We start from the raw sequence: 255,672 nt of genomic DNA on the forward strand, positions 1-255,672 counted from the left end.
TGCAGCCATTTTTGTTTCGGAGATTTATTAACTTTTATGACCCACGAGACAGGTATGGTATTACGCCCTGTGCTAACAGAAGCAGGACAAGCCGAACTCCTTCAGGCCCCGTGGTTACACAGACAATACTACATTAAAGAGTTCTAACATGGTTTTCCTATAGATGTCACTGGACGACGCGCGATATCTTCTGTCAAAACGTAATGGAGCGGTTTACAGAGTGAGGCCGTCATCTTCACTTGGTCAGCTCACGTCTGTAAATTGTTTCAGTATAAAGGCGTGAGGATGATAACTTAATGGTGCGAGTTATGTCATACCTAGCTACAGTACCCTTGATGTCGGTCCATATAGTTATTGTAAGTGTCCTATCTTATCATTGGCTACGCTCAGTTTCATTTCAGAATCCTTTATTGTACAGATCTTAGCTTCAATGGAAATTACTCAACAGACATAACGTATAAAGTTTTCCCCTAAATAAGTTGTTACTGATACTGACTTTGTAAATCAATATTTTACTTTACATACGCTCATTTTAATTAACATTCCCTTAAGTAAGGAATCAAGTAACCCTACACAACAGCATTATAGAATTCGAATGGAATGACTCATTTTACAAATTTTCATTTAAAAAAAAAGTATTTTAAAATCAGCAATTTTCCATATATTTCAATATATGTATAATATTCAATGAAGGGACTATTGATAGTGACTATTGATAGTGTCTATTGATAGTGGCTATTGATAGTGACTATTGATAGTGACTATTGATAGTGACTATTGATAGTGACTATTGATAGTGACTATTGATAGTGACTATTGATAGTGACTATTGATAGTGACTATTGATAGTGACTATTGATAGTGTCTATTGATAGTGACTATTGATAGTGACTATTGATAGTGACTATTGATAGTGACTATTGATAGTGACTATTGATAGTGTCTATTGATAGTGGCTATTGATAGTGACTATTGATAGTGGTTATTGATAGTGGCTATTGATAGTGACTATTGATAGTGACTATTGATAGTGACTATTGAGACCAGCTTTAGTTGATTCATTTCTTTTCTTCACGGTCCAGATATTGTAATGTCATGTTTTACTTGAAATCACACAATTTATCCCTACTTAGCGATGAAAGGCTACTCATTGATTAATGATATCAACATAAAAATAACTGATGCAGAGAAAAGCTCACAATATGATTATCAACTGTGTCTATAAGTTAATGGGTGAGGTAGAGCTTTTCCTATCGATAAAACGCCTAAATCCGCACTGATATTGTAGGAAAATGGGAAGGAAGCTTCAAAGCATTATTATCATTCCCTGAAAATCCTCCTAAGTGAAACTTAGTTAAAATGTCTTTAAAGTTCAATGTCCGGCACGATCGAGTTTACAAACTATTCATTCAGAAATCATACATATGAACTTTTTCGTACAGAAACGTTAATCGCTGTCATGATTAAGACATAGCATGAAATCATTTAACTTCAATGTAAAAACTACAATTGAATTTATGTGAAGGTGTTTATCTATTCTAGTTTTCCGAATTGACAATTTTCATCACAGATTTCGAGTCATCAATTTAAACATTAACCCCATAAGAGACTTTCCTGAAATTCTGAGATTTGTTCGCTTTGATGGAAAATTCCATATAAAGAAACCTTAACAAAAGTATCCTCTGATTACAATAAAAAGAAGACAATTTTAGGATAGCTAAAGGAGATACGGTGTTAACAAAACTCTGCACTGATTACAATAAAGACGACAACTCTAGGAATGGTAATAGTGGCACGTTGTCGGTTCGTAAGTTTGTTCGAGTAGCTAAAACGATTTGAGAATGCAAGAAGATGATACGGCTAAATCGAGGGAGACGTGCTGTCAATTAGTATTGATAGACTCAGGCATCTGATCTGTACGAATCTTCTTTACTTCCTGGAAATGCTGTCCTACCACCGAACCAAATTGCATTTCACGGGCAGTCTGATCACCATTAAACCACAGCTATTTCAGGAAATCATCAAGGATGGCTCTCTGTTGATTTTGTTGACGACGAGCTGTTAAATTTATTGCTTGTTTATCCTAGTCTGAGTCATTTTAATGTTTTTCATGGCATAGACACACACAATTATAAACGTTTTGCGCATGACCAGCATCCTACCGAGATGCCGATGACTATTTCCGGTTTAGAGGACACAAAACCGGATGTAAACTAATCACCATGGTTTATCCCTCACAATATATCGCTGAGATATTCTATTATTTTGTTTTTTTTGACATTGCTGTCATATTTCGAGCTGTCGTTTTTCATTAAATACGATAAAACTAACACCGTTAATTTGTATTTTCATAACTTTCCGTGACAAGTATAATTTACGTTCCTGTGAACAAATTTTAATGAATATGCCGTAAAGCACTTAATATCATTATATGTTGAATAATTACATGCATATTAATGACAAAGACTTTTTACTTTAAAACTGAGATATAATGATCACTTTACAGAGACAAATTGTTCACAAATGAACATGAACATGTTGGCAGTTTCAAATTCACTTCCGTCCATAAAAACAATCTTGTGCTAGAGATGAATGTTTCATGAGCAAGTTATGATTCATATTGATCGTAAACGAAGCAATATCAATTTTAATTTCTCTTAGCAACGTGAAATATGACTTCAGATAACGAGAGAATGGTTTATCGGTCGAGAAGGTAACATTTACAGCGTTATATATCTATCACTCTACTATCACATATCACATCGCCATCGGAATATCACAAAACAGCTTTTAGAGATTGGTTTGGTATTTGTCAATGCATATGGCGAAAGAAAATACAGGTTAACCAAAAGCAGCCATTGTAAAATATATGTTGTTTGTGAAAGCAGTCTATATTTCAAAAAGGGTCACGAACCGCGATTTTAGACTTATTTGAGTTTATGCCCTGTTTGAAAAGCTTCCGGTTTTCACTGTCCCAACTTTCGACTCAGCATTATGAATATGTAAATAATGATTTATTGGCTTTGGTCACGATGACAAGATTCTCATACTGATTTGCAGGGGATATGTCGGTACCAAGTACTGACATACATTATTCCATGCTCGATACTCCAGGATTTACTATTACTGACGTTATATCCACCTCTGAACTATCTTATATAGTAAAACTGGAGGCAACAAAAAAGAACAGGTAATTTAGTCAATATAACGGTAAACTGTGACTATGTGGCTTTGAAGGTGGGTGTCGCTCTCTCTGTAATCTTCAAAAGAAATCTTTGCAGGTCTGTGATTTGTCAGATTTTTCTTCTGAACTGCTTTCAGTTTTACTATGAGAAATTTCCAGGGATGGATATAACTTCAGTTATTGTAACTTCTGGAGTATCGAGGATGACACTATTTTAGGTACGGTAGAAGTGTGTTACAAAACCATACATTTAGAACCTCGTAAATTGTAGTATCCTAGTTTTAGAGCGAGTTATTTAGCAGGTTAGTAGTATTGAGGTTACTTTTATGCGTAATCAACTACCGATTGATATATGTATTATTTAGAGATTTTATGTATAAGCTCTAACAAAACGTTCTGTTAAATACATTTTATTCATAATAGAAAACTGTAGAAAAAAGCCCTGATCGGTTGTCGATCAGAGATAGAGGTACTCTACGTTAAATGTATCCCTTAGGCAGTTAATTCTACATTCCGATGCAATTAAAAAATAATAGCAGTGATTTTTTTCTAAAACTCAATTTGTGCATCAGAACTTCTTGCTTTATGTTTTATTGTTCCTACGCAATCTCTATTATTTTATTGATTATGGTTACAGTTATTTCATTTTGAAATATTTCCAATTTCAAACCTTAATGTATATTTGTTTTGATAGGCACTGTATATGCCTCAGGCTCTTATTACTGCAGGTTTTCAGGGCGTTTTAGTACACACAAAGCGCATCACATCGCTCAGTATTCAATATGTCCTGGCGAGGATATGACCAATTTAATAATCATACATATTGCATCAATCTTCTGGCTATTATTGTATCAGTGGTCTACTGGGTTTGTCAATCAATACAATGAATATTTTAGAGTTCTGTAATGGTTTATCTGATTTGCAAGCATTAAGCACCAAGAAAACATTTCATAGTGAAAGCCTCCGTTCTTTTCTTTATTCTAAATAATTTACGCGATTTGAAAACAAAAATCACTTTCTGGCATATTTTGACATCATGCTACTACACAAATAAATTCCTGAATATCTTCAATACTACTTCTCCTGAATAATTTTGCCATAGCAAATGCTTTGACCAATTTAGAATGAAAATGATTGCACTCTAAAAATTGTCACAATCTTTTCTTTGGAAAGCCAGGAAAGAAAACCATATATTTGTCAATAAAAGTTTCATTCATCAATTGATCTCACATGATGTCGTCGATTTTAAAACTGTTTTATACGCCGTTAATCTATAACCTTTAGTGGTGCTGATGGGTGACTTGAACTTTTGAAATTAAGATACCGATAGTGAAGCACAACTCTAATTGATAACACGTGAAATCACTCGTCAGCACCGTTAGTTATGGTACTGTATACATTGTTTACTTGTTAAACATGGATTGATATTCATAAAGATAGCTTGATATTGATTCTGTTGTAATCAGCCACTGTTGAATCTAAAACAGCGTTCTATTACGATATCTGAGGTTCCATGTGTCATTGCTAGGAGCTCTTATTCCATATTAAAAGTACGGATAGCACCACCAGATTAATGTCTCCCCGGAGAACGTGTACTTTTCGTACCACTGCTGATACATGCGTATTTACACATTCATAACAGCCAATACACGTGCGCGCCAAACCGACGCGGGCCCCAAGGGTAGGACGAGAAACCAGGGCCTTTTGTCTTCATTCCAATGTTGTTAGCTATGTGACTAAATTTGTTGTCTTTATCTCCGTCTTATTAATAAATAAGTTTTCCCCGAATCTCTCCCCCGATGATGCTTCATTTCTGACATTTAAATCCCTATGAAGAACACTTATAGTCCCGTCCGTACCACAGCCATTCAAATGCTGCTTGACTCGAAGCAGTGAGGTTTAAAAACACATTTTGTTTATGGAATGGAACATTAAGTGGTCAATTCTAATATGTCACGATTATTGTATATCTAATACACCCAATGACAATTGACTTCATCAAGTAATATACATCAGATATCATTGTCAGGTCAAAGAATAACAAAGTGATAAAATGAGGACAATATCAAAGAATAATAAAGTGACCAAATGGAGACAATAACAAAGAATAATAAAGTGACAAAATAAGGACAATATCAAAGAATAATAGATTGACAAAATGGGGGCTACACAAAGAAAAAAAATGACAAAATGAGGGGTACACAAAGAATAATAAAGTGACAAAATGAGAGTAATATCAAAGAATAAGTGACAAAATGAGGACAATATCAAAGAATAAGTGACAAAATGAGGACGATATCAAATAATAAGTGACAATATGAGGACAATATCAAAGAATAAGTGACAAAATGAGGACAATATCAAATAATAAGTGACAAAATGAGGACAATATCAAAGAATAAGTGACAATATGAGGACAATATCAAAGAATAAGTGACAAAATGAGGACAATATCAAATAATAAGTGACAAAATGAGGACAATATCAAATAATAAGTGACAATATGAGGACAATATCAAAAATAAGTGACAAAATGAGGACAATATCAAATAATAAGTGACAATATGAGGACAATATCAAAAATAAGTGACAATATGAGGACAATATCAAATAATAAGTGACAATATGAGGACAATATTCAAAGCAACAAATAAGTGACAAATGAGGACAATATCAAATAATAAGTGACAATATGAGGACAATATCAAATAATAAGTGACAAAATGAGGACAATATCAAATAATAAGTGACAATATGAGGACAATATCAAAGAATAAGTGACAAAATGAGGACAATATCAAATAATAAGTGACAATATGAGGACAATATCAAAGAATAAGTGACAATATGAGGACAATATCAAATAATAAGTGACAATATGAGGACAATATCAAATAATAAGTGACAATATGAGGACAATATCAAATAATAAGTGACAATATGAGGACAATATCAAATAATAAGTGACAATATGAGGACAATATCAAATAATAAGTGACAATATGAGGACAATATCAAAGAATAAGTGACAATATGAGGACAATATCAAATAATAAGTGACAATATGAGGACAATATCAAATAATAAGTGACAATATGAGGACAATATCAAATAATAATAAAGTGACAAAATGATGATAACAAAAAGAACATTATCATGCGACAAAATTTAGTATCTTGCGCTCAGCATACAAGGAGAAGGAGGGCTGCTTTGGCCGTTGTCAGTACTATGTGACCGGTTGGGTTGTGATGCCTGGTGTCTTCGGCGACATACTTCACTGATATAGAACATAAAAAGGACAAGAGTTCCACAATACAAGAAGACACAGCACGGATATACCGCTATCTCCCAAAAAATACTCGCACTTCATTCGCTCAATACAACGCATACATTGGAGGCCGTCCTTACATGCCCCTGGCTATCAAAAGGACGTATTTAAATGAAATTTAAAGAATGATAATGTGACAATTACTTGAATCGCATTACCTTACTTATACTTATATATACATGATATATCGAACGTATTGATAATGTTACGAAACTAAAAATAGCATTAGGAGCAAGCAAGCAAGTAGATATCATTCACGTATCCAATAATACCTAATAACGTGTGTGCGGGACTAGTGATGGAATGTAGCGCTTACGTCATTTCATTGTAAAGATTATTTAAAAATTGGTTGTCATATTTTGACATGCATTGGTATGTAATATAAATTGGATGTTCTAGCATATCCAATTCTCACACTGACTTAAACCCAGTATTTTCGTGAACTCTTGAACTCTGATAAAGGTACTAGTACGCCAGAGCCTAACTGTAAAATCTAATATTGGAAATCATTATACATTTCGTGTAGTAGCAACATATTGGTACTTTGCACTGGCAATGGAAATATAAAGAGTTACATACCATCACCACTGGAAATACTAGTCCCGCACAAACATTATCGAGCATCAAATGGTACGTGAATTGTTATTACTGCATAGTGGTATTCCCTGATTTCAGGACATGTTCAGCAAGTTAGGGTCGACAAGCTGCAATGCAATATCTGCAAGATACGAGTTCGAGCACTGGGTCAGATTCTGAAAACTTTATGTGTGTTTCTCATTGCTTACATAAGTCAAACCCTTAGCATTGCCATAAACAAATAGATTTAATAAAACTAAAAATAAAGACCAATTAAACCACTCAACTTTGCGATCCATTCTATACAAGGCTGAAAAAAGAAGACACAATCAAAACCACTTTATTTACTAAATTACCTTTATCTGCGAGTTGATTCCACTGAAAATCACCAGACATTTTGTTTTCGAATGACCCCAGATAGTTATATTATATATATTGTATTCAATTATTCTCTTGCCACCAATGATCACAACCTTGACGATCGCGTCATTATTATTCACAGGTTTGTCATATTTCACAAATGTATTTCTCTAATGAATCGTTTTCAAATGCATAGAATGTGATTTGTTTGTTCAAATGATAAAATGTTGAATAAATGTATAGCAAAGCGATATCATGAATGTTTTCATTTTTTTTAATTGGAATTCATTGTAGTGATTTATAGGTTAAGGCAGAGGTGATAATAATGAATACTTTTTCTATCTAAAGATTTATATTAAAGTACTACATCACCGAAATATATTTTATAAAGAATAAAAAAGGAAAGAATAACACACATAAGTTATATAATAAATTATAGTGAATACTGGACAATGAAATAGTTAAAAGTCAAAAATTTGTTTCATTAATTTCTCACTCTAAGTCACACGTATATATATATATGCATTCCCTTTGTTGTATTTTGGGAAAGGGTCTGTGTTAAATTGTAACACAACGTAACTTGTACCCAATCTCTTGTCATAAGTTTTGACAATAAATACGTTTAATTAAACTAATAAAATGCCTCGTTTCTAGGTTAAAGGACCGTGCAACCAATCGGGAAAGTAGACGTTGTATTTCAATTCAAAACATGTTTAAACCATTTGAATCATATTCCTAGATAAATAAATCAATAAACTTTATTTATCATTTATTTATTTTACATCGATTGCAAATTATACAAATCACTTTCGGTAGCCCAGATGTAACCGCACGGGGTATCTTAAAGTGGCAAGAAAACAGAGTGCACGGAGAAAACCCACGTGATCGGGAATGTGACCCCTGACCTTTACACGTCCGTGACTGGGATCGAACCCGGCCAGCTAGGTGAAAGGCGAGTGGCTTAACAATTACACCGCCCGATCACCCAATCTTAAATTAATACTGGATATGAATACTGGATGACTTCAAGATATGTCAACATTGAAAAATAGTATAGGGAAAAGTGTAAGCGAAAAATGAGATTTGTGTGGATACTCCTAAAATGTAAGTCTAAAGGCATGAGACATGCTGTGAAAATAATTAAGAGTACGAATACTTTCGCTCGTGTTTTGTTTATTTCAACACCGAGTCACCATTACATATTGGATTTGGTCGAGGGCAATGATACGACACTATACAGGAAGACTTGTGAATACGTTAAACTTCACAGCGCAAAGGGATATGACTAATTAACAAAATGAGATCAAAAGGAACCATGTAAGCCACTGAAAAATATCTTAATTTCAAAAAAAGAGCCAGCAATATATTATATACAATATTCAACTTGCTTTCTATATATCAACAAAAGATATTTTTTCTCTTGTTCTCTAGAAATGTCTAACTTTGCGAAACATCAGGCTATCTAATGAATATTTATTGCATCACATGATGTAAAACTTATCTGTCCTGTGAATTGGCTTACTAATCATGACATCTTCTCCCTGTTAAGAGTAACATCAAATCATGACAGATCTCAGATGGAAAAGATGCAATCTCATTTAAATCTGATACATTCATACCTGACAGTCGGTTTTCTAAAGATAGAATATTTGAAGACGAAAACTTCTAAAATAGCGTTATAAAGAATCTCTGGAGAGAATAAAGAAATATTTTAGGGAATAAAAATGTATTATTCCCGACCGATTTGTCTGGGTTTATCCTAGACCATTGATTCAGTGAGCAAGTCTCGTGTATTTTACAAAAAACTACAATGTAAGATATTCGCAGACTTGTCAATTTTGATTAAATCACTCTATTTAGACTGCTAAAAAATCACCAGTTTAATGAATTGGTTACCTACCAAATGTAAGAGATAAGAAACAAATCAATGTATTTCAAACCGACAGATAAATGTCTGGCAGAGCGTCATACCTAATGTAACATGTGTCTTGGACATCGCGGGATAGGAAGCGAAATAAAAGCGACTCGAGTATACATTGATACGTATTTAAATCAATAATGTGCGCTGCTTTCATATCAACTCTTCGGGAGTGAATGATCTCCGTAAGTGATATATCAGAAACTGCATGTATGTAAGTAATTATATAACAGACAACAGCATAGCACGTGAATGCATTTACATCGTGAACCAAAGTACAATTGTAACGCCGTGAAGAAGTTTGTACTATTGGTATCATGGTTGTTTCATAGCTTACGCGATCAAAGCAACATAAAGATCAATTTAATATAATGACTTTTTTCCACAGAGACATTGCACGAACATCACAGTTTTTGATGACATGCTCTTGATTGTTCTTTATCTTGCTATAATTTTGAGGAACGCTGATATGTGAAACATAATACATTGTATATCAACACATTTACTTAAAAACCACTGCAACATGCTGCATATGCGTCCACCTATGACAACCTATGATTATACAATACAATATCAAGTGTTGGTAGTATATCATATTGAACCATTGACATTAGCTGTTAAGTTATTATTCAATATCCTACATCGACGGGCCAAGTATTGCAGAGATTATTGAAAACAAGAAACATGTACGCTACAGTATTAGAAGCCAGTACCTCAGCACTGAGAGAGGTTATAGGCGGACACAGTAAGGCTTGGTAGAGTATAACGTCGGTGCTGAGTCCTGGTCCGTAGCAGTACGAGAGGAAGCGACGTCAGGACTCAGTTTAGCTGGATTCAGTGGCTGGATCACACGGGGGCACGCGCTGTGTGTACGACAATATATTCACTGGTCTCCTAAGTGAGAGCGTGTTTACGTCCTTGTACACGGAAATATTACGGATGTGTTTGTGAGTCGTTCAAACAGGGACAAAGGTAGGTAAAACATTTAATATCATTTTTAAAAAAGTAATGGTATTTTTAGCAGATCTCAGTTAATTTATTTTTCTACAGAAACTTTTAAGACTTACAGTATCGATCAGTGTTAACGTACCCTATATATATACGTACTATTTACTTATTTATTGACAATGTGCATTTGGCTTGGCAGGTGTTGGAAAATATGACATATATAGAAAAGCGAAATATTCTTTTTTATTCTGACTCTTTTTAAACACCATAAAAACTTGACAGAAATTTAAAGTTTCTCGATATTCAGTGCAACGTAAATACTCTTGGTGGACCGTTTAGTTTCTGAGGTAAGCCATGACCTACTGTCACTATTGCATTCGTTTGAATAGTGAAACACGCTTAGAAAATCACAATTCTGTTTCGGATTGTCCCAAAGTGCAATATGTCTTGAGATTTATTCGATATTTCAAAGTTTTATTCAAACCCCTACACGCAATGGGGTTTTGTGCCTTTCCATTATCACACTTATGACCTTTGTATAAGATTTTTCATCAACCTATCCAGGAGTCCAGGATGGACAGAGAGCTGTATAAAGTCAGCGACTCTGCTCTTAGAATCACTTTCGTACTTTTGAATTAATTTGTGACATTCTTATTACAAATCTAGTTTTGTTGTTTCAATGTCCATTAATGATAACATTAAGATCTGTTCATTTCCTATTTTAAGGGTTTAATCTTTGCCAAAATAAAATGTCACAGTTTCGCTATTTGTCATTTTATGGTTTGCCTATACTACATGCAGTGCTAGTTTCGTATTTCAACATTTCACAAGAGTGCAATAAGCTGTTTCACCAGGAACCTTTTTTGTATTTTGCTACAACTGTGAAGTGTAAGACTTTTAAAGGCAGTCAAACTTCTCATTATAGATCAAATTTCCGACAAGAAAATTCTATTGCAAACAAAAGGGACTCGTAAAACCCAGTATGTTGTTTTGTTGACGGCTGTGTTTATAAATAAATGGTTGGGCCAAGGTGCGGTAAACCCAGTATTGTAGACATAGGTCTAACTATCTGTATGGTGTTTTTGCATTTTAACAAGAAATCGTTATTGAAGTCCGTGATACTTGTGCAGTGTTGACATGTAACTTGCGAATCGAATATGTTGACCACGGCATAACAACAGTTCATGTGATTAAAATTACGTGGCTCTTGTATTTTTATGTAAAATTGGATAATGCTTTCATGACTTTTGACGTCATAAGATATTACTAGTATTGAAGTTCATTTTTTTCTCAAAACTTAACATGAGATTGAACGTTAAACATATTTCACTTTCTTTGCTGCTTATATATAGGTATTGATTACAATATCTTCTACATGAATGCTGTGTATTGACGTTAAAAGTCGTTTTAGTGATTAGTTTTGGTATTATTTTGGCATTTTGTAATTATGTTGAAGTATTTTTAAACCTGGCCGTTTTTAGTGATATGACGCATTTGTTAGTGCCAGCTTTACTAGTCGAGGCACAAAAAGTTTTACGTAGCAGGGGTGTGCAATGCTTTTTAAAGTCACTTGGCCGCTCCGGGCAAGCAGAGCCCAATAATTCACTCGCTTGAACTTATATTCTTCTTGAACCTCTCTATAGTTTGCCATACTTCAACTAGATGTTTTGAAGATGTTGTAAGGATTTTTTTTATTCTGATCATCACCTAAAGTGCATTATGTTGTGACAGTCAGAAATAAATTATTTCTGTTAAATAAACAATAAAAAAACAAAACAATTATGATGAATAACAAACTTGATAATAAACTGTAAGTTAAGCGTATTACACGTAAAAAGAAATGGATAGTAAAAAATACAAGGGAGATGTGGTAATCTAAAGGAGTTACGCACTTTGTTGATAATTGAAGTCATTTTAAACAATTATGTTTTCCCGTGAATTAGTTATATACAATGTCTCATTCATTAATTAGATTTTACTGGGTATATGGTAATAAACTACAATATTTTCGGGACGACCTGGCGCCGTGGTAGAGGTACTGGTTACATTGATTGGGCTAGGATAAGGATGCATCACCGTCTATAGAAATCCCAAAATCATTAACTATCATCATCGAGCTGAGTTACAAATTATACCATGGATGCTACACTGCCAATAGCTGAATTACTTCTGTCATTCAATGATTCTATTAACGTGAATTTATTTGTGATAAGGTAAATATACATTATGAAACATATTACAAGCTCTTAATTTTCTGACTTTTAAGATAGTGAAATGTGTACGATAAAACTTACTGTAAATAGACATAAACACAGAATATCATTTATAAGACCTACAAGGCCAACACAAAAACACAGATGAAATCACTTTAATACTTGGTTTGTGAATTTAGGATTTTAATGCTTACAATTTTGTATTTTGCCATTTCACGTCCAATGTGAATCGTAGAAAGAAATTTAGAGTAGTGATCACAAACGCTGGCGATACTCCTCGATATAACTATAGTGCGGTCATAATGAACTGTTACACTTCTATAATACCGCGATATGACGCCCGATTCGATCATGTTACCATGTCAGCTGACCGTCTTGTTCTTGTGAGAGAAATGTTTATCAAAAGTCAAATAAAACCATTGCCGATGTCGTTGAGACAGTAGGGAACTTTTTTTGTCTATCCGTGATATTAAGTTAAAAGTTTACATATTATTGTGTGAAGAAAAGTCTGAATGCAATTCCATGGGGAATGGATAGTCATCCTTGCAGGACGAACCAACTGAGATATGATATCGATGACATTTTTGCACTCCAGATTATGATTTGTTTTATTCAATTTGTACAATTCAGTTTTCAACCATGATATGACTGGATAGAAGACGCCACGTAGATATAACGAGAATATTCTTTTTATGGGTGGTAGAGGGTTTGAATATGTTGCATGAAAATGATTAATACATTTAACTACATTGTCCCTATAGCTCATCTGTCATAACGCCAGCCCGACCTGCACTGTCTAGGACATCATCACTCAAAAAAATCAATACAAAACATCTCTTTTTCTTACTGTTTTATAACAAATCAACGCCAGTTATATACGACATAATTGTTCACAAAGGGACAGGATTGGCAAGTGTTAACGAGTGTACAAATATTTCGTCTCCATGTCTAACAGTAAAATACACCAAGGTTGTGTCCTCGGAAGATTTCAAGACCGTATAAAGCGATATACTGTGTATATATGTAATTCAATAAATTCTAGCACAAGGAATGGAACCAAGGATCTTCTATAACTGTATATCATGTTCGTATAAATACGAAAAGTTTTCATATAAAGTTGGGTTTTGTAGGTAGGGCGTTAGAATTGTACCTACTGCCCCTTTTGCATGATCGTAAAAGGCGACTAAATTAAGTATAATATCTGTTCTTTTCTTCCTAATTTTGTTCTTCATAACATCTTCCTTGATACAACCTTCTTTATAGCGCTCGCCCCTGTGAGGTATGCTCTGGGTTCGGTCCCCTGGTCGAGACACACCAAAAGTCTGTAAAAAGTGGTAGTTTTTGCTCCTGTTTAGCGCTCAGCATAAAGGGAGTGGAACGACTGTTATTGCTTAGTGTCTTCGGCAGCATGCTTCAGTGATATAGCACTGTACCAGAAGACACTACACGAATATACCACAGTCTAAAAACACATACTTCACACTTGCCACTCGCAAGACACTACACACGGGGGAGGCCGTCCTTACACGCACCCTTGCTGTTAATACATTATCAACCAAACCAAAAGTCGACTAGGGTGCTTTAAAAAGTAACACAACATTAGTAAGATGAGATATTTGATAAAATACTATTGTAATTATAGCTATGAGAGATAAATTTACACTTTTATTGAATTAGTAATGCTGGTAATTAATATCTGTTATTTTGTATGTAGAAGTACTGGGGGATATACCAGGATAAAGAGCACAACAGCGGATAATTTGTGAAGTCTTTCGGTAGTAATAAGTAATTGATTATACTATTTTGAAACTTAATTTTGGGAAGCTATGGTATGTTCTGTATTATTTTGGGGGACGTAGTAGGCTGTGAATTCTTTCGGGAGGATTATCATGTTGTGTAGAATTTCATGGGGGATGTGGCAAGTTACCTATAGTTGTTGAAATATTTGGAAAGTGTTTCATTTTGAGTGACTTTTACGACATGTTTTCTTCCTCCACACTATGATAACGTGTTACTGTTCACTAACGTCGTAGACTAAAATAGGACACTTCAACAGCTCAGATTAAGCTCATCAATATAATCCTCTTTAAATCTCGAAAACAGAAAAGTAAAAAATCACCAAGCTTTTGTTTCCCTTCCAGGTTATGTCACGGCTAAGTAAGATAATCTCCTTCTTACAAGACTGAAATTGAAGCAATATTATTTGAGACGTTTTGTTAAAACTTGGAAATCCCAATACATACACAATTTTAGTAACCTCCGACCAGTTCTTTGTCATTTTCGTAATGTTACGGCATTAGTTAAAGGAACTCTGTATATCTTACCGGACGAACCCATGGTTTTCGTATAATGATAAAATCGGGAAACTTATAACATTGTTCTTCACTGTGTCTCTGATCTTTACACTTGTGTAGAAAATGATTATGTGAAATTGCGTATAATTTGGGAATAATAATTTAGAAATCAAATAAAAAAGGACATCTAAAAATGGACACCGCGTCACTAATTCTACCATTTCTCTTTTACCCCAAATGATTTATTACGAAATAAAACAAATAGAGGATAGCAATAAATCTCGACGATTTAGGATCAATACCCTCGCCGGTTGGTCTCGTATTCAAACTTAATAGCTTTAATCCATAATACCGGCAGCAAAAGCCAACGAAGCAGCAGAAACTCATTTACAATCCCCGCTAAATTCCAAAAGAATATGCAGCATTCTCCGAAAAAGTAATGTCAATAAAAAGAAACTTGTGACAGTAAATATCGAATCCCATATTGCTCAGATCTTCATACCCGTTTTGAGGGTAAATCTTCCATATGAAATTTTCCCTTATTTTTGATGACGTTTATTATGGTTATAATTGAAGTGTAGGCGTGATTGTTAGACCTGGAGATTGAAGCAGACAAGTGATTGCTGATCAGCATCACATATTGTGTAAGGACGAAATTGTCCCCCAGGGATTCTATAACGGCATTACGACAGTCTACGGCGGTAAGGATCGAATACTATAGATGTGCGTGTTGGGTCACCATCTATTGTATGCTGATAACAAGATGATATGACATTGACAGACGGTACCTAGGAACACCTTCTATTTCTTATCAATATATATAAATATCTATACAATGTCGTCAGCTCAAAATCAGATTAGGTGTTGAGTATGAATTACTATAACATAAGTGGAAGTATCAATAAATACTTCGATAAAACGCAAATATTATCACCATATATCACGCATCCAGTGATCTTTTCCCTAAGACATCGATAGAATAATTCTGATCTAATTTGTCGATATGATCAGGAACAACAATATTTTTAAGATTAATTCCTCATCAGGTTAGTTTGTAGCTCCTAACAGACCACAGATGGTTTCTAAACTTGCCTGTGAGAAGATTTGTATTCAGAGACTATGATTACTTTGGTTTCATTTACGTTGGTCACTGGGTTACTATGGAAATACGCACGCGCTACGATGTACAACGTGACAACATTTTACGTGACGTATAAACGTCAACATTTTTGACGTACTACTGTAATGGAAAATTTTAACAAAAACGTTTGCAAAAGAAAATAATGTTTGTGTATCTTTAAGAACTCTGTAGGAAGGCTTGTTGTTTCTAGATTATACTAGTCTAAAAAGGTCGGGTACCGGTAACACATATATGTCTGAAATAGTTTGTAGAAAGGGTATTTATATAAGTTGAAATAACGTATGCTCAATCCGTTTGTCAGTTATTTCCAATAAAACATGTTTCAACTAAAACTGAAACAACATTCCAATTATTATAAACATAACATTCACTGACTAAAGTAGGATAAGTGTGAGTATCCAGAAAATCCTGAATCCCACACCATTATCTACGTAACAGCAAAAGGTAACATCTAAATAGGACACCAAGGATAACGAGGTTTATTTTTGGAATCACTAACTGACACATCGGATATGTATACCACATCAATTAATACCGAAACAATAATTACACTAACTGATCAAATGAGTACCGGCGTCTTCCCGTACAGTACAGTCCACCCTTCATAATGCGTCTTCTGTTACGTCTGAGAGGATCATGGTAAACTCCATCAATCAATTACTGCGTTGTTGATGATCTCGGGATTATGGAGCTTATCACAATTGACATAGTATATTAGCTATGTATAGCAAATATTAGAGTATACTTCACACATTTCTGCCGTAGGCGACAATACTGTCTAACTATGTCATTGATTTTTCATCCAGAAGATCGCCACTTCGGCCTTTTTCTATGAAACTGTGTTTTGAGGCCAAGACGCGTTTTTGTAACGTTATTAAAATATCTTAAACACATCGTTGAGTCAATACCAAGTCATAGAACCCCTGTGTATCATTCTTTTTATAAAATTGCTATATTAATTGTGTTAGGGTATTATAGTGTTGGGTTATCAAACGAGAAGATACTATATTGAGTATTCTGTCGGCTCGACAAACAATGGCGTCAGAAAGAAACGTTTCATCAGTCGCAAAAGATGGATTGGAAACAAACGTCTGCTCTTTTAGTACCCAGTACACTGGAGATACTGATGAATTGACAGATCCTATTGGATTTCCATCCTTGTGCACTTTTATGAGCGTTAGCGTTATAGTACTTTTGGGGCTGTGATTGTCACTTTAGCTAGAGTAGACAATTTATTCATGAGTTGCAGCTTATTTCTTTTTCTTATTTTGTAATCAACGTCATGCTATCACTGCATCTATTGATGTACAATGTATGTCCATTTGTGGAAGGCTTTGATTTCTATTATATGACCGAGACAAACTAGTATCAGAACGGTTCATTTTTACTCGTGCGAAAGATTGAGATAATATCTATTGGTTCTTATATACTGTAAATTTGCCCTTACAACTTAGTGCTTTTAGGATATTAAGCTATAGTAAGAATTGAAACTTGAAACGCAAAATAATATTGAAGCAAAATTTGATTCTATTGAATATTAATACCAATTGTTAATTAACTCTTTGTCATTAATCCAAAGATGAGCGTTACTAGTTATACTTATCATATTATTATCCGATTGATTCTGTTTTCATTATCTATGTTGGAGATATCATCATGGCAGAATGTAGCTAAAAGTAAACGGCTAACCAAAAAGTCTGCTTCATGTAAAAATCGTATTAGAATTCGTCAATAGCGAAATAATTTTGTGAAACATTACAACCAAGCTGGGTATCAGAGTAAATCCAGGACTCGGATCGTGCATGCTGATTACCTGTCATGACTTGTGCTGTGAGAACTCAACACTCGCTACATCCAGACTTCCGTAACTGTGTGTGACAGGCCACTGACATACGGAAGTTCATCTGACGGTTAAAAAATGAGATATAAATTATTAGAATCAAATGAGCTCCCCTTTCAAATCGCTGATTATCGGTATTGTGTCGTCCAAGTAGTGTTGATGGTTTGGAGGAGGCAATAAAAAAAACTAAGAGCTGAGACATGCATAGAACATTCAATCAATATAACAGCTACGGTGTGGAATTTCCATTCTAAATTCAAACTAGAAACTGAAAGACAAAGTGCCTTTATATGTTGACAGAGACAATTAAACAAGGAGAAAATCACCTGATATCTCAAAAGTAAAAGAATCTTCTATCTATATGTAAATGTTATATTTAGTCAAAATTACATCATTAAGTAATGGTAGTTTATTCGCCAACATGTTACTAGGTTTTTTTCCAAGTACCTTTAGGGAATTTAATTATTTCGCTTTAAACTTTGACTAATCGAATGTTAATACTGTTGCACAATTTAAAATACTCCTTTTCAACATTAATAAAATGGAACCTGAAATAAAAAAATTCCTTTATAAACAAAGGTTCTCGAATTATGAATATTACTCTGTGCCAGCTCAGAAATTCCTCTAGCAATCTAAATTTTGACCTATTTCGCGATCATTTGAGAGATTCTCCAATTTGTTCTTGTGGCCTTGGTGATGAAACAGCAGAACACTATTTTTTTTATATGTCCATTATTTATTGAACAAAGATTATCACACAGAACCAAAATACATAACTCTAATATTCACCATTCGTATTTTAACACAAAAACTCTACTACATGGCTGTGACAATTGTGATGAAGAAAAAATACATGTTGATTGCAATGTATATCAGAATATATATCTAAAACTAATTCATTTTTAGATTTTCTACGATGATAGGTTGGGGAGATACACTAATAATAATATTCATTCATAATGTAATGTTAAATGTTAAAATATTTTGTCTATAATTGTACTATACCGAATTTATTTGGAGATGGCTAATATAGGCTTTGCCTGTTGCCAAATCCATTTGCATATTATTTGCAATACAATTTGTTGAAATGAAATGGTGATATGACCTAATACAATGTTGCTCATATACAATAACACGAATAGCATTATCAACAGTAAATAGTTATGATAAAATTCTTTCTATATTTACTTTAATTTTCCCATACCGTGGCGTTATAGCTTATCATCGCTGGTCAAAAAATCGCAATGTTGACTTATATACCACACAAAAGTAATAGATACTTATTCGGTGAGTTGATATTTCTTTATTAAGAATAGTGAAATATTTGTCTGTATAGTCACATACGGGCTACTCAATGGATGGTTGTTTTACATGATGTTGCCTTCACTCATTTTTTTTTCTCACAATCCGTGGTATAATCTTATTGTTATTCAGCGGTTGTAGTGTTTATTTGATTTCCCGAGAGTGAAATAAAAGCCACCTTTGGTAGTCAACAGAATTGTGTAATCGCTACATAATGCTTGATGCTTAAAACCACGTTGATCTGTTCACAAATTCTTTGCGTATTAAAATCAGCATATCTGTCAAAACGAGTTTCGTTAACAGATCACGTCTTTGTGACGTAATTTATTTAGGTTTATATAATTAAATCAATGTATTTGATTTTATGGCTCCTCATTCAAGATTGAATTAACCAATGTGTGAAAATTAAAACGATTAATGGGTAACTTGATTTGATGTCGAAACGAGGAAGTCGTATTGTCGATAGTAAATTATCTCACGAGAGTTCTAAGATGGAAGTGTTTCCAATAGACGACATGCATTTATCACAGAATAAGCATACGACATTGTATTACAAACTAACATGGTTAAAGTGAGGAGGTCGCGTCGCGTGTTATAACACTGTCTCTTCTGAATGGTCGTTATCTTGAGAGAAATTCTTTTGAGTACATGTAAAATTGTGACAGGGTATGTTAAAGCGTTAGTTAGGAAACGGCAGATCTCGATAAATTTCATTTACTGTGACAAAGGTTTAGTATAGCTGTTGCCGTGCGATAAACTGGTCCTATTGGACACATATGTTCAGATATGTTTCTCATCGCTAAATCAGGCTTTCTGGCTCTGATACGGCACCGCCTAATGGAACGCGTTTTCCATATGGTGGCATCCATATGAAAGATACACTTTGAAAAAAATTAATAAATCTAAAGGGCATTGGGAATATAAAAACAATACCTACAAAGTTTCAAAAGACATTGCAATACATAATACATTAAATTTCAACGAATATAAATATATTGTGTCTTGTTTTCAACAAAGTATTGAATGTTTCGATAAGAAATTAAATGCATCCGAAACGCCATCTTTGATCCAAGTGGTTCACTTCAAGAAACGAACCACTTGTAGCGGTTCGGTTGGCACAATGTGTTCCGTTATAGATACCGCTGATTCGTACCGGTATTAAAGTCTAGGAATGTTGTGTTGGCACCAGTAAAATGCTGTTATCAAAACAAAATTGTACAATTATTTTTTTTGTGCAATTTTCCTATCCCTTCAATGTACAAAGGCTTGTGTATACACCCCTGGTTTACTTCATGATTAGCGTTATTAAAGATAAAAACAAGTTTTGAAGATGTAGGATGACGTTGTCGGAGTTTTTAACTTGTTTGTGTTCGACATCAGTAGTACCCGATACTGTTAACCAACTTTCTTCGCGATTTATTTTCAATCACGATTTCACAATTACGAAGTTAATGCGAATCTCCGTTACTTACAACACCAGTAGACATTTTAGTCCTTAAATATCAAAGTTACCTGAATGTCACGTTTTAAATTTTTCAAATAATTGTAAGGTCATGAATTTCTTATCGTCTGATCCGCTGTAACGTGAAAAATGACCCGTGTTCAAAAATATCATTTTTCTATTCAGAAGTTTTATCCGGGCATCAGAAGTAAAATTATCCGGGATCGTTGATGAACGACCCGGGAAGCCTTGTTAAATTACGAACCAGTTTTTGCTTAGAAGAAACAGATTTTAAAATGAAGCATTATAAACTCCAAATAGATATATTTTCGCTGCATTTTTGGGCTTTTAGCATGTTAGGTGCATAATTAACAACAGCGACATCGTGAAATGTTTTACGGCTGTCATCTTTCTACTAACTTACACTAGGCCATTGTCTATCTAGGCCTCTCTCTATCCCGTCCTCTCCCTTACTGAGCAAGAGCTCATTGCGCTCATGCCATCTGTGGCAAGATTTGTACCCAGTCTTTGCTGCTTCTTATTTATAATGCTGAATAGAAATGTAAAGAAATTGCAATACTTGCATGATAACCAATATTTTTGATTGTTTTGATACGATAATTACGTCATTAATAAATGTCATTTCAACAACATCAATTTGATTATGTTGTCTTTGATTGCAGTTAATTAAACTCAGCAAACGAGCTGCAGGTTTTGATTGGGGTCAGGCTAACATAAATGAGATTTATTTCCTTACTTAAATGAGATATATTTCTCTATTTTCATAAGATTACAAGAAAAACGGGGAAAATGAAATGCAGAAAGTTACATGCTAGGTAAAATATATTGACATTGATATTACAGTTTCAAGCAATTGTTAAACATTGTCTTACTGATTAGACATCATTGCTATCAAGTATGATTTTTTTTATTTTTCTTCAGTTCCATATTCTGCCAATTTTGGTAAACATATCGTAGAGTTATAGAGAAATGAGAGATAAACTAAAAATATCAATTAAAAGAATTATACAATAGCCGTGTTTATGAAGAGGATATTCACTTCATCAGACATGCCATTTGTTAATTCAATTTGCATAAGATCTATTGTACATTGTGTGTGGAAATCTTATTTGAAGAATGAGAACAATCACGACGAAATACAGGAAGACTTTTTCTGCAGTGGCTGTTTCATATATCATTTGACGCCTGGGTGAATGTCCAGACATATATGTCTTGTTTAAGTAGCTATTCTAACAATATATTTATTTGATCAATATATATACAAGGGCTTAATCAGAGGAAATAATTGGCTTTTGATATATTGTTGGAAATCTAACGATATAATTTATATAGCCATGGCATTAAGACAACCGTTCCTCAAGCAATGCTGTTTTTCCATACCCTATCAAAAATAGTCGACACAGTACAGGACGCATACGTTCACTACATTTATACGTTTTGTCTCGGGAAATGTAATGAGAAATCATTTAGAAAACAGCGGCATATATTTTTGTTCTACAATAGCGAGCAATATTGATTGCACGTCATTTGTTTGTGAGCTTAACGTCATAACAGTAAAAGAACACGATGACGATTCGACACACAAAATAATGACGTAACAATTAATATCTATCTTTATGGGTAGATAAGTCTGCGATTTACAAAGACAGAGCGGTGACAGCAATAAAGCATATCTAGCTGTGATCTGGCATCCTTATCTTAGTGTACTCTAGCCTCTAATATAATACCCTGTATCATTTCTAATCCTCACTGCTCTCTTCAGTTCCTAACATGATATTCCCGGATCAGATGTCAATCCGCCGGAGAAATCCTCCGGGTGATATTCCAACACCGTCATCAAATGGTCAGGACTTATAACATAATTTGGTGGGGCGAGATATCAAATAAGATTTGGAAGATGTAGCTTAGGGAGTTGGATATCAAATCTAGCGTCACCGTGTCAATAGATGAGGATAATATCGAGTAAGTATGACTGACATTAAGTGCGCTCTAATCAACTATAGCGTCCCGTCATTTCAGTCCTTATCAATATGTATGGGGAACTTTAAGCCGAAGCCTTGTATAAATGTCTGGACTAATCAGACTTTCAACGTTCTTACAATGATCTAACAGCACATGGATGATCATGTTGAAGAGATATTTGAAACAGAAAATGTCATTAAAATGAGCGGAAAGGTTTCCCTATATTATTCGTATCTAGTCATTAGTTTCGTACTTTCGCACTCTATGCAGAACCACATATTGGTTTACAAACATTCTTAAAAGTTGTTTCCACGTTTGAATTTGTAATTCAGTTCATAACGCAAAGATAAATGCTGGGCCTGAGAAAAAATGCTGGCATGAAACAAAGAGGAATTGAATTCTTAATAAGACATAACATGGCTATAGGGATCATACAGTACACAACGATAAGCGTCTTTGCATCCCATTCTGAGCTTTACCGAAAAACATGCCTTGTGAGTAGGTCAGAAAATTAAAACAAATGTTGCGTATGTTTATCGTATCAATGCTATGTTCAATGTTTTTTCTCGCCTATAAGGCACCTCACTATGTTCACCGGTAATATAAGGTTTCAAATTGAAGAGCTTGGGTTTGACATGCAGACAGGATAACAATTAAGTCTCTGTTTGACTTTGGTTGTGTTTAACTACTAACATGTTTGGATCAGGAAAATTAAGGATTCCGTGATCCCTGTTATCTTTACTTCATGAATGTGTTTTTGTCAATGCCAAGCGATTATGAGCGATTAGTCTAATAGACAATTATTACTCACGGATAATGTTCCTAATTACATCCTTACCAGTATATCTGTACACGTGCTGTTATTGTTTTGTAAGTTCTGTGGAATTTACAACAGTTGTATTGCTTTTTCCCCCAAACATGTCTGTAAGGTGTATTTATCTTCGATCACAAATCTGGATACATGACCATTTCGTTGTCTTGACCATTTATCTCTCTAATATGACGTTTTAAATTGTTGTCCATGTTGATGAGTTTTTTTTTCTTAAATCTGCAATATGAAGTAGCGCAATACAAAGGATGTTTATTGGTGTACATAGAACGGCGTACATGTATGAGTCGAAGAACCCACATCTCCATAATATTCATGTGATGTCAGAGAGAGTGATGGCTCCAATGAAATAAACAGTGCATCAACATACATATCAGCATGCAGCGCTTTTGTGTGCAGCGTGGGAGGCTCATTTCGTCCAATTGTTTTATCAATATCAAGACAGAAAATCGATATTCCCATGACTGATCTTGGGTTTCGTTGCCAAACGCATCATGATTTCATTTGATAATGTTTTAAGACATTCTCGTCCCCAAAGATTAAAATTGAAATTGTCAGACTTTTCCCAACGTTTTGCAACTAAAGAGTTCAAAGACACTTGTTCAAGTAAGCTGCTCAAGAACCACATGCTCATCCCAGGAGATTCATTCCATACAGCATATCTCTCTAAGCAACCCGAAAATAATCATACTCGCCCGAGGACAGATCAACCAAGGAATTAGAAATGGTGTTTGGTAGTTATCAGTCAGCCTACGAAACATCATATGTCTTCCTTGCTGAATACGTCAGGAGAGATCGTCTAGCCCTTACCCTCGGGAATCCCTTCCGCTTCCACTATTCACTTTATTTTATTTTTAGACAATCGTGAACGAACTGTCTGACATGGAATCATTGAATGTGGCATGCTATAATTTTGCAGAGACGAACCTATACAATATACAGGATTTATTAGGGCCGATGATATGGATTTCAGGGTACACTGTGGTGTGAATGGCCGTCTTTGTCTCAGACCGTTGATTAAGCTGTGGCATATCTATACTCGGACGAATATGTAACACGAGACAGAATGACTGACCGTAGGTAATGATTTATGTCTATATGCATACTTAAGACTAAATAAAACAGACAGGACAGAACCAATGTCAGGTCTGATGTCTTTTGACATAAGACATTTTAGGGAACTACTTAGTTAATGCGTGTGTGAATTTCCGCGTGGTTTGGGAGGCTGCTGTATATTCGTGATCCTTGTAATAGTGGGACTACTGCCCTTTTTATAGTGCTATCTTACTGAAGCATGCCACCAAGGTCACCAAACAGTTCATCCCATCTGGTCACATTATGCTGAAGTTACATCTCCTTGGTGACACGACAGTTATGTCGGCCTTGTAAAGTTACGTCTCCTTGGTGATACCTCAATGACGTCGGCCTTGAGGTTACATCTCCTTGGGCGATACTTGAGTGACGTCGGCCTTGTGAAGTTGCATTTCTAATCTTTAGCGGTCATTGGATGACGTCCACATAGGACCTAGATATTTCACAACAACAGCACATTATACAAATAGCAGTGTATGTGAACTTACGACATAAAATTTCGCTTATCGAGAGCTAGCTAAAGTAATTGTTTCCCTAGACAACTCCATTGGGAATGATTTTCATTACATTTCTCAGCTATTCTCTTACAAGTTGTCCCATCATCCCCAGTTTTAGCCTAAGATAATTATTTAGAGGCTTAGCTATACTGGATGTTTGGAAAGTGACGCGGTTGTGACGCCTTTTATATCCCTATTTTAGCTTATCTATTGGTGATGCTGGAACTTCATTCCTTTTCGTCACATTTACGCCACCCCTGGGACAGAAGGGATATTTCTGGTGTATGACTGTGATGAATGAATATGGAAAGGACACAGTAAATAAGGCCATATATCGACCGATGATGAATAATAACCTTGTGTAGATACTGAAAGGAAGTACTTTGGGTCGACTCAGTCGTAGATTCCTAGTCGTATTTTGCAGCAAAATATGCCCAGGCAAATTTTTTTAAAAAGCAAAGAAGGATAAATAATATCCATATCAACACATTGTTTCATAACGAACACATAATTATACAGCTTTGTCACAGTGGGGCTAAAACATAGCTGTAAATATTGAAAAAATTAAGAACGTCAGACCTGATATTCATATCAATGATGTTATGATGCTTTTGGTTGAATCTTGAAAGAAACATATTTCAATGCCAGCAACAATACTACCTACATAGCTGTTTGAAATAATACAATTATACTATTTGCAAACCCGTTTGTCCAAATATATCAAATACCATTCTAGCGCTGGCAAATAATACAGCCATTCCTTGTATGACATTGCCAGGCCATTAAGAACAGTGATTTGACCATCTTAAAGTCCGTGGTAGATCAAGGTTTCTAGTAAATGGTATACGAACGTTTCAACAAATGAAAAGTCAAGAGCGATGACATGATGCCGTATTCTGACATACTATATTTGTCTCGTAGATAATATGCTTATTACGTCTACTCGTGGAAAGAGATATACAACAATGAAATATCACTGGATGTCGCAGACGACAGCTGCCCAAGGTAGGGCATGGTCGATTTACAAGTATCACTGCTTAGTTACATCTATTTCATGCCAAAAGGTAATATTTGTATGTGGTTTGTTCTAAATCCAGCAAATATATTATTTATCTGGTGACATTTTAGCAGCAATTATTTCTTTGCTTGTGATTTATTTTTGAAAAATGTGTTTAATTTTTAAAAACTGTAATATCTACAAGAAAAATCATCCGTATGATAGATAATATAGTATGGTTATAGTTTTCTTTGTGTTTGATATTAAAGACATTACGCTACTAAATCTAGAGCTTACTCACATAGCAGATAGAACTTGGAAATAGTACAAGACATAAATTATTTCCCGTCGCAAAAATCATACTTCGCATTATGCACTTGTGAAAAGCATCGGCGTTCAACAAGAATCGTAAAATACATATACGAGAACCAGGAGATCCATTAAAGTTCATTCAGCATCATCCGCTGTATATGTCTAGGTTTATTTTATACTACTCTGTAGAAAACGAGCGAATTTGCTATCCACTTTCTGTCTCGTGAAAGCCGCAATGTTCTTAATCGCCCTTCAGTCTAGTCTCTGATCACGTCCCATTTCCTCTGTTTCCCCAGAACGTGTCGTCTGCTCAAGTCTTTTTTCCCCCTGAATCATCTCAATCAGTCAAACGTTTGATTAACAACGTACTGGTGGTGTTACTTCGGTAAAGTGCATTGTGTTAATTACCCTCGTAAAGTCCGGGAGAAAAGTCTCAATTTACTTTGATGATAGTTGGTCCCAGACTCTATATAGCCTGAGCAAGCGCTCTGCCTATTATCTCCGACGCTGCCCTGCCCAATACCTACAAACTATCGTCGGCAAGCGCTCGGTGACGATGACGACCTGTTAAAAATTCCCATTGTTTGGTAATTGCCGGTTGAGGTCTGTGAGAGAATCTATATGTTAGAAAGTTCTGCGAGATGTCAAATTATCACTAGGAAATCCCCATGTTCAACAGACGCTGTCAATCCCAATCGGGTTTTTTTTGACCAGACTGACTCGAATAAACTGTCCAAAAAAGTTACCGCGATGATCTGTCTGCGACCCATTCAGAACATGTAGGAGTTATGTTAGCGTGTGTTTGGTATATATGTTTTCTTACACACTACCTTAAACACCATTTACTTTTTATTGTTGTCTTTGTCTTGTCTGTTTTGCTGAAGGTCTACCGTTTTATCAAGTTTAGGTCATAGTTGTTTACTGTTTTGTGTTCGCGTGTTGGTTGTTTTTGCGTCCCAAGAGGAAACAACAAACATAAATGTTTAAGGAACTAATAAAAGATGTGTGCAATAGGTTAGTTAATGCCGCCATCTTAATGTATGAAAACAAAAGGCAATGTTTAGTGGAGTTTATGGTTTTTTTTGTGTTTTACGTCTATATGCTGGTAGATTTTAGGTCGTCCCTAAAGAAAAAACGAGCACAAACAGTTTAAAGATACTGACCAATAAAAGGCAAGTGCAACAGGGAAAGTGATGTCATGTCTTCAAAGATACAAAATGTATAAAAACTTTGTTTCTTAATTTCATCAATCATTTGCAACAGTTTATGTTAGAGAACTAAGTACATAACCTGTACCAACGTTAACACATGAAAAGCTTAAGTTATTTAGGCCGATTTGTGTTTATTTTCTTGCCCCGGTTTTTTTCGCTTTCTTGGCAGGTAGGATTTTCTTAAATTTAAAGTACAGATACAACAACATAATTGTAATCTTGATTAGGTTATTTCATTTGGAAGTTGATACAGTTCCATGTAGTGTTGTTTAGTAGATAGACAACACACTATTTTCTATACAGGAAGTGCGTTTTGTTGTATATAACTGTGGACCGATCAGTTGACATAGACCTATTTATAATATGATAATTCTTCCTCAGATGTTTTCATGACTTTACGTACAAAGCTTAGATTTTGGTGTTTTAGAATACAAAGTTATCGTTTATTTAAAAGTATGATGAAAGGATACAAAATGTATATAAAAAAGAGAGCTGTTATTTTAACATATGCCAAGCAAACGTGTTTTGGTTATAAAACATAAAAAATTGGTAAATTTAGAAATAGCCTAGGAATCGTCATTGATACTGCATAACGCTGGCTATTTTAGCCGTGTTATTAATAAAATGCATGTGTTTACCGGTCACCGACCTGAAACAAATAAAAGATTACATATCTTTATCAAAAGCAAATGTGAATTGTGCTTTGGTTAAATGTTTTTAAAGGTTAGCTAGAATATAAAATACAAAACATTGCGCACGGATGTTTTAGAAAGTCATTGCTATTATCCTGATTTAAGTTAAAAAAAAAAACATGGAATAATTAGAGCAACTTGTGAAACCGACATTACCATGACACGGGTTATAGGGATACTGGAACTACTATAGAACGACTGTAATAGTAAATGATAAAAAGAAAACGAATTGAAATAAAATCCGGTGATAGATACGCCTTACAAGGATAGCTTTATTCCTATATTTTTTGGAATATAACATACGGAAACAATCTGCTTGATATTTAATAACGCGCGTATGCAGTGTAAGACAAACTTACGTTAGGTTTTGAAAAACATACATACGTCCAGATATACTTTCATTTTACAAGTTATTCTTATTGTCACAAACCACAGTTATTAAGCAGAAAGTACACGATTACAGCTAGGACAAATAAATTCATTTCTGGTTATGTATGTTATGTTTAGATTTCTAATTAAGGAGTTGAAAAGTACATGTGCATTTAGATAAAACTGTCATAAAGAGATGATCTTTTGAGATATGGTTAAAACATTCCACATCTCTTAACGTGTCAGGAAATTATTAAATTAGGAGTTGAACCGCAGCTCAAAAACCTCTCGGCGAACAAGCTCTAAATACTCACTCTTGGCATTTTCGTATCTTTCCCACAATTTTCAAACAGATAAAATGATTAAAAACCAAACCAGCTGAAAGAGTTGAACATTAAACATGATAGATGTGTTTTAAGAATTCAGTTACCGTTTCTATTCCACGTCGTGTCTTCCAATGATGGCTTCAGATAAAGTTTGGTATCATACTTTCCAAAATTGAAAAAGAATCAAAGTTAACATCTCGGCTTTTTAAAACGAAAAAGAAATGCTGGCTTCTACCTAAAGTCAGTAATCTACATTTGATCCGGACTCATCATTGTGTGTTCCTGTAAATGTCTAGTAACGTGGCAACAGCATTAATCAAAAGATATATCGAAGATGCTGGCTAACTTATAAATGATGCTTGATTCGTTTTAATATGATAGCTATCATCATTGATTTACTTTAAGCTTGCGTCATATTAAAAACAACCGCTGCTTTATCCGAGATATAAATATGGCAGATAGGACAGTTTCAATAATGAAATTGGATCAGATTCATCATATACATACAAAGGGCCACTTCGAGATCTTAAAATAATATGACTAAAAAAATTCTTGTGAAAATAAGCATTAGCTTGTAGACCGAAAATGTAAAAAACGTTAAGGAAAAAGTTTAGGTTACTTTTATTTTAATTAAATTATTTTTCCTTGTTTTCCAATTACTCTTTGGCGCATTGTCTATATACCGTATAGCTGGATATTACAGAGGTCCAAATATTCGCGATTTTTTGCAAAAATATGAAAATTAAATGTTTACGGTTTTAATTATTCAAAAGTCTGACATTCCTGGTATATGAGAAAAGCATTCACTATTTCGTGGATCAAGTTTTCGCGAAAATAACATTCGCGAAAATAGCATCGCGACAACCACCGGCTATACGGTATTTCATAGTGGTTATCTTACCAAAAAATTAAAAAAAAAACATGTACGCTTGACCAACAAATGGGATGTTGTTTCGTTGTACTTTCAGTGAGTTCAATGACTCAAAACAAAGCTGTATTTGTAAATCACAGATTGGCAAGGAGTCAGATAGGACAGAGAACTTTGGTTGGCACGTGGGCGTCATATTTGATGGTGATAAAATTGTTGGAAAATGTCGCATAATGCAATTGACTGATAGAACATTTCGAGTTTGTCTTCCAATTTATACGGTCCTTCAGTGGGATCTCTCCATTTATCTTCATTTCGGATGCTGTATGTCTTCTAACATCCAGAAAGCCTCTCCTATTCTCTACATAGCAACTCTCTATGTAAGTGTGTTTATTAAATCATCTGAATTCCCGAAAGATTACTTTGACAGTGAGTTGTATATCATTTCAACGGAAGCCATGGGCACTTCTATCAAGCAATCATATATAATATTTTATATTATATACCAAACATTGTCACACGGGGGTAAAGAGACTCCGGAGGGGTGTGTGGCATTATTTAGTTCGAACTCCAGGTTTCAATCACCTCTAAAGTAATAAATCTGATGATACCATGCACTTTACTACATAGATTGTCTAAAATTAGTCAATAAATTTATTTTATAATTGAACACTTAGGTTGTTTTGTACTTCAAAATCAATTTGTCTTAAAAACCATGACGTTTACGGCTAGAACTCTACAATTCCTGATGTATTTAGGAGCTGATCGTCTATTTAAGCATCTCCGCCCTGAACCATGTTTTACAGCATAAAGTGATCTATGTGCCTGAATATCGCTCTAGTTCCGGGCAGACAGATGAAAATGTCAACTGCAAAAAAATGCAATTTATGTTTAATGGTAGGCCTACACGGCATTTGATGTACATTTGTACTGTTGTGCTAAAGGTCTTGAAAATGATATTTATAGAACTAATTGTAAATGTAAAGGTATACCGACAATGTTTTGATATGCTTGTAACTGAGTGTGTAACAGTATAATTTAGTTCGTTTATTAGGTTGAAGGTCCTATTGTCAACTGGAGTCAGTTGAGGACATCCTCCTCTGTGTACAATGTGTTAAGTGTGCGAATGTCTAATGTTTTGGTAGGCTGCGGTATATTCGTATTCTGTCCCCTGGCCGAGACACACCAAAGTCTATAAAAGTGGTAGTTTCTACTCCTGCTTAGCGCTCAGCAAACGGGGAGTGGAACGACTGGTTCGCCCGTTGTCAGTATAATGTGACCGGGTGGGGTGTGTTGCTTGGTGTCTTCGGTGGCATGCTTCAGTGATATAGTACTATAAGTGCAATAGTTCCACTATACAAGAAGACACAACATGAATATACCGCAGTCTCCAAAACAAGCACCTCGCACAACATACATGCAATACACCGCATACATGGGAGACCGTCCTTACATGACCAAATCTGTTAATAGGACGTTAATTAATCAAACAAACAAACAAAGTATTGTATCTTCTTGGAATAGTGAACCTCATGTCCTTCTTGTAGTACTAAAGTGTACTGAAGCATACCATAAAATACACCGTACACACACACCACATGTTGTTCCACTCCCCTTAGATGAACGGTATGCAGGGGCAAAATCCAACTTTCACAGACTCTGATGTGCATCGGTCAGGGGTCAGATCCCAGATCCTTTCTCACAAGGGCCAACGCTCATTGAGGAGGTATCAAGGAACATGTTAGGAAGGGTAGAAAAGACAACATCCAAAACTTTAATGACCATGCAAAGACGGCAGCAGGTAAAATTCTAACCTACATGACATTGTGATAATTATAATACCGACATATGATAGCATCATAATTGCGATACAAGTTCAAAACATTTTAAAAGGGCTAAAAATAGACATGTAAATACAAGTAAGCTTCAACACCTCTCAAGTATGTCGCTTCAAAGTGAGGTCAATTAAAATTACTGTGGCTAGAAAGTAATAAGTAAAGTGAAATCAACCAAACCAACGCCGTACTGTTTTGACACCTCCATATGTGACGGTCAGCCCCTGAATACTGAGTGTTAAAACGACAATTTTGTCAGCTGCAAAATATCTACTTATAGTTGAAACGATTTTTATTTGCATTTTTTCACATATATAACAGTACAGAGACAAATTAAAAAAGACATCACTTTCTCACCTGGAAGACCTGTGCGCGCTGGTCAAAAATAGTGTTTTGAACACTAAAATTTTAATTTGCCTTCTCTATCTATTTTTGTTATGTAAATATATACAATTATTCATAGTGATATCACCATTATCCGGTTTAATAATAGTAAATCAACGTTCAAAACAAAGTGTGTTTTATTTCATGACTTTTAGAAATCCTTACATTTGTACAGGTGGACGGTTATCCATTTTTCATTGCATGTAGCGGTTTACAAATGTTAGAGACAAACGTTTGAACACCTCCCTAAGGAATCGATTACATAATATCGAGTTGTATATATCTTGGACTTAAATCGCATGCAACTCTTCCTTAAATCCAGTGTGCTGTTGCAGGTTAAATTATCCGCAACATACGATTCTAATGGAAAAGCAGATGATAACAATCTATAAAATATATTTATCCTAAAATCGCAATATAGTTATAATTTTATTTGAAAGGATACAGTTTTAAAGCATGAGATTTGTTATCAAACGAAAGCTATGGGCCTTCTGGGAAGAACTGTCTTTATCTTTGATCATGGAATCGCAGTGACATTTGTTTTCCTTAATGTTTTGTTGATAGAAATCTAACAGTTTTATTGCGACAAGTGTATATTTTATTGCTCTGTAGAGTTTCAGATGCAAATATTCTATTTTGATATTTCTATAAAAGCAACTCAGTACTTGTTTTGAGCGGCGGTTATAAACTTTTTGCTTTAAAATGTAGTATCTTAATGTACATTGGAATTCGTTTAATTCGAATCGAAAGGACCGTGGCAAAAGTCCAAGTTGTGTTCAAATTAAGCATATGTATATTAAGTGTATATTGGTATCTTTGCTGGACACTACTCTCCTTTTGACTCATTTTGGGTTTTAGATGCTAAAGCTACATAGTCTTAGTCAGCAGAATGCCGTACGAGTAGCTAAGTCTAACTGATGTTTTATATATCCTACTGTTTTTGTATTTGAAAAATGTATATACAATGCGTTTCTTTTGAATGTTTATCCAAAGAGATTTATTTCTTAAGGATTTCGGAGTTTCTTATATTTAAAAACCAAATTTTTATAACATCTGATCTTACAAAAATGAGAAACTGTAAATATTCACAGTTATCCTATCATGTTTAATGTGAATTAGAGATTGTATTTGAATATATCTGTATTTCCCGTGTAATTTAATTATAGATTGATCGGAAATGTCTGATTCAAGTGAAGCGAGTAAGGACGCCGTCAGAGCAAAATGGTACCATGTAAATCGAGCGCTCCTTCCGGTAAAGATGTTCTACTTCTTCACACTAGCGGGTAAGTCAAAACCGGAAAACATAGAAATGTCATTTACCAACTTCTGTCATTCTGACCTTACTTTATTCAGTTAGGAGAAACCAAGAGCTGTCGTAGTAGTTAAAGTCTACAAATAGATTTGAATGACGCAGATAAGAAACCATTACTGTGCAATATCGTCTTTCAACGTCTCTAAACAATAGATGTCAACTATAAATAGACTTGTTTCCAGCTGACAATACTATTGTTATATCTCAACGTTCAAACGTAAGAAAAAGTTTAAATTTGTCTTGAATTTTCTGTATGCCACCCTCAATTTGCCTTGGAATATGCTGTAATGTTGTTTTGGCTTAATAATTACATGCATTTCTAATCTATCAGGTTGCTTCTGGTTTTATTTAAATACAAACATGTTCTCTGTTTGTTCTGTAACATTTCAATCTCTTAAACTGCCTATTTACATAGAAAATTGATCTAGATTATGCCATAGCCTCCCAACCATAGAACGGGTAGGGGCTGTCCTCAAATTACCTTAGCTGTTCATAGGACGTAAAAGCCTAGCTTACTAAACAAACAACAACTTTATATAGATGACGAATGATGCAAAGACGCTTACTCTTCCTGAACTCATGATTTCGATCACTCAGAAATTTTTTGACAGGAAATCTTATTTATATTATCCAATTCCCACAAAAGGCGAATAAATCCTTTTTTCCTTCGATACCGCCTCAATCTGGCATTCGCCAAGATATGACTTAATCATTTTTAAGTTAATAACATCTATTTTTTATTTTTAGATTGTTACAATAGTGTTTGTATAGCAATATTGTCTAAAAGCCTTTCTTCAGTGAATGCAATTGAGCTTGGTTATTACATACTTAAATGAAAATGCTAACATGAATATATTTACTAGTATGATTTAGATGCAAACTTTCAGTATCATTTATTTTTTTATTTTTTTGTTTTTTGTTTGTTTAACATACTGTAAATCAACATAGTTCGCGTTTCCTTAACAGGATATGCCGCAGATAATTTGCTAGATTAAATTAACGTCCTATTTACAGTCAGGGTGATCTAATGACGACCTCCTGTGTGCGGCGTGTCTGAGGTGTAAGACAGTGGTATATCCATGTCGTGTCTCTATGTCATACTGGAACTCTTACCCTTTTTAAAGAGCTATCTCACTGAAGCAACCAAGACACCGAATAAAAAACCTTAAATCGCGAAATTTAATGGCTGGGAACATGTTTCACACTTAAGTATAGCAGAACTACCGGTACAGAAGTCTAAATCGCAATATTACATCGCCTTGATAATAAGTTGGTTTACATTATTCTAATTAAAACAACTATTTTTTCAAAAAAAAGTGTTTCCCTGGTATCTCCTATCCATATTTTCGTTTGTCCCCGGCTATATGGTATATGGAGTGGACAATGACTCGATCAACCAAGTTCATAGACATTTTGGGAGACCTATATAGGCAAGGCCTGCAGTCGAATCCATTTGACATTTCTTAATGGAATTGTTTGAAATTGAAGTCAAAATTTACAATTAATTGGACGATGAACTACATTTCATCTTTCACTGCCTACATACCATAAAACCCTAATGTATTTATTTATAATGTATCGGTTTCATTATTTCTTTAAAAAAAATGTGTATGATTTTGGGCTATAATGGGACTATCACCGTAATAACAATTGCTTTACTTATTAAATTATACATGTGTTTTAAAAATATATTTAAAGCAATTTGTCGGAGAAAAATAATCGACTATTGGCTAGTTTGTCAACTGTCCAACGTCGGCTCGATTTCCCGAAACAAACCAGGAGGTATAATGTTAGAATACCAAGCTTCTCATATGCATTCATCAAAAGCGTAATATTTTCTTCCATTATCGAATGCACCCAATAAAATACTACTGTAATTTAGCATTAAATGATGCATCTGATAAAGGATATCAAATGCTACACAACATTATGGAATCTTTACTTCCGACAAACAAATTAAAGTGTAAAATCCTGTTTCATCTGTCATACAACATGATGTTACGTCATTGGTCCAATAATCACTATAATCATTTCACATAAAGGTCACGTGGTTCCGTTGTACACGTTCATACTGCAGTCACTGCGTCATATCAATACTATCTTCTACATGAGAGCGCCGAGATGATTTGTTTCCGCCGTTTGACATGTAATCGTGAAATCAACTTTATGTGTAACCTGTAATGTAAAATTCTGGCTCGAAGATCCTTCATCATAATGTCGGTACATGTGTAATTACCCAACCCAACTCCGGAGAAATATATCCGGACTGATGATGCGTTATTATAAGATGACGTATGGGTGCATTATAACTAAAGATTTGTTTACGGAGATCGATAAGTTAGATCGCCTTATGACGTGATAAGTGTATAGAACAGTGATATGCTATACATTTAATCGATTTTACTAATGTAATAGTGAGGGATATGCAATGATATATGTCGATGTTCGTGATCGTAAACTGATCCTTTTTTTTCCGTTTATCGTGCAGTTACACGAGTTACAGCGTAAAAGTTGTACTTATCCCCCCATAAAATTAAATATTTAAAGGCTACTAAATTTGCGATTTATATTTTTTCCTGATTATAAACTGGTTTAAGCTAAACGTCTCCTCATATTTGACTTTGATATGAGCGTCCAGGTCTGTGAGGAAAGCTGTGGGCGCCATCCCCTGGTAGATATAATATGTCATCTTCACCAGTGATTGAGCCTGATCTTAGTTTCAAATCTCAAATATATGCTTTGCAACATTTCCAGCAATTTGCTTTAGCGATATTACAAAATCAAGTAAACAGGAGTCTCACAAGAATACTCATCACAGTCATAATACAATCATCTACAAAACCCTCTCACGTAAACACTACATTCATACCGTTTCGTCTAGGACGAATATATCGCAGCCTCCCAAAACATACACACATCTACTCACGCAGCGCACTATATGCAGTTGAAACCGTCTATAAGTGACATTAGATGTTAATAGAATGTTAAGTTCATTAAATCAAACAATCCAACTCGTCTGACACGTCTCGTTTGATGGTTCCAAGTTGTAATCAATATAGTGGCATGAAAATTTCTACTTTTTCCAATATGTGATAAATACGAATGGCAACATGTTGTCAAATGTCTAAATGTTTCATTTTCCTTTAATTCAATGAAAAAAAAAATGGGAACCGTTATTATTTTGCATGGTTTTGCGACAGGACTCTATCTTTCGAACGTGAAAGGCGTCGTCATAATCACATTTATTCCACCATGTTAGATAATTCATGTATATGAAATAATTGGTTCGTTCAAGTTGATACAACCGGGACGTTGAGTTCTATCAAACATCTGACCTTCCCGAAACGAGCACATAGGATACACATCGGATGCGAGGTTAATGCTTCAAAGGATGTTTTCTAGTTCTCACCTACCTTTAAAATGGTTGTCCTTGAAGAGCAACACGTATACTCCTAAAATGAAGCCCACCAAATTGTCTTTGGCCCGTATTCAATGATAAAATCCGAGCTATTTATATAAGGATTGAATTAAGTTCAAGGTGTAAAGTTTGCTACAACACTCGTATAACGTCTAATGCTTACCCAATCGAACAAGACCTTGGGGACCATACAGATGTTTCTATAGTATGTTACCTAGATTGAAACCCACCAAATAAGTAACCTTGACTCGAAATCCAGAAATCGATTTCATTGTCGGATTGATTCGGCCTAGATAATTACATGGGTAGCCATATATAGGCGATCGCTTGAATGTCACTATGAAGTCTTCCTTGAAACCCATACAAAATCTTCCATAACTCAATATTAAAGTTAACGTGTTAAGTTTCAGTTCTAAGCTTCACCGTTGCTGGAATTGCATGTACAAAATATATTAATAGTTCTATACTATATCATTAAGGTTTCCGTGTATTGCAGTTGCTCTTAGCAGCAATATGCGTGTGGTATCTAGGAAATGCCATAGGTGGTCTAGTACAAAATTGTAAACATTTCGTCGGCTGACTCGTGTAGGACATAATACCAAACAGCGCTTATTCGATTCCCTTGTTGACAACAATACTTTTATAAAGAGCCGATTATTTTCCGTATATCCATCCATGGAAGATCTAATGCAGTTTACAAATGTCACATGTAACTATTTCAGTTGCTATCGTAACACAGGTGTAATGCAATTACGAATAAAACAAGGCGAAATATATTCTTGTAGGTACAAAGTCGTTACTGTTGGATCTTCAAGGGTTGTAACCATGGTAGCTGGTAGAAAAAAATAAACATTCCAAAACAGAATCAATGCATTTTATAACCTGAGGTGCGAATTTTCCCTCTCAAATGTATAAATGATAGCAATTACGGATGCGTAACTGTTCTCAGAGGTAAAGGTACAACGTTTAATATTGTGAATTAATTCGCAATAATATTATTTTCATTATCCTTATTTAGGAGTTTGGTTTAGTGTAAAGTTGAGCATTTGTCCCTATGAGTTCGTTCCTCCGCATAAATATATAATATATGGTGTTAGTTTCTGTCCCTGCCTATTGTTTCGTATACAGTGGTTTCTTTGTCTTTGGCAGTATGTATATTCCTGTTAAGTGGGAAGATACCACTGAAACAAGATTAATAAAAATTATCATCTGTATCCTAAACGTTATATTTAGTTTCCATACACGTGTACACGCTGTATACTGAGAATGTCGTCCTGAAATGATAGACTTAACGGCCTACTAACAGCTGCCCTGCAGGAAGGGCGTTAGAATTGTATCTGCTGCTATCGTAAAAGGCGACTAAATTTAGGATCATATCTTTTCTTCCTGGCGTATCCCCTGACACCACATCACTATTAGCCTTCTTTTGAGCTCTCATCCCATTGAATAAGGCCCTGTTCCCTGTCCGAGACACACAATAGTCTATAAAATGGTTGATTCTGCTCCCGCTTAGTGTTCATTATTTAGGAAATGGGACGACTGGTTCGCCCGTTATCAGTATAATGTGACCCAGTTTGGCAGTATGCTTCAGTGATATAGTACTATAAAAAAGGCAACAGTTCCACTATACAAGAAGAACCAACACGAACATACCGCAGCCTCCCAAAAACAAGCACCACACTCAATACACGCTACATACATGACCCCTGGCTGTTAATTGCTCAGCTTAAGGTCAAAAGAGAGGAGTTAGGAAGAAGAAATAAAAGATAATATCTCAAATTTAGTTGCCTTTTGCAATTCATGGCAGCAGGTGCAATTATGACGCCTTACCTAAAGGCACAGGAACTTTCAGTAAAAAACAACTAAATCAACCATTTCCCAAGTTTTACCTTCATTCTGGTGTACAAGATTAATTTGCAAATGAAATAGGCACGGAATAAGATGATGCTATCATTGTCTTTAATTAGTGATTGCTATACTTCAATAGTGTTTTTTCAGTTGCTATATTTGGCCTTGAATTGATTAAATCTTATTTCTTGTTGTATTTACTTGTAAAAATGAAAATTAAATTCAATATTTTACATTTGTTTACGACAGGAATGGGATGCCTGTACCCCTTTGTTACCCTCTACATGAAGCACATCGGGCTGACCTCACGAGAAGTTGGTGTGATATACGGAATGATGCCGTTCATTGGGTATCTAGTTCGTCCAATCATCGGTAATCTTGCTGATAGAATTCAAAAACACAAAGTCATCTTAATTACGTGCTGTTTACTTAATGGAGTTTTTCACCTTCTGCTACTTCTTGTACCGGAAAAAGGGATTTATAAGCATTCTGTGAAAATGAAAACCATTATTCATTGTAATCAGTTCAATTCATATATCCACGATTGCATTCCGAAACATTTCGAAAATGGCGTCAATTGCCCAACCTTATTTACGAATTATGTCCAAATCGATTTTAAGAAGTATCGGACATCAAGAGTAACGTCACTTAATAAAAATAAAAATGACCAGGGATATGTTTGGCCATCTTTTTCATGGATGGAGAAACATGGCCTCAAGTGTTCTTTAGACTGTAAAATCAGAGGCGGAAATTCGAAACCGGAAGTGGGTTTTTGTGGATCTCCTGGAAATAATCAGCAACCACAGCGGTGTAAGGACCACATCCTGAATTTAGATCAAGATGACAATTTGGGCATTTCTCTATCACAAATTTACCTATCGTTGAGGAAAGATACTTCCGGGGAAGTTATAATAGAAAAAGATACTAATTGTGCCAACTTCCTTCTCAGCAACATGACCTATAATAGCGACAGTTATTTCAACATGAACTGTCCAGTCGACATGGAACTCTCGTGCAACGTCACGTGTTCGGACGTTACGAACCAGCCTTGTTTACATATGGAGAAAATTGACACAGGTGAAATGACCTTGACCTTCTGGCTTTTTCTCCTTCTATATCTTCTTGCCAATGTATCAGAGGCGCCTATATTAGGCCTTGGGGATGCTATTACTCAAAATATTCTTGGAGGTGAAAAACGGAATTTATGGGGCAAACAAAAGTTGTGGGGTACTCTAGGATTTGCAATTTTCGCTGTAACGTCTGCCATTTTAGTTGACCTTTTGAGCACGGACACAATCACCAACTATAACTTTTCGTTTTATATTTTCGTGTTTTTACTGTCTGTAGCAGCAGCAGTATCGTGTCTTCTTCCGATAGACAGAAATATTTTGTGTGTAAATTTTTCACGGAATTTAAGTGGGTTCCTTGATCACCCAAACATAGTCATGTTCTTAATCGCACTGACGTGTCTTGGGTTTATGCTTGGCGCGTGCGAAACATTTCTATTCTGGTATTTACAGGATCACCTAGGAAACACGCTACTGATTGTCCCTGGAGCGACACTTCTTATCAGTTGCATGGTTGAAACTGTGTTTTTATTTGCATCTGGTCCTATAATCCTGAAGTTGGGACACTTAAACTGTATATACCTGGGATTTGTATCATTTGGGATACGGTTTTTGTGCTATTCGTTCCTGACAAATCCTTGGCAGATTCTGGCTGTGGAGATACTATACGGACTGAACATGGGCCTCGTTCTGGCTGCTGCAACATCATATAGTAGTATTCTGGCGCCACCTGGGACAGCACCCACCCTGCAGGCAGTCATACGTGGCTGCCATTTTGGATGTGGTAAGTGTTAAACATCAACTGTAATAAGTATAATCATTAAGGCATGGAGCTATTTAATAACACTTTCTTACAGCTCGGTTAGTGTCGATAACTAATTTAGTTAGATTTGCTTATTTGTTTGATTATTTCAACGTCCTATTAACAGCCAGGGTCATGCAAGGACGGCCCCCATGTATACAGTGTGTAGCGTGTGTGAAGTGCGAGGTGCGTGTTTTGGGAGACTGCGTCATGTTCGTGTTGTGGTTTCTTGTATAGTGGAACTGTTGCCCTTTTCATAGTGATATATCACTGAAGTATGCCGCCGAAGACATCAAGCAACACACCCCACCCGGTCACATTATACTGACAACGGGCAAACAAGTCATCCCACTCCCTGTTTGCTGATCGCTAAGCAGGAGAAGAAACTACCACTTTTATAGACTTTGGTGTGTCTCGGCCAGGGGATAGAACCCAGAGCCTTCCTATCCATTTTTATTGATTTTCTAAAAACAAATACCAAGCCGCTAAATTATTACTTGCTTTAAAGCGGCTACGTATTTTGTATATCTTGGCTTCTACCACTGCCATATTATAGCATATGGTCATACATGTATTCTATGCGTATTGTGCGTTCAATTAAATCAATAACATTTGTTTTTCAAGAAAGGAAGTGGGACGACTGGTTTGCCCATTTTCAGTATAATTTGACCGGCCGTTGATTGTCATGAGTTTCTGGCAGCAAGAACGTGAGTTCCACTATTACAAAGAGTCACAACACGAACATACTGCAGTCCTCCAAAATCATGCACACGTCACACACTCAACACATCACATACATGGAGACCGTCATAATATGACCCTAACTGTTAATATGACGCTATTCAACCAACCAACCATTCAACCTATCACAAATTTATTTTCCTGTGCTGTAGAATGATATGGCACCCATCAACTCTAGCTATAAGGTTACAAACATGTTCATTAAACAATGCTATACGTTTATCATTCCCATCCAATACCAAACAATGCTAAATAAAGCCAGGTATGTACGTTATTCATGATTGTGACTTTCCGACAAAGCTATATACTGAACGATGTTGGTCCAGCCGTCCGAAGTCTCCAACTTGTCTGGAAGATCTCCTAAATATGTCTGGTATCCCATCCATCTGTCTTCGCCAGAAAGCAAAGATGAATATATTAGTCGTAAATTTGGGTATATAGACTAAGGCTTCTTCGATGAACCAGATCAACAGTTTCGGAATGTAAGTAATTGTGTCTCCTACTCCATTATCCTGAGAAATCCGACTCATTAGACATCTTATCTATATATACGGTGATAGTAATGGAGGATTCGAGGAGAAAAGGCAACCCTTGTTAACTCGAATTCAGATAACACAAGCTCTTTTTATCTGGACATGATATTTAAATTTATTATTTTAATTTTACTGTGGCGCTTATCATTCACTAATACACTCTAGAGCTGTTGATGAACTGAAATATTCTTGAACGTCATAACCCTATAAACTACAGTTAAATATTGCTAAAGAATCACAACTCATTCAATCCATGATTTGTTTTCTTTATTGTATTTATAAATATTGTACGAATCATGCGTGACGTTCATGTACGTACGGATAAAATAACACATGAACCTGGTATGTCAATTTATGCATGTTCAAATTTTCTCCAAAAGACAGTGTCAAGAATTAATTCAAATTTGAACACAAAATATCTGACAATGCATCCACTATCGGTTGTCATAGCAACCCATCCTTCAAAGCATCTTTTGACAGCACATAGGGGTCATGCACATGCTATCCTCAGAATAGCCGATAATATTCACCCCTGATAATTGCACAACTGGTGATGTAATTGAAGTAAAGAGTTTTACAGAAGACTTAAAGGTCATGTACAAATTCTGGTGATTCCTTACTCGTGCTCCAGCCGTTTTCAATATCCATTACATTCTTCTAGGCACCGCTAGGATTCAATCTATGTGACGTCCTTTCCTATCGCATGTATGGTGATTTTTTTTAGAATTCGGTTCCAATTTTCAAACGAGTTTGATGTGATAGTCAGGATTTTATTTGATATTACCTCTTTCTCTCTGTATTCGGATTTTTCGTTTATTTGATTGAATTTCCCTTCATGATATTGGGCTATACCTGGCAAAAATTGAATTTCCAACTGTTTAATTGAGTATCCTTTCTATGCTTTTGGAATTTATTTTTCGGAAATGGTAGTTTTATTGATGAAATTCGAAGTTCCTTTAGTGTAATTGAGATCTCCCCTCTGTGTCAGCTTTAATTCTGCGATGTTAGATATTATCTGGTCCGGACAGTGTCAACCAACGCTTTCATGCAATGGTCCCATTTTGTTATATGGGTATGAGTCATGGTGAAGTATTGGTTTCCTTCGGCCTCCCACTAGTTCTTTTAATTCAACGTTCATTTATTTTATCATTGAGTTCATTTCATGATAAGGTCTACATATCGTCCTTAGGCCTTTCAAATGATTTACAATAGGAATAACATAAAGTTTTCGTAGTGTATACACTTTCTTTTGGTTTTATTATTACTATGGAACCAAAAATATAAAAGTATAATGCTGCATATGACAATAGTTTAGTCGTTGTTACATAGGCGAACCACGAATGTTTCCATGTGATGTAAATTTAAATCGCAAAATAAAGTGCTCGCGAACAGTTCATGGTGTGCAGTATCTAGAAGTGGCTGGTGTGCACATTTGCAGTGAAAACCTGGATCTACTTTATTATTTTTGTGTTGATATAATGCTGCGATTCAGTTTACCGAAATACCAGTGTTTTCTATTGTTCTACTAAGCCAATACTGTGTCTTTGGTATTTGTGGAAAATAAGTGGACATCGTGACAGTTCTGTGTACCCCAAAACAAAAGTAGAAACAGAAGGAACTGTTCCTTTTCTTCGCCTTGTGAATGAATACATTGTTAGAGCCACCATTCTTGGCCATTAATTGCAATAGATGTTCAGGGCCACATGCTCGACATTCCAAACACTACAAAAAGTGCATGGTAGTTACAGTTAAATCTACTATTCTGGTAACATTCGACATTTGCTTTTACTACAAATGTCCCGGAATAGCTTCAAGGTTAAAGTTTTATCGATTTGGCCTGTTTTAATGTCGGGACGACAGGCTTCTAAATAGTTTGCTTCAATTTGAATGTCAGGCGCGAGGCACTGTTTCTCATTGATTCGGAGAAATAAGATATATATCAAACCGACGCTGTTACATATCCTTGTAATGCATATTTATGGAAATCGTTTGGAAATCATATTCAATAATACCACATTTGGAAACCAACATTTTCTGAAATATAACTCGATGTTTCTTTTTAATTGACGCTTAAGCCCGATTCTATCTACGCCCCAAGAAACCAAAGGCAGTTTGGCTGATATATACGATCGATCTGTTGTACGCCGACTTCGAAAACAGCAAAGGAAATGGACTTTTGAGCAATATTTGCATATTTTTTTTATTCAAATAGTTTGAACAACTACAAATATATGCTCCCGTACTTTGGGTTGATGACCAGAGACACATGCACGATCGAAGTGTACATGGTGATTCCGGGTGTCCTTGATATTATTCTGTATTTGCCTATTAAAGATATCTTCCTTAAGGATAGGAACTGATTGTAACGTCATGTTATATGAGTGTAACATCATATTTTTCAGTGATAACGACGCAATTTGTACGCACAAAGTAATGACGTAAGAATCAGTATCTCCCCGGAAGGGAGGCTACTCTGCAATATGCAAAGATGGAACTCGCATAACAGTTTTCAACTGAAAATAAAAATTACTATATACAAGCATTTAAATAGAGGAATCGATATGTTTGGCTTGAGATGAATGTCATTCTTAAACTATTTTTAAATCTTTTAACTTTCATTGAATGTTATAAAATAGCTTGATGTTAAAAGCATTATTATATTTACATCCATTTGTCACTTCTACTACGTAAAATAACAAAGCTAACGCGCATTATGGAGATTGTCTGCAAAGCTCTGGCATCATTATAGACCATAGATTCCATAGGAAGATAATTTAATGCTTAAATATTCATCATAATAACAATACATGTTTCAGAATGTTTTCGATTAGAAAAAAAGATCATTCTGCCTAAAATAATCCTCTATGAGAAAAGAGCGTCTATTTCACAAGTTGATCATTTTCATTGAATACATATCCTACTGACCTCCGAGTTACCATTACAATTATGTCATCGCACGACTACAGTTAATCTCTTAAATACGATGGTCATATCTTTCTACTGTATATCGCTTGAGTTTCATTTCATTCTTTCTTGAAAATAATACAAATGCTTTTAAAACGGCTGTAACTGTTATTGTGGTCCCTTAAATGGCATTGTTTTATTTGGATGACATCATGCTCTAACAAAACAATCGATAATAGAATTTTCTCATTTACTGGAACAGTCCAAACAAACTGCTCACGGACATGAGAGTTGCTGTTAGCTGTGAATTGGCTATCAAAAGGCCCCAAGACACTCATTAGTGTGTCTGTTAGGAACATTAGGCACAAAATGACCATCGCAGGGCTTGGGGTATAAAAAAGTAAATCTACACAAAATGACTATCGCAGGGCTCGGCGTATAAAGTACATCTACACAAAATGACCATCGCAGGGCTCGGGGTATAAAGTACATCTACACAAAATGACCATTGCAGGGCCCGGCGTATAAAGTACATCTACACAAAATGACCATTGCAGGGCCCGGCGTATAAAGCACATCTACACAAAAAGACCAATGCAGGGCCCGGCGTATAAAGTACATCTACACAAAATGACCATTGCAGGGCCCGGCGTATAAAGTACATCAACACAAAATGACCATTGCAGGGCCCGGCGTATAAAGTACATCTACACAAAATGACCGTTGCAGGGCCTGGCGTATAAAGTACATCTACACAAAAAGACCAATGCAGGGCCCGTCGTATAAAGTACATCTACACAAAATGACCATTGCAGGGCCCGGCGTATAAAGCACATCTACACAAAATGAAAATTGCAGGGCTCGGCGTATAAAGTACATCTACACAAAATAACCATTGCAGGGCCCGGCGTATAAAGTACATCTACACAAAATGACCATTGCAGGGCCCGGCGTATAAAGTACATCTACACAAAATGACCATTGCAGGGCCCGGCGTATAAAGTACATCTACACAAAATGACCATTGCAGGGCCCGCCGTATAAAGTACATCTACACAAAATGACCATTGCAGGGCCCGGCGTGTAAAGTACATCTACACAAAATGACCATTGCAGGGCCCGGCGTATAAATTACATCTACACAAAATGACCATTGCAGGGCCCGTCGTATAAAGTACATCTACACAAAATGACCGTTGCAGGGCCCGGCGTATAAAGCACATCTACACAAAATGACCATTGCAGGGCCCGTCGTATAAAGTACATCTACACAAAATGACCATTGCAGGGCCCGGCGTATAAAGTACATCTACACAAAAAGACCATTGCAGGGCCCGGCGTATAAAGTACATCTACACAAAATGAACATTGCAGGGCCCGTCGTATAAAGTACATCTACACAAAATGACCATTGCAGGGCCCGGCGTATAAAGTACATCTACACAAAATGACCATTGCAGGGCCCGGCGTATAAAGTACATCTACACAAAATGACCATTGCAGGGCCCGGCGTATAAAGTACATCTACACAAAATGACCGTTGCAGGGCCCGGCGTATAAAGCACATCTACACAAAATGACCATTGCAGGGCCCGGCGTATAAAGTACATCTACACAAAATGACCATTGCAGGGCCCGGCGTATAAAGTACATCTACACAAAATGACCATTGCAGGGCCCGGCGTATAAAGTACATCTACACAAAATGACCATTGCAGGGCCCGGCGTATAAAGTACATCTACACAAAATGACCGTTGCAGGGCCCGGCGTATAAAGCACATCTACACAAAATGACCATTGCAGGGCCCGGCGTATAAAGTACATCTACACAAAATGACCATTGCAGGGCCCGGCGTATAAAGTACATCTACACAAAAAGACCATTGCAGGGCCCGGCGTATAAAGTACATCTACACAAAATGACCGTTGCAGGGCCCGGCGTATAAAGCACATCTACACAAAATGACCATTGCAGGGCCCGTCGTATAAAGTACATCTACACAAAATGACCGTTGCAGGGCCCGGCGTATAAAGCACATCTACACAAAATGACCATTGCAGGGCCCGGCGTATAAAGTACATCTACACAAAAAGACCATTGCAGGGTCCGGCGTATAAAGTACATCTACACAAAAAGACCATTGCAGGGCCCGGCGTATAAAGTACATCTACACAAAATGACCATTGCAGGGCCCGGCGTATAAAGTACATCTACACAAAATGACCGTTGCAGGGCCCGGCGTATAAAGTACATCTACACAAAAAGACCATTGCAGGGTCCGGCGTATAAAGTACATCTACACAAAATGACCATTGCAGGGCCCGGCGTATAAAGTACATCTAAAAATAAAAGATCGTTATATGTGCTTTTTTTGGCTGTGGACGTTAGGGTTATTGAACTGGACGTATTGCTGTGTCATTTTACATGTTTGGACGAGAACCTTTTTGTTATTAGGACTTTAAAAATCATAAAACAAATCAATTTAAACAAAAGATTGGTTTGTTACAATCCATTGACAGTCATGTTGATATTTTAGTCTCTTTGTCTTCCTAAATGGATTTAACAGTCAAAGGACAGTGGATTGATGACATATGTCATATGGTCGTAAGATAAGGGCGCGCAATGCTACAGTTGTATTGGTGTAATATTGGCACTTATTCAGCTGTCATTTTTTCTATGACAGGATGAATAAACGATTCAACTGAATGACTTTTGTAATTTATAGTTAACAGGTTATTGTGAGGTTATTGGATAATGGTATATAATGCAAGGCGAGGAAATAGATATCGATTGGCCAAGGTTAAACATTCTTATCCTGACCAACTCCTTGTTCATATGAGGCAAAAAAGATAGCATCCGTAATTATTTGCTATCAAGTATTGTTTATTAAGAGTAAATCCAAATAGTCTACGTAAAAGGTATAACCTTGACAAGGAGATTTGCAACAAAACCATCCACTATACAAGACACAAAACGAATATACCGCAGTCTCCCGAAATACACACCACTTACCTCATACACGCGACACACCGCACACACGGAAGGCCGTCCTTACATGATCCTGGCTGTTAAAGATGCTCCACCGCTGACAAATGGTATTTGTTTACTATCAAAAACAGGAGCAGACGATTTAGTACTTTTCATCAGTTACAAAAGTTACTTACTTTACACCATTACCACCATTAAAAAGTTTGAGCTTCTCATTTTACTTCAAGTTAAAATTTAAAAAAATTAATTAATTGCATCCCAAAAAAAAATCCGTGGCACTATATCCTATATGGAATGAAGTACTGATTGCGCATGGACCAAAGAGGCAAAATAAATTATTTTATATATTTTTTTTGTGTTAATAAGACATACATATGTATATATACACGATTAAACACCAATTATTGTTCAAGTGATGGACATCATTTATGTTCTGTCGGCGTTGGAGCATCTTTAATCAAACAAAATCCTATATTTGCTAATATTGTAAATTGTGGACTATTTCTATATAATGAATTATTTCCGTAAATGGTTTATATTATTAAGATTACATAAAATCACGAAATAGAGATTTGGGAGGTACATAACAAAGCCAATACTAGGGTATATTATGCCTGATGTCCTATCCTATTGACATTTACACTCCTGTCTATAACATATTTGAAATTAAATGTTTCCTTTTCCATTCCAGGTAAGGGCCTTGGTAGCGTGCTGACTGGCCTGTTGTACCCGTCGCACGTTCTAGGGATGGTGTGGACGTTCCGTCTGTATGGTGTGATGTCCTTCTCCTGTCTCTTCCTCTACCTCATCTTTAACAAGGTGTGGCTTGAGAGGAAGAAGAGGCTACAGAAAGGCAAGCATAGTATGACAACCATCGAGGAGGACCTCGGTACGCTCTCAACCTGTCTATACAAACTACTGTTTATTACACAACAGTCGCTTGGTCATAAAAGTTCCCCTTCTCGTATTCTTTGTATGGATTATGATGCTAAAAGTCTGATAGTGTATCTATTGCGAAAAACACAGAAGTTGTATGCATAAAAATCGCGAATTTTTACGCACAAGTGAAATTACAGTATAACCGATTATTTTTGTGGATCAAGTTTTCGCGATTTAGGTTAAATACGCGAAAATCGAATTTTGGAGGTTTTGGATTTTCTCTATGTAGCTGTAAGGATATATATATATATATTATTAATTTATTTCTCCACTCTCCAAGAATCTTTTTTGTGACCATAGCAGTGCGCCGCGAATGTAGGCGACTATACGGCATCCACGTTTGCAGCATATAGTATTAATAGTTATTTTAAGAAACATATAGAATAGGACTAATTACGGTTGCTGTAAAAACATGTAGTAGCTCTTGACGATCGGGAAGCTGGCGTTTTAGATCTTGTGTATGGAAAAAATATAATGAGGCTAAAATATCATTTGTTAACATTCCTACCGATGCAATAGGGAAAGTGTTTTGCATTTTGAAATTTAGGAATATTGTTAGAGGGTTTAAAATTTAAGTGGTGGGTTTATCTAGGAAAGTATATAGAGAGTTTAAAAAGGCTGAATATTTACTAAGATGTATGCGGTGTGTCGGCTTATTAATTGGGCTTCACTAACAGTTTATGTAATATAAAGACGGCCTCCTGTGTACAATGTTTTGGGAGGCTGCAGTATATTAGTAGTTTGTATCCGTGTAGCAGTGGGTTTATCTAGGGAAGTATATATGTAAAGAGATTAGGGAATGGGACGACTGGTCTTCCCGTTTACATTATGTGACCAGCTTGTGTGTGCTGTTCGGTTGTCATTATAATGTGACCGGTTGGGGTGTGCTGTCCGGTTGTCATCATAATGTGACCGGTTGGGGTGTGCTGTTCGGTTGTCATTATAGTGTGACCGGTTGGGGTGTGCTGTCCGGTTGTCATTATAATGTGACCGGTTGGGGTGTGCTGTTCGGTTGTCATTATAATGTGACCGGTTGGGGTGTGCTGTTCGGTTGTCATTATAGTGTGACCGGTTGGGGTGTGCTGTCCGGTTGTCATTATAATGTGACCGGTTGGGGTGTGCTGTTCGGTTGTCATTATAGTGTGACCGGTTGGGGTGTGCTGTCCGGTTGTCATTATAGTGTGACCGGTTGGGGTGTGCTGTTCGGTTGTCATTATAGTGTGACCGGTTGGGGTGTGCTGTCCGGTTGTCATTATAATGTGACCGGTTAGGGTGTGCTGTTGGGTTGTCATTATAATGTGACCGGTCGGGTTGTGCTGTCCGGTTGTCATTATAGTGTGACCGGTTGGGGTGTGCTGTCCGGTTGTCATCATAATGTGACCGGTTGGGGTGTGCTGTTCGGTGTCATCATAATGTGACCGGTTGGGGTGTGCTGTCCGGTTGTCATCATAATGTGACCGGTTGGGGTGTGCTGTTCGGTGTCATCATAATGTGACCGGTTGGGGTGTGCTGCTCGGTGTCAGTATAATGTGACCAGGTTGGTTGTGCTGTTCGGGATTTAATTAATATTGGCGAACTCACCTCAATGCAAAAATTGGAAGCGGTGTCATATGCGGTGTCATATGAGACATCATTGTGGTTATGGAGAAGAAAGACATTTATGAAAAATGGAAATGATAATATCCAGAATTTGGTCGCCTATTACGACCAAGCAATGTGGTGCCCAGAATACAAAAACATTGGGTATTTTATAATCGAGATCTGATGCGACAAGGTGATCTATTTTCTTCTGGCTAATCATTGTGGCATTACAGCAACACGTTAGGGCTACTTGTGTCCAGTCAACAATTTGATAAATCACCAAGCTTAAATCCCCATAGTAACGCTAACCTTTCTCTATGTTTATTGTAAGACACATCAGATTAGTAGCCATATATTTATTAGACAAAGCCGATCTGGCTAGCCTGTTCTATCTCGCTATCGTCTTCTTCGTCACCGTCAAGACCACGGTTGATGTCACAGCCAAATTCCTTCCATGAATGAGATAATTAGAACGGAATACATTCTACATAGATTCGATTACTCTGTTTTTGTCTGCAATTTTCTGAGAAGCGTGGTCCAAAATCCAGCACAAATGATATATCTTTCTGGCTGGTGATTCATCTGACGTAATCTCCATGCTATTTACAGATTCTATAATATCTGTGTGTATGTCTAGAACTCTTAATAGCTCGCCATGTTGTTATTATATACATGATGACCTATTGATTTATTTAGTCTGTCGACGTTTTCTTAACAGGATCATTTCCATATCTAGGCCATGTCTACGACACCTGGTCTACACAGAATACATCTAACATTCTTGTTTTATTTATTTCAGATGAAAATGTCACTTCACCTACAAATGTCAATAAAAGTTTATTGGAAAATTCTGTGAACAGCCAATCAGAAGAAGGAATTAAAAGTTTAATGTTGACCTCTGCCACGAACCCATCAGAAGACAACAGACAAGCACGTGATTTCACTTGGCAATCTGATGATGATAATTTTGCGAATATTACTTTGGAGGGTGATAACTCTCAGAGATTATAGCACGACGCTGATATTTTTACATTGAAATATTTTAATTGAACTGCACCATACTTGAATTGTTCTCAGCATTAACATAAAACACAGACTTCACCTCTTTTCTTTTTTTAAGAAAGCTTAGTTGTTATTTCTTGAAGAGTAGAAAGAGCTACACTGGTTTTGACACCATCACTGTTTTATACAAAATTGATATTTTCAATGCATGAATACAAGTCACATGTTGTATAATTGTGTTTCTTTACTTTTGCTACCAAATTACGTATTTCAGGTACCATGTTACACATACATGTAAAATATATCCATGCGTATGTAGTCATCCGTATTGAAAAGACACTGTCCTTCGTGAAATGTCTGATTTGTAGATTACCAATGTCTATATATCAGAAAGCCGTGAGATACATTGCTGTCTTTTGTATGAGAACGGGTTAAACTATGAAACCGGACTTTGAACGAAAGATGCACGGGTTCTCTATATATGTTCTGTTGGCATTGTCTTATTGACATCGATGACCAAGGTGGAGAAAAATAGCTGCTAGTTTACGAAAGACGTCGCTTGGTTATGACATGGGATGGCACACTGTCTCCTCCTGTCTCACGTCACAACACATCAGAAAGACATATATATAGGAAACAAACATTTATACGACATTGCCCATTCTTTTTTTCAGCTTGGTGATTGTTTTTTTTTTTTATTTTTCTCATTCTTCTTAGTTTGAATTGTTGCATATATCTAACATCATAATCCATTTTTCATTACTATGGCGAGTTTTACACGCGAATAGAAACAGTTAAACATTAAACGTGTACAGACATTTAATTTTAGCACGTCTTATTTTCTGATACATCTTATTTTAAAGTCATTTTCCTGAGGCTTATGTGCAGATAAGGTTTATTTTCGAAACTTATTTTTCGGGTATCTGAAGAAAAAAAAACCTCAAGAATACGTAACTATTTGGTTTTCCAAAGGAACTCTTCATAAGCGAAGCCTATCGAACAAAAAAAGCCCCTTTCGTGAACGTAGTCGACTCCCGTCCATATCGCCATTGTTTATTAAATTAATTCCCTATTGTTACATATCTCTATTATGGTCAGATGTAATTGTTGTCGGAATCGTCCTGTCTTTGTAGACAATTTGATGTTTACTGTTTAATAATGTTATTACTGATGGAATGATAAATCCAAATTGGAGAATTCTGTCGCCGTATAGAACATCTTGTATACATAAGAAATGATTGCTGTATACATTAAGAAAAGGCGCCAATTTGTTGATGATAAAATGTTTATTTTAAACATTTAGTCACGCAACCTAAAATGTTTAAACTTAACAGGTGTTCAACTGCCTCATTGAACGTAGTAAACGGCATTTTCAACTTCAGTATTGCCGGTATCAAACTTCAACATTAGTTTACGAGTGATCTTCTATTTGTCTGCATTGTACCACCATTTTGAAACAGATCAATGTGTATATTTCAACTCATTCCCCCTAAACATAAACAAAAATACCATAACAATTTACCGTGTTACACAACATTGACAATCTTACACGATCGTTTAGGTATGCGCAAGCTCAACACAGCCTGTTCGGTTCCTAAATCCCCTGTCGATGAGAAAATGACAATCAGAGCGTCAGTATGCAGCGCCTTGTTGAAGCTTTTTGTTCAAAAGATGATTTTGTCTGCATCTGGTAAGATTTCGGTTTATTATGAGACAGAGAACAAAGCTCAGAGTCGTCAATGAGTAGGACGTGGGCTCCCGAGGCCAAAGAACCATTTGCTGAATAGATGATGACCACATCATTTGGGGACCCAAAAGACGTTATTATATTGTACTATTTACCACGAGAAGTATAATAACTGGAGTGTGCCATGCAAACTTGCTAGACCAGCTGAGAACCGCCATCCATGGAAAAACATCGAGGTAATATCTCGAGGTGTTTTGCCGCAACATAACAACGCGAGAGTCAACGAGAGTTACGAGAAAACGTTACGGTAGTTAAAGAGTAGAGCAATGCAAAAGACTCTTAACTTAACTTTTTCATTCCTGGTCGGATGGCAAATGCAGACCGTTAATCTAATTGCAGCACACTAGAGGTCAATTGCATCGTTTCATTCAAGAGGCTACCGAACTTTGCAATAGTAAGTCTATTGTTTTCGCCATGTAATATATCCTGGACATTCTGACTTTGAGTTAACCATTTGTTTGTTACTTTGATACTTCAACTAATGCTGAAACAACTACACAAGACATATTACGGTGACACCCCATGAAGAAGCAGTGATGGATCGCCTCGTTTTCACTTCTCTCTTGGGGGTAATCACGTGATACGAAGTGTGATTTCTTTAGAGTCATTTTAACACCCCAATAAATACATTTTTGTAAACTTATATTTTCCATTCGCTTAAATTGATCGACGGAATGAAAAAGTAGCGTTTTCTCCCCTAATGATACCACTGCCATAGATCAGGTATAAACACAGCGTTCCTCAGAGACAATGACGCTGACACATTCTACTCACAAGTGTCAATTAAATTGACACGTAGCATTCACCGGTGACACAGTCATAAATTACTATCAGTCAGGCATTCGTAAAATTGCAAATTTTTCAAAGGAAATTTGACAGAAAATGAACGAAACAGCTGACAATACGACGTCATGTCTGATCAGTTCTATTGTTTCACAGCTTAACGGTAGTTAGAGTCATTTGTAGCGATTGCCCTATTTCGAGGTTCCAGAAAAAACATTCTTGTTAAAATATTCCTCGTCGTTGACAAACGATAAACGAAGTTGAAAATTTAGAATTTTTTTATATAATTCAGAATACAACTGAATGCATACCGTAAAAATAAGGCATGGATTTCACTCAGTGTTTCTAGATATGACAAACCAATATATATTTGTTCGTTGAATCACATCGTCTCACCTATCCTGGCCTCTTCTTACTCAGTAGGCCACGTAAGGCCCAAGACATTTAGACTAAAATAACATGTTTACGGTACTTTACTCATTATCTCAATATGAATCGGGTGCATTACATTTTTCCTGAGTAAAGCTTAAAAACGACTTGTACATGTATATTGACTTACGGTCAGGCATTATACAGACATAGAACAAGATGGACAACATAAGAGAAGTAGGAAAGTTCGTCATCAGGTAATGGTAAGGCAAAGTCCATCGCTTTGGAGGTATTATACCTATGAAACCGTCATGCAAAGAACGACTGTACGTCATGCGAAGAGCGACAGTCCGACAATGCACTTAGCGAAGAGCGACTGTTCGCAAAGCGAAGAGCAACAATGCGCCATGCGAAGACCCAAAATGTACAAAGCGCAGAGCAACAATGCGTCACGCGAAGAGCAACAATATACCAAGCGAAGAACAACAGTGTGTCAAGGGAAGAGCAAGAGTGTGTCATGCGAAGAGCAATAGTGCGTGGTGCGGTCATGCGAAGAGCAACCCAGTGTACCTTGAGCGAAAAGCAACAATGCGCTATGCGAAGAGCAACAATGTGCCAAGCGTAGAGTAACATTGTTCCATGCGAAGATTAACAATATGCCCAGCGAAGAGCAACAGTGTGCCAAGCGAAGAGCAATAATGCGTCATGCGAAGAGCAACAATGTGTCATGAAAATAGCAAGTGTGCCAAGCTAAGAGTAACAGTGTGCTAATCTAAGAGTAACAGTGTGCCAAGCTAAGAGTAACACTGTGCCAAGCTAAGAGTAACAGTGTGCCAAGCTAAGAGTAACAGTGTGCCAAGCTAAGAGTAACAGTGTGCCAAGCTAAGAGTAACAGTGTGCCGAGCTAAGAGTAACAGTGTGCCAAGCTAAGAGTAACAGTGTGCCAAGCTAAGAGTAACAGTGTGCCAAGCTAAGAGTAACAGTGTGCCAAGCTAAGAGTAACAGTGTGCCAAGCTAAGAGTAACAGTGTGCTAAGCTAAGAGTAACACTGTGCCAAGCTAAGAGTAACACTGTGCCAAGCTAAGAGTAACAGTGTGCCAAGCTAAGAGTAACAGTGTGCCAAGCTAAGAGTAATAGTGTGCCAAGCTAAGAGTAACAGTGTGCCAAGCTAAGAGTAACAGTGTGCCAAGCTAAGAGTAACAGTGTGCCAAGCTAAGAGTAACAGTGTGCTAAGCTAAGAGTAACAGTGTGCCAAGCTAAGAGTAACAGTGTGCCAAGCTAAGAGTAACAGTGTGCCAAGCTAAGAGTAACAGTGTGCCAAGCTAAGAGTAACAGTGTGCCAAGCGAAGAGCAATAATGCGTCATGCGAAGAGCAACAATGTGTCCAGCGAAGAGCAACACTATGCCATGCGAAAAGCAACAGTGTTTCAAGCGAAAAGCAACAGTCTGCCATGCGAAAAGCAACAGTGTTTGAAGCGAAGAGCAACAATGTGTCATGCGAAGAGCATGTGTGACAAGCGGAGAACAACAATATGCCAAGTAAAGAGCAACATTGTTCCACGCGAAGAGCAACAATGCGCCATGCGAAGAGCAACAGTGTTCCAAGCGAAGAGCAACAGTATGCTAAGCAAAGATCAACAATATGCCAATGGAAGAGAAACAGTGTGCCAACTGAAGAGTGACAATGTGTCATGTGACAAACACACTGTCGCTCTGAATGGTTCGCATGTCGGGGTCGCTAATGCGACATGGCCGAAATCAGCTGTCATAATTACCGCCGTCTTGTCAATAATATACATGTAAATGACTTGCCTCCGAAGCGACAATGATATACCTGATGACGTGCATTTCTACTCGTGAATACCAATACAATATATACGGTACAAGTATGTCCCTTTAAAAGTTTTGTTCTTCCGAAATAGAAATTTATAAACAGTGGAACCCCGATATACTGAAGACCTTGGGAATGGAAAATCTCTTTAGATTATCCAGATTTCAATATAAACAAGGATATAAACAATGGATATGTATGAACAGGAACTATAATTCATTTCAAATCAAACAGTATTTCAATATAACCTATTTTAAATTAAGTGTGTTCCAAGGTGTAATGGTCCTCTGTTATACCCTTTAATGCATTGAAAGCGGAGGATGGAAAACATCACCTTGTCTCACACCTTCTGTATAACTGAACAATACAGTACACTATGCTGTGGGACTTATTAATTACAAATCAGCACACCATTTAACACATAGAAACCGTATTCTTATAAGTGAAAGAATTAACATCTAACTGGTTACAATTCGGCAGCTCAACACCATGCTCGTTTAAATCAGCTACATCTTCTGATATTAGGGTGCTCCCAAATTAGAAACTAAACGAATCATGATCATACATTCGTCATAAATGTGAAAATCAAAACATCATTCGTATTGTGTCACACTAATGCTAACAATAACACTAACACTTTCCATAATTCGAAGTAAGAAAAAATAAATCCACAATTTGATCAACATGGAGTCGGTACAATTTCCATATCCATGACACGTGATCCCATACGTTACATTTGTAATACTGAATGACATCCAAAGTTTCCATCTGTATTACCACTTAACATACTTAATGCAATCTACAGTACTTTGGGCTTCACCATCTTGAGATTCAGTTGGCAATTATGGGAATATGAATGCCAATGGGACATGGTGAAACTTAATGAAGCGCACTTCATGTTGAATTTGTCGATGTCCAGTGTCCAGTTAGCATTCATACTCATTTAATTACCAACTCAATGCTTATATTTACGTTTGATAACAATTTTATGATTAAATCCCAAGTGAGTTTGCAACTATAATGAACAAACACTTTATTATCGTCAAGTATGGAACAGCCATTTGGACAGCCATATTCCGTGATCACTGGCACGACAATTGTGACGTCACAATGATAATAACAGATGGCAGTTCATGCACTGATAATAACAAATGGCAGTTCATGCACAGGTGAACACAAACTGCGTTTTACTGTAAGTTTATTCATAGTGGGGTTGTAGTAGAAATGTAAATATATCGCCGTATCATTTCCTCGGCTCCCGGGAATCTGTCGAATCTGTTGATATTGATCAAACAATTTTACTTATGTCAATAAAAATTATTTTGGACCAAATACGTGTATATGTTTGAATCGGAACCTTTCTACTGTTCGCATTGGACAGTCAGTCGTTTCATAACGAACCTTAAAGATGCTCCACCACTGACAAATGGTTATTTTTCTCTATCAAAAACTGTAACAGACGATTTAGTATTTTTCTTCAGTTACAAAAGTTACTTACTTTACACCATTACCACCATTGAAAAGTTTGAGCTTCTTATTTTAATTCAAGATAAAAATATCAAAAATAATTAATTGCATCCCGAAAAAATTCTGTGGCACTATATCCGATATGGAATGCAATACTGATTGTGCATGCACCAAAAGCAAAATAAATTATTTTAAATTACTTTTTTGTGCTATCTTAAGATAGATCTGATATGAAAACAAATGTTTCTTTTTCTCTTTTATTTATTGATATGTTTTTTTGTGAATATACATGTTGTTTACCTATACATACATTTATTTCTGTCTTGATTTTTTTATCGAATTGAGATAGGAAATCTTAGGTAAATGCACTAGTTATAGTGCAAGACAAGCCCGACTAGTTTTTAATTCATTGAGAAGGCTTTTGGACTACGGGAGATAACTCCCACTAAATGTGGTGACCGTACATTTATTACATTTATTGACATTGTCGCAAAAATAACAGTATGAAATAATGTAATCTATTTTATCAAGATTACAGTTAGCTGTAAAATTTCTGCAACATACGCTTTAGCTACGTGTCCTTAAGTTATAAAATTCAAAATGCACATGTCGCGTCCAAAGGGAATTGAATGTATTTCTATATAATCACCAATTTTATATTACGTTCTACTGTCCCTTTTCGTAACTACAAATTTGAAAGTAAAGAAATCGTTATCACTAACTACAGAATTGTCTTTTCCAATTATATCTTAGCATTCTTTTTTCAGTTTTCATACATATGGAGCTATAATAATTAATTAGTTTCCATATATCATTCTCGTACGATTGATGGAGTAGTTTTATCAAGATTTCCAAACGTCTCAGAATATGTATTGTACCAGAATATCATGAATTGAATCTGTTTTTTGGGTTGTTTTTTGTTTTTGTTTTTTCCCCTCTCATTTCCCTTCAGCGACGTCTTATCATTCTCTTATTAAAACTTTTCTCGTGTCTAACTTTTGATTTCGGTCGGTCAGTAAATGGTGTAGTAGATGGTGTTTGTGTCTTTTTGTCTCCCTCGTAAAAATAATTAGCGAGCCACTCAGCCAAGTCAAAGCTGAACATTGGGAGGAGGGGCTCTTCTTTTTCCTTTGGTGTTTTTCTTTTCTTTTTCTTTTTCTCTTTTTTCTCTGCGTTTTCTTCGGTTGTCTCCCCTTCTACGACTTCCTCCTCCTCCTCCTGAGCCTGCCCGCCTCCCCCCTCATCCAATCCCATCCCGATGACTCCTCCTCGTCCTCCAGTCATCGTACTTAATTGACGTTTGAATTGCTGAGGCATAAACGAAATATAAGGATTTAGATATAATCCATAGATATATGATACATGTATGTTTGTTTGATTAATTAACGTCCTATTAACAGCTAAGGTCATGTAAGGACGACCTCCAATGTATTGACCTAGGATAATGACTCTGGCTGTTAATAGGACGTAAAACTAAACAAACCTTAGGTAATGATATTAAAAATTGTCGTTTTTGTAACCCTCGTGACCTGTACCCAGCGTTCACTGTGCCCGTAAATTTCTCGAAAATAAACAAACAACGAGTTTAATATAAGCTCACGAAAAGCAAATATATAATATCATGTTCATTGTATTACGACGGCACTGACCTAAATATCAGACTATATAGTGTACACAAAGATCAGACTATATATAGTCTACCCAAAGATCAGACTATATACTGTACACAAAGATCAGACTATATATAGTCTACCCAAAGATCAGACTATATACTGTACACAAAGATCAGACTATATACTAAACACAAAGATAAGACTATATACTGTTCACAAAGATAAGACTATATACTGTTCACAAAGACCAGACTATATACTTAACACAAAGATCAGACTATATAGTGTACACAAAGATCAGCCTATATAGTCTAAACAAAGATCAGACTATATAGTCTAAACAAAGATCAGACTAATAGTCTACACAAAGATCTACTATATTAACAAAGATCAGACTTATAGTCTACACAAAGACAACATTAACAGACTATATACTAACACAAAAGTCCAAGACTATATACTGTACACAAAAATCAGACTATATAGTCTAAACAAAGATCAGACTATATAGTCTACACAAAGATCAGACTATATAGTCTACACAAAGATCAGACTATATATAGTCTACACAAAGATCTTACTATACTGTACACAAAGATCAGACTATATAGTCTACACAAAGATCAGACTATATAGTCTACACAAAGATCAGACTATATAGTCTACACAAAGATCAGACTATATAGTGTACACAAAGATCAGACTATATAGTCTACACAAAGATCAGACTATATAGTCTACACAAAGATCAGACTATATAGTCTACACAAAGATCAGACTATATACTGTACACAAAGATCAGACTATATATATACACAAGACAATATGTACACAAGACTATATACTGTACACAAAGATCAGACTATATAGTCTACACAAAGATCAGACTATATAGTTACACAAAGATCAGACTATATATGTACTATATAGTCTACACAAAGATCAAAATATATCAGACATATACTATAACGCAAAGATCAGACTGTTACAAAGATATATATACTACACAAAGATACTATATATTACACAAAGATCAACTTTATATACTAAACACAAAGATCTTACTATACTGTACACAAAGATCAGACTATATAATGTAAACAAAGATCAGATCATATACTAAACACAAAGAAAAGATTATATACTAAACACAAAGATCAGATTATATAGTCTACACAAAGATCAGACTATAAACTGTACACCTACTTCTTTTCGCGTGAGACCAATGTTACGGCGATTGGAACCTGACAAAATATATCGCCGCAAAAAAATCAACTACGAGTAAAACCTGGGAAAGATATCTGGAACTAGTATAACATTAACTTACCTGTTGCACTTGTGGGTTCAGTAAAGATTGGTTTAACATATTTGGGAACATGAGCAGACCCAGTAGAGGCAGCAGAACAGTGATCACCTGGAACCAGAGTCGTATTAAAACATGTCACATGACGGAGACAATCAACCCCCGACCTCGTGATCTTGATCTCGCTTGAGAGTTCGAGATTGTGGGTCGCAAGATTGGAGATGGTACTAATTATAACCAGTCATTACATGTATATGTTTGAGCAATGGACGGTACACGAGTTTCTTAACTCCAGATCACCCGCGACATGCATCCCTTGTGATATCTTTAATATACAGATTTCACACTCCATTACATGTTTAACTTCTAACATATCTGAGAATTAGATACAGTCTATATAAATATGGACCCACTAGAGTGCCCACAGACCATTTTCAGACGTTTTATGGGTTTATATGGTGTATAGTTCTAGATAAAATATTTATCTAGACCCCCTATGACGTCTAAAATGGTCGTCTATGGACATTCTGGTGGGTCGAAATTGATATATACACTGTAACTAATTCTCAGATCCCTGCGATGATTTTTACGTTTCATATTTATAGGCGGGGTGGAGTGTAATTACAATTGAGTATGATTTTTTACGTTCTTTTTAAGCATTCTCAAAAACCAGGTGATTTTTTTATAATATTAAATGAACAATCTGGGCCCAGTTTCATCAACATTTCCTTAACTTTAAATTCTCCATGGGAAGCATTACAAAGAAGTTGAGTTAAGCTCTTTTAATTGAAAATTTTCTCCTCAAATTCTGTAATGCTTTCCTGTGAAAAATTTTAAATTTAGAAACAGTATTGCCAACTCATGTAGGAAACTGGGTCCTGTGTTATGAGTGACTTCAGAGTCAACCATTAATGACACATTGTAATTCTATTATAAACAGTAATACCATTGGGTTATATATGATGTCTTCCAGCTTCAGTGAACTCCTTTTCTCAAAGAAGCGGTGCTTCCTACATTCCTTGAACTGTAGCGGATATTTTATTTGGCGGATGTGGTTGGGTTGGACAAGGTTCAGTTCGCTAGCCCTCTTTTTTCCATTGCGGAATATTTGAACGCGAGCGGGAGAAAACTCGTACAAGGGATTTGTCACCTCCACAACATAGTCCCCTCTGGGCAGACCGTGAACCGTAAACTGACCATCTGTTCTGAAACAGGAAACTGGCAAAAATTAAATCCCAGTTGGTAAATCTCTAACTGTAATGGAGATAACTCTATTAAAACGAAGTCTATGCAAAGTACTACCACAAATAACTCAGGTAGATGTCAGCCTTAAATAACGTTCTTTAACACTCTGAAAACTTGACTGTTGATGTGCCCCTGCCGCCTGTCCTTATATGACCTTTAATGTTGGTATCCCCTACACACTTGTCCTCATTGGCTATCGATATCTTCCCCGTAACTCTTTAAAGAACATTTTAAAATAAAATTGAATTCACCCTTACATGTCATCACTGTTACATGACTATTGTTTACTTTTTTAGGTATGGTTGTAAACAGGACATTTGACCAATACAAACTAGTACAATGAATACTTTAAAGATGAATCTATTTTTCTTTACATTCTTGCTTGAATATATCACATAACTTATCTGTGATAACATAAACTATATCTATATAGTCAGATGTACCGTATATGCCTAAACTGCCATCAATACTGCCATCAATACCCTACCTCAATCTAAACATTCACCTTCACTTTCTAACATTTAATGAAAGCAAACATTCAAAACACAATTGTTGGTTTGTTTTAATTTTATCCAATATTTGAAAATTTTCAGTTTTCTTCCTATTTCTAAAGGCAGTCTTCATAACTGGTGAACCCTGACATTCGCTGACCTTATATGACCCCGTATTGTGTACCAAAACGTCTAATGTACATATCAAATCCAATGATATGTTCGTACTATCTTTTGTAAACACTCAGATCAGCAATGCATGAGTATGGTTTAGTAAACTCTTATTTCCCTTTCAGCTTAAATGTTGAGGTCGTATTGTTGATAAGTCGGGTGCCGTAATGTATGTACATGTATACTTTTATACATTAAATAATGACTTAAACACATAAAAGAAAAAGAGAAAGAAACAAAATCTGCAAAATATGAATGCACATGTATTTTAAATGTTATTCGTACTTTAAAGGCCCACTACCTTTCCGAAGCAAAATTTAAAGGTTTCTTAAAAACATTAATAACAAAAGAAAATGTCTATCCATGGCCTAAGATGAGTTAACAACACCAAACATATGCAAGATTTCCTGGGTAATAATGATAACTGTGGAGATTCAGTTCGCCGTTTTGCCGTCTGTGCGCAGTGAGAGTCAACTACTACGTGGTATTTAGGACGACGGCGGGAAACATAAGACGACCCGAGTTATGAAAATTTACATTTTATTTATTTCAATTAAACTTTTCTGAGAGATGATGATGAGTCTAGTACTAAAGATGAGTTAATAAGTTTTGCGACTCTACAAAATTACCGATCTCGTTATACAATCCCATTTTAAAAAATAAAAGCCGTTTTGGAAAGGTAATGGACCTTTAACGTCAATAAACCAGCGACATTAAAAATTATGTTACGGATATATAAATGAATTCATTAACTTTGAATTACATGCAGATCTCACATAAATTCCTTTTGATAACTGGTGTATTTTACATGTGTTTACTAAACGTCCCATTGTATAGCTCCTTCAGTTACAAAATGAAAACAACTGCACACATAATTTGCTTGATTTAAAGAACTTATGAAATTAGAAACGTTTAGGAATGTTGTGTGTTTGTGACAGTCTCTAAAACAGCAAACTAGCAAACTTAAATGTTCAAAACATTCAAATGACCACAAAATGAAACACTGCCTATATTACGTGAACACTATATTTAATTCCGATGAAAGTACCTACATTGTTTTCCGACTGACTTGTTAAATCTGGTTTTTGGAATAAGGCCAAAGGTATTCGGAAATTCCTATAGTATATAATGATGAATGGACTCATTTTCGTTTTGTATAAAAACATATTTCAAAGTAAAGATCTTGACTAATTAACCATGCTTCACGATTTAGTATTGTTTTACAGCGTGTTATATGTACAAAATGTATAGGTGGTTATAGTACTCGCATTGCATACAGAACAAGACTTATTCACACTTTCTTTTCTTTCTATGGACGGACTTTTCAGTGCTGTGGAGATTTAGTAGATATAAAATACAAATATTATTAGATGGGTTTCGGGGGAACGTAAGTCCATCATTCCGTTCTAATTCATAAAGCTTTCAAATATTTATCTGTAATATGTATATTATATCACTTCCTTTCTTTCACATCGTATGATGTTCTAAAAAACTTTTTTTTTTAAGAAAAAAAATTAATTTAATTATTCATGAAAACACATGGACATGCATACCAAATAATTGCAGACTACCATGAGACAGAATCGTTTATTTTTCTTTGGTCGTTTGCTATTAATAATAAGAATGATAACAATATCAATTGGCTTTATATCAAGTCAGTGACACTTTGGGTCAAGAGATTCTTCTTCCATGTGGCCGACGTAATAACATATATATATATATATATACAGTAATACACACACTATTTATATAGACCATATCACAGACAATGCAAATTTTATTGAAATATATTTACCACAGTCAGCTTATCGCAGAAAATATAGAACGGAAAATGGCAATCATACCTATAAACCTAATGCCGCAAAATGGAGATGGCCTGGTGCATTAAAATCCTATCCTCGCCCCTTCCAGACTACCATATTCCCTGCAACCCACGCCCCACCCCCGTTATTTTTTAACTTACCTGATAAAACCCTGATATTTGCCTCCGTCGACAAGAACTCGGGTTTGAGATATCCAGGCCGTGCTGTTTACAGACCACAATTCGACCTTCCCTTCCAATGTAAAGAGCTCTCCGATTTCCTCCTCGTGACTGTCCCCGGCCCCACGGGACTCAATAATGGGCGCGACTGTCCATAGAATAAGCAACATCCATGGTATAAGTCCGCCCATTGTTAAGTTTTGAAGAGATTTTTTAACTGAATTCCAAAACTGAATTCAATGAAAAATTAATGAAGCGACGAACTTTAAATACCAGGGTCTTTCACAGACAATAGACATCTACATGTGCATACATAATCAATGTCAGTCCAAAATGAAGATATTTAATTTGGATTTTTAAAATAAAGACATTGCTATAATGGACGGTTCAAAGGTCAGACTAATAGGTATGTCTGACATTCCATTTGCCGGTAATAATAGATACAGCTCAGTTAGAATTTCCTTGTATATATTTGGACATGTCGTAATGGGTTTTTTAGTATGCGTGATCTGATACGCTTCAATTCTTTAGATTTCACGGGTCAGGTACTTTGTAGATGACCGTGTTAGTACTAGTCTATATAGAGTACTATTTAGCTGTCACCGTATAAAACAAATATGTTTACTCTGCCTACATTTCGTTCCCCGACGACAATCCGTCAGAAATTTTCCGCCTGTCTTACAGAGCTACGTTATCGCAGCGAGTCATTTTCACCTTACTGTATGGGGGACATGGAACATTACAAAAAGGAGAAGCAAGGACATCGACTACATCCAAACCATTATGTAGACCATGGACCACACAGTTAACGGTAAATTAAGGAATTAATCAACGTACATTATTACTAAACATCTAGACAAGGTTGGCTACAATGTAACAGATTTAAAAACATTTTATTCTCTTATGGATTCTGAACCACTTAATGTATACTCTATATAATTTGAACAAACTTTTAGGTTTAGAATTTAACTGCACATTGTATGGGGCACCGTTGTACTATTTTCTCCGCTTTTTGGATATCCTAAATTCGAATTAGCGATATCCAAAATTCGAATTCTTGATATTCAAAATTCGAATTTAGGATATCCCAAAATCAATTATTGATATCCAAAAATGGATATCCAGAATACGATTTTAGATACCAATAATACGAATTATTGATATCAAAAATTCCATTTTTGGATATCAAAAATCCGAATACTTGATATCCAAAAATGAATTCTGGATATCCAAAATTCGAATTCTTGATACCCAAAAATCCATTCTTGATAAACAAAATTCGAATATTTGGATATCAATAAATCGAATTTTGGATATCTAAAAAGCGGAGAAAATAGTACAACGGCGCCCCATAATTCTGTATACAACTTTTAGGCTTAGATTTTGACCAAACATTCTGTATACAACCTTTAGGTTTAGACTTTGGCCAAACATTCTGTATACAACCTTTAGGTTTAGTCTTTGGCCAAACATTCTGTATACAACCTTTAGGTTTAGACTTTGACCAAACATTCTGTATACAACCTTTAGGTTTAGACTTTGACCAAACATTCCGTATACAACCTTTAGGTTTAGACTTTAACAAACATTCTGTATACAACGTTTAGGTTTAGACTTTAACCAAACATTCTGTATACAACCTTTAGGTTTAGACTTTGACCAAACATTCTGTATACAACCTTTAGGTTTAGACTTTAACCAAACATTTTATATTATGCAAAGGTGAAAAAAGTTTGATGTGTCTGACGATGTAATTGTCATTCTTGTAGGAGTTATCGTTACTTTGTAACAGGAAATATATTATGAATTGATTCTAAGGTCATTCGGTCTAGTAGTCTGTTAGTAATGACCAAGTTTGAGGTTGTAACTAGATCATCTCGTAAGTTATAGATTAAACCTAATCTGTTGCCAGTCAGGTTAAAATGTAGAGTAATTATAAACAATATTACAGAAGACCCCGAGTTCTTCAGCAGTTTATGATTGCAAGGAATAAATTTCATCAACATCAGCATATTTCAATTTTTTATTTATATTAAAACATCAGGTTTATTTGTTGAGAAAACGTTTTTGGAGATCAATAAAAAGGTTGGTTACCTTAGGAAAATAGTGTTACATCTAGGTGGTAAAATAAGCAGGCAACCTTTGGTAGTGAAACATGGGACAAAATATTCTGTATTTGATACAGGCATATTCTAAACGTACATTGTACTTTCACTTTAACTAATTCACCCCTGAAATTTTGAAATGAACTGTTCCAGTTTTAGATTCAAAAGAGTTCAAATGTTTCTTCAAGGGTGAATGAGTTATTACCCATAATTCCTCACAATACCCGCCCTGCATTTTAAGATGTCTGTCTACCTGATCAAATTACACTAAACTATGTCAAAAGAGTGTGAAAAGAGTTTTCTGCGTTCTATTTAAGTAGTTGTGTTTCAAACAACATGGCATTAGTCCAATTTCTTTGTTGAATATTGCTGTTTATATTTCTGTAAATTACAACACAAATTTTCCATCCCATAAATTACATTGTATAGTCTCAACTAAGACAGGGATGAATACACAAATAATCACAATATGGAAAATCTAATTCAAGTTCTGTAATAGGAAAATCTAACTTCACAATGAAACGGTCTGGTCTTACTACACATTATAAAACATATATGCATATCCTTTCTTACACGTAAAGAAAATCTTGATTTATACAGTTACTGTATCACATCTGTACTGCAAATACATAAAAAGTAATTATCTTACACACAAGTATTACCATCACAGCATCAACAACAACATTTACTGTACAGAAAAACTAAAGTCAAAAGTAATGTCTACATAATTGACTGTCGTTGATGTAATTGTATAATCAACATACACCTTCAAAGAATTATCGATCTTAATATTGATCTTAAGGTACATTGAACCCGCCAAATTTCAAAAATATTCAAGATGAAAATTCTACTTTAGAATGCTCAAATCCAATATATATTATTGTCTTATGTTTTTTTTTACATGAAGTAGAATAAAAATATCATATTTTTTCCATATACCAAGAATAGTTGACTATTTCCTGGTCTCTTGTGAACATTAAAAACAACACATGGAATATCAATGACATCAATATGATGTATTTCTTCATCACTGGGATATATTTCACCTTCCTGAATAATCTTATTACATTCCTCAGACAAAACAATTATATATTAACCATATTAAACACTTCTGTATTTACATGTACAAATCAAGTAGGAGTGTAACCATTAGTCACGCTTCACTTGTCTGTAGCTTAGATTACAAGTAAGAATGTCACATTTAGATTAGTTGGTATTTTAACGCCTGTTTCTATGTCATCAAATTACAAATGTGGATGATTTTAGCAACCGTGAACATTTATTGACCTTCTTTCCTAACTCTATTGTCTTAATTTAAAATTAGTCATTTCTTTCCCAACTCTACATCAAATTTACTAGAGTATGCTCTAACAGTGGCACCACACTAAAACACCAAACAAAAGGATATCTGGCCTAGATATAGATCTGTCTGTCAGTGCAGGTTGTAGAAAGTCTTGTGGAAAAGCCAGAGTAAACAAAACCATCATTAAACTACTGGTTTCTTTATAATATTGGAACAACTGAATGATTGTACTACATGTAGTATTGTTAATACCCACAACAGTGTCTTTTCTCTCTCTTCTTTCTATTGAAATTTACATGTACATCATTCCTATCTGGAAATGCTTTTTAATTGAAAATAAAAACACTCAAATTCAGACATGTTTATGTGTAAGATAAGATGATCTGAACATTTAATTAAGTGATTTATATGTACATATAATAAATTATGAAAATTTACAGATACTGTACAAGCATTATGATGAACACGGGTATGGCTGCAAACTACTCATAAAGTATGAGCTAAATCCATTCAAAACTGCAACCTAGCTCCATTACTTTGAGAAAGGTTACCCTGTACATTGAATCAACTTTTCATTTGACTTCATGATTTTTTTTTCTTACAATACATGTAAGATTCTGTTAATACTCACACATATATCTACCACAGTTTTAAAGCTTACTTTAATCTTGCCCTAAAATTGAATTTCAATTTGCAAATCCATTACACAATATTTTAGTTTCTTTTTATTCTATGTTTTTTTTAGGCAAAATATTGGACAATGCCTACCTGACCAAAAAATGTGATACTTCAATTGTTAGACCTGTTATTAATAAAGTACTTTTTGTTCTCAGCTCACACAATTCAATTGGTATGCTCCTATGACAGTATAATAAAGAACTTTTTCTGTGCACAGATTGCTACGTATGTGAAAAACACTGAGTCTGGAAATTTATATCTTATACTTTCCACCCTTCAGGCCAGTTAAATACAAAGTATCATACCAGACAACCTGGGTTTAAATAAATGCGGTATGATACATTCAAAATACTTTATATGTTATTCATTTTTGCAAAATGATAGTGTTTCCCTAGACAAGACACACTTACCATTTGAGCTGTATATATCTGGTCAGCTCAATTAAGTCTCATTATTTCAGAAAGTCACTAATCATGTATATTAACAAAATTCTAAATTGTTGGAATCCTGTGAATGAGAAATATAAACTGTCTTATTATGATCTTCGTTTTGTTGCTTTTGTTTTAGATGTTTTCTTGTTGTCTGGGCCACCAAGCCATCCAGCTAATATCTCTGATATGTCTGGCATTGCAGATTTGTCATTCAGTGCTTTCATCTGGTTCTGCATTTCCTGTTAAAAGAGAAGAAATAATCTTTGATACCATTTATTAAAGTTTGTACGATAAATAGACATATACACACTAAACACTACTCAACATGTTCACATTTTAGATTCTAAGAATTATGAAGTACTATTTTTTTTTTACCTTTTGTGCACCTGGGTCGGCTGCATTCATCATCTTTGGTAAAACCATAATTAAAAACAGCGGGAGCACCATGGTCAGTACCTACAAAGAAAAATAAACGTCTCCAGAATATTATCCGAGTTAAAAAGTTAATATGGTATATATATACATAGTACCTTAGCAGTAATCTATATGCTTATTATCATTAATCAAAAGTAAAAAAAATCATGTTCAGATGCACAAGGTAACCAGCAACCTGCAGAAATATAACTGAGTACTTGCAAGTTTTTTGTGATTTTTTTTTTAATTTCAAAAGTACTGAACATGTACCAATTATATATGTAGTATGTTTTGAATAAAAAAAAATCAAAATCAAAATATATATGACACAATTATATAAATGTCTAGGAACTTGATCAACATACCATTGGATTCATCAAGAAATCCTGAAATCTCCACTGTTCTCTTGTCTGGAAATAATTTGCTTTCATTCTTTCCTTAATTTCCAATGGATATTGTATATTTTTTACGACAGATGGTTGTAGATAGTTGACTTTTCTTGCTCTCATTTTGCCTTTAGATGTTATATCTACTCTTGCTGCATCAAATATGAAATTTGGATGTGAAACTTCTACAACATAAGATCCTGATGGAACTCCATTAATGGTAAAGGAACCATCTGACCTATAAATAACGTAAAATTTATATTGTCAAACAGAATGCACATTTTACAACATTGATAATAACATTCGATTAACATAAAATACTATTTTGTACAGGCCATCAATGATGGTTTCTACTTCAATTGAATGAAAAAATATGATAATTCACTTCACATTTTTCAATAATTCTTAGTGTTATAGCAATATTATTTCTATCTAAAAGATGAAACCAGACTATATATAGCTAATGTAGGATATTTGTAAACAGATACAAAGGTTTATATGATGAACATGTCGAGATATATTGTGATAGACAACACTGGACAACGTGCAAGTCATATTATCGGCATATTAGCTGTATTGTACCGTTAAATTTTTAGTACTATATTTCCGTTCAAGCTTTCAATTTTTGTATTGTCATGCAATCAAAATTGTTATAATGAATATTTACCAAACATTAAATTATAGAAAATGTTAGTGCCTATTAACTCTATTATTCACCTCAATAACCCAACGTAATTTCCACCGTCAACCAACACCCGGGTTTGCATCATCCAATCCTTGTCTCTGTGAGAAGCCAAATCTACTTTTCCGTCGATTTTAAAGAGACCAGCAGTTTCAGAATCAATTGATTCATCACACAAAGCTAAGCAAATCAAATTAATGACTAAAACTAGTACGCAAAAGGCGAAATTATTCCACTGAAAATCCATCTTCATCACGTTCACACAGGAAGTTGACGCGGAAAACCGGAAGTGGAGGCTTTGGCGATACTAATCTTTTTCTCGGAGAAAAGGGAAAATCCGGTGTCAAATTTCTTTAGTGACCAATGAAAAAAGATAACATAGCTTGCACACAACACAAAATACAGAGAATATGTAGAGTTTAGATGCGTCTTAATGTTTGTGGAAATGGAGTAAAAAAACCTAATTGATATAATTTTTTTAACCCTCGCGCGGTGTGGGTTAAGCGGTAAAGTAAGAGGTCCGGGCAAATAAAACAAATTTCCATTATCTGCAAATACTTTTCATTTTTGTTTTTTTAATTTATATTTCCCCTTGTTCTACTGTTCAATTATGAGCGTTGCGACATTACCTTTTTTCAAGTATTAAAAGACGAACCACTACCTTGTAATTAAAACTATAGGCCTATAGCTTATTTCTTATACTGCAATCGAGTTTGCAAAGCCCATAACTTATAAAAGAACCAGAAACACATATTAGATATGTGAAAAAAAAAACTTTTTTGAGAAGAACAAAATTTTGCCCAAAAGAGGGCGAGATCATCTTACAGAAATCCTTTTTTCTCGTTTGAAGTTGAAAAAAACCCATTCATGCAGTAAGGGGTTAACGAGTTACTGGTATAAGACTGCTATGTTCAATCCTAATAGATCCTTGGTATCTGATTTCGGCCATGTCTCATCTGCGACCCCGCCACGCTCTGTCGCATTACAATGTATCTAATTACTCTTGCTCTTTGTCCACTGTCGCATGGCGGGGTGGGTCCAGGGGTCGCCCATGCGACAGCGTGACATGACCGAAATCAGCCACCATATTTCCTAGAGACATGAAGCCATCCACCAATCGCTTAGAAAACAACTATAGAGTTTGTCATCCTAGATACTCCAGGTGTTACTATCACTGTCGTAATATCCACCCCTGGACAGAAACTATCCGTACAAGAACTATCAGAAGGCCTTCGGTACCGTACCACACAGACGCCTAGTAAACACTGTATGATCAGGATTTTTTGGTCAGATATACATTAAGAAATTAACCTAATAAAGGCAGGTTTAGTGGACTATGTATGTGCATACAAAATATCTTAACAAAATAATAAATTGGACAGCAAATTAGAAAGTAGCTTACTGAAACATCCTCATGCACTCTTCTTGGAAAGGACCTGGAGAAAACCATCATGAAGACTAATATTAGTATTAGAATTTAGTGTTTTTATAGATTTATGAACAACATCCTACGGTGTCTGATTTGTGCCATTTCGTCTTTTTGCCCCGAAAAGACGAGAATTAAGAAACCTTAAATATCGTCTTTTCGTCCCGAAAAGACGAAATTAAACCATCCCTGTATCTCGTGTTTTCGAGGCGAAAAGACGAAAAATAAAACACGAAAAGACGAAAGTGATACACGCTAATTAGCGACTTTGATTCTCGTCTTTTCGCCTTCAAAAATCTCGTCTTTTCGCCCCGAAAAAACCCCGAAAATTAACAAACCTTAATTTTCGTCTTTTCGTCTTCCGATCCGGTGTGGAAGCCATTTTGAAATCTTTTTATCTTATTGAATTAATTGTTCAATATGGAAGTATCAAAGTAGTTTATGATAACAGTCGATTTATTAAATTGATAAGTATTACCGGGTTCTTCATCAATAACTATGATCAGAAGTATTAAAACAGGAGTAAACATTTATGTTTACAGCAGTTACGTAGATTTCTCACACGTCGCACGTGCCACTAACAGATTCATCATTCCGCAAATCTTTTAGCCGGATTGATACATTTTTTTAAAATTCATTAATATCTCAATTTTTGTGTTCTAATCGCCCTATTTTGGTAAATACGCTTATCAAACCATTGCCGCGTATATGTTGGGCACATAATGAACTTAAAATGCTAAACATAGCACTTATAGGAGTTGCCTCCCCTACAAAAATTGAAAAAATAAGTTTTCGGCGTGTAATATTTGAAAGCGTTTGAAACACGGATCAACTTGTTAACAAAATAATTATGAAAGGCAACGCGTGAAGACTTTGACTTTAAAGGAAGGACTTGTACCAAGGCATTGCTCAAATACAGTCAATCAGATGTACAGTGTACTGTGTATTATTTGAAAAGACATTTTGACTACATACATAATATGGTCTTCATCATAATTGTACATTAGAAATTACATTATAATCTCCGTCGTATATGAAAGATGACAAAATATATCTGTAATTTTTCGGGGCGAAAAGACGAAAATAAAGGTTTTAAAGACGAGAACTAAGATATTAAATTTTCGCCTTTTCAGGGCGAAAAGACGAAATGGCATAAATCACTTTCGTCTTTTCGTGTTTGAAAAGACGAAAATTGAGATATTAAATTTTAAGACGAAATGGCATAAATCAGCCTCCGTAACATCCCCATCCACCGACACCCTGTTCCACTGCTATGGTTCGTCTTTTTCGCTACTTCGTATTACCTTTTGTCCTATCATTTGCTACTTCGTATAACCTTTTGTCCTATCATTTGCCTTTGTGCTTTCCTCTAGAGAGGGTTTTAGATATCCATGAGCCTTGTCTCCCTATACTTACCACGGTTATCCAAACTTGCCCATTGTATACCCGTTTTTCATCCCTTTATTAGGTTCCATATAGTCCGCTATAAATCTGCCTGTATTATAAGTCTTTTTAAGTTTTTTTTTGCCTAATTTATATTAGGCAAAATAAATAAATAAATAAAATAATGAAAAAATACTATTAAAATACACCGAGTAGACTCTAGCTAGATTCCATCTATAGATGCAGAGTCCCTGAATTAGACCCTTCCAGTGTTGATTTTGTGAGCCTGTACGGGTTTACTTTGAATTTAGCACCTTTCTTTTATTTTTCTCTCTAATGATACCTTTAACTCACTTAGACCAATATTTTTCCTGGTTTGCTGTCTTATACTGTTTGGTGATAGTATCTGCTTTTGGTGCCTACCTGCCATTGGAGTGTTATTTGTTCCTTCCTCCTGCTACCCCCTCCCTTTGTTCCGACGCGTTCTAGTCTCCCTGTGCACCACTGTTGACAGTATGGTGGCTGATTTGTACCATTTTCGCTTTTTCGCGTTGGAAAAACGCAAAAAAGCGAAAGTCTAATGTTAACTTTTCGCACTTTCCCACCGCGAAAAAGCGAAAAAATGCAAAGCGAAAACGCGTAAATGCGAAAAAGCGAAAATGACACAAATCAGCCACCATATGATAGAGATGTTTATTTCTCGTGTATATCAATATACCAGCGTCCTCTGCCACATATCCTCTGAAGATGGCCACTGTATTGTTCCCTTCCTGGTGTTTCCTTTGATTCTGACTCCTGTCTCAATATTGACCTTATATACTTCAGTGGGTAGGAGGTCCTTAGGTGCTGTGGCGTGGGGTTCTTTTTGGCTGAAATCCTCCTTCGTCTTGTCAGTAGTAACTGTGCGTCCCCTTTTTCTGCTTCATAGACCTACATTGTAGAATATTTATTCTTCAAGGTTTTAACATTCATTTTCACACTTTGTTTTTGTCTTTGTTCCTGTCAGCGTCCGTTGTTGCTATTACAGCTATATTGTTGAGTCTCTCATCGCTCCCTGGTTGCGGTCTATCAGTCCTACATAGATGGCATGTCAGTCTTACCATCCATATAAACAAATCTGCACACGACACTCTCGTTTATGTACTTGGTTTTTTTAAACTCGTATTCTTTTTCGATATCTGCTTTTCAAAAAGAGCTCGTGCCAATTCATTGAACTTGTTTATAACTTCTTTAATATGATGCGATACCAGCTCGACTACTGCATGACCATGCCATCCATATAGCCCCGATCCTGACATTCCTCTACCAGAAGTCTATCGACAGCAGTACCATCCCAGAAGATTGGCGAGATGCATCTATCACAGCTATCTTTAAAAAGGACGATAAACACCGAACATCCACAAACTAGCAACCAGTATCCCTAACTTCGACAACCTTTAAGACATTATTGGAACATACCACCCATAGCCAGGTGATTGACCACTTTGACAGAAACTCCATCCTGTCGGACTCGCAACATGGATTTCGATCCAAACGATCCTGCGAGACCCAGCTTGTTTCCACCATCGACGACATACTGTAGCCAGAACCATACACGAAGGCGGACAAGTAGACATCGTCCTGCTAGACTTTGCAAAAGCCTTAGATAAAGTACCCCATGAACGCCTGTTCTACAAGTTAGCTTTCTATAGAGTAAGAGGCAAGACACTTGGATAGATACAAGACTTCCTTAGAAACCGGACACAGCAAGCACTACTGAATGACCGTACATCAACAACAGCACCCGTAACATCAGAAGTGCCACAACGGACAGTTCTTGGACCACTGCTATTCCTTGCCTTCATAAACGATCTACCAGAGACAACATGCTCCAAAGTCAAGCTTTTCGCTCATGACAGCCTCCTATATCGCGAGATCAAGTCTGGTGGCAGATGCGAGATTGCTCCGGCAGGACCTGATATCTTTGAAACATTGGGCAAATGACTGGCAGATGGTTTTAAACGCAGACAAATGTGTGGTGTTGAGTATTATCCGGAAAAGGAAACCAATCAAGACCAAATACACCTTCCATGGACTTGTTCTAGATGAAGTCGAATCCAGTAAGTACCTGTGAGTTACAGTCATTAAAGACCTTAAGTGGAACACACATATTGACATGGTAACTTCCAAGGCAAACAGAACCATTGGATTCCTTGAAGGCTTCGTCGCAACATGAGGGAATGTAAAACATCAGCAAGATCCAGAGCCTATCAAACACTGGTAAAGCCAACATTGGGACCCAATCGGTAACCTTCGGCACTTTCCGTAAACGAGAAAATACGAGGTGTATTCTTTACAGAATGCCCGAGGAGTTCCGATTGCATTGGGACCCTCCAACACAACCATCCAAATCAATCAGAAACTACACAAATAGAGAGCCGGGCATGATGACATCATTGCTACAGCAGCTGGACTGGGAATCTCTATCAATCTGGAAGGCTCAGATTCGACTTATACTGATGTACAAGATTTACCACCAATTAGTAGTATAGCCATTCCATCACAGCACTACCTTGTACAGAGTGTTCTTAGACCTAGGGTAGGACATGGCATCCGTATACCATCATCCCAGAAAGATGTCTACAAAACATCCTTTTCCCCCTAAAACCATCCGAGATTGGAACAGAAATCCAGAGTCACCCGCCGAACCAACCAGTCTGGACGGACTTCGAAACAAACTACATGTATAGGCAGTCTACCACCAGCCCATCCTCGATATTCCAGGGGTTCCGATCACATACGATCTCTACACTCCTGGAATATATCATAGTAAAACTGGAGGCAACAGAACGTGTGTTTTAGTCATTTGATGTATATCAAAAGAGCCGTATAACGGTACACTGTGGTTGACTGTGTTGCTTTGATGTTACGCGTCGCTCTCTCTGTAATCTTCAAAGGAAATCTTTTGGTCAAATGCTTTCAGCTGAGCTGCCTTCAATTTCACTATGAGATAGTTCAGGGCTGTAGAGATCGTAAGTGATCTGAACTCCTGGAGTATCGAGGATGCCACCAGCCTGGTTTGGAGCAATATGAGGCACCTGATGATTATTTTTTTTAAGTGTATGCCTAAATACATTTACCTACTGTGGATTTTAGCCTTTGCCAACCGCATGCTGCAGAATATAACGCTCTTTGAAGAGTCAAACTCTATACAAGGAAGAAGAAGACAAGGGGAAAATCTCGTGGTTAAAAATTGTCATGCATGTATCATCCTGAATTTAGTGGCATAAGTAGTCGGTGGGGGCTAAACCACGTAGCCCGCCCCCGAGCCCGAGCTTTTCAATTCGAGCTCGAGCTTTGGTTATTTTCGTTTTTCTACACAACGACAGCACATATTAAAACGATTTTTGACACAACATTTCTTTGTGTTATGTTTTATCTTTCTATGTAAGTTATATTTCATGAAATTAATTTGAATTTCATAAATCGACCTTTATCACTTTTCAAGGGGCTAAACCATGTAGCCCGCAATGGAGCGTGACATTTTACGACTTTTCCAAATTATTAAAATATTATGCCTTTCCAACAAGAATTGCCGTAACTCAAACACCAAGTAAACCTAGCTGATCATAAAGGTATACATTTAAACATATATATCCAATTATTTTATAACAAATTCTGCCTTTTTTGTAACTGCGTTGACAAGTACCTGTCTCGCCAATCTACATGTATCTGTTTACCCACAGGCGTTTGTAATATATAATGAATATTAATGATAATCAAAAATCGGATCGAATCGATTCGATCCGATTTTTGATTATCATTAATATTCATTATATATTACAAACGCCTGTGGTTTACCCGAGCCGAGCCCGAGCTAAGGGCAGACAACTCTCTGACCCGAGCTTTTTTAATGACTGTAAAATGCACACATTCATGATATTGTTTATTTGTAATTTCAATATAATGTTGCTTATTTATTTGGAAGATATTCTAAAATTATTGAGGTTTGATAGTGAAAGCGATTTTTTATAACTATGTTATATAAGGTCTGTGAGAAGTCTGATAAGTATAAATTTCAACATTAATATCAAATTATTTCATAACGAATTCTGCTTTTTGTAACCTCGTTGACCTGTCTCGCCGATCTCACTGTTTACCCGAGCCGAGCCCGAGCTTTTTCTAGTACATGTAGAACATTTAGCCATTCTTCAAGTAAGAATGTTTCCGAGCTCTGCGACGGTGACGCAGTTCTACAAAGAGTCAATATATTAAAGTGTTTTCTATTCAACTTCATCTTTGGAAATTTAATTAAAAAATCCATAGATGCGGTCTCATACAATCTATGTCGAATTTTAACTCTTCATAACCTTTAAAACCATTGAAACGAAACTCTACTAAATTAGCGATTGCAAAAACCCCACAGTTGACCCCGTTTGTCTGTTGCTGTACATAAGGTAAAATTGCCTGTAACATTGTCCAGAGCATAACCCGTATCCTGCCTGCATACCATTAATATTAGAAAATTGCTTCTTTAAAATGTGCTGAAAGTAACACATTGTATTTCCACAAAGTTTCTTATCCATTGAAATATTATTCTTTTTCTTAAAACTAATTGTACTTTTACCATTATTCATCCGAAAATCAGCAATTGAGCACTTTTATGTATAGCCTTCAGCTGGTATGTACCTACTCCTATTAACCCCCGTTTGATTTCATTGCTATAGTAATTTTGAAGATAATAAAATGACAAAACTGACTATTTAACGGTATCTCTTTCCAAGTATTTAAAGATTTGATCAAACTATTCGTACCTTCAACTATATTATTTGTAATACCCATGTACTTGTTACCTATACCTAATTCAGCTAGTACCCACCAACCTGTATACATATGTATTTCACTATATCTCCCTTGATATTATAATTGGAATAATATACAAATGGTTCACTCCACTTCTCAGAGACCTTATCTAACATAGTTTTAAAAATTCGCTTTCACTATCAAACCTCAATAATTTTAGAATATCTTCCAAATAAATAAGCAACATTATATTGAAATTACAAATAAACAATATCATGAATAACTGATGTTTATTTCATACACGGACAAAGTTAATTATCTAATTAATTTTCATTTGAATTTAGTCAAGTCTTGTACTTAATGTCATTTAATTAAAATTCAAATATTAAATATAACATATAAACTGCTATTACATTATATAATATTGTAATAATAACGTGTGCATTTTACATGTACAGTCATTAAAAAAGCTCGGGTCGGAGAGTTGTCTGTCCTTAGCTCGGGCTCGGCTCGGGTAAACAGAGAGATCGGCTAGACAGGTACTTGTCAACGCAGTTACAAAAAGGCAGAATTTCTTATAAAATAATTGGATATATATGTTTAAATTTAGACCTTTATGACCAGCTAGGTTAACTTGGTGTTTGGGTAACGGCAATTATTGTCATAAAGGCTTAATATTTTAATAATTTGGAAAAATCGTAAAATGTCACGCTCCATTGCGGGCTACATGGTTTAGCCCCTTGAAAAGTGATAAAGGTCGATTTATGAAATTCAAATTAATTTCATGAAATATAACTTATATAGAAAGATAAAACATAACACAAAGAAATGTTGTGTCAAAAACCGTTTTAATATGTGCTGTCGTTGTGTAGAAAAACGAAAATAACCAAAGCTCGGGCTCGGGTTTTAAAGCTCGGGCTCGGGGCGGGCTACATGGTTTAGCCCCCACCATCGGGGACGGCGTACACGAAATCACCTCCACCCAATCAAGCGCTTATCAACTACTCCGACGGAAGACATTCTAAGCGCCTGGTTGATATCCTGGTTGATTGAGGCGGTCACTTGAAATCATGACTGAATGACCATGACAAAAGCTCGGTAAATATCAAAACTAAATGCCTAATCCTTCACGATGACAATCAATCAATTTAGGTGACACAACCACAATTTAAGATTGTGGTTAAAGTACTCGTACCCCTTTGTCTGTGCACAGGTTACCTGTGGTCTGTGTTAATGTGTTGGGCTGTACTGTTAGCTAGCCTAAGTTACATAATACCGAAACCCTTTCAGTTTTCAACCTTAATTATGATTTTTTTTTTGTAAACAAATATATTACAAATGTATCTTTTGTTTGTGTGAAATAGTAGAGACAAATCAGGGGAAGATAACTCCTCTATAGAAGGGATAAAACGTTTAGTGATGCACTAACTATATATTGTACTGTAGTTCTCCTAGATATAACCGATCCAGAGTTCCCATTTGGGGTTACTGATATATAGTGATTATGCCCCCTTGCTTTTCTGTCAAAGAGGAGGGCACCACGGTATTTGAGTGGTTTAAAGATGTCCCGACATATAATAAGAATCATGCACAGCATGGAAAGAGCGAAGCTCTACTTGTTATTATATTTTCTATTACAAGTAGATGACATAATTTAAAAATGAAAGCACGTAATTTAAACTATAGAAGTGCATGGTACAATAATTGTCTAGCATAATACAACTTTGGATTTAAACAGCTAGAACTCAAAGATTCAGATTTCTCTGTTTCCATGGAAGGCCTGGAGTGCCGTATATGCGAATGATATGATTTCGCGCCATTTGTTGACATGATGTGACGTCATATTTTGACTGCATGCCATAGCTTTTCATTAGCAAAGTGTTATTATTATTATCTAAAAAATAATTGAATAATGCAGATCTTTGATCTCAATATGTACTTTTGCTTACCGGAATAGAGCTTCGATTTTCGATGCGCTTTGCATGCCGAAAGAGCTTCGCTCTTAGTTAATTACCACAAGCCCTCCACCTCTTGGATGCAAGTTTTAATCTCATGTGGGCAGTTGCAAAGTACTGGCTGCTGGTCGGTGGTTTTTCCTTGGGTACTTCAGTTTTCCTCCACCATCAAACCTGGCACATCCATACATGACCCTGGCTGTTGATAGGATATAAAACTAAACAACCCAATGTAAGAGGAATCACATATATACATTGTGTACTGGCAGACAGGAAGCAGATGTTATCGTCATGGAATGTCCAAAAGCATTAGACAAAGTCTGCCACAGCCTGCTCATACACAAACCTCACCATTACGGCATTAGAGGTAAAGTCAACACCTGGATTGAGGCGCTACTATAGCTATATCTGACAGAGTACAGTCTGTCGTAGGTCAGATGGGGAAACATCAGATCTTGTAGAAGTCGCCTTCGGAGTGCCACAGGGGCCGTATCTCATCGGACCCAGTCTGTTTCTCGTCTACATATTATATGACATGCCACTAAATATAACATCAATGGTGCGCTTATTTGCAGACGGGGGTCATGGTCTCCGAGTAGTTAAGATGTCTCGATATAATACCACAAGCCCTCCACCTCTGGGTTGCGAGTTTTAATCCCATGTGGGGCAGTTGTCAGGTACCGACTGCTGGTCAGTGGTTTTTCTTCAGGTACTCCAGCTTTCCTCCACCAACAAACCTGGAACGTCACTACATGACCCTGGCTGTTAATCAGACGTTAAATTAATAAAACCACTTATTTGCAGATGACACAATTGTATACCTTACCATCACCTCAGACACTGACACAAACACCCTACAGCAGGATCTCATGGGAACAACAATGGGAGATGGAATTTCATTGGATTCTAAAAATGGAACTTATAAACATCAACTCCGAAAGCATCAAATGGAAGGCATACATCACACTAGGACCAAGAAAAGAATATGCAAGCACTGTCTGGGATCCTTACCAACAGAAAGATATTGACAGATTTGAAATGATGCAACGATGAGCCGCCAGATATGCAACCAACACCTACATTTGTACAGTAGAACAGCAAATCTCAGTACCACTCTAGACCACCTATAGGCTTGACATTATCTATAATACAATTCACCCAGACGACACCAAGTCATATTATGTATGTTGTTCAAAATGCACCACAATCTCGTGAACACCACCTCCAACATGCTCATTCCATCTAACAGACTGTCAAGAAATGCACATATGAAGCTATAGTTCCACTTACCAAATACCATCTTGTAGTAGTGACTATAGAAAGCTTTCCTTTTACCCGCGTACCATCAGGGAATGGAACTCATTATATATATATATATATATTACCAGCTGACATTATCACCTCGGATATCTAGGTTGTCCACGTTGCTGGCTTAAAATTTTATATTTTATCCTGTTTTTAACATTATATCTTTTAACTATACACACTCCTGACATGTCAGTATAATCAATATGATGATTGTGGACATAAATTGACAGAAGCAGAAGTACTCTCTATGCTAGCTCTTAATTAACGCATTGGTATCATCAGAGCTGCACTTTGGGACTGACTTAGCCCTTAAATCCTGCTAGTGCTAGCAAAATTTGGAAAATAACCTTTTGTGACATGTATAGTATAGTGTACACACAGTCTCAATGCCGCTTTCTAAACAGGTGTTAAAGAAGTGGGTCAATGTGACTTGTACATGCTAGTGATAATTACAGTCTCTGGCAGCCGATGGAGCATCCTTCTTTGGCTCAGTTGGTAGAGCTGTGGATTTTCAATTATTCATGTCTGAGACTTCTCACTAAAAAAATGTTTGGCCATTTGCCACTGCACTGAACACAAGCTTTATAATTATAGGTGATGATGAAATTTTAGATGAAAAGTGAAAGTTATGAACTAATCTAACAAATGGATACAGAGTGAATAGGATATGGTAATTGAAATATTGCATCAAAAACATGTTTAAAGCTGTTTCTTCTGATACCAAACCGCTTTCTTGTTTAGTCTGTGATTTCGAAACCTTCCAATATATTTTTGTTATCCGGTCATACATGTACACTGTTTTAGTAATGATATTTAAGTCCATTTTGAAAGGCAAGTAAGACACAATGCTTGAAAGGTCTGGTAATCGGGCCCTTTTACTCAACTGTGAAAGGGGAGATGTTTGATTTTATCAAAATCAAATCATGATGCAATATATATATATGGCGAAAAAGTAATGACTAACTTTTTTTCTTGTAGATACAAGTATACAACACAGTTCCATTTAGTCTAGATATAATCTAAAGTGACAGAAAAGCTTTCAGAATGGAAGAAGAGAAACCAAAGGCCTCAAGATGGAGCGTCAACAGGGAGCTCCTTCCTGTCAAGGCATTCTTCTTTTTCAGCTTAGCAGGTGAGTGTGATATGTATAGCTGAACTAATTATAAGGAGATTAGTCATCCTCGGAAACCCATCAATTACTGCTCTATCGCTTGTGTGCGACGATTGTAAATAGTATATACCGGGTCTAGTGAATGTTGACAGACACATGTACATAATGTAAGTTACATACCTGCATGGTAAAGATAAATATTGAGTCTGCTTTAGCATAAACCTCTCTTCTGCTTAATGTTGATCCTAAATTTCAGATGAAAATTTAATTTACATGTACATGATCCTGATTTGAAAGTTAATAAATTTCAAATTAAGGTAATTTATAATGTATATGTAAATTAAATTTAGAAAATAACTGTTATTATAAGATGTATACAGTACATATTCAAAGTGTAAACTTTAAACCTTTTGCACATTTGGTATTCAGTTTAACTTAAAGATACATACATGTAATATTACCAGGTAATTATTGTCTTTATATATATGGGGAATTTAGGATTTCTATAAATTCTTCGAAAAACAAGTTAAGATTTCCATGCATCAAAAGAAACAATCAAAAATAAGGTTTGTCCAAAATATCACTTAAAACTTTTAAAACGAAAGCAGGTGTTTGAAATTTGGCATTCTACACACCATGAGAGTTTTGTATAATTGTGATTTTTTTATCTTTCACAGCTGTTGGAGTTTTATTGCCGTTCATTTCTCTGTACATGAAACAAATCGGGCTGACAGCTTCAGAAACAGGATTGATATATGGAGTCATGCCATTTATAGGATTTTTTACGCGCCCCATCTTCGGATATATTTCAGATCGTTGGAAAAAACACAAGTTAACATTGATAATCTGTTGTATACTGACGGGTATCTTTTACTTGATACTTAAGTTTGTACCACATAGCCAGTCAGGTCATGTCAACGTAAAAACAAATATACATTGTAACCAATTTAGCTCCTACATTCGTGACTGTTATCATGTGAACTATTCTAAGCCACACACTTGCCCTCTGAACTTCAATGCATATGCTAATTTATCAAAAACAATTGTTAAAGGAGCTTCTTTAAATATTGTGCCCTTAAAAAACGACAGCGGTACTACCGATTCCTATTCTTATGATACCTATTTGTACGCTGATTCTTCATGCAGCTTTTCATGTCATCACAAGGAGAAACAAAATGAAAAAACCAAGGTCTGTTTTACTGATCAAGTCAACACATTGGACAAACACTGCTATAATACACCTGTTGATCTAGAAAAAGATCCAGATTTAGAATTCATCCTTAAAAACATTTCCAACATCATAGAACGAGAAGTAGTTCAGGACCAGCAGAGGGTGGGAGATTTAGTGTGTCGTGACTTTGATGTGAAATCGGTGATGTTTAGAGAGAAGACCTACTGGCAGATGATGTGTGACCAGGATACTGAGCTAACCTGTAGTCTTAAGTGTTCTGGGGCAAACGTTAAAACTTGTGAGGAAAAAGAATGGCAGGATGTAGGTAAAACTGTTGTATTTTTCTTCATATTTTTCCTATTTGGAAACGTTTTCTTCGCTCCCATTTTAAGTTTAGGAGATGCCATGACTTATGATATTTTAGGTGAGAAAAGAAACCAGTACGGGAAACAAAGACTGTGGGGCACAGTGGGATTCGCATCATTTGCCATTACATCAACCTTTCTGATGGAATTCCTTAGCAATGATCCAGCAACTGCAGATTTTACCGTTTCTTTCATCTTATTTCTCGTGTTATTCCTACTAACTGCGGTAACTGTGTGTAAAATTTCCTCGTCTGAAGATTTACATTGTAGTAGTAACTTACGGGATATGTGTAAACTGTTTCGGTACGGCAAGGTTGTGGTGTTTCTGTCGGTAGTACTATACTTTGGCCTGCTGACGGGAGTAATTGAGACTTTCCTGTACTGGTATCTGTCAGGCCTGAGCGGGTACATCACCATCATTCCTGGCCTGTGTTTACTTGTGTCATGTTCCGTGGAGACTCCTGTGCTGTTCCTATCAGGCTATATCATAAAGAAAATCTCACATCTATGGTGTCTGTACCTCGTGTTTGTTGCGTATGCCTTACGATTTTTCTTCTACTCCCTACTGCCTAATGCCTGGTTTGTACTGCCCATAGAGATACTACATTCCATCACGTTTGGCCTGATGTGGGCCGCCGCGACATCTTACGGCAGTATCATCTCCCCACCTGGAATGTCTGCCACTATACAGGGTATCATTGGAGGACTACATTTTGGATTCGGTAAGTTACTTATGCCACAAAATCATTTAAATGTTATAAACCATAATGTATGAATCAAGTTTTTGTAAACCACATTGTACCCTAGACATGTAATTTTTGTTCTGTCATATGTTTGCATTTTGAATTTTCCAAGGTATATAGATTTGGTATGTACAGGTGATAAAATATACGTAGTTCCAAGAAAACAATATTTAAATCTACCATGGGGAGAAGATGTTTTATCCTTAATGTTTCAGAGTTACAAGTTTAGGTAATGGTAGTCAGCCTATTACCCGAGCAGAGATTGATATAATCTTTCCATACCTATGAGGGTGTGACAACGAAATCACAACCTGAGGGGTATTCATGGACATCCAACCTGAGGCTTGCCTAGGTTTGGATATTCATGAATTACCCAGAGGGTTGTGATTTTGTTGTCACACCCTCATAGGTAGGGAATTATTCTTTTTCTTCCATATACAAAAGAAAAAGGTGAGATACTGGTAATAGTCTTTAAAAAGAAGCTATGAAATGTTCTGTCAATCACATGTCAATGCTGAAAACGTCATCAGCAATGCACGCCATGGTTAAACCACATGGCATCATGTCAATTGTTTCACTGGGGTTGTCATACCCTTGGGGTTTAACAGAGAAATCTCTCATGGCTAAACCTGATGACAAATCAGTAAATGGTGGGAGAATTTATTTTCCATTATTTACTGATGGTAAAATTTTCCCTTAGGTATTTAACTTACCGGTAAAATATAGCTGTGATCCTAATTAACTTTTAAACTTTTAGAGTTCAGTTTGGTTTGATTAGTTTAACTTAGTTCTCCTAATAACAGCTAGGGACATTTAAGGACGTACCAGGTGTAGATAGTGGAGGATAGCTGGAGTACCCGGAGAAAAACCACAGACCAGTGGGCAGTATAGATGGCAACTACCCAAAATGAAATTCTAATTTGTGACCCAGAGGTGAAGGGCTTGTAATATGTTGGGACATTTTCGACCACTCCACCACCCCAAACCAGCTAGTACACATATGTTAATGTTTTTATGAGCTATGATCACAATACTTCTGTAGAAGTTCAAACTTTAAATGTTTGAGTTTTGGTTACAGGTAAAGGTATTGGCAGCATCATAACTGGATTAATATTGGAACCTCTTGGCTTTGTGTGGACATTCCGTCTGTACAGCTTCATCTCCATCGGCTTACTAGTTCTCTACTTCATCGTTAATCAGCTGTACCTGAAACAAAGCTCATTTAACCAGGAGAAGGATCATCAAGGTTTGTGGAAGTATTCCTTCATGATGATACGTACTACAGTAACTTAGAAAATCATCATTGTACACAACGATTAGTAAAAAATACCATTTGATGAATTTTATTTCTTTATGCAGTTATTTTTTAACTCTTTAATTTCAGGGGGCTGTACCTTTTGAATTGGGAAAACACTATATTTTATCTTTCTTGAAACATGTATATTTCAGAAAGTTTTTAGAAATTTTGAAATATATATATATATACACACATAAAATTGGGAAAATACAGCAAAATTTCTCCAGGGGAAGGTTTTTTTTGCCCCAAATGTACCTAAAAAAAATCACGGTTAAGCTTTGTGCTGCAATACATCATTATTTTTTTTATTTTTTTTAAATTTTTTTTTTACTTTCTATGTATAAGTTTTGAGTGTCGTAGCCATTTTTCCTTTTTATATGGACTGTTTGGTGGAATATAGGGCAATGGCACTTGATGTATACATGTACAAATGTAGATTGTGTGCGAATGAAATCAATTTTGTTAATTATAATTGTATGTAATGTTTTTGGTTCATGACTCGCTCAGAAATTAAATACAGTGTATTTGAAACAATGGTGAAAATATATAATAATAAAAAAAAATATCCACTATGATGACACTGAAAGAAGAATATCTTTAGCAAATATGGAAAAAGTGAGACAATGGATATTTACAACAATTAAAAAAAAAATCACTCAAACGATATATAAATATTCACAATTCTTCTTTCCGCATGATTGTATTATAATTGAATATTAGCGTAATGTGAATCCTTGTAAGAAAGATGATGACTTCATGACTCTCACATAGCTTAGCTTACTTTAGCTTTCGCACTTGCTCTAGCGTGATTTCATCTCTCCACTCACTCCCTTTACCGGATATTCTATTTTTCTCTTAAGCTTTCTCACTCATCTACAGTAGTCCTACTTGCAACGCGCCCACGACCGTCTCGCTTGCCTCCACATCCTCTTTATTCTCTAAATACCTCTTCCTGTCTTTTCCCCCTGCTTCCCCCTCTCTCTTTTTTTTTCTGCTCACTCTCGCTGTCTTTTCCCTCTTACCCTCTCTCGTTCTGTCTTTTTTTATCCCCTTCCTCCTATCGCTTTATGTATTTTCTCTCTCTCACCCTCTCTCTGTATTTCTCTCTATCTTTCTGTATTTTCTCTCCACCCCCTCTCTCTCTACGTTGCTCTTTACTCTCACTCCCCTCCTCTCTATCTCGATTCTCCTCTCTTTCTCTCTATCTCTGTCGGAAACAATTACTGTTAGAAACAATGAGACTTGTTATTGTGAAAGATATATAAAAGATATACATATGCTATTATACCATTGTCGCATTGGGACCATATATGCATAGAGAATGACCTTAGCCCTGAGTGCTTAAAAAAAAAAAAATATATCACAAAGAGGGATCTGTACACCCAAAAAGGGTTTGATCGTTTTTGTAGTGTGATATTTTATATTTAAGTACCATGGAGGTTGTGATGATTGTTCAGAAATGCGAAATGAGAATTTCTTCCGAACAAGCTGTTCCCTTTATCAATATTAATGTCAATGGTCATACTCTCGTGTATATTGAACCAGCTGGGGATATAGCGATAAATATCAATGGATAAAATCTCATCGGGATTTATTAGCATATTCAAATGCTAATTTCCATTTAAAACAATACATTCATAAGATTCATTGTCTATTTAAACAGTTTAAGTAAAAATCTTTATTCCAAATTTATTCTAATGATACCAGCATATGACAATATTTATTTGTATTTAACATACAGAATACTGAAGTATGTGCTGGTATCGATTTTAATAAGAAGATAGCAGTATATAATGAAAAATTTGAATAGAATCATTTTTGTCTGTTACTTTCTCCTTAACACAATTTTTATCACGCTGACTAAATCACCAGAACACAATGTAGGTTATATTTAACCAACATTAGGATGTTTTATTAGAATAATAACAGTTACGACATTAAAACAAGACAAAAAGGTCCATTCAACAATTTCAGTAAAGTATTAAAGTCAGTTTGTAAAACAACTGTATACATGGATAAATGGATATATGAAATGTAATGTATTTCATTTAGTTTTCATATGTATCGCAGTTATTTGATTTATATGACGAAAAAGAAAATGGCGAATAATTAAAAATAGATACGATAACAAAACCCGACATGGTATGAAAATTCAGAGTATCTTATTTTAAATTTTTCTGCCATATTTTAAATAAATACTTATATAGATAGGATTTTAATATTTTACCTGCTCTCCCATGCATGATCGTAAAAGGCAACTGAATTTGAAATACTTCATTCTTACTGATATAATATTTTTTCTATATTTTATCTAACTTTCTGTTTGATCTTTTCTTTATATTGTTCATGTCTTTATGGCGGAAATCGAGAATAGCGCAAAAATCGTGACACACAAAAGAGACATCGACGTTGCGAATGGTAAAACTCCTTGAAAAATCAATATGAAAAAATTATCATCATGCTTAAAGGGACAATTCATTCTACGAGAACATTAAAATTTGTATATATATCGGAAAACCCCCAGTTCTAATGGAAATTAGATCAGTCGGTTTTACTGTGATATGTCAGAAAATCCCATGGTGGTGAAATGCGTGTGAAATGTTCAAACTCACTCGCTGTCCGCCATTACACATTGTGGTCGAATATGTTGTATGCCGAACCCAGTCCCTTGCTCGTAGAGTAATGCTACTTTTGTCTAGAACAGCTCAAATCGCTCTGACAGAAGTGTGTTTACCTTATTAGGTGAATTGTCTTGCCTAAAAAATCATTATATCACCTCCACAGTGGTTATGTAGTTCATTTGTTTAACGTGCGTGACTTTGGCTCGGATATTGGTACAGCGTACATATTGTACCTGCTTAATCGTATTGATCAACGATTTGTAATTACAACGGTATCAATTAAAATACTAAACAATGACGTGGAATTCGTCAATATCTTATGTTATATGTTTCATAAGAAATGAAGAACAATACATTTATGCCATATTTTGCTTCTTGGTTATGTAAAAGAATTGGCGTTAGTGAATTGTCTCTTTAATCTATACAAACGTTCCCCCACCTATTGTCGGGAACCCACAAGTCATTGATCTATCGACGACATTTCCCACACCCAAAACATTTAGGATAATTAACTTACATTATATATAATAATAATAATAAAAATACTGTAAAAGGTTTCTTCATAATTCCAATTGTTCTGAAATCAGAACAATTTTTTGTTCCAGCAAAATTAATGTAGTGTAACTTACTTACTTTTGGAAAAAATCTACTTTTTGTGTCCCTATTTCCCCGATCCAGATATTCACTTTTGCCATACTTGAAAGGTCTATATCACTACGGTGTTTATTCCCGTTGAAAACAAGCGTTCTGACGCCCTTCGCGGGTTAAGTTCATTTTATGAATTTAAAGTCAACAAAAGAAGTGGATCAATATCAAGAAACAATGCATTTTCATCACAAATATCGACATTAGTCGGGCACAGAACTCGATACCGGATTATAAGAATTTCCTGTAATAAATGCAATAGGAAAATCTTACGATGTCAGTAAATAAATGTTTAATTTCTTTCGTTTGATTCAATTTCTAAATTTGATGACTTGATCCCGAACATTCCAGTGACGTCACTTTTAGTAGGAGTGAATGAAACGGCAGTCAGTCCCGCCAAACAGTGATGTCACAATCACCGTAATGACGTGGCTTACATATTTCCCACGGTAGTCAAAAGGAGTACACACTCATTCGGTTTAGTGAATGCATCTTTTCTTGATCATCAAAGAAGCGTTTCGCTTTGAGTGAAATCGTGTAAATAACAGACAATTTGCTTTCGTTTTGAATACCATCTTCTGTATATATAATGAAAAAGTTGCAGGATAAACAGAATACACAGTCACTATCTTACAATACAAGTTTTATTTTGGTGTCGACAGGGAAAACCGAGATGACTCGGCAAAACCTCTTCATCTCATCTCCTCGCATAAACGATAGCAGCATCGATATTAATTTTAGCAAAATAAAAATGTCCAACGTTGGAAATATTGCAAGAAAATTCATTATTTACATAAACCAGTAATGAGAATAAACATTTATTTCATCTAGACTAAATAATTTGCAAATCCCATACACCGCCTGCAAGGAGATGTCCTTGGCCTATCGCTACCCACGATGCTCTCGATCGTGGTCTTATATTATGTAACTTTTTATGGGATATTAAATCTAGATATATCTGTTTTCAACAGTTAAATTTCTATGAACATGTGTAAAACAAGCAGTCTGAACTGCTATTCCGAGACCGTAAAATACAATCTTGGTCACCTCAGCCAAAACACAGGGGCACGCAAATTATAAAACTCGGTTAGCTTTTTTATTGTCATTATTGTTATATACACTGTATGTATTATTTAAACGAAAACATATATTTTACCTAAGAAGCCAATGTCATAATGTAAGTATCGGTTAGCTTTTAATAATAATAATAATAATGAACTTTATTTATTGAGGATGGATTTACATGTTAAGCCAAAGGCTTATCTATCACTTGGTCCTCCTGTTAGTAAAACAGTGGAATGTGTTGCCTACATAGCCAAATCACACTATAGTCTATAAAATGGTACTTTCTGCTCCGGCTTATTGACGTTCAACATAACTGGGCGTGGTGTACTGTTTCGTGTCTTGGCCACCGTACGGCTATGACATAGAATTAAGTGTAAGATATATTTATATCAATGATAATATCAACATAACAAATATCCTCGGATGGTGAAAGTACGTTCAACAATATACAACCAAATCACGTGACAAGTGTGTAACGGTGTTATAAATAGTGAACAGAGTCGGAACAAACCTCAACATGACATTTTTTAAATGTACCATGCTGCTTTTATGTGGACAATACAACATATTTGTTTTACCACCATCAGATCGTGTAACGTCTACACACTTGTTAGGGCCCCGCATCGAGATGCGGGTGCCCTATAGTAATCAGGTTGTCCGTCCGTCTGTCCGTCTGTCCGTCCGTCTGTCCGTTTTTTTTCTTTTGCACATTAATGATGGAAGGGAGTGGAGTATTTTCCCCATATTTTACATGATGATTCCCCATCCATCCTAGATCTGCTTGGTAATTTTTCAGGCTGAAATTAAATTAAAAAATCGGCCATCTTGGATTTTAACATTTAAAAAAATCACAATGTTGTTGCTCTTAACTGATAAACATTTTGTTATAACATTATGATGCAAAGTTGTTCAGAATTAAACAAGGAGTTGACTGTCCAAAGGTAAGGTCATGGGCCAAGGTTACTAAGTCAAAGGTCAAGGTCAAATTTAAAAAAATTATTTTCTCATGAACATTTTGCTACAACATTTATAATGAAGCAGAGTTGTTCAGAATTAAACAAGAAGTCAACTCACCAAAGTTTTGACTGACCAAAGGTAAGATCATGGGGTCACTGCATCAAAGGTTGTGGACACATTTTCCATTTTTGGACTTATTAACAATTTGTTATGACATAATAAATAAAATTATTCATTGCTTAATATATTAATTAAAGTCAATATGATTTGAATCAAAATGGCTACATGATATGATTAGAATCAAAAAGGATTCAAGTTAAATACTTGGAAGACTTTTTCCAAAGAATTATAATAATGTACCATCATCGGTTTCCCAATTAATGTTGACATTAATTATTTATTAGCAACATATAGCTAACACGGAAGAATTCGTTGTCAAAATACCACTTTTTCACTTAAGCACGTCAGACACATAGCGGGGCCCTTTCTGACGTGTCAGTGTTCTAATTATTCAGTGTATTTAACTAACTGTTCAATTAGTTAAAACACATAGTCTTTGTCAATGTGATTGTTTGTACTACATTTAAAGAAATATCGAGAGGGAAAACATGTTCAGAATCGATTCCATATTTGATTCTATATCATTATCTCAGCAAGATGATAACGGAAGTGTATTTAACTAACTGTTCAATTAGTTAAAACACATAGTCTTTGTCAATGTGATTGTTTGTACTACATTTAAAGAAATATCGAGAGGGAAAACATGTTCAGAATCGATTCCGTATTTGATTCTATATCATTATCTCAGCAAGATGATAACGGAAGTGATATATTTAACTTATTTGTCTTTTAGTAACATTACAATATTTACCTAAAAGATATGATATATGATGTTTTTTTAACAGAGAATATTCTTGTTACGTCGATTAAATGTTATATTTTAATTTATTATCTAGCAGCACAAGTCTGACTTAAAAACTTCCTAAAATCATTAAACTGTTGATAGTAAAAAAAAAAAAAAATATCAGAGTGGAATCAAGATTTGATTCTGATCCAATGCTTGACTACAATAATTGTATTTGCTATTTTGTAAAACATCAAGTCTTCTTCTTTACACCAAAACAATGACTTATCGTTTTTGATGTTTTATCTGTAGAAAATACTGAGGAGCCGACAGTGTCCACTGATAGTACTCTAGAGGCAGGCCAGAGTTTGTTATCAGATCAGGAAAAATCACAAGCAGATCATCCAACTTCACAGTAGCTGATGATTTAATTTTACCTTTGCAGTACCAAGGCTGCATCAGTGCAAGGTCATCGCCATAGCAGTACCAAGGTTGTACCAGGACATAGTACCACGGTGATATCACGAGTGACGAGTCACTTCATTTTTTCTGACGTCAGTTTAGTGTTTCTGTCTGACGTCACATGAATTTCCAGCCAATGAAAATCGCTCCAGGTCACATTACACTAGTGACATATGCAAAAAATATTACACGGGCGAAATCACTGTATATCAGATGGATTATGTGATTAATATATATAAGTTACTTGTATGTATAATAATGTTGTCACCGAGTACTTATCTTGATCAAAAGCATTTAGTTTCTGAAAATGCTTATTTTTTTCTTTAAAATTTTGGCACAATGTATAAAACCTGAAATAATCATTACGAGATGTAGTTTATAATTGTTAGATTATATATGTTAGTTTGTTACTACTAGTGTTGAATCTTGTTTACTTGTCATATGATCTCATATAACTAGAAGACTGTTCAGTTATTCAAAGTATTTTGTTGGTCCTCACCAATCTTGAAGCTCCACCATGGTTCTGTAGACTTTATATGATGTCATTGTACTTTATTTTCTGTAAATATTATCGACTCTCCCTTCCTCTTCTATTATCCTGATATGTACAAATTCTTAATGAAATTGGCTTAATATCGTAATCAAAGATTTCAATGGGAAAGTAAATGTTAGAGGCGGAGAAACGATTCATCTTTCACTTGCCTGATAAAGATCTGCCAATGTTGGTATCTAGCACTAAAATGTACTACTGTATACTGTAGTTGTTAAATTTTGCAAGGAGAAAATTTCGCGATCTATTCTTTGATACTTGTTCTCAGAGAGAAATGTTCACACATTTGTCGATATCAGACAGTACTTACCAGTAATATATATACATGTTATCTAATTGATCATTCTTTCCATTTATTTGTGGGGTATTTAATTTCATGGAAATTAACTTAACTACATATATAGGGAAATTTAATCACCATGAAAAAGACCCAATTACATATAATCATCAAATTCTGATGTTATTGTACGAACAGTGTTCAAGTGCCTCCATCTTACAAAGATCAAGGCCATATAAGGGCATTTTATACTATCATGCCGGTCAGTGATAGTAACAAATTATATAATTTGTTAGAAATAAACGTTTTACTGTAAGCATGATTTTTCTCTTTTGGCTCACTATATAGGGTGTCAGTATGTACAGAGTATGATGATTAATTGTTGATATTCTGTAAATTATACTCAGGACACGAGGAGTAATACACTGGTGCTAGACATTTACATGTCAGGAAACTAAATGAAAAATGTCTTAATGGTGTTGAAAGCAAAACATGAGAACTGTGGTTTGTAAGATTTACCAAGTCCTATGCAGTATATGTTGAAGACAACCTATGTATATTTTTATTGTATTTTATCTACCAGTTTTGCCAAGTTTTCTTTGGGTTTAAAGGTATTGAGCAAATATATAATTTTATACACAGAATATTATGTAACAATGTGCATTTATTTGTTGTAACATGAAAATTGTTCCCTGGTTTACCAGATAGGTAGATGAAACATTTCTTTTTCATTATTTTTTTTGCATTTCACTTATTACAATATAACCTTATCATGATAAGTTCTCATGTTTAGTTAAGTAAATGTATTGAATGATAATTCTTCAACATTTTAAAGGACCATTTCACCTCATTTGTATCTTCAACATTTTAGAGGACCATTTCACCTCATTTCTACTCAAGCAGCAGATTTTGTTTAAATTAATGACCCTGACCCATTTCAAGGCTATCTGGTTTCAATATGTTCCTGGACCAATCTTATGAGTTAATAAAAGGGGGTATTAGGGACAGATTACCTTAATATTGTACTTTAATGAGGCCATCGGCATGCAATACATACGGTACTTATTGATTTCAAATTACTAAACAACCACATAAAATGATTGAAAGATGAAATGAGATGAAAATAATATGATAATCAAGGGACTAAAGATGATAAGCCTGAAACATATTTATGACCCAATTTTCAAATATTTGAAAACTTTTTTCTTCAATCAGCGTCTTGATTACCAATGGTCTGTGATATGAAGTGCCAAGAATAACCTTTACCATTGGTTTGTTTAGTTTTACGTCCTATTAACAGCCAGGGTCATGTAAGGATGTGCCAGGTGTGTTGGTGGAGGAAAGCTGGAGTACCCGTAGAAAAACTACCGACCAGCGGTCAGTACCTGGCAACTGCCCCACATGGGATTCGAACCCGCATCCCAGAGGTGGAGGGCTTGTGGTAATATGTCAGAACATCTTAACCACTCGGCCACCGCGGCCCCTAACCTTTACCAACTTTGTGGTTTATTTGTTAGCCAAAGATATTATATGTATTTTAATATTTATGATTTATTTTAGGGTACATCTAAATAAAGCTGGATGATTTTATTCACATCATTTGATAGTATAAACATTATACCGGTACAACTAATTTTACTTTCACTATACTATTCTGTTCTTACACTAAATTTCTAAGTAAATGTATTGTAAACAAACTTTCTTTTGCGTACTATTTTCGTGAAAGTTGATCTCCACACATTAATATTTACAGCTTTTCCACTATATTGATAGGAATTTCTATTCAGTTTTTTTAATTCACGAATGTTAATCTTTGCAACCCTGTTTTGAAAATTTTATGGAAATTGCGAAAATTTAGTTGCCACAGAAGAAAGCTTTACAGTATTCAGAAAGACAAAAGGAAATATAAATTAAACTTGACTCATACAGGCCTTAAAGACCTCTTGTTTAATTATGCATATAATGTATATACTATTAGGTAAGTAGTGACTATTACATTTACTAGTGTATCATGTTATTAAGTGGACGTGAATGGGGTCCTGGCTGTAGTAATGTAATTACATGTATGTGGAGCGAGTGTTAGTTAATATTTTGACTGGTACTGTGATGGTGTATATTTGTAATCCCAGTGCCCATGTAGTTTTTGGTCATTTTTGTGTGAGCCTTAAAACAAAAAGTTGTGATTTCTGAATGTAGTGTGGTTTAGTAGAAATCTGTTGGATTAAATACTCACCATGGAACAACATGTAAAAACTTTGTATAGTTTGCGTATATTTTTTAGATTTTGTTTTTCAAAAATGTCTACATTGACCAATTAAAGTGAAAATGTTGCGATATATGTTTACCATGACAAAATGCAATATTGTTAATGTACTTATCCTTGTAGGAAGGTGAACTGATGCCGAGGTGCAGCTTTTGTTGTCCGTCGTCATTTACTTATTAATATTACTGCCAGTGATAAAGTGGAACAGGGTTTGTGTTATTGAAGAATCTGAATATCCCGAGGGCCAGAGACATAGTCCAGGCTATCCTATCACCGTCTCTGCAGTGGCCTAAGGCCATATAGGGATAAAAGATAAACATTTCCTCAAATTGCCACTGTTAACTGAAATAACCTGGTGAGCAATGTAGGCTGCATGGACCTCTTGTTTAATTTGTTTTGTATTTGTAGACATATTTATCTGGTTAAAGTAGAATTTGTTGGTTTAATCAATGAGGTGTTCTGTATATAAATATTTGGTTGAAATAAAATGATTTCCGAACAGTGCTGACTTAATTCACTTAAAGGTTTCCTTTGGTGCATTATCCATCTTAGGTCGGAACAGAATGGTAAGACATAAAATAAAGGTCAATCTTGCATGTCCAAGCATGCATGCTACTGGCCAAATATTGAGATTGAAGTCTTTTACAAATTTTAGTTCCTTTGATACCTGTGATCTTGAATAGTCTAGGTACACTGTAGTTTATTGAACAAACTTGATTACCAGTAAGATACAGGTTCAATATCAGAGGCGTGTTCAGGATGGCCATCGTTAGTGGGCGCTCGCTTCTGAGCAGACATGAAATTTAATTAGGCCTACATATTTATTTCGATAATAGTGCCTAAACAAGTGCACCAGAGACTACCATATCAAGTGTTTGTCTGAGCAACTGCTGCCATCCACGAAATTTCTTGTTGCGCGAGCGCTAGCCATCCTGAACACGACTCAGGTCTCATTCTTCTACAATATAACATTTCAAAACTGGTCCTGTGTAATTGTATGCCATTTTTCTTCTTCATTTATTCAAATCACCTTTCATCCGTCGTCCGTCCGTGAACAATGCTTGATACCATTACTTCTTGAGAAGTACTACATGGATATTTCTCAAATTTCATATGCGGGTTCCCCTTGGATTTTTGCAGTTGATGTTTGTAACGTTATTTCTCGGAGAGTACTGTAGGGATCTCTCTCAAATTTCATATGTAGATTTCCCTGGACCCCTAGGAGTGTTATACTGATTTTCAGACTGATCGGAAAAACAATATGGCTGCCGGGCAGCCATCTTGGATTTTGGCAGTTGATTTTTGTTACCGCTATTTCTCAGAAAGTACTGAAGGGATTTTCTCAGAAAGTATCTGAAGGGATCTGTCTCAAATTTTATATTAGGGCCTTAGTTGTGCTTTTGCAATAGGAGACTGATTGGTCAACAAGATTGCTGACAGCCTACCATCTTGGATTTAGATTATTAAAGATTGTTACCGCTTTTTCTCAGAAAGTACTTAAGGGATCCTTCTCAAATTTCACATGTAGGTTCCTCTAGGGCCCTAGTTATGCGTATCACATTTGGTTCTCAGAAATTACTGAAGGGATCACTCCCAAATTCCATACGTAGGTTCTCCTTGGGCCCTAGTTGTGCAAAGTGCCTTTTGGGACTGATCGGTCAACTAGATGGTCAACCGGTCGTCATCTTGGATTTTGGTAGTTGATGTTTGTTACAGCTGTTTCTCAGAAAGTACTGAAGCAATCTTTCTCAAATTTTATGTGTAATTTGTTTGAAAAAGTTTGAAAAGCAGGGAAAAGATCCCTCTTTCCATTGTCTACATCATTCTTTGGTGGGCGCCAAGATCCCTCTGGGATCTCTTGTAGTAATTAAAACCTGTACAATCCAGAAACCTGGCTATACCGGCCAAATATGGTGGTCCCAGTGACATCCGATTTTGACAATTTTCAAATTATTTTATGAAAAGTCCAAAGAGGTCATTGAAATTGAATTCATACCACAGATGCATGATGCCATGACACAGCATTGGCTCACTTGCATTTCTAAGGCAGCCATTTTGATAATAAATTTTTAGTAACTATGTTACTGCTTTTTCTCCAAAAGAAAAAAAAAGATGGAGCTTTCTCACATAGCTAGCCATGTAAGATAGAGTTGTCCCATGAAAGACGGCTATGTAAGATAAATCTATCTTACATAGCTGTGACGTCACAATTGAAAAAACAATGAGATGACGTCATGTCAGCCAAAGTTGACGTCATTTTTCTTCTATTTCGATTGATTTGTCGGATTTATTTACCATTTCATTTGTTTAATTTGCATTTCAAACCGTTTTACCTAAGATTTCTTGTTTATATTTTCAATATAAACCAAACTTTGATGAGCTCTTTCGAATGGCGTTCTTATTTTTAAAATCGATCGATTATTTAAGAAGTTAAGATTTTGTCACAAAATGGCTGCCTCACCTTTCGTGCAAGTAATTCGACAAGCAATGTGATAAAATAACTCTTTCATATGTAAATTATGTAGGATAGAACTATTCCACCCTCGGGTACAGAATTTTGGGTCAGAAACCTTGGCAAGCCTCGGTTCTGACCCAAAATTCTGTACCCTCGGGTGGAATAGTTCTATCCTACATATGTACATATGAAAGAGTCATATATTCTCTTTCTTCTTTAGGAGAAATAATGATAACAAGATTATGGTTTATGACTAGACCAAATGGCCATACAGATAACAGATCCAATGTGATTTGAGTAGCCTACCACTAGATATGTGACAAAATAAACAAGGTGATTGTAGATGTTTTAGAATTTTATTGGCTAAAAAAAAGCCATATCACAGTTACATTTAATATTGGTTTGGAGGGAGGAATGCATCATATTAAGCTACACCCACAGCTATAACCTCCTGTCAGTTGCCGAGCAACAAATTGTATCAAAAGTACAAGCAGTAAAACTCACTAAAACTTATCATAATTTCATTATCAGTTTTTAAATTTTTAAAAAGACAAGTACTAATCAATTATATATTTAATAACTTATGTTTTCACATAGTATTCCATTTATTTTAATTTACAAAGTGCAGCTACATTGTTATAGGGTTTTGTGAGTATCCTGTAGATGATTAGATCATCATAATACATTCTAAACACTTGAATGTATACACATAAAGAATCTTGATTAATGAACATTTTCAAGCCATTGAATAAAATACCTGGTATTGCAATTTTTTTTTGTTCAGGTTGCCTGATCGCATAATCATGATCAAATTCATTCATAGCTATAACCAACGGTATTACAGTATTGGAATTAAAAGGAATATACAAATTTAAACCTCGCTATACTGATAATGAACTCATACCACATCAATACATGGTAGATCACAAGTCTTTTGGTACGGATACCAAAGTAATGATCCATATCAAAAACAACTTGATTTTGACTTGTGGTTGCATGGTAGCTAGAAATTTAACAGACTTTAACATTGTACATCTTGTTCTTGATGTGTTTACATAAACTTTCACATACAATTTTTTTTAAAAATGTGTATTAATAAAGCAGAATTGTTTAAAAAAAACCAAAACATTTATATGGCCAAAATGTAGTAACATACCATAAAGCTGATTATTTTCGTAGGGATAATATTTTTGCAATTTCACAGGTCAAAGCTATGATCATGAAAATTTGATATGCAAAATATTCAGAAATGGTTGAATCATATATACTACGATTAAAGCCAGATCTCAAAATTTAAAATCACTGAAACTTTACTTTTTCCTTTTTAGACCAAATAGCAACAATTTTAATTGGCTAATTATAGAGTATATAAGTCACAAAAAAATTTGTTTTTAAATTTTTATACTGGTCAATGCTGACTTCACCAATGATATTAAAATACAATGGGTAGATCAGTAATAAGAATTCAACCTTAGCTTACCTCGATAACAATACAAAATTCATTCACAATTTAAAACAACATGAGAGATATCAACTTTCAACAACAACCAGTAAAAGACAGTGATGAGGAATCTTTTCGACATCATGAACATTAATTGGTAGTATAGTTCAGTATAGAGTTGATGTACGTCTTAATGTGATGTATCCAAATCGTTTTATATTCCTCTTTATTGATTAGTAATTTAGTACTACATTTTGTAATAAAGATTTCACTGGTGTTGTCACAAGTGTAACAGTATATGGTGTACTGGTATATTCGCAGGTATTCGGCCTCATTTAAAATCACTTTGTTATGTCTAAAATTCACCCAAAAACAAGATTTAACAAACAGATGCAAAAAGCACTATGACAATTATATAAATATGCAGTATGAACTGCACATTCATACATGCCATCATCATCACCATATTAATCTTCTTTCATAATGAAGCTGAATTATTATTGTTTGTCGACCAGAAAACTTGTCCAGAATGAAACTTCTGTCAAAGTCCTAGACTAAAATGTGTGAGCATTTCTACAGACTCCACACCCCAGGGCGAACTCCTCTCCTGTGGCGGGGTGTTGTACGTGGAGTGGGCATTCATCTCCTTCCAACTGTTTTCCTCGAGGACCTGTAAAGGACAATGATGAACAGAAACTCAGTATAATTAAATACAGTAAAATGTACCTGTTCGGCATTTGAGCTTTAACAGTATTTTCATGTCAATTTGATTTCTCAATTTAATTTACATGTACTGTAGTTGAATATGATTGTGCTAATTTATTTTTGCAAATTCTAAAGAACTGCAAAATATGTGAAAATAAATTGTACATGAAGACAAGCTGAGAACATTACCTGCTGGGCAGTGAGGGAGTTCTGTCTTAGGTAGGTTGGTGACACGTTGGAAATCGTCGTGGCAGATATTACAAAAATGAGTCGTGCCAAAGCAGAAGAAGACAGCGACTGAGCAGCAATATCGACATTTGTACTCCAGGAAGTCAGTTCCATGTTTAGGACACATCTGTAGTGGGAAACAAGACTATCATCTACATGTATCTTTATCATATAACTATACCGGTTATTTTGCAACATAGCAATTTCTTTCACTTCTCATAATAACAAAGCTAGATAAACATTTCTATAATATAGGTATAAATAGCATATTGTTTCACCTGATCCAATCAACACAATGAAATCAAAATAGAAATGTCTGCAAGACATAATTTCTTCTGTCTCTGCTCAATATATCAAAGCAGGATATAGGATACAACATGACGCCTTATCGGGGGATAATAATTTGCTAAGAATTTGTTTTGTTCCCTACCTGGGCGCGGGAGACATCAGAACAGCCTCCACACACAAGCTCTTGTGGATCATAGTCCTCAGCTCCACCTGCCTGTTCATCACAGCGAGCCTCACCACCATAGTAGGCCTGGGGTAAATCATTCATATTCAATTTCAAATTATTATTCAAATGTTTAATATGATATATGCAGATATTATACATTTTTTACATTTTTTTTATTTATACATTTTTCTTCCTACTGTCAAAAAATACTTACATTACCATCCTGGTACGTTGCTTAAACTGAACAATATTTATACTTTAATAGTTACTGAAGAAACTTGGTATTTTTCCATGATAGTTTAGCTTAAGCTGTACTATAATATGTAAATATTTAAAACAAACTTGATACTTTTTATTCAAGGTATGTGGTTATGAACTGTAATGTCAAATCACGTACCTTTTTACACTTGTAGCAGACATAGTAGGCGTATCTCTCCATAGCGAACCCTGCTGGATCCTGATAGAAGCGTGCCCCTGGTGTAGTGATAGCCTCGGCCTTATGTAGTCCCTCGTACTCCAGTCTCATCATGGCCTTCCTCTTTACGTCACTGTACAGGTCTCGTATCGGCTTCAGGAGGTCACGTAATACCGGCTGTTCTATGGTAGCCTGTACACACAGAATAGCAGCTTTAATATAGTTTCTCATTAAGGACTTAGGTTTAAATAAGGCTCATTGTTATAAGAAATCATTTGACAAGAAGTTGAAAACAGATTTTGACTTTATATCTTTCTTAGGGGAGCAATCATTGATCAAAAGGGAGATAACTGAGAAATTTTATACTTTCATGGTTTTGTTTTGCTCCTTACCTTACATATTGGACAAAGTGAGAATCCAAATGTGATGCGAGGTCCAACCCAGCGTTTCTCTAGAATGTTCTTTGTACAGTGTAGATGGAACAAGTGGTTACACTTGAGCTGTGAATATCAGACATACATATTACAATCACTAGTAATAATGTAGTGAACATGTCACATCAAATAAGACTTGACAATAGAACATATGTATTTAGGCATGTGGGTATAACAAAATAAAGAATTGCAATTAGAGAATGAATCAATGAATAAATTCTAAAAGAAATATCATGAAGCTACAGAGTGTACTTAAAATATATCAGAAATTGTTCTTGGTCCCATTATCACTTCATATTAAAGTCAAATTAAAATGTTTCTTCTAAAATAACTTGAAAATTGAAATCAATTATGTCTCATCCGAAACTTGTGAAATAAAAGTTTGTTTTGAATACCTTGATAGCAGGTGCAGCAGCAAGAGCCTCTGTGAAGCAGATCATACACATATCGTCAGCGTCCTGTTTGAGTGACTCCTGGTTTTCTGTGCGACACCGATGAAGACAGGGCAGACAAGGGTCCTCGTTCTTAATACCTCCACAGGCATGTCCACAGGGCAGCACTTTGGTACACGCGTTCTGGGCATGTTCCTGTCAAAGTGTTTCATGATTGTAAAGTTTTCTGATGATCACAATAAAAACAAAGTAATATTGTACGTCTTCACAGACTGACATCTCTCATTAAAACAGGAAGGATGTGATAATGTATCATTATAATGATCACAGTTTGACTTGCAGAAAAAACACTTCAGCAATGATATTTACAATTGAACACTGTAGTGCATGGGAAAGAAGAATCGCCATGGAAAAATAGCGTTTCAATTTCGCAATTAATTTCAATTACTTTTACAGTAATAACTTTAAATCAGGTCTACGAACTTCATTTATGAGTATCAATTAAAAACCTTAACCATAACAAAAATGTGCAACACCTGCTAAAATTCTTTAGATTTGAAGTGAAGCAGTATATGCCTTACCTGACACTCAGCGTCAGCACAAACATTACCAATGGCCAGTAGCCCTGTATTGTTACTGGTACCACAGAACCGACAGGTACCTGGGCCTGCACCACCAGACGAAGTACGACCTGTACCAACACAAATATTTGAAGTCTCTAAGTTTCTACACGATGCAGATAATCCATATATAGCCCTGAATTTATACTTTCCCAAAAGATATTTTATATTTATTTTCTATACATTGTCTTAAAGATTTGAAATTAGCTACCCTCTTCTTGATCTTCAACCTACCCCTCCCCATATCTGAATTCCATCGAATAATGATAAATATAAAGTGTATTACATTGTGCATCATATATCATTTATGACTATGTTAGCCATAACCTTCATTAATTTTAATTATCCAGAAACATGCCCACACTCACCTTCCCTAAACTCCACCATAGCCTTCAGAGTTTTAGAGTCAGCCAAGGACATGACCCAAAAGAGTTTAGTACGGCCACATCCCTCATGAAGGTCCACCTTGATGGCTTCCTCCTCTTCTTTAAACACCTGACAACAAGTACATGTTGTATTATTATACAAATTACCTCTGAGTGAGCAATACCTCTAAATAAATTTGTATCAACTCTCTTCCTCAAATAAATGGAAAACAAGATAATTTTAAAATCATTTGAATGTAAATAAGCAAACGAAAGATGAATTAGCACACGTTTGGCGTTTTAATTACTATTTCAATTTTACTCCCAAAAATCTGAAAATTGAGATTTAACAGCATAACATGTCCAAATTGGAAATTTCCTACAAACACAAGCATTCTGACTAAAGCAAGTACATATACCTGTGGTCCAGTACATGTACACTAAATATACTATGTAACTGCTTGATTTAGAAGATGGTACTACATGTCAACCAAATCTAAAATTTGAGTGGTTAGGCCTTTAATAAAAAAAATCATCATTTATCTATAAAGATTCAGTTTTAGCTTTAATAAATCAATAGCTCATGAAGACTATTGTTTCAAGGAAAAATGCATCCAATTTTCTCATGCATACATTTATTGACCTTACCTATGTTACTAGTATTCAGTATGGACCTACTATCATTATAGTAATTAATTATACATACTTATTTTCTTTTAATTTAGAAATATATCAATTTGCAGAAAGATGAACAGTACTCCGTTTCAAATGTTGCTTCCATATAAAAATAAACACAAATCTGGAATAATAAGAAGGTTGGAATAGCCTAGTTCAAATTTCAATATGGGGGTTTTGAGATACCAAAACAATGTAGGTAGAGTTAACTTTATTTTCAATTAGTCCCACCTTTCAATGATAGTGACGTCACAAAAATTACATCAAAATATGACGTCATAAGCACAGGACGGTGTGACTAATCAATGGTAAATCATACTTTACCCACTCTTGAAATTGACATATTGCTACATGCTTGATTGATAAATTCATGCTAATTCTAGTCTGGGTAAAAAAAAGGCAGCAAAATTTTTATATATAAATTGCAAGTCTTTTATGAGGTAACCAAAAAAGTTAGATGCTGGAATTTATAGCTTAAATAGTACATATTAAATCAAATATTAAACTTGACATGATCATTGTATTCTGTAAATCTGCCAGATCACATCATCCTAAAAGCTAAAGAAAGAGACTAAAACACTTAATTCTGAACCTACCAGGATCATCTACATGCAATGTATAGAAAAATTGTCTTCATTTTTTTACAACCCACACTGTCCTATCTAAACTACGTAAAACTTGTGTCACAGAAAAAAGACTTGGCTAGATGTTAGAGGTCACATTTGTTAATTAGTTCACAAAGGGTGTAAGGTCATGTAATTAGGTTTATGTAACTTTTGAACAGACCTGGAGGTCTGACCAAGAAGTGGACTCTGAATTGGTCCAGGTCTGCAACAAGACATTTACAGTACATGTACGCGAGTATCTACAAACAGTTCCTATTTACACAGAAGTCCATAGAAGTCTCCTAGGGGCTTGATGGATTAATCATTATAGCTCATTTAGAGATATAGAAAGGATATAACTATGGCCTTGTTTATTTAATTAATGGAAAAGATCACAAAAAACACTATAACAATAGTCTAACAGAAAAAATCACAAAAATATCATGATTTCAAAAGAAATTATTTTTGGTGAGTGCATCTGTGTAATCTATTTTCAACTTGTACCTATAGTTAGCTAAGCAAATTGAACTTTCGTTTTACACTGATATTTAAATCTGCAAATTGCACTCACCAAACTGATTTTCAAATTTAAACAAATTATCAAGAGAAAAAAATTATTAGTAAGTTTACCTGGCGTTGATGAGTGCGTTTCTTGCGAGGGAGATGTAAGAAGCGATCACACTCCGCGCACAGGTTACCACACTCGTTACAAAGGATGATTGCTTGTGTCTCTCCATCGTCATGGTTATCACAAGTAGGCTAAATTAAAGGGGATTTCAATCAGTTTATCACAGGTAAACAAACAAACAAAATTTTTTTTATGTTCACAACTTCATGGCAGCTACAAGTTCAAGAAAATCAAAGACCGGAATCTTTCGTTACATTTACTAACAGTCTAGTGTTGTAAATCAGAGAACAATACCCGGTAAATAAATTTTTCATTCAAATATTTCCCTTTGGCCCTGACATTATTTTTAGAATAGTTGAACATATGGTTCTACAGAACTGCACAGTGGCCTTACCCTAGGCTGTCCATGCTGGCCATTAGGACTGCTGACCCATTGACCTGAGGTCAGTCTTTCTACATGGTCTTGATCCAAAACACACAGAGAGGCTAGAGCTAACCACAACTGAAGGGAACAAAATTCAGGATTTCAGCACAATTACACTGTTACTAAAATTAAATATTAATTTTGTGACCGTTACATTTATATTTATTTCCTGAATTACATCGAAAAACTTATAATTAATACCAGCTTCATTCAAAACACTGTTCACTTTCTATTAGCATCATCCATGTACTTATGAATGCTAAAGTGATTTCAATCATGCACAATATCCATCTGAATTGTTATTCTGATTTAACCTAATTTTACCTCCGTTTCATTTGACAATTTATAACTGACCTTAAACTAAACCCAATTTGATTATACTAACCGTAGGAGTTTTGATACAAGTTTCTGGTGCTCTGTGTGTCTCGTCCAGTTTAGTGAGGTTCAGGATTGCCTCAGCAATAGCGGCCTTGGTAACTGTTGCCCACGTTTCAGATAGCTGGCCCTGTGTAAATGAAATGGTGGGAATCTTAAATACAGAACTGATCATGATTTTCGTTGAGTTGCTATTGTATTATTAAATACTACGATTTTCCTTCGGATTATAAGTTGCCCTGGAGTATAAGCCACAAAGGCCTTTTGAAAAAAAAAATAAAATAAAAATTTCTTCAGTTTTTGTACATACTGGAATACAAGCTGCAGTTGGAGAGAACATTTGGATACTTTTGCTTTATGATCTCATGAATTACCTTGCCCATATCATGGATAAGTGAGATAATGTTATTGGCCAGGACAGCAGACATTTTACCTCTCATCCACCATCGAGGACCGGAGGCTCTAAAATATCATAGCAAATAATCTTTAAGTACACCAATTACATAATACATCACTGTGTGACTACTTAACATGCTGAACAAATTTTTGGTTAATATGCATTAGCCAGTCACATTTCATGCTTTTAGAAAATGGTTAAATCCTCAATTATTTTCAAGTTAACAGAAATCTGGTAGGTAACATAGAATTGAGAAACAAATGTAACTTTTGATAATTCTGCTGTCAGTGGTTAATCTTTTAATCCCATATCATATCACATAGCTTTATTTTCAAAACAAACTTGATCTTTTAACACATTTTGTGTTTACCTTTTAGAGCTTTTGTCGACCAGACACTCGGACAGTGAGAGGATGTTGACTCCTTTCTGGGGTCCACTGATTTTGACCTTGGTTTGTACAGTGAGAGCCTTACTGATACAGGACAACAACACATCCAGGATGTTAGGCTTCTCTGGGTGGAAGGAGGAATCACCCTCATCCCGACTAGCTAAATTCACAATGCTGTACTCGGCTGGAGGGAGAGAGGTTACGGACAGGATACTGGCTAATGTCTGTGGCTTTACGTCAGGTAGGACACGTCGTAACACCGCTATAACCTGTAACATAATGTATGGGTTTACACAAGCAACATACAAACCAGCACATCCTAAGGTAATTTCTCTCCAAAACTGTATATATTTTTTTTTTTAATTTTGCGGAGAGAAAATGTCGCATTTTGCTCTTTTAGACCAATTGGTGGGGAGAAAATTTTGCGCATCTTCGATTTCTAACAGTATAAACTAGTACAAGTTATCTTTCTTGCTATTCATTCTATTTCTGACAAACTGTGAAAACTTTTCATAACATCTTGGGGAATATCATAGATTTATATTATTCGCTATGTATACTAGAGAGATTACATAAAAAGATGCCTTGCAAAGCGTGTCCCAGGTAAGGTTTTGCACAGTGTGTTTGTGAAAAGTAAAAGTTCTTACAATTGTGAGTTGTGTTAGACAGGTGTTTCGTTTGTACCCTGCGCAATTGGACAATAGCCAATACAGGTAAGTTTTTACACGCATTGAACTATGTAATCCGCACCAATGATTAAACACTACAGTATATGACCAGTTAATTTCTAAACAAAACTCAATTTATGTAAACAAAATAATTATTGATCCCCTTAATTGCCATTCCTTCAAAAAACACCGCAGGGTCAAAACAAGCTCCTGTAACGGGAAGCAACGACAAGAGAGAACGATTGTAGACAATATTAATACTCCTTATCTGCCTCTGTACCCTGTGGGAGTCTGTATGTAGTAGACTGAAGAGGTCCTGGAGGAGAGGGTACTACTGGGCCAGATAGGCCCTCCCAACGCCCGACCCACTCAGGGCTAGCACCATATATAGACAATACTAGTACTCCTTACCTGTCTCTGTACCCTGGGGAAGCCTGTATGTAGTAGACTGAAGAGGTCCTGGAGGAGAGGGTATTGCTGGGCCAGATAGGCCCTCCCCACGCCCGACCCACTCAGGGCTAGCACCACAGACAATACTAGTACTCCTTACCTGTCTCTATACCCTGGGCGAGCCTGTATGTAGTAAACTGAAGAGGTCCTGGAGGAGAGGGTATTGCTGGGCCAGATAGGCCCTCCCCATGCCCGACCCACTCAGGGCTAACACCACAGACAATACTAGTACTCCTTACCTGTCTCTGTACCCTGGGCGAGCCTGTATGTAGTAAACTGAAGAGGTCCTGGAGGAGAGGGTATTGCTTGGCTAGATAGGCCCTCCCCACGCCCGACCCACTCAGGGCTAGCACCACAGACAATACTAGTACTCCTTACCTGTCTCTGTACCCTGGGGAAGCCTGTATGTAGTAGACTGAAGAGGTCCTGGAGGAGAGGGTACTGCTGGGCCAGATAGGCCCTCCCCATGCCCGACCCACTCAAGGCTAACACCACAGACAATACTAGTACTCCTTACCTGTCTCTGTACCCTGGGCGAGCCTGTTTGTAGTAGACTGAAGAGGTCCTGGAGGAGAGGGTATTGCTGGGCCAGATAGGCCCTCCCCACACCCGACCCACTCAGGGCCTAGCACCATAGACAATATTAATACTCCTTATCTGTCTCTGTACCCTGGGGGGAGCCTGTATGTAGTAAACTGAAGAGGTCCTGGAGGAGAGGGTACTGCTGGGCCAGATAGGCCCTCCCCACACCCGACCCACTCAGGGCTAGCACCATAGACAATACTAGTCCTCCTTACCTGTCTCTGTACCCTGGGGGAGCCTGTATGTAGTAGACTGAAGAGGTCCTGGAGGAGAGGGTACTGCTGGGCCAGATAGGCCCTCCCCACACCAGACCCACTCAGGGCTAGCACCATAGACAACAGCTCAAAACAGTAGGCATCTTGGTCACTGTTAACACACAGCAAAACATCCAGTTAATAAAGAGGATGATTATGAAAATTTGTATTCATAATTATAATAAAGTTTTTTTGTTCACTTGAAAGTTTTTCTACATTTGAGGCAGGAAGACTGTAAAAATGTATATGTACATACATGTATATAGAGTTGAAAACAATGACAATGAAAGAAAAAATCTGGACCTGACAATTTTATGTAAAAAAGAAAATTAATGAAATTATGCAAATAGCTGGATTGCTCTTTAATATTATACTTAGCTTTTAACAGACAACTGTGACTATCCTGACCTACCTGGTTTCCTGGACCTGCTGGTTGTTGTTAAGGGACACTTCCCATTCCTCCTTTACTCTGCTCGTCTCCTTCCGTATACCCTGGACTATGTGGGAACACACCTACAAACATCCACATCAATATCACTATAATATCATGACTTTCTTACGGAAACAACTACAATGTAGACACTGTAAATCAACTTATAAGACACTGTAAATCAACTTATTTTCGTGGGGAATTAATTTTCCATTTTCATGGCCAACAACTTTTTCAACTAAATATTTTTTGCGGCAGTTTATTTTGATGAATTCTTATCACACAGGAGATACATGAAAATAAATCACATCTGTATATAAAATGGCTTACAGTACATTTAGAGGAAGTGATCATACTCCAGAAAACAGATTTGGAAAGCCGACTTTTAAGACAATGACATTGTAGAATGCTGGTTGTACCTGTTTTTGAAGATGAGAGAGTTTGCCGCTGTATTTATCTGTTTTTGAAGATGAGAGAGTTTGCCGCTGTATTTATCTGTTTATGTAGATGAGAGAGTTTGCCGCTGTATTTATCTGATTTTGTAGATGAGAGAGTTTGCCTCTGTATTTACCTGTTTTTGTAGATGAGAGAGTTTGCCACTGCAACTAAACAGAATGCCGACCATGTGGTATTTACCTGTTTTTGTAGATGAGAGAGTTTGCCGCTGTATTTACCTGTTTTTGTAGATGAGAGAGTTTGCCGCTGTATTTATCTGTTTTTGAAGATGAGAGAGTTTGCCGCTGTATTTACCTGTTTTTGTAGATGAGAGAGTGTGCTGCTGTATTTACCTGTTTTTGTAGATGAGAGAGTTTGCTGCTGTATTTATCTGATTTTGAAGATGAGAGAGTTTGCCGCTGTATTTATCTGTTTTTGTAGATGAGAGAGAGTTTGCCTCTGTATTTACCTGTTTTTGTAGATGAGAGAGTTTGCTGCTGTATTTACCTGTTTTTGTAGATGAGAGAGTTTGCCGCTGTATTTACCTGTTTTTGTAGATGAGAGAGTTTGCCGCTGTATTTACCTGTTTTTGTAGATGAGAGAGTTTGCCGCTGTATTTACCTGTTTTTGTAGATGAGAGAGTTTGCCGCTGTATTTACCTGTTTTTGTAGATGAGAGAGTTTGCCGCTGTATTTACCTGTTTTTGTAGATGAGAGAGTTTGCCGCTGTATTTACCTGTTTTTGTAGATGAGAGAGTTTGCCGCTGTATTTTACCTGTTTTTGTAGATAGAGAGTTTGCCGCTGTATTTATCTGTTTTTGTAGATGAGAGAGTTTGCCGCTGTATTTACCTGTTTTTGTAGATGAGAGAGTTTGCCGCTGTATTTACTGTTTTTGTAGATGAGAGAGTTTGCCGCTGTATTTACTGTTTTTTGTAGATGAGAGAGTTTGCCGCTGTATTTACCTGTTTTTGTAGATGAAGAGAGTTTGCCGCTGTACTTACTGTTTTTGTAGATGAGAGAGTTTGCCGCTGTATTTATCTGTTTTTGTAGATGAGAGAGTTTGCCGCTGTATTTACCTGTTTTTGTAGATGAGAGAGTTTGCCGCTGTATTTACCTGTTTTTGTAGATGAGAGAGTTTGCCGCTGTATTTATTTGTTTTTGTAGATGAGAGAGTTTGCCGCTGTATTTACCTGTTTTTGTAGATGAGAGAGTTTGCCGCTGTATTTACCTGTTTTTGTAGATGAGAGAGTTTGCCGCTGTATTTACCTGTTTTTGTAGATGAGAGAGTTTGCCGCTGTATTTACCTGTTTTTGTAGATGAGAGAGTTTGCCGCTGTATTTACCTGTTTTTGTAGATGAGAGAGTTTGCCGCTGTATTTATCTGTTTTTGTAGATGAGAGAGAGTTTGCCTCTGTATTTACCTGTTTTTGTAGATGAGAGAGTTTGACGCTATATTTACCTGTTTTTGTAGATGAGAGAGTTTGCCGCTGTATTTATCTGTTTTTGTAGATGAGAGAGTTTGCCCTCTGTATTTATCTGTTTTTGTAGATGAGAGAGTTTGCCGCTGTATTTACCTGTTTTTGTAGATGAGAGAGTTTGCCGCTGTATTTACCTGTTTTTGTAGATGAGAGAGTTTGCCGCTGTATTTTTTATCTGTTTTTGTAGATGAGAGAGTTTGCTGCTGTATTTACCTGTTTTTGTAGATGAGAGAGTTTGCCGCTGTATTTACCTGTTTTTGTAGATGAGAGAGTTTGCCGCTGTATTTACCTGTTTTTGTAGATGAGAGAGTTTGCCGCTGTATTTATCTGTTTTTGTAGATGAGAGAGTTTGCCGCTGTATTTACCTGTTTTTGTAGATGAGAGAGTTTGCCGCTGTATTTACCTGTTTTTGTAGATGAGAGAGTTTGCCACTGCGACTAAACAGAATGCCGACCATGTGTTCCTTGAGGTTGTGGTCCCCATCTAAACTATCACCACTGATCAAACCATGATCAACCTTCTCAGCCACAAATTTGTCATTCACCAGCTTCCCAAACACCTGTAGGGATAGAAATCACAAACACATCAATTAAACAATCATGTTAATAGGAGGCAAAGCACATCTTAAGTTTCTTTCCAACAAAAATTGATTTGAATGTAGTTGTTTGAATTTTTAGATATGCCAGTGCCCAACAAAATCTATTCACTGATGTTTCAAATCAGGCGAAAAATTCTTCATTTTTCTTTTGGGTGAAATTTTGTTACATTTTGTACTTTTATTCCATAAATGTATTAGAAATTGAAGGGGCCTCAAGACATTCATAGATATTTTGCTTTGCTTTTTCTACAATTAAGTAAAACTATTGAATTGTAAGGTTAAAACTAATGTTAGCATGGAAACACTTGATATATATATTGACTATGATAACAATATTACATTATTTCAGTAACACTGTACCTGAGAGGTAAGGAGTCTGAACACTTTGAGAGTCTCCGCCTCACAGCTGTCCTGCTGTAGGTCCTGGGCAGACTTCTTAGCTGGGATACTGGAATTTTCTCCCTCTAAATCTCCGAGGACTTTGATCTGTCGGACACGGAGGCTGTGGTCAGGCCCCTTCAGCTCTAACTGTATACTGCGACACTGTGTTTCTGGGATGTGACAGCTGATCCATCCACTCTGACGGGCCTCGATATCAAACTGTAAGGAAGGAGATAATTGTGACTGGAACTTGTCACTTACTGGGTCACTTACTGGATTTGTCACTTACTGGAACTTGTCAATTACTAATACATTCAACTACCTGTCTGAGGAGCCTCAACCTACTTTTCAATATTCTATCAGCATCTTAACCAATGGAGAATTGAAATGACATCTTAAAATTCAATATTCATATTGTATTCTTATCTAATGAAATATGGACCGATTCACTGATTGACGTACTTTGTTGTCAACTTAAAGTAACTGACTCCTGTTCAGTAATGTCCTATATAGCAAAGATATTATGTCACATAAACATATTTACCTGCTGTAGTTTCTTCATTTCCTCTGTTGTAGCACCAGCGCTGATTGCCAAATAGTTGACTTTACTCTGTAAAACAATCAAATCATACTCATGACATTTTGATAAATGTACAAACCTCTGAGCATTTCAAAACTGTCTTACAACAATCATTCTCCTTTAGGTTGACTCTGGGATTTTATTGTACAAGACAAATGTTATTTTCTATCAAGTATATGTTAAGTTGGTGAAGACTAAGTAACCTTATCAGACACTATGATGTGTCTTAATTTGAAGAATTTTCGCACACCAATATTTAACATCTGCAAGCTCTTCACCATAGTATGCTACAAATCAAGCATATAATATCTTACTAGAAGACTTACTCGCTTGTCGTCCATGCTTACAGGCATGGCTCCAGTAATAATTAAGATACCTACCCCAAGGTCGCGTGTGTTGTCTATATGAACGTACACTACTTTAGGCAGTGATCGCTGGTGACAGTTGACTGTTATTGTTTTGATCTTGTTCCTGTCTTCGTCGCCACTTTCCCAGAATGTTTCTGTGGAGTTGTCTACCAAACACAAACACAAAATAAATTCAACCAAGGCTTTATCTTCTATGTATACATAATATAAAGTTAAGTCAAAACATTTTAAATAATAAATATCTTAAAACTTTTATTAACTGTCCACACCTTTTTTATTTGTTTATTACAAAACTTAGTCTGAAATTTGAGCCTGTATCTGTCAAGGTACCTGTAAGACTTGCTATCATAGCCTGTCGACTAGAAGCCTGGATGTCAGCATTTGCAGTTACGTCTTTCAGCTGCCAGATTTGATGGGAGGCCTTCAATTATATAGAAAACTCACAGTCATGTTTAGTGTTTGAATTGAATATAATCTTAATCTCAAATCAATCACATTCAAGTTTGCTATTTTTAGGAACAATTTTTTTTTGAACTTTAAAATCCAACTAATTTTAAAAGAATAAATCTAATTTAAAGTAAAAAATTAAACTACAATAAGAATTAATCATATCTCAAAAACAGTTTTGCTATATGTTTAATATATTGTAGAACTAGCTAGTTAATAATATTTAATTTAACACCATGAACATCCAAATTGAAAACTCATTTCCTTAAAAACTAAGTCTAGGTATAGAAGTCTAAACAGCAATAATGAAATCAATGGCTTAAAACATTTTTAAAACAAAGTTACTGTAAATTCTATGAGTAATAAAAATATGATATAACATTGGATTTCACACTCAAAGCTGAAATTTTATAAGTAGTTTATTGTCCACAATGTGAATATGAGAATTGTTGAAACTCAATCATCACTCGCAGGTATATTGTACAATTACATAATGTTAATAAATTTTCTACTGAATAAGATTAGAAGTAAAAGTAGTTAAAAAAAAAAACAAAAAAAAAAACAAGACAAAGATAATCATCAAGCACTTTCACAAAAATACCCATTTCTGTTCCAGTGAAATGGCGGGTTAATAGTTATAGAAAACCGGTTAACACACTTTAAGAATCTTTTAAAAACCGACATGGTATCATATATTATTTTTTGTAAATGAAATTTACTGTAACAATTGACTTTGAGTACTCTTAGGAAAGAAACCATCAAGAGAGGTGGACTAATAATTTCTGAAGCTTAAAGAATAAGTACATGTAACATTTAAGCTGAAAGCACAATTTTGAAACTTGCATCATTGACAGAATTTTTTCCTTTTGTTTCAATTTTTTTTTCTACTCCAAAAAAAGAAAGAAAGCTATGTACAATCATATCAAGGAATCTATAATGAAAAAAATAACATTTGTAGCACACTTAGTCTAGATAAAACCACAAAAAATGTTATCTAGAATCAAATTGGACACTTTTGTGATTAGAAGATAGGATGTGTTTGTTTGGCCAGCAGACCTTCAGTGAAGTGAAATACAAGTTCCATTGTGTAAGGTTTTTACATTTCAATACCCCAAATATTGATTTGACTTTTCTGAAAATAATTCCATAGTTACTCAGTCAGAAAATATGGTTTTTAGGAATATACCACCTAAATTTGTGTAAGTTGCAACAGGATTGAAGGAGATTATATCAAGTGCAAATCCACAAGTAACCTAAACCTACTCACCGTCCTCTTAACAACCTCCTTCACCTAGGTAAGGGAGATAACTAGCAGCATTGAACTATAGTCACTATAGTGGTAAATTCACTGCTCTGTTTTCTTGTTTATCTTACAAATTATTTCAGCTTTCAAGTCATAAAATTATTATTGACAGATTACTGATTCAAATTAGCATGATTGTAGCTTAGCTTTACCTGCTTGTCACTTAAAAGTAAGAACAAAACTGTTTTAAAGTTTTTCATTTAGGATAATAATTTTAAATATCATACCAAAATATTCCATGACAACTGAATAGATATTTTCCCAAATAGATGGACTATTGAATGCTTCCTACTGTATATACTTACGATAGGTGGCTCTCCTACATCACTCTCCTCCTTCTCCTCATCAGACTTACTGAGGATGCGGCTGATGTTACTGAACACATGACACTCGTGTAGGAACTGGTGGTCTGCCTGTTGGAACTTCAGGCAGAAACATCGGACAGCCATCAACTGTTAATACAGACATCAATATTATAATAATGCATCTCATCAAACTATGGTTACTACAATTAGCTGAATTTAGGACAAGATAAGGTAACTGACAAAAATTGGTAACCAAAAATTGTTAATAGTCAGTTAAATTTTGCTAATTCCATCTTCTCTGACTCAAATATTTGAAGTATCTTGATGATCTCAACCAATGCTTAACTCATTATGACAAATAATTACTTAACTTCAAGTTTTACTATTTGACTGGATTTTTCAAAACACAAAATTATTGAGGATATTAATTGCAAGTAGATACAGGATGAAGAGATATGTTACCTGTACGGACGAGCCCCAGGGGAGGTGCATCATGACATCAGCTATAGTCTGTAGGAGTGTATGGAACACCTCAGGGAGGGGATCCACAGCACTGCCGGCAATCCTGATGTCAGCCAGGGGGTGTTCACACAGTGGAGCCTCCTGTTAAATGTATACATGTTATTCAGGGAATCTAACAATGTTGATGGTAATGTTTTAGTATAGCAATAGAGATTTATCAACCAGCAACAAAAATAAGCAACTAATTGTGGTACATTTGTATTTTACAATATAAGCTGAAGTTAAAATTCAATTTACAGTTTTTATTTAAATTCTTGTTTATAACATGAAAGCCACAATGATCAAACAAAGCCGAGACTAACCTCTGCATCTTTTTTGTTAGGGGGTTCTTTCTTTGGAGGTTTCTTATCCTTCTCCTTCTCTTTGTCTTTATCTTTGTCCTCTTCCTCCTCATCTTCCTCCTCCTCTCCGACTGGTGGGGTGAGAGATGTGACTAGATACCACAGGAGGTCGTGGATACAGACAGTTCGAGATACTGTCCTCATCAACCAGTTCATCGCCTGTAAAACAATGGCAGTGCATATAATTATGTAATTATATAACTAGGTGAAAATTTTTTCATATAAATAAACTCATCACCACAGAATTTACAAACTGTAAATATTTTTGTTTCTAAGATTAAGGGATAGAGCCAACACTGTTGCTTCTCGTTGAGGTTCTGATATCCTAAGTTGAAGTTCTGATATCCTAGCTTGGATACCTCCCGGTATGCCGGCAACCAAGACGTGAGTAGATAAAGATGCAGATTCAATGGCAACAAGCTGAGGAAGTTGGTGTGATGATCATTTATGATATTTTTGTTTTTGAAGTTAAACATAGGTAGAATATGGTCTGATTACTTCTTGACTTTGAAATTATCAAACAAACTCTAAATTTGAACAGCAAATATGATATAATAAGAGATGCTGACCTGCATTGCAAACACCCGGCATGTGGCCTTCCTCAGGGCTTGTTTCATGGCAAGCTGGAGTCCATCTAGGTCATGTCTCTGGACGATGAATGCCATTACTGGACGTTGGAGTGTCCGGTCTCCATCGATCCGTGATGAGTTAGACTTCTCCACAGAGGTCATCAGTTTGGACATGGCAGCTGATGGATGTTTTATCAATGACATACCACCATCTGATAAAAGTAAACACACAATATAATATTATTTATACTCAAATATTAGGTGTTTCTGTGTAGGATTGGTGAAGATATATTGAGTAATGTGATAGATTTCATCATTATGTGTTATCAAGGTTAAATTTGTAAAGATGAGTGACTGGCTACAAATAGCCCATAATGTATAATCAAGCAATTATCAAGAAAGTTTTTATTAGCTTGTAGAGTTAGCAGTGTCATTGGAAATAAGTTTTCACCTCTTCTCCCTTGACTTAAAAGATAATAAAACTGTTGTTATAGTTTATTATGGATTTGAATAAAATCAGTGATTATATATCTCCACACACTGGCAGTTGAAAGTTTAAATGTTGTGTTTCCATGACAACCTACCTCCCACACCCCCACTATTGTTCCTCCTTCGTCCAGCGTACTGACGATTTCTGTCATTCCCTGCGAACCCTTCGTCACTATCCGACACGATCTCAGATATACTCCGTTGGAAGGCTGTCTTTTTGTGGGTTTGTTCTAGTTCTGAGTCAGGACTTGTACCTGCACTCTTTGGCACCGGTTTATCAGAATCACTTGAAGCATTCAGACTGGAATCCTGAATAGAAAATAAGACAATTACATTTTAAAGGGCTCATTTAGTGACTTAGAATTTCAGGAAACTTAGGATCATTAGGAAACACTTCTATATATCTTCAAAAAGGATCGACACAAAGAAATTTTATTGCTTCATGAAGGTTCGAGTTACTAAATTTTTTGTTAAGGACCAGGACAAACTGTACAACACTTTGTTGTTTCTTGGTTGTTTTGTTACACATGACCATTATAATTTTTTCAAACTTTTTCCACAAATTTTTCTATCAATGATTTGGATGTACATCAAGCCATGAACAAAAGTATCCATCAACATTTCATGTTATATGAAAAGTATTTGACAATGAGCATATATTTGACTCACTTTGGGACTAGAAGGTGAAGTTATTTGTGACAGTGGTGGTCGAAAATCCTGACCAAGAGACCCTGACCTAGCCAATGGACTGTGACGAGGCTCCGTCGGTAGTCTTGGTCTCAAAAACGATTGTTTCTGGTTGATACTAAGTGACCCTGACCTTACAAACACTCGCTCATCCATGTCAATAAAGAAGTCCTCTGCGAAGGCCGAGTCTGAGTTCTGAGCACTCTGAGATATGAGGTATTGGAATGGCACCGGAGGGAAGGGATTGAGCTCAGACCCATACTCTTCATAGACACTGGGCAAAAAAGGGTCAGAGCGGTTCGAGCCCTGGTACTTTTTGTGTGTTTGTATTGGGATGGTGATACCAGAGGCACTAGCTAAGTCCATGAGGAACATTGCATTGTTTTTAAGCACAGTATGAGGTTCCTGTGTTGTCAGAACACTCTGTCTCGATTGATTGTTTTTCTTTTTCATCTTTTTCACTTTCTCTTTGTCTTTTTGCTGTTGACGTTTCTCTTTCAGGTATTTCTCTCGACACCTCTCACATATAAGGTACCAGCTACTGCCCCCATACCCCCCTTCCCCACAGTTCCCTGCCCATCCCCCACAATAATTCCCACTACTGTTGTAACCCTTACCCCCGGCGTGTCTGCCACACCCGGGATGTGTCTGTCTCATGTGGAATGTCACCGGGTGTGAGAACATTGATCCACACAGTTCACATGAAGTCTCCCCTTTATCAGGCCCTCCCCCGGCAAACACTCCAGCCATAGCATCTCCTACCGCATTCTCACGCCATGGTACTTTGTTTTCTTTCTTCTTTTTGCTCTTCTTATTTTTCTCTTTGTCCTTCTTCTCACTTTTCTTGTTTCGGAGCATGACTGCGGGACTAGGGTATATAAGTTCCTGTGTGATAACCCTAAGAACAGTGGAGGACAACTCCTCCCAGAAGTAGACCAGGTGGTGGAGAGTCGGTGGTAGAGATGATGACTTGTCTTCCTCCTCTGCCACGTTTAACGCCGTCTCTGATTTGTGACGATCCCCAGTAGATTTTCTATACACACCATCTTTACCTTTCTTTACTTCTAATGTCTTCTCTAACAACTCAATCTTATCTGACTTGTCTGACCGATCTGATCTGTCGGAATCACTGCGCACCAACTGTGGCTCCAAGTTAAACCTAACTCTAGCTTCATTTATATTCATGTTCTCCTTTCTCCTGTTAAAGTCCTTACTAGAATCTGTTGCATGTCGCACTCGCATCTTCTCTTGTTTCTTCCGGTTTGCATACTTGGACATTTCCTTCTGAAGATCTGGATGGAACTTAAGGAAAGAAGCACATGCCATAGCGTCATGCACTATTCCCTCATGCCAAAGGAAAGCAGCAAATACAGACCGCAAGCATTCCGCTACAGAGGGGGACAGGGCATCCTTCACTGGATCTTTGGCTTTGTCTAAGATAGAAGATGCTGAGGATGAACGTGCCCTTCCAACTGGAGTTATGTCCCTTGATGAAGGTGATGAGGCTCTTTCTCGTTTAGATCTTAGCTGTCGTCCCCTATCCTTTCTGCTTGGTTTTGGTGACATCCTGGTAAACAGAAAGAATTCAGTTCTAAATTTATGATACTGATTGTTATATAAAGTCAAAAAATTAAATTTCATTGCACATGGTACATTATTATACAAGAAGTATGTACAAAAGATTGAAAAAAATCCTAATTTCAACACATCGTTATTATCTTTCTTTCAACTTCATTTTTGATTTACACATTTTCTGATAATACCATAGCAGTGCCTTACCTAGGAGATTCATCCTTAGGAGAAGCTGAGCCGATGTTGAACAAACGGTCAGAACTGCTGGACCCTGGTGTAGGCGAGATGTTAACAGGCGATGCTCGGGATGGACTAGAGTGCAAACGAGGACTTCCTGAACCTCTCCTAGAAAACACAAACACCAGGTTTCTATATAGAAATCATAGGAAGACCCTCTCCGTTCACATATTTTTATCACAAAACTAAATTTTGTCTGAATAATATTTTCAATGTTTTTGGCATCAAAAAACATTTCTTTACAGGTTTTTTTCAATGGTGGAAAATTGGTAGCTTTTTCAGTTCAACTGTATTTATTTTCTGGTATTAATCCCATGTGGTAAACATGACACTGACCTGCCGCTCCTGGCTGGAGATGTATGTGGACTACCTATACTTCCTTTCCGAGGGACTGGAGGGGGCAGGCCTGTTACTCCAGCCTCTTTCTGACTATTAGACGAAGAAGATTGGTGTTTGGGGCGGACTGCAGGCGACCCAGGAGGTGACTGAGAATCACGGTCAAAAGAAGCCTCTTTCTTGAGTTGGGCTCGTCTAACTAGGCTGGGACTGTCAGGTGGAGTGCTGAAGGTCTCGTCCTTTAGGGAGGCTTGAGAGGACGACTCAGATACACCTCTAGAGGGCTTGCTCTCAACCTTGGTTGACCGGGGACTCAGGCTACGGATAGGAGAACCAGTCTTGGGGGAAGCTGAAAAATGGAAACATTGCTTTAAGTAATATTTTTAATAGTTCTAGCAAAGCATTGCATATCAGTATCTTATACCCCAAAATAACTATCGTCTTAAAATCAATAAATTTGAGAGGAAATGAAAGCCTCTTCCTTAGTTTTCTTTACAAATGTTACTAAAAGTTTCAAATTCCAGTTCTTATTCCAAATTGTCAAGTTGTTATCAGAATATCTGAGTTGAGATGCCATTTTGACTTGTATTTCCCCTAAGAACCAAGTTCATAAAGAAAATGTAAACAACAATTTGAAGCTTACCTGATCTGTCTGGTGCGAGATGAGGACTGGAGCTACGTGAGCCACACTTCTTTGGTGTACCTGGTGGCGAGGGGACAGGTGTCGGACCATTACCGTTAGCTCTACTCTCACCTGCAACAGAGGATGGTCATTATACTTAATACATCTGTCTCACAAAATTTACAGTATACATATACTAAATAGGTACTACACAGACCAGACCATCAGCTTTAATCTCACCTGAAATGAAGAAGATTGTATGTAAATCAACAAAGCTAGCAAAAGCACTTCTTGATATACACATATATCAATACATGATCTTGGAAGGCATACTTTCTTGCTGAGCAAGGGTGAAAGCGCTATAAAGTTTGTTGTCCAAGTTCATTTACTTTTCCCATATATGTGTTAATTTTGAAGAATTAAAATATAAGCTCTATTTAAATTCTAAATTTTAAATTGATGTGTTTTTAAACCTTTTTAGTGTTAATATGCATGTAGAAAACAAATCTACAATTTAACATTTCAATATCAGCCCTTGAGTTGTCTGGATGTGTATTCTGGTAAAAGTGCATAGTCTTCTTAATTCAAAGTTTTTGGTAGATACTGTAACTTAAATGTTAGAGTATAAATTAATTCAGAATGTACACCATCATAAAATGCCGGTCACAGTACAGACATCCAGTTTAGACAAGCTACTCTGTACATTATATATTGATTGTGTGATGGTCATCCATAGACTTAATATTCAGAAGAACTTATCATATACAAATTTCACTATACAATATTAATTGGGTAAGTAAAACAGGGAAGTGTCAATGTCATGAAATAAATGCACATTGTCTTTGTAAATAAACATTTAAATTACAGTTTTACACAATATCCAACACCTTCAGCACTGAAACTTTATCAAACAATTGATATATAAGATCGCCATTGATGAATATTGTCTGTAAAATGAAAATTAAAATCAACAAAAATTAAATCTTGACATTAGAAAATAATTATATTTAGAGAGTAATCACTGAAAAATACATACATCAATCTTTGTGTAATATCCATGTAGAGATACTTGAGCTTTATGTGATATATGAAGTAAGTTTTAGATGTTTGTTTAGATTAATTTATACTAAGTTACTTAAAACAGTACTTATAATAATAAAATATATGGAAACTGAGGTAAAAAGTAAAAAGAGACATGAGAAGGGTGAAATTTCAAATTTGTACAAACAATAACAAGCAAAAGAAATTGGTATCATTAGCAAGTATGGCACATTTCAATATTTTACAGGTCGGGAGTACGGTTAATATTGTTATTGATATAAACAATAACAGGTAGATCTTTCGCATCATACGACACAAAACATATTCTTATACATCACACAAAGCCAATGAACCAATTAGTCATAAATAGTACACATTAACACAACAGCCACTATATCTAACTTGTGTTGTTTATCTAATTTTGGCTTGGGAGGTATGTGAATCGAGGTTCAAATAATTTGGTATTGTCATTCACAAAGGGAACGAAGGGCCAAACATTCACATATACTGTACACAAGCATGGTCAGGAGCCAATAGTGTAATGTTTGCATGAATTAGAAATTTCATAATCAGAACTTTCAAAATTCATAATTGCAGAAACACATAGCAATAAACTTTTGACCTCATGTGCAATTATCTACTAATGACTGCAAAATGTATCTATGTTTACAAACATTTGATATTATTTCTCCTTATTTGGAAAAACGAATAAAAAAAAAATAATCAGAAAAATTGTGAAACTATATATTAATTGTCAATATATCCATGTTATATTTTCAACAACATAATTAACACAAAAGATTAGTTCACTAATTATTTCTTATACAAAAAGTACCTTATAAATGAATTCATAAAGGGATAAAGAAAAACTGGACAATATCTAAAGGATGATGTTTTAGTATAGGGATAAATGAGAGAACTACATTTATAGACTTGGTAATTTACAGCGATTAATATACCAACTTGAAGGAAATTATCTACTACATGTACCTATACGATCAGTGAGTTTATTCACTAGACAGCCATGGTGAGCTCATCTACAAAGGGATAAAGAAAAACTGGACAATATCTTAAGGATGATGTTTTAGTATAGGGATAAATGAGAGAACTACATTTATAGACTTGGTAATTTACAGCAATTAATATACCAACTGAAGGAAATTATCTACTACATGTACCTATACGATCAGTGAGTTTATTCACTAGACAGCCATGGTGAGCTCATCTACAAAGGGATAAAGAAAAACTGGACAATATCTAAAGGATGATGTTTTAGTATAGGGATAAATGAGAGAACTACATTTATAGACTTGGTAATTTACAGCGATTAATATACCAACTTGAAGGAAATTATCTACTACATGTACCTATACGATCAGTGAGTTTATTCACTAGACAGCCATGGTGAGCTCATCTACAAAGGGATAAAGAAAAACTGGACAATATCTTAAGGATGATGTTTTAGTATAGGGATAAATGAGAGAACTACATTTATAGACTTGGTAATTTACAGCAATTAATATACCAACTGAAGGAAATTATCTACTACATGTACCTATACGATCAGTGAGTTTATTCACTAGACAGCCATGGTGAGCTCATCTACTCACAATATTCAGAGCACAATATCAATTGAAGAGGGCCACATGACTAGAAGATGCCACTACATCATACGTTACCAATAATGGCTGCTAGGCGTCGGGGGCTGACAGCTCGGATATGAAAGGGAAACCCCCTAAGGTCCTGATAAACAGGCGAGGAGGAGGAGGATTTGTGTTTTAGGTCTGGGCTGTGTTGTGACCAGTCACTCTCACCATGATTCATCCCTAACCAGCGGGTAAGGTGACGAAGGCGTAGTAAACAGAAAATACACCAAAGCATTTCAGTGTGCAAACTTAACAAACAGGCCAATATGACGATAAAATAATACACAATAAAACAATACTGGAATTTTATCGTACAATACACACAGGCATCACACAATAACAGTGTCAAATAAATCACAGACACTTCAAATACAAAATCTGAAATCAGGCATAGAACAGCATTGAAAACTGAAAATACACCAAACATTAATTCAGACTGTTTAAAATATAGAAAATACATAATTGATTAATTAATTTTTTTTTATCCTGAATCAATAGAAGCATAATCCTTAGAATTGAAATTTAGTTTACTGAATAATTGAGATAATTATTGTATGGACTAATTATAAAAACATTGAACGTAGTAAATCGTTCAATGTGAATTGAACGTAGTAAATCGTTCAATGTGAAATATATCAAATGAAAGTTCATGAGTATTTGGTGAGTGAGAAAAACTTCAGAAAACAGAAAATTAACAAAAAATACTAATATTCATGAATATCCATATATATGTACAATGTCAATTTCTTAAAATATTTTAAATTGAACTCCTTTAAAATTTAACTATCTAAAACCCATCATGCACTTCCAGCTATAGGCCAACAAAATTGACATAAAATTTGACCTGCAATAGTCGTAAAAAAAAATAAGTAAAATTTCATAAATGAACAAATTAAAATGAAAAAATGCAATAATAATAATAACTGAAATAAAATGTGGCTAGAAAAGTGCATTGGACAGAAACCACTAAGAAGGCAGCCAATGTACACAATAGTAAATGGAAATGTTCATACCTCCTGTTCCATACAGCCCTTCACACTCACCATAACCCTTTGACATAAAATCCTTGCAGCCAAAGACTTCAAAAACATAGTAATGATATTAGAGGCCTATACTAAAGTGAAGACGTTCAGCATGTTATCCTTCAGAATATGGATAATTTCATTTCACTTTAGATTTGTTTGAAATTGATCTATCCTAACTTTGTTGAATTTCTGTTGTTAAAATCGATGAATGATGACACTTAACTGAGATAATAGAAGTTTTAATTTGTTCTTTTTTCACACAAGATTAAAAGCTAAACTCAAGGAACTTTGCACATATTAATATATATATATCGATTTATCGAATAAAGACTACTAACAACATTTTTCCCCAATTAAATCAAAATCATGCTTTGTTTATTGAAATAAACATTTTAATCAAAACTATTTTCAAAACAAACCTCAGCTAAAGGTTGTATGTACTATTGACATTTAGCTGAACATTCATTGAATTTATAATATTCCAGCTTTGCATTACAGAGTAATCTGCCCTTGCAGGTACACGGGTATTTATTGTTATGTCATAAGTTTCAATAGTTTGGGTTTGAAAATCACTGATGTTACGTTCACAAACACATGACATTCCAATACATATCTACTGCAAGGGCAGATAACTCTGTAACTGCAAAGACAATATATGAGAATAATGTCTGATGATAGTAATTCTCTGTCAGAATTTACTGGTAATCAAACATTTTGTTACTAAAAAGAACTTTTAAAATTAATAGCTGAGGCAAAATATCAAGAGAAAGTGGCAACATAGGGAAAACCACATAAATATAAACAAAATTCACTGAGTGTGCAAACAAATGTCATAGCTGGGTTCTGAAGCCAACAAACAATTTCCTCCTCTCACAATAAACTAGAATAGTGTTTATTGAAGACATGATTATAATTATTTTGATGGTTTTCAATTTTAAGATTAATCATACCACAGTGTGATTAATAATTTAAGACAATTTAGACAAAACAAGACAAATAATAAAATTAAATAATAAAACCATCTGTTAATCAAAAACAAAACACCATGATGATAGTAAAACTTCACAAATAAATCATTAATACTTAAAGTTGTTTTTCTATTATGATAACATTTAACACGCCTCTTTTTCTTCAATGTGTTGTGACTGTTGTCTGCTACTTGTAAATGATAAATTTAATACACTTATGGTACACATTTTTATAGAGTGGAATTAACTGTCAGCATAGTTTGGAGTGTTCCTTTTCAATACGCTAATTGTGTTTTTGATTTCAGTGAACATAGAGATGCCAAGACTAACTCAAGGTTTGAAGCCTTAACAAATCAAAATTTACCTATGTTGTATGCACTCATTTAAAGCCACACTATACATAACTATCAACAAATATTCAAGTGAGATTCGACCCCGATATTGTTAGTATTTGTAGATGTAGTTGATATTAGTTACATCAAAGAATATTTACAATGATTTCTTAATAACTTTGGTACAGCAGTTGTTGAAAATCAATACTTGTAAACATGCCTTCATTTCAAACTGGTTGCCATAGAAGTTACGATTATTGCCGAACTGAAGTCGGAAACTTCATGACCCGTTCTCGGAAGAGTTCGGACAGACGTTACGTAGTAACGCTAGTCACATGACATTCTCGGCAACCATGTAACAATATCGGCTAACTTCAGTTTGTTTGACTAAGTGGGACCCATCTAGCAATGTTCAATATTTATTTGATTTTTATCAAAAGTTTCCGAAACATTATCGCTCATCTTGACTTCGATTTAGTCCTGTCTCTGCATGATTTACAACAGGATTTTTTTTTCAACATTCTTCTAAATCATGAAAAAAATAAGACAGATACGGATATTGGGCCTTTAATAACATTAAAACTACATTGCACATTTTGATTTAGTAAAAAACTATTACAGCAGGTAAATTAGATCCTAAATTGATATGAAGAGAATTATTGGTAACATTAGAATTTGATTAAAATGGTATATTTGCATGTACAAGACTTTTTGGGGTTTGGATGGATGAAGATATTGTCATTATACTATCAAACAACATTGGGCAGGCTATATCAGACTATACAAAGTGATTGTCTACAACATTTTACAGCAATCTAATGAATGTATGGTAGTTAAACAGAATTTATCCTATACATGTATGTACAGTTACTCGGTGTTTGTGAGAATGGTTGAGGATAGTAGATAAGTCAGTAGTACCACACAGAATACACTAAATACCAACAGTTACTCCCATAAACTTAAAGGTGCTTAGAAAATTAACAACAGTTCAACAGCTAAAAAGGACCCACTGCAAAAGAACAAAGAATAGTGCTGCTGTATGATGATCACACAATGAATACCACTTACCTAAAGCTTTGACAAGTTCTTTGACTGATACACCCTGTAGCTCTGGTGGTACAGCACTTCCGTCTCGCCGAGAAGATTTAGGTGAGCCAGGGGCGGGAGATCTATTGCTGGTGATAACAGCCAAGGAAGGTGAGTCTAATCGCCCTGGTGACACAGTTTGGGGTGAAAAGGAAACAGGTGAAGATCGCTTCTTTGTAAAGCTTGCTGAAGGCAGGGAGTGGACTCGGGTCAGTTCTTTAGCATGGGATGATCCGCCTTCTGAGTGGTAACCGTTGCTCATGCCGAAAGCTGGAGCTGGGGACTGGCCAAAAGACGGTCCATTAGATCCAACACCTAGATGAGGAAAGTTAATATCAATCTTTTAACACATCTGTTTTCTTCAAATGTTGTCTGTTTTTCTATAAGTAATGAATGTTTAGAACTAGGTATCAAGAATGATTCAGATGACTCTGTCCCAGACCAAATTTAATTTTGTGACTGCATCTAGATCTATTGAAGCCTTTGAAGGTTATCAACTTGAAGGTCTAAATCCTCAATTAAAATCAACTTTAAGGGTTTAACATACCTTCATGATAAATCGTTTACAGGTACAAGCATCTAAATCCTCAATCCAACATTTATATGACATTCATAATGAGTTTTAAATCCATTCAAGGTTGACACAACATCAATGTTTGTCAGGAAAATCATACTTACTATTCTGGCTACCAAAGGCAAATGCACTAGATGGTAGGCTAGCACTCCTGGCAAAATTAGCTAAAACAGGAAACAGGGGAAAGCATGATTACAACAATATTTACAGCATTCAGAATTCAAAATTTTGATCTGTCTGGTTATTTTTTTTAAACTGTCTAAAAAACAGAACTTGGTTTACAGATTCAAGAATATATTTAGTGCTAATAGTTTTATGAGTTTTCAACAATTTTGATCACTTTAATAAAATTATTTAGGAGTCTTAAGTGTATGTAAGAAATGATCCCAAGTTCAATTGCCTCTCTGAATCATGCAATGAGAACAGCAGGTAAAATACTTATATCAATCATTGACAGACCTGGAGATGCATTTGATCCTCCAAACACGGACCCAGGAGTACTAAACACAGAGTACTGAGAGGAAGCCTGGGGCGAGGCTCCAAAGTCAAAGCCCTTGGCAACAGCAGCGTTGAGTGTATTGAAGGAGAATGGATCCTTTTCAGCATTAAGGGGGAGTTCAGGTATATCTGACTCATGCTGGAGGTAAACAATCCCTTCCTTTCCTGCGACCAATGACCAGGTCTCCCCTTCTTGTTGACAGAACTGTTCTGCACTTTCTGGGTCTATCTTTACCCAAAGGCCATCCTGATTAGTCACCTAAAAATGTATAAAAGTCATCCTTTTAGTTATTGATGTTCTTAGTCTAAAATGAAGGAGAAAAAAAATCCATTTCAAAAGTTAAAAATAATTGTAAGAATATGTTTATAAAGTATTTGTTAAATGATTAACTTTTTACAAACTAACTATTTGGTTTTTGTACTTACATCCTCAAGAGCTGTGATTTTATCTCCCAGGGTGAGCATCCCGACAGGAGTGGCCTTGAGACTTGGACGACAGCGGATGTTGTGGCCGAACGATCCACATTTTAGAACTTGGTAAATGCCTGGACCTAATCACCAGCAACAAACAACATAATTTATGGATGTTTCTGATATAATAACGCTATAAAGAGTAGACAGTTCAGTTGATAGAGCATGAGATTTTTCTGTCAGTACTGAACAAAACCTGGTATTTAAAATTTTCTAGATTAGTTTGATTGCTAGTTAAATATAGATTTTTTTTAAAGATGCTTGACAAATGGTATTTTTTCATTTTAAAACAGCAGCAGACGATTTAGTATTTTTCTCAGTTACAACAGAAACTTACTTTTTTGAAAAGTTTGAGCTTCTAATTTTACTTCAAGTTAAAAATATGAAAAATAATTTTTGCATCCCGAAAAAAATCCGTGACACTATATCCTATATGGAATGAAGTACTGATTGCGCATGCACCAAAAGCGAAATAAATTATTTTATATTATTTTTTGTGTTAATTAGGCATATATATACACGATTAAACACCAATTATTGTTCAAATGATTAACATCATTTATGCTCTGTCGGCGGTGGAGCATCTTTAATCTAATATATTATTTGATTTTTTTTTAATCATAAATGTCTGTCTAGCTATTTCATGGTGAGGCATATAATGAATTCTTCAGCTTTATCCCCAGATCAATTTGGGATCAACATTTAATTATCATTCATTTCATAACTTTCATCACATTGTACCTCTCTTAGGCTTGTTAGTCTCCGCCCTGACAAGTTCTGGTAGCTTCTTTAGGATGGTTTCCTTGATGATCTCGTCCATGAGTGACTTGGGTTCCTCTAGTGGTACCAGTAATGTCTTCCCTAGGTGTTGATTGTACTGGAGACACCAGCCCTCGGTGTGTCTACTGATACACCACTCATTTAGAGACTCCTGACTCAGTCTCAGCCAAACACCATCATCATTGTGTACCTATAACATGAGGGATTTATTGCTTTAATTCTCCAGCAAAAGATATTAAACTGGGTTGATAACATAACCAAATATTTATACAATTAGATTTATGGAGTGATGAGGAAAACATGACTAAGGAATCATCTCAATATTTAGCATTATTGATGTGGAAGAATACAATTGTTGACATATTTACACAAAAGAATTTGTTACTGCTTAGAGCCATGCAATTTTGACAATCATATAATATTACATAATCATACTTTATCCGTAAATGAAATGATATATATCAGAAACTCTATCACTGTATAAATTGCGTACCTCATCTACAAATGAGATGACACCTTCGGGTTGTATGACTCCTACTAGTTCACTCTGCAGGGACGGGTTCACTCGTATCCTTAGCCCAGCACTGTTCTTGGCTACAAATCTACGCATCTAAAACACCAAAGCAGATGATATGTATTTGTTCTGTACACCAGTAATAATGAGCAAATGATAATATGCATATAGTTGCAGGGTTGTGACTTCTAGTAGTATATTACACTAAGATAGAGCACTTCATCATTCCTTCTGAGGAATGGGCTTAGTCTGCTTAGTTCTACTTTCTATCTACCAGGTAATCAATTTATTGATATAGACAACATTGATACAAAGTGATGATCTTGTGTTCTTGGGAAACCAGTCAAGTTGATACTGATCCAGTTTCAAGTAAAGGAACAAGTAAGAATACTAAGAATACTAAGAATCACAGAACTGTAGTGAAACCTTACCCGGGTCTGTTGGTGAGGCTTCTTTTCATTTTTAGTTGGAGGGGTCAGCCCTTGGGGAGCCTCTTTTACTTCAACCTTGACCACCTCTCCTGTAACATAACATATACAGTCCAAGTATATCTACCAAACTTGAACAAATGGCATTAAACATAAAGGTAAATTGTCAGTACAAGATATTATTAAACTTTTAACACTTAAGACAGAAGGACCATTTAACAATTAGAGATATATGAATATATAGTGTAAAGTAATGTTGGACCCAACGTAATGTAAAATCAAAATTTTGACTATGAAGTATATAAGTTCAAGTTAACAAGGTTCACCCACACAAGCATAATTTATGGCACGATAAGAAATAATATCTGCCAATGTAACTAAGGTAAACTACACCTGCACAAGCATATAGAATGATCTGATATAAAATTTTGTTACTCCAACTGGTGCTGAACAGTATCAATCAATCCAAATGTTCAGGATTCAATCAGTACCTGCTTCAAAGCCATCAATAGTGACATGTATATTGTAGTAGCCCACACTGCCCGGTGTCCAGTTGGCGCTGAATGTCCCGTCATTGTTTGCTCGTACCAACATGTTCTCACTGGGACGCAAAACAGCTGGAGCAGCAAATCTCAGTTCCTCAAATGAGTAGTTCTCGTAGGCCTACAAGGGAATGAAAACTGTTTATATACCCAAATCTGTACGAGAGTATAATCAATCTCTAGTAAACTAGAAATGTCACTTGAGATATAATGTCGCCAACTTCGCAAGATATCAATCAAGACTGGAGCGTGTGATTAGATACAACAAGTTTAAAGTTGAGAGTTTTTAATAAAAAGAATTTGGCTTTATTTAACATCCACTGAGTCGAGAAAAAGTATTAAAACATCTGAATAATTATGTTGAACAATTGAATTTTTCTAGTATCTGCACTTTACTTTTATTGAAGTATGGCACTTACAGACTTTGCACTTATTAACCTTAACCTCCAACCTCTTCTTTTTTATTTTTACCTTCATCATACAGATAGCATGGAAGACGTCCTTCCTGTCCTTGACTGTAGGTTCATAAGGTGTGTCTAGACACGGGGGAGGGTGACCTCCAAAGGTCATGTTTCCTTCATCAGGGCGACTCAGTCTGCGGATACGTTTCTCGTCCTCTCCTAGAGCACCCATATCTATAGGAACAGCCTTTACTTCAACCTGTAAAACATACAAAACAATAATCAGCCTTATGGTTTAGTGTAAATTATGATGATTGACTGTTGTTTCTGTTGATCAGAAGAATGCATGTTACATATTTCATTTTTTGGCAGCTATAATTTTTACATTATCATCCTGACAAGTGGAGTGTTCATTATGCTGTTGGTTACGCCAACTTTTACATTACATCTGTAACAGACTGAATTCATTCTAAAGACAATATTCATAAAATCTGACATACACTTCACTTGGCTTTGTCTTATATCGTAGACTCCAGGATTATAACTTGAAATATTATTTATACTTAATACTTAGTACTCTACGATTCAACTCCATGATCTATAAAATATATGGTCAAGTCTAACCCTGAATTTCTGGACTGCATTTCAAGATGTATGAATTTAAACAGTGTAACAGCCTAAATCAAATGTGTTCTTTTATGTATAGATACATGGGCTGACCTTGAGTTCTGGTACATTGACGAGGTGGCTGTACTGGTCCTTGGTCAATACGGTGATGACTGCGGGCCAGCTACACTTGAGTTCCTCTTTGTTATACACAATCTCACACTGTGACGGGTCGAGGTAGGAGTCGGGCTGTAGCCACCTACAAACAAATAAATGTCATTAGTCAATGATCCCAACATTACTTTTATCATCTTTGGGATAAGAATGGATTCTGTTTGTTCACAAAACCATGAATGCAACATTCTTTATCTATAAGTATTAATCAATATTTCAATTGATGAATTCTTTCCAGATTTTGTTTTCATAGTCAGTATAGAAACATTTTGCAAATTCCTAAATTTTTCAAATTCTGAATTTAAAAAATAATTTGATCAATGTTTCTTAACTTATTCATAGACTAGTTGAAATCATCTTTTTTTAAAATATACCTTGCCAGTCTCCCACCACTGGTGCCAGGGCTACACGACACAAAGTCCTTGAGGAAGGAGCGTTCATTGGACTGCCAGCAGAAGGGGAGGTTACCCTCGAGGGCCTGCATGATGGTAGGAGGGTGGGACAGAGCAAAGCCTTTCTCTAGCAGAGACGAGTGAGCGGTGAACACCTGTAGTGATAAAACAATACCGTGAGTATGTAGTATATGTACCCCAGTATTCAATTTTAGGACTTATTTTTTTTTAATTTAATTTAAATAATTTAATTTAGAATTTTGTGTATTCATCAAGTTTTCATTTCTATTGTAGTCATACATACAGTGGACCCTTGATAATCTGAAACACTTATGTCCTCAGCTCTAATCAAACAGATTGTGACATTCTGTACTGTTAGATTCCGGTTGCCTAGTAAAAATCTGTACATAGTATTTCAACCTGGATTGTAAATTTCCCATACTATCGGTGTCCGGATTATGGCAGCTCAACTATACTTCATTTTTTTATTCCCTTTTTTTTTTACCTACACAATAAATTATGTTTTACTGCTATGAACTGTATGTACTTACCAACTGAGTACTCTCGTCTATAAAGTCCATGTCCTCGTCAAGTTCCTCCATGGTTACTGCAAAATTGTAGGTAAAATGAAAACATTTGAATCATCACTGCTTCATACTTCAACAAACTGGACTTCTATTTTACGTTTTAAAAGATACATAAGACAAACAGCACTTTTGTATTGCAATTTTAGTTCCTTGAAAATTAACAGCTGAAGACTTACCTGGAGGAAGACCTATGTCCTTCTTGATGAGAGAGCCAGCACACATGCCACCGAGGTAGGCCAATTCCTGCTCTAACTGTAAGAGGTTCTGCAAAACATAATCACAGATTTTATCCTGATGTTATGGTATCTGTTGATTCTTTTACATTTCATTGGATGTATAAACAATACATTGATTTGGTCAATACTATATCATACTACAGATACTGCCCAGTGAATTTCTAAATACAATAAACTATTACCTCTAGAGGTTTGGAGTTCCACTCATATCCCACAATACAGCATTTGAAACCATAGAAACAAGATTTCTCGTCCTTGATGTAATCTGATGCAGTTTCCAGAGAAAACAAAACTTCACTTCCTGCAAAGAAATGATCAAGTTTATGTATGGTTTCACTAAATCAGGTATCTTAAAATTATCATTTAAAAGTGATATTGCTTTATCAAATATGGGGGATTGTTTTTATTATTTCGCAGTTCACATGGGTGACTAAGGTATATTACAAAATTTATTACAATTCATTAAACTTTATGTCAAGGTCACAGAGACTTAATATCAAGGTACTGCATATCTGCTTTACATGTTTTAAGTTTACATCAAATAATTTCTAAATGCTTCAAAAGTTATGGTAGGACAGAAATGATCATACTTAGTAAGAACCAAGACCAAAACAACAAATTTTTGTTCATTTAAAAGGGATACATGATGAATACTTCATTTAACAAACTTACCAGGAAGAACAATTGCATTTTTGGGCCAGTTGTCTCCCCCTGAGAATTTCTTTCGGAGGGGACTGTAGTTTGGTTTGTTGGGCAGTTCCTCTATTTCCTTGGTAACACTGGATGTGATTCCAGGAGAGTTGATGGTGCTTGGTATTAACAGTTGGAGTGTATCTTCGGCTTGGGCCGTACCACAGAGAGGATCAAACTCCAAAACCATCCATTTAACAGGCTCAGGGAATGTAACCTTCAAGTAATATAATAATTAGTCAGTTAATGGAATATAAAATAACTATAATAATCATAGCAGTGTTTATTGCTACAAGTGTCTTTAAAGTAACAAATGTAGAATAAAAATGTCTTTCTTTTTATAATGAAATGTATGTATTCTTTTCCTTGCTAACTTTTCTAATTTCATACTTTGAATTATTTTTTTCATGCATCAAAAGTACAATATCATTGCAGACTCTAAGTAACCTTGATATGCTACTTATAAACCAGCTTGCTCATAGCTTAGGTAGCTGGTTTATGAAAGTTAATTTTGTAAACAAGAGTAGTAAAACGTACCTTAAAGTTAGCTACAGTAGCTGGTTTATTAGATTTAATTTGGCAACCAGGGGTAGTAAAACGTACCTTAAAGTTAGCTACAGTAGCTGGTTTATTAGATTTAATTTGGTCACTAGGGGTAGTAAAACGTACCTTGTAGTAAGCTACCGTAGTTGGTTTATTAGATTTAATTTGGTAACTAGGGGTAGTAAAACGTACCTTGTAGTAAGCTACCGTAGCTGGTTTATGAGAGTTAATTTGGTCACTAGGGGTAGTAAAACGTATCTTGTAGTTAGCTACAGTAGCTGGTTTATTAGATTTAATTTGGTCACTAGGGGTAGTAAAACGTATCTTGTAGTTAGCTACAGTAGCTGGTTTATTAGAGTTAATTTGGTTACTAGGAGTAGTAAAACGTATCTTGTAGTTAGCTACAGTAGCTGGTTTATGAGAGTTAATTTGGTCACAAGGAGTAGTAAAACGTATCTTGTAGTTAGCTACAGTAGCTGGTTTATTAGAGTTAATTTGGTAACCAGGGGTAGTAAAACGTACCTTGTAGTTAGCTACTGTAGCTGGTTTATGAGAGTTAATTTGTTAACCAGGGGTAGTAAAGCGTACCTTGTAGTTAGCTACAGTAGCTGGTTTATGAGAGTTAATTTGGTAACCAGGGGTAGTAAAACGTACCTTGTAGTTAGCTACAGTAGCTGGTTTATGAGAGTTAATTTGGTAACCAGGGGTAGTAAAACGTACCTTGTAATTAGCTACCGTAGCTGGTTTATGAGAGTTAATTTGGTAACCAGGGGTAGTAAAACGTACCTTGTAATTAGCTACCGTAGCTGGTTTCTGAGAGTTAATTTGGTCACTAGGGGTAGTAAAACGTAACTTGTAGTTAGCTACAGTAGCTGGTTTATTAGATTTAATTTGGTAACTAGGGGTAGTAAAACGTACCTTGTAGTTAGCTACAGTAGCTGGTTTATTAGATTTAATTTGGTAACTAGGGGTAGTAAAACGTACCTTGTAATTAGCTACAGTAGCTGGTTTATTAGATTTAATTTGGTAACTAGGGGTAGTAAAACGTACCTTGTAATTAGCTACAGTAGCTGGTTTATAAGGATGGTCACTTTCCACCACAGCGTAGTGATGAGAGGTTGTGCCCCCGTTGGTCTCTGTATTTCCATCTGGGGATGGTTGAGGTTGGGTTACTTTACTGTTGATAGAGGTGAGGGCGGGCAGAATCTCCTGGATCATACCCAGTACTTGTACAGCCCCCTACAAATACAACACATGTAAGTCAATACTGATAGAGGTTAGGGCGGGCAGAATCTCCTGGATCATACCCAGTACTTGTACAGCCCCCTACAAATAAAATACATTATTATATAATTCAAGAAATAAGTTTTTATTATAAAGATTCACATTGAGGTAGCGCTACATTGAATATGTCTATATCCCATTGCGTTCATACCACCTTTAATGCAATCAAAACACTGTTCAATCTATATATTTATATAAATAAGTCTATTTTTACATGTTCGTGATCAAATTTAAAACAATGTTGGTTGCTAAGCTGGGTAACTACGGTAGTCAGGATGACCCAAGGTATAGTTCCGATTGCTGAATGTTATTGCTGCAGTTTGGTTTGAAATATAACAATGACATTGTTCAATTATTTTTAAATGTGTTTTTTTTTTCAATTTATCTTATATCAATAATGTCTATTTCTTTGCTGCAGTTTGGTTTGAAATATAACAATGACATTGTTCAATTATTTTTAAATGTGTTTTTTTTCAATTTATCTTATATCAATAATGTATATTTCTTATAAAAATTGAGATAACTGAGACGGAATGACAACCTGTATGTATCATTCTCAGGGTAGCGATGCGGTCCGAAGTGATGCGAGCCGACATATTTGATTTTCAACCGAGGAAAGTTACTGTGCTATAGCCTATTGATAGTATGACCGTTGAGCTGCTGAAAGTTTGTCATGTATGTATTGGTCTACGAATGCGATATAGACTAAATTCTTCATAGTCATGAATTTTATTTTATAGTACGGAGGGTAGACAAGTGTGCAGGCCTATTTGGAATGCAAAGAAGGGGGGTAAAGCTGATGATACAGTTTTTGATAACTACCTGTAATGGGTTTTTTTTTGGAATCCTGTACACACATACTGACGTAACTATGGAATTTCCCGGACATGACACAAAATGTTAAAAAGGCCTGAACTAGAAGTAGGCCCAACCTACACTGCGTTTGTATTCATATGTCATTGTGATTACGCTAATTTGAACGCAACTCCCCTCCCATTGAATATATAGGGGCATATGTAAATATATGACATTGTGCTTTTTATACGATGATTGTGATCTGCTACTGCTAACTTTATCCAAGATGATACTAAATTAGAGTAACAAATACAATGTAACACAAAAATACACCAAGAAAAGTAAAATCAAATTAAAAAGTATAATGTCCTACAGAACATCAGGTTAATCACGTAGATATAAAGAGAAAATCTCAGTTGTCTATATAACAGTTACAACAAACTAAGTCTTATCATTAGTGGCATCCAGGGACTTACAACTCTGAAACAATATCACAAATACAACAGAATCTCCCCCATAGCCTGTATACATGATAGTTAATTACTTACCCTTGGGTCCTGAGAGGCTACCGGTCCTATGTAGGCCAAAATCAGTGGCAGCAAGGAACAGAACAAATGGGAGTTGCCAAGGGTCGATAATGAATCTTCAACTGTTGAATGAAAATAATACAAATGCTGGATTAAATAAGTTTTGAGGCAATACCAAATAATGCTGGTGATACTGTAAAATGACCACCTATTTTAATTGTCATTTTTACACAGGTTAATTAGATTGATAATTATATTTATTACATCAAATTTACGACTTAATTTCACTCCTCCAAAATTCACTTTAATCAACATCACTTTAAGTCAAGTGAAGAACTCATAAACTCAAGGACAAATATATTGAAAAGAAATAATAATTACCAGGTAGACTGTTAGCTCTGTGTAGGATGTCGGTGGTCGCCCGACAGATAGCAGCCACCATATCAATAGCATTTTTACGAGCTTGGAGCTCCACAAGACTCTTACTGTTCTGTTGGTAAGACTCGCCGTCCTGGGGGGCACTGAAAGTACACGATAACTGTCTAGTACACAATATCACCATTTCCTTAATTTGAAAATATTACAATAACATCCTGTCGAAGATGATAAGTTTAAGAATAAATCGATAATGCAATATCATTAATAATATAGTGCAAAGTGGAATGTTTCATAAAGTAGTTACATTTTATATAAGTTAATTATATTTATATGATCACGTTTTACATCCTTTCAGCAGAACAAGTCATCACATCACCTTTCAACAGATTTGATCACAAACATGGATGTCACCATGCAGTTCCAGTAAAAACTCTTATCATCGTTGCCATCTGTCCACTTAAGGTATCCAGGTGTACCCCAAGCAGTATCAGAATGTCAGACAACATTATATCTGCTTGGATATTGCAATCCCTTACTCAACAACAAAGACCAGGGTAATAGCATTTTTAGAGGGACAGGAGGATGTACCTGTAATAGAGGATTTGTGGTATCTGGCCTCGCATGTGGTTTGTTCCATTACTGCTCAGCGAACAGGCAACAAAGTTGAAGGTTGTTCCATCGGGACATTTGACCTTGATGATACCATTGTCGCCATTCAGTGTGCGGGATCCATGGTTACGTAGCCTGATGGTATACTTCACTCCCTCCTACAGAAAATCAATTGTTGTAAGGTAACAAAGTATTAAACAGGTTTGGTCTAACAAGTCATCTATAATTTGAAAATACCCTATTATTATTCATTTAACAATAAGGATACCAACTATTTGCTAATTTAAAAGTATTCAGTTTATGTGTTTCGTATAAGATTTGTATCCTTAGACAGTATAAAGTTTATATATGTAGCCATTGCTGAAACCTTAAATTATTGTCCTACCTTGATGGAGACAGGACGATCAAATTTGATTTCAGCGATGTCATTGACACAGTCCTCAGGGGTGTAGGTACCCTTCACAAACTCTATACTGCGCCATCGCTGAAAATGGTTAGTCTCTGTAGGACCGTCACTCTGTAAACAAGTCAATGGATTTATTATTAAAAATCAAACAAAAACTAGTTTGACGAGTTGACAATTTTTTTTAAATTTATTACATAACTGGCCGTCCAGTCACGTCATATGGCCATGTCATAAATATTGTAAGGCACATGTATAATAAAACTATTGTGACATCATGGGTAATTTTGATGTCATAATCTTTATATGATGTTGCATGATTGTGTCAGTTAATAGAAATATTACATCCAAGATGAATTTCTACTGTTTTATATAGAGACAAAATCTTCAGTTTTACTTATTTCTATTATTAAAAGTTATGTGATACTCGTGACTATGTGATATAAAATTTATCATATAAATGCTCCTGGCATATCAAATTATTGAACTCATTTGATAAATTTATTGTCATATAGCCACTCATGTACGATCCTATATAATATTAACAGGAAACTTAAATGATAACTATAACAAAGTGTCATATCATAAAATAGAAAACATTTGGTCATGTCAGCCAATAAATTAAATTGAGTTAAATCAAGATTTTTTCTAAGACTTGTAATAACTATCAACATTCTCTGGGTACCAATGGCCAACCTCATTACTATTTGACTTCTGCATAAAGACCACTTATCTATAGAGATTGGTTTTTTTTCTCCTTTGGATTGTCATTAAAGACAAATCTGACAAAACAATAAAACTTTTGGAGAAATTCTTCCTGTTGAAATATTTACCATTATACTGTAGAAAATAATGACAAGACTTATCGTGTAACAATCATGAAGGTTAGATTTGTTTGTTTTACTTACATCATCCAGCAGCTCCATTTCATACTCATATCTCCCTTCTCCTCCATAGACACACACACCAGCGATCACAATACCCGGTTTGTCTACACTGAAGGAGATAGCGTCAGGACTGCCGTTCCCTGTGTTCCAGTATGCACTCTGACTCGTGCGAGTGAACCTGTTAGGTGTTACTAACAGTGGCCGTGTCGTGGTACCAAGATCCATCTAGAGTAATAAAGTTGTAATACATTAATTCCTTTGAATAAATATAAGATTATTGTCACACATATCAAATTCAAAATAAGAAATGTTTGTTATGAATGCAATTACACTTCTGTCAAAATGAAATCTGGATGAGGTTTAATGCAACACAACAGAATGAATATGGGTTTCTAGACATAAATCCTTTATTTCATAGTGGAGTATGAAAATATTCCAAAACATGATTCAGATTAACCTTAGAAATGGCATTGAAGAGATGTACATGCATGATTTAGGTATTATTTAAACTATATCATTTTTAAGATGTCTGTGGAAGACTTTTCAGTACATGTAATATGTGTACTGAGAACATTGGAAGGTAATACAGACTCAATACAACGTACCTCGAGGCCGGTGGCTGTGGCGGAGAGTTCACTGACGATGGTGGAAAGTAAGGAACATGTGTTTCCCACCAGGACAGAAGGATACAGGGACATATCACTACTGAGTGCCTGTCTCACCGGTAACATCACGATCATCAAGAGCTTGTCAAGTATCTCCTTAAAGGTCACATGACTCCCTCCAATACCTGACATCTACAACAGTAATCTTAATATATTCAATAATGATCAAAGGGAAGAAAATTTAGTCAACACTTCCTATATTCATATCAGACTTTTTTTTTCTCCAATATCTGTTATCATTATTTTTGTTTTTAAGCATCAAAATTTGTTTGATATATTGTTATCATACATTTTATCATTGATTTTAACATTAATCATATTCAAAACATAGAAAACATAAATTGAACCTACCTCAATGCGATATGTCATATGGCTGACTAGAATAGGGAATTTGTGGACCTCTCCCATGCGGGCCATACTGTTGGTGTTGTCGTCCATTATCACAGATTGTCTTCGTAAAATTTCCTCAGTCTGTGGCTCACAGTTGATAGGCATGATATTGGTGAGGCGGATAGTAGGGTGACACATGGCTTCCATCATGGCAGCAAGTAGACGGCCGTACCCATTCACATTCATCATGTCCTATAATATAACATAAAAATACGTGGACAGTCAATATTCATCAAGATCGTGTTATCAGTAAATAGTTATTAAATAAGTACAGTGTTCTATCCAGAAACAATTCAATAAATTGTCCTCTTCAGAAGCACAGAGATGACCAAGTGTAGTATGAGTATTTATCATTGTCATTCATCATTTATCATTGAAGTGTTATACAATATCTCTGCTAAAACTTTTAAACTGAACAAAACTGCATTTTGGATTTCATAATATACAATCACAAATTTACCAAACTGCATATAAAATCTAGTATTAATAATATATAGCAATCCTCTGAGTATAAACTGGCAAAGGAGTTCTTGCTAATTTGTGGTACTGACCGGTTCCAGCTGATTAAGAAGGTCACATAGACACAGCCACTTGAGGTTTCCAGTGGGATAAAAGGCATGGAAACAGGCTCGGAAAGTCCTGTGACATTCCAGTAGTATCTCCTCTTCCATCCCCTCGAACACTTTGCCTGGAGGCTCGGAGAGGTACATATGGACCTTGGTGGGGCGCACCTCCTCGGCGAGTATCCGCCGTAGTAGGTCCTGGGTATCACCTACACAGTGGGCTAGCTTGGTGGACTCTGGCATACCTTTCTGTAGTTTGTCTGACGGGAAGTAAAGCGACCATGTACAGAAGGCATGACTAATAAAAGTTTTGTACAGTATTCTCTGTATGATATCTGATTTTTCATTTCAGGTAAATATCTTCACAATTTATTTCATTATGTTGGAAGCATATGTCTTTGTAACCTTTATTCTTATTATAATTTTTTTCTAATTTTGGAAAAGGAAAGAAAATATGAGAGATTAATACCTAAAGTCACTGTGCTTGGCTAATAAATTCAGAAATTTAATTTGAAATATAAAATCATCTATCTTAAATTCAAATTTTGGTTCTTAAGAATTTGTTTTGAACATCAGATTTCCTGAACAGATAATCTGTAGGAAGATCAGGGTGATCAATACAAATTCTCCATGCAGATCTAATAATCACTCTGACTTACTTCCATCAGGGTAGATTTGGGTGACATAGATCCGTAGAAGACACAGACTAGCCTTACAGATGTAGACCACCCGCCGTAAATCCGACAAGGCAGCCATGTAGTTATCTCCCTTTAGTCCGTCCATTTCTCCCAGGGAGGAGTGGAAGGTGTTCCAGCTCCACTGTAGTAACTTCAGCAGAGCTTCAAAGTTCTCCTGATAACACACAATCAACATGGGATGTTGGAAAAATGTAACAATTGGAGGTTCAACATCTCAAATATCTACTTGAATGTTACGCACAAAAGTGTATTGTTTAGAAATACTGGTATTAAAGGCCAAATATTGTCAATGAGAACTAGCAAACAAACTTATTCAGACTGAATAACCCAGTATGAGTCTTTCAAATCTTTATTCTGGTATAAGCAAAATAGTCTTGCCATAGCCTTCAAATTTATGTAATATTGTACAAAATAAGGGATAAATTCAAAGTTCTGTAAAAATGTAGACTTACAGGTGAGACAGAGCAGGCAAAGTCTTGACTGAGGACATGGGCTGGTTCTGTGTGATCCACCTTCCTCACAGCACCTGGGCTGTCTCTCGAGGGTAATCTATTGGTGTTAGAAACATGCAAAAGGAAAACAATGTTACATTGTACATGGACATATAAAATCAATATTGTTTTTCATAAATGATTCATTGAAATTGAACAACATTAGTGTCAGAACTTTTACTTCACAGCTGAAACTTGACAAATGCAATCAAACAAATTAAAATTAATTTCTAAATAGTGAAATGGTATTGGATGCTTATATTAAACATTTCAAGTTGTGATATTGACCTGTACAGTAACTGTGGAATTTGTCCAGCGTTCACATCAGTTCCATTATTGGACTTGCGAGAACTTCTGAACTTGAATACCACTCTAGAAAAGAAAAGAATTTAAATAAGTTATTTTTTTCACAAAAAATTTACTGAACATAAAATTGAAGCTCTATTAGTAACTTCCATTTCTATAACTCAAAGAACTTGATCAATTCAAATTCTTTTATCTATCCTGATGAATCTTTAGGCTGAATATTGAAAATATTCACTAGAAAACCTTCCATAATTTAAAGCTTTATACCGCTATCCTGCAGACGTAGAACTAACAGGGTTTGATTGTCTTAAAAAACATTTCTTTATTTAACATTTAATTATTCTCAGTCTATGAAGAAAATTGTGTCTTTGACAGTATCTGTAGATTTCACATTCTTCCAATAAAGGGAGATTTTTAGATAAAGAGAGATAACTAACCAAGGGAGATTATCCACAATATACAACTACTCACTGATCATCTGTGGTGACAACAGACTGGCCTGTAGAGCCACAATCACTGCTGGGCCCAGAGATCCTCGCCCAGGCCACATACCAACTATTGGCCTGGAGAGCGACAGGTTCCTCAAACACCATGGCAAACTTCTCTCTGAAACAAATTATTTTAATAGTAGGTTCAATTATAACTTTACTCAAGGTATACTGGTACATAAAGTCGAGGAAAAATCAAATACATCAGTAAATATCATATGCAAATTATTTAGATGTTCAAAGTGAATATTAAAGGACTCACCTGGCTCCACACTCGAATGCCATCTCTTCTGTCTCAGCCAACAGTTCACCATCCTGTGATTCATTCTCACCTCCCTCTGGTCCCAACTCAAACAGCTACAACATCAAGTCAGGTTTTTTTTATACAATATATCAATACATTTTACTGTAAACAATGATTTTTTTCTGCATGAAGAAAATTTAACATCATTGTTATTTTCAACATATTCACAAGTACATAAATTTGTGGTGAAGTGACAAGTGGTTATCAATTTATACATTTTATACAATTTTTCGTGTTAATTTCATTAAAACTTTGTACATAAAATTCCATGGAGATGTGTATCTTAAGAAAATAAAGTGGTTTATAGTTATTGTAAAGAGAAACCTTACATTCTGCACATCTTGCGTACCAGCTGAATTCCTACATTCAGAAATCAGCATTCAGACCATTCTTTCATTCTCTTTAATCTAGACTAAACATATGGTGTACATCCTTGACATAAAACTTTTCTTTGAATATCCTATGCCTATCTGTATATCACTAACAGACTAAAACCGTGACCTCAGACTGACCTTGATACGGCCATAGTATTCCCCCCTACCACCAAACAGTCCATAGCCTCCTAGTATGATATCTGTGTCCACCATGAACCGAACAGCCTCCACAGAGTGGCCAGAATATCCCCAACCTCCTCCATGGCCTGTAACAAAAACAATCAATATATAAATATCATTTAAATATTATTTCATTAATTGGTTCAAATCAATACATACAGCTTCCCCCCACCCCTCCTTTTTATTTACATTTTCAATACATACAATTTGAACATTTTCTTTCCACCGTTACAGAGACCATATTTATTTTATTTAAACTGAAAACTGTGATTTGTCTATAATATTATGATAATAGATGATATTGAGTTACTGACTGCGATTTGTCTATAATATTATGATAATAGATGATATTGAGTTACTGACTTTCAAACCTGTTGACGACAGAGAAGTCCTCTTTACTGTAGACTTTGGAGGAGGTCAGTTTCTCTTTGGTCTCCTCCATCACAGTCAGGTTAGAGATCTGGGCCAAGGTCAGTGTGTCCAAACATCCTGTAATCACAAAAGGCATTTATACTCTTCTCAATTCATTATACTTTATTCCAAGCTGAAGTCAAAAAGCCCTTTCAGCCGAGGTCAAAAAGCCCTTTCTGTGATCAGTGCATAAAGAAATGTAATATTGTTATATAACACAATTCACCATACAGCCAGTCATTTTTGTGGGGATATTATCATTTGCCGGATATTGGTGAGGCCTTGAAAATTTGATCTGTCCAAAACTGACAACAATATATACCCTTATAGCCAAATCGCAAAAATTTCAAAACCACTTATGTATTTCTTTGTGGTTTTTTTATGCCAAATCATCAACATTTTGACCTGCGAAAATGAGAGGTCAGGTATATGGTAATATTTACCATCACTGTACCGTGGTAAGTAACATCCCATAAAATGAAATCAGAAAGTAGTAAAATACTTCCAATCATTAGAACATAATCAATGTCAAGCTTACCTAACAAGTGGAGTGCACAGTGGGAGCGTGTTGTCTCACAACCCATCCGAACAGGAACTGATATCTCAGGCTTAAATAAGTCCTGGATGTTAGCCATCTTGACCTGAGACTTGAGAGGTCGCGCCTCTGAGGCCACCACATTGTAACAGGTCACTTCATGTTTCCCTGGCGAGTAGCTACAGATAAAAACACTATGAGGTTCAGAGTAATGCTCTATCAGATGGAAAACACAAGTCATTTTTTTTGAGAATGAGAATCAAACAATTTAATCTGTCTATTGAGTGCGAAATACATGCCGGTATACTACAGTATAAATTGTCAAAACTGGATGTCATTGAACCAGCATATTTGGCTGGTATAGACAGATTTCCGGATTATACTGTTTCTTATTGCTATAATTAAGAAGGAAAATGTCATACAATTAACCCAGAATAGATAGATAAAGGCCATTATAGTGCACTCAAAAGTAAACATAAGTCTCTTGAAATGAATTTATGTATTAAAATTTCCTGAATACATTTTTTGGTGTGTTTTACTAGCACCATATTCTGTGAGTGAAGTATTTCACTGACCTCCACAGCACATCGTAGACAGGATCTAGACACACTGAGTCCTGAGAGAGATCCACCTGGTCTGTACCTCCAAGGCTGTAACGTCAAAACAGCTATAATTATTTATAGACTAGTCATAGACTTTTTATCGTTTTACAGTCAAAAATACAGAATTGTGGTATCTAGTATATTACTGAAGAGCACTGAGCTTAACTCGATTTGACCTCATCTTCTTCTAGAATACAAATTCTGATCACTTGATTTGTAGCTCTTCTGCTTCTGAAAGCTCTTCCATCTATGAGGTGGAAGATCTTCTGAGAAGACATCTCTTGAAGAGCGGAAATAAACTCTCTGAAATATGACATGGTATAAGGGAGATAACTGACCTACGACAGCTGCCATCTGCCTTGCTGATCATCAGACACTTCATTATACCAGCATTCTCTTCTCCCATGGGAATCAAACCTGTCCAAAACAACAGTATTTCAATTTCTACCTATTCATCAATTATAGAATTTATTCAATCAGACATATTTTCTAACAAAATATCCAAATCTAAAACTAATGATTTTCTTTCCTTAGACTGATAATAAAGAAATTATAACAATTAAATAAATAAAAATTATTAAAGACATTATATGGAGAACTGGATTTTGCTTTAAAATGTGCAATGAGGCAAAACTGATATAATGACCAATAGACACAAGATACATAGTGTGGGTTGTCCGTTGAGGTTAGAATTAGTCAAGAACTCGTTAGCAAACTACTTCGAAGAGGTAATAGTAAGGTTGAATTACTTACCAATACAGGATGTGTTCGCAAAGACTTTTGAGGAGGCTAGGATATGGGCATTAATGAGTGACTCATCAATCCTCATGTAGGTTTGATCACCACTCGCATGTATCCACGTCGCACGTCGACCATATCTTGCTCCTAGAAACAAAACATAAATTTTTGAAAACTAAACATTACTTTTAATCAATGGCAACAAACCACTAATAATTACATAAAAAAAATTACAGGTAAAACATAAAGGACTAGATTGCTATCACATAATAAGGAGTTACCTTGAAATTCATAAAGGATTTTTTTTTTTGAAATGTTTTATGTTAAATTACCCTTCAATTTCAAACTACATATCACCATCGATATGACAGCTACAACTTCCTAAGATGACATCCAGAAGTTGCTTTTTAAAAAGAAATTGACATTATTAGATGCCAAAATACATTTCTTTTAAGTGAATCGAGACACTAAATAGCTATATAGAGACACAATTTTTGAAAATTCCTTACCGATGCCAGGGACTGGTCCAGGGAGGGCATACCATACGCCTTTCTTTGTCTTGGCCCCTGCTTCATCAGGACCAGCTCTACCTAGGGCTCCCTTCTGTTCAGGTAAATATAAACATTCAATATTACCAACTATTGAAATTGATGTCTGATTTCCCATCTTTATACCATTTTAAAGTAAATTGTGAAAGGTAAGTTTTATTTGTATCAGTTTACTTTCATTTTCAGCATGGAGTTCAATTCATTCTAATCGAATCATTTTTTGGTGATAATAATTTAGGACTAACAAACTTTACCTGGAAGTTTCCAAAGGTGTACACTTGACCATTGCTGAGTAACACGACCGAGTGGTGGGCTCCTGTGGCTACCTGTGTGGCCGTTAGAGGAAGGTGGACCTTGATGGGTGCTCCTCTGTAAAAAACACAAATCAATATTTATCAAATTTGAACATTACCGTATTTTCCGGAGTATAAGCCGCTACTTTTTTCCCTGAAAATCCGGAGTGCGGCATATACACCAGTGCGACTTATCTGTGGACGAAAACCAAAATCTGACGATGTTTTGGCATTATTACGTCGTGATTCACATGTGAAAATCGTAAGTTTTACTCGCCAGTTTTGTAAAGTTATACATCGAACAAATCACTGTAAAAACGTTTAAACGATATAATATGTGATGAAAATATAATAAAGATAAAAATAATAACGTACCAGATACATGTTCAATAGTAAATTGTTTAATTCATGGAAAATCGGCCGACTGAAGCGTGGTTGTTTACAGTCACAACACAATGGCGGACTGATTTCGCTATCGATTTGCTGCAGGATCGTTACCAAGAAAATAATAACTAAAACGTCAAAAACCATCAAATATCAAACAATAAGTTAAATATATTATTTAAATATTATTTGAGTGAAAGAAATGTCCGCAGACAGGGAAAAAACAATCTTCTGAATGACTGCTAAATATAACTTGCACACGTGTTACACATGGTCAACATGTGTATTTCTCAGAATCCTGTCGCTGTGATTTCAATGAAATAATCGGCAGTCAAGTTTATAATGTGAATAACATGTAATATAGAACATTATAGCGATGAAACATCATTTAATCGATCTCTGCAGCGGCAAACACCACGAGGTCATAATCCGGAAGTTTACAAAAATAAGGCTTCGGTGAAATGCATCATGGGATATCTAGTTGACAAACAGTGGAAGAACACTCTAAACGAAGTCGATTGATACAGTAACTCTTTACACAAAGATACATTTAATACACAAAATATATCAAGAAAGAAATTCTTATGCATACTGAAGAAAGTATTTACCGGCGTACTGAAATATGAGTGAGAGTAAGCATGAACTCGAACTTGCACACATCAATATAATTAATACGCGAAGTATATCAATAGATATAAAAGAAAATCGTATGCATATTGAGGAAAGTATTTTAACCGGCATGTTGAAATATGAGAGAGAGTAAGCGTGAATTCGTACGGCCGTCTTACGTAATGGCAGAGTAAACAACGAACAGAAACATGACCAAATCAATTTTGCTAAAGATATTTACATCATTGTGAGTTTTATTTGTTATACATTTACAGAACAAGTTTACAGACAGTTTTCGTGATTCTAATCGATCGATTAGCATTACCGTGCTTCATTAGAGATCGATCGTATATACACAGAGGGTTGCGTGGGTGCATGGGCCTAACTTTTGGTTGCGGCTTATGTAACGGTGCGTCTTATGTGTGTACAAAACCTGAAAAAATCGTAAAAAAGGCCTCTGCGGCTTGTACACAGGTGCGACTTATTGTCCGGAAAATACGGTATCTAAACAAATGGATACACAAATATGTGTAAATGAAAAACAGCTTTTTTTTTTCGGAAATTTTTAAAACTCGCTTCCAATCTAATTAAAATAAGACTTGTAATTCAACCACACCGAAGATTTCATCGGCAACATGCTGATTGGCTAATTGTTTGGGTCATGCTGAGGTAACCTCAAACGGGGCATTGTTAGATCTTGTAATGCAAGTCGAATTTCAATTAGATTGCCTCGCATCTTAGTAATATGTAACAAAAAATTTGCCTTTGGGAATATTGATTCCCATAAAGTAATTATAGTAATTTATTTGCAACTTTCAGACCTGCAGTCATTATAAACAGGCGGTCATTATATGCAGGTTCTTATATACAGGTTTTTATATACAGGTGGACAAGTTTGACTATATACCGGTAAGTTGTACTTACCTAACTGTGAGGTCTCCAGTCATTATAGATAGGTAATCATTATAAACAGGTAGGTTTAATGTATTTAGTATTGTACTTACCTAACTGTGAGGTCTCCCTGACCTAACTGACCATACTGGTTACTACCAAAGGCATACACCTCTCCAGACTGTAGCAACACAACTGGAATCATACACAGAAACATCTTAAAAGTAAGGCTTTAAAGATTGTAAATTGTATCTTTCAGCATAATTCTATCTGTATATATCATATTATGGTTGAAGCTGATCCCAATCTCCCCACCCTCCCCGTAGACCATGCAAACTCAAAGATACTCAGAATTATGATCACTATTACAGTATTGTTTACATTTTTCTTCACCAATATTAATATCATAAATTATCATATAATGTTTCAATATGTTGTATGTCAAATTATAATTAACTTAAATGTGATCCATAATCTTAAAATTAAAAACTGACTTTAATAGATACTAAAATGGTCCCAATAGGTATAATTAGTAGAGAATTTACCTGTGTGATGCTGACCACAGGATATCTGAGTAACCGGTACATCTCCATCCCCTACGGTCACTTCTAAAGGTGGCAGACTGACCACCTTATTGTACTCAGTCTCCTGGTCACTTCCAACTTCAGCTGTTAATACAATTATCATTAAATAGTATTTGCTACTTATGTATATATAAATATTTCTAACCCAAAAATTGTAACCAGATATTGAGAGTTATATCAAATACGCATAACAGTTTCAAAGAAATAGAATAATTATCACAATTAAATTTTGGATAATTCTAATATTTTTTTTCCATTAATATTTGATATTAATATTGTTTTCATAGGATGCATAACTATGTATCTGTCTATACGTTAATAACTTACGTTGTGCCTTTCCTTTCTGTTTACTCCCTGATTTTGATCCAGATCGATGTCCGTGTCTAGGGGGTTGCTCTAGAAGTCGCTTAAAAAACTGTTCTAATGGAGTGCCATGGTTACGACTACCTGAAATATCCATGATCAAAATTCACCATCACTGTTGCATAGTAGACAAATAAACAATAGATTTTTTGCTGATGAGTGTCCCATAGAACCATTCAAGCAAAATAGTTCTCAGGTCATAGGCCAAAATTAAATCAGAATGACCTACTCAACAGACACTAACAGAACCTAAATTATCAGTGAGGCATCTTGACATTTGAAGTAGGTCAAAGTATTTACTTTCAAATTTACCTCTAGGTTCAAGGAGGACTTCAAAGGGAGGCAGGCCCTTACTTTTTGTGAGAACATGAGCAAGTTGTTGGGCTTCATCCATACTCTGTTCAGCAGCACACATTTTACAGATACCACATTCACTACACCCGGAGTCACCAGAGCCACAGCCACACGCTCTGTAAAACAACAGATACAAGATATTAGTTTTTTTGATATGAAGTACATAATACCATTTTTTACAATTAGTCAGAGCTTCTTTGTATCAAGCTCATATATCTATAGATAGTTTAATGTAGTTTAGTTTCTGTGAACACTGAATAGTAATTTATCATTCCAGGACATGTCAGGTATTGATGATGATGGAGATCTAGAATTCCCAAAGAACAATGCCAACCGTCAATTAGTACAAAAAAATTAAGGCTTCATCCTCAACATTCAAGGGGTTACTATATCACTGTTGTTATATCCACACCTGCTTTATGTCATAGAAAAATTAAGGTTTTGTGTGCAACCATAGATGAGACAGGCAGTCTAGCCCTTTGAATCGAATAACAGTTCACTATGGATATGATGTTGGACATCACTGTCTCTCTTATCTTCCATGGATGTCTCTGTAGGCTTGTGATTGATCAGTTTTTCCTCCTAAACTGCCTTCAGGCTTGCTATGAAACAGTCCAGGGTCGTATATAAAGAGTCATAGTAACTCTTGGAGTGTCAAGGATGTAAACTTTGTAAAGGCCTCAAATCTGTACCAAGAGGAGGAGGGCTGGTGATAGAATCATAAAATTCCATTACCAAATTAAAGAAAAGTTTTATTTAACAATTACGGATAAGGAAAGGGGTATGATTTGTTGTCTTTATACAACATGAATGGAAATTCCTTAGCTACTTACATGCCAGGGGCTCTACCTCCCTGTACAGAGTGAACACATGCTATACCGTACCCTGTACACTCTCCACACACGGAGCAAACCATACAATGGTCAGTCTTCCACTTGTGCCGACCTGAAACACAAGGAAATATTGCTCAATTTCTATAGCTTCCCAGATATATATTAAGTGCATAGTTTACATTCATGGTGTCACTAACTACATTATACAGTAAAACCCCTATAACTCGAACAGCAGGGGACCAGGTCAATAGTTCGAGGAATACGGAGTATTCGACTCATCCGAGGTTGGTCACAATCGACAGTCAAAATATCCGGTCTCAAACTATGACAAACAATGCATGGCAAAGACATTTTAATTACCCTATCTTTCAGGATTTTGGATTTCTTTATCAAAATTTTTTATTGATAGCAATATTAAGTTGAAAAAAATATATGTATAACATGAATTGAGTGTTTGAAAATGCTTACGAGAAAGCCCTATATCAAAATGGTTTTCCCAGCAGAGTAAGCGATCATCATCTAGGTCAATGTACAATCCATATTGGTCAACAAGGAGTGCATTTTCTATAATTTAGTTATTACAAATCATTTAAAACAATTACAAAATACATACTCAAAATTAACCAGCATAATTACAGACATAGGCAACGATATAATATATAGATGTCTATTTTGTACATGTGTTCACGAGTAAAGTTACAAAATACATATACAGGAAAAGATACGGAACGCACTGATAAAATGTTCTTCTTTCGATAAATAACATTGTGTTAGCATGTCGAATAAAAACAACACAGAAATTTAAAAAGAATGAACTTAAAATTAGGTGGACTTCAGCAATATCTTCCGCCTCTTTTGACATTTCACAATGTGTACTTTCTATTAACACGGATCAACAACTTCCGTATTTTCGTATTTACAGCAAAGATTATTACGAGAGAAACATCAATTATTTAATGCCTTTTCTTAAATGTTCAAATAAAGTTAACGTGAAACAACGACCTGCGATCGTGTAGGTAGACATTAATGACACCGTTGATCCCGTAATTAACTAAAGGCTTGATACGCCACCTGTATAGTCGTGAGCAATTATCCATGTTGGTCGGTGCAGTCAGGTGTGACACAGGTAAAAAAAATCTCAAGGGCCGAACACCTGTTCAACGAATACATGGTTAAATACCATGTATTTGATGAAACGGGGATATATTTTTGTTCGAGGAATGAGGGGTATTCGACGAATAGCTGTTCAAGCTATCCGGGGTTTTGTTACATAGATTATATAGGGACACGGTCAGGACCGTACGACCAGTTAGAAGAATAAGGGTATTCGAGGAATCCGGTTTCGAGTTAGAGGGGTTTTACTGTAGTTTCAGTTATCCATGGATATTTCTTACCAATAATTTACATGAAATAAGTCAAAGATTTTTTTTTTAGGACTTACACATTGCTTTTCTTCCGATCAAGGCAGTAATATAAAAGTCAAATCATACAAAGGATTATAACCTAAGTATATGACAGTCAAGAGGTGTCTAATAGATATTAATGAAATATACTTTAAAACTTATACCTGCACCACAGATGGCCTCTTCTTGTTCTGTCTCTTCCTCCTCTTCTGTCATTGTCACATTGTTACTGGCTGTCAAATATAATAAGGTTTTCGTGTTTCAGGTAGAGAAAATAATGACATCTCAACAACCAGTTTCTCTTGTTTTCAAATTAACAAGGATCAACCAAAAGGAACTTATATATAAACCTTCAGGAAGATCCTATGGTAATTTCTGAGAAATAACAATTACTTTCCAAAGATGGTCCCTGTTACTCAATGTTACTCATAACTACGACTCAAGAGGAATCTATTATAGCGAAATTTCAGGGAGATTTCTTCAGTAATTTGTGACAAATAGCTATGACAAAAATTGCTAAGGACAACAGACAAAATGGGATTTGAATAGCCCATTAATGGTCAGACAAAATGGGATGTGAATAGCCCATTAATGGTCAGACAAAATAGGATGTTAATAGCCCATTAATGATAGGACAAAATGGGATTTGAATAGCCCCTTGATGATCAGACACAATTGAAATTTGAATAGCCCATTGATGGTGAGCTAAAAATATGAATACTCTACCAGAAAGTAATAGTTTGTATAGTATAAGTTGTACCAACCTTCCTTCGACCCACCAGGCTGAAAGTCCCGTCCACATTGGCCTTTATTGTTGATGCCAAAGCTGTAAATAAAGCCCTTGTTGGTCAGCACAATGGCATGGGCCTTCCCCAGGCAGACATTGGTTACAACGACGTCCTTCAAATCTGTCACATGACCTTTAAAAACAAGTAAAATGAAATTTGTTAATATCTTTCTATATGGGATATGATCAATGCAAGTACATGTATTTCATATCTGAGATAGAAATAAGTGTATGGGCCATTCATGTGATTCATACTATAAAGCATAAATTAAACTAAAAATGACAGCAAGACTAATGATTTATATGCCTCTGCCTTTATATATCAAAATTGGATTGCAGGCAGTGGAATGCAGTGTTTTTTTCACTTACTATTTTCAACAGCCCATGCCTTTTCAATTGGGAAAATAACTCGGAATTTGGGAGAAAATGGGAAAAATTTCAGGAGTGTAAAAATTTTTCAAAATCACTTGCCCCGGGTAAGTAGAGCCCAATAATTTACTTACAATTGCTCAAAATTAAATTCCACTCCCCCCCCCCCCCCCCCCCCCAAAAAAAAAAAAAAAAAATACCATTTTTTCTTATCGCAGTACTGTACCTATTAGAAAATTGAAAATCAAAAACTTTAGAATTATCTAATAAACATTTCTAATTCTATTTCACAAGATGTTTTTCTTCTATTATTAGAAGAAAAATAAAACAATTAATTTGCAACACTATTTGCATTTTTAAAACTTTTTTTTGTTTCTCTATCATTTTTTTTCTAAATTCCTGAATTCCGGAAACCGGCTCTATTATTAGATCCCAAGTGCTACTTCCTACCTTGAACAGAGATCGTTTTTACATAAAAAAACTCCTTGCTTATGTCGAAAAAAAATTTAGACAACTAATAATGTAAGTTAACTCTGGAAACATTGTTGAATTACTTAAAAGCAGTTAACTATTGTTTTTATTAGCTTGAATGTCTGTAAAACGTCTCTGAACTGAACTAGTTATACTCATTTCGATTTTGTTTTCATTTTGTGAAATAAAAATTGTTTCTGATCCCAAATTTTTTGTTTTAAGTAATGTAGACTAGTCTATATTTACACATTTTAGGGATGAAAATCTGGTTCAAACTATCAACACAAATGTCATTAAATTTGATCAGTTTTTATTGGGAAATTTGACTTCAAAATTGGGAAAATAAGGCATTTTTTGGCTAGGGGAAACAGCCGAAGTTCGGCTGTAGATTTGGCCAAAAAAGCCCACTGGAATGGGATAGGACAGTCATGGATACTAAGTAATACCATATCCCCCTCCCCCAATTTCATGGTGGGAGCATAAAAATGTCAGACTTTGTTAATACTAACCACTAGCATGGTCACAGTAAGTGGAATCTTTGCCAAACATGAAACACCTCGCCTTCCTTGGTAACAAATGCACTGCTGCCATTGTTGCATGCAGCTTGTATCACAGTCTTAGATTCAAATCGCACTAACTTCTTTGGTTTTACTGCTTTTGGTTGACGTCTTCCTTTAGCTACCAAATAAAACAAATCATTTTTTAGGTTTAATTCTATTACAATGTCTTTTCAATGCATAGTATTAAAATCTTAAATATTTTCAAATACCATATGAGCTTTCAATTATGCGGGTCAAAATTTTCACTTTTTCTAGTTAAAACAAGAAAATTGAATTTTCACAATTAATAGCTTTCATGCTTTCATGTTTTCTCATGTTAGTGTCATCATACTGGAACACTGAAAAGATTTTGTTTGTTTGTTTGAGTTTTACCGCCCATTGACAACTAAGGTCATTTAGGGAACACTGAAAAGACACATTGCCATTGATGTATATAAAACTTACACATGCTGGTATCCCCATCTTCTCCACGCCGAGGTGTTCCCACAAAGAATAGACTCCCATCATCAGACACCATCAGGGCATGCTGACCCTCATGTCCTGTGGCCACCTGTACAATCTTGGGTGACTTGGTAATAGGTAGCTCAGCCCATTTACCCTGAGCAGGTGCCCCCTGTTTGATACCCAAGGCCTGAGACTTCCCACTGTATAACACCTACAATGTTAATATTAAATGTGAACAGATGATTAAAACTATACTACATGTCTTCAGGTTAAATATGCCAGCCTCTCCAGTTTAACAGAATAAAAAGATTGTAGCACAAAGCTACATGAATTCCAGTATTTTGCTCCAGAGTATATTGCATTTAGATAAATAGCCTACCTTCCCACTGACAGTTCTGATCAGTACAAACTCTTTAGCTCCTGTTATGGCTACGGAATCCTCATCATAGGCAGTATCTGGAAATTACAAATAATAAATTTCAGTGGAAATTAATGCAAAAGTGTATCCTTACAGAAACAACCACAAATGTAGTAAGTCTTTACATAGTTTGTGATGTGGCTTGTCAGATAAAGGAACCATTTTCTTTTTTGTACCAATATCACATATCATACAAGAAAATTCTATGTAAGTTGAGTTATGGAGAAAATGTGAGTAATAGCTAGTACAGTTTAAGCTGATAATTTTTTTTCAGAGATACTTTATAGCATTGATTTTCTAAGTGCTTTTAATTTAATTTAAATTTATAAGTAATAAATCAATTCAAGTAAAAACACACTTAAATAAGAAATATAAGTGAAAATTATGATTAAGTAAACACAACACTTACTGATTGAGTGCCTTTCTACGACCTGGTCGTACGAGGCCGTCCCAAATACGTCCATACACTTGCGTGTAAGTTTGAGAGGTAACTCTCCAGCCACTGTCATTGGACTTACATCGGGGTTGTACAGACGCACCACAAAACTGTCTTGCTGTAGACAGGATTATGAAAATATACCAATGGTCCAGGGGAGATAATCCACTTACATATTATTACAAAATAAATATTATGAAGTATTAAATAGATAAATTTTGAGAACAATTCTGTTATTTGTGTTGTCCTTAATTAATTTCTTAAATTTAGGATAGTCATCTTATGAATAGTCAATGTTTGGAGACACCTTAAAGCAGATAAAAAATGTGGTTATATCTACAATTTTATTTGGGATTGAACAATATATCTTCAAGGAATTCAATATTCTACAGAATTCTTTTTCATTCTTTTTATATTCTCTTTGATATTAATTAGGGAAATTTGTTTGAGTTGAACTTACATCTTTAGCAGCTGCAATCTGACCAATGTTCTCACCATCACTGAATAATGCACTGGGTCCAGGGCCTTTACCTAACACAACAATGAAACAAGAAAGTGAGTTTAAGATACCAGTTTTTCAATATGTATAAAATAAAGCATCATTCTTAGACATTAAAATGAAAAATATCTTCTTTTTTTAACTGTGAAATATAATTTTTTGATAACTATTTAGTATAATAGTCTAGACTTGAAATAAATATTAATCATTATAATAATTTTTTAACATTATAATTGATTATGATCCACAGTTCTAAATGTTACAAGTTCAACATACCATCAAGTTTATAAGAATTAACTACAGTCAGGTCCTCTTTATTGATGGTACACAAGCAGGGTTGAGCATTTTCATCTGACCGACAAAACAGCTGATCCTAAAGGGAAGAAAATCATTATGATACATTGTGAATATTTCATTGTTTGATATCAGTGACATGACACATGTTTTGAATAAATTAAAATAGAAAATTTTGTATCAGAGAGAAAAAGACCATTCAATAGAGACAAATATTAATTCATTCATTATCTGAATTAATGGTAATGTCATAACATAGGTTATTCACATTGAGACTTACCTTTGCACAAGCAAGCCACACAGATGAAGTGGACACAGTAAAATCTCTCCTCACATAAACATGGCCCTGAAAAAAATCCAAGATTACATGTCAATTACCACAGCAATATTTTAGCATGTCTTACCTATCATTAATTTGTATTAGATAAATGTCTAAAATTTACTACCTGTATTCATATAATTAAACAATAACTGACACATACAGTATCTATACATTTTTCAAAATCTGAAAAAATGCTTGCTACTCCTTTATAAAAATAATACAGGTAAAATCATTTTAAATCTGCTTCCAAGCAACACAATTGCAAGACATAGAGGTAGTTATCCAATTTTTTAAATTTTGAATAATTCATTTAACTTCAAATTTTAAAAGATTTATGATTACCTTAGTTGTATCTCCATAGCCTGTTCCTACTTTGGCTATTCCACTTTTGTTGTCCAGTATGTATAGAAATCTACCATCAGATGCTACAGCACAATCTAATCCAGCTGTAAAAGAGTAATTTAATGTTACAGAATATTCAATACCTTGTAACTATGACAACATATACAGAAATATTATTGATTAACTCTGATGTTAACCTTTGCATACAATCTTTATTTATAACTTATAAGCGAATATATTTTCAGATATGTTGCAATAACATAACATTCTCTGAAGTCATACCAAGGAATATGCTAACCTTTCCATCAATGATATGGTATTTAAAATACAGTAAAATACGGTCATAACAAATCTCTGGGGACCAACAAATTACTTATAAACATAGTAAGTTATATACACACATTGAACACATCTTATAAGAACCATGATAGGGAATAAAAGTGACTACATGTATATTATAATCATGAATTATTTGCACACATGACCATTATAAACACGTTTTACTGTACACCATTATTTTTGCTATTTATCAAAATGATAAAATCTTACCTGTTGCATCAGTTTTGTGAACATTGTCTAATGTAAACGTGTCTATCAGACCTCCAGACTTGACCCCCTGGTTAAACCAGTCTGGCAGCTGGGTTTTTCCTAGTAGTACAGCCTGCACACTCTTCTGTAGTGAGGTTAGAATGCCTGGTACCTAACAACAGCAAAACTCACATAATTAAATATTAAGGTAGGTCCATACTTTTGAAAATCGCGCCAATTCATATGACGCTATACCGGAAGTTGCGGAGGTTGTTTTGAATTCCAGAATGGTTTCCGATACGCCACGACATCACACTTGGATATTTCTTCAATAGGTGAAAATTGTCTACATATAATAATGAATGTTTAAAATCATTAAATAAATCAAATAAAAGCAGAGAAGTGAAAATTATATGCTATCTCTGTGGTTTTTGCGGTCCCTGTCGTAAATGGGAATGGATTTTTAAACACCGGAAGTGCCGTTCGTCGCTTTAAATCATAAGAGGGGACCCGGCCGGACCGAAATTCCGGAATTCTAAAAAAATCGCATACGGATTTCCTTTAAACACACAATTTGGAGAAAATCATAAAAACAAACAGACATAAACCAGATATAATATCACAAAAACGTATGAACTGATGTGGAATGTTTTTTTGCGGCATGATTTTCAAAAAATAGTCAAATATAACCCATCTTAGCACTGGATGAAATGGGGGTAGGGTTGCGAGTTACAAACTTCAAGCTTACAAAATTGTGAAATTTTGATCGAGGACCCCGTGTTTTTATATGATATTTGAAAAACATATTACCTTGGGCATATCATATACAAATATTGTGAAATTGACATGGGTTTTCATTTCCTTTTTGGCCTATTCATTGATTTTTTACGGGCGAAAATATGGCAAAACATGATAATTACGTTTAGAAACGGTCCTGGGAAATAACAAAAATTAGTTAGCATTTGTAAAAATAAAATAGTTTTGTATATTGTTCTATCGTTAGAAATTTAGGACAAAAAATCAACAGGATCGAGACAACATTCACCCTTATATTACAGAAAACATAATTTTATGAATTTTTCTATTTTCGGCCAACAAATTTGCATTGATGGTATATTTCAAGCTTAAATTTCTCAAAAAGTAGTTCGAGAACACCCATTTATCTTTACAGAATTGAAATCTACATGAAAAATGCAAGAAAATAAGACCTGTTAGAAAAAAATGACATGGGTTTTCCCAAAAGTATGGAGCTACCTTAATAGTGTAATATTGTCATTTTTCAGGGTATTTTGGGAAAAATATATAGCTGGGTGTGTTGAAACAAAATTATATAGCTGGTCAATGTCTTTTATAACTATACATGGAGGAAGTGTCCAGATCCTCCCCACCCACCTTCTTTTTTTAAAGATTTGATTGGAAATTTTGCATTATGAATTACCTGGACTTTCTCCATAGCCAGACAAGCAGGACTCATCAGCATGGAGGATATCGCAGTGAGGAGTTTCCCGGTGTCTCCCATGGCTACAGTGAGTGAGATGAGAGAGGAGCAGGCCAGGGATGACAGGCTCATGTCTGTACCCATGGCAACCTCCATCAGCAGCTGGAACAGTCCATCTGTAAAACAACAGTAGCAAGCTGTAACTAACAGTGGGTCTATTGGAAGCCTTCAAACTTAGTTTTGACATAAAATACCAAACAATGAATTCAGACATGAAGGGTTCAGTACTTCTGTGGTTATTATTTAAAGCAGGTTAAAAAGCAAAAGTCAAAATTCAAGCTCCAAGTTACATTTATAATAATTATATTGATTCAAATATTTTCTACTGATTTTGTCACATACCATTAATATTTAGGCATCCTACATGAAAAATTTGAAAGGATGTTTAGAATTTATAATTTATATTCATCAACCTATCAATGTTAGTTAAAGTGTTATAAAACATGTAAGTGAACTATACATTTTTTGATAACATAACCTTACCAACAATTTCTGGTGTTTCCAGCTTCATACTCTCTGGCTGTTGTCCTTGTAGGAGATTGAGTAAGGCCTGTAGGGCTCGCACACATAACTCTGGGTACATACAACGTGTCTCTCGTACTAGTTCAAATAGACCGCTCAGTCCAAGGGTTACAATCTGGGACAAAATAAGGTGTAATGTGCTTCAATGGCAAAATACCTGGTAAGAGTATAGAGAAATATTCAAATCTACATACGTTTTCATCTCAATGAATTTAAGCTGTTAATATATTATTTCAATGTTATCTTTTCAGACTGGTAACTTTAGTATTAATTTTGACATCAAGTGTTTGTCTGCCTTAATAATTTTCCGAGACTTCGTGATTTTCAACCAATTAAGCTACAGGATATACAGCCTATTCATTATGAAACACAAACCTTTGGTATTTTTATAGTTGCTTCTTTGCCTTTTTCATCACCAGTGTCATCACTATCCGAGTCTGACTGAGCAGTGACACTGTGGTGATAGATCTGACTCGCCTCTTTCATACATCGTTCAAGGACAGCCTGTCGGACGGCGGAGTATACATTGAATACAGAGGGGTTCAGGCTCACATCCAAGTTAGGCACTGGGTTATCTGTGTTCTCTGGACTTTTGTCTCTCTGAAAATAAACAGTATAGATATTGCAGACAACCTATGACACAACCTACAATCAAACATATCAATAATTGTGAAAAGATTTTTTTTATTAGATTATTGAACATTATATACTTAAAACTTTTTATAATCTGTATCTATAAATCTTGCGTATCTCATCTCTTATAATTAAAAATGCTCAAGTGATCATAATAATAATAATTGTGGGTCTTTTGTTGTATCTTGCCTTTTGTTTTTTCTCTTTTCCTTTAGCTTTCACTTTCTTTTTCGTCTTTTTCTTTTCATTTTTCTTCCTGAAAGAAAAAGAATAAAGAGTGTACAGACGTCAGGCAAATCATTAAAAGACTAAATATCCAGCTGAAAAAACTCTATATCTATGATGCTACAGTCAAGGGGTTCTTTAAAGGCAAAAGCTTAGCGAATATTTTGTTGTGCATGCCTAAAAATTCTTCCATATTATATATATATCCTTAGTAAACATATAAAGAAAATTAGACATATGATCTTAAGACTACTTAGTTGCCTAATAAGAATCCTATATTTAATTTCATTATATTTAATTAGTTAAATAATGGGTAGGCTTCAATCTGACCTTGAATTTGGGAAAGATTATGTCAGTATGACCCAGTGTACATAGCTATAGGTTGTAATTGAGGCGATTTTATTTGTGTGGTGCACATTGCGTAAATAATAGTGGGGAGAATTCATATTGATAGGCAGACATCAGGAAATTTTAATCATGTTTGAGTATCTGTGGAACAGGAATTCTTTTTTCACAAACTTCCTGCAAGATATTGAATGAGAAAGATGTTTTAAGTATTTTCATTGTGTTGTGGAAGCTATAGGGAGGGACAACAAAAAATAAATATCTTCCTAAAGTAGTCACTTTTATTAAAAAAATTGATATAGAATATTCATTAAAATTTGATCAAAGGCCCATACATGATAATGTGGAAAAATCATATGACATGATGTCATTCTACCTGTTGCTAATTTAAGATCACATTCAAGTGTTACATGCACTTCGTTGTTCAAAATAATTTAATTCAGACATATATTGAGATAAATTATTGATGGCTAGATAGTTAAAGGTATAAAAAGTGGTACGAAAAAATGAAACTGGTATTAGGGCCTAATTGAAAATACCTAAAAAGCGTTTAGTAGGATGCAACTTGAAAATAATGAAAGTGGATTTTCCAAAATCTAAATGTGCAACCGCAGCCGTCAGCGGACCGAAATAGCAACATTACACTTAAGTTCGAATAAATCGGTGAGTGCATTAAACATTATTTAATGAATAACTGTTTCGTCGTATTACTGACAATGTTACCAAATAACATACTTGGAAGCGGATGTTTCATCGACATCAATATCGAATAGCTCGTGAAATTTGCTGCTGAGAGTCCCCCCTTCAAGGAATCTGTCCAGCTCGCTCCTAGATGCAGGCAGAATTTGCACTGCTGCCATTGTCTCCAAGACAAAATGGTTGAAACCTTAATTCTCTCCAACCATTAATAAAATCACAAATCCATGGTAATGGTGATATCACAATCAGAAATAGCTACTATGTATTCTATATTCTGACGTCTGACTTTCAACCATATTGAATGAAAAGCAGCAGTTGATACATTTTTAAAATTTGTAATCTACAAAAACAAACGGAAATTTTTAACGATTTAAAGGGGTAAATTAAAGTATATTAAACAATGATATATTTTATTATGTTTCGTTTCTTATGTTGATAAGATACAATTACTTCATAATAATATTAAACAGCAAATATAAAATATGATACTTTGCTTTCCGTCTTATTTTAAAATTATTTTTTAGTAAGTACTAATATACGGATAAATATCCGGATAGAACAGTATTTCTACTATCCGGATTCCTTGCGGATTTTTAGTAGGCCTACTACCGTATTTCAAACACAATTTTAATTACTCCAAAGTTTAGCGCTTATTTAAAAATCACTTCTGTATTAAATTATCAGTTGGTTCAATTCGTAAAAAGTCAAAGTTATGTTTCTAGATAAATGCGAACGAGAACGGTCACACTTTTATAGCAGTTACTTCCCTTAGCACGCTGATCATCAATGCTTTTGATTAAAAAAGGCCCATGATCGGTTTTATCCCATAAAGCAAGACAAATATACCTATTACACGGTAATATCTGTTAATAGGACGTTAATTAATCAAACAAAAAAACCTATTACATGTCATTTTGGACACTAAGATTAAATTGTCACACACCATCAAAGCAGTGCCACCTAACATGCTATAGATATCTATTGCTAAAAAGTGTAAACTGAACCGGTATGAGAACAAAAGACGTTTGCAATATTTTATAGAAAAACGGGTTAAAAAGGATTAACCTATGAGACACACTGGTATGGTATGTGGGAGGGAAATCATAGAAAATAACAATTTGATTGGCCATAAAGTCTCCATTATTAAATGTTGTCATAAAAGAATAATAATTTAGAATTTACATTTAATTTCCAGTACTTTGCATCCTCAATACTCCAGGGGTTACTATCACTGTCGTTCAAAACTGAAGGCTTTCTATGCAAGGAGTTAGTTTGGTGTTTGGTTCTTCAGTTTTATTATGATATAATCTAAGGTTAATATGTATTCAACATAAACGAACAAAATTTGACTTCCAGGAAGTCAATACCTTTACGGGTGTACACAGGATTAGTCAAACTATAAAAGTTGACAATATCACACAAGGATTCATTTGGCCTGTCATTGATGCAAAGTGTTGATTTAAAAGTTAATGAAATCATGTTGTAAATTTTAAAAAACAATGATCGTTTTATCATCCAGTCATATGCCACATGCGTAATATACTGTCAACTATCAACAATTTCTTTGAGTCACCAGTGTGTCACAGCGATGCCGAATTCACTTTAAAGTAATTTTAATGGAGAAATTGTAATTGAGAAATATATTAAAACGTTGCCTGAGACATAGTGGAGACTGTTTATTAAACTACTGCCAAAAAAAAAAAGATAAAAAAACAAAAAAACAAAAAGCACCCCCCCCCCCCCCAAAAAAAAAAAAAAAAAAAAAAAAAAATACCCCACCCAAACAAACAAATAAAAAACCAAAACAAAAATAAGAATTGAACCAAATAAATTAAGATTGTACGAAAAGCGATTGGGCTCATTTTGGTAGAAAAAAATGCGTTATTACGCGAAACTATCTCGTTATTAAACTGGCGTTATTAAGCGGCTATTGGCTTCCGTAAGATTGAATACTAAAAGGCTAAAGTACACAATACATATATCACTAGTTTTATCTAGGTCCATAGTTTTACTTACTGAGTGTCTACATACATATACCTACATGCGGCAGAATTAGTATCGATCACCTTTACTGCCTGTGTAACCCAATACGACGTTTCGCACCACTCCATCACATGGATGTGACATAGGGTGTTATTTACCTGTCACCACCACCGCGTAACGTGGAAAACACGTAAGATTTACCACTTGAAAACGCCGTATACCTGGTGTCAGGGAAAGGGGAGACAAGTCAGTGGATAGCAGACATGTTCGGGTGATGCCTAGTCATTATAACTCCAGTCCCAAATCAACTGTCCTCCGCCAGGTCACGACGACACATTCAACATTTCCGACATCTTAAACCATTCATTAACTCGCCAGAACAAGGTCCTGCTGTGTATATTCGTGGATACGTATTGGGATCACACTTCTCTTACGTAGAACAATAAAAAAAATCCTACAATAGCTTACACCCTTATCACGTACCCTACTATTCGCTAAGGAAAAACTTCAACTTTCCAGGGCTAGTCAGGTAATACTTCCAACGAACGGAGGCCTATTGCTCTGGTCTTACGTTTGGATGAAAGGAAACTTAATTTGTTTAAAAAAGTTTATCAGGACAAACAACAAATACTACCTTGCAAAATCCAAAAATACACATGTATGTCTAAAATGTCTTATTTGTAATGTTAACAATTGAATCTTTATTGAGGTATATATGCACTATCCAAAGCGTAGGTCAGGTTCAATAAAGAAGTATCACCATCACAATCGGCATCACATGATTTGACAGGGTTTATGTAGGTTAGATTTCTGAACATCCCATACCCAACGTTATTCAAGGGGTTATTATCCCATGGGATATGTCATAATGAAACCGAAGGTAGATCAGAACCTGCAGACTTCCCATCAAAGGACCAAAAATGTTACACAAAGAGCCTTCAGTTTTACTGTTATTCTAGGGGTGGATATAACTAGAGTGATAGTAACCACTGGAGTATCTAGGATTAGGTCATCCTCCCGAGTATGCAATGTGCATATGTGATGTGATGCATACTGATTTGTATAAATACTTTTAACTCTACTCTCCTATCTATGATGTTCACACGTGTCGCAGTGTCCAATTTCGTGAGTATTATTTTACCATAATCTCCGAAGCAAATGAGAGAGACATAACGTAGGAAAGACCTTTTGTAGAGTGCTGAAAACCATAATGACTGCATATCGTGATCTTATGTGGATTTATCGTGTTTTATTTTATAGTTTTACTTTGGTCATGTTAGATTTGTGATGATATGTTGAGTCAAGTTTCAATCCTACGATAACCCATATTAGCCAGCATTCTACACTGTTCGAAATGTTGAATACATACATCTTTTTTTTCGGTTGAAGTTTATCACTGTGTATATAGAATTCCAGAGTAAAATGACAAATTGTTCATTTATAATAATGTATATATATAAACTCGCATTTTTTTACATGTACATTCTACACATGTTACTTAATATTGTAGAGAATGTCAGAAAAGTTATATGTACATTCTACACATACAAACCGTGAGTATACAATCCAGACTTAAAGTGATATTTGAGCGAAGGTGTCATTGTAGTAGACAACATTTACTTTTCTGTCACAGTGCCGTTATTCTCGCTCTTTTTTATACCAGGAATCAATATTTTTACTGTGATATGTATGGATTTTAGCTTTAAATAATACCCCCATTGAGAAATGTGTCGATATACTTATATAGTTTTCTAGTCTCGCATACACTATAATGTCAACAAAGTCTCGGAAGAAAACTTCAATTCTTGATTCCGTTATTAATGTCACTGTCTATCTGGTTTTGTTAAACATGATCTGGTTGGGCATTTTTCCAATATCACATTCCTGGTTGGCTTTTGGATTCATCCCGATTGCTTTTCTTTTTCATTCTGTCAGTTCATGGGATCTTATTGCCGCCTCTTATCTTTAATTCGCCAGTTCATCTTCGGAGTCAACTGTTGTTTGATTTGTCAAAATGTTTCTACTCTCCATGATTTGATTTTTAGTTCGACAGTTTCTTCTTTTAACTAAAATGACGTTTGGACCTAAAATTGTTATTTTCGTGATGGTAAATAAATAAGAGATGAATTTAGATTTAATTTTGTTTATTTTAACGTTTGACAGGTATATTAGTAAATACACAAATAAGTAATGAATAGACGAACAAAAAAAGGATAGCTTCAGATACCCGATTCGACCAACCTATCATTTATGAACATTTGATGCAATGATTTTTGTAGTAATCACGGGAATAGGGAACGCTGTATAATAAACAAGTTGAAAATAGAACATAGAAAATAATCAAATTAAATTTCCAACCTATGATGTCGGTTCTTTGTTTTAATTATTTAAAGTTTGTGTTTCTTTCTGATTTCGCATCAAGCATTTCATATTAGTAACAGAATAGGTGCACAATGCAGTGTATCGTGTTATTGTGTAATGTAGTTTAAAGGAGATAGTATCCGGTGTGGGTTTTACAATATATTTTGTCTTGCTAGATGATATGGAACTTTTTGGCCATTTTCCGTCATGATTTACGTATTGTTATTTTTATTTCCTCCCATGTTTTTTCATATAACACATAAATACATCGGACATAAACAATATGACGAGACATATATGTTGCTTATGATCACATGAAAAATAGATAAACACTAACACATGACATAGCATGCTGAATCGATATGAAAAAAAAAATGAAAAAGCAATAGTTTGATTTGTGTATTTGTTGTTAAGTGTTATGTCCAGTCTTGTTTTGATTTAGTTTTGTAATTACTATGAGGAAGAGGATTTACGCACACTTATGTTTGATATAAATTAGGTAATTAACAACAGTCTCGTTAGTTCGAAAATGATAGCAACTATCCGAGTTCACTGTCATAACGGTGGTGTCTCAGAAAAGATTTTTAAACAAATGTTACATTATATTTTTTTTAATCTCGGGATAAATATAGTCGGGACTATCAAGATACAAAATGAACTTCGAAGTTCGTGTTAACGACATTCACGCTGTTATGACAAAATAAAAAAAAAATGATCTTACAAAAATCGTATAGGAATCTATCAGCTTATGGTATAGTTAGTATATAAAGCTTTAATAAGATGAACGGCTTGACATGCGATATTTTTACTGGAAATTACCACACATAAACCTTTCAAAAATCCCCGCAAATGACAAACGTTGTTCATACTTAAACAAGGCACAGAGATCATTGTCATGCAACACTTGGATATGAAAACAGGGGATAGCTTATATGCTAGGGAGATATTTAATTCATCAATTTATTGAAAAAATATATATAGACATTGTTGTTGCATTGTGTCTGTATCAACCGGTGTCCTTGCATTAATATTAAATGGCCGGAATACGCTGTCCATCTGTTTACGCGGATTGGATACGTTATCGACGAGCCTTCCTAAAATACCGCTAATTTGAGGAGATTCCTTTTGAAATCAGCAGCAGTAATGACAGTCATGACTATTGATTGGATAATGTCACGTCACATGTTTGATTATAGCAATCAATTTCACTAGCAGGCATGTATTACACGTTTATATATATTGGATAAGGCGTGAATAGATCTAATTCACTGTCCTTGTCCAACGCCAAGGTCAACCGGCTGCAGACTCGGCCTTGAGGTGTAAATTTGTCTCTGTAAATCTTAAATAGATTTCATTTCTTCTCAATCTTTTACAAATCAATTAAATTAAATATATATGACTGGAATACGGTAAGCTTTGAGCTAGCCGCCCTAGAAATGCAACCTAACCATAAAGTTTGATGTCTAGCAGCCTTACGAAAAAAACAATTTTCTTTAAAATAAAAACAGGGTTATAACTGCCCTTACTGACGATGCAATATGATAAATTAATATGTATGGTACGGAACAATTGTCACAAAGCATAACATATTTTTAACTGAGTCTTATCTAATATTAATAAACATGTTGTAATTACAATAACTGTATTATTTGTAGATATAGTTACATTTGGTTTAGAAGATAACTAGAAGTCAGGACAAATTATCAGAAGAGAACTGTGAAGTAACTATAAAGCAAGTTATGTTAGAGATATCATTTACATATATATTGGAAGACTGACTTAAGTTCCTATTTTAAAACGATCTTTAGTTTTCATTGCAAATGAAATTACCCGTCCTGATTTTTATTGTTGCAACCGTATTGCTTTTGCAGGTGACTTCCTGACCCATATTTGATTGTAAATTGAATGAAAGACATTGTCGATTTGACAGAACACTTAAAGTTTGTCAGGAAGATTTTGAGCACTAAGATATATTACTGTCGACATCATATAAAGTTTTACTTGAATTCCTTTTTTGATCAAACTTTGTTTTGTACTTCTTGTAATGCATTTTGATTTTTATTGCTGCAATCCGAGTAATCTTTTCACGCAATAACTTAACCTTGAATGGAGAATATTACATCGATTATTGATCCCTTCTCATTATATTTGAGACAGCAAAAATTTTGTTGATATTTGTTTTTTTTTGTGTAATCTTTCTGGAATTTGGTTTCGTTTTTGTTTTTATATCGATATTTATTATATATTGGTATTCTATGATGAAATAATACCTTTTTTCTTTCATACCTACGGGTGTAATACTGGCTGGTCTAGGGCAATACACTCATTCTGCCTGAGGCTATATTGCATGGCTACCCATGCAATAAAGCCTCGTGACGTCACGGCGTCAACAAAAGTTCTATTTCCTCGGTAAAATTGTTACAATTTTTTTTTCACAAACTTTATTGGGTTTACTTTAAAAGATGCAAACAACGGATTTATTGTTGAAAATATCACGTAATTTTCATGTATGAAAAATTGACTGTCAGCCGTGGATTTCTTCGAATTTATTTCAAAATGGCGGGATATTAAAGTTGTAAAATTGCAATAAAACGTCGAGATATGAAAGAAAAATACTCCATCATAAGTGGATATGAAGGATAGGGATATTCTACTCTCGGGATCACAAAATGTTGCAATACCCTCGGCAAGCCTCGGGTTTTACAATATTTTGTGACCCTCGGGTAGAATATCCATATCCTTCATATCCACATATGAAAGAGTCTTATAATACAGTTTTTTCCCAACTTGCTAACATTTGAATAAATTCTGTCTTAGATATTCAGTAGAAATCTATACCAAAACGACACGATAAAGCAACAACAATAGTTCACAATGCTGCATCCTCGATATCCAGGGGTTATGGATGAAAGTTTTACAATGTAATTTACCGTACTGTAATTCTTGACATCTGTAATCTCATTTAGTGGTTTTTCATGTTGCCATTATTCCATCCAATTACAACACCATAAATATTTACCAATACCACTGTTAATCATATTTATCCGACAACGTTGTTGTAAATAAAACATAATCTGTTATCGTTATGATTAAGGATTTGCTTAGCTCCAGCGATATGTCAAACCTAATTAATTAACGTTGTGAAATAAAATGCAACAATATGATAGTTTTATTTAATAAATCTATTTAAATATACAAACACCACCAAACAATTTCAAAATACATTTCATACCAAAGCACTAAGTCACACTATAGTATCTATACATCAGATATGAATTACATGTTTAGAATACATGATAATACAGAGGTACAGCAACCACCAGCCACTCATGAATGCCCATGTCGGTAAATGTTTATACCAGACGGACATATGTAGGCCACTGACACGAAACAACAGAGATCACATACATATCCTCCAATAATCGGCTACTACTGAGCCATCTATACAACTCCATAGCTTGGCGATACAACTTCACACAGTTCGTGTTGATAACTTCTCATATCCACCGATTTCGATTACAGTTACCATTATATGTGTCTATACGAATGCGATGATTACGCCATCTACAAATACACGTGTTGAATTTTGAGATAAGTTAAACTATCTTGCCCATTTTGACAAAATGTGATGAGAGTTATTTACGATTTATTTAACTTACTGTAATAATTTGATAAAAGTAGTGCTGGTATCATAAAAATCCTAAGAACAACGCACCTGTTGAAATGTTTACCAGTTTCTTAAAACTGTGTAACATCAAAATCATATTACATGTATACCAACATTTTTGCTGAAATATCAGAAAGACTAATATCCATGTATATGCATAAAACATTAAACAATTTCCATATCTTACACTTAAAAAGTCTTAACAGTACTTGGAATATTTACCCTTTGTACAAATTTTGATTTATGTCCACTTACTTTCAACATGAAACATGATAAGAATAGTTACTACGTATACACTGTCATTTCCACATCAGATATGTTATTTGATGACCGATGATGTATACAAAGTGACGTTTCTATGGTGACGATTCGGCATAATGAAGTGTTATTAGCGTTGTTACTATGGTTACGATTTGGCGCTATGGAGTGTTACAAGCGTCGTTTCTATGGTGACGATTCGACGCAATGAAATATGACTAGAATCGTTACTATGGTGACGATTCGGTGTAAGTGTTACTAATGTCGTTACTAAAGTAACGGTACAGCATGAGACACATCACTATGGTAATGATATGCCGTGATGTGTGGATAATGTTATAACCAACGAGTTATAAAACAGTTATGAAAATAAAAACAGAATTATTTTCTTTCTGACAAAAACGAAGCTTTTATACAAATATAATATCATTAATAAAGTGTATAGTTAATTGTCTCTAGTTACGTAAATGATTACACAGGCCCATCGAACACTGAACACTTTCAAGCGTACGCAGATAATTGGTAGATGGGCGTCGCTTGACTAGTCCGGACGGGACTCAGACAGAAACTGATTTAATATAACCTATCGAAGAAACCGCTTCACATCATTGATCATCAAATTACAAAACCTTTATATTTGACTTAACTCTACATTAAAAGTTTAGGTATTGATCGTAAAAACGAATCAAGGTAGGAACAGAATGGTGAATTCCCAATACAATTTGCTTAAGAATGTTTTACTGTAAACGTTGGTATCATCGGAAGTGTTTAAATTCGTGATTTACAATTAAATTTTTCGCGTCGGATTTTTCTTGAGATAAATTTACTTTTACTTTTTAGTGGCATAGCTTTTATATTACGTTGTTCACGAAAAAATACGAGTCGGAAAATTTTCTCGCTTTGAAAGGTTCTTTGCGTAACAAGTGTGACTTTCCCTCTCGCGCAAATTTCAACGTCTGCAGTAACATCTTAAAAGTTCTTAGTACCACATTTTGTACTGTAGTTTGTATGCATTCTTCCAGACCAAAGTGATCAATTATATATGAATTAAACAGCATAGCTTTAACATTCTAGTAATGACAATATTATGAAACAATGCACATATATACAGAACATATTGCTGTTTACATACAATATTAATGTCTATATACAACAGTGCTGGATGTAATTTGTGATATATCCTAGATATTTCCAATGACACAATTCACGTTTGGTAAGCAATTTGCATCAATCTAGTCCTATTTGAAGTAAATGTATATAGTGTGGTGTCTAGATGACTGGCTTTGAGGTAGGTTGCCTTTTCCATTGTAACCATTCAATGATCAATTAATATCATTTCAACGTTAGACTGATTTTTAATATACAGATACATATTATTTGGAAAGAATGAATATTTGACCAAAATGTGTTCTAATTGCAATCAATTCATATCAATTGTAACACTTGAAATGTCTACCACAAAAAGAACTAAAAATCAATGTGAATGATACTTCAAAGCTTGAAAGCTTGCAGTTCGACGTTTAAGAGGCTGTTATTCTATCTGATTTTGATGATTTAAATGTTTCAGCACGATGTGATGGAAGGAGAACTGCAGAACAACACGTTGAAGTTCATCGCTCGAATTGTAGTATTTTGGCTTTAGCATATTTTGGCGATTATTAGACAAAAAGTTTCTGTTTCGGCCAGCACATGTTCACAAAGGACTGCCATCACGTATCAGAATCCATAAAGATAGTTTCATGAGCTCGATACCTCCAAACTGATAGCAGTGCTTTATTAGTGACACGCTTGGAGACGCTATCTTTATTCACAATTAGATTTTGGACAGCTGGACTGTCGGACTGTCGAACAGGACTATAATACACATTTATGATCTGGTGTCATATTTATCACCGATGACGCTTAGACTGACCATACTGGCATCAAGAATGATGCTGTCGTTGATAAACTGGTTTCAAACATTTTGAAAGTTCATAATCTTGGATGAAAAAATCAGCAGACATTTTCGGTCATTAGTAATTATATTGTACTCACTTCGAGTTTTAGTTTATAAGACATTGATTCATTGCTCATTTCATTTTGGATGTGGAAGACATCTCGTTTTCGTTTTTATCCTGAATCATATCACCCTTTTATTTTGCCATGTTGTTCCAATATACGATAATAACCTGAAACCATACATATTCACAAACTTAATTTTGAGCGACCCCAAAGAATTTTGAAAAAATGGACAGAGATAAAATGGTCTAAGTTCCTATAAGTGGACATAGAGATGATCTTCAAGGATTTGTTAGGACAGATCCAATATTCGATGTTTTAATTTTTTTCTTCAATGCCAATTTTAGCAAACTTTTGCTCTTTTAGTACGTTTAAATCATTTAGTACATACATATAAGTATACGTCAGCGAACATTCTTATAACTTAGCTACGGGCGTTGTTCCATCTAACAGAGTTTTATCAGTAATCTCACTCATTGGCTGCTCTTCCAGACACCCGTTAGTGTAATCCTTTTTCCGCTCCTGATTCACCCTATACTGCTTCACAATGCGGGTGATCTCCTCTGCAGGAGGTGCGATGATGACGACGAGAGCCATGATGACAGCCCATGCCTGGGTAAAACCCACCCATACCACGAACTGGGTCTCATCCATCATCGGGAAGCTCGCCATGATACCAGGGATGACGAAGGCGAAAATGGCAATGCTGCACGTCCCTCCAATATACGCCGTCATCTTGGCCTTACGGAACGTAGACGACATTTGTTCGAACGTTGGCTTGGTGTCATAGTGGAGGCCCTTCAGTTCCTCACGGTAGTTGAGTTCCCATGGATTAAGAGGGTTGTCTATGTCATACAACTTCTGCCACTCCACATCGGCGTCCGAACTCGTTTTGATCTTATGAGTGAGTATGGAGACGATTATGCAGAAAATCAAACTGGCGCCAAAACTGCAGCAGGTGCCCGCGAGAATGGTATAGTCCTGTACGGTGTTGAGAAGGAAATTATTGAGTCCCCCCTCATACATGGTCGCTGCCGCTAGTGTAGCCGTTACTCCGAGAACGAGGCCAGCCAGTCCTCCTGGAACGAAAAACGAAAAGTCGTTTTCAAGTGATGCGAAATATAATTGTATATTATATTATTAACAGGATTATTTAATTATAGTATTTAAAAGTTCTGAATTTCCCCACTTTACACTTCTCGGTTGATTTTAAAAAATGTACAAATTTTGACAGATCACATCAAAAATTAGTTTTATTTATGCGTATCTACAGAAAAATGCATTTGCTTTCTTTTCTTTTGGAAAAGCCCTTCTCCCATTTAATATCAGAGCATTCAGAAGAAAAAAAAAAGAATGGATTGATTATATTATTATCCTTTTGCTTGTATGATATATTTTTTGTACTAAAAAGGAATAAATCTAGATGTCTGTTCTTTATTATGGTTCTTTTTCTGCAAGGAGTGATGCTACTGAAAAAATGAAGTTATTTTCGCCGGTATAAGAATTTCACTTAGAGCTTATAAAACAACCAAATTTTGACGAATTCGCTATAAGGGACTAGATTTTACACATTTCTTAATAGTTTCACGAATCGAATTTTCGCGCCAATGGTTAATTTCCACGAAATATCTCGAAAATAATCGTCTAAATAGTATAAACGATATCTAAACATATAATGCTACCAGTTACTAAGAAGTTATTATTATTGTCCAGGTATTAAATAGTGAATTCCATTTCATCTGCATTTCTTTTACACTGATATATAATGTAAACGTCCTAATTTTAGCCCCATCATATTTGAGCGCAAATACAAAAAAAAGTGTTAATTATGATTTATTAACACTGTACATGAATTAGCGCTTCAAAGGAAAAAAACTAAAAAGTACATTAACGGTATATATCTAGTTATATATTTGTGTCGTATAATTATTTTTTTCTTTTTTTTTGATTCTTTGCATGGAGTGAAGTACCTAGCGGTAAAACACTTGCTTGTAAAACTGTAATACACACTCGTCATCGTTTTTGAAATGAAAAATATCATCATATTTCTGATGGAATGGTTGTAGTTTGTGATAATAATGGAAGATTCTTGTAACCTTACTATCCTACCTCATGCGAGGAGCGTAAGTATAAACTATACCAACTTTGAATTGTGATATAGATAAAGATGCACTTATAGAGGAAAGCTACCGACTGGTGGAACACTAAATTTTAATAGGGGCACATCTGTGTCTAGTGAGTGAGCTTTTCTATTTCAAATTAAAACACCTCTAAACACATAACATACAATTTACGGTGAGAAATTCGCCCTGTAGTAATAGAGATAAATGTTAGCATTCATTATGTGTTAACGTAAATCCTCTTACTACAGACGTCTTTTGTGTGACTTTTCATATTGGGGAAGGTTCTTTTTCTCTCGTCTCAACATGCCCCTGCACTATTTGCAGTCTAAACCTTAATACGTTATTTTCCTTTTCCCTCTTTAATTCCAAACTATAAATAATTGTGTTCTTATTTTTTAAAAGGAGCGAGCACTTACATCCCGAACAGTTGTGACGTCAGAGCGAACCTGTCGAGGCAGATAAGACGTTTATTGGCCAGAGTAGAGTGATTTATCGTTCATTGATTGGCTTACAAAATGCATTACTCACTGCCGCGAAGACACCAATTAATTGATACATATTACGGACGGCCGAGGAAAGAAAAAATCGCCTTCAATTCTTAAGGGTTGGCTCAGGTCATGACCTTTGTGATCTGTACTTTCTATTATCAGGCCAACAACCGACTAGAAGAGGGGACGCCATTATCAATGGGGCTAAAACGTTAAGTAAGCTATATTGTATGAAGTTGATGCCGCTTGGACAGGTGGAATGACTGGCGGGGATCCAAAAGACAAGTCTGTTTACATTCTCTTTTCAAAAAGGCTAACACATGTGGATGATTGACTGCCAACATAAATATCATCAGTGGTACTGTACGGCAGGTTCCCTGATAGATGTGTAATGTGTTTATTGTAGAATTTTACCTGTCACCTACTGAACTCTAGCAACAGTAAACCGGCCAAGTTTTTCCTACCGATGCAGAGAAAAAAAATATGGTCTCACGAAACATAAACTTGCATATGCATCGTGTAGTTCAAATAATAAAAATTATAGTACATGTTATGGAAATATAACTAAAAACGTAAGAAAAAACGTAATTGTCCAATTTTGAATTGTACTTTCCAGAGACTTTTAAAGCCTTACCGGTATATATTTGAGTAATTGAATTAGCTGATTTTACCATACGAAGTCTTATCATGTTGTACAGATAGTATTTTTTGCGGTAAATATTTGTTATCCTTTTTCGTTTTCGTGCTACTTTACTCGCCTCTTTTGATGTCTTTAAGATTGATTACGGTAAAGTCAACGCGCCTTCTCTAAGATCATTTGCATAACTTTTCATTTAGAAGCACTATCGTCTAATCAAACATATTACAATATCATCAAACTTCGGGAATTGAAACTGAAAGAAATTTCAGCTAAGCAGGTGCAGATACAGATTATTTGTACTGAACGGATAATCGAGCCATGATGAAACTCATAAACTTATTGAACGAGGACAATATATTTTACGTTTTGTACGAAGACGTTTCGAGCGTTTTAAGAACACCCTGAAAAGTTGGGTCAAATTAAACCAACAATATTCAAATGAGAGTCAATGTGATCCATTAATTAACAAAACGGTCACCGCTTCATATCACATTGACCACAAAAAGAAACATGCAAATTTGTAAGAGATCATCATGTTGAACGTAATTCTGTAACAAGGTATCGACACCAACTAGGGAATCTTTAAAACATCTGTTATCTAACATCTAACCCCCTCCCCCCGCATGTAATGACCAATTAATCTGTAGAGAAAATGGGAAACATGATAATTAAAAGGTGTAGGGACACAAGACGTATTTTTGGGGCCAGACATTTATTCTTTTGTAATTAAAAAAATGAGGACGAAATATTGAATCAAACACAATCACTAAAATGTCGTAGAAGGTAAATAAATATATTCATATTGACACATGGTATAAAACACTAACATGTTAGTTAGCGATAAGGACATATTTTATACATATCTTATGCGATTTAAATACATTGAACTTTGCGAGTTAGTTTGGTAACTACGTTGATTCGCGCTGCATTCGGTCTATGACTTTAATTTACTTATAGTTTCAGAAACTTTATAGCGAATTTCATTGATAACGAATTATTTCTTCCGGTCTAATGGGATTCGTTATGGCATGTCTTACTGTAAAAAAAATGTCATAGTCATTAAATGCAGAAAACATTTAAAGTCACATATTATCTATCATCATCATGGCTACCTTTCATATTTATATTTACATTTCTCTTTGCTATATAACCTTACCGACCGGGAAACCGTTTACACTTGTGTAAACGCAGAGGTTGCCGCGCAAAAAATACACACACCGAAACGCTGACTTCCACAAGTAGTGAATGCGCATCCGGTTAGGCCTATTGAATTTGTATTGACAATATAATGAATGTATGAATGTAACGGAAAACTTAAATCATATATGAGGAAATACAATATTTAAGATATATTGTTTAAATAGAATGAAAAAATATAAAGTTATTGTGGAACTATATTTTGTGTACTCTCTAAATTGATAACATTTCCCGCCAAATTGAAGTCAGCTGTTCCGGGATTCCATGAATTGACCGGCTGTTACATGAATAGTATTATATTGAAAAAAGTTATATTTACCAGAACACTGAATTTAAACGAAATGATCAGTCGAAATGTAAATATAAGGACTGATGTTTATTTTTGGTTGTTTACTGGTGTATAAACTGCATTTTTAAACAGAAATTTTAAATGACGCGCATTAGCGCGTCATGTTGAAATCTAGCTAATGCGCGTCATTTAAAATTTCTGTCCAAAATAGCAGTTTACACACCAGTAAACTGAAAAATAAAATAAAAATCATTCCTTAAATATACCAAATTAAAGATAAATTATCTGGCTGTAGATTGAGAGTATTCCCATTGTCATATCTTGGTTTATTAATAATCATACTTATTTTCTGAAATTGGGTAGTGTTATATGGCCGGCCGAATTAAGGACCTTGGCACAGTTTTACATATATATAGAGTGAAAAATGTCTATAGAGCCAAACGCATGTGGTTTATGGCTTAACACTTTACTTGGAGACGAGTGCTCACCTGATATCAGTCCTTTGGAGGTGGCTTTCACCCAAATGATAGACAAAATGACTGGTGGAAAACACGGGATGGTGATAATGGCTCCTGAGTAGAATATCCAGTTGAGGTCAATACCAGATTCAAATATAATTAGTCCTAGTGGTATGATGGAAATAGTCACCCATATAATACACCAGTTCTTAAACTCTATCAAGTAGTCCTGGTACTCTCGGTACCGACCGTGGATTGGACACTGGTAGGGAGGCTGTATACCCGAGGACGACTTCCGGTTTACTCTACGCATGTCTTCGACACAGTGGTGACATCTACTGACGCTGCGACATTGACAAAGCGAGTCCCGCTCTGCATCATTGGCATATGTAGCGGTTATAGTCTGCTTCTTGGTTCGACCACACAACACGCAATGCGTCCTCTTTAGTCCTTTTCTGAAAGACGGAGGGAATGCACTTTTGAAAAGTTAAGTTTCAAGAAAGAACGTTCACTAGTATAGTATTAATACTCCATAATTTTAAACTGAAAATAATATGATAAAACATCTGAAAAAAATAATATTGTCATGTTTGAGACGTGTGTAACGGTATACCGTTATGAATCTTAAAGGCGACTGTTCAATAAAAGCTAATTTTCGACTTCTAAATCAAAAATGTTTTTTGAGGATGTTCATACCGGAATGGCCTGACGTAGGTCTGGTAAATGTCGTAGACGACAATGGAGGAAATGGCCATCACCTCTCCGGAACCGGTAGACATCAGGGCCATTGCGCCCATCGTCAGGATCAAAATACCTCCGGCTTCTCCAAGGATCTTCTCAGCAATGAGTGGCGTTACCAAACCTGTAGTAAGAACATTGTGTAAATAACCCACCAGGTGTTGTAGAATCGTTCATTGATGGATCTGATGATGTTCAATACACTTATTGTTGTTGTTTTTCCTGCAATGTAATTTTTGTTTTGTCAATCAGGAACCGTTTCTCATTATTTTCAGTTGCCATGTTACCGACTGTTGTATGTTTTTATCTCGCTTACAATTGATATGGAGCTAGCGTCATGAACTTTCATCATCTTAACATTTGTTACATTACAATTCTATCAAATTCATCAAAACATGACCTCCTGTTGGTCGCTATTAGATTTGCACTAATTTAGTATGTTACGTAGTCTAGAAAGAACAAATGTATTTCAATTACATTATAATTTGTAGTTTAGTTTAGCAGTTAAAGGACTTTGTTTTCAGTTTTTGTGACTGGATATCATTGTATCTTGTTGCTAATGTTAACGGTGCAATCTTCTTTCGGTTTCTTTTATTTGTTTACCTTGATCGAGCTGACCGGCGCTGAGGAGATGCGTGCTGTTTTCAGCACTGAGTGCTATATATGCCATTCCTGTCGTGGTTGCCATGGTTGATGGGATAGAGAACCACATAAATCCAGCTAGAATGAACCCCCACACGCCTTGCACTGGTTTGGCGGCAATTCTGCTCTGCCAAGACGCTTGATCGCAGTACGTCACAGCAGACGATACAAACACTTCAATGACCCCGTATAGGAGTGCAACGCCAGACCGGAAGGTAATAAAACTATACTCGGCATTCTCCTTCGGTCCTTTCACACAAGAAATAACATTGTACATTTTAGTGACGTCACCGATATTCTCAAATTCACTCTCACTGTGAAGAATCTTTATCACAAACACTATCAACAGAGTAAACACCAGACATGCATTGAAATAGGACACGTAAAACGTCGTTCCTATGCCACCAATCAGAGAGTAGGATCCAAAAAGGGTTGCCATGACGAGCAAGCAGAATTCATCTGACGCATGCTTCGTCAGTGATTGGATGGTAGCTCTTCCGGCCAACAAAAGACCAATCATGATGACGAGGTTTGTCAGGAGGGCGAAGCAACAAAATACGATGTGGGCAGATTTTCCAAATCGGGCATGAATAACCTGCAATAAAAGTGAGGACATACATAAAATTTTCAAACGGTGTCTGGGTTTTTTTTACTGTACTTAGAGAAAGCATTGAAGACAGCGATAAATTGAATTTTTTATTATATCATCTTTCCGAAAACTACATGGTTCTAGTATCAAAATAACAAAGGTTTCAAAAGTGAAAGCGAGACATTTCAATTTTATGTATGTTTTAGGTTTTATTGATATTGCCATTTCTCTGAAATATAAAATGATAATATATCTCGATGGACATTTCCAAGTCACTTTCCAAATTTTACGTTTCTATAGTTCACTATACCAATTAAGGGTATTGATCATGACAACACCACACACTATCAATTACTATCAATTTCAAATATGATATTAATATTTACGATAACATAAAGACTGTTAAGGAAGCTTTCGTCATGTACGTATACAGTACCTGCGCAAGGTCAAATATTCGAGGCAGTTATCTGTGTATATATTTCTTCTGAAATGACTATTTGAGATGAAACAGCTTTTTGTCTTTCAGAAAGGAAAACGTGCACCTTGTTCGTGCACGAAAATCAATATATTCCGGAAATAAAAAAGGAAATGCAGTTACAGGATGGCAAACAGCGGAAGCAAAGAACACAGATAATTCTGGAACAGGTGAGTTTTACAGGTAAGATTTATCGGAGTCAGGTGAGTGATGTAAGTGATGGATTTTTCAACTTAGTGGAATGACTTCTGGGTTATTCGTCGTAAACCTTTAGCATTTTAATCAATCAGAAAAAAATATTTTACGAAAACACTGATTCAACCAGACAGTATGACATGCAATTCACGCGTAAATTTAAGTGTGCTTAAAAGCACAATACACACAGTCAATCGACCTCATTCCAGTGCTTGAAATTGTTTAAAATGCACTTTGTATCAATCAAACGCGTTCATGATCTTGCTCGTTTGTAAAACGATAATGTAGAAGATAAAGGGCGGCATTTATCAGACCGGAAGTAAGACACGATTGTATGTCAGTTATACTCCAACATCTTAACATTCAAATGTCGTGTAATAGCTATCATTTTTTGGGGGGTTCAAATAACATATCTAATTGACAAAAACTTTAACACAGCAATGTTAAGAGGTTTTAAATAAGTTGTTGACTTCAGCTCACATTTTGAGTGTAAGACCTATTTGACGGCGATTTCGGATGCAATATTTGATACCATATAAAATGTTCGCGTATTGGTATTGATAAAATTATCGATTACAATGGCTATTTTCTGTATTATCATGTTACTATGTCACTTGCTGACTATCAGTCCTAGAAACTATGTTAAAATAAAAAAAAGAAACCTTAAAGTATTCCTATTTTGTAAGTGTAATTCAACAAAGTGCACTTGAAAAATGATTTTCTTTATTCAATAACAAACGAACCATGATAGTGATGATAGTGACTATTTCATTACTTGTTTAACATAGGGCCTATTAAGTGAAGCCATAACAGTGCTTTCTACGATACCAATTCAATATATTATCTGCCTACGGTGATGGAGATGGTCTGAGGCTAGATGTGGTACAAACAATGCTATATTATCCTCCCAAAATATCGATATTTGAATGAATTTCGCACTGGTTTTAAGTAATTGAGATAACGCAGAGTACTTTTATATCAATTAAAAAAAATTAAATGAATTCCATCGGATTAAAGTGCCGTATAGCCGGTTATTTTCGAAGCCATTATATTTTATCGATTTCGCGAGATTTTACTATGATCGCGAAAGTTTGATTCACGAGATATTGAAAATCAACTTCCTCACAATAGTAAGTTATAGTCTCTTATCTGAGTGAAAAAATGATTGAATCATTTACTCATTCAAACCACAAAAATTGCAACCGCAGAAATGTACTTTTCTTGTTTTGACCTGCTGGCCGGCTATACGGCAATGAAGTTAAACCAAAATGCAAAACAAAGCATTCATTAGGTCATAATGCTATGTTAATTGGTAAGCATGATAAATGTGAGGAAAACGAATGAAATCAATGTGAATTAGCGAAAACTATCTAGCAGATTCTAGTTCACACTTAAATCGCTAAAACTAGCGACTAATTTCAGATTACCACTAAAATAAGATTGTTATTAAATACAATTATTTTTGCCCGCAAGGGCAAATAACTCAGATAAATTAATATTGAAAGACAGAATAAGAATGACCGTTTTACTATCATGGTGATACTTACAATAAGCGGTATACGTAATCATGTCATATACATACTAAGAACATTTATAAGATTAAAATACCTGTAAATAGGTCTTTGCCCCCGGGGCACGGGTTTTGAACTGTACTGAGAAGATGGGGAAGATGAAAATGTTGATCATGATTCCAACAGCATACCAGAAAGGTCCAGCGATTCCATTCTACAAGAAACAAAGGAGACACATATCGTTAATGATACCAGGGTATTCCCATGGTGACTGGATGTCTACAACATAGATACCATTAAACGTTATTGGATCCTAGATAACGTACAGAAAGAAACAATCGCTCTACTTTTAATCAAAACATTTTTGGTAAAAATTTGATTATAGTTATCATTTTGGTTCGCTTTTTTATCTTTCATCAAATTTCAACAAACTAAATTGAACCTTATGCTTTTTAACTTCGAATTAACTGCAATTTTTATGGACCTCTACATTAGCATAGCCCTTTTTGTCAAGGTCCTGATATAATATATAGTCAAAGTATTTTTTTCAAATTTATTTGTAGTACGAAAAAAATAAATAATAAAATCATTTCTGTCATTGGCAGTTATAGTGAAATATGGAGACTTTCTATAACTTCTTCACGAGCGCGCCTTATGGTAGAATACTGTAAAGTAATTTTCACGGATAATAATTTCGCGTTTTCATATCCGATGGCTATTTCAAGGCGATTTAATCCGCGCTATACAGTTTTAAACCTCTAATGTTCTTGTAGTTAGACATTTTTTGAGTCGATTTATTTTTGAGAATTCTGATCGTAAATGAAATACGCGAAATGAAATTGCAGAGATAAGTTGACGGTTACTCAATCACAACGAAGTGGAACATCGTCAGTAATGTAGGAAAAGAGTGTAGCGTGTCGGCGATCATCTACCAAAACAGTTAGTAAGCACTGTAGCTCATCTTCATGGGTGGCGTGCCACCATGTCTCTATAGGAGGAGGAGATAGAACACTACTAAAACAAAACATTTCAAACGCATATTCACTAAAATACCTTAAAAATAAACTTGCAACATCCGGCGGCCTGTGTATGCTTTGCGGGGTTAATTATCTGATTTAATATACAGTGTAGTCCCAGAAGGAGGATCTTTATCGGCTGTTTGGGGCTTCAAACTGTCTCCACTATCCTAAACAACTTGATAAAATTTATCTTTTGCATCAAAGTGGCTACCTAATCTATTACGTTTAGTTGTAACCGCGCAAGACACTAATAACATTCCAAAAGATCAGTTAGGCACTTGTTACATTCAAAAGATTAATTATCGATTTAATAATCGTGTTTAGTTCTCAATGTTATCGTTATAGTATGCTATAGTATCATGTTATAAATAAAATGGAGAAGATTCATTCCACGCGAACCAAAACGTCTCGTTCAAATAGGTCAAGTATCGTTAACCCTTTGGCACTAAACAAACGTCTAGTTCAAAAAGGTCAACGGAGAATGAAATTTGGAACGGAAATATAATTTCATAATTTTAATACGACCCAAAACCAATCGTTACAACTAACAACAACTAAAAAAGCAACTGGTCAAAGCCAATCGTGATTTATGTTTGAAAAGAGATTCATTAAAATGTAAAAAGGAACAGAACCAGACGATTCACAAGGGTTAGCGTTTGTTTGATTCTATACGACATCTGCTTTATCATTTTTTGCCACAATATGATATCTTGACAGTCAATGAAGTTTCAACAGATTTAATTACGATACTAACGATCATTATTTTTATTTTATCACATTGTGATAGCGATTATTTTGTTGAGAAATGAACCTTTCGAAGTTCTCTGTTTTCATAGAGCTGCATATGTCAAATTTTTCCTCGACCATCCCTCGGTATTCGACATATGCCAGGTGATTCTGGGGACACGAATAATAATAAATGCAGTTTGTCACTGTATTGTATCTAGCAATATGTTTATTGTTGGTAAATAGGAATATGCAGAGTAATAATTATACAACTGCAATATATGTTCGGTCTCTAGTTATGATGTAATATAAAATCAGTGGTCGATGTCCAATAATCAGTAGAATCATTGTTCCGACATTTGATTGTCTAGTATCGTTGATAAAGCAAAGAACGGACGCCTTTATGTAGCTCCTGGTTCTTCTACTATTGCAATGATATTTTCACGTGTTTCTCTCCATTTAATTTTTTCAAGTCTGGATTAAGCTTTTGGTCGACATACTCAGTTGTTTTCTACTATAAGTTGTCCTAACACGGTTTCGTATTTACTCTAGTTTAAAAAAAACAATTTAAGACTGTGATCTTTGTTTCTTGTTTAAAAAAGAGCTCTTACTCTTCCGTTCAGCTCCGTATACATAAGACATACCTTGGGACATAGCAACACAGTTCGTTCGCAATGACACAAAGACGTATGTAACTCTGTAGAAAAGTGTTAAAGAGAAGATGTCTCTTAAAATTGTATACGAATAGTTATAGTGAAATGCCATCAGGATATCCTCGTAAAAATAAACCAAAAAGAAAAGGATATAAATTTTCAAATGAAAATAAACCATTGTACGAATTACAGTAAGCTACAAGATGAGAAAATAATAATGATTTCTATTTTATTCCGAATGTTGATCCCACTATCTGTTACTATAATCCTTTAAATTCATTTACGATTGACATAATTGTATATATAAGATGTATCATTTTATTAGGAATTCGGTATTGATGAAGAGCGGCCTGTTTTCTTTAGACTATATCAGGTATGCTAAAGTGTACTTGTGTTGAAAGACAGAGATAAGAACTAACAGAAGGGTGTTTACATCTCTATGACGGAATCTTTAAATGATTTATGACATCTATTGAACATATCAAGTGTAGACGAGGTATGATTTAATTGTACAGAGACGGCCGAGTGTTGGAGAAGTCTTGCTCTCAGGGACACGATACCAGATAAACTGTAAGTACTATTGATCTTACCCACTCTAATTGACACGAGTTGTCCTCTTAAGTGAATAGTTATTCAGGGCAGAGGTTTTCAATGATAATATTTCCTAATCAAATTGTGAGGCCCAATCCGTTACAACAAGCACGCCGTCTCTTGTTGTCGTTTGATAAGCATATTAGTTATAGAATCAATTAGCCCCATACGTCTTGGCATTCTTCAGCATGATAAACTTACAAAATCATCAAATTCGAACAAGCTAAAGGGAAGAGAGGAAACAGAAGTAATGAGGGTATTAAGCCGCTAGGGGCGCTGATTGCATTGCGATGGAGATGGAGGGTAGGTAACGGTGAAATGATTCAGCAGCTGACACCAAGTGTAAATTTGATTGTTTATTGGTAGGCGGAGAAGAAGCGGCTGATAGAACACGTTTAGCATTAGCAAGACTGATTGTCGGTATGGGGCAAAATGTTAATCGGAGAGAGAAAGGGCGCCATCTGGTGTCGTAATGCCATCTAGTGGCTTTATACCGGTCACAGCTCCTTCTGTTGACCTACGGCAGAATATTTCGTTAATACAAGGTTATAAAAAAAGTTGTACATTTTGTCATTTTAAATGATAGAATATTCCATTGGTAAAATTAAAATAAGAACAAAACATAAACGACTTTGCTTTAATAAACTTTTATTTAAATTCTATGAGTAACCGGATTGTTTAAGGTCGAGAAAGCCAGAGTATCCGGTGAGTAACCAACGACCGACGGTCAGTACATTGAGACTAACTACATGTTTCTAGCTAATAAAATAATATTAGTCAAAGAAAACACAGCCAAGACAGGCTTAGTTATAGGACACTTTTTTTAAAAAAATAAATCAAGAGTGTTCCATTTAACGTTGGATTCGTTGACGTTTTCTATCGGAAACCGCCGAGCTGTCGTCACTCGGAAATAATTGAACTGACGTATTCAGCAATCGGATTGCATTTGCAGCTAGTGATTAAACCCATGGATTGTGTCAGCACGTACTTACAGCGGTTTGAACACCACTTTTGAGTTTGAAATCGGGATCGTTAGAAAAGCTATACATCAGTATTAGTAAGCAGGTATAAGATCTTAGCACTGATGACATGTACCAGGTGAACCTCTCTTCTTGTAATGGCAGCATGCTCGTATCTAACATCAGTGACCTAGCTTTACCATGACTTCAGAAGGGCGTCCCGATCCAGCCTTTAACCTAGTTGTAGAGGGGCGTCTTAGTTTAGCCTCTTATGTGTGGTTCCTATCTAATTTATCACCATATTTCACCCCAGTTATCGTAAGTATTCAGGAAGCTTACGTGAATTTAGAAATAAAAAAATACATGAGATAAAATAATGGCTAATTTCCTGGATTATATAAGGAACATATTATATCTTATCTTTTATTTATCACTAAAGTTATGTCTGGCGTTTTGCTCATTTTTTAATTTAATTATTTTTTTATGCCTTACGCCAGGAGTCGTAAAAAGGGTCTTATGTAAATGTAATCATCCCCGATACTTTCATATATTTCATTTCTAGATTAAGATAGTTTAAATTTAGTGTGACGCTTCTTGTCACAGCGCAATGACTTGTAGATTTCCATTTTCATTTTTATGGAAATCCGTAAAATCCGTACTATTTCTGTGAAGTACTAGTATCTTAAATTTGTTATTTTTGATATACATTCTCTAAAATAGGATAGCACTAATTTTGTATGACCGAAGTATAACCCTTTTTACAATGTTTTGCGAATGCACAAAAGATAACATCAATTCTGTTTAAAATAACTCAAAAAGCGAGGAGTTGTATGACTCTACCTAAAGGCTTGGAACTTTCCAAGGGTCATTAAGAACAGTTGTAAGTGAAGTCTGGTGTAATATTCATATAAATAGCTGAGGAATAGAATACATAATAGTTCGAATATGATTGGCACCTAATTGATGCAGTCGAGTCATAATTGAATCTTTGAGATATACCATTGTATTTATGATATTACTGATGTTAACATCTATTCCCTTGCTAACAATTTCGACTTTCATGGTAAGGTATTTATTTATGGTAATATACTGGCATTGACAGTCCGATTCATGTAAACATTATCGGTACTGTGGATGATACATGGTGCAATGATCATCATCTTGCTATAACCCATCTCCCTTCTGACCTGATACGAACGATAAATTACTGTATATAACTTTATTTTTGCTGAAAAAAAATAAAGTCTTATCAACAACTTAGGGTCTAGTGGCCAGTCTAAGTAGTATACCTTTGCGAAACACAATGTCATGTAATTCCGCTTGCCCAGTCAGTTATTATGAAGCCTATTCGTGGTCTATTTTGCTTCCTTCTTAACCTTCAGATTGTAACATATTTACAACGAAAAAAGCGAATAAACAAGAATGATTTTGTAATTGTCTTTGTGATCAATTTTGGACATCTTTCTCTAGACCTACTTCTTTACACCCTACTTTCTCATTGTGGTTGGAAATGGATTTGACATATATTTATATATTTAAAGAGTGAGGTCGAGGAAGGAAAAAAGTTTACTCCTCTATAACACATATTACAATTCTCCTTGTATTTAGTGGAGCTATTGTTCAGCATCTCGATAACGTCAATCTACACGATGTTAGGTAGGATATAAAGGTAATGTAAACTGTATACATTCTCAGACACCTTGTCTGTATAGTCTTCAGGTCAGCCTCATATAAACATATATACATGTCTGTGTCTAATCAAGTAGGCCTAGATGTTTTAAGGTTTCATAGTTCCCATCAAACACGTATAAATGTTCGCTATACATTCCGTGGTCGAAATATCAACAATAATTCCCGGAATTTTATCAAGCTTTATTTAACCAGCTACACTCTACTTCTCTACTTAATTAAGACATATTATAGTTATCAACGCTTAAATGTACAATTACTATCACACATGCATATGCGTTATTTAAAAAAAGTTGACTACATTATGCTAGTATTTGACCTATTTTTTCTTATGTACGCGAAGAGTAAGGAGAGCAGTGACTGTGTTGTCGACGTCAGGGCACAACAAGTTAGATTCATTTTGAGTTACAATCTCATATCACATAATATAACATTTATTGTTCAATCAAATGTAGTCGTTCGATCTTACAAAATCATCTGGAGTTTTTTTTAGACAATATCTATCACACTTCCAAGATAACAGGTTAGAAGGGATGTTGAAATCTAGAAATCGGTATTTAAAATATGGAAAAATAAAACGATTTCATTTCACATACATTTTAGTTGTTAATGGCAAATACTGATTCTAAAATTGATGGGGAGATCGAAGTGAACGGATGATACGGACGAGTGTTCTTGATGTCCTATACAATTAGATACCGTGTCTCAAAAGTGTTTATGGATGATGTACAAAAATCTCTTTCAACACGGCGCTTGTTTACTTATCACTCATGTTTGACGAAGTTTGTACAAACATCTCGTTGATCAAGACAAGAATTACGAAAATAAAAAAAGTTGATATACTACGTAACAATATAGGTCAAAGTTAGGCTGTAAGGAAGGACAGCTCGACAGTTGTCGGCATTCATACAGTCAGTCCATCCTAGTAATTGCTACTTTGGATCCTTGAATTAGAAGGTCTTGTGCATCACGACAGACTAGTCTAAGACTAAGTAGTCATTTACCTTTCATCGAGCCCTACTAGACACGGAGAGAGTATCGGGTACTGACCTTCATGGAGAGTTTGAATTACATTGGTCACTGTCAAGTCACTGTTTACGTTGGTAATTAACGCAGTTGTATTATGCCTGCCAGACTATGTAATTAGTGGATGTGGTTAAATAAGATAGATTCACTCGAGTTCCTTTATACGACTGCGGTTCCAAGTGGATGACGGGACAAAGAGAAGACGTGACAAGCCAATTGCTATGGATAGAACCAAAACAAAATGTCTTATGAAAAACCTCTGAAGTATTTTATACAGAGACTTGAAACTTCAAGACGGATGTCTTGACAAGACTCCAATTGTTCGGGAACATATGCTTGACCAGACGAGCTGTGCGTCGCGGAGAAACGAACAAGAACATAATACGTTGCAAAAAGAAGGGTGGTCAGTCTCCTGTCGTTCGATGAATTTCTGACCAAAGTATTGCCAGGGGGCGACCCTGACCAGACTAATGTCGTGGCAACACTTGTTGTTGCTAAGGCACGGGATGACTAGACTTTTGTCGCTAGGGTACGTTTTTGCCAGAGTGATGTGAGAAGACAGACTTGACAAGACTTTAGCTGTTAAGGGCCTTGTCTTGGTCATCGTGATGAGATAGAAGCACACACCCAGTCTCTACTGATTGATACTTCACACGTGCAATCATATCGGTCGGACACGGAGCGCGGGCAGTCATGATGTCCAGTAATTACCACTCTCAAATCAAACTGGCCGATCGTTTAGGGGTTTATATTGACGGGATGTTACAGCCCTCAATTGGTGGTTACCGTCCGTAGAGTATTACCAGGAGTACTATAGCGCTAGTTATAACGGTTATAGATGAGATATGGGTACCATATGCACATATTTGAATATAATATGTGGTATATGGCATATTATGGTAATTGCTTACACTTGTTTCAACCTCTAAAAACATGTCCAAACTTAAAGAAACTGATGAAATGAAAAAAATCCATGCCATTGCACGTTGTTTTCCTAATTATATAGTAGCAGTTGCAATGACATTATCACATAAAAGAAAAGAATTATATCATAACAAATGTACTGCAATACTTTATCGTGAGAAATACCATGTATATTGTAATATGTAACAATACATCGTCCTTAATATAGTAACAACCATAACCTAGCCTAATATCGTTACTCGTAAAGATTCGTCAAAGAGGCTAAGCAATCATTCCTGTAATGACAACAACCAGAGAATTGCTGACAAGCCAGTCGTTTCCCCCAACAACGAAAAGCTGACTGGTATAATGGCTAATTTGAATCTCGAATACCATAATTATATATGAAGACATTCATTGTGATTTTACCCTAGCATTTGTGAGTCAGTGACATAGTTTCGGTATCCCGTCTAATCCTGGCCTTAAGGTCATTGACAGATGGTTGGCTTTCAACGGTGTATACATCCAGGTTACCATGATATCAAATAGATGTTGATGCTTTTATATTTGTTTCTATGTAAGTCTTTCGTCCAATAAACATCAAAAGCCAAAGGACACCACAACACAGACCTGACCGTTTTTGAACCAAATAGACGCGACATAGATAGGAAGAATTTACGACGCAGTTTGTTTTGTTACCCCTTGTTAAAGTTATATGTGCCGTTTTTTTCATACTCACGAATCAAAATAAGCTTTTAATATGTTATTTGTCACCTTAAGGTACCGACATCTTGAATATTACTGTACTTTCAAGGCGTTGGTTTTAATAATATGTACATCTGTGAAATGAGTACCAACGGCCACACCATGAAGCCAATTTGTGGTAAACAATTTCATTTCACATTTTTACACTGTTATTAGTAATTGTATAGTGATTTCTGCAGGAAAGTTTTCATCTAAACATACATAAGGCATGAATTTTAACAATTTTACAGTACATAATTTCCGTATTGGAACTAAGGTTTATAAGGCATCTGAAGCCATGTGAATGATTTTTACAGCTTAATTCATTAAACCTAATGGTTTTCAATTGATCAATGAAGAAAAATTAACATGCAAAAAATGTTCGCCCAGTTACGGCACATATAACTTTAATCATTTGGTTATATAGAAAATATATTTATTGCGGCTGAACCAACTATTTATAAATAGCTGACGGTTATGTTACTGACCTTAGTAGTAAGTGTTGCACTGTGAAGGATATCGCCTGGCCAGAATAGCTGGGACGCCACTGTAACGGCCGTCAAACTCATACTGACGTTTCCACCGGCGTCAAACGTCGTGTCCAGATTGTGTTCGTCATGGAAGATGTGTTTACGGACGGCGTTATGTAACATGGCCAGGATAATTGAGAATCCTCCAAATCCCAGCAACATCAATAGGGCCGACTCGTGCTTCTCCAACACGGGTTTGGGTCTGTAACACAAAACATAAATGACACTTTCACGTTGCTGATATAGTCACTGAAGCAATTGTTTTAGTTAAATAGTTTCAAAATGACCTGCTGAAATACTGGCAAACGCATAAACCACATTTTCAACGCAATCCAAAATTAGTTCAAATATTTACAGACGTAATGTCACAATGTATAATAAAGAAGATACTTCATTGCCTTTATACTGCTAAACAGTATTTCTACTTCTATGATTGGAATTATAAATATGTTAAAGTGTCGTTTACAAAGCTAAAAATGCACGATGTCATCTATTACCATAACTTCCATATGATTAACAAATCTTTTAAATGTAAACGGTATTTTATAACTTCTGTACATTAGTATATGTCTATTCAGGGGCTCTATTTACGATATGTGTGACAGTATGCACATTTAAAAGGTTACAACAATTTTTGAACGCTCCAACGTTCTAATTATGTTTGGTTCTTTTCTTCTTTTGTACATCATCACAAGTGGTGATACAGAGAGTCACTATGTAACGTAATACCTAGAATATAGGTGAACTTGTTACAAGACGCCTTTATTGCTTACGCAGATTTTCGAAATGTTCTTCTGTATATAAATGCATAATGATACACGTTATTGGGAACATGATTAACATACCACGAAAACATCAAAGCGTGTTGCTGTGCGATGTTTGTCCTTCAAATAAGAAATGACAAAGATATCTTTGTTTGAATATTAGCTATAGAGTATAAACTATACTTATCTGTACATTTTTGACATCACAAATGCTTGTAATTATAAACCTCCATATAAATATTTTATCATGATATGTGTATATATATCAACCTTGCATTCAAATTTAAAAATGAAACAAAATTTATCTGTACATTTTTGGGGTCAAAGCTGCTTATTTGCTTCTATTTTCACGATTGTCTTATATTTGAAATTGTGGTATCTTAATTAAGAAGTAGTAAATGCTATATATGATAAATTACAACTTACAATGCACTCATAATTCAAAATAATACACCTATTATTATCATATGCTATTTGAAACCACCTATGTTTTAAGCTTCCATAGTCAAGATTGTCTTATCATCTTTGTCATATCTTTAGTAAGGTAGTATGCACTTTAAGTGGTAACTCATATTCAACTATGAAATGATAAATTGTGTATTGTCTTTCATGTGTGTAATGTCATGTCATAATGGAAATCAATAAAATGTAAATCATAAAAAAACACTATTCCATCGGTTTAACCTTATCTGATAGTTATATGTTCATTACTGTAATGAGTATGGCATACTTGTAGTTCACATGTCACAATAGAGTTATAGATGGTTATCACAGGGACATCGAATGAGGATTTCCATAACACTACGAAAATGATTGATACAAACATGTGTTTTAGTGACGTATTTTATTTCTTACTTCTTCTTTTCTTGTTAATCATTTAAAATTGTTTGCAAGCTTTGCATATTCCTTATTTTATTCTGTGCCATTTTTGAAAATCAACTCTTTTATGTTCCTACAATGATGTCTGCCAGAGTCAAACGCACAAACGACGCTGTCTGAGGTTCTTTGTCAGGGGGAAGATTTCTGTTATTTCACGTGACAGATGTTTCAATAGACATATAATTTGATGCAAATAACAACATTAACTCTTTAATACTGTGTTAATGTTATGGAGTGACGGTATTGTCACACAAACGAGAGTTTGAATTGATATAGTATTCCACACAATGTCATGACAATATAGGCCGACTTTCGAATTGGTATGCAAAGTCCTGTATAGAAAGAAAGGACACAGACAAGCATTTTATTTCAACTGTTAAATCACAAATGCTGAAGTCATGTATTTAAATAAAACATAATATCATACAAAAATGTATAGTTAAAGGAATCAATTTGTCTACATCCATTTATTACGCATTGTAGATTTTAAAATGTCGCATCAAGACCTTTAGCAGGCTCTATTGTCATCTGGTCAAAGATAATTTTTATTCTCTAAAGCTGATATATACGAATTTAATGTTTACTTTAAAGTCAAGCACGTAAGTGACAAAGGTCACCAACCTTTGTGACACTTATACATATTTAAAACAATTTTCTGGTTCGGATTGTTCAAGCAGACTAGAGGGACGCACAAACGTCGCCAAAAAGATAATTGATTAAGATGTTTTTTGAATTTGGTTTTTTGATGAAAAACATATCTTCCAAAATTTTAACAATACCCATTCAATGTCCATGTAAATGTGTCTGAGGATTATTTGTAAGAAATGAACCTATCAAGTACCTCGTTACATGTAGTATTCAAAACATGTCTCACGCATTTTAGATTATGTATACATACAAATACATACGCTTAATACAGTAAAATGTCTTCTTTTTGGATCTCTTAACAAATTTCAGTATAATTCTTGTTATTTCAGTTTTCTAACACTAACCTGAACAGAAAACCACAAAAGGAGAAATTAATTGAAACACTGAGTTTCTAATAACGAACTCCCTCATCACTTAGCACTGCTAAAAGTCGTCAGTGAGAGTACCAGATAAAGTTAACGTTTGATAGCAATGATGGCTGTCAGTGTTAACGTTTGATAGCAATGATGGCTGTCAGTGATTGTTGACGACACAAACGCTTAACTATTATCATTGTGACAATTAGTAAAAGGCGAATAAAGAGCAATTATTGTTGCTAAACAAAGATCTCTCTTTTTCTCTATAAAAATAATAGTTTTGAAATATTAATCCTGTTGAAATTACGTATCAACTTAGTATTGAAACATTGATTTATCTTTCATTTGGAGACGGTCGAATCGTGAATATTTCCATCTACAGTTGCTGTAAGCAAACTATCTTTCGCAGATATTGAAGTTCGAAATTTCTTTTTGATAGTGTTAGCAAGTGATCAAATGCAGATATAGAAATTAAATGAAAATTTCTTACAATATCGAAATTGCATTTGGCGAGAAAAACCTTCGGGAATTTACTCTGTTCGCGAGAAAAAGTTGGTTTTCATTGTATTGTATTATGCTTATTGTTATGTTCTATACAAACCTTAGGATACAGAGAGTTTGAATGATATACTTCCTAATCGTCATTTAGACGACACAGGGATGGTGTGAATTTTAAATACGATATTTATATAAATTGTTTTTTAATTATCCAGTACGTAAACAAAGTTATCCTGTTAAGGATCAAGATGATATGATATGGAATATGCGCATGTTCGACCTATTTAAAACTTACCCTTACGTCTCGTTGAACTTAGCTGGAAAGAATGCAACACTGCCAAAATAAGACAGACTGCTCTAGGCTGTTGGCAATGTAAGCAAAGGCGATCTAACCCTTACTATAAAGGTAATGATATCAATGGAGTAAGTGTCTATCAATTGCCGCTATTTAAAAGAAAACGTGCGTCCTTGAACTTGATTCATCCATGGCGCCAAGACATTGGTGAGACCTTGGCTACCTCGTGTACACCCTCAAGGCCAAAGATGTCAGTTGCATATCCTAGCACTGCATTCAATAAATTCACTTCCCTGGCTGCTTTCAAAACTATTTTCTTCTCGAAATTGCAAATATATAACGCTTTTTTCTAATTTATATTTCCAGTTTTTAACGGTTCATTAATAAGCAAAATTTACTTCCGAATACAAATGAATGATATGTTATAGTAATTGTATCGTCAACTAGTCTCTTCTATCCGGTAGAACAATGGAATGAGACATCAGTTACCGATCATGACAATCAATAAGACTGTTGTATATGGCAGGCTATATACTACACCTGTTTGTTTGAAATGTGAGACTCACAAATTTCTCTCCCATTGAAATATGATCTTATCGGATATAATAGTAATCTCAGCGGGACCATTCGTATACACATTAAAAATTGAAATGAGAATCGTAGAGTCGTTGTCCAGGATAGCGTGCGGTCCTGTGGATACGACAACAAAACATAGGGATGAAAATAAACATCTTATTCATATCTCAAAAAAGTAAGATCAATAACGCAAACAAAAATATAAAGTAAGGCCGATATCTTGGACAATAGAAGTATTACAATGATATGCATACTATAAGGGCATCTAAAGCGTGGGCTGCATTATATTAATGTGTTTCATTTCTTCTGGGGATCGTCAACACTATAATTTAAAGCATTGATACTTCTTATTCTAGGGTGACTGAATCTCTACCATAAATAGGTTACAGATCAAGCTATAACGAGTATGTGATAAAAAAGATTGACATTTTACCTGTTCAAATAATGCGCTGTTCTCTTTTGGAATAATGCAAATATTTAACATGTTTTAACTTATTTGATTATGCAGCAATTTCTACTTATACATGACATTGTAAAGATATACTAATTTTGCATGATGTACATGCATTTGCATTTTAATTCCAGTTTTGAATTCGCGTTTCCTTATTCCAACCTTATAATGATAAGCTGTTCATCTGTTTTTTTAGTCTTTTCACTTAAAGACACTTCAGAAAAGTCCACAGCTTTATACTTGAGTTAACGTTCGATTTTAGTGTTCAGAATTTGTGCGCTAATACTGCAAATGTATTTAATGATAGGTGAATGGGTAGAGGCTCTGCCACCAAGAGTCTACCGCATTGATAATGATTGGCAGCAACAAGTTTCATTTAAAGATTGTGGTAACAACTTGTCGGGATCACTTTTCACTAGCATTAAAGGGTGAACGTGTGTTCCTGATTTTATTTACCTTAGCTAATATGGCATTAATTACATATATCTAACATCGATGTAATTATATCTTCCCTGGTTTTGCACTCAATCACACAGATATATAGGGCTTTATATTTTCTGATTTTAGATTACACTAATTCATATACAAAATATTATTAGATTTACCCAGTATCGTTAATATTTTGCCCTTTTTCATGTTTAAATCTGTACATGTCTTGTGTGCGAATGTGGAGTTATATATTGACCTACACATATATCAATGTTACATATGCTAATTTGATGAATGTACTTGTAGAAGTCGATACGTATGCATAGGTTTTGTTTAACTGCAGACTTTGTCTATGTTCTATTGATATTTAGATTATGGATATTGTGTTCGTTGACCACAAAGAGATAATGGCAGTTTTCAAAGTTAAAAACTTTTTTCAGTGTTAACACATTTTACACCTGGCCAAGGGCACGTACGACTGAAGCTTGTCCTGTCAAATATAAGTCATCGGCATAGTTTGATAGCGTTATCTCTAAAAATAAACATATCTTATCCCAAATGTTTTCTTTTCTTTACAGACTAGAAAAAGAATAACGTATAACTGATCGACATTTTGTACTACCGGTTGATGACGGGGACAATAACTCAAGGATCTTAATGTAATTTACGCGTAAAATATGTAGTTGAACATTACTAGAATAGCAATATAGTATGTACATTATAGTTTGTCCTTATGTCATGTACACACAAATAAATATTGATATCTATTTAACTTATCATTTTTACATTCTGTATCTATATATTGATATGAACTTTATTTTAGAAAGTGTTGAAATCTCTTGCGTCTTTTATACGATACGCATACTTGTCTTATTAACCATTCTCTCGGTCTTTCAACGGTATAAAGGTACATACTTGAACCGAAACCGAATTTTTTAAAATGGGAATACAAATCGAGTTTGATAATTTTGTAGAATCACAAAAGTTGATATATTAATTGAATTTAATATCAACAGTTTCTTAACAATTTAATCAAAATAAATCAAAAGTTAATTTTCATAACGCGGGTCGTCTTATGTTTCTGCAGCTTTTCTAATTAGTATACGGTAGCTGACTGTCACTGCACCCGACAGCAAAACAGTGAAATGAATATTCATTATCATCACAGATTACATAGTGAATCTTGTTTGGTGTTGTCTCCTCTCAGGTCATCGATATAGATTTTCGTTTGCTATTATTGTTTTATGAAACTTTTATGTTTTGTTTCGGAAACGTTGTAACGAGCATTTTATCTCGTAACGTCAAATTGATGACGCCGTTTCATGGGTGATACATCGGTGTAAAAAGGGTCTATCAAGATTTTTTTTTTATTTTACTGGATTAAATTGAATTATAAGGGTTGACATGAATATGTTTAATATTATGGAGCTTTAACACAAGATCAACGTATTTTAGTATACTCTCATCATTAATTATTTAAATTGAATATCCTGAGTATATGTAGAACACTTTGCACTATGAAATGCTATAGTCTAATTAAAATAAACTTTATTATCATTTTAGAACAAACCTGAAGTAACTTGGGTATTTTGTTTTTTGTTTGTTTGTTTGTTTGTTTTGTTTCGTGTACGTTTGTTTTTTGCTTGTTTTTTTAGATAGCGATTTTTCAAAATGAATGTCGTTTTTATGAGTGAAATTGATGATTGAAATCGAATATATCTTATGGGACAGATAACATCCATGTATTCGCTCTTGAGAGTGTGAACATGTTTTTAGTGTAAATATTTCTTTTTATTTTACATATTTGATACCCAAGTCCCTGTACTTATATTGGTCCATATCAATACCATTGGAACGGTGTTTGTGGGCCAAGAGTTTTCATTTTAAAGTGAAGAGGAGAAAGGTTTAATAGTTGACGGTATTCCAAGGTGTACGATAGGTATTTGATACCAGTGTTAAAATGGCGGACCCCCTCCTGCTAACTACAGCTACCTTATCAACGTAAATCTAATATTTAATTAACAATGAACACCTCTAAACTATGTTTATGTAAGCACACCATGATATAATCTCACCATATTTACTTTTAATGTGACCTGGCAGTGTTAATGGACATTTTGTTAATCTTACTTCCAATATTTTAACACATGATGATAATTTTACGGCAGACAGAATATTTTCTGTTGATATCTTGGGTGAATGAAAGTGAACTGACGTGAACTGCACGTGCTTGAGTTAACAGCTCATGCTTATCAGAATTAAACATGGTAGGCAATGTATGTTTACCTAGTTTTGGCAGGAGTAGAACCATTAAACAAGTTATTGCGTTAATATAAACACTTCAACACTCGAGGAATGTATCAGTCAATTTTGTTTAATTATCTATGTACAGTTTATTTACATGAGATCTACCTTGTATTTGTTGTCTGTTGTGAAACTATTTGTGTGATTTTAATAACACACACGGAATTAATTGTGAACTTTTACAGCAATTTTTTTATGTGATTTGAAATACAGTTTACCAGGGCAATGTATACTAACAATGCCAGTAAATGTTTTACATGGTGGTATTTAAGGGTCATATTTACCTACTTATGATGTTAGTATTTGAGTTGTGACTCAATAACTATATTTAGGTGCGACAAGACAACAGTTGTCTTGTTCATTTTAATGAAGCACTCAGTTGCATAGTCGTCAATGTGGGGATGGTTTAGTTTCTTTAGCTTAATCGTTTTAGTGGTTGAAAAGTGAGGTTGAGTTCGATACCTATGATTTGCACACTATTTAACACTACTTTCTATCTTGCTATACTCATCTTAACAAGCATACTTATTGGTTTGGTTTGGTTTATTAACCGTCCTATGATAAACCAAGGTCATTCAAGGACGAACCTCTGTGTATAAAACGTGTGTGAATGTTAGTATCGTGAGGCTGTGGTGTTATTCATGATGTGTCTCCTTATATAAGTACACAACGTGACTTTTTCTCGCGTTTTCATTGGCTTAGCCCCCGGGCACTATGATTCCCGCGGGACTATTTTTTGGCGCGCTTTTTGTTACGTACGTCATATTGACGAAAATGACGTTACTGTCGCTATTTGCTCTGTTCACTGGCAAACAAGCTATGTGCTACGACGTTTTGCAAAACACAAATGCAAATGGAACAGAGCAAGCAACGAAATATGCAGTGAGTATTTTAAAAGATTTCTGCCTGGAAAAATTGTATCTAGACGCCTCCCACCATGATATTTCTACCATAACGTTAGTTGTGACCGCACTCGTTTAAATAAATTGTTATTGTTGATCGTACATAATTGTTTGTCCTATCATTTTTTCAATTCGTTATGTACTAAAAACAATATTACCTTCTTTAAAAGAGGGCAATAATATATAAAGAGCATTTTATCTATCATCTATTATGATACGTTTCGTATATTATGTCTTTTAAGAGAAAACGAGCATGGCTGTCTATTAAATCAAAATGCACACCTGTCTAACCGAAAGTGTGTATTCTGTTTTCCACAACAGAGAAAGGACTAACACCAAAGGAACCACAGGTTATAGAACGACAAATTCACAAAACATTTCTCATTCGATTTTGAGCTGGAATCATGTTTCAAATTTATGTCGATAATGTTTTATTTCCTTGTGACTTTGGTAAGTAAAAATTGCATACTAAATGATAATACGCTTTAAAGACCTGATAATCTTTGAACTTATTTTGCCAAAAGAATCGTCAAACTTTCATTACCATGTTTTATCAAATGTTGAAGAAATACGTTAATAACTTATCCCAAACTTAATCTAAACAACGATATGTTTTTAAAGGTATTTATGAATTACTCGTCCTGAACATTTAGTTATTGCAAAGATTTAAACTTAATGCGTTGAACATTAAGGCTAAAACAATCGTCATCTTTTGGCAAAATACACTCTACTTACCCTGTATCTCCTGTGGGGGCAGCCAGAGTTATAGGACATGCCGAGGTGTTGGTTGTTGCTTCTGTCACACCAAACAAACATAAGACCACTCCAAAAGCACAGGCCAGCACTGTGGAAACCATGACGCCTTATTCCAAAAACGTAAAACTCAAAATCACAATATTATTTAATCCTGATTTATATGAACCACGATCCGAAAGCCATCATATACTGGGGTCGTTTGAGTTGTGCTCGGGTGCTCAGTTGATCAATGTTAATTTTGAAACCAATAAGAGAACAGCGGAGTTAAAACCTTAACCTCCACACAGAATGGAAGCGAGGGAACAAAGTTGAACTTTAAGTAGGAAACTTGTGTCCGCCCGGGATGACGGCAAACATTGTGTGAGGAGACTCCCTACAGGTGTCGCTGTGTATTCCCGAGGTACCCCGCGATAAATGGGCTAGCCGAGGACATGGAAGTGGTTAACCTATCGCCGTTATCTACAGACGAGCTATTGCAGGCGAGTATTGGGCATTGAGAATCTCTCCCCGTCCGATGACAGGCTAGCCTATCACCATAAGGCAAGCAAATAGTATGCAATTAGATCGCAACTCATCGGCGTGCATACACCGTGTCGCTTGGATGATAAATAAACAGATGCTTATGTTAATGTGGTAAAAACTACCTTGTCAAAATATGTTTCGCATGTTAGGACAACCGGTTGGTACATAGAACACGTAGGACGGTAATAGTATGATGTTTTGAAGCTAACTAGGTTAATCACTTGATAAAATTCGAGTTGTCGAGCCCTGTTTTCTATATCTCAATATATCTTGTGATTTAACTAATCGTTCATTAGATTTATCAGCAGCTTTAAAGGGATATATCACCTGGTTACAGGATTGTTGATAATACCCAGAAGCGAATAGCCTTGAACTCTTAAGTTAAGTGTGTTATTTCCATGCCAAGCTAGAAATGTCTGAAATTAAGATGTTTGAATTTTATCAACATTTTATCAAAAGTTGCTCCATTTTCATCAAATCAACCTGTCGAAAGTTGACGCATCATTATTACCTTAAACTCACGTGTCAAATACTAACATGGAATCGTAAAGATATCCGACTTTCCTAGCACGAAGTTGTCTGTCCCGCTAATGGCCTGTTTGTATTTGTCATATTTCAACATAGATACACTCATATATATACGTTGCAGACTTGTTTGAAATTCAAATAGTTATTTAGCTTATTTACTTTTGTAACTTCAAATCAAGATTTTGGCATTACTTTACATTAATTATAAGTAGTCACTACTTATCAACACTGCAATATCATAACTATGACTAATAGGTTGTACGGTGATAGCTCATTCATGTTCAGTGCACTAACTCTCTCTTTCAGTGTTTCGAGTGGTGCATGTGGTTCATATGATTTTTTTTTCACATAAAGTCAAAATAGTTTTGTATGGTTTTGAGATAAATATCGCTAGGTCTCAGCCTCTTATAGGGTTGGAGCCGAAGCTGGAGCTGTTATCAGGGGTGAAGACTTTCATGGGCATAGAAATGGTCCACAAATGGATCCCTCCAAATGTATGGATAGGACCTGCAGATCAATATTTAATCAGTAAGAGAAACCTAACAATACTTCTTATAGCCAAGGTTGAAAGGTATTCCGCATATGACCACTTGCCCTCCATCTCATAAAATTGATCTTCATGTAAGTTCAAATCCTATGTGAGGCAGTTGTAAGGTCTGGGTACTCTGGCTTTAAAATCCCACTTCCTTAACCTGTGCAGAGTCAGATACCAAGATGGGCCTGGCAATATAATTAATACCTACTATGATAATTTTTTGATAATTGAAAATTTAACTATTGACAAATAAGGTAGCTTACTTAATAAAGGTATAAATATAATTCTTTTAAATACTTTTAAAACAATTTGACAATAAATTTTGCATAGTAAAGACATCAGATTTAGTTTAATTGAAATCTGTAACCAGGTATTGGAGCTCTGTATGCCCCGTGTATGAGAGAGGACATTGGTATCCAGATAGAATACAGTAAAGACGGATACAGTAAAACTAGCACACTCGGCTGTTGTGAAGTGGCCAGTAGAAATGTAGCAGGGACAACAACCCAATCAGAGTGTCTGAATAACACCAATGGTAAAAGCACTTTTATTACACCTGTATATAGAATGGCATTTTTACTGTAGTAAACCTTTTGCGGCTTAACCATTTAGCACTGTTTTAACCTATTGAACTGTAACTCACTCTGGTCAGCAGAAAACTATAGGATATCACACATGTCACTTCAACGAGAAGTAGTTATTTATGATACAGTATTTACCCCTCCCCTTTTTCTGAAGAAAAGTTGAAGTTGTATAAATGTCCCAATTCCATGGATTTAACAATGACTTTTTCGCCCACAACTATTTAGTAAGCACCCCAGTTTGTTATAATTATTTATCTACCCTGGGTGCTAATTACGGTGAATACGGTAGAAGAAAAAATATTATGGTAAACTATACATAACATACGGTAAAAGTAAAGGAATTTCTAAAGTTATATATTTATCTATTTTATTAATTTGTATTTTTTGTTTGTTTTAAAAGTACTGTAATTTTCAAAAAGTAATTTTTGATGATGAATAACTTAAAAGCTCATCTTGATTTGAGAGTATGAAAAATATGGCACGTAAAAACTTTAAGCAAATTGAATTCTTTAATTATTACAGTATATCTCATTTTGAAGGTCATATTCTAAACCAGATTGATTTAATGTCAATGATCCTACTACATTTATCAGGACTATAAATGCAGAATACAAAACCTTTTAGATTTTAGACATTTATTGATTTAACTAGTGTACATTATACTTTTCCAGCAGTAGGGGTTTGGAAAGAAGGCGTTGTGTGTGGTAGTCGGCCTTCAGGACAGAATTCTGTGGCCCATGTGTTAAAACCGTGTTGTACAGGAATCAAAGGACAGTGTCAGCTACTGTCACATGAACACTGTCAGTTTCTGCAGGGCACCTTTTATGTGAATGGGCCAGAGCACTGCAGCCAGGTAACATTGCATGGTCAAGATCATCTTTGATACACCAGGGGTTACTATCACTATCAATATGTCCTGGAATGTATCATAGCAAAACTAAAGACAGTTCAGGAGATAAACTTACCATGCAATCACAAGCCAGTATCTAGGCCTACAGAGACTTCCTTTGAAGATTATACAGACTGAATTAATCCCAACTTCAAAGTTCAGTGTACCGCTATTCGATTCTTTTGATGGACCAAACTATCTGTCTCAATTGTTCTCACACAGAGAGCCTCCAGTTTTACTATGAGATTGTCAAAGGGTGGATGTAATGGCAGTGATGAAAGTAACCCCTGGAGTATCAAGGATGGGTTAAGATTATATATAATAGTTATTATTACTATTAATGGTAATTGATTACTTGTTTATGTGTGTGAGAATATATAAAATAATTCTGTTCTTTTTAAGATAAATAATTTCTTCAAAGAAAACCAAAACTTTGATAACCAACACTAATCGAAACAAAGTAAGAAAAATGTAAGCTGTTGTCTCATATTCATTCAAGTAATTGTTAAGAGAAAATTGTAATGTCCGGACTTGAGTAAGTGTTCGTGTGGTAAAGAGAATGGGGTTGAAGGCAGAGTTGTTGATGATCTTTATAGACGGGTTTTACTTAATTTCTTGAAGGTGAACTGCCTGAGTTCAGTGTGTGGGATGGGAGGCTTGGAAGCTGACACTACGCGACCTTGGCTGCCAAGGCAACCTGTTCAATGGTGGAGACTTCCCCTAGCTCTAGTCTATCACCATGGAGTGATCCACGCCGTCCTTGTGAGCCTTGCACAGCTTCTGCTTTTCCGGAAGATTGAAAGGACCCTTGGCTGGCTTCGACTCACAATTTTGTATTTTATGACAGGGTTAGGTGGATTGCTGGTATGTCTGATAGTTACAGTGTCTACAGGTTTTGTTTCCCTGGTGGGAAAGTCATTGCAATATGGTGAAAAATAGTATAAATACTGTTCAAGCTTAAAACAAAAATAACTATTTCATTTAGATCTTGACCTTACTGCAAGGTGGCAATTGGGATAGCAGTTAAGATGTAACAACATATTACCACAAGCACTCCACTTCTGAGTCACAAATTCAAATCCCATGTGATGAAGTTTGCCAGACACTGACCGCTGGTCTGTGGTTTTTCTCTGGCTTTCGTTAACTATCTAAACCTACCAGTCCTTAACATCCTTAATGTTATAGGACATAGAAATAAACCATATCAAGATGGCATGGTTCATAAATATCACTTTGTTGATAAAGATTGCAGATTAATATACCAGGTCTACTGGTTATATCTGTCCTTTAAGTTATCATTACATCAAAAGCTGCCTTTTCATTGGAGGCAATTTGATGTATAATATCCAGGTAAGACAAGTATGATTGATGCTCCATTGACCAATGGTATCAGACTATCAAAATCAATTATCTTTTCTCTAAACTAAGGGACATTCCAGGTGTGATATCTCAGTTATTTTTAACCCCGATGTTCCAAAATAAATAAACTTACCACATTGACATTGGACTCTGACTGGAGATTATATATCATAATCTTATGTGAACTTTCACATGGAGTTATCTGATCTACTGAAAGTTTACAGTGCCCTTAATAATTAACCACTGACAAAATAAAGATAGTATAGGTGCAAATAGACTTTTCACCATGTTCACAATGATTGTCTTTCAGAATTTTTATAGAATTCATTTCTTTTTATTCAAATGATTGCAAACTGTCTTATTTGCAACACACAAGTAAAATCTTGCTTTATAATTGACACCTTTAATAAGTTCCTCCAAGCTGAGAGGATATCAGTATCTCATCAGTTCAACATCATTGGAAAGCCATATTTGTGTTCTTCCATTTTCTCTTCTAAAGCCTTATTGATTACATTAAACCGACTTGAAATATAGTAACTTTGGGTGAAATGGTGCATAGAATGGCGTAAAGAATCTAATATTTCATTTCTGTGTTGTTTTTCAGACAGCTGCTATATTCAGCCCCTATATACCACATGTAGGCAGCACAGCGACAGTGTTTGGAATGGCTGGCTTAATCACAGCGGAACTCTTACACTACTGGCACCTTGTCCGAAACCCTGCTGTGGAAATGACCAAGATTTGTGCACTTCTGATCATCTTCTTGATGTGTGGAACTCTGCCTTATGTTGATAACTACAGTATCATATCTGGGTTCCTCTTGGGCTTTTTTTGCTCCGTATTCTTCCTTCCTTTTTTGTCCTTTAAGAAACAGCAGAAGCATTGCCGCATCCTTCTTCTCTGTTTTGGTGGACCGTTCTTATTTTTGGTGTATTTTGTCTTATTCTATGTTTTCTATAAGGTGCAAACTTTTGAGGAGTGTACTGGATGTAAACTTTTTAATTGTGTACCATATACAGAAACAATGTGCGATGAGTCACTCTGGGATGATTAGTAACATGATTTGATAAGAAGATTTCGCATAAATCTTTGTTATAAGATATGATTTCTATTGAATGAACTATTTCTTGCATATATACCGTATTCAACCCAATAAGTACTCAGGGCAGTTTAAAAATTGACAAATGATGGGTTCCTTAAATGGATAATGTCAGTGACGCTAATTCTGTTTCATAACCATGGAGCAAAATATGGTATAAATGTATTGTTCTACATTCCGTACAAAGCATATAACAAAAATTATTGCCGAATTCCAAGACATTATTTTAAAAGTTTTTAATAGGATTGAAATTCCAAATGTATAGCAATACGATTAGGTGGGTACACACTTCACCCACATCCGAGGCAAGGTCGCATAAGTTAAATGAATGTAATACATAACCGCTGAGGAGCTGATGAAATTGGTTTTTGGTTAGGAGCGTGTACCTAACACTACTGTAAGAGCAATTTCTGTTGATCTAAAAAGTTGCTTTACTCCACTAGCAAGAGTGAGGGTTCGGCATAGAAGACATCCTACCATAATGTTTAATGGTAAACAGCGCGGGAGTTGGAACATTTCAAACACAATATCCCACAATTGCATTTTCTAGCATATTACAGTAAAACCAAGTATTTTGACTTCTATTGGAACTGACCAATTTTAATGGTACTCTTAGACTGTGCCTTTAATGGGATCAAATTTGGGCTAACTGTATAGCATTTCACAAATTTATTTCACTGTCGGTAAGCCATTTATCAATTTACAAAAGAAATCAAATAGAGAAATGTTCACGGTTTTCATGATTTCATTCTCTATTAAGTCAATGTAAGTGATATTGAGGTCTCAAAAAGGGGGTGGCGCGCTAACAGGAAAGGGAACGCTTATACGGTTGTATATATGGTAAGTTGGAATATGATTATGGTATTTTGTGTTATAAATGTATGACAACACTTTGTCGTTTGTTATCCACCAAATGTGAACATTTTTCATCTCAACAAATTCTTGTCAATAACTAAGAAGATTAGAGACATGATATTGGGCCAGAAGCATACGCCATGTTTGTTTAAATTGAATAAACTTAGCATAATTTCAATGTCACGGGTCAAATAGACCAAAACCTTTAAACGACTTCCCAGACACTTGACATTGTGTCTGTGACATGTTGGGATGAAGGGCTACCATGTTTGTTTAAATAAATAAACTTGATTTTCATTCTCGGTCACAGGAGTCAAATAGATTAAACTCTTTTAACGGCTTCAAACTTTTGAACTTTGACCTTTATTTCCAACTGGAAGTTGACGTTTTACAGAAAAAAGTGTTACATTAGTTGTTTGTTCCATTATGCCCCGGTCACACATTCACGGATCATATCGACGGTGCCACTACGGATTTAATTTCACGGATGGCCCCGGTAAAAAGCTAGTTTTCAATGTTTGATACGGTTCCAATACGGCTTTGCAACGGTGTGTCTATATGCTACGGGTCTTCACGAATATACTGAGGGTAGTCAATGTTGTGGGCAATTTGACAACATAAGTGAAACATATTGTTAAGGTGCACGGACAATAAATGACATACTTGATATTAAAAAACGTTCCCCTTAAGTAACACAATACTGAAATCTAAACGAGGGAAAGAACATCAAAATATCCAGTTAAGAAAGTAAAGACTAAAATAATTCCACATGTGCATATAACTGAAAGGAAATTTCGATGTAAAATGTTTGTAAGGTTGTACTTACCACTTATTGAATACATATGTTTTCTTAAACCGATTGTTTCAATAAAATTGAGATATCTCATTCACATATACCCATTTAAACCATTTCTAATTATGATTCACGATCAATCCAAAACATCTTTCTATGCTCTGTGATGGAGCTGTTACTTAAGTTGATTTAATTAATTATTGAGAGAAACATTGCATTCATAATTTAAACATTATCCATACCTCTTTCACCCTAGAAAACTCGTTAGCGATATCCGTCTGTAGAAAGACTTCAGAAGCCAGGTTTCCTACCAAATACGTCGTCGCCAATAATGTTAAGATAGCCTAGTGGTTTGCCATTTTGGATGTTATAACAATGGCAAATAATCCATTTTCAAAGTTCTTCTTCTATTCATTCTGGTGTTACCGATCTGATCGTCAGAGAACCACATTGGGAACCAACATTAAACAACTTGAATTCGAAATTGGCAAGGGCTGTTAGAACCAGTACATGTACTCTTTATATTTGTAATTAATATAGGTATCATCTTGTTTTGCCATCTAGAGCACCAAATTAATACGGAAACTCTTATTCCATTGCAAATTATTTAGCTTCAATGTACGTATTGCAACTTTTTGGGTTCATTATGTGGTAACCATCTCTTGTAGCCAGGTAATGTAATAGAAAAGTTCAGTTTGGGATCATGAAAATGTCGGCACAATACCTCTTACATATATAGCCTCTGGATGTACGTGTTATAAAAATGTATATTTAACTGGAATCTAAGCACAAATACCACAGAAGAGTCTTCAGAAAAGCCATTCCTTTTCTCTGCCTCCAGTCACTTTTTTCGACTCGAACATTTTTGATCGCATCAATGTATTTTTGTGCTATAATGGTACCATTTATTGGTCATCTCTACGCCATGACAAATCACTACGATGGGCCCTTCAAATACGAGGCCTTTCAGGTATCGTGCTAGTTTTGAACTTGCCAATCTTGTGACAGTATTGGTAATGCTAGGTTTACACTATGTTCCAGGCGGCCACGGCAGCCCCGTTTCAGACCACCGTGGACAAAACGTGGTGACCGCGAGACAACGTGAGACAGCGCAGAAGGACGTGATAGACAAACGTAAGCGGCCGTGAATACCGTGGATGCCGTGCCAGATTTTTAAACTGTCAAAAAATTTGCCACGGTAGTCACGGTACTGATGGTGAACGCCACATGACGTAATAAAACGGGATTGACGTAACAAAACCTAACAGTGCGTACGAGGCCGTAACAAAACGTCCAGACGGTCCGTGGTGGAACGGGCAGCAAGCACGTTCCCCGGAATTTCACGGTGATTTCAAGTTTTTTTGGCGTTCTGTTGAGTTTTTTCCACGTTTTATCACGGTTGATGCAGATTGGCTGCACGTTTTGTGCCGTTTTGTCCAGGTTTGTCAAGGCTTTGACGGCAAGCCAAGGTGGAAGATAGCCATTTCGATGCGTTCTGTCAAGGCACATCACGGCTTGTAGCGGTTGAAAGCCCGACGTGATACGGCGTGTTACGTCTTATTACGGTCTTGCGTTGCAAGCAATATATGATTGCCTGGCCCGGTAATATTTTCTACTTCATGGAGTAATTTGTATTAATAAATAGAAATAGTCATTATCAAACACATTTAAATCATCATATTATACCAAAGCTATTATTTCAAAAGGCAGATTAAGTGAGAACCATTTCAGAAAAAAAATATTTGCGTAGAAACACTTGGCTATGATAATTATAATTTTGTAATCAAAACGTGTTTGAAATGACATTTTCGGCAATAAGTATTGTTTCATTTGCTCCAAAAAAGCCCGGCATCAGACTTTCATCCCTAGTAAGCCTTCGCGGACCGTGAAAAACGTATCGGAGTTTGATCAAAACGTGTAAAACGTAGCAGACCTCTTCAGATCGTAACAGGCCTAGAGAGAACGTAGTGGTATCCTTGATAGACCGTGCTAAAGCCGTAGTGTACCTTTAACCTCCGGGAACAGCACTTTCCCCTATATCCACGGTCTACCACGTAATCCGTAAAAGACCGTGGCAAAACGTTACAAGACCTAGCTCAACTTGAATACAGAGACAAAAATAGACAAATTTCCACGGCGCACCACGTTCCGGGCAAACGGGGCTACCGTGGTCGCCGGGAACATAGTGTAAACCTAGCATAACTTGGTAGATCGTAATATTCCGTATTTTATCGTAATTTTACGTAGTTTACCGTTATCATCCTTGACAATCCTGGTTGATTCTGACCTATCCGTAAAGCAACGTAACTGTATCGTGTTGTGTCGTGACAATCCGCACCAAACCGTGTTGTTCCTTATCAATTACGTAGCTGAACCGCACTAACACGTAGTTAACCGTAACAATCCGTTGTATACTTATACATATTCAAAATTTGCCACGGAACTGAAAATACTTCCAAGTTTAACTACGGAAGACAACGGCTACTATTGGGAAATCTGCGGACCATTACAGAATACTACGATTGATGCCGGATTGTAACCGTAGCTTGTGACCGGGGCTTTACTGATTCTCCATAACATGGAAAAGGAAAGAAATCTGTCGAGCCGTTAACGAGACGTTGACCTAAGTTGAAACTGGAAGTGAGGTCATGACGGCCATATTAGATTTTTGACCAATATAAAATTCTTCTGTCAAACCTTCAACTCTTTTGCATACAAATATACGGTGACACGTTCATTGGCGTATCTCTTATCATTTCGGAGATTCTTTGTATGAAACTTTGGATGCAGAAGTATATAAAAAATAGAACAAAAATTATTGGTCTTTTCATTCCCCATAGGTGAAAGACTTCGCTTGGTGAGCGATGCATGCCGTCCCGGCCTCAAGTTACCATTTTAACCGCAACTTGTCAGAATCTTCAATTGGAGTACTAGTAAAGAGTGAGACCCAGCGGAAAAAAAAATGTTCATTTGTCAAAGTCGGACGAAGGAACACATATTGGTATGGTCACCACCGACTTGCATGGTATGTACATACCTCCCAATAGAAAAATAAAGTGTGTTTGTCATAACGAAGCAGATACATGTATAGACCCCACTATCCTCCTGTTTTATTTTCCTTGGAGCATTTGCGAATGATTTATCAAACCCATATCCCATAACTAATATTCACAGCCTGATTGTAATCAGTTGTTCCTACCCATATATAGTCAAGAAAAGTTTACTTTCTAATGAAGCACATTTTCTCATTAGAATTCGTTTGTATCCGGTATTATGTATATATTTGCAAAAAAAAAAAATCAAAAAAAAAAAAAAAATCAATGTACTCTTAGACGGAATTGTATCTTTCTGTAATCATAACATATACAAAGAAAAGATGTTTGACCCCGCACTATATTTCACAGGTGTGTCCGTGCAGTATACAATTATAAAAAAATCAATTAATTACCGCAAAGAAAGTTTTTTTCTAGGCGAAAACTATTCGTGAAATCAAATAGCCCTAAAAACTAACTAGACGCGAAAACATGACATTATGTCGTCGAGAAAATAACTATAGCAAATCTATATGGGATCACAAAGGTAAAATGGACGCAATGAGGGTCTGAATAAGCATGTTGTCGTGTATCAAATGAGCACAAATACACAGATATTTGAGTAGCAGTAATACGATGTGATAATAAAAGATTAAGAAAAAAATTAAAAAACTATAATTGAAAATCCACAGAATATAGAAAGACACATTAACAGCACAGAAAGACTTTTTGACGGTATTCAGTCTAATTAAAATACAAAATATACAAGTCTTACATTCATAACGTGGTGAATTATGTGAAAATGTTAAAAAATATATGTTTCAATACTATTGAATTTGATCGAATAGTATGTAATGAATTATATCAAACACTATTTCAATCAGATTGAGAAACCAATGTCCATTAAGTATGCTTTCATAGTTAAATGGTGAAAAATATAAGACATGTAAGGTGAAATCTTTTCCGCTATAACAGTAGCTAGCTAATGTAAACATGGATAGGGGGGATGGAGGGGGGGTGTGTAAGGGTGGGGGTTACTTATTAATACTTAATGCAAATAACAAGTTAAGAAATCTGGAGTGTGTTATTATGTTAACACACGAGCAAAAGAACACATGTCAAACAAAAACATTAATAACATACAATATTCGAGCCAACAATCTAATCAACAGGGCCCGCCTCTCCCATTAACCCAATGGCTTTTCTGATAATTAATGAAAATATTCGAGAGTACTCCAAAGTTAATGAACTTACCAGTTAATACACATTTATCATCACTTCTGACAACTTAAAGTTCAAACTAATGCAATGTTAATTTCAATAACTGCGGGTCGCCTCTGATGTTTCCCGGCCGTCGTCCTAATTACTCACGTTGGATCATTTTGATCTATCTCACTGCGCCAGAAGGCAAAACAGCGAAATGAAACCCAACTGTTATCATATGTTAAAGGCCCACTACCTTTCCGAAACGGCTTTTAATTATTTTAAAATGGGAAAGTAAAAACGAGATCGATATTTTTGTATAGTCTCTAAAGTTATTAACTTACCGTTAATACTACACGTGTCATCACATTCTGAACAATTTGATTAAAATAAATAAAATGTTAATTTTCATAACGCGGGTCGTCTTATGTTTCCCGCCGTCGTCCTAAATGCCGCGCGGTAGTTGACTATCACTGCGCCAGACGGCAAAACAGCGAAATAACTCTCCATTGTTATCAAACATTACGCAGGAAATCTTGCATATGTTTTGTGTTGTAACCTCATCTTAGGCCATTGGTATATATTTTCCGATGTTATTAATGTTTTTAAGAAACCTCTATGTTTTCCTCCGAAAGGTAGTGGGCCTTTAAGCATGATATATTGCATAAGCTCCATGTTATCACCTCATCTTAGGTCATCGTGATATAGTTTCTTATGTTATTTATGATTTTTAGAAACCTTTCAATTTTGCTCTGGATAGGTAGTGGGCCTTTAAAATACAGATCCTTTAGTTTAATCACCCCGTTCAATAGACCCTCGTATCAAACGCAGTGATAATAAGGATCTGTATTTTGATTACATTGGCATCATCGATAACAAGTATTATAATCTCGATTTTTCTAGTTAAAAAAGGTGAGAATAAAAATTTATGTAACAGATATCTAAATTATATCATCACTCAATAACACGTTCTAGCAAATCTGGATGTAAATGCACCGATCTGCTTTTTATTCAAAGTATGGCTTGAAACATTGATACTCACACTATCTCTGCTCTCTTTGCGTCACAAACAGAGATAATGCATCTCTTCGGCAGGTCCTTGTCCTAACAAATTGGGATCCTTCAATCTAATTTGCATATCAATACACAAGTTTTGTTTAAGTGTTTAACACTTCGGATCTTTGCGGCCTTTATATCGTGTTCGAGTGAATAATTTAATGTTTTAATGCATATGATAGGTTAACCCACCAAAACAACCACACACAACAAAACAAACACCAACAATTAAATATACCATAATTTAAATTTTAAAGCGACATACCACGTAAATTGTGATCTTTGCGCACAGCAAACATATAAATAAATTTCATTAAAATTCCATCCTCCTCTCCCCCCCCCAAAAATGTGCATTTATATAAGTATCAATCACGAATGTTCCCCTTGAATACCTTAAATTCTGTCATATATTTACATCTTATATATTCCATCTCCATTTGAGTCACTTCAGGTATAAGCTTAACTCCATTTTTTCGTGTGTTACACATTTCTATGTACATACTTCAATGAAATTGTCAAACTATGGCCATGTATGCAGACATGAGTCGGATCCCATTGATTGTCCCGAAAGCGAGTATATATGTATGTAGGAGTTGGAGGGGCAGTGCTTAAGTTAATTTTTAACTTTCTGGATCAAATATATGATAGTATCGTTATCAAACTCAGTATCAGTTATAACCGATTGTAGAACAATCCAGTCCTTGCCTCATCCCACGATATATAGAGTGAGAATCTCCAATAGTTTATTCTGAATTAATCTCTCGTCGCTGCTTCTGATTCGTCGATAGGAAGAGCCACTTGAACATTGCCACCTCCTTCAATTGATATAAGCAGCATCATGCGCCACATTCTATTTATAGCACAAGCTACAACAGTCGGGAGTCTCTTTGGCTACAGCACTGGGGAAACCCTATGTGAGATCTCGTCTACAACAATAGCTAGTGACTAACGCTGATGATATCTGAAAGCAATGGTGTACAGATGCTTTGATTTGATTGGCTAGTTGAAAGTAGAATCCAAAACAAATGTAATTCTTTAGAAAAATTTCCAAACGGTCTGTATGTGTTACTATCTATCGTTAGGGATTTCTTCAAGGCATCGAGATGCTGCTGAAACAGAGAAACGAAAGTTATCAATTTTTGGAGTTTGTTGTATATAAAACGGGAAAAATGTCTATACAGATCATTAGAATTCGAAGACTAAAGCAAGATATTAGTAAGCGAAGCAGTGCAATTAATAGACAATATGAAGCAAGGTAAGAATTAGTTAATTACAAAAATGTAACTTAAAGCCACACTATACGTAACTATCAACAAAAATTCAAGTTAAATTTGACTCCAATATTGTTAGTACTGGTAGATGTAGTCGAAATAGGATATATTAAAGAATATCTATAATGCCTTTTGATAACTTTGGTACAGCAGTTGTTGAAAGTCGATACTTGTAAACATGCTTTCATTTTAAACTGGTCACCATAGAAGTTACGATTATTGCCGAACGGAAGTCGGAAAGTTCATGACCCGTTTTCGGAAGAGTTCGGACAGATGTTACGTAGTTACGGTAGTCACATGACGTTCTCGGCAACGACGTTACAATGTCGGCTAACGTCGGCCTGTTTGACTAAGTGGGACCCACCTAGCGAAGTTTAATATTTATTTGATTTTTATCAAAATATTCCGAATCATAATCGCTCATCTTGACTTCGATTTAGTCCTGTCTCTGCATAATTTACAACAGGATTTTTTTTCAACATTCTTCTTAATCATGAAAAAAATAAGAAAGATACGGATATTGGGCCTTTAAGATATTTTCTAATTAACTTAATTAACCAGATCTTGGATGGTCTTCACTATATTATTATGTACATATTAGATTTATGTAGCTAAATTATTATCAATTTTATTTTTGTTATTTTATTGAAAGTTGATAAAATTAATTACAAAATATTTGTTCAAAGCTGTTTTGCAATAGAAATTTAGTGAGTTTTAAACAATTTTCATTTTTATTTATTTATTTTTATGATGAGTTACACGTTAGGAAGCAATTAATCAAAGCTTTTAATTAAATAAATATTTCATAATTTCTTCTATTTAACACGTTCTTCATAAGTTACTAGCTGTTTCTTTCTAGTAAATACACGCCAACATAAGCAAAGTTTAATAATGTATTTCAAAACCATATCGATCGGTGAAAATAACATTGACTCTAAAATGTTAAAAAGCAAAGACATTATCAGGATTATTTCTCGTCTTTTTTATAGGATTTACATTCAACCACTTCCTAGTGACCATCATTACATTGGCTTGTATCGTCCCGATGGTAACGAACGCCGCGCCCCTCCCTGGATACACAAGAGAAATGGAGAAATCCATGTGAAATACCTTCCCCAACATTTGAACCGTACGAGACGACAAACGCGCAGAAATCTTCCGTTCTCCAGGATTTACTTTTGAATCTCCAGGTGGCAGAGAATGTTATTTCCGATCTAAAAATGGAATATGTAAGTTTATCTAACTTTGTAACTAAATGAATAAAAGTATTCTTTGAATGATGAGGGTGTCGAAAACTTAGTTAATCAATAAGTTCGAATTGTGAAAAAATGGAATTCTGTATCGAAAATTCAATCAATCATTTTTAGTTTTAATAAATTAAAGAGCTCGAAGAGCAAAAAATGCGAAACAGGAATGTTTACATATACCACGACTATTGAAAACAATTGTTATCGAATGGTGTGTGTATGTGTGTCGATAACTTATGTAATATGATTTAATTTAGTAAACAGAAACTTTGAATAGTGACAAATGAAATGCGTCAATATGCCTATGACTTTTGAAGCAGAATTGTTATTAAATGGTATGGGTGTCGATGACTAAAATACCTTTATATAGCACACTAGGTGCGGAAAGCATGGCGTAAAATTAATTATTGACCTCTTGATACAGATGTAAAAGTACATATGTAAAACTAATAGTTGTATAAATATTGATGTATCCAGGATTTAAAATGGTAGAAATTGTCTGTTTCAGAGAACACATCGTGTCGCGGGAGAGTCTCTAACGGTTCGTGTGTCTCCAGCCTTGAAAACAACCTCGATAATGTGTATAGGCATGTTGTCGGCTTCCCAGACCTGGCGCCATACTTCTTGTCACGGAACTTCCTAGCTATTTGTGAAAACGTGAGTGTCTTCAATTTTGAATATCTTTTGATTTAGTGAACTTAATCACCAACGGGAGACTTAGGCATATGTTTTACCTTATTTAAACTGTTGGTATTTATTTTTTTCCATTTTTTTTTATTGAAGCAGCACATGCTGGTTTTATATACTCTGACAACTTTGCTAGCCAAGGATATTAAGCCGATTCTCTTCCTACTACCCTTGGCTAGCGAAGTTGATACTCTGAGGGATGACTACTTCTCCTGCCAATAATTATCGGATAGAACTATTGAAAACTAGTTTAACATCTTCTTTGTTATGATAAGAATATTCAATTTAGCGAAATTCTCTTCTCCCCACCCCTAATGTTAAGCTTTAGATGTACTCTTTCAGTCATCTTTATATTTACTTAGAATGAATGTGGCTCCATGCTCTTCCCAAGTTATGTTATAGACTAATAAAACATCATTTTACTAGATCATTTTCATGATTTTGTAGATTTCTACGACATTTTTGCACGACTACAAAATCCTTGTCCCAGTTATGATTTTCCTGGAAGAAACCATTGAAGAGGATTATCAGAACAACAACGCCACATACTTTTACCAACTGACGGAATTACACAACGCATTGAAAGGAGTGATGTGTAAATTTCATCAAATTGAACAACGTTGTGGCGCAGAGGAACAAACTCTGGACGCAACGGAACTTATTCACAATTACAAGGTATCGCCTAACTATGATCCTCGGGAGAGAGATTACCTTCTGATTAGGGATACAGGTGTTTTAGTTCGGGCGCTGCATGGTAGATATGATAACTGTCTCACGCTGTTCAGAAAAATCTCGTCATAATGACGTCAAATAGAAAATCTCGTCATAATGACGTCAAATAGAAAATCTCGTCATAATGACGTCAAATAGAAAATCTCGTCATAATGACGTCAAATAGAAAATCTCGTCATAATGACGTCAAATAGAAAATCCGTCATAATGACGCCAAATAGAAAATCCGTCATAATGACGTCAAATAGAAAATCCGTCATAATGACGTCAAATAGAAAATCTCGTCATAATGACGTCAAATAGAAAATCCGTCATAATGACATCCAATAGAAAATCTCGTCATAATGACGTCAAATAGAAAATCCGTTATAACGACGTGCAATAGAAAATCTCGTCATAACGGCGTACCATAGAAAATCTCTTAATAACGACGTGCAATAGAAAATCTCGTCATAATGACGTGCAAAAGAAAATATCGGCATCTTTACATTTAATTCAATATATCGGCATCTTTACATTTAATTCAATACTTCTTCTAAAACTAACATATACTCAAATGTCCAAATTTCATTTTTCTATAACAATAACTAATGTACTATCTTCAAATCTCAATGTTCAATTTTTCTTTCCCTAAAAGTAGTTATAACTGTTACAAAGTTCATAATCAATTCCCGGTAAAGAAACTTCATTTTTTAGTTCGCTCAATTACTGTTTTGTTGAACTTACTTATTTCAAAATTCCATTTTAATTTCTTACCAATAGTTAAACATAATAACTCACATCATCTATTTTATATACCAACTGGTAATCGTAGTTTGCCAGAATAAATCTTTTAGCATAATATTTTGTATCATAATGCGATGACATATTCCACATTTCCCCCTGTTTTTTCCTAACACTCTTTGAAAATCAATCATGTTTATCTAAATTTCATTTGCATTTGGTTGTATATTTTGATGTCTCTTTTTCTTTTTATCTAGACATTGTTTTCCTTTTTTCATTTTGTAAGTTTGATTTGAATATGATTGTAGAATGATATGTCCTTGAATGAATATGGTCTTGAATGCAAGTGTCAAACCTGAAAACATCGACCAAGCTGTTGAATATTTAGACACTTATCATATTCCTGAAAACTTCAAAATGATGAGATGATTTTCAGGCATTCTTTATGATAGAGTTAGAATGAAATGTTTTTGTTTTCATAAATGTGACACTTGAGATGAATAATGCAGAATGGTATGAATATTATGTTGTGTTTGTTTGTAAACGTCCCGGTAATTGAAATTCAATTTCAATGCATTCCACAACAAGTAATATGCGTTATAAGGATTTAATTATGTATATGAATACAGTGTTTATGTATAGGGATATGTTTTATGTATTTACATGTGTTAATTTGAAGGCAGTTGTGTGTCGAACTGCCATTGTGACAATGTTTGAATATACATGTAACAATATTGATATAATATTAGTATAACGCGCGTGCATGATATGGATGTCATTACGAATAATTGTGTTTAAGAAAGTTTTTATTTTACCACAGTAGTAACTGTCAGGGTAATGAACATAATCGTGTTCATGAAATTGTATGATTATATTAATCGGCCGATAAATCACGCTTTCAGCACTGAATATTTTTTATAGTTTTTTTTTATAGTCTTTTTATGTTTATATATATATATATATATTTGTACACAGCAATTGGATATTTTTGTTTCATTTCTTTACATGTACATGCCAATCTAATTGATATACATGTATGACGTTGTTGAATGCTCAAACAAATGTGAAATGGTATTTTGTGAATAAATAAAGCATGTTGTTACCAATATTTACAATTTTGTCTTCTTTTTCTTGAAAAAACTTATGAGGATACCATGCTTCATATGTAAGACGTGAAAACAATTCAAGGATCGGGAAGTGGATGACACCGTTCATCTCAACGCTTTTGGATAAAGATATACAAATAATTTTGTTTAAAGATAATCCCTTGTTTTCAGTTCAGTTCAGTTCTTTATTACTTTAAACCAATTGGTTTATCGGTACAGTGCATATATATATACAGTGCAGACAGGAAAAACAATACAATATGTACAGACACACAACACACTCGCAGCGTACACGTATGCAGTGTAGAGAGATATCTCGCATGCATTACGATATATTTACATTCGTCACATTTATTTTTTAACTTTCATATTATATTTTTATCCAGTATTAACATATACCATTAATATGTTATTGTCACTCAACACATTTTAACACTCTCATATTTTAACACTCTCATATTACATTTATACATTACTTACAGAAAAACATTCATTAACCATCGCACATTACATTGATACGTTACATTGTATTGACTATATATTATAATACATTAGACGTTACTAGCACATTACATTAATATTATTTCATGTTATCTCATTCTTACGTTACATTACTTATACATGATCTTGTTCGCATAATATTACATTTACGTTACTCAAATTACATTAATAGTATTTTCACATATAAATGTAACATTACATTCTATATTATTAACACATTAATTTAATCATTCAAATAAAACCTTCAACCACGGCATTGATGGTACATGTTGTAATGTTTTCCGTGTTGATACACGTTAATACCTAACTGGTACCAGAAACAATGCTAACTCCAATATAAACTTCTGGATGTATCATTTATTAATACATAAGTAGAACTATTCCACACGTTTAATATACACTGAGTCTACATATACGTTTATACAAAGCACATTTGTCAAAGATACATAAATCTTACAGATAGGACAATGACCATATATAATTACAAAAATATGTGACGCTCAGTAGCCCTACTCTACAAAAATCCTATCATTCTACAATTATAACTTTATCCCAAACCGAACATATATGCAATAACGCTTATTTATAATAAAGTCCTTACTATGTCGTTTATTTTCCCGGCCATCTCATTCAAGACATGCACAGGTTATAAAAATATGTTTAAACGAACCCTAACCAACTTCTAGTTTCCCCGATATTGCATTCCGCAACACACAAGGGTTATAATAATATTTTATAAATACTAAACAATTATCAACAGTTATTTTCCAAGTATTTGCATTACGCAAATATCTTGGTTATACAAAATAACTTTATAAATCAATCTATATTTTCCACAGTTATTTTCTCTAATATTACATTCCGTAATATTAAAGTTATAAAAATATTTACTTCGTTTCCTAACTTACACAATTATTTTCCAACTAATACTGCATTTCGCAATATCAGAGGTTATACAAAACTCCCCGATTTAAACCCAACCCAAAACAAGAGTTACCTCGCTTGTCCCGTATTCAGCTGACTGTTTGCGTCCCGGCTGCCAAGTATTTGAAAATACCGGAAACTCCACCTTTTATACGACGGAACTTGTTATTCACGCGCTCCGTTGGTAACAACATAGATACAATATTATCTTTATTACAACTATAGAAGTTATATATATCATTATTTACCATTTACAATATAAACGTCACACTCAATGTTTCAACTCTAAACACTCACTGTTTCTAAAAATAGCCTCCGAGAACATACCGGAAGTTGACGTTACTATATATCCACAGATACAACTGACAAATTTTGCCGGGAAACAGATACACATCTTTTCCCTACTATCCGACAATGTCTACTAGCTCAAGGTAATACAAACATGTAATTGATTATCACCTTTATACAATTAACTATCGATAACTACGTTTACACAAGTATTACTGTGATGAAACACAGTATCTACTTCCTAACTACACTCATGGTACACTTTTCATTCTTTTAACGCAGATTCATTCTCACTTTTCCCAATCTCCTCAAACCCATACAATCCAAAACTTCCGCAGTGGTGCGTTCCTCTTTCTCGTTTCCAGTTTATTCTCTAATCTTACAAATATAATCAGTGGGCACAATCTCACATTCTCTTCTCTCAATTTCATCACTTCTTCTTCATGAACATCACATAGCAACGAACTCCAACACATCTTTCATCAATTCCTCGGTCCTCTTGCATCATTTCTTCCTTCCTCTTCTTTGTTGTCTCCCCTGTCTCTTTCTCTCCAATGGCTCAATCTTCGTCTGTGGTGTAAGACGTCCTCACATCATTGTTCTTCCTCTCCAACGTTCTCACCGTCCATTGTCTCCTCTCTGTCCTCTGTCTTTTGCGATCCGTCTTCACTCTACTTGTGAATTCTTATAAAAAATGTCAGTACCAACTTTAAACATGATACAGAAGGAGGGAATCGTGTGCGCTGTGCCTGAAAAAGTCATCATCCATTTAGAGCTGAATCGAAAACTAGTGAACATTCGTTTTTGAAGGTTTTTGTGTGCCCAATAACTGTTTGGCAGTAGATCCGACGTATGGGCAGAGTCAGCTGCAATACTCATGGAATATTTTCCTGCTGACTGACGTGATTAGCCATGCCGAAGTTAATGTACAGTTGCCGAATCCGCAAACTTTTTTTTCGAGTTGGCCTTCAAAATATCAACACTTAGTGAATCCAAACATCGTATTGCAAGTTTTTCTGAAAATTTAAAGAGGATTTCATTTTACTTTTTCTAACCCAATGGTCCCGTTTGGAAGTAAGGCTACAGCGCTTTAAGAACTTGTTATTAAATGTATAGTTTCTCTATGTCGTTTGCCTTCTATTTGATAGCAAAACTGGACTCAATACTTTCATAATTAGTATATGGTCCTGCCCAGGGTGACTCAAAGTTTCTTGTGCTTGTGGCTTCAAAAAGGAACACAAAGTTAATAAAAAAATCCCTACTTTTTCATACAGATTGTACTTGAATTCAGGAATCAGTAACTTCTATTCTGGTTTTTGAGCACTTTCCCCAAATCTGGCCTTGCCGTTAAGGTACATTGTCTCCAATTGATTTCGATTATCGCAAATGTTCCATTGAATATTCGTTTGTAGTTTTGCTCTCAGTAACCGCTGAAGGAAAGAGTATATGTTAATTGGTGGAAAGTTAAACAAAACAACCACAGTCCAAACATCTTAGCGTTTGGCTGTATCCAGTTGCTGGGGTGAGGGTTGCTGACTGTGAATTATGCCAGGAAGAATCTCTTTATATTGATTGTCACAGCGGACGGACCAGCACTGTTTGGGAAGGGTACCATTCCTTAGGATTTCTTGCAAGAAACTTTTCAATTGAAATCTACATTGTTCCAAGTGTCCTGTTAAAACGTTCGACTAATCCGTTGGAAAACTTAGAGGATAACGGTGTTCCAGAACGAGTTTTGGTTATCTCTAAAAGGAATGGCATACCTCCTTAAAGGGGTAAATCACTTAGACAAGATTTGATCATATCGGTGACCAAATTCTCAAGGCGTTCCGAACCTTGCCTTACGAATTGCACTTACTACAAAATCAGCAATGAGCTCTGGCCGTCTGAAAAGGGTATTGGAAACGCTTCCATCCATCGTGTGAAATAATGGGGCTCCAATGTACAAGTTATATACATGGTTTGAGGATTTTGGTGACTATAGAGGTCACGATAAACCGTACCACTCCGGAGTATCCATTACCTAACGGAAATCCAAGTCTGTATTACCACTCAATGGCGCCTTCGTTTTTCTAGAATTTGACTTCCTATCGGCTTGCAACATGTTCACATTTTTGTATAGCCCAGACACTTCACGTCTTCAATCATTTTATACCAATAATTTTGGATGAAATCACTGTCTCGTATTTTACCAGAAACATCCCTTTGTCCTTATGTAGCCCCTGAATGCTTCAGCGCATAATATGCAAGGAATCATGTGTATTCATCATTATTATTTGTTGACGTAGATATCCTAACCTTGGAACAGGAAACAACACCTGCAAATTTGTCTTTTTCAGATGGTGTAAGTGTTTTCCACTTCTGGTAGAGTACACCCTCCTTGTAGACTTACATTATCACCAGTTTAACCATAATTTCCTCACAGCAGGAACTATATTTTGCGATATCATTCCCTTGAAGGTGTTGTCCAAGGACCTGTATCCAGTCATGAAGGATAACGAAGATCTGAATCCTCTTTTTGAAATGTGCTGATCCAGAAAACCTCAAAGATGTAGTACCCATCCATCCAATTAAACTACTTGTGGTATGGTTCGTCTCTTGAATTGTTCTTAAGATCTTTCGTTTTTAGTTGTATTGCCTAGGGAAGTTACATTATCGACTTATCCTTAAACTCCTTCCATTCAGATTTCAACTGTTGACAAATTGAACAATTTTCGTCAAAGGAACTTTCATCTCTCTGATGAGTGGCATTATGTTCTGTACCAACGTCGCATCTGGATTGGAGCATCTGCATTTTGATGTGACTCTTCCCTATGTTGAATTTCAAAATCTGTATTCGCCAAGGCATTCCAACCATCTCTCGGTAACTATTTGTCCCTGTGGGAATTCTTTAAATCCAAACAAGGAACCATTTTTAAAGATCTATAATGGTCGGTACGCAACAAAAATTTCCAGTACCTAAAAGGTAATGTTTGAACTGGTTGATAAAGGTTACTACAGCTAATAATTTCCCTTCTGGTTACAAACCACCATCTTTGTTGACCAAAGTCAAGAAATTCTTAGATGCGTATGCAACGCAGGATCTTTCAATCTGTCATTTGACTGTTGAGATCAAAACTCGTCCTATCCCAAAATTTGAAACGACTACTGATGTCTTAGATCACGTTTATCCTCATTATTTGTGGGATCGCTAGAAACAGTTGAAGCTGATGCAGAGTTTTCTATGAAGAACAACTGGAAATGTTTCCTCGTCACCTTTGGCATTAGTCCAGGATAAATTCTACATCCTTCTTCGTTAATTCCGTCGATGTGGTGCAGCAGCGATGTCATAAAATTGGCGAGAGTCTGCCGTCTTACAAAACGCCGTTCAGGATGGGGGATGTAATTGCATCCAAATTACAAGAAACTGTATGAACTGACTTTAGCTGACTTTGGTTCCTTACCCAATTCGGGTAATTTCTGACTCAATTTCGTTGGTAAATTGAGGTTTGATCCCCATCTGAACCAACAATGTGTCCCAAGGTACAACGCAGTCTTCCTCTTCAGGAAGGTTCGCATTTAGAAGGCCTTTAATTACAATCCTGCCTCCTTGATATCGAGTCAGAGAGTGTCTGACAACTTACCCTCAAGCTTTTCCAGGTGTTCTACCGAATTTGACGAATATAAATGACATCAATCCAAATAAATGAGTATGGCCCGTTGCACCATTGCATTCCACGAAAGATTAGTTCCATGCAACGTTGAAAAGTACTTGGCGCGTTACATGGGTGAAGTCCGAAAGGCATCTTTGGTTTATTCGTACAAGCCCATATTTTGTTATAAATGCAGTTTTTGGTCGATCCTCCTCTGACATCACCAATCTGCGTTGAGATAATATCCACTTGTAGGATCCATGAAGTAGAAAATATAGATGCTGATGATATGACAATCACGACAAGTTCAAATTCTGGGTAATGGATATGCATCTCTTAATTGTAGCATCATTAAGTTTCCTGTAATCACAGAACACCATCTTACGGTTCCATCTTTCTTCCGAATTAAAACAATATTGGATGTCCCAACTTGATTTACTTTCTCGAATAGTGCCGTTTTCAATCTGATACCCTTTAAATACTTTTCTTCCTCCGCTTTCGAAACCACGAGGTGTCCTACGCAAAGGTTGACGCACAGGCGGTGCTGTACCCGTCGCTATTTTATGTTCAATTAAAGAAAAAGTTTTCCCAAGTTCAAGTTTATTCTTTGCAAAGCAATCCTGGTTCCTGATCGCAAGTATATCTGCAAGGGTAGCTTTATGTCTTTTCATCTTGAATATTCTCAACAGCTTTTCTCATATAATTCCTTTATATGGTCTGGTATCTTTGATTAACCGATGACAGTATTAGTCCAAACTGTAACTTCAGACTTCCTCCAATCTTCAGGAATTCTGAGGTCTGAGATTTTTGTCAGTCTTAAACTGTTATTGGTTAAAACATTCCTCACTTGATTAGCATCCGAAGAAGTGACGCATTTCGCTCTCTGTCCAATCAGATGTATATGTCCCAAGGATCCCGAGTTTCTTCAAACAAAATCTCTGTCGAAGCTCTGTACCTCATGTAATTCGTCCTAGGTTATAGCCTTTCTTAAGTTTTAAATTGGCGGACTTGCCAGTGTTTACTATCCGACACTGTGTATTATTTTGTTTGTAAGGATCTACTAACGCCCCTTGCTACGATGGAACTAACCTGTCATCCTCAGTTGTAGGGGTTCAATAGAAGAATATCTAGTGTTTAATAATTCCTCTTGCTTCGATTCCCCAGCTATAATTATTTCTGACATCGCCGGTATGTGTGGTTAGTTTCCATAGCTACTAAATCTGCAGTGTGCGTGTCGTCATGTCTTTCTCCGAATCTCGCACTCAAAACCATTTGCCATCCACTTCGAGTAGCCCTCGTCTACGTATTCAACTGTAATATACAAACTCAATCAATGATATCACAACCCAGAAGAAAATCATCTCTGATTGGCGCAACGAAATATCCCAGGTAAACAGAATGGGTCCCTCCCAGGTTTATTTCCACAGAGACAGCAACTCCACAGTTGTCCAAATTCTTTCCTGCCTAATTGTGGAAAACTAGCAAATGACAAATATCTAGGTCCTTGCCTTTCGTAATCTTTGGCCTGATCGTACATCACCGGAATTTGTCCAAACTTCTTGTTCACGAAATAACTGTGATCTCCGCTCCAGTATCTACTACCGACATGACTTCCACGTTTCCCAATAAAAAGCGACGCCTTAAATCGTGACAGCCCGAACCGAGCCTATCAATAACTAGTTCTCTCAACTTTATTTCAGTATGGTACCGAAGTCCTTCCGATTGCTTAGTACAGGATTTCTTTCATACTGTGACCTCAATGTCCTTTGTCGGTTAATTTTAGAATCCATATGGTACGTCGAAGAATTTTCCATACACAAATCTTGAATACGTTCCAACAAGATCTAATTGTTGCTCCGCTGAATTACAAAACTCCTTTTCACAAGCTCGTTAATTGACATAGGACTCTCAGATTACCTCAATAAAACATTTCCATACATCATTAATTTATTTTTTCAAGCCTACACGTGTCAAACAATAATTTTATACATCCTCTGAAGTCAGCACCCAGCAATAACCTATTTGACTTCTACGTTACAAAATCTCACTTTCATGGGCGGGTATTATTTCCATACATCTATTTTATAGTTTACTCGTGAGATCAACAACGGAATACCTTCAATACATGGTGACAATGACTAGGGCAATGACCTTTACCATGTCGACCGTGGATCTTTTCCGAATTAAGGTTATTGCTGTATTTCGGTTTTAGCAAATAAAGCCTCCAAGTTTTTACGTCTACGGTCAAGCAAATATCTCTTTATTCCTATCCAATATAGGGTTTATAATCTTACCCTGTCACAATTCTGTTGACATGAAAGCACGTTACATCACAACAAATGCCCTTTTAACGTAACGTAGGAGTTGACCCTCGGTCACGAATACATCATGATCCTTGGAGGATTGTACGTTCCTTATGTGAGGATTGCTTCGATTTGACATAGATTTTTGACGGGTTTGATTAGCCATAGTTGTAAAAAGCAGTACAAAATTCCATGAAAGAACTCGGGTTACTTCATAATTGTCAAAAACATATGTGTTACTTTTAATCGTATGTATGTTCCATGTAAGTTGCAAATTGTCGGCAGCTATTCTGTTACTACAATAGTATAACCTTGTAGAACTTCAATCCCTGGATCATTTCCATTTACCAAAATGGTTAATATAACCACGATTTCGTCCGACAATATAATGCATAGGATTCTTCACAACAAAAACAATTTTATTCGTAGGAAGTGATACCCAATTGAATGACCTCCTTAACCAATAAAATGATGTGGAATAAACTATCCCTAAGTTTACTTTGATCGCGAAACGATATGTAAATTGCACGCCGAACCAGTTTGGAACCTTTAATCTTCCATTTCGGAATTAAAAAGTAAAAACATGGCTATCCTGCAGCTCAAGGTTGTTACATATTGTCATTATCCTATATGTGTAGTCAAATTAGACCAGAGATTTTAACAATTATTCCTTTCATATAAACAAACAAAAAAGGCAAAACAAGGTTCAACATTTAGAAATAATATTCCTTGAAAAAAAAAAAATATGCAAGACCGTGTATCCAGTTTTCACTATCAACATGTTTAATTCTAGGAACATCCCTACCTTCCCGAATTTACTTTGATGCGAAATAAGTTAGTTATTGCACGTAGACAGAATACTGATTCTGTATTGGTTCCACACATATAAAAACTATTCGCAAATACGTGCAGGGGCAAGCGTTTTTATAAAATAGAAATGTTTTAATACGGAATCACGTTGAATGTATAATACGCAATAGGAACTCTTTTTATTATGTAATCACAATCAGAGATGAATTCCGTCGACTCCAAGAGAAATTGATCACACACTGTATTTTGTAAACCTACTTATTTCAGCGTGCGCGATCCATGTCCTGGGGGACGTGTTTGTGAGCGATTAGCAATTAGAACAATGCGTCGTAACATGTGCAAATAATGTTTTTTTCATTAAAACCATCGAGAAAAGCCAAGAAATGACTAAAATAATTCTGCATTGTGAAAATAAAGTGATTAACAAAATATGTTATATTCAAGGAAGTACATCTACACATGTATTATATTCTAAAAAATGAATATTTGTTGACCATTGTGATTTTCCTTGATTAGTTATTATGATGGTTTGAATTCGGATATTTTACCCTTTCGAAAGTTCAAATTAGATACAATACTCAAATTGTAATTAACAAAACCATTTCAGTAGACAAAAGGCCTATTTTGACCAGGTTGGTATAGTCGATTTCTTTTTACATAAATGACTTACAACTAATGCGTGTAAGCTTCATTGCATACCCGAGTGTTTGTCGATCCAAAGACAGAAATTAAAAACAAAATTTGACATTGTCTCAAAACGCTAACTCAATCTTTTAACTAGAACACAATTAACAAAAATAAATAAGAAGCATATAATTTCGATGATATACAATTGATAACATGAGTTCCAGAAGATCAACCGTCTTCTTCCACATAAACTACACCGAACGATAAGAACCAAGAGTACAGCATATGTAAAATAACAATCTGAGTGAGTAAAGGGCTGGTAACACGAGACCCATTTAATATAATTTTACTTTTGACATGTATGATGAAACGGTTTTCAAAAATATATTAAAAAAAATTTCAAAGTTAGAAACAGTGATCAACCAATAACCAGCTGAATAATTGTAGAATTACATAACAACGGTTTATATGGGCGACAACATAAATACTTTTTATTGTGAGGGTTGCACTTTTGATCAATATAATGCATTAAAATGCTGATTGTTTTAGGATAGTGTAATACAAATTGATAATGTCCGAATCAACTGGATCTATATATACGAGTATATAAAAGTGTACGTGACGGCCACGTCTCTTAAAGGTCATTAGGTCAGATATAGTGTCGTACTGCTGATAAACTGTTTCCACCGGAAAAGTTTGGTTAAATAATAATTTCTAAAATGATATAAGTATTATATATATAGGTACATGTATAGGAGCTGAAGTGTGCAAAATATACCTCATCACCAACGATTACACAGGGATGCTTTTCAAAAATGGTTGGCTGTAGTTAAAATGGAATTTCTTATTTGAAATAATTATATTAGTAAATTGGTTCCAAGTGGACGGATAACTTCTGACAGAATAGAGGCAGACGATTGGATATAAGAATACCTGGAGGAATATGAGTTTATGCACTGTTCGCTGTTAGGTGCAGGTTTTACAGGGGGAAAATAGATACAGCTACAGTAACTGCTGGACAATCGCGAACGACATTACCGGGGACAGGGTGGATGGATCAGACTCACGTACGTCGGCACAGGAACAACGATGAAATTTTTAGGATGTAAACTAAGGAAACCCTAGATACAAGACCGTCTTAAAGCATAAAACCTATCACACCAATAGCTTATAGATCCACAGGGGTGTAGCTACTTACTGTGGTTCATAACATATTCTTCTTCATCGCGAACTATTGCTTATTGTGGCAAATCTATGACTAAAAAAAAAAAAAATTTATCTAATGGTTGATTAACGACAAAACTGTGTTTTTTTTGCAACCACAATGTGGCATACACGTAGGTGAAAACATTTACTTTGTGGGTCAAAGAAGAAAAACCTCGAAAGGAAATGTTAGAAGATTGTGTTCAATACCAGTATTAGTACATCGAACAAACCAAGTATTGTTGACAGACAATACATGCGGAATATACAAGTATGTCTTAAGCTGCAGAAGCAGGTTTCAGTAAATAAATATCACGAGTTGAAGTTGACTGACTTGTCAGGGAACTTGGTAGACATTGTCAGTGTCCATCTGGAATGGGGTTTAGCACTAGAGAGGAATTCTACTGCGGGATCTCCGTTTAACAGACTAACCAACAAACCATGGCTACTGTGTTGCTATTAGTATATCGTAAATGAACACCAACTACCTACAAACCTCATGTTGATAAACGTTACGTGTGTCTACCAACCCTTACTGGGTGTGGGAATATGTATCAAAAGGAACACTAGGGTAACTACCACCAAACCACACTGTACAAACGTCCACAAAAACGCTCTCCTACTACACACGGGTATGTGTTCTCTACTGAAGTAACTTCACATGAAGTATCAGAACACACTACACATAGGCAGCACAACCGCCTGCCACCATTAGCTTCCCTACAACAGACGGCCGTATCTTCACTTTCTCTCTCCACACAAGAAGTGCCAGGATATATTACAATAGGACATGTCGTTACTACTATAGTGCCCTATACGACAGATAGAACTACTAAGATTGAAACTACTACATTAAGTAATCCAACAAGTGATTTAAACACTGATACTTTCAGTCTTTAACAGGATTAAATCAAATTCGTATATCAATAACCCTACCACAGAGGGATCATTTCCTTCAGTGATTCCATGAAAGAAGAACAGACACACATCTTAGGTCCCGTTTCTGGGTGGGGCTGGGACTTTAGTGATTGATTGATTGTTTCTGTGGTCGTTCATTGTTTGTGGTGGGATCCGAAAACGGATGCGTAAAGAAACCGCATAGACCAGACGTTCCGCGAGAATTACACAATATCTCCACAAATAGACAACATCAAAACCAAAATATATACTCCGAGGCTTATCACCACGTTAAGGTATCAACGAAAACAACAAAAATGATAGATGACAAGGGAGAATATGACTCATTTACCACTAAGAAAAACGATAGTAGTGGACATGACATGTATGACCATACTTCAGGAACACAGGACAATACCTATGGATGCTTGAACCGAAATGGAAAACCAAACACACCGTCTGATACAGCTGATGTATATGACCATACCAGGGCCGTCGTCAATGGAGACACGTATTGACACCTTCCAGACTGGAGCATGTCGGGAAGACAGTTCAAACGATTATTACGACCATACTCTTGGTGGGGAAAACCTATGGACAAACTGGGGCAAGGTGGACACGGTATAGAACCAGCAGACGACACGTATGACCATCCCGGGGCGATTGCCAGAAGTGATGGAGATATGTACGATTCTTTCCAAACATGCCAGGACGGAAAAGAGCAGGCCGTAGATCGTGATGAGTATTCTAGTGTTCGTATCGGACATAGTTATTGACCGAGGAAAATGTGTCATTCTTTAATTAACTAAACGTGATGCTGATTGATTATGAATGGAATCAGATCATCAATTAAAAACTAGTACTAAAAAGTACATGGTATCAAATGAATTTTTGTACTTGGTGTACATACATACATCGTTTGCTTTCAAAACACACTTTATCCTGTTTAAAAAAAAAAAAAAACTTAAACATAAGGAAGCAATTGCAACATATTTGGGCTTTCTACAAAGACTTGAGGATTGGGGGAAGTTGCTAACATGGTAAAAATAGAAACAATGGACGTATAATGTTTCTTTAGCCATCAAATCTAAACCTAGGTATTATCAGAAAAAATTGTTAAACGGTACCTCATCACAACAGATGTCTATGAGACAGTGGTACTTGGTACTTCTTCATTAGACTATATTTACACTTGCTAGGAGACACAAACAATTTGCGTAAAACAATGCATCTGGATCGGGGTACTATTCATTTTTTGTCTGTTTATCGGACTGATTTATGGTTTTTTTCAATTATTTTATCAATAAATGTTTTGATATGAATTGACTTACAAAAATAATCACCGTTGAAAATAAGGTAAATGGAAGATAATTTTCTCTTACAGGGACACAAACTCACTCAACTAAATTTTTTACATTGATAAGTAAAGCAAATATACTGACCGGGCAAATAAATGTAATGTTCTCATTTCTTATAAAAACATATAACGTAAAACATTGACAAATGTCCACTGACATTGTTTAAGTAATTATAATTAATATCGTTTTTGAAATATTCAAATCCGTTGATTCAATACGATTCAGCCTGTACAAAACAAGACGCTGTATCCCATAACCGAGCCAAAGCCACGCAGTTAAAAAATAAACTACATAACCACTGACACGGTGATATTTAAAATGATTTTTAGGCAGACTCAAATATCATCTTAATATGTAAACAAAACTACTGTCAGAGCCGAGATTTGAGCAGTTTCTAGACAAAAGTAGCATTTACACTAACTAGCAAGGGACAGGGGTTCGTGCATACAAGATAGTTTCGACCACACTGTGTGAAATTGCGGACATCCGAGCGAGTTTGAACATAAAGATCTATAAACACACATGTCACAACTATGGGCTATTCCGGCAATATCACAGTAAAACCGACAGATTCTAATTTCCTATAATAACTGGTATTTTTCCGTATATAAGTACAAATTTTAATGTTCTCTTTAGACTCGAAATTGTCCTTTAGATTAAATTAATTAAGGAAGTATAGGAAACACTGGTCGGCAGATGATAAGTAGACTGATGAGTCCTGGTGATGTATACTCTGTGATACCATTTTGAGACATATTTCTGGCGATGTCCCGACCTGGGCCGTTTACGTTATACCAAAATACGCGTAATATAGATATTATTCTGGTTAGACCCTAGTCATTCGGTTTTTTAATTATAATGAACGACATGTGATTTTGTAATTGTTTTCAGGCGAGCTTGACAAAATCTGCAGTGCATCGGGTACTTATCTTCAAAAAATTACTTTAGTAAAATAAGGTATCATACCTTACTTACTTCGAAATAATTACTTTATTATCTTTTTCAAAGGCTCACTTCAAAGTAAGGTATTAAAAAAAAACGATACATGCGGGTTCCGGAATAATTTGAGTTCGCTCATTTTTTTAGTATGTCCCAATTTTGTAACCGGAAGTTGCACATGGTGAAACTATCAACACAGTTATTCTGTCTCGGTAAATACGTATTTATTTCCTGTTTTAGAAAAAAGAAGAACTCATTCTGTTAGAAGTGGTAAATCTTTAGATCCGAATGATTAATTTAACATTTTTAATTCGACTTAATGTTATATTTTTTTCAAAAACTGAAAATTTGCTTTGCCAGTAAGCAGTGCTGTACTTTGTTCAGTAGGCCCAAATAACTAATTTTAGTTCAGGCCTACAATTTTCCCCGGGTTTTAATTTCATATCTGTTTTGTCAAAAAATAGCATTGTAATTACCTAGCATAGCATTGTAATTAGCATCTCGGCTTTCAAATTCCAATATCGCCTTCTGGACCAAATAAATTTATTAATGTATGCTGATGAAGTTGATAATAACCGTGTATTCTGCCTCTATTTATCTATGATCAATTACGCATCAATTATCATTCAAATAGCAAAACTTGAATATGTTTATTTCAATATTTTTCACCATTTTAACTTAAATAAAAGAGCAATTGAACTTTTTTTTTCGTCGCGGATGAATAATTCTATCCTACGTGAAGAGTCATCATTCGCTGTTCAATTGAAGTAAGCTCCTCCCACTTTTGACCGACTTTTATTGAATAATTACGTCACTTTCAAATGACGATTTTATTGCATAAAATATAAAAGAAAAGTCTTGTGAGTGTAAATATAGGGATTGGATTTCGTTTTTATGTTAACCATGCTTGTATGGAGCAATTCCTCTCTAAGAATATATTCAATATGGGGCGCTAACGCGCCCTATAATATATTCTTAGAGGAATTGCTCCATACAAGCATGGTTAACATAAAAACGAAATCCAATCCCTATATGGTACAATATGTAGATCGTCATCTTCTTCAGACACAAACATTTGCGTAAAACATGCTTCTGAATCGGGGGTTTATTCATTTTTTGTCTGTTTTCGGACTGATTTATGGTTTTTCAATTATTTTATCAATAAATGTTTTGAATGTATTGTACAGTTGAAAATAAGGTAAATGGAGATAATTTCTCTTTAATTAAATTAATAAAGAAGTATAAAACTGGTCGGAGATGATAATAGACTGACGAGCCTGTGAAGTAGTACTCTGTGATACCATTTGAGACATATTTCTGGCGATGTCCGACCTGGGCCGTTTTCGTTTATACATCATACGCGTAATATAATATTTTCTGGTTAGACCTAGTCATTCGGGGTTTTTTTTTTAATTAATAACGGACATGTTGATTTTGTATTGTTTTCAGGCGAGCCTTGACAAAATCTGCAGTGCATCGGTACTTATACTTCAAATAATGACTTTTATTATCGCCCCAACCACTCCAAGCGATTAACAAAAAACGATACATGCGAGGTTCCGGCTCTGAGATGTTCGCTCATGTTTTTAGTATGTCCCAATTTTGTAACCGGAAGTTGCACATGGTGAAACTATCAACACGAGTATATTCTGTCTCGGTAATACGTAAACGTTCTGTTTTAGAAAATGGAGAAGAAACATCTGTTAGAAGTGGTAAGGTAGATTTGTGAAATGGAATGATTAATTTACATTTTAATTACTTGATGTTATATTTTATCAAAAACTGAGAAAATAGGCCTGCATAAGCCAGTAAGCAGTGCTGTACTTCCGAAGTTCAGTAGGCCCAAATAACTAATTTTAGTTCAGGCCTACAATTTTCCCCATGTTTCTTAATTTCATATCTGTTTTGTCAAAAAAATAGCATTGTAATTACCTAGCATAGCATTGTAATTAGCATACAATGCTAATAGTCCACCATTTCAAATTCTTTGCATATATATGCAATGGATTCTGGATGTTCATGTGTTGAAATTTAATTTATTAATGAACTGCTGATGAAGTTGAAATAGCCAGCAAACTATGAAGCCTCTACCCCTGTTTGGTAGGTCTACTGGGCTCAATGATTTTCATCAAGCCATTCAAATCTACTTAAATCTACCAATATTCTCCACCAATTTAACCCCAAATCAGAGCAGAGGGATATTGTCTTGTATTTCTATTATCTACGTGGCTCCATAAAATTTGAACTATGAAAGCGGGATTCAAAATTTGGAAAGATTAACTTAGTGTGACAGGGCAAAAGTAGTGTGCGCCAGCCAGGCTCGAACCCAGACTTAAGGTGACAGAGGCTGTATACAAACCACACACCCTGCTCCTTTTACAATGTCATGAACAAAAAAATAAATTCTGTGTGCAAACTGTGTGAATCTATATAGCAGATTATCACAGAATTATAAGTTTGCATGCCTAATTTTTTCATAAAGTGATGAAAGTAAGAAAAAGTGACATCAACGCTTATAATTAATTTTGTAATCTATTTGATAAAATGAAAGATGTTTAGATATACCATTCTAGGGATTTTTTCAGGGATTTTTTTTTTAATCAAAACGCCAATGTCTCTTTGACATCACAATAACGTCAGGGCTTCACGCCATTCTCAGATTATTTTTAGTGGAATGCAAAAAATGTATTGGCCAATCCGAAAGCCAGATTTAGTATAAAAACAAAGAAAAATTAACTAGTAAAAGGGCAGCAAATGAAAAAATAAATTTTAAGTAAATTAAAATAAGCAAAACAAAAGCCAGTGACTTTTAAAGCTCCGGAAAAGGTGAGGTGATCTAATTTACCAACGACATTGACTGCTATATATTACACAGTAGCAGCTATACTGTCCAGCAACTTATTAGTCTCATTTGTTTTATATATTTCAGGTTGAAACTGATAACGAAGATGAAACCTGTAAAACATTTGTGTTACATGGGGAAGATCACACTCTGGGGAACTCTCTCCGCTACATCATAATGAAAAAGTAAGTGAACAAAACTTACAACTAATATTGACTCTATCATATCTGTGATGCTGACTAAACATCAGGCTTAATATACTAATGCGCATACAGTTATGTATGTAGTCATCCTATTTGAATTATGTGATTCTGATGTTTTCCTATTGTAAAATGATGAAAGATAGTATTTACATGTCACTGTAAGTTCCCTCCTAATTTTAATCTTTTGTTGCTGTTTATGTTATGAGACTAAACATGTGATACCTGATAACGTTTTGAGATACTAGTACAGCACACACATTTAAAATAGGGTATCACTTGGTACATTTCCTATTTTTCCAATTTGACTATGGAAAAAAATAAAATTTGTATACATATTGTGATGTTATCCATGTACATCCTGTCCTGTTACGCTCTAGTGTGATTTTATTTTGATCTTATATGGATGCAATAGTATTTATATGTCTTACAGATATAATATAAAAAGATATCATATTTCTGACATTATAGATTGTAATTTTCTATTTATACAGCCCTGATGTCCAGTTCTGTGGCTACAGTATACCTCATCCATCAGAAAACAAAATCAACTTCAGAATCCAGACACATGGTAAATATCAGATCAAGTTTTTACAGTAATGTTGTTTTAGTTGTAAAGATATGGTATGTAAAAAATGGTAAAACAATTATCAACATTACAAGAAAGTGCTTGAAGGATATCATGTTAATGGAATAGTGACTATTTGATATATTATTATATTTTTTGATGATGCAAAAGTTGTAGAACATTGTTGAGGGTTTACCAGTAATTGAAGATCATTTACCACATTTTAATTTTTATATGGATGAAAATTAAATATAAATATATTCTCTGAAATAATTCATTACCTACAGGTGCCAATGCTACAGATATCCTGAAGAAAGGACTGACAGATCTCTACCATGCCTGTGACCATGTACTGAAAACATTTGAGGTACGGTGTTGATATCAACCATAGAATTGTGTGTGGCATCGTTAAAACAAATGATTACATGTTAAACACATGACAAGCTGTATTTATTAAAACCCATTCACTTATGCAAGCCATCTAGCTAAGCGTTTTTTAATACAAACAAATTCAGGCTTCCAATACTTGAAATAACTGGAATTGACTTGATATCTAGATTATAATGAATGAAAGATGCAGTGACTTTGATAGTGAAACAAAGTAAAGGGAAATAATTCAGCTAAATTATACAGAATGTGACATATCAATAATTTACTTATTTAATAGTGAAGAAAAGGGAGATAATTTATATTTATGATACTAAACTCACTTTTACTAGTAATAGATTGCTATGATTTATATTGTGTCACTATGAAGTTTTTTTAATAACATTAATTATTTATCCAAATTTCTACTGGCCATTATGACAAGATGTATGACTGTGTCCTAGTCTGGTGAATGCTACTTTATCACAGGCTAAAAGCGTAGAACAACAACAGCTGTTATTTGTTAGTATATTTGTCTACTGTATGTATAGCATGCATGTATTACAAAATTGAACTGTTAATTTATGTAGTAGAACATTAAACTGCAATTTACGTAAATAAGATGAACTTAAAATCATTTGAATCTTCTGCTTCAGACTGGCATCAATAACTACAAAAAGCGAAGATTTCCACCTGACTATGAAATGACCTCTGCTGACACCTGACCATCTGGCACTGTAATATTGTGTTCCAACATAGTGAGAATGAAATCATGATTGTGAAAACAGTATATTTATGGTGAAACTGTGATATACTTTGACAGTCTCATTGAAATAGGCCAAGGGTTACTATTTGCACCATGAAATTTCAGAAAAAGTGGAAACATTTTACTGCATTGATTTCAGTGCTGGAGTACAAACAGCTCATTCTTACCAATTGGATTCAATGGATGAATTGTGAGCACACATTCAGTATTTTCAATATGAATGAATAGATAACTAGAGGATAACATCATATTCAAATTGAAAATGGTCTTAAAGCCTTCATAGGTTTAACGTCTTGTCATGATGTGCAAGAAAAAACTTATACAGAATGATTTTCATTCTCAGGATAAGGTTCAGAGATATATGTGTGTTTTCTACAGTATGCAAGATTTTATTTTGTTGATTTTCAATAGTTTGATCAACATACCTCATTATTGTAAATAAAATAATAAGTAAAAAAGGTCTGTGAAGTATATTTGTTTTTTGTTGAATGACTAGACAATAATTTTAATGATATCAAAAGAGAGACTGTTTTCTTATAATTTTAAAACGAAAATCGTAAGTGCACACGAAATAAATAAGGGGAATAACTCTTCTAAACATATTTTAGATAGTAAGGGAGATCACTCCTCTGACATTGTGAATTAAAAAAATAAACCATGGCTTCTGTTTAGAGAAAACTCTATTTAATAACTTTTTAATCTGACCTTGGCACAAGAAGCCTGAGAGTCAGAGGCATCTGTCTTCTGTCAAAATGTCCATGTTAAGTAACTTGGATTAACTGATTAGTAAATCAGCTTATGGTAGGTTATGATTTTACTGTAGACACCTGACATAACTGCACAAAATCCTAACTCCTCTGCAATAACGATAGTTGTAGGTAATTGTTTCCTTTGCCCTTCCAAGTAAGTATGGAAGTAATAGAAATTCAAAATTTCCACTCTGGGAAACTTTTATTTCCAATAATTTTGCTTTTCCCATTAAAAATTTCATTCCATATTGTAGTAAATAGGTTACAATACAAAGAGTCACAACATGACATACTTCAGTCTCCCCAAACGCAACACCACATATACGGAAGGTCAGTATATAGCAAATGAAAACGGCCTTGGGAATACAGTAGGTTACAGGTAAATTACCATGGCTGTTAATTGGTCGTTAACGTTTTCAGGAGGAAAAGGTTCGGTGAGTTTCTTACTCAATAATTTCAGGGGTCTTTATCTTTTCTATTGGGAGAACACTACATTGCATCTTGAAATATAAATTATTTAGAGAGTTGTTCTTTGTTTGGAAAATATTTCGATACAATTGGGAAAATACAGCTAATATTCTCTAGGGGAAGGGGCATTTATTCGGCCCCAAATCTACCTAAAAAAGACACTGGTACATCGATAAATATCATCGTTATGGTAAATTACGAACCATGTATAAAATCGGTGAGTTTGTTAACTGCAACTTGATATAAAGCCACAAATACATAGATGATTTGGATGTAGTTTATTCTCATGGTTATATAAACTTGAGATAACAGGGAACAAAATTAGAATTTGACTTTGAGTCAAGTGATGATGTCGACTTTTGAGCCCACCAAAGACATCATGAAAGAATAGAACAACATTTACCGACCCTACTAGCTGGTATCCACTTAGACTGGATTACCTGCCTTAGTATCAATTCTCTCCGCTAGGCTGCACTCATAGATATAATTTGTGTTATCGGAGCGATGCCAAACGGAGAGTAGAAAAACTACAGCAGGCAATCCAGTTTAGTATCACTGGATTGCACAGCGTTTATATGTTATCGATGAAAACACAAGTAGAATTATGAAGCACAATTGTCGTCACTTTCAATAGAAGAAAATCAAAAATGTCACCAAACTTCAATAGAAGCTAGATGACTATCATGTATCCATAATCCTAACGGACACCAATATCTTTCAATATCACAGTCCAACAAACGGAATGGACAATTCACACATAACACTGTGATACATTAAAACAAAGCAGGACATAAACTCACTGTGACACACATGGTACATTGATATAAAGAAATCACTTAAAATAACGTCCATTTGTTAATGTTGCATAAAAGAAAAAAAGAAAGGAAAATAACCAGACATGTATTCAATTGATGTCTAAAATCTGTATCTTAGGAGGAAAGACAGAGAAAAGAAATTGATCCTCAAGGAGACAAGAGCATGGCCTAAATTTACATGTAATCCGTACGTATACAAAACAACAAGCGTTTCATCTTGGCTTAGGTAATTTCCAATATGATATTCTCGAAAGTCACCTCATTCCTTAGCGTCTATATCGTTTGATACTGCTACTGCTACCCCATGTGAATACACAAATTTAACACATCACTGTTTCGACGATTGGTCGAGCATACTGTGACAGCCTTCTGAGGATTTGCGTACATGATTACATGAATTCCATCTCCGAACGAGTTCAACAATTTTATTATAATCGCTCATACCTCTGGTAGCAATCTATTGAATATCTTCCAAAACTTGAAGATTTTAGCTTTAGATGCATCATCACAAGACTAGAAGTTAGCTTCCGTCACATCAGTTCCATTTCGTACACCGCCTGATGCTGCACATTCTCAGTTGCTACAGGTTTTTTGTTCCGTCGGGGCGTTCGGATCCCCAGATACTTTCTTGTCGAGTCGTATCTGCTTGTCCTCTTGCTCCTGTCTGGTACAGATTTTTGCGGCTTTTTCTGCGTGGTATTCTCCTCTTCCTGTGCACCATCGTCTTCATTCTCATCTTCTCCGTCGTCATCATCTAACTCACAATCGGTAAGTTCGATGTCACCCTCGGTCCCATTTGGAAGCACATCTTCCAAAGTTTCCTCGGTATTGTCTATTAAACACGTGCGGTCGGTCTTCCCCACAGGAATGATATTACTTGTTTTACCATCGAATTCGTCCTCTTCTGGTAACAAATACGGTTTTGGATTTACGTCTGCCTGCTCCGTTGGCGCGCTTTTTAACTGTTCAGGATAATGCCTTTCAGTAAAGAGTCGCTCTTGGTCCATACTTCTCAGGATTGTGGAATTAGCGCTTCGTAAATATTCAATAAATTCCTCTTCACTGTCATCTCCTGATGATTCCGAAAATTTCGTTGTTTGCTTCGACTTTTTACGACGTCTTGAATGGACCTCCTGTGAATAGGTGTCGACTTCGGGTTGCTGAGACATATACGTGATATCCTCGCCTGCTCTGTATCGTTCATCCTCCTCATCCGACGAATCCAGGTTTCGATTAAAATGCCCTTTCCTACTTGCAGGTCTTTCAACATTCTCGTGCTGAAAGTCACCATTTGTCAAAGTTTGTTTACGTCTGTTTACACTCGACGTCCGCTTTTTTGTCTTCTTTTTTACTTTCTTTGTCCTGGGAGTTTTTGAAATTTCAACGATTTGCTCTTCATCTTCATCTCTATGCCTGGAGTAACCTTTCAGAAGCAATGTTTCCATGTTGTTTTCGAACTCTTGACTATTTTTCGGATCGTTTGAATGATCTAAATTTGCAGCACGTATTCTTTGATTCAAGACATCTTTGTCTTGCTCCCAGTTCATCCTCTGTCTATTCGCTGTATTCTTGATAGCCTTAGAGTCAATAACCTGTGATTCGTCAACTTCCTCACGCTCGTTCATGTCTAGTATTTCATCTTCATCGTCATACATCTTTACTGGAGCTTTGGCATTCAGCTTCACCTTAGAAACGGACGCATTTCTTGGAGCAGCCTCCCGATGCACGTGAACGTTGGTGCCGAGAAGTCCAACTTTGTCAGTAGCTTTACTTGGAGATACGTTTGCTTTAACGTCATCCGTCAAATTGTCTGCCACCTCATCGGACGTATCTATGGACCCAGCACACACACTGGTATCGATGCCTTCGTTTTTCATTTTACTTTTAGCGATGTGCGAGAGTAAGTTTTGTAGAGTTGTCGTTTCATGTTCATCAATGGTTTCTTCCATTGGTCTGTTGTCCTTTTTATCGTATTTCTTTATACATATATATTTATGACTTTCATGCTCGACTCCTCGTTTGGGGTCAAGTGATGCCGTGCCTGCTTCTGCTGGCTTTGTGCGGAACACTTCGGTACGTCTGTTAGCTACAAAATAAAAAAAATCTTTATTACATTGGATAAAACAATATCTTAGAAACTTACTGAACACATAAGTATTTTTGACGCTTAAAAATACTTGTTAGTACTAGTCATATAGCTAAGTCCATATATTCGCAGTTTAGCTCTTTGAAGTTTTATTCAGCATATCTAGAAGAAATGCCACCGAAAGATGTCTTCTGACTGAAGAATACAGTAAAAAGGAATTGTTTGCGGCGTGGAAATTTTCGCTGATTTGTTTTTATTAATTAAATTATATTTTAACGAAAATATCCACGCGCAAACTATCAACAAGTAAGTTATTTTTAAAAGTTACAAATTATACTCGTGTCTTTCATAACTTTTAAAAGATAACCCACTCGCTTGGAAAAAATTCCATATCCAACAACCACTCGTTGTGTAACCTCTATTTACACTAGAGTAACAGGATTTAAGGTATCTCTTGGAAACATTTAATCAGAACTCGCGATTAGTGTTACGTAAATAATATGAGATTAAAATGCGAAAGATATTCTCGATAATTTAAAGTTTTGTAACAGTCCAATATTTCTTTCCTGATTGTGTGTTGATTTACAACGGCTAACCTATATGGAAAGCCGAAAGATGGCTGGACATTTCGGACTACTCGTATAATATACCATACTAACTATTTATCAGGTGTATGATATTTCATACACACTCATATAGTTACCTGCAAAAAGCTTCTCCCTTTGACTTGCAGTTCCTCCCATAGAACCGTGAAGCCGGAGTTCCTCCGTACTAAGGTCAAGGACATAATCCATATACTGGAAATGTCTATGTGCCTGGAACAGAGTCATCACGATGTAAAAATAACAAAACTAGTAGTTCATAATATAATAACGGTAGTCCTAGGCCAGGACGGTGGTCATCTCAAAGCGTATCACTTTGCAAATGAATTCCAGAGATTTGCCGGGAAATTTAACAAGATAATATATATATGAAGATAACTGCTTTTTAATGAATTTAGGTCAGATACTGTAGGTCAGTTGTATACATTTTTGTGTTATGTATAGAAAAGCCGAAGTAAGTTAAACTTGCACCATACGGTAAGTCCTTTTAGGAATCGCCAATAGTTCGTTTGCCATACTGGTATTTGTTTCTACGTTTGAGGCGAGAAAAGGAAACGAAATCGGATTGGGAGATGCAATCATTTTACAATCATGTTCAATATTGGATTTCTCAAACGTTTTGTCCTTCTTCATTAATCATAATGGTGTAAGAAAAATAATCAAGAATATTATAAGGAAATCGTATTGAGTCGAATAAGACAATATATGTTAAGATGGTACAACTAAACACCACTGTATTAAAAGGTAATTGTTCAGTAATGTAAACCTGCTTTCTTTCGCTGCTACTAAATTTCGCGATTTCCGCTGCAAGGCATCTTTTTGCGGAGATTATGTTTCGCGGATTTGCAATTGAATAAAAATAAGTTTGAATTCATTTGTGCAAGAATTGTTGAAGATATCAATTCGTAGAGATAAGCCTTTGCGAATTTGCCTTGATCGCGAAATTCGCTGAAATAAATCGCTCGTGAAAGGAAGCTGATTTACAGTATATCATCTGCTAGAAAAGCAATTAACACTCTGTTCCGTGGGCTCGATAACATTAATATGTACATGTATTGTTATAATTGTGTAAACATATCAAGAACCCATGAGTATTTCTTTATCGAGTGTTTGTTTCGCTTTTGAATCAACGTTACTGTTAGACAACTTTCAATTATTACGCTCGGATATGTACATATCGATAATAAGTAGTAATGGTTTCAATATCTCATAACCATGTACAATCAGTTCTCGAGATCATATTTATTGACTTCTTTATCTAATTCTCTGTACTAAACGATACTTGTTTAAACATTGAGAACACCATACCTGTAGAATACCCGTCTGTATGGCCCACACAGGTAAACACATAATACAACAAATCACATTTTCAACTGACAAGAAATTGTCTCTCTCTTCTCCATCAGTGATGATGAGTTTGGCGCCCACCGCCTTGCAATTGGCGCCAGTGACGCGCGAGCACCAGTTCTGCACGCAACCGTTCAGATCCATCTGGGGATAGTTTGAACAGAAACATAAGCCATAAAGCGCATTTTAAAACTGTTTAAATAACAGAATTTAAATTACTACTGTTTCGCAGTGATGTTGATTGCTAATAAAGGAAACATCGGTTTAAACATATTTTTTCAAATAATTGAACTTAAATCATAGGACTTCATCACAATTACATTGCGTGAAATAGGAGGTCAGATTTATGACTTATCCATCGCCCTGGCTTGGTCTATTTAATTAGCATTTGATATATAAACACGGACGAAAGAAAGAAATTAATGGAATTGGCAGATGGAAAACTTACATGGGTATATTGTAATTTCAGGAATCAACCTATACTTACCTCTATACAGCATTTCTTCCCATTGTCCATAGCACTGACTGACCTGACGAAAGCGTGGTATAACTGGTCCCGTATACAGCCCTTCTTAGGGTCAAATACTATTAGACAGGGAGCTGTAAAGAGCAAGGGTTTGAAGAAAAACGTCTGTGCATTCATATGTTACCAGAATTCTCTAATATTCAGGATAGGCATTGATTGTTGCGTCATGTTTTTGTGAGCGTACGAGATGGAAACGACGTAAGTTTAGCGCACAAAACTATGACTGAACAATCATATCTATCATCATTAAGATAAATATCAATTGAGATAAGTCTGTAATGTGTAAAGATTAAGAAAACCCAAGCAAGATATGTGCATATAGCTTGAATGATCTGTGTTCTGAAATCAGCATCCCCTTATAAATGAATTAAAATGATAATCAAAGCCTAATTATATTTACAAATGTATATACTTGAATTTTGAAATTTTGCTTATTATTTACCATAAAATTGCTATTAAAAGTAGAAATAAAAATGGTAAAATGTAATTTATGTTATGCTTCTACTGATGATAATTAGGTTGGAGTTCTTAGAACAGTTAAAAAGAGATATTCAGTGGATCCTATCAAACACCATATTGGGAGTATGCCATTATGTCGAATTGGCCAGCAACTCACTCCATGTCAAACTATTTTTATTTTAAACAATCGTATTGTTCATGAATATGTTACATGTATAATGGTGTAATCGTTCAAACTGGTTTAAGATTTGCGGTTACTTTACGTGAGATCTCGAATTCATTCCAATAATTAGAACCATTGAGATACAGTACATAGGACTTATGCATTGGAATGTTGGCACGGATTCTGGAATCAGTCTTTGCACATTTTACTTAAAGTTTAATCCATGTGACTGCATTATGACGTGTATATGCGGATTAAAATGTGATTAGACAACTTAAGATCTCACCAAACCCGACTTTTACTCTAGTCAGCGTTTAAAATCTATCCAAGGTCAAATGTATTGCCCTAAGGTAATTTGCATAAATTGTTATGGTACCACGAGGAAATTCACCAATGATCTTTAAACTCTTCACACCGAGCTTCTGACCATATGGCAGAGAATGTACCAATGTCCGATTATTCTTATACCGGTATCTAACATTTAGACGTTCATACAAATACAACTTTAACCTCAGATACGTAGAAAAACACCATTTCTTTAACCGCCTCGAAAAGAAAACGTTATCATGTTTAAAAAATGAAGACTGAAGACCTTGTTCTTATAGTCAAGAATACACATTTGTATTTTTGCTTCATATCCTCCTTCGGGAAGAACTTTGGTGTTTGAATTTTGATGTTGAAATTACAGCAGAATAAGTATTTTATTTATATATAGATTCACAATGTTTCTGTTCTCGATTTACATTTGTTAGCACCTTCAATATGATAACATGTAAATGGAAACTTTAGTGTACTCACCTCTTTGGCTTTTACCAAATTTCCCTTCCTTTTTGACGAGCGTTACACCAAATACGGATACCCGTTCTGTTAACCATTGTCGTACCCTTTCTAACTCCATTACATTTTCAACGGTCAACACCCTATAATGACAAGCGCTCCATTTAAAGTAAAAAGGGCATTGTATACTGTGATTATTGTCAATGGCTGTAGTATTATGAAATTGAATGTAAAGTCATGTTTTATTTTATCATCTGAACAAAAAATTACAGATAAATTACAATAATGCAATGTATTTCAAAACGCCAATCTGTATTACTTATCAATTAATAAATTACTCTTTACCTTTCTTAATGCCTTCCAACAAAAGTGAAACAACGAAAAATGCCATTGAGTGAAGTGTAACTATTCTGTCGATGCTTCACGAAACTAAAATGAACTGAAAGCTATCAGACATATTTAAAAGGCACCTTACAATGCGAAATACAAATTACCATGACATGGAAAAAGTAAAAAATTCTAATATCACATCTATCGCTGTATTTGTAACTAAAGAATGTCTCAGCAACAAAGTATCGGAGAGGCACACAAGTTATGTTCATCAGGAAGGGGTGCAAGAACAGGTTTCCTGGGTGTGTCGAATACTTTCGGAAGCCTCAGTTGATATGCCAACGATTGAAGTGTCGTCTTGCTTCAATACTATAGTACAAATGGGATTAGGGGAAATGTCGATTAATTTTGTGCAATTGCTATTATTATGTAATGTTCGCATAATTCACCCTGTATAGCAGAACAAGGACTATAGGACACTTTTAGCTTATTTCTGCCATACACTGGTCAGCTTATTGAAGTATGAAGGCAATGGGACGTGCAATGATAATGATTTGGCGGTGTTTATTGACGTATGAAGGCAATGGGGCGTGCAATGATAATGATGTGGCGGTGTTTATTGACGTATGAAGGCAATGGGACGTGCAATGATAATGATTTGGTGGTGTTTATTGACGTATGAAGGCAATGAAACGTGCAATGATAATGATTTGGTGGTGTTTATTGACGTATGAAGGCAATGAAACGTGCAATGATAATGATTTGGTGGTGTTTATTGACGTATGAAGGCAATGAAACGTGCAATGATAATGATTTGGTGGTGTTTATTGACGTATGAAGGCAATGGGACGTGCAATAATAATGATGCGGCGGTGTTTATTGACGTATGAAGGCAATGGGACGTGCAATGATAATGATTTGGCGGTGTTTATTGACGTATGAAGGCAATGAAACGTGCAATGATAATGATTTGGTGGTGTTTATTGACGTATGAAGGCAATGAAACGTGCAATGATAATGATTTGGTGGTGTTTATTGACGTATGAAGGCAATGGGACGTGCAATGATAATGATTTGGTGGTGTTTATTGACGTATATGAAGGCAATGAAACGTGCAATGATAATGATTTGGTGGTGTTTATTGACGTATGAAGGCAATGGGAAGTGCAATGATAATGGTTTGGTGGTGTTTATTGACGTATGAAGGCAATGGGGCGTGCAATAATAATGATGTGGCGGTGTTTATTGACGTATGAAGGCAATGAAACGTGCAATGATAATGATTTGGTGGTGTTTATTGAAGTATGAAGGCAATGAGACGTGCAATGATAATGATTTGGTGGGGTTTATTGAAGTATGAAGGCAATGGGACGTGCAATGATAATGATTTGGTGGTGTTTATTGACGTATGAAGGCAATGAAACGTGCAATGATAATGATTTGGTGGTGTTTATTGACGTATGAAGGCAATGAAACGTGCAATGATAATGATTTGGTGGTGTTTATTGACGTATGAAGGCAATGGGACGTGCAATGATAATGATTTGGTGGTGTTTATTGACGTATGAAGGCAATGAAACGTGCAATGATAATGATTTGGTGGTGTTTATTGACGTATGAAGGCAATGAAACGTGCAATGATAATGATGTGGCGGTGTTTATTGACGTATGAAGGCAATGGGGCGCGCAATGATAATGATTTGGTGGTGTTCATTGACGTATAAAGGCAATGGGACGTGCAATGATAATGATTTGGTGGTGTTTATTGACGTATGAAGGCAATGAAACGTGCAATGATAATGATTTGGTGGTGTTTATTGAAGTATGAAGGCAATGAAACGTGCAATGATAATGATGTGGCGGTGTTTATTGACGTATGAAGGCAATGGGGCGCGCAATGATAATGATTTGGTGGTGTTCATTGACGTATAAAGGCAATGGGACGTGCAATGATAATGATTTGGTGGTGTTTATTGACGTATGAAGGCAATGAAACGTGCAATGATAATGATTTGGTGGTGTTTATTGACGTATGAAGGCAATGAAACGTGCAATGATAATGATTTGGTGGTGTTTATTGACGTATAAAGGCAATGGGACGTGCAATGATAATGATTTGGTGGTGTTTATTGACGTATGAAGGCAATGAAACGTGCAATGATAATGATTTGATGGGGTTTATTGAAGTATGAAAGCAATGGGACGTGCAATGATTTATGATTTGGTGAGCCTTTTGGTAGCAAAAAGACAGTGAAATACCATTTGAAGAGTTTTATGACAGCATAAGGCCAATATGTAGGACAGTGGGGAAAGTTTTATGAGTTTTATGGTAGAATAAGGGAAATGATAGCCAAGTGAGATAGGATAGTGAAATATAATTTGGGTTTCAAAATGTACTTGTATAGTTTACCATGATTTTCCGTTCTCGGACACATCACCAAACGTTGGCTTCATCATCCGGGTTGCATGGAAAAACACATTAACCTCTTCGGGGTCATAGGTTATGACCCCATCTGTTTCCAAGTGAAATAGGTCGTTTAGGACCCTTGGATCGTATATAAAGTCTTCCCAGGGTAGAATGGTAATGCCACTATCTACGTTACTCTCCTTCATAAACCTTGATGGGTTAGACTGGCCATTTTTCATCTTTGACTTTGTCGGCTCCTTCGTGACAGCAAAGCTATTTCTCATTCCGGAGTTTTGGGATCCAGTAACAGACATGGTCCGGGGAACACATAGATAGGTATCCGTGACGAGTTGTGCTCCAGGGAGGGATCCTGAACTTTCCGGATAATGACGGGAAGATCCATTCGGTCGGGAAGTCGCCATATTTAATCCTTTTCATTCAGAAAAAACCCGTGTATGGAATTAATTCTCGAAACAATTCAGAATTGTTTCGGATGAAAAACCATTTTCAGTGTTTCTTCAGAGTTCCATTTTTGACGAATCCCTCACAAATGTCACATTTTCGGATAATAGGACACTGAAATATACTAATTAATTAGTCCATGTGAACTGAACAAGACTGGTCCACCTTGGTCCGCCAAGATCCATGGCCGGGTCATTTATGGAGAATTAAAATGGCTAATGCTGAGGATTACAGGACCGGTAAACAATTAATCTATAACCGGCTAGTCGACACTGTTTCACACCTGCCAAAACCTATACTTGTAGCTAGACATTTAACTTCATGTCGGCAGTAGCTGGACTTGTATTTCATTGCGGCAAATCACTCATTCTCTCAATTTTAATCTTAGTATAGATCTCTGATAGCCACTGTAACCATTCTGTACCAAAAATAAGAAATTCAGTGAAATTAGGAAAGTTGATGTCCAAACAAGTTTGAACTGTTCCTGTTATTAAATAGTTCGGTCACTTTTTAAACCTTTGGACAAATACTAATGTTCCGTAAATAAACTTCTGAACTAAAATACAAACAGATAATAAATACGTGACAGGGGATGTTATAGTTTGAATAGGGTAGGTATACATAATTGGGTCTAATGATTGAGTGATATACATATGTTTGGGTAGTAATTCAAACACGAACAACTCACCTTTAGTCTAGTTGTATCAGCAGAATAGTAGTTTTAACTATACTTATTTATACGCTGGCGTTTGATTAAAAATGAAACCTACTTTTACAAAAATTGTCCGTCCTTTATCAAATCACATTTAAGATTGCACCATTCGATACTGTAGATGTTCGTGTTTTACTGGCAATCTTATATTGCAATTTTCGTGGCTGAAATACAAATGTACACGAATTTTACGTCTGTATGTTGTCATTTATATAACAATAATTCATCAGAATACGTTTACAGTAATCAATGAAATGTTATAATTTTCTGACAAATATCGATACATAATACTATCAGCATCATTTGTAAAAGATTTACTAAGTAGATTGGGTGTTGGGTATGTATGGCAATATGAAGATATTTATATACCTTATTATGTTAGTTACTTGATTCAAACTAGACTGCATGATGTATTTAAACATGAATCTAGGGATAAAAATAGATTTGTTTGCTTTTTAAAAAAAGATATTTTGTGTTTGCTTTTGTTTCGCATCTGTATTACACGTGTATATGTATGTTTAAATTGCTAGTGAGCCAAAATAACTTAAAAGTAATATTTCAGTGCCTAAACCTCCACACTTGCCTGAATCTTGTAAATAACTAAAGATACATGTGCTGTGTCTGTAGGACCACACCCACAATCGTCTTGTTGAATTTTTTCAGTGATAGACATGTGATTTAACATAATATTTTAATGTCATGTGTTCATATCTGCCTTTGATGATATCCTTCAGTTTTTCTCCGGGTACTTCGGTTGATTGGTTGAAAAGATTAACGTCCTATTAACTCCTAGTGTCTCATGACTGTGTAGCCGGTGTGTTGCGTGTGTGAAATATGTGCGGGTTTTTTTTATTTTTTTTTATTTTTTTTTTGGGGGGGGGGTTGAAAGAGAGAGACTGTGGTGCGTTCGTGTTGTGACTCTCTGTAATATTGTAACTCTTACTCTTTTTATTGTGAAAGCGTGCCGAAATAGACACAGGAAAACATTTATCAAAGTTCTACCAAAACCTAGAACATCTAATGAAACAGAGATCCTAGTATTCTGTATTTGTATTTCAGTTAAAATGATAACGTGTTCTTATTATGTTTAGAAATCCTTGTCGATTATGTACAAAGAAAAGTAAAATGTATGCTAACATGTACAAATAACATTTTGTGATATTGCACTATTAGTCTCCGTTAATTATGAAAACCTAATCTCTTATGATTTAATTGTTTTTCATAACAAAAAGGACATATTAAACTATATACTCAATGTGTTGAAATATATAAAAGATGCATTTTAGTATAGTAATATCAGTAAATGTATTCACATAAAATTAGACCATCAGCAACAGAAAGTTATTAGTTTTATATCTAATTGCATTTTAAAGTTATATGTGCCGTAACTGGCCGAAAATTTTGACATGTTAATTTTTCTTCAATTATCCATTTAAAACCATAAGTTTTAATGAATAAAGCTGTGAAAATGACTCAAATGGACAGACAGACATATATGATGTCTTATAAACGTAAGTTAGAACAGATAGGTTATGCACTGTGAAATTCTTGTTTTTTAAGCCTTATACATGTTTTGATGAAAACATACCTTCAGAAATCACTTTAAAATTATTCATAATACTGTCCAAATGTGAAATGAAATTGTAGACAACAATATGCTTCATGGTCTGACCATATGTACTAGCTCATTTCACTACACTGAAAATGTTAATATAATGATTTTTGGCAGTACTGCCAAAAATCATTTTCAGCTCTTATTTGTACATGTAAATTAAAACCTGTGGATTGAAAGTATTGTAATTCTCAAAATGTTGGTAACTTTTGGTGTTGAATAACATATTAAAAGCTCGTCTTGATTCGTGAGTATGAAAAATACGGCACATATAACTTTAAGGGTTGAACGTTTCAAGGGAGGCAACACGAATCCATTTTAGAAGTTTTTTTACTCGTTATTCTTCCTACCGTATGATTTACGTTTTATCGTGTACTTTAAACAGACCCCCTCTTGATATATATACATGTGTTATAGTGAGGAGCGGTACTGTGATAATACCTGTATCGATTGTACAGGTAAAATGAAGGCTCTATATACTTATATACATTATCCTCCAAGTACAGGTCGAAACATGTCCATTAAAGCGTACGTATGTGTGTATTATTGCACGCCCTCTGTCGATTCTCCATTTTACTGCCAAGGCGTGTGTTTATATATTGATAGATTCTACATATTATTGTCATTTTAACGGAATCACCTGTAATTAGTGAACCAGGTATGTATTTTCAGGTGTAATTTGTACCTGTGTGAGATCATAATTTGTGAGGCTGTGTTTGATCACGTGAGATGCCGAGTTATGTATGCATGTTCAAAATTCACGATTATTAATGCTAACAATACACACAGAACCATTGTCATATCATATGTGGTGTAAGTTCATTGTATACGGGAAGATAATTATAACCTTCATAGGCAAATATGTAAATTTTGGTGTATGCCCTTCGACCTTTCACCCCAATTGACCTCATCTATCGATCGATTGCCTTGCCCAGTCAGCCGTGTTAGATCAATATTATGTATCCAGGAATGACTAAGGTTCTATTTGAAAGGTTTGGTATGACAAAGACAGCTCATGAATATTCATGTAGGGGTGTAAATTTATATTGTTGGTGAGGCCGCGGGGGCTTTTGACATTATCTTAATTGAATTTAAAATCCGGTATATAATTTACTGCAGTGTAACTTAATTAATTAGAATTTAACCAACTACAATGTTAGTGTCGAATAAAATGCAGAATTAGTATTTTAAAAATGTTTGAGATATTTTTAGGTATTTAAAATATATATTAGATATGAGTTGTATCGTTGGTTCTCAATAATATGTAAATTACCCATATACCCACACACCCCTCACTGTGATAAGGCTGTCACCCACGTGTCCCCGCCCCTGTAGCCATAACAAGGTCCGAATTGTTTACATCCCGACTATTTACAAAATAAAGTACGTACGTTAATAAATATATACACCCGATCACGTGTTCATTTCACGATGTCCAATATATATTGGTAAATTTTCAATATCTATTCAGTTTTAAAGTGACATACGCAAGGAAAAACACTTTCAGCATTTTCAGACAATTTTCAAAAGGTAAGGCGAACATTAATCCTTAAGATATATAATAGTTGTATCTTTTGGTGTTCATTGTGAATGGTAGTACAAATGGTTCGATTATCTGTGTCAAATTTAACAATAAGAATGAGTCATTAAGGATAAAACTGAAATGTCAGTTTCACCTGCACGTTGAATCATTTAGACTAAATACATAGAATAGCTGATCGAGTATAGCTTGTCAATGAATTTAAAGTCAGAGACAGATGGCACTGTCGTTCACTTCATAGGACCACCGTTACAAGATAACGGGATTTGTAAACAAAGGGCCTCTCACAGACACTTGTGACTTAATTTTTATCTGATACTTGATTTTTCAGCTATTAACAAAAAAAAGATGGAAAATCTATTTTATATGTTATTACGTTCAATTTAAAGTGTCTACGTCCCCGACATATTTATTGGCACGGCGCCACCTTTGTCTGTCGGTCTCTGAGTCAACTACAGTTATCGATTTAGTTTCATTGTTCCATTCTAATCATGCTCTATATTTGGTTCGAGTGACCTTTTTTTATCAAAACTGCGCATTTGTCTGGTCTTAACTAAACAGTTCTGATGTGGCCCTAGTCTTTAGCTTATTGACGAAAACGTACGTATTACCCTCAACAACTGAGGTGTTTAAGATTCCTATCAGCTTCCCAATCAAAGAGTCTTTGTTTAAATTAATATTGTAAAAACATAAGAAAATATACAAGTATATATTTCGGGAAATACAGATAAAGGCTTCATTAAAGTTATCTTCGTCTGTAAAATTTGATATGATTTGTGAATGATCTATGTAAATAAATCGATAACTAGAATTGAAATGCATTGTTTAGTTTAATATTACATTCTGCTTTATTAATACTATATACACCCGAAATCAGAATCGAAACGATTAAATATGACGAACACTTCCAAAAGGACAGGAACACCATTAGTGTCTGCATAGTGTCGTTCTCAGTGAACAACAATATGAAATTAGTGAACAACAATATGAAATTATTATAAGTTCTGCTTTTGTTTGTCAAATTGTTGTCCAAACTGAAAATTTTCTTTTGAAAAACCTGAAATATAAACATGTACTATACGCCTCTAATAATTTCATGAACTGGCAAAGACTTCTTAAATGTACTTTTCTGGCAAAATTTTCCCATCTACTATATGATTGAAGTTTAATAAAATACATAAAATCAAGTAACTGGGAAGTACTTTTCTTCAATAAAAAAATTCTGGCAATGCCTTCACTTCCTATATATATATACTCTATAAAATAGGTGTAGGTGTCTTTAAAACAGCTAAACTTCCTCAATGGATTTTTTTTCTAGAAAAAAAGTACCTAATAATGACGGGACTTCCTCGATGTACCAAACTTAAATTAAGAACGATTCTTGAATTTCTTATTTTCGGATAATTTATAGTAAGCATTGAACCGAAAAGTAAAGACAACACCTGAACTCTTTGATTGGTGCCGAATTCTCAACCAAGGACTCTGCTTCTTAAATACGTATAGACCCCGTGATGATTTGTATAGACTCATCAATGACTAAATGTATTCCTTCACATGGACTGGACTAGTCACTGCAACAACGTAGATAACAGGCTTTGGAATGGTTCCAACATCCACGTGATTACGTATAAAGCTGTTTAGGGTGTTATGTTTATGGTGCACTACCTGAACCGAATTATTGGTAAATAAAGTCATGACTTGCCAACATAATGTGTTGTATTGTAGTGGCTGTCAGCGTGAGGGATGATGGGAGTATAGCTAGGTAGGCTAGTACTAATTGATTGGTCGGTTTAATTACTTGAAACCAAAACTATTAAAAAGTTAGTGAAAAGAGACAATTTATTCAGAATATGGGTACAATTTACTCTTTTGAATTGTCCCCCCCCCCCCCCCCCGCTTTTTTCATCTATCATTTTCCTGCGAAACCAATTCGTATACCTTTTTTAACGATCAAAGTTACAAAAATTCATTTCATGACCAGGAAACACGCCATTGTTACTTGAAGAATGAAGTTAATGTAATTATGGCTACTCATCCTTTATATAAGTTTATGAGCTGTTATTTTCCTATATGAATTTATTACGCACCCTTAATTTTTTTAAACATTTAACAATGATCACAGGAGGAAAGTTCTTGAAATACATATTTACTATATGATTGACGATCACTTCAGAATTGTTTCCGCACGTGACTGATACCCATCTTTGTCCCTTTTAGGTACCACTGTTCCAATATGGCGACCGCTGCGGATAGCGCAGACGCCGGGGATATGACGAAGAGAAGCCTCATTGTGGACGAGGCTGCATTTGAAGAACAGTTCCTTCGCTGCCACATATGTAACGAACGGTTTGACCAATCGGAGCGTCATCCAAAATCTCTGCCATGTAACCATACATTCTGTCTACCATGCCTCAAACAGGTCTTTGACCATAACCAACAGAACCAGCGGAGATCGGTGGCGTGGCTAGACGAAAACTTCGAGGGGGTCCTTAAATGTCCAGAATGCAGAGTCGAAATCTTCTTGAGTCGAAGTGAAATTGATGCACTCCCCAGAGATCATCGTGTCATTCAAATGATGGATTTCCTATCAACAGTGCAGGCAAAATCTCAGAATGTCTGTTCAAAACACGAGAATCAGCCTCTGAACTTTTTCTGTAAAGACTGTCTGATTCCAGTGTGTCGCGACTGTACCGTGCTAGACCACAAAGAACAGCAAGGCCACAACATCGTGGACGTTTCAGAAGCCCTGAATGAGAGCTCAGGGGATTTCGATGTTATTGAAAAGAAAAGCAAAGACTTACTCAGTAAAATGAAAGGTCGAACAGATTCCCTTGCAAATGCTTCCAAACAGCTGGATCTGCAGGAACGACAGTTAAAAAGCTCCATCAAGGACACTTTTATTGAGTATCGTCTGCTGCTGGAGAGGCGACAGGAAGCTCTGGTCAGGATTCTGCGCGAGTCTGTCCAGGAACAGAAACTAAAGATTAATACACGTTTTGTTGACATTTGTACGCAGGGGTCAGACCTCCAAAAACTTTACGACACTTTCAAAACAGCGCGAGCGAGTAACGATATTCGACAACTCTTCACTGTACAACAACAGATGAAGGAAAAAGAGACAGAATTCACATGCACGGCCGAGGCAAACGACGACGAAATATTCATCGGTTGCAAATTTAACAATCCAAGTGAATTAGGATTTTTGTCAGAAATGAGTGGGCTTGGTGAGGTTGTGACCGAGCAAAATTTTGACCTAAAGAACCCGGTGCCCGCTCATCAACTGGTGCTGCTTGAAAGTTGGGAGCGCCCACAATACTACGCAGATGAAGGTGATGTACCGGAAGTAGAAGAAACAGAGGAAGGGGAAACATCTTCGTCTAGCTCATCTCGGCCGACTTCATCGAGGGTAGCATCGTCCAGAGGAACTAGGGTTAGCACGTCAAGAGGTGTTCGAGTTCCTTCTAGGACTCCGGACAGTTCAAATTCATCAGTTCTGGCGAGATTAACGCGCCGTAACTTGCAGTCCTCGATACTCGATCCTCCCGGCGTCGATGTGGATGAATACGTCCAACCATTGGACAATGATGAAGAGAGACATGCGCGGGAAGCCCTTGCATCAACATATCTCATGAGGATCGCTAATCGTCTCAATGAGAGCGCCGAAGAAATGGCCGAAGCTCTGAGACAAGGGGAAGAGTCGACGACTGGCACCACAACTGAGGAGGAAGAAAGTAGTCCAACGTCGCGTCATACTTCCGGTTCCAGTCGAGGAGGGTCGTCATCTCGTGCTTCAAGGTCGCCACAGAGTGGAGTCCGAGTTGTCAGACATCCAACACCACCAATTGCAACTACGCATGCGACTACCAGGGATCATGGGTCACATGGTTACAGCTCCAACAGATACAATAACAATTGACATTTTGTGAGAACAAATGCTATTTGAAATACGCAAAAGTAACTTTTTTCACATTAAGAGATTATGCTTGATGGAAACTATATGAAACCAGCTTTGATAATGATTATTTTGGCACATATTGTTATAACATATGAGATACGGTCATTATACATGTATATACCAAATGTCATTGAAATAATGTTCATAAAGAATCGAGCATACACTACGTCACCAAATCATATACATGTATTTGTTCTATAGCAAACATCAGAACGAAGCATTTAAATCTATCAAACACCTGATAGATACATATGTTGATTTTCCCCACTGGACTGGTATGTTTTTCAATGTTGTTAAATATAGACGTGTGCAATGGGCGTGTGGTTCTGGTAGGTTAGGGGGGTTCTAGAGATGGAAGTAAGTTTTGTTTTTACCTTTTAATGAGTTTAATTCTTTGCGAGCTAGTTTTTCTTCTGCGGAGATACTGTGTATTTCCTATTACAGTTGTGATCAGAGCACTACGAGTAAACCTGAAATTAAACCACCATGGAGATGCCTGCGTATAACAGGTTATAATATAGCTATCAATAAACAGAGTCATGTAAGTGGTAAACCAATAACTAACTAATCAACCATTGCATTACTGTGATAGATACGTGTATATACATTGTATATTGGTAGGTAGAATCTGATAGGACTGCGTTTTAAATAACCACAACGTATGGTCCAGACATTTTTATTTAGTAAGTGTGGGTTGGTGATAAAAGGTATAATGTTGAAGATTTGGTTTCCATGGTATGTCACGGTTTGTGAAGGCGTACATCATGACACTAAACGTATAGCCATACGATTACGAATTTCTTAAATATAAATGTAAAATGTTAAGGGAACTGTGGATTTGGTCAGTGTTTGGTGGTATTATTGTTTCTTCATGAATACAGAATAATTATTTGATGCTAGAATAATTCATTTTTTCTTGAAACGAGCGTTTTCATTAGCTTAAAAATTTACTTCATCAGCCCATAAAGGAAAAAATGGCGTCGCCATTTGTAACATCGCTGCTGATTGTCTGAGATAACAGTGTAATGATTTCATAGAAAAAGAGAAGAGATTATCAGCTTTAACTAAGGGAGAGTTCCGTACTGAATTGTCTTGGCTAGCGAAGTTGGTGAAATGGTGACAACTGAAAATTGACTCGACTAGCTCTTTAATACCCGTCACTAATTTGAGCTTATACTACAGTTTAAGGGCATTTGTTAGATTTTTGTTGTGCCGGAGTCGTTATATACTTAATTTCAATGTAATCATAGGGACTTGACATCGATTTACACCCAACGATATATAAACTTTGAAGTAATTATATTTATATGCGGCCTGTGGGGTGTGAATCTGTGCCAAAACCCTATGAACGTAATGATAAGCCTGCTGGTAGTAAAAGTCCAAACACAGATCTCAATGAATGTAATACTACTGCAGGTAGTAAAAGTTGAGACTATTGTTAAAGTATATGGTTTATTGGTCGGATAGCGATGCCTTTTTATATGGCTTGTTTGTTGGATATGATGCATTAAATAGTTTCATAAGTTGTTTACAGTTTCTAGTCTTTTTAGTTATATCTCCTTAAGATTACCTCAGTAGCACAGGGACATGTGGATTACTTATAGTTTAGATATTTATTGTTTGTTCAGCGTGAAGTGTGATTTTAAATATCTTTGATCTAGATAACTAAAACGTCTGGAAAAAAAATCAAAGATCATAGGGTCGGTCTACGATATGTAGACTTAGTCCGCTAAACCTATCAATAATATTAGGCTTTTTTATTTTATTATTTTTTCGCCTAATATATTTGGCAAAAAAATGGCCCAATAATATAGGCAGGATTAGCGGACTAATATAGACTGTACCTAATTCCCAGTTCCTTGTTCTCATCAGTGCAACAATTTGGCCTTAACGCAATTATAAAGCTAAGTAGATTTGTTCCACTTGGTGGATATTGTACTATAAGACTCTTTCATTTGTAGATATGAAGGATAGGGATATTCTACCCGAGGGCCACAAAATGTTGTAAAATCCGAGGCTTGCAGAGGTTATTACACAATTTTGAGACCCCTCGGGTAGAATATATCCTTCATATCAACGCATGGAAAAGTATTTCTCTCTCATACCTCGACGTCTTATTGCAATTTTACTACTGT

General features: G+C 35.4%; 10 protein-coding genes across 13 annotated transcripts; 5 read left to right on the forward strand and 5 right to left on the reverse strand.

Annotated features, from left to right (window-relative positions):
• The first annotated feature begins 10,098 nt into the window (after positions 1-10,098).
• On the forward strand, positions 10,099-51,900 carry LOC138327884 (major facilitator superfamily domain-containing protein 6-A-like). Of its 2 annotated transcripts, none has more exons than XM_069274329.1 (5): positions 10,099-10,338; positions 33,107-33,223; positions 38,768-40,369; positions 48,247-48,444; positions 50,875-51,900. In XM_069274329.1, exons 2-5 carry the CDS (start codon positions 33,118-33,120, stop codon positions 51,084-51,086), a joined length of 2,118 nt encoding a protein of 705 aa, XP_069130430.1. In that variant the 5' UTR covers positions 10,099-10,338; positions 33,107-33,117; the 3' UTR covers positions 51,087-51,900. The 2 variants fall into 2 exon arrangements, with proteins under 2 accessions (XP_069130430.1, XP_069130431.1); XM_069274330.1 differs by having other exon boundaries at positions 48,247-48,408.
• A 4,923-nt stretch (positions 51,901-56,823) lies between these two features.
• On the reverse strand, positions 56,824-64,513 carry LOC138327886 (endoplasmic reticulum membrane protein complex subunit 7-like). The gene is made up of 4 exons (XM_069274333.1): positions 64,061-64,513; positions 61,137-61,395; positions 60,215-60,301; positions 56,824-58,582 (listed from the first exon to the last, which is right to left on the reverse strand). Exons 1-4 carry the CDS (start codon positions 64,267-64,269, stop codon positions 58,223-58,225), a joined length of 915 nt encoding a protein of 304 aa, XP_069130434.1. The 5' UTR covers positions 64,270-64,513; the 3' UTR covers positions 56,824-58,222.
• A 175-nt stretch (positions 64,514-64,688) lies between these two features.
• On the forward strand, positions 64,689-95,803 carry LOC138327885 (major facilitator superfamily domain-containing protein 6-like). Of its 2 annotated transcripts, none has more exons than XM_069274332.1 (5): positions 64,689-64,889; positions 81,910-82,063; positions 82,720-84,300; positions 85,400-85,567; positions 92,063-95,803. In XM_069274332.1, the coding sequence occupies exons 2-5, from the start codon at positions 81,976-81,978 to the stop codon at positions 92,167-92,169; spliced, it is 1,944 nt and encodes a 647-aa protein (XP_069130433.1). In that variant the 5' UTR covers positions 64,689-64,889; positions 81,910-81,975; the 3' UTR covers positions 92,170-95,803. The 2 variants fall into 2 exon arrangements, with proteins under 2 accessions (XP_069130433.1, XP_069130432.1); XM_069274331.1 differs by lacking the exon at positions 64,689-64,889 and adding an exon at positions 78,612-78,766.
• Positions 66,088-70,358, reverse strand: LOC138327887 (endoplasmic reticulum membrane protein complex subunit 7-like). The gene is made up of 4 exons (XM_069274336.1): positions 70,113-70,358; positions 69,375-69,633; positions 68,971-69,051; positions 66,088-68,834 (listed from the first exon to the last, which is right to left on the reverse strand). Exons 1-4 carry the CDS (start codon positions 70,328-70,330, stop codon positions 68,700-68,702), a joined length of 693 nt encoding a protein of 230 aa, XP_069130437.1. The 5' UTR covers positions 70,331-70,358; the 3' UTR covers positions 66,088-68,699.
• A 2,291-nt stretch (positions 95,804-98,094) lies between the features above and the next one.
• LOC138327888 (E3 ubiquitin-protein ligase MYCBP2-like) lies at positions 98,095-161,078 on the reverse strand. The gene is given in 89 exon segments (XM_069274337.1): positions 98,095-99,868; positions 100,093-100,258; positions 100,562-100,669; positions 100,983-101,192; positions 101,393-101,500; positions 101,830-102,021; positions 102,408-102,517; positions 102,815-102,941; positions 104,722-104,850; positions 105,114-105,221; positions 105,529-105,648; positions 105,893-105,980; positions 106,286-106,572; positions 108,219-108,369; positions 108,670-108,770; positions 111,003-111,158; positions 111,558-111,797; positions 112,123-112,188; positions 112,539-112,672; positions 112,857-112,947; positions 114,241-114,264; positions 114,582-114,728; positions 115,044-115,184; positions 115,406-115,603; positions 116,014-116,225; positions 116,598-116,811; positions 117,172-118,756; positions 118,969-119,106; positions 119,335-119,683; positions 119,978-120,088; positions 126,037-126,369; positions 126,733-126,792; positions 127,088-127,385; positions 127,553-127,677; positions 128,339-128,567; positions 128,871-128,987; positions 129,323-129,411; positions 129,811-129,982; positions 130,333-130,521; positions 130,983-131,127; positions 131,417-131,589; positions 131,986-132,041; positions 132,198-132,285; positions 132,440-132,558; positions 132,930-133,164; positions 134,541-134,729; positions 136,118-136,218; positions 136,478-136,617; positions 137,063-137,241; positions 137,469-137,600; positions 138,395-138,598; positions 138,979-139,170; positions 139,390-139,620; positions 139,980-140,251; positions 140,651-140,843; positions 141,142-141,238; positions 141,469-141,552; positions 141,958-142,092; positions 142,237-142,331; positions 142,791-142,918; positions 143,196-143,321; positions 143,782-143,957; positions 144,354-144,428; positions 144,719-144,797; positions 145,134-145,265; positions 145,628-145,721; positions 145,921-146,035; positions 147,957-148,038; positions 148,389-148,511; positions 148,755-148,874; positions 149,103-149,260; positions 149,978-150,089; positions 151,545-151,613; positions 152,145-152,300; positions 153,517-153,559; positions 153,561-153,685; positions 154,012-154,222; positions 154,391-154,467; positions 154,839-154,983; positions 155,326-155,396; positions 155,641-155,737; positions 155,939-156,004; positions 156,323-156,426; positions 156,872-157,022; positions 158,289-158,464; positions 158,832-158,985; positions 159,246-159,470; positions 159,693-159,759; positions 160,809-161,078. Coding segments are annotated over 89 exon segments (14,181 nt in total). The 5' UTR covers positions 160,934-161,078; the 3' UTR covers positions 98,095-99,752.
• Positions 161,079-168,270: 7,192 nt separating this feature from the next.
• On the reverse strand, positions 168,271-198,855 carry LOC138327889 (uncharacterized). The gene is made up of 7 exons (XM_069274338.1): positions 198,062-198,855; positions 189,183-189,426; positions 180,482-180,598; positions 177,576-178,209; positions 176,931-177,096; positions 176,265-176,689; positions 168,271-172,118 (listed from the first exon to the last, which is right to left on the reverse strand). The coding sequence occupies exons 1-7, from the start codon at positions 198,181-198,183 to the stop codon at positions 171,457-171,459; spliced, it is 2,370 nt and encodes a 789-aa protein (XP_069130439.1). The 5' UTR covers positions 198,184-198,855; the 3' UTR covers positions 168,271-171,456.
• Positions 198,856-199,546: 691 nt separating this feature from the next.
• LOC138326870 (inactive rhomboid protein 1-like) lies at positions 199,547-204,755 on the forward strand. Its single transcript, XM_069272858.1, has 5 exons — positions 199,547-199,660; positions 200,038-200,202; positions 200,923-201,104; positions 201,762-202,004; positions 203,104-204,755. The coding sequence occupies exons 1-5, from the start codon at positions 199,588-199,590 to the stop codon at positions 203,551-203,553; spliced, it is 1,113 nt and encodes a 370-aa protein (XP_069128959.1). The 5' UTR covers positions 199,547-199,587; the 3' UTR covers positions 203,554-204,755.
• Positions 204,756-231,360: 26,605 nt separating this feature from the next.
• Positions 231,361-234,980, forward strand: LOC138327890 (DNA-directed RNA polymerases I and III subunit RPAC2-like). Its single transcript, XM_069274339.1, has 5 exons — positions 231,361-231,497; positions 232,715-232,812; positions 233,322-233,398; positions 233,683-233,762; positions 234,418-234,980. The coding sequence occupies exons 1-5, from the start codon at positions 231,471-231,473 to the stop codon at positions 234,484-234,486; spliced, it is 351 nt and encodes a 116-aa protein (XP_069130440.1). The 5' UTR covers positions 231,361-231,470; the 3' UTR covers positions 234,487-234,980.
• A 1,027-nt stretch (positions 234,981-236,007) lies between these two features.
• LOC138326871 (titin homolog) lies at positions 236,008-245,864 on the reverse strand. Its single transcript, XM_069272859.1, has 6 exons — positions 245,260-245,864; positions 242,541-242,662; positions 241,082-241,194; positions 240,556-240,738; positions 239,349-239,460; positions 236,008-238,645 (listed from the first exon to the last, which is right to left on the reverse strand). Exons 1-6 carry the CDS (start codon positions 245,676-245,678, stop codon positions 237,090-237,092), a joined length of 2,505 nt encoding a protein of 834 aa, XP_069128960.1. The 5' UTR covers positions 245,679-245,864; the 3' UTR covers positions 236,008-237,089.
• A 2,698-nt stretch (positions 245,865-248,562) lies between these two features.
• On the forward strand, positions 248,563-255,073 carry LOC138327891 (tripartite motif-containing protein 2-like). Of its 2 annotated transcripts, none has more exons than XM_069274341.1 (2): positions 248,563-248,700; positions 251,800-255,073. In XM_069274341.1, exon 2 carries the CDS (start codon positions 251,816-251,818, stop codon positions 253,496-253,498), a length of 1,683 nt encoding a protein of 560 aa, XP_069130442.1. In that variant the 5' UTR covers positions 248,563-248,700; positions 251,800-251,815; the 3' UTR covers positions 253,499-255,073. The 2 variants fall into 2 exon arrangements, with proteins under 2 accessions (XP_069130442.1, XP_069130441.1); XM_069274340.1 differs by lacking the exon at positions 248,563-248,700 and adding an exon at positions 249,459-249,572.
• The last annotated feature ends 599 nt before the right edge of the window (positions 255,074-255,672 follow it).

Source organism: Argopecten irradians, chromosome 7, assembly GCF_041381155.1.
Source record: "Argopecten irradians isolate NY chromosome 7, Ai_NY, whole genome shotgun sequence".
Taxonomy (NCBI): domain Eukaryota; kingdom Metazoa; phylum Mollusca; class Bivalvia; order Pectinida; family Pectinidae; genus Argopecten; species Argopecten irradians.

Excerpts from the sequence above, each read along its gene's own strand:
- LOC138326871 (XM_069272859.1), bottom strand. The coding sequence starts at position 245,678 with ATGGCGACTTCCCGACCGAATGGATCTTCCCGTCATTATCCGGAAAGT. Across the intron at positions 239,461-240,555 it reads TACAGACGGGTATTCTACAG|GCACATAGACATTTCCAGTA; the intron begins GTATGGTGTTCT and ends ACTCTGTTCCAG. Across the intron at positions 238,646-239,348 it reads AAGGGAGAAGCTTTTTGCAG|CTAACAGACGTACCGAAGTG; the intron begins GTAACTATATGA and ends TTTATTTTGTAG.
- LOC138327885 (XM_069274332.1), top strand. The coding sequence starts at position 81,976 with ATGGAAGAAGAGAAACCAAAGGCCTCAAGATGGAGCGTCAACAGGGAG. Across the intron at positions 82,064-82,719 it reads CTTCTTTTTCAGCTTAGCAG|CTGTTGGAGTTTTATTGCCG; the intron begins GTGAGTGTGATA and ends TATCTTTCACAG. Across the intron at positions 85,568-92,062 it reads CCAGGAGAAGGATCATCAAG|AAAATACTGAGGAGCCGACA; the intron begins GTTTGTGGAAGT and ends TTTTATCTGTAG.
- LOC138326870 (XM_069272858.1), top strand. The coding sequence starts at position 199,588 with ATGGGCATAGAAATGGTCCACAAATGGATCCCTCCAAATGTATGGATA. Across the intron at positions 199,661-200,037 it reads TGCAGATCAATATTTAATCA|GTATTGGAGCTCTGTATGCC; the intron begins GTAAGAGAAACC and ends ATCTGTAACCAG. Across the intron at positions 201,105-201,761 it reads GGCCAGAGCACTGCAGCCAG|GTGAACTGCCTGAGTTCAGT; the intron begins GTAACATTGCAT and ends AATTTCTTGAAG.
- LOC138327886 (XM_069274333.1), bottom strand. The coding sequence starts at position 64,269 with ATGGGCGGACTTATACCATGGATGTTGCTTATTCTATGGACAGTCGCG. Across the intron at positions 60,302-61,136 it reads ACATCATATATAACCCAATG|GTGATCACTGTTCTGCTGCC; the intron begins GTATTACTGTTT and ends CTCTGGTTCCAG. Across the intron at positions 58,583-60,214 it reads TGAACCCACAAGTGCAACAG|CAATTCAAACGTCAATTAAG; the intron begins GTAAGTTAATGT and ends TTTATGCCTCAG.
- LOC138327884 (XM_069274329.1), top strand. The coding sequence starts at position 33,118 with ATGTCTGATTCAAGTGAAGCGAGTAAGGACGCCGTCAGAGCAAAATGG. Across the intron at positions 33,224-38,767 it reads CTACTTCTTCACACTAGCGG|GAATGGGATGCCTGTACCCC; the intron begins GTAAGTCAAAAC and ends TGTTTACGACAG. Across the intron at positions 40,370-48,246 it reads TGGCTGCCATTTTGGATGTG|GTAAGGGCCTTGGTAGCGTG; the intron begins GTAAGTGTTAAA and ends TTTCCATTCCAG.
- LOC138327887 (XM_069274336.1), bottom strand. The coding sequence starts at position 70,330 with ATGAAGATGGATTTTCAGTGGAATAATTTCGCCTTTTGCGTACTAGTT. Across the intron at positions 69,634-70,112 it reads AATTACGTTGGGTTATTGAG|GTCAGATGGTTCCTTTACCA; the intron begins GTGAATAATAGA and ends CGTTATTTATAG. Across the intron at positions 69,052-69,374 it reads ATTTCTTGATGAATCCAATG|GTACTGACCATGGTGCTCCC; the intron begins GTATGTTGATCA and ends TTTTCTTTGTAG.
- LOC138327890 (XM_069274339.1), top strand. The coding sequence starts at position 231,471 with ATGGAGAAGAAACATCTGTTAGAAGTG. Across the intron at positions 231,498-232,714 it reads AGAAACATCTGTTAGAAGTG|GTTGAAACTGATAACGAAGA; the intron begins GTAAGGTAGATT and ends TATATATTTCAG. Across the intron at positions 233,399-233,682 it reads CTTCAGAATCCAGACACATG|GTGCCAATGCTACAGATATC; the intron begins GTAAATATCAGA and ends CATTACCTACAG.
- LOC138327891 (XM_069274341.1), top strand. The coding sequence starts at position 251,816 with ATGGCGACCGCTGCGGATAGCGCAGACGCCGGGGATATGACGAAGAGA.
- LOC138327889 (XM_069274338.1), bottom strand. The coding sequence starts at position 198,183 with ATGGTTTCCACAGTGCTGGCCTGTGCTTTTGGAGTGGTCTTATGTTTG. Across the intron at positions 189,427-198,061 it reads GCCCCCACAGGAGATACAGG|ACCCAAACCCGTGTTGGAGA; the intron begins GTAAGTAGAGTG and ends TTTGTGTTACAG. Across the intron at positions 178,210-180,481 it reads GGGCAAAGACCTATTTACAG|GTTATTCATGCCCGATTTGG; the intron begins GTATTTTAATCT and ends CTTTTATTGCAG.